The sequence below is a fragment of the Tyto alba genome, unplaced genomic scaffold (assembly GCF_018691265.1).
Source record: "Tyto alba isolate M040663 unplaced genomic scaffold, T.alba_DEE_v4.0 Super-Scaffold_8, whole genome shotgun sequence".
Lineage (NCBI taxonomy): Eukaryota > Metazoa > Chordata > Aves > Strigiformes > Tytonidae > Tyto > Tyto alba.
Window position 1 is genome coordinate 23,560,049 of NW_024881329.1, and position 259,109 is coordinate 23,819,157.

The 259,109-nt window shown below is 59.9% G+C and overlaps 21 protein-coding genes and 3 long non-coding RNA genes across 58 annotated transcripts; 9 read left to right on the forward strand and 15 right to left on the reverse strand.

Moving 5' to 3' along the window:
• The first annotated feature begins 22,824 nt into the window (after positions 1-22,824).
• HJV (hemojuvelin BMP co-receptor) lies at positions 22,825-26,059 on the forward strand. Its single transcript, XM_033004615.2, has 2 exons — positions 22,825-23,360; positions 23,879-26,059. The coding sequence occupies exons 1-2, from the start codon at positions 23,049-23,051 to the stop codon at positions 24,503-24,505; spliced, it is 939 nt and encodes a 312-aa protein (XP_032860506.2). The 5' UTR covers positions 22,825-23,048; the 3' UTR covers positions 24,506-26,059.
• A 3,642-nt stretch (positions 26,060-29,701) lies between these two features.
• On the reverse strand, positions 29,702-32,806 carry LOC116964366. Of its 2 annotated transcripts, XR_004408726.2 has the most exons (3): positions 31,064-32,806; positions 30,775-30,892; positions 29,702-30,074 (listed from the first exon to the last, which is right to left on the reverse strand). It is a non-coding gene; the product is annotated as an uncharacterized LOC116964366 (long non-coding RNA). The 2 variants fall into 2 exon arrangements; XR_006164609.1 differs by lacking the exon at positions 29,702-30,074 and having other exon boundaries at positions 30,497-30,892.
• A 932-nt stretch (positions 32,807-33,738) lies between these two features.
• On the forward strand, positions 33,739-37,339 carry LOC116964365 (thioredoxin interacting protein). Its single transcript, XM_033003856.2, has 8 exons — positions 33,739-34,198; positions 34,972-35,044; positions 35,142-35,289; positions 35,625-35,727; positions 35,841-36,097; positions 36,213-36,369; positions 36,470-36,618; positions 36,729-37,339. The coding sequence occupies exons 1-8, from the start codon at positions 33,949-33,951 to the stop codon at positions 36,762-36,764; spliced, it is 1,173 nt and encodes a 390-aa protein (XP_032859747.1). The 5' UTR covers positions 33,739-33,948; the 3' UTR covers positions 36,765-37,339.
• Positions 37,340-38,735: 1,396 nt separating this feature from the next.
• On the reverse strand, positions 38,736-41,278 carry POLR3GL (RNA polymerase III subunit GL). The gene is given in 8 exon segments (XM_042784684.1): positions 38,736-39,361; positions 39,448-39,561; positions 39,718-39,791; positions 39,913-39,969; positions 40,087-40,155; positions 40,909-41,038; positions 41,158-41,232; positions 41,234-41,278. Coding segments are annotated over 8 exon segments (651 nt in total). The 3' UTR covers positions 38,736-39,274.
• Positions 41,279-42,294: 1,016 nt separating this feature from the next.
• Positions 42,295-45,159, forward strand: ANKRD34A (ankyrin repeat domain 34A). 3 transcript variants are annotated; one of them, XM_042784670.1, is made up of 3 exons: positions 42,295-42,619; positions 42,902-42,939; positions 43,199-45,159. In XM_042784670.1, exon 3 carries the CDS (start codon positions 43,247-43,249, stop codon positions 44,552-44,554), a length of 1,308 nt encoding a protein of 435 aa, XP_042640604.1. In that variant the 5' UTR covers positions 42,295-42,619; positions 42,902-42,939; positions 43,199-43,246; the 3' UTR covers positions 44,555-45,159. The 3 variants fall into 3 exon arrangements, with proteins under 3 accessions (XP_042640604.1, XP_042640603.1, XP_042640605.1); XM_042784669.1 differs by lacking the exon at positions 42,902-42,939; XM_042784671.1 differs by lacking the exon at positions 42,902-42,939 and having other exon boundaries at positions 43,380-45,159.
• Positions 45,160-47,757: 2,598 nt separating this feature from the next.
• RBM8A (RNA binding motif protein 8A) lies at positions 47,758-50,595 on the reverse strand. Its single transcript, XM_042784685.1, has 6 exons — positions 50,502-50,595; positions 49,933-49,992; positions 49,668-49,745; positions 49,366-49,502; positions 48,680-48,816; positions 47,758-48,282 (listed from the first exon to the last, which is right to left on the reverse strand). Exons 1-6 carry the CDS (start codon positions 50,566-50,568, stop codon positions 48,237-48,239), a joined length of 525 nt encoding a protein of 174 aa, XP_042640619.1. The 5' UTR covers positions 50,569-50,595; the 3' UTR covers positions 47,758-48,236.
• A 417-nt stretch (positions 50,596-51,012) lies between these two features.
• On the reverse strand, positions 51,013-64,230 carry LIX1L (limb and CNS expressed 1 like). 2 transcript variants are annotated; one of them, XM_042784679.1, is made up of 6 exons: positions 63,873-64,230; positions 58,116-58,279; positions 56,915-57,055; positions 56,099-56,194; positions 54,249-54,326; positions 51,013-54,092 (listed from the first exon to the last, which is right to left on the reverse strand). In XM_042784679.1, the coding sequence occupies exons 1-6, from the start codon at positions 64,186-64,188 to the stop codon at positions 53,850-53,852; spliced, it is 1,038 nt and encodes a 345-aa protein (XP_042640613.1). In that variant the 5' UTR covers positions 64,189-64,230; the 3' UTR covers positions 51,013-53,849. The 2 variants fall into 2 exon arrangements, with proteins under 2 accessions (XP_042640613.1, XP_032852590.1); XM_032996699.2 differs by lacking the exon at positions 63,873-64,230 and adding an exon at positions 61,808-63,436.
• A 479-nt stretch (positions 64,231-64,709) lies between these two features.
• PEX11B (peroxisomal biogenesis factor 11 beta) lies at positions 64,710-66,925 on the forward strand. Its single transcript, XM_042784683.1, has 4 exons — positions 64,710-64,792; positions 64,894-65,009; positions 65,108-65,309; positions 66,386-66,925. The coding sequence occupies exons 1-4, from the start codon at positions 64,737-64,739 to the stop codon at positions 66,750-66,752; spliced, it is 741 nt and encodes a 246-aa protein (XP_042640617.1). The 5' UTR covers positions 64,710-64,736; the 3' UTR covers positions 66,753-66,925.
• A 3,651-nt stretch (positions 66,926-70,576) lies between these two features.
• LOC116958945 (toll-like receptor 2) lies at positions 70,577-75,367 on the forward strand. Of its 2 annotated transcripts, XM_042784657.1 has the most exons (3): positions 70,577-70,946; positions 72,373-74,297; positions 74,401-74,758. In XM_042784657.1, exons 2-3 carry the CDS (start codon positions 72,428-72,430, stop codon positions 74,664-74,666), a joined length of 2,136 nt encoding a protein of 711 aa, XP_042640591.1. In that variant the 5' UTR covers positions 70,577-70,946; positions 72,373-72,427; the 3' UTR covers positions 74,667-74,758. The 2 variants fall into 2 exon arrangements, with proteins under 2 accessions (XP_042640591.1, XP_042640590.1); XM_042784656.1 differs by having other exon boundaries at positions 72,373-75,367.
• A 228-nt stretch (positions 75,368-75,595) lies between these two features.
• Positions 75,596-92,856, forward strand: ITGA10 (integrin subunit alpha 10). 5 transcript variants are annotated; one of them, XR_006164601.1, is made up of 30 exons: positions 75,596-75,692; positions 77,339-77,450; positions 79,150-79,247; positions 79,368-79,444; positions 79,552-79,899; positions 81,368-81,516; positions 82,880-83,030; positions 83,146-83,311; positions 83,416-83,489; positions 83,794-83,938; positions 84,906-85,054; positions 85,170-85,313; positions 86,491-86,694; positions 86,822-86,952; positions 87,598-87,764; positions 88,206-88,348; positions 88,465-88,572; positions 88,655-88,740; positions 88,849-88,990; positions 89,351-89,443; positions 89,556-89,632; positions 89,750-89,833; positions 89,947-90,031; positions 90,147-90,260; positions 90,382-90,483; positions 90,611-90,724; positions 90,806-90,901; positions 91,028-91,141; positions 91,254-91,453; positions 92,103-92,856. XR_006164601.1 is itself a non-coding variant. In XM_042784627.1 (30 exons), exons 1-30 carry the CDS (start codon positions 75,644-75,646, stop codon positions 91,314-91,316), a joined length of 3,480 nt encoding a protein of 1,159 aa, XP_042640561.1. In that variant the 5' UTR covers positions 75,596-75,643; the 3' UTR covers positions 91,317-92,856. The 5 variants fall into 5 exon arrangements, 3 of the variants coding, with proteins under 3 accessions (XP_042640561.1, XP_042640559.1, XP_042640560.1); XR_006164602.1 differs by having other exon boundaries at positions 92,198-92,856; XM_042784627.1 differs by having other exon boundaries at positions 79,552-79,666; positions 79,772-79,899; positions 91,254-92,856.
• On the reverse strand, positions 92,267-111,993 carry RNF115 (ring finger protein 115). The gene is made up of 9 exons (XM_042784682.1): positions 111,800-111,993; positions 101,450-101,508; positions 100,291-100,342; positions 97,424-97,635; positions 96,818-96,889; positions 96,561-96,633; positions 95,323-95,416; positions 93,990-94,105; positions 92,267-93,877 (listed from the first exon to the last, which is right to left on the reverse strand). Exons 1-9 carry the CDS (start codon positions 111,884-111,886, stop codon positions 93,746-93,748), a joined length of 897 nt encoding a protein of 298 aa, XP_042640616.1. The 5' UTR covers positions 111,887-111,993; the 3' UTR covers positions 92,267-93,745.
• Positions 111,994-112,128: 135 nt separating this feature from the next.
• On the forward strand, positions 112,129-118,651 carry POLR3C (RNA polymerase III subunit C). The gene is made up of 15 exons (XM_032982155.2): positions 112,129-112,192; positions 112,899-113,075; positions 113,512-113,767; positions 114,099-114,284; positions 114,406-114,494; positions 115,193-115,297; positions 115,489-115,581; positions 115,753-115,833; positions 116,189-116,240; positions 116,318-116,378; positions 116,453-116,603; positions 116,705-116,806; positions 118,133-118,182; positions 118,305-118,454; positions 118,557-118,651. The coding sequence occupies exons 2-15, from the start codon at positions 112,929-112,931 to the stop codon at positions 118,636-118,638; spliced, it is 1,605 nt and encodes a 534-aa protein (XP_032838046.2). The 5' UTR covers positions 112,129-112,192; positions 112,899-112,928; the 3' UTR covers positions 118,639-118,651.
• A 349-nt stretch (positions 118,652-119,000) lies between these two features.
• On the forward strand, positions 119,001-121,566 carry NUDT17 (nudix hydrolase 17). 4 transcript variants are annotated; one of them, XM_042784667.1, is made up of 8 exons: positions 119,001-119,372; positions 120,141-120,263; positions 120,356-120,518; positions 120,598-120,653; positions 120,744-120,836; positions 120,964-121,062; positions 121,157-121,293; positions 121,393-121,566. In XM_042784667.1, the coding sequence occupies exons 1-8, from the start codon at positions 119,061-119,063 to the stop codon at positions 121,544-121,546; spliced, it is 1,137 nt and encodes a 378-aa protein (XP_042640601.1). In that variant the 5' UTR covers positions 119,001-119,060; the 3' UTR covers positions 121,547-121,566. The 4 variants fall into 4 exon arrangements, with proteins under 4 accessions (XP_042640601.1, XP_042640599.1, XP_042640600.1 ...); XM_042784668.1 differs by lacking the exon at positions 119,001-119,372 and adding an exon at positions 119,679-119,728 and having other exon boundaries at positions 119,764-120,263; XM_042784665.1 differs by lacking the exon at positions 119,001-119,372 and having other exon boundaries at positions 119,526-120,263.
• Positions 121,567-121,850: 284 nt separating this feature from the next.
• Positions 121,851-142,386, reverse strand: PIAS3 (protein inhibitor of activated STAT 3). 3 transcript variants are annotated; one of them, XM_042784660.1, is made up of 15 exons: positions 142,282-142,386; positions 140,993-141,050; positions 137,312-137,771; positions 133,345-133,429; positions 132,592-132,642; positions 130,229-130,319; positions 128,567-128,701; positions 128,298-128,403; positions 127,689-127,762; positions 127,048-127,208; positions 126,461-126,597; positions 125,845-126,016; positions 125,303-125,436; positions 124,250-124,287; positions 121,851-123,245 (listed from the first exon to the last, which is right to left on the reverse strand). In XM_042784660.1, the coding sequence occupies exons 2-15, from the start codon at positions 141,005-141,007 to the stop codon at positions 122,994-122,996; spliced, it is 1,911 nt and encodes a 636-aa protein (XP_042640594.1). In that variant the 5' UTR covers positions 141,008-141,050; positions 142,282-142,386; the 3' UTR covers positions 121,851-122,993. The 3 variants fall into 3 exon arrangements, with proteins under 3 accessions (XP_042640594.1, XP_042640595.1, XP_042640593.1); XM_042784661.1 differs by lacking the exon at positions 142,282-142,386 and adding an exon at positions 139,905-140,169; XM_042784659.1 differs by lacking the exon at positions 140,993-141,050 and having other exon boundaries at positions 142,282-142,381.
• A 1,770-nt stretch (positions 142,387-144,156) lies between these two features.
• On the reverse strand, positions 144,157-152,416 carry ANKRD35 (ankyrin repeat domain 35). The gene is made up of 12 exons (XM_042784688.1): positions 151,825-152,416; positions 150,466-150,596; positions 150,283-150,371; positions 149,924-149,988; positions 149,271-149,328; positions 149,083-149,153; positions 148,878-148,984; positions 147,880-148,001; positions 146,204-147,768; positions 144,614-144,703; positions 144,470-144,535; positions 144,157-144,281 (listed from the first exon to the last, which is right to left on the reverse strand). The coding sequence occupies exons 1-12, from the start codon at positions 151,861-151,863 to the stop codon at positions 144,222-144,224; spliced, it is 2,463 nt and encodes an 820-aa protein (XP_042640622.1). The 5' UTR covers positions 151,864-152,416; the 3' UTR covers positions 144,157-144,221.
• Positions 152,417-152,438: 22 nt separating this feature from the next.
• Positions 152,439-180,509, reverse strand: ARHGEF2 (Rho/Rac guanine nucleotide exchange factor 2). Of its 7 annotated transcripts, none has more exons than XM_042784629.1 (27): positions 180,401-180,509; positions 175,178-175,490; positions 174,725-174,899; positions 174,192-174,300; positions 173,875-173,914; positions 172,777-172,891; positions 162,944-163,100; positions 162,372-162,439; positions 162,131-162,194; positions 161,760-161,889; positions 161,562-161,671; positions 161,309-161,455; positions 160,099-160,349; positions 159,881-160,006; positions 159,464-159,581; positions 159,087-159,344; positions 157,548-157,624; positions 157,280-157,449; positions 157,066-157,133; positions 156,338-156,529; positions 156,136-156,231; positions 155,970-156,037; positions 155,820-155,861; positions 155,668-155,718; positions 154,383-154,757; positions 153,238-153,427; positions 152,439-153,143 (listed from the first exon to the last, which is right to left on the reverse strand). In XM_042784629.1, exons 2-27 carry the CDS (start codon positions 175,468-175,470, stop codon positions 153,058-153,060), a joined length of 3,576 nt encoding a protein of 1,191 aa, XP_042640563.1. In that variant the 5' UTR covers positions 175,471-175,490; positions 180,401-180,509; the 3' UTR covers positions 152,439-153,057. The 7 variants fall into 7 exon arrangements, with proteins under 7 accessions (XP_042640563.1, XP_042640564.1, XP_042640562.1 ...); XM_042784630.1 differs by lacking the exon at positions 180,401-180,509 and adding an exon at positions 179,306-179,396 and having other exon boundaries at positions 153,238-153,424; XM_042784628.1 differs by lacking the exon at positions 180,401-180,509 and adding an exon at positions 179,306-179,395.
• Positions 180,510-181,469: 960 nt separating this feature from the next.
• Positions 181,470-183,426, reverse strand: LOC116965439. Its single transcript, XR_004409353.2, has 3 exons — positions 183,316-183,426; positions 182,320-182,441; positions 181,470-181,770 (listed from the first exon to the last, which is right to left on the reverse strand). It is a non-coding gene; the product is annotated as an uncharacterized LOC116965439 (long non-coding RNA).
• A 2,406-nt stretch (positions 183,427-185,832) lies between these two features.
• On the reverse strand, positions 185,833-190,706 carry LOC122152486 (cathepsin S-like). Of its 3 annotated transcripts, none has more exons than XM_042784677.1 (8): positions 190,566-190,706; positions 189,712-189,920; positions 189,393-189,515; positions 188,689-188,838; positions 188,391-188,615; positions 187,120-187,285; positions 186,821-186,923; positions 185,833-186,353 (listed from the first exon to the last, which is right to left on the reverse strand). In XM_042784677.1, the coding sequence occupies exons 2-8, from the start codon at positions 189,835-189,837 to the stop codon at positions 186,254-186,256; spliced, it is 993 nt and encodes a 330-aa protein (XP_042640611.1). In that variant the 5' UTR covers positions 189,838-189,920; positions 190,566-190,706; the 3' UTR covers positions 185,833-186,253. The 3 variants fall into 3 exon arrangements, with proteins under 3 accessions (XP_042640611.1, XP_042640610.1, XP_042640609.1); XM_042784676.1 differs by lacking the exon at positions 190,566-190,706 and adding an exon at positions 190,134-190,327 and having other exon boundaries at positions 189,393-189,512; XM_042784675.1 differs by lacking the exon at positions 190,566-190,706 and adding an exon at positions 190,134-190,327.
• Positions 190,707-191,089: 383 nt separating this feature from the next.
• Positions 191,090-195,627, reverse strand: LOC122152489 (cathepsin S-like). The gene is made up of 7 exons (XM_042784689.1): positions 194,893-195,627; positions 194,574-194,696; positions 193,870-194,019; positions 193,573-193,796; positions 193,213-193,379; positions 192,891-192,993; positions 191,090-191,827 (listed from the first exon to the last, which is right to left on the reverse strand). Exons 1-7 carry the CDS (start codon positions 195,016-195,018, stop codon positions 191,728-191,730), a joined length of 993 nt encoding a protein of 330 aa, XP_042640623.1. The 5' UTR covers positions 195,019-195,627; the 3' UTR covers positions 191,090-191,727.
• Positions 195,628-196,185: 558 nt separating this feature from the next.
• Positions 196,186-199,012, reverse strand: LOC116959555 (cathepsin K). The gene is made up of 8 exons (XM_042784680.1): positions 198,985-199,012; positions 198,104-198,230; positions 197,843-197,965; positions 197,574-197,729; positions 197,283-197,501; positions 197,037-197,202; positions 196,828-196,933; positions 196,186-196,736 (listed from the first exon to the last, which is right to left on the reverse strand). The coding sequence occupies exons 1-8, from the start codon at positions 198,990-198,992 to the stop codon at positions 196,637-196,639; spliced, it is 1,005 nt and encodes a 334-aa protein (XP_042640614.1). The 5' UTR covers positions 198,993-199,012; the 3' UTR covers positions 196,186-196,636.
• A 3,956-nt stretch (positions 199,013-202,968) lies between these two features.
• On the reverse strand, positions 202,969-230,216 carry LOC122152392 (aryl hydrocarbon receptor nuclear translocator-like). 11 transcript variants are annotated; one of them, XM_042784648.1, is made up of 23 exons: positions 230,193-230,216; positions 220,658-220,769; positions 219,303-219,347; positions 218,061-218,105; positions 215,378-215,422; positions 212,719-212,932; positions 212,353-212,566; positions 212,204-212,269; positions 211,992-212,091; positions 211,505-211,570; positions 211,054-211,139; positions 210,547-210,623; positions 210,248-210,382; positions 209,709-209,783; positions 208,760-208,911; positions 206,923-207,033; positions 206,639-206,717; positions 206,121-206,244; positions 205,419-205,518; positions 204,597-204,747; positions 204,275-204,434; positions 203,635-203,786; positions 202,969-203,085 (listed from the first exon to the last, which is right to left on the reverse strand). In XM_042784648.1, exons 2-23 carry the CDS (start codon positions 220,765-220,767, stop codon positions 202,996-202,998), a joined length of 2,397 nt encoding a protein of 798 aa, XP_042640582.1. In that variant the 5' UTR covers positions 220,768-220,769; positions 230,193-230,216; the 3' UTR covers positions 202,969-202,995. The 11 variants fall into 11 exon arrangements, with proteins under 11 accessions (XP_042640582.1, XP_042640580.1, XP_042640584.1 ...); XM_042784646.1 differs by lacking the exon at positions 230,193-230,216 and adding an exon at positions 228,619-228,711; XM_042784650.1 differs by lacking the exon at positions 230,193-230,216 and adding an exon at positions 228,100-228,151 and having other exon boundaries at positions 203,627-203,786.
• Positions 230,217-230,233: 17 nt separating this feature from the next.
• LOC122152490 lies at positions 230,234-233,844 on the reverse strand. Its single transcript, XR_006164608.1, has 3 exons — positions 233,754-233,844; positions 230,659-230,822; positions 230,234-230,294 (listed from the first exon to the last, which is right to left on the reverse strand). It is a non-coding gene; the product is annotated as an uncharacterized LOC122152490 (long non-coding RNA).
• On the forward strand, positions 233,800-251,199 carry LOC104359169 (SET domain bifurcated histone lysine methyltransferase 1). Of its 2 annotated transcripts, XM_042784664.1 has the most exons (22): positions 233,800-234,046; positions 235,387-235,622; positions 235,974-236,146; positions 236,613-236,647; positions 236,807-236,906; positions 237,305-237,472; positions 237,763-237,964; positions 239,143-239,216; positions 239,600-239,790; positions 240,612-240,741; positions 241,121-241,259; positions 243,804-243,962; positions 244,644-245,246; positions 245,518-245,634; positions 245,912-246,081; positions 246,915-247,531; positions 248,084-248,112; positions 248,386-248,518; positions 249,158-249,323; positions 249,778-249,989; positions 250,377-250,465; positions 251,046-251,199. In XM_042784664.1, exons 1-22 carry the CDS (start codon positions 233,885-233,887, stop codon positions 251,161-251,163), a joined length of 4,023 nt encoding a protein of 1,340 aa, XP_042640598.1. In that variant the 5' UTR covers positions 233,800-233,884; the 3' UTR covers positions 251,164-251,199. The 2 variants fall into 2 exon arrangements, with proteins under 2 accessions (XP_042640598.1, XP_042640597.1); XM_042784663.1 differs by lacking the exons at positions 243,804-243,962; positions 244,644-245,246; positions 245,518-245,634; ... (6 more) ...; positions 250,377-250,465; positions 251,046-251,199 and adding an exon at positions 241,621-243,788.
• A 1,947-nt stretch (positions 251,200-253,146) lies between these two features.
• LOC116959551 (ceramide synthase 2) lies at positions 253,147-258,916 on the reverse strand. 2 transcript variants are annotated; one of them, XM_042785631.1, is made up of 11 exons: positions 258,883-258,916; positions 257,144-257,317; positions 256,439-256,556; positions 256,228-256,346; positions 256,008-256,065; positions 255,865-255,915; positions 255,494-255,586; positions 254,813-254,941; positions 254,621-254,727; positions 254,356-254,509; positions 253,147-254,071 (listed from the first exon to the last, which is right to left on the reverse strand). In XM_042785631.1, exons 2-11 carry the CDS (start codon positions 257,314-257,316, stop codon positions 253,943-253,945), a joined length of 1,131 nt encoding a protein of 376 aa, XP_042641565.1. In that variant the 5' UTR covers position 257,317; positions 258,883-258,916; the 3' UTR covers positions 253,147-253,942. The 2 variants fall into 2 exon arrangements, with proteins under 2 accessions (XP_042641565.1, XP_042641566.1); XM_042785632.1 differs by having other exon boundaries at positions 257,144-257,320; positions 258,883-258,898.
• Positions 258,917-259,109: the final 193 nt, after the last annotated feature.

Consider the following 259,109-nt stretch of genomic DNA (forward strand, 5'->3'; position numbering starts at 1 on the left):
GCCCATTAGAGAAAAGTCAGAAATGGCCTTTTCAAAGCAGCGGCCCCGCCCGGCTCCGTTTCACCCCCCCATAAATAACCTCGCCGGGAATATTTTAAATAAACACCGAGCAGGACACGGGGCTTTAATTCAAGACGGAGCTGGAAAAGGCCCAGGGAAAAGTTATTGTCATGGGGGGCAGTGCTGGGACCCCGCGGGGGGGTTTAACCCCGCCCCCCCCCCCCCCCGGCTGGATGCAGAATCTTTATCAAAAAAAAAAAAAAAAAAAAATCCCAATTCTGTCGCTAAAGCGAGCAGGAGCTGCAGCTCCAGAAGTGACGCCGTTGGAAGCGACGGGCAGAGCTGTCAGTCACAGTCAATCAGAGCCGGGGGAATTAAAAATAATAACCAAAAAAAAAAATTTAAGAAAAAAAAAAAAGATATTTCTAAACCTTCGAGCACTGCCGGCGCAGCATGGGGGGTTGGCACAGCCATCAAGCTGGAGCCTTTCTTTTTTATTTTATTTTGTTTTGTTTTGTTTTGTTTTGTTTGTTTGTTTTTGTTTTTTTGTCTTGATAGTGGAGAATATGCCCAGGGAAAATCTAAAATTGATGCCTTGTGTGGCCCCGGTTTAATTCCCTTTTTCCTGTCGAGTTGTAGCTAAAAGCAGCGAGTCTGACTCCTCCGTGTCAGCCCAGGGAAACTTTGGGTCCCTCCGGCACCAAACTGTCACCTCTGGGGTGACCCGGGGGATAAAATTAAAATATATCATTTGAAGCACTTAAAAGCTCCCTTTAATTTGATTTCAAGGGGCAAATAAATTAGGGGAAAAGCGGCATTAACACACACACACACCCCCAAGGGGTCCCAGGTTGTCCCTGCGGTGCCACCACCCTGGGCTGACTTGTCCCACACTGTCCCCAGGGCCGGTTGTGTCCTGCCGACCCTCAGCCCCACACGGGTGGGTTTTATCCTTCTTTTCGCCCCAGTTTGGGGTTTCCTGAGGGGGGGGGACGAGCAGTGGCCCTGCGCAGGTCTCCAGTGCCAGCCCTGGGGTCCCCAACCCCATCCCTGGTCCATCCAATCCCATCCCTGGGGTCCCTGTCCCCATCATGTCCCCAATTCAATCCCTGGCGTCCCCAACCCCATCCCTGATCCATCGAACCCCAACCCTGGGGTCCCTGTCCCATCCCGGGTGTCCCCAGCCCCATCCCTGGGGTCCCTGTCCCCATCCTGGGTGTCCCCAGCCCCATCCCTGGGGTCCCCAACCCTATCTCATGTCCCCAGCCCCACCCTTGGTGTCCCCATCCCCATCCCCGGTGTCCCCAACGCCATCCCTGGGGTCCCCAGCCCCATCCCATGTCCCCGACCCCATCCCTGACCAATCCAACCCACCCCCAGCATCCCCAACCCCATCCCCGGTGTCCCCAACCCCATCCCCGGTTGTCCCCAACATCAGTGGGGTCAGCGCCCGGCCCTTGGGCAAGCGATAGCCAAACGTCCCAGCCCTGGTAGCACGGGGTGGGGATCCCCCAGGGCATGGTGAGCCAAAAAGGGGATGGGGACAGGGAGGGGACCCCGCCACAGCCACCCCGCACCCTGCTCGCACGGGATTTCACTGCTGTGATTTTCACGTGAGGATGTTCGGGTTCAGGTGCCGTGACCCCTGCCAGCCCAGCAGCACCCCGCCTGGTGCCGGGGGGAAACCGAGGCACGGCTGGGGGACAGAGCACCCACACGTGTGTGTCTGTGTGTCCCCCCCCGCCCCAGCTCCATTCCCCCGGCACTAAACCCCGCGGCGACCCCGTCAAGGTCGCGCGGGGCTAATTTACAATCCTGACATTAAAGCACCAGACAAAATCCGGCAACCCGGCGCTGGGGGTGGCTTAGACACGGCGGGAGGATTTACGGGGTGGCAGCACCCGCCCGAGCACCCCCCCGGGCCGCCAGCACCCCTCGCCCGTGGCTCTGGCTCCAGCCCCGGGACCCCCGAGCGTGGGGAGGGTCCGTCCCCCCCTCAGCAGTGGCCCCGCGTGGCTCCGGTGCTGGCTCCCCGTGGCCGGTCCCACCAGCTGCTCCCAGCCCCAGCGCCAACGCTTCCCCAGTCCGATCCCCACCCTCACCCCCCTCCCAGCCACCTTCAGCCCTGCCCCTGCCCCACCTCCATCCTCGTCCCAATCCCAACCCTTCTTCCTTCCCCATCCTCATCCTCCTCCCCACCCTTAATCCTCATCTTTATCCTCAGCACCTCCCATTCCCATCTTCATCCCCAGCCCTTTTCCCATCCTCATCCCAAACCCATTCCCATCCCTTTTCCTGGCCCCTTCTCCATCCCCGCCCCTGCCCCTTTTCCTGTCCCCATCCCTGCGACGTGTCACCACTGTGTCCCCCCCAGGGTGCAAGGAGGGGGGACCCCGTCCTCACCTCACGGGTGAAGGTGGCCCTCCCACCACCACCTTCAGCCCTGCCCCTGTCCCCATCTCCATCCTCGTCCCAATCCCAACCCTTCTCCTTTCCCATCCTCATCCTCCCCACCCTTAATCCTCATCTTTATCCTCAGCACTTCCCCATTCCCATCTTCATCCCCAGCCCTTTTCCCATCCTCATCCCAAACCCATTCCCATCCCTTTTCCTGGCCCCTTCTCCATCCCCGCCCCTGCCCCTTTTCCTGTCCCCATCCTGCGACGTGTCACCACTGTGTCCCCCCCAGGGTGCAAGAGAGGGAGGACCCGTCCTCACCCCACGGGGGAAACTGAGGCACGCACCCCACCCAGCCCAGCAAATCCCCGGCAGCTCTGGCCCCGCTCCGGAGGGAAGGCGACGGCTTCAATTAACCACATGGGGTTTGGGCGCTGGGCTGCGGCGCCAGCGGAGGATCTGGGGTGTTCCCAGGAGGCAGGAGCCAGCCGGCCACAGAGTATGAAGATTTGGGGACAAAAAATAGTCAAATTGACAAGAGAATAATAAGAGTTTGATGCCAAGTGTGAGCAAGGGAGACGCAGATTTGGGGAAGTCTCTGGAGGGGGGAGATACCGGCACAGAGGGAACAATCCCTCGTCGGTGGCTGCGCTCAGGAGAGGGGACAGGGCTGGATTGGGACTCAACCCTGCTATTAGACACTAGAGAATCCCCTCGCAACCCAACCCCCCCCCCCCCTCCCGCTCCCACTCTGGGACGTCCCCGGCACCGGCGCGTCCCCGCAGATGCGCCGGAGGTAATCCATCTTCTGGAAAAGCGCAGCGCTAACTCCGGCAGCCGGCCCTTCCCGTAAGCGCTCGTAATTAACGCCAAATCGCCGCGCGATTACAGGACGGGGAAATCAACCCACTTCATTGTGCTGAAGGGTTTATTGCCGCCGGGGGAGCGACAGGACGAAGAATCATTTGCTGCTTCTTGGAAAGGGCCGTGGGGAGCGTTTGCCGGGGCCGTGGCGGAGGGACGGAGCCATCGGCACCGAGGGACCCGCCATAGCCCAGCCGGGGAGCGGGACGCTGGGGGACACTGGTGCCACCAGTGCGTGGTTGTGCTGGGAATGTCCCCCCCCGGGGGTACAGGTGGGGCTCAGGGGACGTGGGGACAGCGGGGAATCCTCGCCACGATGAAGCGCTGGGAGGTGGGGGGGGGGGGGAGGAACCTCAAGCACGTCCCCATCACCTCCGCGGCGTCGAGGACGGTGGTTTGGCGTTTGGTTGTTTTGTTTTGTTTGGGTTTTTTTTGTGTCAATCACCAAAAATGGCTCCTCAGGGGGGACGCGGTGGGGGGGGGGGTGGGGTTTGCCCTACAACACCCCCCCCCCGAGCCCCATCCCCTCTCATTAAACCTCTTTTCATCCCGCTTCGACATCCCACCCGCGCCCAGCCGTGGGCGACGGCGGTACCCAGGACCGGCACCAGTGGCGGGGACAGACCCTTCCCCAAAAACCAGTGGCTCCCCGCCCTCTCCCCTCAACGAATCCCCGCCTGAAAAACCCAGACCTGGTCAGGTTCGGGGAGGAAAAAGGATACTGGGCTTTCCAGTACGGCACACTATAGAGCCACTGTCGCGGCAGTGACCCCCCGGGTCAGAGGTGAAGGGTTTCCCAGGAGCGTCTTTGAAGAGAGCCATCCTTGATGAGAAAAGAGCCTCTATACAGATGTCTCATCATTACCATGAGAATGTGGAGCACATGGCGGCCGCAAAGGGAGCTTTAATGGAATGTCATTAAAACGCCCCGGTTCGGGGGGTTTCTCTTCCCCCCGCCCCCTCCGGCTTTGCCCCACTTTAACCTCTTTCAGGCTCAAATTCTGGCCCCCCCTTCCCCGACGTGCCTCGATGGCGGGCATCCCGCCACCGCCTCAGCCCGGTTGGGGTTTGAAGGCGCCAGTTTGGGTCCAAAGAGGTGAATTCCTCCAGCGCGGGAGAGGTTTCGGGCCGGGTGGGGAGGGATGTGCCCAGCGAGGGCACAACCAGCATCTCCATCCCCCGGCAGAACCCATCTGAGAGCCTCCTGACAGGGATTATTTTTTTATTTTTTTTTTTTTTTTTTTGGAATCAAATCTAACCCGGGGTGGGGCGGAGGGGCAGCCTGCCCGTGGCGAGGCCGAAGGCTTCCCTCTCCCTCGCCGCGGGCATCACCCCTCGGCCCCACAAATCTCACATTGCACCGGGGCCAGGCAGCAAACGCTGACCCCCCCAGCCTGGGTCCCATCCCTAAAATTTAATTCAAGCCTCTCCGGTGACGCCGCGGGCTCGCAGCGGGCAGCCGGGCTCGGCCGTCCACCCCCTCCCCGTGATAAACCACCGTTAATAAAACCGGTGGCGGGGTTAATATATCCGTGATCCGCCTTTGATACGCGGGGGGACCCGGTGTCGGGGGGCGGCGGCGGCCCCAGCGCAGCGCGCGAGGTTAATCTCCGTGAAATCGTCCCTCCAGCTCGGCTTTTATCCCCGCGCCCGCAGGGGTGGGGAGGCTGAACGGGGCTGGGGGCACGGCACGGCCGAGACATCCACACCCCCCCGGCCCCGACCCCAGCCTGGAGGATTTTATTCCCCTTTTACCCGTCTCTCTGGGCTGTGGCGAGCCCGCGACATCCTTCCTCGCCCGGGGAAAACCTCGGATGGCGACACCAACGCACGCGACTGAAATGAGATCCCAAAAGACAAATCTAAAGAGTTCTGGGAGGAAAATTCTGGGCTGAGAAGGGAAACGTCAGCCTGGAGGTGGTCAAGGGCTTCATTTCAGTGGTTGTGGGTTTTATTCAGGGCAAGCGGAGGAGGCAGAAAGTGTTTCAAGGCAGAATCCCCCATTTTTTATAATTATAAATACCAGATGGGGCTGAATGGTGAAAGAGATGGAGGAAAAGAGAGAAAGGTGGAGAGAGGGAGGGATGGACGGATCTGGGGAAGGAGGGATGGACAAACACCACGGCATCCCTGGAAAACCAGGCCAATTCAGGCTCGAGGGTGCCTGTGCAGCCCCGGGACCCCGTTCAGCGTGGCTACGGGCGAGATTTCCCACTGGAAACATATTTCAAGTTTTCCCCAGATAAAAACCATCAGACCCACTGGCTTTGGCCCTCCCAGTCCCAGCACCACGGGCTCAGGCACCGGGTCCCTCCGGGGCCGTGGTCCCCGCGCCGATGCAGCGTCCTGCGCCTTCTGTACGTGGGGCCGGCTGGGAAACCATTTCTGAAGGAAGGAAAAAAAAAAAAAAAAAAACAAAACAAAAAAAAAAAGAGAGCGATGTTAAAAAAAAAAAAAAAAGTGGTGTCTTGGCTGAAGAAACATCCCCATTAGACACCCCGCAGCAGCGTGGCTCCCGGCCCCCTTCCATTGTCAGAGAAAGGTCAGCCCCTGACTAGTTAGTTATCATTAGCTAAGGCCAATTTAATCACGGCGATTGTGTATAAATCACTGCGGACAGACAGGGCACTTTCCTCCCTCCCCGCCTCCCCGGCTCAAAGGTTGACAAATCTCCCGGCCGTCTCCCCCCGCCCCAGCTCCGGCGGCTGCCGGGGGCTTTCGGCCGCTTTGCCAAATATTAAAGGACGTCGTAAATCACCGGGGCGCTGCCCATCCATCAGCCTGTCAGCCTGAAGATCAGGGTCACGGGTACGAAAGATCAAGGGCCGAGCGGAACGGCAGCGGGGCAGGACGGGGCAGCGTCGGGGGGGGGGACACACACACGGACGTGGGGACGAGCCCGGGGGGCTGGAGCAGCCCAAAACCAGCCCCAGCCCAGCTCGTGGTGGATTTTCCCACCGGTGGCGGGTGGGGATCAAAACCAGGGTGAGAAATGGGGGAAAAAAAGAGCTTCTGCCCGTCCCGGGGCTGCCGGGACGGCAGCGGCAGGATGCTCGGGGTTCAAGGGTCGGCTTCCATCCCCGATCCACGCCCCTCGCCCTGATGCTGGGGGGGGGAGGTTGGGTTTTGGTAGCCCGCCCAGGCAGAGCCGAGGGAAACTGAGGCACGGAGCAAACCCCCCCCCAAACCCTGGCGGCAGCCACACAAAGCGGGACGGAGCCGGCATCCCCCAGCCACGGGGACCAGCACCCGGCCCAGAAGGACTTTTTCTCGCCTCCTTCCCTCCCCACCTTCCTTTTCTTCCCTTTTATTATTTCCCCCCCATCCTCTTTTCTTGCTGTTTTTTATTTCAATCTAATTGAAGGGGGGGGGGGGGGGGGAAGATAAGAGCTGCCAGGGCTAATTACACCTCATTATTCCAAAGGATCTCTCACGCCTCACTTCTCCTCAAACGCCGGCAAAAGCGAGGGGGAGGGGGACGGCTATTAAGGGAAAAACCTTGGTGGAAAACAAAGTTGGTTAATTCACACGGCGCGGCCCCGCGGCGGCTGCGTGGGGGCTCCCCTCCGCCTCCCGGGGGGCCGCGACCGGCTTGTCCCCACCGTGGGGCGAGTGGGGCTGGAGGGGGGGGGTTCTGGGGTGGATGGAGACCACCCCGGGGTGGTGGGGCTGGTTTGGGGTGCTCTGAAGGCATGCAGGCCATGACCTTGGGTGGCCCCACGTCCTTGGGTGTCCCCATTTCCTTGGGTGTCCCCACCCGGAGGTGGTCGGCTCTGGCCCAGGTGCTGAGGATGTCGCCTCCTCCGCTCCCTGCCTCAGTTTCCCCTGCTCCCAGGTACGGGCGAAATTCCCCGTAACCCACTCAAGATCCTGCAGAAAATCAGGCATGGCCGCAGGAGCCGGGATCCCAGTGGGGGCTGCAGCTCCCCCGTGATTTGGAGGAAGGGTTTCACCCCCCAAATTTTTGGGGGGACCTGTTAGAACAGGATGGATACATGGGCTGATTTTTTTTTTTTTTTGGTCAAGCATTCCCCTCTCCAGCCAGAAATTTCCCTGCCTGCTTTCCGGCTCTCAACTTGCTTCAACATTAGGGTGAAATCCCACCTGCACCAAGCCCCAGAACCCCCAAAAAAGAGAAGGGGAAGCTTCAACCCGGGCAGACAAGGGGATGGGAGCACCCCCCCCGCTGCAGACGGGATGGCGAGAGCGCGGCTGACGCCGACCTTTCCCGCCTGCGTCGTGAAAAGTTACGGCAGCGACTGTTTTCCAACCTCTCGGCCCTCCGGGGCGGTTACTTATTATATTAAAAAGGAGAGATTTGATCCTAATAAAGCAAGAAATGCCCGCTTCGCTTTGCCAGTGAAGGCTCCAGCCCCGCCTGCGTGATGCAAACCGTAAATCTCTCCACGAGGATGATGAAGGCCCTCAAAAGTTTTCAAACGCGGGATAATAAATAGCCGTAATTTCCGAAGGCGGAGGGTGGTTAGGCTCCATAGGGATGGGGAGAAATAGGGATTTTAAGAGGCATTTTGGGAACGCTGTCCCTCGGCAGCTCCGGATGCATCCCAAGCCCGGGCATTTCGGCAGGGAGGGGTCGAGCCCTTCCCCTGCCCAGCTGCACGGCCGGATCCAGGCGGCGGAGAAATAACCCCCATGGCCGGGTCCCGCAGCCCCGGAGCCATCGGTCACATCCCTGGTGCCCACCGCCGAATCCTTACCCCCTTCTCTCCCATCGGGGGGGGGTTTTCTCTCCCCTCCCGCGCTGTTTTGGTTGTCCCGGTTCAGCCTTTCCAGCGGGCATCGTGTCCTGTGGGAGACATGAAGGTAATTCAGGTAATTGCGATAATTGCCGCTGCAAGCCCATCTTCTGGTTTGCGCCCCAAAAAGTCCTGACGCCTTTTATTTAAATCCAGAAGGGCTAAATCCATTGCTTTCTTCTGTTTAAAAATCAAACAGTAACCTTTAGCAAAAGCCAGAGAAGTTGATTATAGGAAATCTATAAAATTTCTATAAAATAAGGACAGGAATACATCATTTCTTCGGGCTTGGAGGGACAGACTCTGCATTTACAAAGAGGAGCGGCGGCTTGGAGTGGGCTATTAGAGGATGCCACCAGCCTTAAGTCATAGCTCTTACCAGATATTTTGAGATAACAACAGATGAAAAAAAAAATATATAGATATTGATCTGGAGCTTGCACCTCACCCTGAATAGCCACCGAGCGGCAGGACTTCGCCCTTATTTTTCTAAGCGCAAAAGCAGGGAGAAGGGGAAAAAGAAATTAAACCCGATAATTGTCCCTGGTAATGGGAGTGAGTCCTTTTTTTTTTGACCTGGAAGAGCCCGAAATGTGCAGCTCCCTCCTCCGCTCCCCCGGGAGAGCCCGCCGATGCCGAGGAGTTTCCCCAGTGCAACACGTTGAGTTGGGAAGGAATTATTTCAACCCCACCTCGCTGGAGCGGAACCTCTCCCCGTTGAGGCAGCGCAGAGCGAGGAGCCCTTGTCAGCCCCAGCAAGCCCTGAGCAGGAAAACGAGCGAAGAAGTAAGCAAATTAAACCAAAAAAAAAGATTACCATCAACATCGCGTCAGGCTCAAGTTCATTAATTTGTGGTTTAAAAGGCTCAGAGGAGTGTTAAGCAAATCCCGTCTATGCCGCGCTGCCGACACCTTTGTGCCTCTAACACCGCGGCGGAGAGCTGCTTTTATCCCAAGGAATTTATTTTTCCTCCGTGTTGCTCCAGCACAAGGCAAAAGCAAATGTTGATTAAGCAAACGCAGGGATGCCTTTTGAAAAAAAAAAAAAAAAAAAAATTAAAAAATGAGAAAATAAAAAAATTAAATCATCCCTCATTGCTTTTAGCTTCCAAACTTATTTCTAAAAAAATCAACGGAGGGCTGGCTTGGACTTTTTCTTTAGTTTTTCCCCCAACCTGAGCGATGGGGGAGCACTAGGAAAGCTGGGGGTTAGGGTTTTATAGCTCGCCGTGCCTAGCAGCAGCCGGAGTTTCGCAGGCTGCGCGTTCCCCGCTCGCTCCCAGCTCCCTCCACCGCTCCCGGCCTTTAACTTTTCCCTTCGCAATCGTCAGCAGCATTTTCTGCAAATACTGAGGCAACTTTGCTTATTCCTTGAAGAAAAAAAAAAAAAAAAACAAAAAAAAACCAAACCCAAAACAGCGAGTTCTCCAGCCCGGCGTGCCTGCGCGGCTATCTGGGAAAAGAACAGAAAAGATACTTGCAGATTAATACTATTAAGTAGGATTTAAAAAAAAATAAAAGCAATTGAGGTTGGATAATGCCCCCATCACAAGGCAGCTCTATTCTGCAGCGCCTGGCAGGTCCTTGTGTGCCCAGGGGTGTTTAGCATCTCTTTAAGGCGGCTGAAAGCTTTGGATTGAAATGGCACTTGTGGACTCGGGGCGCTGTGTGCACTCATTGCCACCTGAGGAACAAGCAGCGGCGTGAAACCGGCCGCAATTGGCTTCGCGGGCGAGGCGGAGGGGCCACACAGGGCGTAAATCAGCGGCGCACCAGGGTGTAAACCCACCCCCCCCCCCCTTGATCGAGCGCACCCGGTACGGCCACCGAGCCCACGGCGGGGATTTCCCTCCCGGGAAAGCGCTCGCCCCGTTTTCAAGCATCTTGAAAAACGCCTCTACTTTCCCACCAGTAAAGAGCCGAGGCTCCTAGAATCTGTTAGAAAAGCTTTCAAAACTGTTGGGAAAGCTGAAGCTTTTCTAATGGCTCCTTAAACTTCCCCAGACCCTACACAGGCGATGGATCGGTAGCGCTGCAAAGAAATTTAGTTAAAAAAAAAAACAGAAGCCTTTCGGGTATAATCAGCGTAAAGGACATTTCAAGTCAGTATTTTTCGCGGCGGTAGCTCTGGAATAAGGATCGTCCGTGCCCACAGCGTTTGCATCGCCCTTACGAGTGATGCTGTGGCCACCAAACGGTCAATCCCACCGCCCTGTTTGCTGAACACGGGATTTAATCAGGTCCCGAGAAGGTGACACAAAAAGGGCTTTTTTTTGGGGGGGGGGGGAATTGAGGCTGAGGGAGGGGTTTTGTGGGGTGTAAAATAGCTCCTGGGAATGGCAAGGGAGGGGTGGTATGGGAGAGAAATTGTCCCCAGAGAGAGCAAGGACCTGCCGAGGGCGAGACAGAGGGAAGCGAGGGAACAGGATTCCCCGGGGAAGATGGGTCCTTTCCTTGGAAAAATTGCCAAAGACCAAAACCAGAGGAATTAAACCCACACGCAGCAGCGTCAGAGGACGCCAAAGGCATTTTGCAATACACTTGGGGGAGAATGAAGATATATTTATGTCCACCCCAAAAGAAAACCCCTTTGTGTCTCTTCACAGTGCTTTGGGACTCGAGTATTTGCTTCATTTTAGAAGACCTCCCAAATATTTCCAGTGCCAAAAGCTCCAGCCGCCAAAGTCAGCCTAAATCCAAACTTCTCAGGGCTTTGGGGAACCCTTCCTCTGCCCCCGAGCGTCATTAGCAGGACTCGCTTCCCTCGCGCTGCGAAAACAACGCCGGTTTGGATGCCGGCTCAATATCTCCTCCTGAAATCCCATTTTCAGGCCTTCATTCCATTTTCCTGACAGCATCTGTTTTGTGGTCATCAGACAATATATTTACCGCGCTTTCTTATCGTCCATTTTCTGGACGACCTGATTGCGTTAAAAATCTCTCGCAAAGACAAAACCAAGCAGATGATTAATTCAAACCCAACGCAACCTTTTTTTTTTGGGGGGGGGAGGGTGTTTTTTTTACGAGGTGCCTCGGCTCAGAGCGGCCGTCGCACGGCAGAGCTGGTTGAAATGCAGTCGGGAAGCCTTCAGCAGGGCTAAGGACACTGTATAGCTCTATAAAATTTAATTTATTTGATTCATTTATCCCCTCTCAGTGGAAAGGAAAAGCCAAGAGGGTCTAACCTCAAGGTTGACAATAGGGGGGAATGGAGAAATAAGCAACGGGAGGACGGTTCCCAGATCGGTTTCCCAGCCCGCCGCGGCGAACCGGGCGCTGACGGGCACAGGGCTGCCCCCCCCCTCTGCTTTGACACCCCGTTATTCTCCCTCGAAAAAGGCGAGAGGGCTGACCCCGGGCGAGACGCTTGGTGGGACCGTGTGAATCCGGGGTGGCTCCTGCGACGCCGGCGGGTTCGCCCCGGCTGAACCCCCCACACCCCCCACACACCCCCCCCCCCGGGGCTCGGAGGGTCCCGGGTCCCTGCGCGGCCGCAGAGTCGCCGCTGGGATTTGCCCGGGGTGTCTCGGAGCCGACCCACAAAGGATCCTCAAGCCAGCTCCTGGCCTCCCCCCACCCTAACGGCTCCGGCCACGCTTTTCTTTAATATTTTGAATTCCTCCCCCAGACTAGCAAAAAGGAAAAGGGGAAAAGCCGCGCGCGGCGCCAGGCACGGACGAGTTTTTCCAGGGCTGCCCCACTCCCCCCCAGCACCCCAGTCCCCCCCCCGGCTTTACACCCCCGGGAGCAGCGCAGCAGCGATGGGGGTGACCCGGGCTGCTGCCCCATCCCTGCCCGCACCCCGCCCCGGCCCAGCCCCCTTCCCCAGCCTCTTGCTTTGGCACCCACGGCTCTTTTTTTGGGGGGGGGAACCCTCTTTCCAAGGGCTCCCGTCGTTCCCACCCCAGCGCTCGCAGCCTCCTGGACCCATTTTAATTCCTTTCACAAAGAGCCACACGGCTTTTTTTTTTTTTTTTTTTTTTTTTTTTAATCTCTTTCACTTGTTTTCCTTTGTGGAGGGATCAACACAGCCTCCTCCAGCCTCTCAAGAGCTGACTTAAACATCCTTAAACCACTACGGTTTGGGTTTTTTTTCTCTGGTTAGGAAAAGCCACACAAAACACGAGGCATGGGAAAGACGACCAACAGATGCAAACCAAGGGGTTGTCGTGCTCTCCCCTACTCTTCCCTGCTTGCACTTTTCCCTGCCAGTGAACATATTATTATTATTTATCACTAATATTATTATTGTTATTATTATTGTTGTTATTGTTGTAATAATAATTGTAATAATAATAATAATAATAATAATAATAATAATAATAATAATAATAATAATAATAATAATGATGATGATGATGATGATGATGATGATGATGATGATGATGATGATGATGATGATTTCAGGGCCGAGGTGGATTTGTGCTGATTCTCCAGCCTCGGCCAAGGTGAGTCGCAGTGGGCTGGCAGGCCGGCGAGCGGGTATTGATTGACAACTCTATTAATTAAAAATAACCAACCAGCCCAAGGTCCGTCAGGGCGGATCCTGACCGATGGGCCACGTCAATTCCATTTTTTCCAGATTAGCCCCTCGCTGTCCCACCTTAGGGAAGTACAAAGGAAACACGTCCTCGTGTGGGGACACTGGAAAACCAGCAAGGGCGCTTTCAGCGAAACAAAAAATTGCCCGCGTTCCCCTCCTCTTGATTTCTTAAGGGAAAAATAAGTGACAGCAGGAAATCGCGGCTGAGGATTTCCACCAAAGGGACGGATTAAGAGTTTGCGAGGCGGCTGGGATGTCGTGGCGAGCACAAAGATGCTCCAGCCGCTTCCCGCGGCCGGCCGGGACGGAGATCTGGCCCCGGCACCGAATTTTGCTGCTGGAGGCGGGATAAATCCCGGGAGGATCCCGTCCGGATTTCTCTCGTGGAAGCAAAGCAGCCGTGAGCTGCTCGGGTCCGCCCGCCAGCAACAGCCTTTGAAGCGTTTCATTCCCACCACCGCGGCTGGACACACTCATTTCCCTCCCCGGGGCTAAAGATCAGCTGGAGATGAACGACTTTCTCGCTGGAAATATTCACAGGTAGAAAAAAAAAAAAAAAAAAAAAAATCATTTCCCCCCGCCCCCCCCCCAAACACAGTTTAAAAGTAAATAATTCCCGACTGTGAAAACTAAGGAGAGTAAAACCGAGACTACTGCACTGGCAAACTCTTAGTTAACCACAGAAATCAATTAACCACCTCTCCCTCGTTTTACCTCGTTTAAAATAGCCCCGCAAGCCCCCCCAGCGGTGCCTTACCCCCGGGGAGCTCCTGCTCAGCCGAGTCCTAACGCTGCCCGCAAAAGCACCGACCGATTTGCACAGCCGTGCTGGAGAGCTGGACTGGGTCGAGGGGACAGGGACAGCCTTTCCAGGCCCTGAGTGGCATTGTGGAAAAAAAACAACAAAAAAAAACCCCAACCTAAAACAAAAAAAAACCCACCACACCCTCTAATCCCCGGGGATTCACGTCTGTCGGTGCTACGGGCTGGATTTGCTGCCGGCGAGCTCCGATGCGGTGAAGGAAGGAACACCCTGCCTGATTTTAGGGCAAATTGCAAATAAATCCCTGCCAGGGTGAAGCAGGTTCAACCCTGAGAGGGATTTTCCCTTCAGAGGCGCTTGCAGGAGAGACGGGGGGGTTGATAAACCTCGAGGGCTCTGGTCCGGACAGGGCCCCCGCGGCCACACGCCCCGGAATCACCGACGCTTTCGTACAGATATTCCTGTGTAATATCCCTCACGCGGGCAGCAGGACGGCCGGGAAAGGTCACGCCACGGACCACACGCGCCGTACACGTGTGTGGGGCCGTGTTTCCCACCCCCCCCTCTGCGGGCTTGGCTCCCGTCCCCGCGTTACCTGGGAGGGGAGAGGAGGAGGCGAAGGGCTGTGGGAGCATCTCCGTGCCGGTGAGCCTGGCCGAGGGTTTCGGTCACCGGGGCAGGAACCTGGTTAGCAAAGCGAAGTTCAACAGGTCGGTGGGGGCACTGGGAACCCCCCGATTTCTTCCTCCCTTCCCAGCCAACCCCCCCCCCCACTCCTCCTCGGAGAGGAAGCCCCCTCGAATCCTGCGTCACAGCCACACAATGACCCCAAATTTGAAAAGTCTCTGGCTGATTTACTGCAGTTTCTGATGCCCCACATGTCGGGGGGGGGGGGGAATATTTCTCTGTTTCCCTTCCTAAACAAGCCCATAAATTGAAGATTGTTTTTTTTTTCCTCCCGTTTTGAACCCAACCATTTCCAGGTATTCTCAGGCTGAGCTTGCACCACTGGGACCTGGGCTGGGAGTTCATTTCCTCCTCCTGCTCAGGAGCAAGGAAAAACCATTCCCTGAAATTCCCCTGCTCCAGCCCATCTTCTCTTCTCCCCAGACCTCTGCTGAAGGCGACCAAAAAGGTCATTTAAAATCCTTCGCCAGAGCATTCCAGAGGCCTGGAGATGGGCAGGGGGGCTCCTGGAAAAGGGCGTTATTCCTGTTTATGGGAGCAAAGCCACCAAAGCGTTTCCCCAGCTCTTTGCTAATCCCCCCCGCGCCGAGCCCGAGCCTCTCCGTTCCACGGCCGTGGAAACGACACTTCCCAGGCTGAGGAAGCTCAAATTTGCCACCAGTTTGGAACTGGTGAGGGAGCTCTGGGGAGCCCAGGGGCAGCACGAGTGCCCTGGGGTTTGGGGACAATGGGACAGGCACCCAGGGTTGGCTTTTCCAAGCCCCTTGCTCTCGTTTTACCCATTTGTCGGGCCACGGCGTGATGGAGAGAGCTCGGCCTTGGGTGACGTGAAAGCAGGAGTGGGGAAACTGAGGCACGGAGTGGAAACCGAGGGTCCCTTGGTGGCCTTTTGGACATCAAACCCGCCGGTCCCCAGACCGCTGTGACCTCTCCCTCCTGCAAGCCCCGGGGTGTCTTTGCTCCCCCCTTTTCAGGCTGGTGGGCAGCGGAGCAGGCAGGGGAGGAGGTCGAGGCAGGCAGGGACAGATCCTGCCCGGGGGTCCCCACTGCCGGGCCTGGGCTGGCAGCCCGCCCCCCCCCCCCCCCCCCCCCCCCCCCCCCCAAAACCCCGCTGCCACTCGCAAAGTGCTGCTGCCACCTCGTGGTACTGTGTCCCCACGTCCCCAAAGTGTCGTCGTCCCACCACCACCCACCCCCCCCTCCAGGCAGCTCCACGGCTTCATCCTGCACCCGGCGGGGCTGGGGCTGGGGCTGGGCTCCCACGGGTGCCCGGAGGGTCCGTACGCACCCACCGACACCCCCCACGGAGCCCACACCTTCCACCGCGCTGCGTGGATGCTGCATTTTAACTGATGGGGAAACCGAGGCACGGCGAGGCTGCTTGTGCTTGGGGAAACTGAGGCACGGCGAGCTTGCTGGTGGTCCCCAGCATCCAGGGGCACTGCCACCGTCACGCAGGGGGTCGGCGGAGACCGAACAGGGCCGGAGACACCTCCCGGTCCCTCGGCAAAGCGGTGCCTGCGTCCGGCCCCATCTGCTCCCATCTTTTTTTAGCGTCGGTGCTGCAGCTGCCCCGGGCCCGGAGCAGGTGCTGGGGGCTGGTGATTTATCCCCACGTCAGCATCTCGGGAGCGTCCCCGAGCAGCGGGAGGGATGGTTTTCCCCCGGAGGTGGCCGAGGGATGCCGGCCCGGCTGGGGGGAGCCGCGGGGCTGGGCTGGCACCTTCAAGCAGGGTGGTCGAAGGGTGCAGCTCCCCAACCTTCTCAAGATCATCCCTCTCAATGTAGCACTGAAATTTTTGGTCCTCCCAGCCTCCATCCTTCTCCGGGACCTCCTGAGGGAAAGCTCTGGGCTGGAGGAACCTGGAGGAAGAGTTTAACTTGACTCTAGACTTGAATCTTCATCGTTTTTTCCCACCTCCCTCCTCGCAGAAGTGCAGTTGCAGAGGCCCTTCGCTCCCAGCCTGGCAGGGGAAGGTGCCCGGGCCGGGTGCTCCCGCTCTCGAGGCCGCGGGTGCTGCTGAGAGAGGGGCCTTGAATTTCCGACAGTGCTCTGCATCCCCAACCTGCTCCTTCAGCCCAGAGCCCGGAGAAACCCCCGAGATCAGCAGCTCGGAGCGGGACACCGCGTCCACCTCGCACACAGTTTGCTCTGCCCACAGATACGGAGCGCGCAGTCGGGCAGCCTTCGGCTCTCCCTCCTTTTTTCCTTCCCCTCCCCACTGGAATCCAGCTTTCGGGATCAAAAATACTACTGGCTATTTTTAAAGCGTCGACTTAGCCCCCTCTCCTCCAGCTTGCGGTGACGGATCGGGCTGTCGTAAAGTTCAGCTGTTTTCTGCTCCCTCCGCACCGAGCCCAAGGCGTTAACAGCCGTGATTCCCTCCTCGCTCCTGCCCGAAGCCAAACCCACGCCGGGTACCAGGACACGTCCAGAGGGGCCGGGGACATTTGGTGGCCCGTCCTGTGGCTGGTCGGAGTGGCATTTGCCGGGGTAAGTGGAGCAGCGGGACCCTCAGCAGAGGTTTGGGGAGGGAGGGATGGGGGCTTTACGCCGAGCACAGCGCGGAGAGGAGGGTGGATGCTTCGGGGTCGAGCAGGCGCTGGTGCAAACGGCCCGGCCGCTGCTGTGTCCGTACCTGGAGGGGAGCGGGAGCCTCTTCCAGCTCTCCAGCAGATCCTGCCTTCCCCAGGCCCCTCTTCCGACGCCGACCCCAATCCTGCGGCTCGGCTCGGCTCTCCCGGCAATGCTGGCTGCCCGTACCGTGGCCCCGGGGAGCGTGGGGGATGAGGGAGCCTGGCTCATCCCCCCCCGCCCCCCCCCCCCCCCCCGTCTCCAGCCTCAGGAGCCTGGCTGCTCCCGGCTGCTCCCGCTCGCCCAGGGATGCTCGGGAAAAGCTGGCGGGGCTCTCGTGAACGGTCCAGGAGCGGCGCGGACGTGCTGTGCAGGAGTGGTACGCGCTCACCACGCAGCGCTGGCGGGCGGCAGCAGGGTTTGCTCACATCCACAGCTCTGACGGAGGCTCCTCAGAGACCGGGCGCCTCTTTAGATAACGGCTTGCTGAGCTCCCCCGGCCACACGGGCCATTTTGGGTGCAAACCCACCCAGGGCTGGACCGGAGGCTCCTGGTAGTGGTGGGTTTGCAGACAGGGCTGATGCCAGCTCAGAACCAAGCTGGGGCTGGTCTCCCTCAGCAAATTCAATCTCCAAAACACTGGAGTTAAACCAAAACCCTCACCAAACCCATTGTGTTAATGATTGAGCTAGATGGGGGCTGGAGTCAAGCCCTGTCCCAACCTCTGGAGGGATGACATCGCTCCAGATGACAATCCAGGCGGGAGATGCTCACCCGCAAAGCTGCACGTTACCCAATTTGCCCCCAAAACCCTCTTCCCCCGCTCCCAGGGCTTTGCAGTGCTTGGGAAAGCCTCGTCTTTTGGGGCAGGAGGGGCTGGGGGAGGCCCAGCTGCTCTGCAGCCCCCTCGGTGGCAGGATTCGATGACCCGGCTGGCAGGACCCAGCGCTTTGCGCCTCCTAAACCTCCAACTGATTTTGCTGGTGGGAAGGGCAGGCGGGGGGGGGGGGGGGGGGTTAAGTTGGCTTTCGGAAGCAGTTTGATCACAGATGCTTTTGTCTTGGTACCATGACTCTCTGCCAGCTCAGGAGAAGTTCCCAGCCTCCTCGGCCTGACATATGCCAGCAGCCCCCAGCTCGGAGAGCTGCCGCGCGCCGGCGGCATTGCGGCAATCCATGGCTCCGTTTCACGGCACGGCCGGGATCCGGCACGTCGCCAGGGACGTGCGCCCATAACGCGGAGTCTCGGGGCTGCCAGGAGGGTCCCCACACCCCAGCCTTTGGGCTGCAGCAACCTGGATACCCCAGCTTGGGTCCTCTATTCCAATTTTCCCTTCCCCTGTCCAGAACGAAGCGGGTGGGTGGGATGCCGAGAGGCCTCCGCTCTCGCCGAGCCCAGATGGTACCGTCTGCTGCTCCAGAAAAATTCCCACCTGCCCGTCCCTGCTCCCGCCCCGCGTGTAACCGATTCCCTCGGTGGGTGCCTGTGCCTCCCCGCGCCGGGGGCTCGCTGCGGGGAAGCCTACGGCAGCAGATGGGGAGGATGCCAGGCACGGCCAGGGCGGACTTGGGGAGGCTACGCTAGGAGATGGGTCGTCTTTTTTTAAAACAAGATTTTTTCCACTGCCTGGTTATCCCTTGTTACCAGGTAACAGAGATCCAGTGCATAAATACAGGGCAGGGAAAAGAGCTGCAAAGCTTCCATGCACCCCGGGGGGGAGCAAAAGAAAAAAAAAAAAGCAAACCAACCTGGGCATCTAAAACCTTAAAACCTTCCCCTTCTGGCTGCTGATGTAAATCCCAGCTGGGACTTGAACCCAGGCTGCTATTTATTCTTTGTTTTCCTTTCTTCTATCCCTTGCCCTCAAGGACGATGCACCGTTACACTTAAAACAAAAGCCTGGCTGTGGCTTTAAGCTTGTTCTGCAATAAGCAGCCGCGATCCTTCTTGTTCTCCCCAGTTCCCTGGGTGAAGAGCAGTTCAGCAGCTGCCGTGACCCACCCTGGCGCTGGCTGCTCGGAGAGGCTCAGAGGGGGAAACCCTTTCCCCCCCCCCTCCCTAAACAACCCAAACTGGCCTGGAGGCGCGCTGCAGAAACCGGGAGCGATTACCCCGAGAGGGGCACGGTGGTACCTGGGGGGGGTTTGGCTCAGCCCTGCCGCCCTCCCGGGCTCAGCTTGGCACGAGGCTCCCGGTGCGAAGGCGTCGAGGACGCCGTGGCTCTGCGAGGGCTTCGCTCCCTGCCGTGAAGAGGGAGACCTGGAAAGCAGGAGGAATTGGGTTTAGGATTTCTGGGTGGGTTCCCAAAGGGGGTTCTGTGGGTGCTGGGAGCATGAGGGGTCTTGCTTGCAATCCTTGCCCTCCAGCCATCACTGCCAGGGATCCTAAATGGACAGGCCACCCCTGGCAAAGCCCGACCTGGACATTTCCCCCCCCCCCATTTCACCTCCCTGCAGGGACAGGGGTTGGTGCAGCCGCTCTCTGCACCCTTGTGCGTGGGCTTTCAGGAACCCAGCCGGCGTGGCCTGGCGTTCATCGACCCCTGGGGACATGGGCCACCTTTGGCCCGTGCCCTGTTTGCCTTCGGGACTCGGCTGTGCCCTAGGAGGGGAAGCAATGAGAGATACGGCTCAAAAAGTATTCCCAGTGCCCCACCGGGAAAAGCGCAGTGTGGGACTCACCCTACCAGGGTGCAGGCAGGGGGTTGCAGTATCACCCAAGGGAGAAAAAACAGCTAGCTCCAAGGAAGGCAGGTCCCACGGCCCGTGCTGCACCCCACGAGTGACATGACCCCACGCCACCAAGTAGCGTCACCCAGGCAGGGGGGTCTGGGGGCTCCCACCTCCTCCCCAGGCTCATCTGCTCCCCCCCCCCCCCCCCCCGCCCCGTCGCTGCACACCATCTCCCTCTGCCCCCTCCGCTTGTTGTTCTTGGCCGGGTTTTAGCCTGTCTAAATTTAGGCGGCTCTATTTCAACACCCATCCTCTGCCCTGCGGGGGGAAGAGGACGGAGCAAAGGTAGCCGGGGAGGAAGAGCCGGGACGGCGGTGCCCTGCGGTGGGGTCTGCCCCCCGCATCCCCCCGGCCGGGCTTTCTGCACCGGCACCCTGGATTTTATCCGGCTGCAGAGCCATGGAGGTGCCCAGGACTGAGGTTGGCATTTTCCCGGCTGTCGGTTCACGGATCTCTCTGGCTGTCACTCGGGGTAGAGCCGGGTGACAAGGACAAGCCAGCCCCTGTGCCCACCAGGGAAGGAGCTCCCTGCACTGGGAGCCGGCTCGTCTCCGGAGGAGGCTGATGCAGGTGAGTGGGGCCGCAGCAAAGCGAGGGCAGGGATGAGGGTCCGAGGAGCAGGACACGGGCCCGGGCACCCAGGGGTGCCCCAGGAGCTGGTCCCATGTGCGTGTGGCCCCAAACAAAGGGAGAAGTGGGGTGCCCAAGCACCCCTCAGTGCCCTGCCTGACACAGCCAGAAACCATCCCTCTCCCCTCACAAGTGGCATCACCTCAGGCTTGTGGAGCATCTCCAAGTGCTGGCGCTGCCTCTCTCCCAACACCAGGGGGGTCAGGACACCCCAAAGCCGTCAGGACCCATGGCAGGGCCTCTCCTTGCCCTGGAAAGAGCTGCCGGGCTCTGCCACACACTAACCAGCATCGTGCCAGGGAGAGGTCCCCTCCGTGTCACCACCTCCAAGGGGATTTTTGGGGGTAGTGCTGAGGGGTCACCCCGGGAGCCCCGAGAAAGATGCTCAGCCTGGTCCAACCGGGGCAAACCAGGTAGGGTGGGACATGACGGAGGCGTTGGAGGAGGATCAGAGCAGAGTCGGCCTGTACCTCGCTCACCAGTACGCACCAACCACCAGTCCCCAGCACTGGGTCTCACGTCCCCGCACCCCAGAGATGATTTTCCCCGCTGCTTCCAGCACGGTCGGCTCAGCTTGTCCTTGCTGCCAAGAGCAGCTGGCAGCCAGAGCATCGCCAGCAGGTTCGAAGCAGGTTTTTGCTCCGGACATCTGCCCCGTTACCCATTAATCCAGCTGGCAGAGGAAGGCGGGGGGGCCGCCAGCACTCGGCTACGTCACCGTGCCAGCCAGTACAACCAACCGCGGTTGTTTGACGGCTGCAGCCACAGCAAAGGGAGCTGAGAGGTGCTAGACAGAGCTGGTGGGGCTGTGATTTCTCCTTTTTTGAGAGCAAGATGAGAATTCAGCCTCTTCTCTGCCCTGCCCCCCCCCCCCCCCCCCCCCGGTTGCAGCTCACACTTACCGGCACTCGCGGCGTCGGTGGCATCGACTCCTTGGGCTGCCCAGGGTACCAGGCACGGACGCATCGCTGCGAGCCCCAGCCTCTGGCAGCTGGCACCTCACACAAGCTAAAAGGGAAGAGAAAGAAAAAAAAAAAAAAAACAAACTCACAATTTCACATAGAGCAGTTTCAAAAGGACCTTTGCAAAAGGCTATTTGACTAACAAGTGACTAATAGCCAGCTGGTAAAATGAGCCACCAAAGGACTCAAATCCCCAGCCCCAATGAAGCACAAGGGAAGTTCAAATTTTTCCGTCTGTGTGCATCTCCCTGCGCTCCCCCTCCAGCACCCCAGGGGAAAAGTGGCTTAGAACACATTTCCCAGCTTCAAGGGAACCTGGACACAGGTTTTCGGTGGAGCAGGAGGTGCTGGCTGCGGACATCGTGGCTGGTTTTTCAGCTCCTATCCCCTCGGATGCTTGTGCTCCAAACCCTCGTTTTGGTGGGGACAGCAGCAGGCCGAGCTGCACCCCGCAGTTTGGGTCCTCTCCGCACCCATGGGCCGCTCGCACCCCTGCCCTGGAGTCTCCCACCGATCCTCTCCAAGGGCGGCTGGAAAAGCTTGAGCTTTTTGCCACACTGAACTACGCCGCGCAGCTGCCTCGGGGTGGAAGAGAAGATCTGCTGTGGTGGAAGGCACTTAAAAAAAAAAAAAAAATCCCAAACCCCGCAGGATTTTGCTCAAAAGCTTGCCTCCCCCCGAGGGGCAGCGTTTGGCAGCTCGGTCCCTGCAGCGGCTCGTGTTGGCGGGTGCCCCTCAGATCCCACCTTTGCTTTGGTTCTAGGGGCCCTGCCGAATGAAGCCGAGAGCAGCCGGTGGGTGAGCAGCCCCCCCGGCTCTGCATGGATTGGAATGGGGAAACCCACCTGCAGTAAGAGCCCGGGGCAGCTGAAAAACCCTGGCTGCTTCCTCCTCCGAGCTCTCTTCCTCCTCCTCTTCTGCAGGCATGGTAAGGAAGCGCGCGGGCAGAGCCGCGTCCCCGGCAGGGACGCCCGTGGGAGCTGCAGGGAGGGTAAAACCACAGCGGAGCTGCCGTGACTGGGGCAGACAGACAACCCCCCACCACAGCCCCAAGGCCCGGGCGGTACCAGAGGGCACCAGCATCGCCCGCCCCTACCAGGGCATCCCCCTGCTCCAGCCCTCAAAAGCTCCGTTATCTCCCAAGAGGGGACAGGGACAGCAGGGCACAGCCACTGCCCAGGGGCTTCCCGCAAAAGGCAGCTCAGCCCCTCGCCCTCCCTCGTGCAGCTCAGGCACAACCAGGAGGGCTCAGACCCCTGCCCAACTCCTTTCCCAGCACCTTGCCCTGCCCAGTGACCTTGCAGCCAGCCCTTACAACCCCTCGGCTTAATGAGCTGAACGGTCCCTCCGGGGGCAGGTTCGTTAGCTCTCCCCGGGGCTGCGGCACGCGGCGCTGCCACGGCACGGAGAAATCACATCTGAGGGGCAGGACGCCCTTGGTGCAGTCAAGCTTCTTGCGAAAGAGCGACTGCACGGCCCAGCCAAGGCTGAAATGGGAAGAAGGGGTTTCCCAGTTCAGAAATTCCCGTTCGTCCCCTGGCAAGCCCTGGGGCGAAGAATCTCCGTCTGAGCCGTGTCCCAGGGCCGCGGTGGCAACTGCGGCTCTGGCGCTCGGCCGCGCGCGGGCCCCGGGTACGAGCTCACATCCCAGTTGCTTCGGGACACCCCTTCGGCCCCGAGGCTGCCCTCCGAGCCGGGCTCCAGCCTGTTTCGGCAGCGGGCAACCCTGGGTACATACTCCCCTCAGGCACGTAAGCAGCAGGTCACCTAAACCGGCGCCCGAGTTCGTTAGAACGGGGAGATAAGTGCTTGCAGAAAGCGTCTCCACCGCGAGATCGGGAGCAGGCCAGCCGGTGGGAGGAGGCGGGCGGTGGGAGGAGAGGGGGCTGCCCTTCCCCGCTCCTACAGCCCTACCGGGGTGCCCCGAGCTGTCCCGTCTCTCCCAGTTTCTTCCCAGTGCAAGATCCTGCGCTGCAACTCGGAGTACGTGGCTGCCACCCTCAACCTGCGCGGCTCCAGCAGGAACGCGGCGTACTGCACCGCCCTCCGCTCCTACTCCCACTGCACCCGCAAGACGGCTCGCACGTGCCGGGGCGACCTGGCCTACCACTCCGCCGTCCACGGCATCGAGGACCTCATGATCCAGAACAACTGCTCCAAGGAGGGTCCCACATCCCCACCCCGAGCCCGGCCCCCGGCCCCCAACCACCAGGGCTTCGAGTCTCTCGATATCTGCAACTACGAGAAGAGCTTTCTCTACAAGCACGGCCAGCCCCCCAGCTACCAGCACTGCGCGGCTTTCGGGGACCCCCATATCCGCACTTTCCACGATGACTTCCACACTTGCCGAGTGGAGGGCTCCTGGCCTCTCTTGGACAATGACTACTTGTTTGTGCAAGCAACCAGCTCTCCGGTGGCCAAGGGGTCCAACGCTACGGTCACCAGCAAGGTAACGCTCGCGCATAGGGGCCTGGCAGCAAATCGGCTCGCCTGCGGGCTGCGGCAACGGCTTCGGGTGCTCCCTACGCGCCCCAAAACGGCTGGGGAGGGCAGCAATAGCTTCAAGCTGAACCCAGGTGGGGTGAGGAATGGAGGTCTGCAGGAGCAAGCGGGATGAAGGTCCCTGAGGGGGACCAGAGAGGCCTGCAGACGCTCCCGTGGCTGCCTGGGGACGGTTACTGCGCTGCCCACCGTCACCCCCCGTGCAGTCTGTCCGGGCTTGGCGCCGTCTCAGTTTTCAGTGGCTTAAACGGTTTTAAAGAATGAAGGAAACGAAGGAAGGAAAGCAGGAAACCTTGCTGCTCTCCCCAGAGGTCCGCAGCAACGTGGGAGAGGTGGTTTGGGGCAGAGGGGGGTGCGTCGGTGCGGCGGACGTGTGCGATCTGCTTTGCTAGATAGCCGGTGCCTGGGGTGGGGCCGCGCCCAGCCGGTGAGACCAAACCCCCCCTTCCGATCCGCTCTCCGCAGCTCACCATCATCTTCAAGAACATGAAGGAATGCATCGACCAGAAGGTCTACCAGGCTGAGATAGACAACCTCCCGGCAGCCTTCGAGGACGGCTCGGTGAACGGGGGCGAGAGGCCCGGCGGGAGCAGCTTGGCCATCCGGGAGCTCAGCCCCGGGCGGCACGTGGAGATCCGCGCGGAATACATCGGCACCACCATCGCCGTGCGTCAGGCCGGCCGCCAGCTCTCCTTCTCCATCCGGGCAGCCGAGGAGGTGGCGGGGGCCTTCACGGAGGAGCAAGACCTGCAGCTCTGCGTGGGCGGCTGTCCCCGCAGCCAGCGCATCCCCCACGGCGAGTGCTGCCGCGGGCGCGAGGCGGCCGAGGCGGCTCGGGCGCTCTGCAAGGAGATGCTGCCCGTGGAGGACGTCTACTTCCAGTCGTGCGTCTTCGACGTGGCGACCTCGGGGGATGCCAACTTCACCATGGCGGCTCACGGGGCTTTGGAGGACGCCAGGGTCTTCCTTCCCAACGCCGAGAAACTGCACATCTTCCAGGCTGGGGCAGGCTGCCCGCGCGTCTCTTCTTCCCTCCTCCTCCTCCTCCTCCTCCTCACCTCTGGTCTTTGGGCTGTTTTGTTGCACTTTTAACTCCCGCTGGCACTGCATGGGATGCGTCCAGCCAGCCCAGGGGGGGTAACCTGAGAGCTGCTGACTCAAGACCCATGCCGTGCAGAGCAGGAGAGCTTGCCTTACCGAGGATCAAGTGTCTCTGCAGCGGTGAGGGATCAGAGGCCCAGACCTGTGGGGAAGGGAGCGCTGGAGAGGAGAGACCCTCAGACGCCGCTTTGCACCCGCAGTTCGCGCACGCACGGCACCGATCGGTTTCCTCTCCTGACGGCAGATCACAATTTTTTTCTGTTGGATTCTCATGCGTTTCTTTTTTTTTTTTTCTAAAGACAAGGACGTTGCAGCCGTATCAAAGAAAAAGAAACACGTGGGGGGGAGACACGTTTCAAAAAAAAAAACCCTTTGCCCCTCAAAGCCTTTCCATAAATTCCCTTTTTACCTTTCTTCCAGCGTTACTACAGCAGACTTTTACTCAGGAACCTAACAGCTTCAGAAATAACAAGCTCCAAGCCCAGATCCCAATTTTTAGCAGTCAAGAAATGTTGCTTGGTGGCTTTGGGGCCCCTTGACCCCCCAGCTGCTACCGAAGCCACGCGAGAGCGAAGCAAGGCTGTAAGTTGGTTATCAGAGTGTCGTGACCAAGGTCTGAGCTTTTTGAGCTAGAAATCAACCATTTCGCACTGCATTCTCCTCTCTCTGGGTTAGTAACGTGCTGATTTTCCAGCGTCGGGAGCTGCAGAGCATCAGCTCTCTGACATTTTCAGGCTACTGTTGTTATTTTATCTTGTTGACTTGGCACCTCTCTGGGACTCAGGATAGCCAGTTCTGGACTTTGGACCAGCGTTGAGTTTCAGTGAGGAAAAATACCCCTTGGTATTCCTCTCCCTCAGGCTCAACTTTCCCTGTGGCTGTCACAGTCCCGTTCAAATCCAACCCAGACTGCGGGTTTCACTGGCAAAAGAGAATTAATAATGAAGACGCGGAGCTGGCAAAAAGCCGTGGGACTGTATCGATGAGGAGGGGAACTATGAGCAGCTGTACATAAATACAGAGGTGATGCCAAATTAAACGTTTAATATATTTAAGAGGTTTTAAGTAAAGCAGCTAGAGTTCTATATGCTAAGAAATATTTTCCTTATGCAAAGAGTTTTGTTTTGTTCTTTTTAATAAAGAGGGCTCACATTAAAACTTTGTCGTTCCCGTCCCGTGGAGCTGTAGGAAAAGCCTTGCAAAGCCCTGTGGAGGCAGGGAATGAAGCTGGCAAGACACGGGGGGAAAGAGAAGAGCAGATCATCCGGGTACGGAGGATCTGTCGAGCTGTAAAGCGAGGTTTTACAGTTCACGTTTCAGTATTTCTGCAGTTTCTTTGGTCAGGTTTGGTTGTTTTTTTTTTTTTTCCTGCTGGTTCTTCTGCCGAGGGCACAAAGAGTAAATACAGAAGCATTTCTTAGATATCTCAGCACATTTCCTCCTCTGACATGCACTCAAAGCACACGGTGACTAGAGGGAGAGTTTCTCTGTTTCTTGCAGGGTGCTTTTGCTAATCCCTGGAGGTTTTGACATTAAAGGTGTCTATTTCTGAAGTCCTCATTTCCTGTCATCTGTCTCTTTATTCCTTTGGTCGGCAGCAGCAGGTGAAGATAATAATATCTCGCCTTCCACCCACTGCTCCTTTTACTCTGGAGCACTCTGTGGTCTATATATACACTCCCCGAACGAGGAGAGGAAGCCAGCCTGCCTCGCTGCCACGCTCCACCACTTTTGCAGGTCCCCGCGGTAGCAGCGTTCCCCCCCCGGGGCATTAAATCCTCGCAGGGATAAAACCCACGGAGGCCCTGAAGCGGCTGCAGGGTTGAGAGTGCTGGAGCTCCTCACGGAAAGAGGATTCCCTCGGGCCAGGGTGCGAGGCAGCAGCTCCTCACCAGCACGCAGCGGTGCTGCACGACTGCCAGAAACAGCGTCGCCGCCAGATTTTACGGCGCAGAATATAATCGCCCTTTAGATTTTAGCCAACGGAGCCAACCGACAAGAACGCGGCGGGGAAATGGGGGGGGGGGGGGGGGGGGTGTGCTTTCCTAACGGGGAGAGGAGGATCTTGCTGGCTGGCGACCCTTGCAGGGGAGCAGGGCCACAGTCCAACCCCCCCAGACCCCACCTCGTGGTACCTCCAGAGTCACCAAACGGCGACAGAATTGCCCCACCGAGGCGCGCGGCCAGTGCTGAGCCAGAGCTCCGCAGCGGGGCTGTTATTCGGGCTCACTCTTCCCAACCTGCTCACGAACGTCCCGCCCGGCAAGGAGGCAACGAACTGGGCTCCGAGGGCTTTGCTGCCATCGGAGAAGAGAAGCGGAGTTTCCCGGGTCTACCCGTGAAAGACCCCTCACACATCATCCACCCGACAAACCCCAAAGCCCAGGAGAATCACCAAAGTTGGAAGGGACCCCTAAGGACCATGGAGTCCAAGTCTCTGCTCCTCCCAGGACTACCTAAAACTAAACCATACGGCTACGAGCATCATCCAGACGCTCCTTGAGGAGAGGACTTTGGCCAGTGCTCTCTGGAAAAAGGTGGGTTAGACCATCCTGAGCAGCTCATGGAGGTCTGAAGCTCCGATTCTGGTTGGGGCAGGTACTGGGGAGTCCCAGCCGAGGCCACCACCTCCCTTGGATGGGCTGTAGATGCCGAAGCCTGAGCTGCAGCCTGGCTAGGGTCCAGCAAGGCGGAAGGAATGTGCACAGCGTCGAATGGGTTCGCGCCGCTTCTCAACATCGCTCTGTGCTCTGCATCCTCAACTTAACGACTGCAGAGGAAGCAAGACCTTCCGAAGACTTGCTGAAGTCTCAAAGTGGAAAAGAGACCTTTCCACCCCTGACAGATTGCAGTCTGAAATAAAGGAGTGGAACGTAGGCGTGGATCCAAGCCCCACTGATGTAACAAGAGTATTTCCATTGACGTCAGCAGACTTTGGATCGAGCCCTTACATTTCCTAGCGTATGTCACCTGCTAAAAAAGACAGTGGCAACACCAGCCAGCATTTCCAAAAACGAGCCCGTTTGGGGCCACTTCGCATCCAGATGCCCAACCCGGGAGGTTGGAGCAAGGGAATTCCCAGTCTGGATCAGACCTGAGCTTTGCTTGTCCTGGCAGACGGTTGTCAACAGCAGCCGGCCCCGGGGCTCGCAGGAAGGTGTGAGAAGTCTGGGACAATCTGCTCCTCTTACGCCCCATCTCACTCTGATTTTCAGTAGTTAGAGAACAGCCAAGTTCTCGTGGGCCACGAGGTGTAGTAGCCAAACCTGAATCTCCATTAGTAGCTGCTTCTACGTGCCATAAGCCAGCCTGGTCATCAGAGGTGGCCGGGTTCGCCGGCTCCCGGGGTGGCAGTGAGGGCACAGAGCCGTGTAAACCGGAGCTGCCCAAGCCTCTAAGCTGCAAACCAGAGCTCTCCAGAGCACGAGCAGGTCTTCAGAATGGCAGCGCTGGTTTAAAAGCCACCCGAACGTGCGGCTTTCCTCGGCGTTTTTCCTGCCAAACTCCCGCGTGTCTTGTAAGCGAGAGGCGAGAACTTCCTCCACGAGGTTCAGGGTTAGATTCAGCTTCCTCATGTTTGCAATGGCCAACGCCTTGAGCAGAGTCACCAGCAGGGAAAAGGAACGGGGACAACGGCTGAAACGGCCACATCTCGGTGTGGAACGCTTCCTCGTGTTCCTCCACAACTGGCATTAAAAAATAACCTCAAATCACAGAAAAAAAAAAATAAATAAGCTGCCAGCGGCGTCCAGGCAGGAGAGGCACGGAAGCCAGATCCCTGGAGGTCCAACCTCCCCTTGTCCTCATGAACCAGCAAATGCCACAGTTTTCAGCCTCTTACAGCCATTCCTCCTTCTTCTTGTAAATGCACGAAGGTTAACGCTCCACCTCACTTTTGACAAATACACAAGCAGCATGCTCAAACCACGAGGAACTGGCTTGTAGCAGCCAAATTTAAACGCAGTTTCACTTGCCTCCTTTTAAACTTTGTACCCGGGGCCGGGCAGGCCGCATACACACGTCATGATACGCCGGTATCATTAATCTGGCGTCAGTGTAATCCAAGCCACCGGCCCGCGTGGGTGGGTGGAAATCCCTCCCGTGCCATCCCCAGCAAGGCCTCTAGATGTCCACAGAGCCCAAAATATGGGAAGGATCTTGGAGGAGTCGGCAGCCCCAGGGGATGTCCATCCTCACCCCAAGCCCCGCAAAATGCTCCCAGAAAGGTTCCATCGTTTGGCCTTGCTGCCTGGGAGATCGGGGAGGGTGAAGAAGGTCTAGGAGGGGATTGTGTCGTCGTTCCCCCCCCCCCCTAGTTTTAGCCACCCGGTCTGGTTCTCTAAATTAGGGAGCTCGATGTTCGGGGTGAGCACCCCCGGTGAGGATCCCCTCGCTCCCAGGCGAACACACGCGCTGGCAGCCTCAGAGTAGTTTCGGCTGCTGAAAAGTAAGAAAACTGCCTTATTTTTTTGCTCTCTCCAGCATCTGCAGAACCTGCCGGGGCTTTTCAAGGGACAAATGGATGAAGAGGGGATGGAAGCTCAGGAAATCTTTTGCTGCTTTCTCCCTCCCTTCATAACAGCATATTTAAAACCCAGTGGACACCAAAGGCAAAGGGGACTGGTTCGGCAAAGAGATGAGCTGGAAGAAGCTCTTTTAGAAGAGGAAGGCTTGGCCAGGGAGCTGAGAGCAGTGGGTTCGGGCGGCCCTGCCGTGTGCTGGGACCTGGGGTCACGCTCACCCAGCCGGAGGAGAGAGCTGATGCAACTGAGCCGTCCTGCCCAGACCAGGAGAGAGACATGGGACGTCCCAAACTCTGAATTCAAACTCCTCCTTGTTTATGGATGACTGAGTTCAGTCTCTTGTCACAGGCTGGTGACACTTAGCTCCAGCTTTCCCCTTCCCCTGTTGCAAAAACACAAGCTGGCCCCCCCAAAAAAAAAAAAAAAAAAAAATCCCACCACGGCAAAGAACCATCTGTCAGGGAAGAGCTTTCGCATCGCACTCCTTGGCAGGAAGGAAACTTGGGGAAAAGTCCTCATGCCCGAGCCCTGAGAGGACCTCTCCCCATTCAGCAGGGATGGTGTAGCAGCTCGAATAACGAGCCAGAGAGTTCTTTTTCTTTATTTCTTTATGCAGGCAGACGCCCCTGGCCTTGCTATCCTTTCAGCTATTTTATGTGTTCTCTTATCATGCACGCGCCGGTTACAGCTCTTCTATTGGCTCTAGTGCCCTGTTCACGCGCCTAAGCTAATACACTGATTTGCTACTTTCTTTTGTCCACGCGCACCGATTGAGTCACTGACATCCTCTTTTCCTGCTTTCTTATTTTCCTTCTTTCAAGATAGTTCCTCTCAGCTGTTTACATTTTTTCTCTCAAGGCAGAGCTGCGCCTCGTCAAGGTCAAAGCCGCCCGCGGCCCAGCCAAGATCCGAGTCCCCAGGCTGGGGAAGGGGGACAGGGGATCCTGATCCGTGATACGGGTGCCACGAAGCATTTCAAAACAGTCCACAGCCCGCGCAGTGCTATGAAACACAGGCAGTGGGGACACAAGCCGTCGCTGTGAATGAAAGCAGCAAAAAAAGGCTGATTTTGGACACCCCAAACGGGGATTTGCCCTCGGAGCTTTCCTTTTCTGGTAGATCCCTGAAGAGCTGTCAGACCCCAGCCCGGTTCCCCTCTCTATTCCAGCAGCCCCCTGGTGCCGTGCGTCCCCCTCCTCCGCCTCAAGCCAGGCACCACAAACCTTAACATCCTCACCAAAACTGCTGCTTTTAGTTAGAAACTGAAACGGGGAGCGCTCCCCTTGCTTCGCTGCTTTCCAACCTCGAAATCTGAGGCGGCCCCTTTGCTGTTGAATCACTGCGGTGGCCACAGCCAACTGGGAGCAGCGAGAAGCCAAGTTTGGGACAAGCGGTGGCATTCCAGGAGCCACCCCGGTCCCACAGTCCCTTGTTTTCCAGCTGCAGCGACAGGCACTCGATGCAACCAGCGTGGGATTTATTTACTATGTTCCCTGTACATAAACAACCTCGCCAAAGGAAATGCCTTTTCCACCCTGGCTCCCGCTCTCGACCGCACACCAAGCACACTCTGTCCCTTTGCTCGGGCCGTTGTGAATCCCTTCACGTCCCTCTCTTCCCCCGCCTCCCCGCTTGGAATTTGCTGGAAGCAACCATATATGGTGAAAAAAAAAAAAAAAAATATGGAGAAAACAGCACGGAGAAGCTCCGGGGCTGCAGCCTCCAGCAGGCACCCACCGGCTCTCCCAGCAGTTTATGGGTGGCAGTCGGTTGTCTGGTCGAGGGGACAAAGGCCAGCCTGCCACGAGAGGAGGGTGGCTTCTCCAGGCAACGATGGGTAGTGCCTCCCGATAACCTAGACCAGGAAAAAAAAAAAAAAATAAAATGGCTTTTATCAGAGTCAGACTTTTATTACAAGCAGGTCTCAGACTGATGGTGGGAATAAGGGCAGTTTCCAGCAAGGCACGATGCGGCCGGCACGGAATGCGGCGCCGAAAGCTGATGTCCTGCCCGGTTTCTGCCTTACCCAGTTCCTTCTCCGTGACCCTGACCGCAGTCCTGGCTTTCAGTGAGTCACCTCAGGGCCTGGTTTCTCACTCAGCCCAACCCTGCTGCTTCTGAACCCGGTCATCCCCGGCGTGTAACGTTAGTCATGCAGCTCTCCTCGCTGTCCCTCGCCCCCGGCCGGGCACGCCGGGAGGGGACAAGGCTCTGGCTGCTCTCCCCATCCACCCTCGGCAGCAGCTTTGCTCCCAGTGAGGGGTGGGGGGGATCCTCCAACAAACCCCGTAGGAAATGAGCCCAAAGGGGGGTGAATGCCTTAAAATAAATCCTTAGTGGGAGCAAGGAAGCCCCCCAAGAGCTGGTCTCTGCCCAGAAATCCAAGTGGCCTCTCTTCTGATGCCCTTGTTTTGCGAAGGAGACGTGACGTTTTAAAGCTTTAGTTTTTATAAGCTAAAATTCCTCAGCATTTCCAAACCCCTTGCTTCGTGCAGGGTGCTGCCTGCGTGGGAAACCTTGTGAACCAAGTCAGCCCTGAGGAAATTACAGCTGCTCGTTCCGCTGCAGAAGGACCGGGGAGGCATTTCCAGTCGGATAGGGGTCAGGAGAGCAAAGGGCAAAAGCTGAGTGACAGATAAAGAAAAATGTGGAGAGGATCGGGGCTGTGGAACGTGCCTTGGACGGTGTCTTTGGCAAGCGCCGTGGTTTAGGACTCGATCGTCCTTTGACATTGCTGGAATGTGTTTTACTGTCCAAGAGCGAGCAGCCGTGGGCTGGATGCATCTTCCTTGGAAAGACGGGCACCGAAGGAAACCGGAGAGGGAGAGCGTAAACACGGCTCCTGAGGGAACGCCGGGCGCGGATCCAAGCCGGGGTCTTTGGGATCAAATACCCCATAGCTGGCAAGGCTGGGAAGAGACCGCGCCTCGTTTTGCCGAATTAGAACAAATCCACAATTCTTCCTTAATCCGGCACCTTTTTTCCTAGTGTGCAGCCAGAGACAATGGGGCGAGCTTGCCGGGACCAGAGGTGGCAGGAAAAAGGTGCAGTTCCTCCATTACGTACCTAATTGTGAAAAAATTCTCTCCCAGTAAGGAAATTTGTCCTGCAGCTTGGCAGGCGAACAGTTTATGCCCTACAGTTTATCTGGCTGGTTTATCGGTTTATGCTAACAGGTGTGAATTAACTCCAGGGAAAGGAGAGGATGGCAGAGAAAGAAAAGCACGGTGCGTGCCAGGAACACACGGACAAACAAGCTCCAAAGGACAACAGAGACAACTCCTAACAAAAACACATCCTCTTTCCTCATTCGGGGTGGGGAGGTCTTGGAAGGCCCTGTTTTCCATTTCTGCTTTGTTGGGTGGCTCCAAAAATATTGTTCTCCCGTTTCCTCCACTCCCAGTGTTTTCCTGAGCTGTAAAATCATTAAACAGCTTTTAAAACCAAGGGCAAAATAACCCCCGCCCGTCAGGGAGGAATGTCTGCTCAGCAAAAATGATCTAGGAATGAAAATTCGAGGGTTTCTCCGAGTCAAAAGTCTCCTACGAGGGACAACACAGCTGTCCCTGCTCTCCAAAACCTGGCTGGAAAACAGGGACGAGGGGCCTGCCCCAGGCACGGTTTGTAGGAAGGATGTGGTTGTTCGCCCTCTCATAGATCAAGGTAGATTTGTTGACGAGAAAAAAAAAAAAAAAAAAAAAAATCCCCCCGCTTTCTACAGCGAATGGCGAGAAACATCTAGACGTCGCAATCTTAAAAATAAACATTTGCCTCAGATTTTCTCACCGGCTACTTTCTGTGTCACCCGTCCCCCCCCACCCCCCCCCTCAAGACGCTGTCCCGAAGGATCCCGAAGCGGGGAGGGGGGGGGGGGAACACGATGTCATGCTTCCCTTTTAGCAGTGTGACTGCACGTTGAGGGGGGCTGTTGGTGGGAAGGGTCCCCAAAACACGGCCGGTGAGGAAGGGGTGCGCTCCCCCGTTGGGGCGTCATGGGGGGCTGTGGCAAGGGGCAGATGTGGGGGGAAAATACCCCCCCAGGACACCCCAAAAGGACGGGAGAGAGGCCCCTCGGGGTCAGGCTTCGATACCCCACCCCAAATCCATCCTTATTCACCTCAAATAAATTAGGGGGGGAAGCTGGGGTATAAAAGGGGGGGGGGCTGAGAAAACGCCTCAGGCGCCTGGTGAGGGGAGGCTGTGGAAATGTCCCCAGGCTGCCCTGGGCTGGAGGGGCTAAGGAAGAAAGCCCCCAGAGGGGCGAAGGGAGCAGCACAGACCCCGCCATCCCGCTCCCCGCCCAGCAGAGCCTAAACTAGGAGCGACCCCCGCCCGGGGGGCTCTCCCCTCCCCTCCCCTCCCGGCTGCGAGCATTACAGCCCGCTCCCCATTGGCCGCCGCCGCCGGCGGTCCTCGCTCGCCATTGGCCTGCCGCGCTGTCACTCCGCGCCCCCTTCTCCCTCCCCTCCCTCTCCCCGCCAAGCCGGCTCACCTCTCCTTCACACGCTGTCCACGCTCCGCTCCGGGCGCGCTGATTGGCCGGCGGGGCTGTAAACAAGGCGGCGGCGGCCAATGGGGGCGCTGATCACGCGAGCAGCACGACCGGCCACGCGCCCTCGGCGTGGAGCCGCTGGCATCAACAAGCGCGGGCGGGGGGAGGGCGGGGCGGCGGAGGCTATAAAAAGGGCCGCGGCCGGCGGGGGCCGTTCTCAAAGCGCTGAGGGCAGCGAGAGGCGCGGAGCGGGCGTGAGGGCAGCACCCCGGCTTATCCCTTCGGCTCTACCAAGCGAAGGGGCAGATTGCCTTTTTCTGACTAAAATCAGCCTGTCCCGAGTTGTTTTTTTTTTTTTTTTTCCCCCCGCTCTCTTCTCGCCCTCGCCGGTTCCTCGGGAGCGTTTCGCCACCTGCGCCATGGTGATGTTCAAGAAAGTGAAGACCTTCCTGCTGGCTTTCAGCGAGCCGGAGAAGGTTTATTGCAGCGGGGAGAAGGTGGCGGGGCACGTGTTGGTGGAGGTGGCCGAGGTCACTCGCGTCAGCGCCGTCAAGGTGCTGGCCTGCGGGGTGGCCAAAGTCAACTGGGCCAAGGGCCCGCAGCAGTGCAGGCAGGAGATGGAGTACCTGCGCTTCGAGGATGTCCTCACCCTGGAGGAGCAGCCCACTGGTGAGGACAGGGGCTGGGAGGAGGGAGCTACCGGGGGGAAAAGGTGGTGGGGAGGAAAAGGGGGTGCTGCCGAGCAGCAGGTTTTCCTGGGGTGCGTTGGGGAACGGGGCGAGATGGTTCTGTGTCGCGCCGGGGCTCAGCACCGAGACCAAAGCGGGGTCGGACGGTGCCCGAATCTTGGGGAGGAAAGGAGCGACTTCATCAAAACTTCGGAACAGGCAGAGGTTAACGGGGCTTGGTGGAGTCAAGCTCAGAAATGAGCGGAGGGAAGCTGTTGGGTGTCGGGGCCGGTGGCACAGGCAGCGAGTCCTGGGGGGGGGGGGGGGGCCGGGGAGCGACAAGTGGAGATCTCGCACGAAACGAGGAGGCTCTTTGCTCCCTCCAGCAGCCTCCTTGTTTGGCTGGATCCAGGGAAGGCGAGAGATAAGGGCTTGGCGCTGTCCCGGGAGATAACCGGGGTGACGTAAAGTCGGGGAGCTAGAGATAGCGCTGGGGGAAAGAAGGGGGTGCTCGCCACTCCCGCAAAGCGGCAGTGGGGTGTGGCGGGGCGAGGGGGACTGGAGCGCGCCAGGACGGGGTGTCCTGGCGTCGGATGGGGATGGCGAAAGGAGAAGTGAGATCAAACACGGCGCTTCCCTGCCTGGGGGACAGGCGGAGGCGGCTCTTGGCAAACACCTAACACAGCCGGAGCTCCCCCGGGGGAAGCAGAACGGAGGATAATGCTTGAGAACAAACCCATGGCTGACGTTTCCCTTCCTCTTTTCTCTTCCCAGATGGGGACGGCTCTGTAATCCTCAGACCCGGGAACAAGTACGAGTACAAATTCGGATTCGAGCTTCCCCAGGGGTGAGTATGAGACGAGCGCTGCCTTTGAAAATGGGGGATTGCTACAGGAAATCCTCCCGTCGCCTCGGCTGCGGCTAACGAGCGTCTCTCTCCCCAGGCCGCTGGGTACCACCTTCAAGGGAAAGTACGGCTGTGTGGATTACTGGGTGAAAGCCTTCCTGGAGCGCCCGTCCTTTCCCATTCAGGAGATAAAAAAGCGCTTCGAGGTGATGGATCCTGTGGACGTGAACACACCAGAACTGCTGGTAGGTACAGCTTTCCTGGGAGAGGTTTGGGTGTTGGTGGGCGTTACGAGGGAGAAAAGCCCTCGGGGAGGGTCAGTCCGACCTCTGCCACTAAGACTCCTCTAAGAGGCTTTATTGCTGAGCGTGGATTAAATACTTAGTCGCTAAGAAGTCCTAGTTACTCCTAGAAATCTACACCAAGGCAGATAAAGCGAGGCGCTTGTTCTGCTTTCGCTTGGCTGCCAGATGCTCGAAGCTGGCGGGGAACTTGAAGCTTTTCTTCCAAAATAAGAGGGAGGAAGGAGGAGTGGGATTGGGGGCCGGTTCACCCAGGTAACAACCTGCTTCCTCCGCAGTCCCCGGTTGCTGCCAAGAAGGAGAAGAAAGTGTCCTGCATGTTCATTCCCGACGGGCGCGTGTCGGTCAGCGCTCAGATCGACAGGAAGGGGTTTTGCGAAGGTGAGAGCCTGCCCTCCCTTTCTGGGGGGGGGGGGGGGGGGGGTGGGGTGTGTGATAAACCTGGCAAACCCCCCCGACCTCCCTAAATCCCGGCCGCTGTTCCCTCCCCGCAGGCGACGAGATCTGCATCAACGCCGACTTCGAGAACACGTGCTCCCGCATCGTGGTGCCCAAAGCCGCCATCGTGGCCAAGCACACCTACCTGGCCAACGGGCAGACCAAAGTCTTCACCCAAAAACTCTCCTGCGTCCGAGGCAACCACATCATCTCGGGCATGTCCGAGTCCTGGCGGGGCAAAACCATCCGCGTCAAGAAACTCAAACCCTCCATCCTGGGCTGCAACATCCTGCGCGTGGAGTATTTCCTGCAGGTGAGCGGCGCGGTTCGGCGTTAACCCGCCTCGCTTCGTTAGCGGGTGAACCCCCCTCCCCTCCGTGTCCCCCTCCCCGATACTCCCCCTCACGCCCCGCTCCTCGTCCCGGCAGATCTACGTCAGCGTCCCCGGCTCCAAGAAAATCATCTTGGAGCTGCCGCTGGTCATCGGCAGCCGCTCGGGCATCGGGAGCCGCAGCTCCAGCATGGCCAGTCAGACCAGTTCCGAGATGAGCTGGGTGGACTTGAACCTCCCGGATGCCCCTGAAGGTGAGTGGGGGGGGTGACAGCTAGACAAATTTGGGGGGAGACACGGACTGGGAGAGTTGGAAGCGGGGGTGAGCTGACGGGTGCTCCGTCCTTCCCGCAGCGCCCCCGTGTTACCTGGACATCGTCCCCGAGGACCATCGCCTGGAGAGCCCCACCACCCCGCTGCTGGACGAGGCCGACAGCTTCGACAGCCCCATCTTCATGTACGCCCCCGAGTTCAAGTTCATGCCCCCCCCCACCTACACAGAGGTGAGCGCTCGGGTTGGGAATTGGGGGGTGGGACACACGCCCCCCCCCCCCCCCCCAAGGGACCACGGGGTTTGGATTTGGGATTAAACCTCTGACCGTTCCCGCCTCAGGTGGATCCCTGCGTGGCGAACAACAACGTGCAGTGAGCGCTGAGGCCGGGGGCTGTGCTCCCCCTTTTTTTCCTGGACTTTGGAATTATCCCGCCTGCGGGATCCCGGCCGATCCGCTCGAGGAGGAGGAGGAGGAGGAGGAGGAAGGAGCCGAGAGGTTTTTTCTTTTTTCGGCGGGCGCCGGAGTGCGGAGGAGCCCCGCGGCGGTTTGGGGCTGCACCGGAGGAGCGACCCGAGGGCGTGGGGTGGGGGGGGGCTCTGAGCCCCCCGCGGTGTCACCCGCAGCGGAGGCGGGTTCCTGCCTCAAAACTGGCGGAAAAACCCCCCAAAAAGTTAAAAATCACCATCATGATGCCTTCCAAGCCACGGTGCCAAAGCCCTGGGCGAGGCCGGGGGGGGATCCTGGCTGTAAATCCCACCGACGCAAGGTCAAGGTCGTGAAGAACTTTTGTACTGTTTTGTATTGGGGTTTGGGGTTTTGTTTTGTTTTTTTTGGGGGGGGGGGGGGGGGGGAGAGAGGGAAAAAAAATTAAAAAAAAAATTATATTTTGTCCTGTTGGTGCTCTACATGCCCCTGGGGGGTGAAATTTTTAATAAAGATCTGAGCAAAATGGTGGTGAAGCCTCTTGGATTTGACCTTGGGGAGGGGGGTGCTCGCCCTTGTTAAGGAAGCAGCTGCTAATTGCAGCCCCCCCGCGGGGGGGGGGGGGGGGGCTGTTTTTCCCACGCTGCCCCAAAGCCGGGAAGGGGAAACTGAGGCCCCCCCCGCCCTTTTTTTGGGGGGGGGGGATGTGGGTGAAAGGTGATGGCAGAGGGAGAGGCCTGGGAGGAAAACAGCCTTGGCCTTGGCTCGGGGCCCCTCGCCTCTCCCTGACTTGGCACGGGGGGGGGCCCTGGGCTGCCCCCCAAGTGGGTGAAGGGTCAGCGCTGCTCCAGGCCAAGTATGGGCAGGAACAGCCAAAGGGGGGGGGGGGGGGGGGGGGGGGAATTCCCAAGGAGTTGGGGAAGAGGCTAAATTGGGCCAGAAAGAGGAATTCTGGAAAAAAAAAAAAAGGGGGGGGTGGGGGGGAGTGTGATGTGTCACACACACACACACACCCCCACACACACACCCAGGATGGGGGTCCCCAACACCAGCCCCCCCCCCATCACGGGTCATCCGTTGTCCCAGTGCAGCGAGCACAAGGGGAAACTGAGGCACAAATCAGACACACACCACCCCACCCCCCCCCCAAAATCCTGGTGCCCCAAATTCTCCCAGCCCAGAGGCTCCCCCCCGCCGGGGGGGACATCCATGAAGGGGGGGGGGGGGGTGTTGTCTTGCTGTTGCCTCCCCCCCTCCCCAAGTGGGGCAGGATTAGTTCTTTGCCTCACAGAAGCACCAAGGGCTGCAGGTGGGAAATCACCACCTCCTGGAGTCCCGTGATGGCTCAGCCGGCCTTGGGGACACCTGCGCTTGGGGATGGGGGGGGGGGGGGGGGGGGGGGGGGAAGGGGGGGACAGAAAGGGAACAAGTTTGGGGTTTGCTGAGCTGCTGCTTTTTTGTTGTGGTTTGTTTTTTTTTTTAAAAAAAAAAAAATCACCCAGAGACTGAAAAACAGCCAAAAACAGGAACTTGCTGGGGGGGAGGGGGGATGGAGGAAACAGGGGGTGCGGGGGGGTGCAACAGCACTTCCCCATCCCCTGGGGTGCACGGGGGTGGCCTCGCTTTGTCCTTTCCTTGTCCCCCCTCCAGCTGCACAAAACACCTTCAACCACCCCCCCCCCCCCCAAAAAAACACCTTTTCTCCCCAAAAACACCTTCCCCGGAATCCGAAGGGACAATGCGGGGACACGGTGCCGCCGCGTCCCCTGACTCCAGGAGCTGGGGATTTGCACCCCCTCACCACACAGCAACCCTACAATAACAAAGCAGCGGGGGGGGGGGGGCACTTGGGAACCCCATTATCCCCACCCCCCCAAAATCCCGGGAGGGGCTTGGGGCCATGGGACAAGCCAAACCGGAAATACCCAAATTAACTTTAATCCACCCAAAATTAAGTTTTAAAAAAATAATTAAAAATCTCAAATGTTAAAAAGCTGTTGCAAAAGGGGGGGGGGGGGTGTGTGTGTGTGAAGCTGGGGGGGAGGCAACGGGGGGGTTTGGGGGACTCCCCCCCCCCCAAAAACTGCCTCCAAAAGGGACAATCCCACCCCCCACTGGTTTGGGGACAAGAGTAGGGGGTCCCTCCCCCTCACCACCTTCCCCCAGTGGTTTGGGGATTCCCCCCCCCAGGCTGGGGGGCAGCGGGGTGTCCCCCCCCCTCCCCGGGGTGCCCCCATTTGGCGGGGGGGGGGGGGAGTGTGTGTGTGTGTCCCCCCCCAGCCCTCCATCCCTGGAACACAAGTGCCACCTGCAGGCTGGAGGGGGGGGGGACAAGGGACCCCGGGGGACACACCCACACCCAGGGACACGGGACCCCCCTGTGGCGGGGGGGGGGGGTCACAGGGGACCCTGGTGTGGCGGGGGGGGGTCACAGGGGCCCCCCCGTGTCGCGGGGGGGGGGTCAGTACACCGCCTCGTCCATGTTGTCGTCGCTGTCGGCGCCGAAATCCTCCCCGTTGTCGAAGTAGGACATGATGTAATCGGTCTCCTGGGGGGGGGGGGGGGACGGGGGGGTCAGGGGTCACCCCCCCATCACCCCGATTTTGGGGGTGCGGGGGGGTCCCCCCCTCTCACCTCCTCGTGCTCCTCCTCGTCATACTCCTCTTCCTCTTCTTCCTTCCCTTCTTCCTCCTCCTCCTTCTCCTCTTCCTCCTCCGATGTCACCTCCTCCTCCTTCTTCTCCAGGCTCTGGGGGGGGGTGGTGGTGGTGGTGGTGGTTCAGGGGAGCCCCCCCAGCGTTTAAAACCCGGGGTGGGGGGGACACCCCAAAATCCAGCCACGCCCCCCCCTCACCACCACCATGGGGGGGGGCAGGAAAAGTGGCTGAGCCTTCGGCCTCATTACCTCCAGCTTCTTAATGGTCTCCTCCTTGTCGAGCGTGACCCGCTGCTTGCACTTGGGGATGAGGATGGTGGTTCCTGGGGGGGGGGGGGGGGGGGGGTAAGGAGGGGGGGGCAAAGGGGAGTGTCACCCCCCCGGGGGTGGGGGCAGAGTCTGACCTCTGGGGGGGGACACAGAAGGGGGGACACACACACTCACTGTTTTTCCGCAGCCGCCGCACCCGGATCTTCAGCTCCCGCGGCAGCCGCCTCCAGTCTGGGGGGGGGGGTGGGTGTCAGAGGATCAGAACCCCCCCCACACACTGACCCCCCCCCCCATGTCCCCAATCCCCCCCCCCCCCCCCCGAGTCCCCTCTGTCCCCGCCCCCCCAACCTGGGTTCCAGTCGATGGCGCTGTCCACGGGGCTGGAGAGCTGGTACTTGTCAGAGTAACGCTCGATATCTGGGGGGGGGGGTCAGTTGGGGGGGGGGGACACACACACATCTGTGGAATCTGGGGGGGGGGCACCCAAGGAAACGGGTGTGATGGGGCCTGGTGAAATGGGGCTGGGAGGGCCACAGCAGTGGGGTTGGGGGGGGGTCACGGGTCAGTGGGGGGGTGTGTCACAGCAGTGGGGTTGGGGCCATGGGGGGGGGGGGTCACAGGAAGGGGGGGCTATGGGGGAGGTCACAGCAGTGGAGTTGGGGGGGGGTTGTCACAGGTCAGTGGTTTTGGGGGGGTCACAACAGTGGGGTTGGGGCCTTGGGGGGGTCACAGCAGTGAGGTGGGGGGCTATGGGGGGGGTCATAGCAGTGAGGTGGGGGGTTACGGGGGGGGGGGGTCACAGCAGGGGCGTTGGGGCCTTGGGGGGGGGGTCACAGCAGTGTGTGTGGGGGGGTGATGGGGCTGGGGGTATCACAGCACCAGGGTGGGGGGCTATGGGGGGGGTCACAGCAGTGTGTGGGGGGGTGATGGGGCTGGGGGGCTGACAGCGGGGGGGGGGTGGAGGGATGGGGGGGTGTCACAGCAATGAGGGGGGGTCAGCAATGGAGCGGGGGGCTATGGAGGGGTGGGGGGGGGGGGTCACACCAGGCCGGGCCCCACAGCACAGACCCCTCCTGCCACTCCCCGCTGGGAGGTGGGGGTGTGGAGGCGGAGGGCGGGGGGGGGGTGAGGGGGGGGGGGTGTCCCCGAGCCCCCCCCCCCCCCCGGTACCTCTGCGCGGCGCCCCGGGCCTGACGAAGTAGGGGAGCCCCTTCATGGCGCCCCGCAGCTCCTGCTTCAGCGCCAGCATGTACTCGCCCTCCTCCCCCCCCGGCAGCGGGGCCGCCCGGTGCTCCAGCGGCTGCGGGGGGGGGACACGCACACACACATGCACTGAGCGTGTCAGTGCTCAGCGCCCGCCCCCCCCCCCCCCCCCACCCGCCCCCCCCGCCCCCCCCCCCCTCCATTTCCAGGACTCACCGGGAAGAGCGGGGAGGGCTGGAGGGTCGGGGGGGGCAGCGCCTCCCCCTTCCCGATGCCCACCGCCTCCACGTTTGAAAGTCATCTGCCCGCGGCCCCGGCCCCGGCCCCGGCCCGCCATGGCTGGGGGGGGCCGCACGGAGCCGCCCCCCCCCCCCCCCCCCCCCCCCCCCCCAAAAAAAGAACCCGCGCTCCGCTGCCCCCCCTCCCCGCGCCGCTTCCCGTTCGCACACGGCGCATGCGCAGCCGCCCTCGCGTGTTTCCGGGAGGGGCGTGGCCTGCGGAGGGTGGGGGTGAATGGGGCGGGGGCGAGGGGGCGGGGCGAAGCGCGGGATGAATGAAGGCAGGAAGGAATGAATGGGGCGGGTGTGAATGGGGCGGGGGGTCGCTACCGGGGGGCGTGGGAATGAAGGGGAAGGGAAAAGGGGGTGCAGGGGTGCCCCGCCCCGCGGCCCCGGGGCTGTGGGACCCCTCCGACACCGCCCCACGGCCGCGACATCGCTCGGCGGGGACCCCCAGCCCGCCTGCCCCACAGCCCCCCCGATCTCCAGTGCCCCACACCCCCCAGCCCCAATACCCCGTGGCCCTCAGCCCCACTGTGCTGGGCCCCCCAGCCCCATCACCTCCTGGCCCCCCCAACCCACTGTGACCCCACAGCCCCATCACCCCATGGCCGCCCCGATCTCCAATGCCCCACAGCCCTCAGCCCCACTGTGCTGGGACCCCCCAGCCCATCACCCCCCAGTCCCGCTGCCCCACAGCCCCCAGCTCCCCAGCATTGTGACCCCCAAGCCCCATCACCCTATGGCCCCCCCAGTTTCCAATGGCCCCCCAGCCCCATCACCCCACGGCCCCCCCAGTCTCCGTCACCCCACAGCCCCCAGCCCCACTGTGCTGGGCCCCCACCCCCACTGCCCCACACCCCCCAGTTCCCCTGCGCCGTGACCCCCCCGCCCCACCACCCCGCAGCCCCCCCAAACCCCGATGGCTCACAGCCCTCAGCCCCACTGCCCTGTGACCCCCAGCCCCATCACCTCACACCCCCCCCCCAGCACCATAACCCTCCAGCCCCACCACCCCACATCCCCCCACCCAGCCCCATGGCCCCCCAGCCCAGCCCCTCTGTGACCCCCCCCCCAGCCCCACGGCAGCTCTCCCTCGCACCCCCGCGCAGGCAGCTCGCCGCAGCGGGTTCGTTGCCGGCTGCGCCGCCGCCGGGTGATTCATCCCCGCTCCAGCCCTCCCCGCGCCAGCGGCTGCCAAAAATAGCGACGCAACTGGGGGGGGGGGGGGAGGTGAAAAAAAAAAAAAAAACTCTAAATAACCTTCCCCTGCCTTCCCCCCCCCCACGCCGGCGGCCGGCTGCGATGGCGGCCACCGGCCGATGGCCCCGACACCTCCATCCTCGGGGCACCTGGGACCCGGACCCGTCGCTGGGGGATACCCCGCTCCGGTTACCATGGTAACAGAAGGGATGCAGGGATGGGGGGGAAAAGAGCTGCGGGGGGGTGGGGGGGGGATGGTGTCCCTTCTTTGGGTTGTCCCCCCCTTACCCAGGGGGGGGACGGGGCAGCCCTGAGTGCCGGGCCCAGGCTCGGTGGCAGCCGGTGCCTTGCTGGGGGGGGGGGCGGGGGGGGGAAGCCACCGGTTGTGCTGGTGAACTAGGGGGGGGCTGGTGGCTTTTTCCCTACACACACACACAGACACACACACCCCCCCCCCCCCCATTTTTTTGGCTGGTCAGAGCGCTGAGGAGCTGCGGTTACCATGGGAACGGCGCGGGTAGGGATGCAGGAGGGGGGGGGCAAGAAGGGAGGGGGGTTATGGGGGGGGGGGATATGGGGTGGGGGGGGACCGGCGGGTGGGTGAGGTGTACAAAGAGGGGGTGCAAGGGGGGATTTGGGGGAGTATGGGGGGGAGGATAGAGGCGGGGGGGGTGGAGGGGACAGGGTACAGGGGCCCCTCTGGGGAAACTGAGGCAAGGCGGGGTGGGGGGGGGGTGTTTTTTTCAACGTCCGCCGTGTCCCCCCCCCCGTTGCAGTGAGCCAGCGCCGTCCCCGGCCCGGCCGCCGTCGCCGTGAGCGCCGCGATGCCCAGCCCCGTCCGCCGCCCCCCCGGCACCCCCGGGCCGCCCGGTTTAACCATGTTACCGGCGGACGGGTCGGCGCTGCTGCGGGCCGTGGCGCAGGGCAAGTTTCGGCTGACGCGGCTCTTGTTGGAAGGGGGGGCCTACATCAACGAGGGCAACGCCGCCGGGCAAACGCCGTTGATGGCCGCGTGCCGGGCCGGCTACGCCGACCCGCCGGAGCAGCCCCGGATGGTGCGATACCTCCTGGAAAACGGCGCCGACCCCAACATCCCCGATAAAACGGGCAAGACGGCGTTGATGCACGCCTGCGCCGAACGCGCCGGCCCGGCGGTGGCCGCCGTTTTGTTGGCCCACGGCGCCGACCCCAGCGCCCGCGATTACGCCGGGGCCTCCGCTCTGGTTTACGCCATTAACCGGGGCGACCGGGAGACGCTGCAGGTGCTGCTGGATGCCTGCAAGGCCCGGGGGAAGGAGGTGATCATCATCACCACCGACACCTCGCCTTCCGGCACCAAAACCACCCGGCAATACCTCAACTCGCCCCCTTCGCCCGGGCTGGAGGGAAAACGCTCGCCGGCGCTTTGCATGTCGCCCTCCGACATCGAGGTGCGGACGGCGGCTTCACCGGCCGGCAGCGAGAAAGAAGAGGAGAGGGATGTTTTCTGCTTCCCCCCGCCGCCACCGGCACCGGTCACGGCCGTAGCGGAGCCCCCCCGCGCCCGGGGCCGCCCCCTGAAACGCCTCAATTCGGAGCCCTGGGGGTTGGTGGCCCCGGGGCCGGAGGGGCCGCGGGGTCCCCCCGAGCGTTTGGTGACGGGGCTGGAGGGGCTGAGCCTGGGCGGGCGCCCGCGGCGGCACAGCGTGGAGGGCCGGGAGGCAGCGGGGCTACCGGGGGCCGCCTGGGCCGAACGGGTGCCCCCCGCTTGCCCGCTGGCCCGCCGCAACACGGCCCCCGAAGCGGCGCGGGGCAAACCGCCTCGCTGGGAACCCCCCGAAATGGAGGGGGGTCCCTGGGCCGGATCGCCGCTGCCGGCCGCCGAGTCGCCCCCGGGAAGTCGCCGGCGCCCGCCCGGTTTGCTGGAGCGTCGCGGTTCCGGCACGCTCTTGCTCGAGCCCTTGGCCCCGGGGAGGGCCGGCTTCTTGCCCCCCCTGCACCCCGGCCCGCACCCCCCCGGCCCCCGCGGCCCCCCGGCCCCCGGCTCGCCCAAGGGACGCCGCAAGCTGCTGCGCCGGCACTCGATGCAGACGGAGGAGATGCGGCAGTTGGCCAACTTCCAGAGCAGCGTGGCCCCGGAGCCGGGCAGTTAGGGACCCCCCCCCCCCCCGCCGCGTCCCACCGTCACCCTCTGGGACCCCCCCGCCCCCCCCCCCGTGAAGGGAACACCCCGGGCGGCCGCTCTGACCCCGCCCGGCTGCTCTCATGCCAGCGCGGGGCCTCGTCGCGCAGGCGGGTGGCGATGTTCACTCTGAACCCTACTGAGGACTGCAGGCACGGGGCAGTTCTTCCATTGCTGCCAGCGGCAGAAACTTTGCACGACCCCAAATTCCTTCAGGAGCTGCTGTGTCCAGGCTCCTCTGCATCTTCCTCCCGCTCCCTCCTCATCCTCCCAGCAGAGCTTTTCCCTGCGGACCTTGGCAGCAGCCACCGATTGCCCCACCTGCCCCCCACTTGGGGGTCCCCACATCCCCCCCCCCCCCCCCATGCCAGGCGCTGCTCGGGGCTGGGTGCTGTGAGCAGTAACAGCCACCGGACCCCCTGTGTCCCTGGACGGTCCCTCCCTGGGGGGGGGGGGGGGGGTGTTGTGTTCTCCCCCCGGTTTTGGGGTGCGGGGTCCCAGCGAGGGGGTGCCAGGGTGGGAGTGGGGGGGCACACACTGTCGGCATCCAGGTCAATAAAGCCCCAGCACAGCTCAGCCTGTCTCCGAGTGTCGGGTTGGGGGGTGTGTTGAGGGGGAGGGGGGGGGTGGGCAGCACATCTGGGTGCCCGCACATCTGGGCAAGGGGTCCCCGATGGGTTTGGCTGCAGGTGGGGGGGGAGCCCGGTCCCCACAGGGCCCCATCCTGCGTGTGTGTGTCCGTCCCCCCCCTCCCCACCATGGGGGCACAGCCTGGGGGGGGGGGTGTCCCAGCGGGTGGGCGCAGGCTCAGCTCCGGTGCAGGTTGGGGGGGGGCCATCCCTGGGGGAGGGGTGGGGGTGTTGGCAGGGCCCCCCATGGCGGGGTGGGGGGACATCCCCCCCACCCCCCCACCCCAGGCTGTGGCGACAACCAGCACGGACCCAGATCGCGGGTTTCAGCGGGGGGGGGGGGGGTTGTGCTGCTCATGCACCGTTGGAACGTTTCGGGGTTTTTCCGGCAGACGAACAGCCCTTAACGTGTTTCCTTCACGCCCTCGCAGGGAACATTCAGGCGCTGACCTTGTGGCCCTCGCCCCCTCCTCGCCCCCTCCTCGCCGGCCCTCGCGCCGATTTCTCGCCTCTTCCCTCCCCGGGGGCCCTCGCTCCCTCCTCATCCTCTTTATTTCTCCCCAAAATCGACTGGGCAGGAGCTTCTCGGCGCTTGTGTTCGGGCTGAGGCTCCTGCTCCAAGTCCTGGAATTCATTTCCACGTTACCTTCTCCCGACTGCAGCCCCGGGGCTGGGGGCGGGGTGTGGGGTGTGTGGGGAGCCCCTGGACACCCCCCCACCCCCACCCCCGGTGCTGCAGTGGGGGGGTTGGGGCTGGGCTGGGCGCTGGCAGCAAGGTGGGGGGGGGGGGGGACACGACACGACACAGGCTGTGGAGTGGTACCGCGCTGGAGGGGGGACGCTGTTGGGGGGCTCTGCTGGGGCTGGGGCCCCCTGGATCTCAACCAGATCTCCTGCACCCTGTTTGGGACCCCCGAAACCCAGCCTGACCCCCCTGCACCCCAGCCTGAGCCCCCTGCACCCCAACACAACCCCCTGCACCCTAACACACCCCCCTGCGCCCCAACACACCCCCCTGCACCCTGCCTGACCCTCGGAACCACAACCAGACCCCCTGCACACTCAGTAGACCCCCTGCCACCTTGCCTGCAAAACACGCACTCTGTCTGGGCCCCCTGCACCCCAACCAGACCCCCTGCACCCCAACTAGAACCCCCTGAACTGTGTCTGAAACCCCAGCACCCCAACCAGACCCCCTGCACCCCAACCAGACCCCCTGATCCCCAACCAGACCCCCTGCACCCCAACCAGACCCCCTGCATCCCAACCAGACCCCCTGATCCCCAACCAGACCCCCTGATCCCCAACCAGAACCCCCTGCACCCCAACTAGAACCCCCTGAACTGTGTCTGAACCCCCCAGCACCCCAACCAGACCCCCTGATCCCCAATCAGACCCCCCGCACCTTGTCTGGGCCACGGGGTGAGATGGGGCTGGGGGCACCAGTGGGGCTGGGGGAGACGGTGACTTGGGGTGGAGGACGCCGTCACGGCTGAGGACACGGGGGCAGCACCCATGGGACACCCTGACCCCCGCCCTGCACCCACCTCCCTCCCACCCCCCCCCCCAGAGCTCAGCCCAGCTAAAAACACCCTGGGGGGGGGCAGGGGGGAGAGTCAGGGGGTCCCAGGGGGGTCCCGGGGGCCCTATGGGGATGGGGAGCAGGGTCAGCCCCACACCCCCCCCGCTGTCCCCCACTCTGCGGCCTCAGGGACAAGACAGGGCGATGGCAGGGGACAGGGGTGAGCAGCCTCATCCTGCTGGGTGCTGAGGGCGAGCCGCACCCCTGGGTGCTCCCAGAGCCGGAGGTGGGGGGGGGAACACGAGCAGGGACCACACGCGCCTCAGCCTTCATCCCCATCATCATCACCTCAGACCGGCACGTCGCCATCGTCAACCCCGCGGCGGCCGGTGCTCAGCCGGCTGATCCGACATCATCATCATCATCATCACATCACCATCATCACCACCACCACCATCACATCACCACCATCATCATCATCATCACATCACCATCATCACCACCACCACCATCACATCACCACCATCATCATCATCATCACATCACCATCATCACCACCATCATCATCACCATCACATCACCACCATCATCATCACCATCACATCACCATCATCATCACCACCACCATCACATCACCACCATCATCACCACCACCACCATCACATCACCACCATCATCATCATCACCATCACCACCATCATCATCATCATCACCACCATCATCATCACCACCATCATCATCACCACCATCATCATCACCACCACCACCATCATCACCACCACCATCATCACCACCACCATCATCACCATCACCACCAAGCTACGCCGAAGGCCGGCTGATCCCACGGGGAGCAGCGCACGGCTAAACAAACCTGGCACTTCCAAACATTGAAAATTAAGGAGAAACGGCTTTTTCAACTTAAAAGTTGTTCTGCTGCCGGCCCCGAGATTCAGGCAGCGACTCCGACTGGTTTTAGGCAAATCCAAAAATGAGCGAAGAGGCAGGAAAGGAACCGGCGCTCAGTTACAGCTTCACAGAATGTTTAATTAAGGACAAATAAGGAGAGGACAACTTTACACAAAATGAGTTATTTTAAAGGCTGAGTTCACTCGCAAACGTCTAAACAGACTAAAACCCCTCGGAGATTTACGGAACGTTTGCTTGGGGTATAGAAAACAACTTTTCTCCAAAAGAAGAGCGGCTAAAATGCCAGGTCACTCGCAGGCGTAACAAAATGTTTAAAAACGTTGTGTTTTGGGGCGTCACCGGGCTCATCCGCCACAACCACCAGTGAAAATCACCCCCGGAAACCTCAGGCCTTGCTTCTTCCGCTCGTGTTTTCCCGTCCGAAAACAATAAACTCTCGGAAGAACCAAACGTGCCGCTGAACTGTTTAACTCCTCCAGCCGTTCCCCGAACGCCCCGTCCCCCGCATACAAACCCCCCCCCGCCCCTTTCCCTCCCACCTCCCCCAGGTTGGACTCGGAACGCGCTCGGATCCATCACCGGCGTCTCCTGTCCGGACTCCTGCTCCGCCGGCGCCCGCCCCTGCAAGAGAGGGCAGAGCGTGGCGGGGGCCGTTATCGATAGTCCAACCCCCCTCCCCTCCCCGGTGACATCACTTGCTAATCCAGCTTCTACGCCGGAGTGACGTCATTAGCGGATACCTGACGTCATCCAGCTGGACTCTGGGAGGGCCCGTGTGCGATCCCACCCCCCCAAGAGGAACGGGCGCGACGCGCGGTGTCGCGGGGACAAGGAGTTAAAAGATTCAACGGCTCGACGTCCAAGCGGAAAGCCGTCCCGAGCGCTGGCCCCCCGCCCAGTGCCCACACCAGGACCGTAACGCCCTTCGTTTTGGGACGGGGGCGTTCAGCCACGCGGGCTGGTGGAAGGACCCCCCTCCCCGCCCCAAACCCTTCCGCGGCTGCCGGCGCCCTTTTACCTTCTCTTCCCTTTGGGGGGGCCTCTCACGAAGCACCAGTCCACGCTGATGGGCTGCCCCATCAGCTCCTGCCCGTTCAGCCCCTCCATGGCCGCCTGCGCCTCCTTATAGGTTTCGTACTCGACCAGAGTGTATCCCTGAGGGGCGGGAGGGAGCATGAGCCGCGGCGGATCCGGGAACCATCCCGCCCCGAGCCCGCTTGGACCCCGGCCGCGGCGGCAGAGCCGGGGAAGCACGAGCGCGCGTCGCATCCAGCCACACGTTAACATCCCTGTAAATATCCCCAGAGCGTCCCCGTCAATATTCTCGCAAATATCCCCGTGATGCCCCCACAAATATCCCCCTCATGTCCCCGTCAATATCCCCATCAGTATTCCCACAATGTCCTCATAAACATCGCCACAACATCCCTGTAAATACCCCCTTAAATAAACACCCCCATAAGATCCCTGTAAATATCCCCTTAAATAAACATCCCTGTAAATATCCCCTTAAATAAACATCCCCATAACGTCCCTGTAAATATCGCCTTCAACATCCCCTTCAACATCCCCGTAATCTCCTGATTAATATCCCCCCAAGTATCCCTGTAATACCCCCCCAAATATCCCCGCAGGGTAAAACGGAGGCGGCTCAGCAGCCGCGAGGCTCGGGGGGCAAGCGCAGCCCCCCCCCCCCCCTCCCACCTTCAGGTAGCCCGTCCGCCTGTCGAGATTGAGGTGGATGTTTTTGATCTCGCCGTACTCAGCGAATTTGTCATGGATGTCTTCTTCGGTCGCCTCCTCGTGAACCCCCGTGACGAAGAGAATCCAGCCCTCCACCGCTGCGGCGTGAGAGGGCTGAGAGTCACCGGAGGCTCAGCCCCGGGATTAAATCCCGCAAGGGCTCCGTCCCGGCGAGCCCTGAACGGCGGCACGGAACCCCGCGGTTCCCCCGCCGTCTCCCCTCGCCCCGGTGAGGCCGGGAAGGTGCCCCCGGTGATACTCACACCTCTGCGGGCCCGGCTCGTCCCCGTCCTGCTCCACGCTGTCGTAGTCCTCGCGCACGCGAGCCCGCGAGCCTTCCTCTGGGCACGGGGAAAGAGAAACGGGCGGCTGGTACTGGTACCGTCCCTCGGGAGGATGCCAAAGCCCAGACCGCCCCCCAAATAAATCCCTTTCAAGCACCCCAAAAGCACGGCGCCGGCGGGGTGCCCGAGTGACGCCGGGGGAAGCCCGGGGGGGACCCCGGCTCCCGGCCTGGGCGCTGCTCACCTGAGCCGAAGCCGCGGCCTTTCCGCTTCTTGGCTTTCTCCTTCAGCTTGTGGATGCTCTCTGCGGGGGGGAGAGGGGGGGAGCGCGTTGGAAGCGAGGAGGGGACCCCCGCCACGGCCCCGTCCGGCCCGGCGGGGCGGCGAGGGGCGCGGGACGGGGCCGGGAGCGGCGAGGGGAACGGGAGAGGCGCGGGGACAGGGCCGCGGGTGGGAGCCGGGCCCCGACCGGGGACAGGGCCGCGGGTGGGAGCTGGGCCCCGACCGGGGACAGGGCCGCGGGTGGGAGCTGGGCCCCGACCGGGGACAGGGCCGCGGGTGGGAGCTGGGCCCCGACCGGGGACAGGCCCGCGGGTGGGAGCTGGGCCCCGACCGGGGACAGGGCCGCGGGTGGGAGCTGGGCCCCGACCGGGGACAGGGCCGCGGGTGGGAGCTGGGCCCCGACCGGGGACAGGCCCGCGGGTGGGAGCTGGGCCCCGACCGGCGCAGCCTGTAGCGGGAGGAGGCGGGACGCCCCGGGCGGGCGCCGGGAGGGCTCTGGCCGTTCCGGGACGAGCCCCGCACCGCCCTCACCGTCGCCGTCCTCGTCCATGGCGAAATCTTCGCCTCCCGCCTCATGCAGATCCAGCACGTCCGCCATCTTGCCGCTCTCGCCGCCGCGGGGCACGGCGGGAAGCGCGCCGGAAGGGCGGCGCCGCCATCTTGGGGAAGGGGAGGGGCGCTCGGCGGCCGCCATCTTGGGGAAGGGGAGGGGCGCGCGGCGGCCGCCATCTTGGGGAGGGGAAGGCGCACGGGAGCCGCCATCTTGGGGAGGGGAAGGCGCACGGGAGCCGCCATCTTGGGGAGGTCACCGCGCCTCGTCCCGCCCGCACTGCCATGCAGGGAAGGGCGGGGGCGCCTCCCCTCGCAAAGTGGGGCCATACCGGAGACCACAATCAACCCCCCACGCACCCCCCAACCCCCCCTCCCGGGGGTGACACCAGTCTGGCTGCTCCCGGGGTGCGAGCCCCCCTGCACCGGGACTCTTCAAAAGAGAGGTGAGGGGCACAGCCCGCCCAATCAAGAAGAGAGAAGCCACCGCCACTACCCCAAAATCTATTTTATTGTATCAAATCATACATACAAACCGCAACGCTGTGCGGCGATTTATCCTTTCAGCTTTGCGTTTAACTATGTGGCCTGAACAAGGAGAACAACCCCCTTCCGGATGCTGAGAAAAACCTGGATTTGTTCATTTTATCACCTCCCAAGCGGAAGCGGAGACTCAAAACGGGTGCCTGTATTGCCAAAAACACACGTCACGGAATATCGGCTTTTCCTTTCCCAGGACGGATGGAAACACCATAACCCTCCCCGATTTGTTTTGCGAGCGGCTGGCGGTTTGTTGGCGAGCTCGTTGCGCGACCCGGCGCCGCAGGACAGAGTCACGGAGAGTTTGGCTAAAATCACTTAAAATCCCGAGGCGCAAAAAAATCGCGCGCGCCGCGAAGAGCAAAAGAACAGGGAGGGATTCTGCCAGCGGGCTGAGGGAGGTGCTGAGCGGGGGCTCCCGCGGTTCTGAGATCAGGCCGTCGGATAAATCACCGTTTCGCGCGACGCAACAACGCTACAGGCAGGTGGGGAAGTGCCGGGCTAGAGCACGTGATTAAATCCCAATGCAAGGTCTCGATATTGCCTGTAAAAAAAAAAAAAAAAAAAACAAAAACCCACCCCAAACCCCACACCGTTTACAATCGCATTTATAAACGCGTTAAACATTAATACTGTTGTGTAAAGAGGCTGCGTATAAAAAAATATATAAACACCCCCCCCCCCCCCCCCCAAATAGGCTTGTTAGGATGAGAATACAAAACTAGAATACCTACAGATAATGCAATTTTTTAAAATCTCCGTCTCAAAACAAAGACTATTGCTCAAATACCGCCTGCCTCTGCGGTCAAACACTGCGGGGGAGGCTGGTGCCGAGGAAGGGGAGGGCACGAGGGGCGGCCACCCGTGGAAATAGCAGAGTCCAGAAGGTTTTGTACCTCTGCCCCGGGGAAAAGAACCGGAGCAAGCTCAGCGCCACGCTGAAAAATAAATTTGTCCGCAATTTACATTCCCGCTGAGATGCTGCTGGCTCTTCCGGGCTACGTATTGGAAAAGTTGGGAGGGATACAGGAATTACCTACAGCAAGCTGCTGTTTTGTTGACTGAACTTGAGCTGTAGGAACACTTTAGTGTCAAAAAGGGCATTTTTTTAACTCTACACATCATATAGGTTTAGTACTGACAGGTATATAAAGAATAGGGAACTATTAATTAAAAAAAAAAAAAAAAGTGCATAACGACGTTTTTTGTTTCAGCACTGTTTTTCCTCGAGGAACGGCAAGCTCTGCGCGAGAAGGGCTGCTCAGCCCTCTGCTCTACCAGAAATCCTACGAATTGTCCCCAATACCTGTTTCCTGGCGGGGGGGGGACAGCTGCGGAGGGAGCCGGGCGCAGCGAGGGCTCAGAGCCCTTTATCTGTCGGGCAAAAGCCAAGTTGAGTTGAGGCCAAACCCTAGTCTGGGCTTTCGCTGCGCGGGGCTGGATCTGTGCTCTGGTTCAAAGGATTAAACACGGCTCTGGTTAACGAAGCCTTAAACACGGCTCTGGTTAACGAAGCCTTAAACACGGGCCTGGTTAACGAAGCCTTAAACACGGGCCTGGGTAACACCGACTTGTGTTCGCAAGGGAGAAGCTGAGCAGTTTCCCCTCTTACTGCTAGCGTGTTCTGAAACTCTGGCAAGGCTTTTTAAACCTCCCTTGGAAAGGCCAAGTCTGACATTTGGTTTGGAAGCTGCTCCGGAGAGAACAGCATGTCCATCTCTCATTTCGTGCAAGGTTTTCAAAAACTCACATCTCCCCAGCTCAGCTGAGGAAGCCAAAGAAACTCCCAACGCTCCATTTCCAGCGAAATGAACTGGCCCGCTTCATCCCCCTGCACCGACCGGTGGTGCCTGGGACAGGACTCCAGCATCTCCACCCTGCCAGGCTGGGCTAAACGCCCTAAAAACCCAAAGAGGACTGAAAAGGAGCGGAGCAGGAGGCTCTGTCTGCTGCAGACTAATTAAACTGCCAAGTCCAATCCCTGAAGTACTGCAGGGCCTTGGAGTTCGTTATTATTTCTCTTATTATAATGTGCATTATTTAGAGAACGAGGTATGTCCTACCCCACGAGTGGAAAGCCAGAGCAGGAACAGACAACAGCCACCCGACAGTTGTAGGGGGAACTGCGAATCCTGCCCGAGCTTGGGACTGACCTCGAGACTTAAGTCTGGACAAAACAAAATCCTGGTTTTAAATCCCTTTTACATGCTTGGGAGTATCCCCCCACGCAGCCTGCACTGTAGTGTTAAAGAGAATGCGCTGTTTGTTTTGTTTTGGCTTTTTAATTGGTGTGTTTATCAAGGAGTTCTGATTGATCCCCCTCTCTACTATAGAAAAAGAACGGGGGAAAATTTAAAAAAAAAAAAAAAAGCAGCAGGTGTCTGCATGGCATGCATCAGCTCTGAGGAACAGAAGCTTCCTGGAAGAAGGGCTACATTTCATTTCACGGAATACTGCTGACTATATAGTACCAACGTGGAGCGGAGCTCTTCAGCGTTAATACCGAAAAGCTGCGTTTTTAATGCTGTCTTTAAAAAAAACAGTGACAGAAGGAAATCTCTAGCAGACAGGAGGCCGAGGAGTAGGTCTAGAAGCAAGTATTAAAAGGTTTAAAAATCTGTACAGGAGCTTTTTCTTAAAAAAAAAAAAAAAAAAAAAAAATTTCTTTAAAATGTGCAAATGGGCCACAATTCTGGAAGAGGCATTACATGCTTTACGTGAGACGGGACGGCTCCCGTCGGTGTGGAGGTGTTAGTGGGCCTGGGGGAGCGGAACGACTCGCACGCCAGTCTAGCAGTTGGAGGAGTGCATGCTCCCCAGCTGGCCCGCCGCCAGCATCAGGATGTCTTTCTTCTCCTTGTGGAAACGCAGCTCCTTCCCAGCCAGGCGGGCTTCGTCCAGCTCTCTCTCCGTCGAAGCCAGCTCTCTGGAAAGGGCCCCGGGGCTGTTCTGCTCCCTGTTCACCCAGTCCATGGCCATCTGGTTCCTTATGTCGTCGTCCAGAGCGCGGTGGGAGTAGTGAGCCAGGACCTCCTGGTGGTAACGGAGATATGCAGGGCGGCTTAGGAAAAGACAAGTCGCTACACGGGGCGCACGTCGCTCCGTCGCATCTGGCTTCCTCGCCAGGGTGGGGAGCTTGGGGAGCGGGTTGGTGCGACCCCCACACGCCCCGAGGAGGCCCGGACTCACCTGCCGCGAGCACTGCCTCTCCCGCATGGCTTTGAGGCTGCCGTTCCAATGCAGCAGCTGGAAGACGGTCATCAGCTCCTGCAACGGCAAGAGGAGGTCAGGGCTGCGAGCCAACGCGGGGACCGGGACGCGGCCTGACGAGGAGTCAAGCCGGTTTCTCGCTACGGGAGCCAGAAGCCGGGGAGGACTTTGCAACGTCACCCCCGGTCCTTTGCAATCACAAGGCTCGCAGGGTACGGCTGCAGCCCCAGAGTCCATAAACAAAAGGTTTCCAGCATTCACGAGTTCGGATTTATCGAAAAGAGGAGAAAACCGCAGCAGCGGGGGAGGCCGGAGGCACCACCACCATCCTCGGAGCCAGGGTGCAAGGGCAGAGCCCGGCTCACCCCACCGGACAAACGTCCCCCGGCCAGGCGCGTGGATTTACAGAGGAGACAGAGACGCTGGTGCTTCCCCTCTGCCCCAGGGATCTGGGGATTCTGCAAGCAAGACCCTGTCATCTCGCAACCTCCAAGCCAAACCACCACCCGGAGAGGGTGACAACCCAATGTTTTCCAAGCAAACATTTCTCTCTCAAGGCCACACAGATTCTTCTCCATGAACTTGCAGCGACTAGTTAGGCTTCCCAAACACAAACCCAGCCTAAGGAATATACATAACAGAGTCACCCTGTGTAAACAGGCCCATTAATATAAACACTTCTGTCTTCCTCCTGCAGAGTATTTCCATTCAAGGGAAACGAGCCAGGCAAGAAGGCAGCTTTGGGAAAAGGTTGCCTACAGCAAAGAACCCCAAATACAGCCACGCTACAGACTCAAGGCACCTGCTTTGAGAGGCATCCAAACCCTGCCCCGCTGTCTGGAGCAGAGTGATGGTCTGGCTTCTCCTCTTCTAAAAACCCAGTTCCAGCTGGTGCACTTAGAGTCAACCTGTCTGCACAAGAACCATCTCGAGTTCCTTTTGAAGCCCAAGTTTCAATGAAAAGGACTCACGAATCTCAAAGCACCGTCTTAACGCCGTCTCCGTATGTGCAGGGACAGGCATCCAGCCTGGCAAGGAGGAGCGTGCTCAGAGGCTATCAAGTCACATGCAGAATTCAGCGTTTTCCCCCAGCAGTCTGTACTTTTTGGTACTGTGCAGGTAAAGAAGACTGCTCTGCTCGTAGGAGCGGTTTCCTCCGAGAGGCTGGAATAAAGCCCAGCTCGGTTCTCAGTCATCTGTTCTGCACGGACTCCTTCTGCTCCATTAACCAGAACTGATAAGTGTTATAGCAGTTTCCCTCAGCAGTTTGTGCTTCTCATTTCACAGATGTTTTGTCATAACGAGAGACAGACTGAGCATATTTCAGTAGGATAGGAAGACTGCTCAGATAACACTGTGGTTTGAGGGCATGTAACGACAGTAATCAAGGCTCCTAATTCCACAACCAAAATGTCTTTGGATGAAAGATCTTCACCAGCTTTCCTAAGGGAAGCGAGGCCTCTCCCGCTGTACAGGGAGAGGATAAAAAACACAAAGGAAACAGCTCACTTAATGCCCTGAATTCAGGTACCTGGAGGCAGCGCTTGGACCTCCGGCGCCAGTTATCTAAACGCTACGTCACTGCCAACACGCAATCAGAAGAATGCAGAGTCCTTTCACTGAGGCATGCAGCTATCAGAGAGCGTTTACAGAGACAAGCCCAATTCCAAGAATTTTGCTGCTATACCATCACCTGCAAGTGCCATCAATCCCAAACTGTGTTGTAAGAGGAACGCCCCACTTTTATTTTGAATATAAAGCACCACAGATGTAGCGGAAAGATCAAACCAACCACCCCTCGAGCCGTGTCATTAAATTATGAACAATACCTGGAACTCCAGCATTGATTTTCCCTTGTTGGATTCCAGCATGAAGCGAAAAGCCCCGATCCCGGTGTTGGGATTATCAGCTTCCTCTCGATTGCCCTGCAAGAGACATTTCAGACAAGAGCTGTGATCCCCAACCAAGCGTGGCTCACCTGGAACCTGCCACTTGTGCTACGTCACCTCCACTTCAGTAATTCCAGGTCAGGTTAAGGAGGACAGCCTGACACTGGCAGACGCACTAAACTGTCTAATTCAGCCTCAAATATCTGCATCGTTCACTACAGCTCTCCCGGAGTAACAAAGCCCGCTCTGCTTTTGACAGTGCCACGGGATTTTTTTCTGCAGCCCATGATGGCAATTTTTCTTACAATACTCTGGGTACCATCAAGCACCATGTGACTACACAGCAAGAACTCCCTCCAGGATAAGGTATAATTAGAGCAGTAAAAGAAGAATGCACAGCTCCTGCTGCTAGAAATAAAGTTTCTGGAAAACATTTGGTTTAAAGAAAGCTAGCCAATGTGACGGTCTGGCCACAGAAGGGCCATGTGAATCAACAGCTCCGTCTTACTATCCCACCCTGCCTGAGCCGAGGGCAGCACGATCAAACTCAAGAAGTGTGAGACTGTGTGGGAGGGGAAGCAAGAGAACAAGAATTAAGAGCTACAGATCAAGTTTTAATGCTCAGAAGTCACTGAAAAAACCCTGCCATAAAGAGTTCCAGATGTAAAAGAAAACTTCTCTTCCCACGATTTGAGTTTTTTCCCCAGTCAGTCCGTCCCCATCGACTGCAGCCGTCTGGGCACTGACAAGCCTTACGTTGAAAGATGCCAGGGCTTCCGAAACACTCTTCTCAATGAACTCGTCCGTGATCCTCCGGGAGGGATGCTCATTAAAGACCGAGTTCATTAGCGCAATCTTCGCAGCACTCCTGCGGGCTTCAGCCTTGGTTGGACAGAACTGAGGAGAGACAAACACCGTCAGGACAGAAAGACAGCGAGATGGCCCAGATCCCTTCGGCCCCGACACACGAAATGGGAATTAGGTGGCAGTGTTGTGTAGTTTTGGAAAGTCGTGCTCTCAGACATCCTGAAATCATTAGGAGCTGGTTTCAAACCACAGCTATCCCAACCACGCTAAACACAAAAATTAGGCAGGCAGCTGAACTCAGCACATAGTATCTGCATCAGGAAACGCCACCGATCAGCTCGTCAACAAAATTAATTAGCTTAAAACCAAAACGTAACCAAATTACTCGTAAGCACAAGGACTGCTCTTCAGGATGGGCAGAGCGTGGAGCTGCTAGAACTGTTTCTTTTGGATACGTTCTTCAAACCAAGACTAGAGAGTAACTGCCTAAAGCCACTACAGCAAAGGAATCCAAGATGCAGTCAGGACCCGTTGTGATTTTTGGACCTTAATCTTTCGGGTGAGGTATTTGGGTTGGACATTTGCCTTTTAAACAGAAAGAGAGTAGAAACTATTGATCCAATGTTATGATTTGATTTCTAAAGTCTTTTGGCACCTTGAGAAGAGGCTCTGGGTCAAATCCGGAGCCCTTGCAGGGAAATATTCCTCTATCAGTGCGTCCGAGCTGCATCCTGTCAACACGTCCCACTGCTTAATCCTGGGAAGGAGGACCAAATTTCGAAACCAGCCAACCTACCAGTTTTTTTCTGAGAGCACATATCTGGCCTCAGCTCTGCTAAGGTCCAAGTCAGTCGCGTGTAGGGAATACAGTACATACAGCAGAGTAAAATGTACAGCCCGACCTTCCTGGATTGAAGTTGTGTGGGGTTTTATAGGTAATTAGGAAGACTTACTAGCCAGCCCAAAATTAAGGAGGGTTACAGTCAGACCCATGTCGCTCTCATGCTTCAAATCAGCAGGAAAATGTGCCCAGTGCAGAGGGGTATCTGAGCACTAATGCTGGGGGGGAAGGATTCTCAGGGCACCCAAGTTAGACTGCTCTGGAGAGGGAGCTACACCGCAGGGCCGGCTTCCAACCCGGCAATCGTACCTGGAAACTGCCAAAGCAGCTCCCTCCCGGCAAGGTGACGTAGCAGACGTACGGGGGACTGTTGGAAGGGACCATCTCGTACACCACGAGGGCTCCGTTTTTCAGGTCGGCTCCGCGCGACTGCTTCATCTGCCAGAACTCCTGCAGGGCCTCCACGACGTTCACTGAGGAAACAGAAATAAAACCGAGTTCAGACACACAAAACGAGAGCCTGGGAAGCTGCTTTCCTCAGGCATCAGCCGCCAGGAGTGGCCGCATCCCGAAACGGGACGGCATAAACGTCAGTGTGTTCCCACCTACACAAGCAGGGCCCTGCTCAGGGAGCCCAGTTACGTCTCTTATTAAAAACCACCTGCCTCAAGGGAAGCTGTAGGTGCACGATGTCAACACGAGCACGCCTCTCCCAGCAAGGGGGATGGAAGGAGCACCGCCGAGTTATAAAAGAAAGCTTCCTACAGAAAAGCTCTTCCCGTCCCGACAAACTTAGGGAAAAGCTTCCAGAAGAGGACTTGGAAAAGGCTGCAAGGGCAGCGAGGCATTCTTCCTTCGTAAGAGGGCTGCCAACAGGCTCGGCAGGTTTGCTCGCCTGCCTCAGCTGATCCTCAATATTGACATTCTTATGTTTAAGGTAAAAATAAAGCAGCTGACCTGCGCGTGCACCGTCAGGCCTGCAGAAACCACCTGCCTTTATGCTGAACATCACGTACCTAGCTCCAGGCAACCCGATGGGAGGCACAAGAAGCGACCTGAGGTGTAAAGCTGCCTCCTGGCAGAACTCCCTGTAATTTGCGTGGGCGTATTTAACCGTCACGCAGAGCGTGTGCAACTGCATGGAGGAGAATGGAAACATCTGATCGGAGAACCTCGTTTGTACCATTCGGCCGGGGAGGACATATAACCAAACAGTGAATCACAGGATAAAGCCAGGATTAGCTTTGTTACAGTAAGGGGGTTTTCCATCCCAGTTAGGAAACCAGAGCCTAAAACGTTAACCCTTGTTGATTCTGGTAATTACAGTCTTTTCAGGAGAAGTTGGTTTTAAGCGGGCACCTCTTCTGGAGCACCAAATTTGCTACATGGGGTTTGGGCACTTGCCCAGCTTTAACAACCGGGCAGCTAGTCCACACCATGCACAGGCAACCAACGCACACAGCCCTCGCGGCGACCGGCTTGTAGCCCAAGCCTGTGAGATTAAATTCTTCTTATTTTAATATGCATGCAAGAACTAGGGGTGTCTGCTGTAACAAAGAGCCAGCTGTCCTGTCGCTCTCTTAATTTGTGAATCCCCAGCACCGTGAGAACTTCCTCCGAGCTGTTCTAAGTTTACCCACCTTTTATTTCGTCAAGGTTTGGGCAAGAAAAACAAAACTCACAGCATCTAACACTCTAATTTGCTCCAAGCTTCTTTCTGTGCTGTAGAGTTTGACAGGTAGCTGTAGGAAAAGCCTGCCCTCAGCTCTTCCTCAGCACTCTAAATCTTTCTAATCTCAGCAACTGCTTTGAAGCAAGGCAATCTGCAAAACAGATTACAGCAACTCCTCACTAACGCCAAGCTGTTAAAAGGACACTACCGCAGAGCTCGCTTGCTCATTAAAATGAGAAAATAACCCCCAAATCCCCTCCCAGATTCTCCTGTGAGGAGCTGCACACAACGCAGAAAGCAGGGAGGCAGAGCACCTTTGCTGTTCTCAAAGGCTCCCAGGGTAAAACAGAAAAGGGGGATTAATTTGAGGCCACGAGTGACCGTGCGATGCCAAGCCCACAAGTCATCCTGGTTTAGCTTTTCAGTGCCCACCCAGCGCTGTAACTTTTTCAGCTTTCAGGAAGACGGCGAGCTTGAGCCTTTTGCTTTGTTTTATTGCTTTCTGTAAGATGAAGCCAGGCAAGGAGTCACTACCACAGTAGTTCCTCACTAAGCATTTCCCTTCTCTTTCAACCACAGGCTTTTCAGGGCATTTGTTCATAAAGCAGTCGCTTTGGATTATTTTCAAGTTTAATTTGGTTGAGTTTGGGTTTCTTTTTTTTGATGAAACATGCAAGACAGGGGCAATTTTCCACTGAAGACTTAACAAAAAGCCATACAAACAATACAGAGTTCCCTGCCAGTTCATCAGTGCACCAATACCCAGCCAGACTTCCCCTCCATCCAGGCAGATTCCCTTCCCAGGGACAGCATCAGTCATGCACATAATCCCCCAGGGATTTGGGGAGACAATGCCCGATTCACTAACGGCTTCAGGGACCGTTTGGCACGAGGCAACTGAGACTTCGCAGCAGCGACCACACAAGAAACTGCAGAGAAAAGCTGAGCTACATCAGGCAACGCAAATTCTCATGACACATGGAATTGCTCTGAAAATTCAGAGAAATTATTATAGCTTGCTTTAATTTAGTGAAGTCTGAGAAGCTGGCATTAAGAGCAGGTTAATGAGGAAACACCATGCGACACATGCACGGGCAGAGTTGTGTTTTCAGTCCAAGACAAGGGTTCCTCTGTGCCAGACACTGGCCGGGTACTTCGTTAGTGACTGGAGCAATAGGTCAGACAGCTGAGATGCATCCAAAAGAGGTTTTTTCCCCCCAGACTGGATTCAACCCTTCCAGCTGCCACAGGCAGGGTGGTTTTAGGAGACGAGAGAGTAAAATACTTAATTGAAACTCTGCAAATACTTCAGAACAATCTGCTTTTATAGGGCTGGAGAGCAAACCGCGTTGCTCCGAACGGAGATCTGCCCGTCTGCCCCCTCCTTCCCAGCACAGCTCCGGCTACAATGCTGTGCCTGCCGTATGTAGCAGACAAACACTGGCTGACTGTTGCAGCGTGCTGAATCCAAAGCGAAATTTTAGCCTCAATTAGTCCTGGATCGATGATTTTCAGCCTTGCTCCCTCACCCCCCTCTTCCTATTAAATCACAAATTAGCGACGTGAGGGAAAGAAGCAGGAGACAGAAAGTTTGCTTTCATTTACAGAAAGCATCCTAAATCCTGTTACGTCTCACGTTTGCAAGAGGATAGTCCTCAAATGCGGGGACGCCTTCTGCACCCTGAAGGATTTTAATCCCGTACGGAACACAAAAGACAACGCTCAGTCTGGGGAGGGGGCAGAGAGAAAAACGACCGGATGGTTTGAATGCAGGTAAAGCTGCTGAAGAAATAACGTTATCTTTGCACCTTGCACGAGGTCGTGTTTAAAGGGAAACCCGACGTGTAAAGAAAGGTATTTTAAATGCCTGCAATTAGAACCAGCTCAAAACATTGGAACTCTTCCTGTCAGCATCAGCCGATACCATTTGAGCTGCTTGTGTGCATTTCTGAGGGCAGGAACTGGAAATGCCGTTCCCCTAGAGAAACTCTGCCACCCATCTGCGTGGGGGAGCCCTGCAAATTTACAGAGCACAGCTTAACCCACACGGGGCGGCTCCTGTCAGAGTCTCACCCTTTAGACTTGCCACTCCAAGCAAAGATGAAGAGAAGCTGGGAGACACGAAGCAGAGCCTGCTCTGACCATCAGTCATATCTGTTTATTGCTTTGGAGCATAACCCCGGATCCCGGCGTCGTGTATACGATAGCACATCTGACTTGCATATTAAATACAGAAGAGTAAGTGATTCCACATGGCGCTGAGCTGCTCCGGAGCCAGGCGAGCAGCAGTTCCCCTGCACGCCGGTGGTGCCGGCTGCCAAGGACTCACCATTTGGAAGCCTCCGACCGCCTCTGTTGGACCTGCTGCCGTAGCCGGAAGAAGCTGGGAACTCAAAATAGTTGCAAAGTGTCTCCTTTTGGGTGGGGTGGAAGATTCTTTCCATCATGGGGCCAGTCAAATATGTGCTTTAACCTTTTTTCTTGCTTCTGTACTTTTTGGGTTTTTTTCTTTTTTAAATAAGGAGGAGTGTACAAGAAACACAGATCTGAGACTCCTCCGGGGGCTCTCGCACGACCGGGTGCCTCTGATGCAATACTTGGAGCCCCGCGGTGCCGGAGCGTGGTGGAGTACTTAACACCCCCGCACCGGCCTCCTCCAGCACCAGCAGATTCCAAAGTTGATTTTTCCTCAGTTTTTCATCAACAAGGTGCAGCCGTGCGGAGCACAGAACTGAGGGGGGGTCCCAGGAAAACTGCAGCTACTGGGAATGGGCAAGGATTGCCCAAGTGGAGCCCTCTTCGTTGCTGCCCTCGTTGAAAGAAATGAGCTTTTTTTTTTTTTGGTCCTGACATCAAGTTGAAGTAAAGGAATTATATATAGAGGGACTAAATTGCTACTGCACAAGAACAATCCTCCTTCTTAAAAATATCTAGAAAACTTTTTTTGAAAAATAATCATCCTCCACCTTCTCTAACTTTGTCACACGTTTATGTGTTACAGCTACAGCACAAGTAGAAAACTTCCTCAGCTTTAAACCACTTGTCTGCCCAGCTCAAGTTCCTTCATGGTCACCTATATACTTGCCTACTCCTACTTTGTCTTCTCTCTCTAATTTACAAAAGCAAAAAAACACGTCAAATTAGGTATCTGAAAACAGTTGATACCATCAAAACAAAAGTCTGCATTTAAGAGGCCACACAGCTTTCTAAGAAAATGAAGATCTGTGAGTGTTTCTCAAGCTTGACCCCTGAAACCATGAGACTCCTTAGGGAAAAGGCAGACCCAGAGAAACCACAGACTCTGCGGTTTTATTTTACTCACTTTTAGTTTATGTACTTTCCCATTTTTGGCGCGAGCAGTCCCAGACAGATTGGGCCAGAACGGGGATTCTCCTTCCCTCCCCACGCTCACCTTTAACATCGCCCAAACCATACAAGCTCCTTCTGCACAGCCAGGGGATCCCAAGCACCAGGGCTGAGACAGCAGCAGATGCTGGCAGACTCTCCACAAAGGGCACAAAACGCTTATTACTCATATCTAACCTATCAACAACATCAAGGAAGCCTCCTTGGGCACCCTTACAGCCCATCATACAGGCAAACCACCAGCTGAAAGCCACAAGGACAGGGAATATACGGCCATGGGAGAGGTTCTCGATTCCCGTCTTTTCTCTAAGTCATAGAGCTGCAGGGAAAAAGGTGCTCGAAGCTCGGTGGTGGGAAGCCAAGGGAAGCAGAGCCCTCACCCCATAAGGCTTCCAGGCGAATTCCAGGGAAGGAAGAAAGTCTTGGAAAAGTTCACACCTTAAAGCTTATGCTGGAGAAGATACAGAAGAGGGAAGGGTAGCGCAGACCAAAGAAAATGAGTTGTAACAGGGATCCCAGATGAGGGAGAATTAATGGGGAAGGAGGGCTGCGACAGGAGAGTTTCAGACACAAGGCTGGAAGGAAAAGAGGGAGCTGACAGGGAAACACCCCGAGAAGATCCCAGACCTTACATCGATGGGATGGGAGACAGGGCACTGTGGCTCCAGCACCGAGGGGGGGAGGAAAAGGGGCAAAGACGAACCCCAGCCCTGGGGATAGGGACTGCGCAGGAGGAGGGAGATGCTGCTCCCATCCCTGGGGAGACGCTGCTCCCATCCCTGGGGAGACGCTGCTCCCATCCCTGGGGAGGAAGGGGCGATGGGGAATAAGATGGAGGGAGAAAGCAGCTCAAGCCGCAGAGGAGCCAGCCCCGAGCGAGAGCATCGGGAGGGCAGCCCCGGGGCAGGGGCTGACACAGGGGAAACGGGGAGAGAAGGGGCGATGCACAAGCAAAAGGTCTCCCTCCGGATCCCTCACCCTCAGCCCCCCCCGGCCCGCCCCGCCGCTGCCCGCCCCCCCCAGCTCACCGCGGCCGTAGCCCTGCGTGTGCTTGGCGAAGCTCCTCACCACCGCCTCCACCGCCTCCCGCAACACGGCGGGCGGCCCGGCCCCGGGCGGCGGCGGCGGCGCGGCCGGTCCCTGCAGCCCCAGGGGGGGCGGCGGCGGCGGCAGCCCCAGCCCCAGCCCCAGCCCGGTCGGGGGCGGAGCGGCGGGCAGCGGCGCCGCCACGGCGGCGGGCGGAGGGGCGGGAGGCGGCGCTGAAGCGGCCCCGGTGACGCCGGGCCGGAGGGAGCGGAGCGTCCCCACCCCGGGCTGCAGCCGCTGCGCCCGCACCGACTCCATCACCGCCGCCGAGCCCCGCTCCGAGGGAGAGCGCCGCGGCGGGGGCGCTGTCACTCACCGCCCGAGGGGCCAATGGGCGTGGAGATCACCTCAGGGAGGGGGCGGGACGGCAGTGGGGGCCGACCAATGGCGGCGCGGAGGGGGAGGGCGGTGGCGGGGAGGCGGTGACAGCGGGCAGAAAGCCAATCGCAGGGCAGAACTTCGGGGGGGGGTGGGCGGGCCGAGGGAAGGAGTGACCAATCAGAACTCGGGGACGGGGAGGGCCGCGCTCTCCTTGCTTACCCCAATCACACGCGGGGGGGGGGGGGGGTGCGGACTGGAGGGACAGCCGCCCAATCGTGCTGCAGGGGTGATTATAATGGCAGAGGAAAGAACCAATCAAAATGCAAAGCAGCACGGCTGGGGGGCGGGAAATGGCAAAACCAAAGGCGCGGGCCGTCTGTCCTCCCGCCGGCCGCCAGGCGGCGCTGGCCCCGCTGCCGCTTCCGGAAGCGGCTCCGCGCCACCCTCCTCCGCTTCCGGTCGCCGGCCCGCAGCGGGGAGCGGCCATGGAGGGCTGGGTGCGCTTCAGCGCCCAGAGCCAGGCCAAGGAGCGGCTCTTCAGGTGTGGGGCGTGGGGCAGGCTGCGGCGTGGGGCTGCTGGGGCTCCCCTCGCCGGGGCAGGGCGCCTCACGGAGGCTCCTCACGCCGCGGTGTCTCTTGCAGGGCCGCGCAGTACGCCTGTGCCTTGGCGGGGGACGCGCTGCGGAGGAACGGGGCGAGCGCCGGCGTCCTGGCCAGCCTTCAGCAGCTGGAAGCTCACCTCAGCCTGGGCCGCAAGCGTGAGTGGGGCCGGTGGGGAAAACAGCGCCCCCCCCCCCCCCCCCCCCCCCTTTCTGTGTGCGTTTGGTGACCGTCTGTCTGTCCGTCTGTCCTGCAGTGCTACGCCTGGGTAGCTCGGCCGAGGCGTTGGAGGCGGCGAAACGGGCCATCCACCTGTCGGACATGGTGCTGCGGTTCTGTGTCACCCTCAGCCACCTCAACAGGGCCATGTACTTCGCCTGTGACAACGTCCTCTGGGCAGGGAAGACGGGGCTGGTGCCCAGCGTGGAGCAGGAGAAGTGGAGCCAGCGGTCCTTCAGGTGAGGGGCTCGGGCAGCTTCCCGGGTACCCTTAGAACCACACAGTTATAGAATCACGGATTGGTTTGGGTTGGGAGGGACCTTAAAGTCCCCCCAAGTGCCACCCCTTGCCCCGGGCAGGGCCCCCTTCCCCCGGCCCAGGGGGCTCCCAGCCCCGTCCAACCTGGCCTTGAACCCTTCCAGGGAGGGGGCAGCCACAGCTGCTCTGGGCACCCGGGGCCAGCACCTCACCCCCCGCACAGGGAACAGTTTCTTCCTAATATCTAATCTAAAGTTTCCCTATTTCAGTGTAAAACCATCACCCCTCATCCTACCCCCACCCCCTGATCCAGAGTCCCTCCCCACCTCTCCTGCCCCCACTTTAAGCCCTGGGAGGCCGCTCGAAGGTCCCCCCGGAGCCTTCTCTTCTCCAGGCTGAACCCCCCAACTCTCTCAGCCTGGCCCCCCAGGGGAGCTGCTCCAGCCCCCCCAGCATCTTCGTGGCCTCCTCTGGCCCCGCTCGAGCAGCTCTGTGTCCTTCTGCTGTTGGGGGCCCCCGAGCTGGCCCCAGCACTGCAGGGGGGTCTCCCCAGAGCGGAGCAGAGGGGGAGAATCCCCTCCCTGGCCCTGCTGCCCCCCCTGCTCTGGCTGCAGCCCAGGGCACGGGTGGGTTCTGGGCTGCCAGCGCACGGTGCTGGCTCACAGGGGCAGTTTTCCTCCCACCAACCCCCCCAGTCCCTCTCCTTGGGGCTGCTCTCCAGCTGCTCCTGGCCCAGCCTGGGTTTGTGACCCACCCTGGGGCGAGCAGGTTTCTCGCGTCTCTTTTGCTGCCCCACGGCGTGGGAGTGGAAAATGGGGTCCAAGCTGCCCCCCAAGCACTGCATGCAGGGGCTTCTCCCTTCCTTGCACCGTACTGACAGCAGGGGTGGGCACCTTCGGCAGAATGTGGGCTCTTTCTGCACAAGACGGGGGTTTTAGGACATTTTATTTTTGTGGCCAATACGGAAACAGCTTCAGGCTCCCGGTATCGCAGCCCGCGGTCCCCAGCACTGTTTGCCCGCTCTCCCCTTGCCCCATTCCTCTCCCTTCTTTGTCAGGTATTACCTCTTTGCCCTCGTTGTGAACCTGAGCCGGGATGCCTACGAGATCCGGATCCTGATGGAGCGCGAGGCGGGCGGGAAGCGAGCGAAAGGCGCCGGGAACGGCTGCCAGCTCCGGGCTGACACCGGGCTCCAGCAGCTGGGGCTGAGGCTGCAGATCCAGCTCCAACTTCTGATCCACGTCCTCCGGAACAACCCTCCTCTGCTGCTGGACGTGGTGAAAAACGCCTGTGACCTTTTTATCCCTCTGGACAAGCTGGGGCTGTACAAAACCAACCCGGGCTTTGTGGGGCTGTGCGGCCTGACCTCCTCCATCCTCTCCATCCTCACCATCCTTCATCCCTGGCTCAAACTGAAGCCTTAGTCATCCTCAGAGCCTGCCTCCGGGCTCCAAGCCGGCGCAGGCAGATATTTGGGGACCCTGGGGGGTTACTCCTGGGGCTGGGACATGACTAAAGCTGACTGGCTCGGTCCTGTCGTGTGCAGCTGCGCGTTCCCGTCACGCCTGGCTGCCGTAATAAAAACGGGAGGAAGGTGGAGGGAGTTTGCGGCGTCGGAGCCCGCAGGGACCTGCCCCGGCTCCCTGTGGCGCCAGCGAGGAGGGGGATACTCAACGGACCTAAATTTGTTCCTTTTCCCCATTGACTGTAGGGCCTCGCCGGCCGTTTTAGGGCTTTGTTTCCCCTCCCTCTTTAGGGGGGGTCTCTTAACACAGAGCCAGCCAAGAGGGAAATACTTGGGGCCGGAGAAGGGGGCCTGGGTCTCCGGGTGCTTCTCCCAGGCTGAGGAGGGGTTAAGCCACAAGGTGAGGGTGAGTGTAGCGCTGGCCAGGTGCATCCGACGCCTGTTTTGACGCTTTATCTTCCCTTTTAAGAAATCTAAGAGCAGACAGAGGGTGAATTGAAAGGACTTTGGCCGCGGCTGCGCCGTGCCCGGCTGGGTGTTCGGAATTGAACTTGGGGTAAGTCCGTGGGGTCTCGGCCGGGCCCGCCCTGCCGCCCGCTCGTGGGGTTGGGCTGAGATCGGGGCACATTTCCCCGTAGGAGAATATTCTCTTGCCTGCCCCTTCCCCACGCACCCGCTGGGGAAGCAGCGCTGCCACCTCGCTAAATTTGCCCGTTTCCCCTTGGTTTCTGCGATGCCAGCGGACACCGCGGGTTTGGCCCCGATCTAAAAAGGGTTTGACTTAAGGATGCGCTTGGGGCGGGTGAGATAATTTATACCCAGAGGTGTGTTGGGTTTGTGTGTCCAGCCCCGGCTCCAGGACCCTCTGGGTGTTTTCCGTTCGGCTTTCGGTGGGCTCTGGGGTGATACGGGGAGGGGAACAGCCGGCTGGCTGGGAAATGGTGAGTGCGTGTGCGTGTCCCCCCCCCCCAAACTGAGCCCAACCCGAAGCTTTAGCAAAAGGGAGTTTAATTCCGCCGGCTAATGAAGGAGGTGGCTGGGAGAACGCGGGGCCTCTGCCTGGCTCAGGACGAGCCACAGGGACCCCAGCATTTGGAGGGCGAAAGCTGCACCCCCAGTTCCCCCTCGGCTGGCAGCCAAGGGCTCAAGCGAAGCCTCAGCTCGGGCCTCGGAGACTTTGAGCCCTCGGCGGGGAAGGTAAATCCCTTCCGCGAGTGGAAAGCGGCCTCCGCGGTTTTCATGCAGCGGAGCAGGATTCTAACGGCTCCGGGTTGCTGCGCCGGGTCGCGGCATTAGGTGTTAAATCCCGGTTGCTGAGACGTCGCCGTTTTCCTCCATCTCTGTGATCTAAGAATGCGTGGTTGCTCGGTGTGGTGACTTCCCAACACCCCCCCACCCCCCCCCCATTTATTTGGGGTCCTTGTGGTGGGCTGCACCGACACCCCTTTCCCACCCCCCTCACCCTCCCGCCGCGGTGGTAACGAGCCGAGGGCTCGTTAGGGCTGCGCCGGCCTCCTGCCCCAGCCCTTTTCGGAGCAGATGGGGGGCATTTGGGACCCTGGGGGCTCGCTCTGCAGCAAACCCCCCCCACCGTGCTTTTGAGCTCAGTTCATCTTTTCCTTGTATTTTTTTCTCCCCCCTCTCTGGGAATTTTATTATTTTTTTTTATTTTTCTCAGCCGCTCTGGGTCTGGCCTCCCCTTTTATTACTGTGGCTGGAGGGGGGCTCAGTGCCCCCCCCCCCCCCTCCCCTCGCCAGCCCCAGCTTCACCTGCTTTTGACGAACCATCAGTTCCCTTAGAAAAGGGAAAATCAGCCCTAATTGGGCAAGGGGCTTCGTTAGCCAGAACCTGGGGCTGAGGGGTGGGCTTGGCAGCCTGGGGGGTCCTCACAGTTCTGCCCCACGCCAGGACGTGGAGGTCTGGGGCTCAGGGGGTTTATTATAAATTACTATGAAATTGCTATTAATGAAAACATATATATAGAGAGAGAGTGAGAGAGAGAGAGATAATGTATGTTATATCTGGGTTTATATATAGAAGTATGTCACAATTAGTTTATTTAATTTTCCTAGTTTATTTATTTTTAAAATTTTAATTTTAAATTTTAATTTTAAAATTATAATTTAATTTGCCATTTAAATTTCAATTTAATTTTCCATTTCCATTTCAATTTCAATTTAATTTTAGAATTTCAATTTAATTTTAAAATTTAATCATCATCCCTAATTTTCATCCTTAATTTAAATCTTAGCCTCAATAGCAGAGTGAAGGGGTTTAGGATTTTTTTTTTCGCAGAAGTGGGAACCCACCATCAGCTCCCCCCAGAATCCTCAGAGCTGTTTTTTCTGTGCTGCCCTGGGTTAGGTAACACCCATCCCTGGATATTCCCCTCAATCCAGGGGGGGATGGGACGGGACCCCCCCCCTCTATTTCCACGCGTTTCCCCACCCTGTGCGCAGGGGGCAGCCGCTCCCCAGCCTTCAGAAGTTGGTTTTGCTGGAGCTCAGAGCTCTCCCCCTCTCCCTGATGGTCCCACAACCAGCAGAGCTTTTTAATTTTTTTTTTTTTTTTTTCTATCCCAGTACAACCATTTTCCAGCCGGCCCCTGCGTCCACTTTTCCTTCGGGAGCATCGTCGTGGCGATTAGAGGATGGGGAGGGGGGGCCCCAACGCTTCTCTTAAATGGACAATTTTGTACCAAAATATCCCCGTTGCTCAGCAGGATCAGCTTTAATAATAATAAAAAAATCCATTTATCCAAGTATTCGTTGGGCTGTGGATTATAAAGAGACTACGGCTCACACCTTGGGGGGGCAGAGACTGGGTTTGAGCTGCTAATTCCAACTAATTAGCATTATTACTCAACTAATTACAACTCATTCAGATTTATTTCCAGAGCCGGTTGCCAGACACCCTCCTGCGGCAGTGATGGGACTTTCCCAAAGTCTGAAACTGAAACCAGACCTGGCAACAGTCATCAAAGTTTAATTACCGTTAATTAGCCGGGCCTGGTCCCACGGTGGGCTTGGTGGGGCCCCGGACTGTCAGGGCACAGCTGAAAAACGCCAGGTTTTAGTGTTTTCTACATGATTTTGTGCATATTTTTCACTTGTGCTTCTACAAACCCTCAGGGCCTTTAGATAAGGGAGAACTCGCTGCTAATTGGACAAGGGTCTTCGTTAGTCGGTAATTAAGGAGAGGGTTCAGGGTTGGTCTTCTGGAGGTGTCACGGGGGGGCAGGGGGGGCTGTACTGGGCTGCTGCTGGGGGGGGGGATGGAGGCCCCCCAGGAGGGGGGGATTGGGGATGCTGGGCTAAACTGGGGGGGGGTCTGTGCTGGCCTGGGAGTGTGGCTCTGGGGTCGCTGGGCTGAAGTGGTACTGAGCCAAAGTGGGGGTGCTGGGCTGGGGTCGCTGGGCTGAAGTGGTCCTGAGCCAAAGTGGGGGTGCTGGGCTGGGGTCACTGGGCTGAAGTGGTACTGAGCCAAAGTGGGGGTGCTGGGCTGGGGTCGCTGGGCTGAAGTGGTACTGAGCCAAAGTGGGGGTGCTGGGCTGGGGTCACTGGGTTAAGCTGGGGTCACTGGGCTAGACTGGGGGTGCTGGGCTGATCTGGGGGCACTGGGCTAAGCTGGTGGGTGCTGGGCTGGGCTGGGGGTGCTGGGCTGGACTGGGGGTGCTGGGCTGGGGTCACTGGGCTAAGCTGGGGTCACTGAGCTGGGCAGGACTGGGGGTCTTGGGCTAAACTGGGGGTGCTGGGCTGGGGTCTGTGGGCCGAGCTGGGGGGCTGCTGGGCTGTACTGGGAGCACTGGGCTGGGAGTGCCAGACCCTGGCAGGTGAGTTCACCTCCTTTTGGGGCGCGGGGGGCCTTTGGGGACCTGACACCAACTCCCCACCACCACCACCACCCCCTCCCGCAGTGGGAGCCAGGCCCTGGGCACAGCCTGGCTGCCGCAGCCCCTGCGCGGGGGCAAAGTGCGGCTTGGGGGGGGGGGAACGGGGGGGGGGGGGGGGCCGGGGCCACCCCAGCCTGGCCAGGGAGGAAAAACCGTCCTCGTCCCCTCCCGCTGCTCCGACGGCTCCCGGACGCGGCCGCTGCCCGATCCCGCCCCGGCTGAGCCCGGCGAAACTCGCTGCATCCCAGGCGCCACGTGGGGTGAGCAGGGTCCGGCCGGAGGGGGGAAACGGGGGGGGGGGGGGGGGGGGCGTGGGGTGTGTCTGTGGGGTGCATGTGTGGAATTTGGGGTGACGGGTTGCGTCTGGGCTGGGCCGGCGACGGGAATGAGGAAGAGTTTGGTGCTGGGAGGGTGTTGGCGGGGGTGGCCCTGTCCCGTGCCTCAGTTTCCCCAGGCGGGCGCAGGCCCGTCCTGCAGGGACGGGCTCACGGGGGACAGTGAGGGGGGTGGGTGTGTGTCCCCCTCACGCAACCGCCACCGTTTTGGGCCGTTTCCAGGGGTTTTTCTTCCTTTCCATGCGAGGAGCCGGGGGATGTTTTTAGGGTGAAGCCAGGTGGCACCCCTGAGCCCCCCCCCCCACCCCGGGGAGTGGGGGCCACGCGGTGACCCCGGGGGGGCCCTACCTGCTCTGGCTTTGCCGCGTTTGCTGCCGGCGTCGGGCCAGGACAGACGCTGTCTGTTTTTCTCCTCCAGTTTCCTGTTGGTTTTTCCCCCCCCCCCGCCTCCAATAAAAATACCAAAACTCTCGGCCACAACCGCCCCGTGGCCAAGAAGCACAAGTTTCCCTCTGTGCAAAAAAGCTCATTTTTTTTGCATAATTTTTTTTTTTTTCAATTTTTTTCTTTTTTTTGTTTTGTTTTTGGAGGAGAGGGAGATTGGAAAATTAAACCCACCCGAAAAATCAGCAGAAAAGCAAACGCGGGGGCTCTCCCGGGGGGGGGGGAGCCCCCCCCGCCAGCCCCTCTCCAGGCAGCCGGGGCTCCGGGGAGGAAGAGGAGGAGGAGGGGTTGGGTGGCGTGTTGCTGCTGGGTTGGGCCCCTCAGCCGGCGGGATCTGGTGTCCCAAATCCCACGGGATCTGGTCGCTGAGCTCCGCCCTGGGATCGGGTCTGCGATTCCCCGGGGATTTGATCCCTGAGCCTACACCACCTCCCCCCCCCCCCCACCAGTGCCTGTTGGAGACCCCGGGGATTTGGTCCTGGGATCCCTTTGGGATCTGATCCCCTCAGGATACAGTTCCTGATTCCCTGGGGATCCAGTCCCCAATACCCCACGGATCCATTTCCTGATCCCCAGGGGTCTCATCCCCCCGGGATCCAGTCCACCCCAGATCCAGTCTCCTTTCCCCCCTGGGATCCCCCCCATCTCCTCGTCCCCGATCCCCCTGGGATCCACTCTCCTACCCCCACCCCCTCAATCCTGCCCCCGATCCCGCTTCGATCCAGTCCCCGAGCCCCCAAGGGAGAATTAACCCATCCCCATCCCGCCAAAACCAGGGGCTTCCCCCCCCCCCCCCCCCAATTCCCCGGGGGTTGATCCCGGTGCTTCCCAGGGAGGGGTTGGGGTCCCCCCCTAACCCCCCCCCCCCCCCCCCCCCCCCCCCCCCCCCCCATTTCTCCTGCCGCAGGACGGCTCCGCGGGGACACCCGGATGCCCCTTCCAGCCCCGTCACCCCCGCGGCCATGCGGCCCCCCCTGCCCGCCGGTGCCCGGGGGGTTTGGTGCCTGGTGCTGGTGGCGGGGGCCGCGGCGTGGCCCCGGTGCCGCCTCGACGCCGACAACCGGACGGGGCTGTGCAAGGGGCAGGACCTGGTGCGGGTGCCCCGCGGCCTCCCCGCCGGCCTCCACGGCCTCGACCTCTCCTACAACAAGCTGCGGGAGATCGCGGCGGGCGACTTCGCCGGCATGACCCAGCTCCGGCGCTTGGATTTGGGCTACAACAACATCTCCCGCATCGCGCCGGACGCCTTCGTCTCCAACCTCCTCCTGGAGCAGCTCCGGCTCTTCAACAACTCCCTCAGCTGCATCCCGGCGCCGGCGTTGCGGCCGTTGGCCAACCTCCGTTGGCTGGACATGTCCAACAACCTCTACCGCAGCGCGGCGTTGGACGGCGTCTTCGGCGGGCTGCGGCGGCTGCGGGAGCTGTCGCTGGGGGGGCCGCTGCTGCAGGACATCTCCCGGGGGGACTTCGCCGTCTTGAAGGACACGGCGCTGCAGAAGTTCGCCATCAAGTCGGGCTCCAGCCTGCGGCGGTACGAAGCCGGGGCTTTCTCGTGGCTCAACACCACGGAGCTGTGGTGCGACATGGCCCTGGACGAGAGCGCGGCGGTCCTGCCGGAGATGCTGCGGGACCTGCGGGGCAAACCCCTCGAGTACCTGCGTTTCCGTAACCTCTTCGAGTTCACCTACTACACCGGCGCCGCCGATCCCTTCGCCGGCTTGGCTGAGTTGCAGGTCACCAAGTTGGTCTTCTACCGGGGCAAGTTCAACGAGAACCTCCTCCGCTTGGCCTTGCTCAACGTCCAACGCTCCCGCGTCCGCGACTTGGAGCTGGTGGCCATCGACTTCGCCCGCTCGCCGCGGCAGAACAGCTCCGGCCTGGGGGCGGCCGCCCCGCGGCTCGACCGCCTCTTGCTGCAGGACATCAGCAACCCCGACGTCCTGCGATTCGACTGGACCTTCACCTGGTTGAGCGGCGTGGCCGCCCTCTCCATCATCAACGTCAACTTCAACTACGTCCCCTGCGACGCTTGGGGCGAGCTGCGGAACGTGGAGGCCTTGGACATCTCCAGCAACCGCCTGGAAGACGGTTATATCTACAACCAGCGTTGCCACTACCAGGGCGTCATGCCCAAGCTGGAGAGCTTCGTCTTGGCCACCAACCAGCTCCTGAGCCTGGCCGTGGTGGCCGCCTTGACGCGGACCTGGCCCCGGCTCGCCCGCCTTGATGCCAGCCACAACGGCCTGGGCGGCCTGCAGGAGACGTGCCGATGGAGTCCCACCTTGCGCTGGCTGGCGCTCCACCACAACCGGGTGACGGCGGGCACCTTCGGGTGCCTGCCCACCACCCTCGAGTACCTGGACCTCTCCTACTCATCGCTTGACCGCTTGGACATGGACTACTTCACCCGAAGCCCCCGGCTGCGGGAGCTGCGGTTGAGCGGCAACAAGATCAAGTTCATCCCCTCCGAGTGGAGATGCCCCCGTTTGGAGGTGCTGGCCATCGACGGCAACTCCTTCGGCGTCATCAACCGCGGCTCCTTCGTCAACATGCCGCGGCTCGTTAGCCTGACGGCCGGCAACAACCCCTACCACTGCACCTGTGACCTCCACCTCTTCTTGGAGGAGACGCGGCAACGGGGACGACCCAGCTTGGCCGACTGGCCCCACAACTGGACCTGCTACCACCCCGAGCCGCTGCTGGACACGGCCGTGGCCGCTTACGCCCCGCGTCCCTTGGAATGCGACGTGCCGGCGCTGGTGGCCGTGGCGGTGGCCAGCACGGCGGTGGCGGTGGCGGCGTGCGCCGTGCTCTGCTGGAAGCTGGACGCCGGTTGGTACCTCCGAGCCACGTACCGGTTGGTGAGGGCCAAGTACGGCGGGCGGCGGCCGGGCGCGGCGCGGCGGTGCTCCTACCACGCCTTCATCTCCTACAGCTGCGCCGACGCCGATTGGGTCCGCCGGGAGCTCCTCCACCGGCTGGAGAGCGCCACGCCGCCTTACCGGCTCTGCATCCACGAGCGGGACTTCACGCCGGGCCGCTGGATCATCGAGAACATCGTGGAGAACATCGAGAGGAGCGCCAAGGTCATCTTCGTCCTCTCCCGCAGCTTCGTGGACAGCGAGTGGTGCAACTACGAGCTCTACTTCGCCCACCAGCGCGCCGTGGGGCTGGGCACCGAGGACGTCATCTTGGTGGTGAAGGAACCCATCGACGCCCGGGGTTTGCCCCGGCGTTTCGCCCGGCTCCGGAAGATGTTGGGCACCAAAACCTACCTGGAGTGGCCCCACGAGCCCGGGAGACGATCCTTCTTCTGGCTTCAGCTTCGTAGCCTCTTGGGTAACCCCGAGGGGCTCGGCGTGGCCACCGGCGAGGAGGAGACGGCCGTGGATGCCACCACGTAGCAGTGGCCCGTTGCCGCGTGCCCTTTGGTAGCCGGAAGGTGGTTTTGGGGTGCTGGGCGTCCCGCCTGCCTCAGTTTCCCCTGCCAGAGGCGGCTCCAGGAGCAGCCGTTGAGGTGGGATGGGGGGGGGGGTGGGGGGGGTGGTTCCTCGCCGAGGTCACCCCGTCTTCTCCTCGACCTCCTCCCAGGGCCGGGAGTTGGGGACGGTGTCCAGGAGGTGGCAGTGTCACCCGGAGGACGTGGCCACCCTAAACCCGCCAGCGGGGACGAGCGGTGACCCCCAAACCCCCGTGTGTCCCCCCCCCGCTGCACCCCCGGCCTCCAGCCGCGGTCGCCGAGAAGAGCCGCGTGTCCCACCCCGATCCTTCCCGTGGGGTGGGGGGGGACACCAGGGGACACCCCCCGCCCTCATTCAGGGACCACTTTGCCAGGACAAGGGGAAAAAATCCTCTTTAGCAGCACCCCAGTGCCCCCCCCCAGATCCTGCATCCCCCTCCTCCTTCCCTTCCCTTTTTTGCCGTGTTTTTCTCCACTTGGCCTTTTTTTTCCAAACTCTGTCCCCCGTCGTCCAGTCCGTCCCCCCCCCAAAAAAAAAAAAAAAAAAACAAAACCAAACCACTCAAGCTGTTTATTTTTAGCAGCCAATTGAAGATGAAGGAGGAGGAAAAAAAAATATTAAAAAAAAAAAAAAAAGGGAAAAAAAAAAAAAAAAAAAGATATCCCGTCCGGAGACAGAGTAACCTTTGAGCTGCTCCCGGCCGGTGCCGGAGGGGCGATGGAGGGGGGGGGACGGTGGCTTCTCCAGGCGCTGCTCCTGCTTCCAGGTAAAGTCACCCCAAAATTCAAAATTCAGCCGGATTTGGGACAAAAAAAAAAGAGGGTGGGGGCTTTTTTTTGGGACGGGGGGGGTGGGTGAAGCAGAGGTGTTACGGGGTGCCGTGGGGCAGAGGGGGGCGGGTGCCCAGCTGGGTGCCCATTAACCCAGAGCGCAGCGAGGGGTGGGTGCCCCCCGCTGAGCCTGGCCGGGGAGGGGGGGTTTGGGGGGGAAAAATGCCTTGTTTTGGTCCTTATCCCCCCCCCCCCGCCCTCTCCCCAATATATTTTTGGCTTTTTGGGGGTGGAAGAGGGACCCCAAAACTTCCCCTGGGTTTGGGGCTGGGGCCGGCGTGGAAGGAAACCAAATCCTGCTTAGAGGAGCTAAAAGACTTTAATGGAAAATCTCTATGTTTTGGGGGGGGGGGGGGGGGGGAAAGACAAAAAAGGGGATTTTTTTTTTTTTTTTTCCCCCCTCAAGGGGGAGGTTGGTGGCTGGGTCCTTGGCCCGTCTCCGACACGTCCACGCTCCCTCGCCGCGCCCTGACGGAGGGAAACTGAGGCACGTGGCCAGTGGCCCTTGGCCACCCCTTGCCTCAGTTTCCCCACCCGGAGCCGGGCATGAGGGGATGGGATGGGGGGGGGGGGGGGGTGTCAGCACTTTGTGGGTCTTTTGGAGGTTGGTGGTAAAACACACACTCCCCCCCCCGCCCCCCTCAGCTCCCCCAAAATGGAGCCCCCTGAGTTGTCCTGTCCACCACGGAGCCTCCTGGGGTGCTGGGTCCCATATGTGGGGTGCTGGGTGCTGCATTTGGGGTGCTGGGTGCTGTATGTGGGGTGCTGGGTGCCACCCGGCGGGTGCTGGGTGCTGTATGTGGGGTGCTGGGTCCCATATGTGGGGTGCTGGGTGCTGCCCGAGGGGTGCTGGGTGCTGTATGTGGGGTGCTGGGTGCTGCATTAGGGGTGCTGGGTGCTGCCCGAGGGGTGCTGGGTGCTGTTTGTGGGGTGCTGGGTGCTGCATTTGGGGTGCTGGGTGCTGTATGTGGGGTGCTGGGTGCTGCCCGAGGGGTGCTGGGTGCTGTTTGTGGGGTGCTGGGTGCTGCATTTGGGGTGCTGGGTGCTGTTTGTGGGGTGCTGGGTGCCACCCGGCAGGTGCTGGGTGCTGTATGTGGGGTGCTGGGTGCTGTATGTGGGGTGCTCAGCACCCAGTACTCAGCACCTCTCCCCCCCACAACCCCCAGGACAGGGGCCACCGCCAGAGCTCCCCCCCCCCCCAATCCCCCCCAGTTTCCCCCCCAGCACCCAGGGGTGCCAGGACTCCCCAGCCCCACCCCAAACCCGCCGGGGGGGGGGGGGGGCGGGGGGGCATCGCCCTCCTTAATTACGGGGTTGCACCCACAAACGAGGCGGCTGCGGGGTGGCCCTCGTGGGTCGCACCCACCCATGTCCTTCCCCCCCCTCAATTTAATTCCCACCCTAAATTTAACACACCCCCCCCCGATTTAATCCCCCCCCCCCCAATTTAATTCCCCCCAGCAGCACCCAAAAAATCAGGTTGTGGGGGTTTTTGCGTGTCCCCCCAAAAGCGTCCCCGTCCCTAGAGATGGGGGGGGGGGGCCTCTGGGTGCCCCCCCAGCGCTCGCCACCCCCCCCCCAGGGCTCTGCGGGGGGTTCAATATCGACGTGAGGCGCCCGCGGCTCTTCCAGGGGCCGGCCCAGGCCCAGTTTGGCTACAAAGTGCTGCAGTGGGCAAGTGACGGGGAGAAGTGGTGAGTGGTGGCACCCACGGGGGGGGGGGGACGCGGGCACCCGTGGGGATTGCACACACACACACACACACACACACACACACACACACACACACACACACACGGGTGGAAATGGGGGGCAGGGTGAAGGGATGTGGGGGGCAGGGTTTGGGATGTGCTGGGGAGGGGAAACTGAGGCGGGAGAGGGGAAACTGAGGTGGGAAATGGGAAACTGAGGTGGGAAAAGGGGAAACTGAGGTGGGAAAAGGGGAAACTGGGGTGGGAAATGGGAAACTGAGGCGGGAAAGGGGGAAACTGAGGTGGGAAATGGGAAACTGAGGCGGGAGAGGGGAAACTGAGGTGGGAGAGGGGAAACTGAGGTGGGAAATGGGGAAACTGAGGTGGGAAAAGGGGAAACTGAGGTGGGAAAAGGGGAAACTGAGGTGGGAAATGGGAAACTGAGGTGGGAGAGGGGAAGCAGGTGGGAGAGGGGAAACTGAGGTGGGAAAGGGGAAACTGAGGTGGGAAATGGGAAACTGAGGCGGGAAAGGGGAAACTGAGGTGGGAAATGGGAAACTGAGGTGGGAGAGGGGAAGCAGGTGGGAGAGGGGAAACTGAGGCAGGAGAGGGGAAACTGAGGTGGGAAAAGGGGAAACAGGCGGGAAAAGGGGAAACTGAGGTGGGAAAGGGGAAACTGAGGTGGGAAAGGGGAAACTGAGGTGGGAAATGGGAAACTGAGGCGGGAAATGGGAAACTGAGGTGGGAAATGGGAAACTGAGGTGGGAGAGGGGAAACTGAGGCAGGAGAGGGGAAACTGAGGTGGGAAAAGGGGAAACTGAGGTGGGAAAAGGGGAAACTGAGGCGGGAAATGGGAAACTGAGGCGGGAAATGGGAAACTGAGGTGGGAAAAGGGGAAACTGAGGTGGGAGAGGGGGAAACTGAGGTGGGAGAGGGGAAACTGAGGCGGGAGAGGGGAAACTGAGGTGGGGAAAGGGGAAACTGAGGTGGGAAAGGGGAAACTGAGGCGGGAAAGGGGAAACTGAGGTGGGGAAAGGGGAAACTGAGGCGGGAAATGGGAAGCTGAGGTGGGAGAGGGGAAACTGAGGTGGGGAAAGGGGAAACTGAGGCGGGAGAGGGGAAACTGAGGTGGGAGAGGGGAAACTGAGGTGGGAGAGGGGAAACAGGCGGGAAAGGGGAAACTGAGGCGGGAAATGGGAAACTGGGGCGGGAAAGGGGAAACTGAGGCAGGCACCCGGACAGCAAAGCCCCCTCAGTGTTTTCTGGGGTCAGAAAAGGGGTTTTAAGTCTCATTGTGGATTTGTGCTTTGCCCTGGCACGGCTTTGGGAGGGGGGCACGGGAAACTGGGGGTCCCGTGGGTAAAAGCAGGGGCCGGGGGTGCCTGCGCCGGCGGTCGGGCTGCCAATCAAAGGGGGGACAGTCAGACAGACAGACAGACAGACAGACAGACAGACAGGCAGGCAGGCAGGCGGACGGAAACCGCCGGCAGCCGGGCGGCGGAAGCGCCGTGGCGCGATGCCGGCGGCGGGGGCGGCCGGGGTTTGGCCTCGCGCCCCGAAATGCCACAGCCGAGGGTGGGGGAGCGGGGTGATGCCGGGGGACACACACACACACACACACTGGGGACCCTGGGGGGGGGGGGGGGGGGGATGTGGGTGTCCCCTCACGCCGCCGTGTCGTGTGTGTGTCCCCCCACCCCAGGCTGCTGGTGGGGGCCCCGTGGGCCGGCGACGGCCGAGGCGACGTCTACAAATGCCGCGTGGGACCCCCCAACGCCACGTGCGCCCAAGCCAACCTCGGTACGGCCATGGCCCGTGCCCAGGGGGGGTGCTGGGGAGGGGGGGGGGGATGTGCTGACACCCCACCCCCCCCCCCCAAACCTCGGCCTCTCTTTTTTTTTTTTTTTCCCCACCACCGAGGAGCCGCAGCCCCGGGGCCAGCCCGCAGCGTCCACTTCGGGATGACCCTCCTGGACACCAAGGACGGCGGCTTCGTGGTGAGAGGGGCCTCCCGCCGAGGGAAACTGAGGCACGGCCGGGCGCCAGCCCACGCGCTGTGTCCCCATGTCTGTCTGTGTGTGTGTGTCCCCCCCTCCCCGGCCAGGCTTGCGCCCCGCTTTGGTCCCAGGAGTGTGGCACCTCCGTCTTCAGCACCGGCATCTGCTCCCGGCTGGATGGTGACCTCCGGCCGGTGGGGACCATCGCGCCCACGGCACAGCGTGAGTGGGGCTGCCCGTGGGGACGGGACGGGATATGGGGGGGGGGGACACACACACGTGTGCCGGGACGTGCCGGTGCCACCTGGGTTCCCCCCCCCTTGGCAGGCTGCTCCACCTACATGGACATTGTCATTGTCCTCGACGGCTCCAACAGCATCTACCCCTGGTACGAGGTGCAGAACTTCCTCAGCAACGTCCTCAGCAAGTTCTTCATCGGGCCCGGACAGATCCAGGTGAGGTGGTGGCCCCAAGGCCGGTGGCCCCAGGGTCATGCCAGTTGTCCCCAGAGCCATGCTGGTGTCCCCAAAGCTGTGCCACTTGTCCCCAGGGTCATGCCAGTTGTCCCCAGGGTCATGCCAGTTGTCCCCAGAGCCATGCCAGTGTCCCCAGGGTCATGCCGGTGTCCCCAAAGCTGTACCACTTGTCCCCCGGGTCATGCCAGTTGTCCCCAGAGCCATGCCAGTGTCCCCAGGGTCGTGCTAGTTGTCCCCAAAGCTGTACCACTTGTCCCCCGGGTCATGCCAGTTGTCCCCAGAGCCATGTTGGTGTCTCCAAGGCCATGCTGGTATCCCCAGGGTCGTGCCAGTTGTCCCCAGAGCTGTGCCACTTGTCCCCAGAGCCATGCCACTTGTCCCCAGGGTCATGCCAGTTGTCCCCAGAGCCATGCCAGTTGTCCCCAGGGTCATGCCGGTGTCCCCAAAGCTGTGCCACTTGTCCCCAGAGCCATGCCACTTGTCCCCAGGGTCATGCCAGTTGTCCCCAGAGCCATGCCAGTGTCCCCAGAGCCATGCTGGTGTCTCCAAGGCCATGCTGGTATCCCCAGGGTCGTGCCAGTTGTCCCCAGAGCTGTGCCAGTTGTCCCCAGGGCCCTGTTGGTGTCCCCAAGGCCATGCCAGTGTCCCCACAGCCGTTCCTGTTGTCCTCAGAGCCATGCTGGTGTCCCCACAGCCATGCCAGTGCCCCCAGAGCTGTGCTGGTGTCCCCGGGGAAATGTCATGCCCGGGGCAATGTCATTGTCCCCAGGGTGATGCCATCCCTGGCTACTGCCATCACACAGAGGGCAATGCTGTCACCCCGGGGCGATGCCATTGTCCTTTGGGGTGATGCCACCCTTGGGGCGATGCCATTGTCCCCTGGGCGATGCCATTGTCCTCAGGACAATGCCATTGTCCCCTAAGTGACACCAGTGTCCCCGGGGTGATCCCATTGTCCCCGGGGTGATGCCATTGTCCCCTGGGTGATGCCAGTGTCCTCGGGGTGATCCCATTGTCCCCGGGGTGATGCCATTGTCCCCTGGGTGATGCCAGTGTCCTCAGGGTGATCCCATTGTCTCCGGGGTGATGCCATTGTCCCCTGGGTGATGCCAGTGTCCTTGGGGTGATGCCATTGTCCCCGGGGTGATGCCATTGTCCCCTAAGTGACACCAGTGTCCCCTGGGTGATGCCATTGTCCCCTGGGTGATCCCATTGTCCCCGGGGTGATGCCGTTGTCCCCTGGGTGATGCCATCCCGGGGTGATGCTGGCTGGGGGATGTTTTGGGGGGGCCAGGGGTGCACTCTGCCAGCTGGGGCTGCGTTGCGGGGCGCCGGGGCCACCCCCCCACACCCCCCCACACCCCCACCCCCACGCCCCCCTGCGCATCGGGGCGGGGGGACGCCCACGTCTTGGGGCGCGGGGCTGAGCACCCCGTCTCGGCGGCAGGTGGGGGTGCTGCAGTACGGGGAGCGGGCGGTGCAGGAGTGGGAGCTGGGGCGGTACCGGACGGCCGAGGAGGTGGCGGAGGCGGCCAAGAACATCAGTCGGCAGGAGGGGAGGGAGACGCGCACGGCCCTCGCCATCCGGCAGGCGTGGTGGGAACCGCGGCGGGAGCGGGAGCGGGAGCGGGACTGGGGTTGGGTCAGGGGCGGGTTGGGATTGGGATCCGGGTTTTGATTGGGATCAAGAACAGGGTCAGGGTTGGAACTGGGATTGGGTCAGGGTCGGGGTTGGGATTGGGATTTGGGGTTGGGATTGGGATTGGTGTTGGGTTTGGGCTCGGGGTTGGAACTGGGATCAGGATCGGAACTGGGGTTGGGTCAGGGGCGGGTTGGGATTGGGATTTGGGGTTGGGATTGGGCTCAGGGTTGGAACTGGGATCAGGATCAGAACTGGGATTGGGTCAGGGTCGGGTTGGGATTGGGATCAGGGTTTTAATTGGGATCGAGAACGGGATCAGGGTTGGAACTGGGATTGGGTCAGGGTCGGGTTGGGATTGGGATTGGTGTTGGGTTTGGGCTAGGGGTTGGAACTGGGATCAGGATCAGAACTGGGATTGGGTCAGGGTCAGGGTTGGGATTGGGATCAGGGTTTTAATTGGGATCGAGAATGGGATCAGGGTTGGAACTGGGATTGGGTCAGGGTTGGGGTTGGGATTGGGATTTGGGGTTGGGATTGGGATTGGTGTTGGGATTGGGCTCGGGTTTGGAACTGGGATCAGGATCGGAACTGGGGTTGGATTCAGGGTTGGGGTTGGGTTTGGGATCAGGGTTTTAATTGGGATCGAGAACGGGGTCAGGGTTGGAACTGGGATTGGGTCAGGGTCAGGTTGGGATTGGGATTTGGGGTTGGGATTGGTGTTGGGATTGGGCTCAGGGTTGGAACTCTGATCAGGATCAGAACTGGGATTGGATCCAGGGCTGGGTTTGGGATTTAGGGTTGGGCTCAGGGTTGGAATTGGGATCAAGATCGCGGTCAAGATTGGAACAGGGATTGGGTTCAGGGTTGGGATCAGGACTGGTGTTGGGATCAGGAGTGGGCTCGGGGTCGAGATCAGGCTCGGGGTTGGAACTGGGATCAAGATTGGGGTCAGGATCAGAACTGGGATTGGGTTCAGAGTTGGAATTGGGATCAGGATTGGGGTTGTAATTGGGATTTGGGGTCGGGATCAGGAGAAGGAGCAGGATCAAGACTGGGGTCTGGGCAGGGATCAGGATTTGGATCAGGGTTGGGATCGGGGTCAGAATTGGGATTGGGATTTGGATTGGGGTCAGGGTGAGGATCGGGATCAGGGTCAGAACTGAGATTGGGATTTGGGTCGGGGTCAGGATTGGGATCAAGATTTGGATTGGGGTTGGAGTCAGGATCAGGATCGAGACTGGGGTTGGGGTCGGGGTCGGGAGTGGGATGGGGGGTCAGGACGGGGCTCGGCCTCACGCCACCCACCCTTCCCGGCAGCACCGAAGCCTTCAGCCCCGAGCGGGGCGGGCGGGCGGGTGCCACCCGGCTGATGATCGTGGTGACGGACGGGGAGTCCCACGACGGCGAGGAGCTGCCCGCGGCGCTGGCGGAGTGCGACCGGCGCAACGTCACCCGCTACGCCATCGCGGTGAGCGCCGCCGCGCCGCCCTGCCTCAGTTTCCCCACTCCCCATCCCCGCTGCCTCGGGGGCAGGAGGCGGCCCCCGGCCGACGCTGGGCCCCCCCCCCCCCCCCCTCCCCTAGGTTTTGGGGCACTACCTCCGCCGGCAGCAGGACCCCGAGGATTTCATCCGTGAGATCAAGTACATTGCCAGCGACCCCGACGAGAAATATTTCTTCAACGTCACCGACGAGGCCGCCCTCAACGACATCGTGGACGCTTTGGGCGATCGCATCTTCAGCCTGGAAGGTGACGTGGGGCCCGATGAGGTTGGGGGGGGGGGGGGGGGCCGCTGCAGAACAAAACAGCTGGAACCACATCTGGAATGATACCCTGTCCTCCCACCTCCCCAGGCACCCACGGCTACAACGAGAGCTCCTTCGAGCTGGAGATGTCCCAGATCGGCTTCTCCATCCACCTCCTGGAGGTGCGGCCGGCAGGACGGGCAGGATCAGGCCCCGGGAAGGGCTGGGGGGGGGGGGTGGGGAGCAGAGGGGAAGCTTTGCAGAAGTGGAAAATAATCCTCAGCCCATCCCGGGGTTGTGCGGCCCCGTCACCCCGGGCGCTGAGGGACATTTCTGGGCGGGGGATTTGGGGACAGTGAGACATCACCGTGCATGTGATGTCCTTGAGGTGTGTGACACGTGTGTGTGTGTGTGTGTGTGTGTCCCCAAAATCCCGTCCCGCCGCAGCAGCGTGTCACCCCCCTCCCCTTGTCCTTTGCTCCCCAGGACGGGATCCTCTTCGGCACGGTGGGAGCCTACGACTGGGACGGGGCCGTGCTGGAGGAGAGCCGGCGCGGCCGCGTCGTCCCACCCCGGAAAGCCTTCGAGAAGGAATTCCCGCTCGAGCTGAAGAAGCACGCGGCTTATCTGGGTACGGCGGGGTGTCCCGAGGGGTGCGGGGTGTCCTGAGGGGTGTGGGGTGTCCCGAGGGCTGTGGGGTGACCCGAGGGGTGTGGGGTGTCCCAAGGGGTGAAGGGTGACCCGAGGGGTGAGGGGTGACCGGAGGGGTGAGGGGTGACCCGAGGGGTGTGGGGTGTCCCAAGGGGTGAAGGGTGACCCGAGGGGTGAGGGGTGACCCGAGGGGTGAAGGGTGACCCGAGGGTTGCGGGGTGTCCCGAGGGGTGCAGGGTGTCCCGAGGGGTGCGGGGTGACCCGAGGGGTGAGGGGTGACCCAAGGGGTGCAGGGTGACCCAGGGCTGCTCCGTCTCCTGGAGATACAGGGTGAACAGGGGATTCTTCCTGTCCTGGAGATTTGGGGTGACCCAGGGATGCTCCGTGTCCTAGAGATTTGGGGTGACCCAGGGATGCTCCGTGTCCTAGAGATTTGGGGTGACCCGGGGATGCTCCCTGTCCTGGAGATTTGGGGTGACCCAGGGATGTTCCCTGTCCTGGATATTTGGGATGACCCGGGGATGCTCCCTGTCCTAGAGATTTGGGGTGACCCGGGGATGTTCCCTGTCCTGGAGATTTGGGGTGACCCGGGGATGCTCCCTGTCCTAGAGATTTGGGGTGACCCAGGGATGCTCCGTGTCATAGAGATTTGGGGTGACCCAGGGATGCTCCGTGTCCTGGAGATTCGGGGTCAACTGGGGGAGTTCCTTGTCCCAGGGGAATGGGGCAAATGGGGGATCACTGGCAACTGTGGGATACTCAGTACCCCAGGAATGCTCAGTGCCCCGGGGATCCTCTGTGCCCTGGGGATCCAGGGGGGACCGAGGGTGAGCACCCCAGGGCTGTGGAGCAGATGGGGCGCTCGGTGTCCTGGGCATGGGGGGGAAACCGGGGGGTGCTGGGTGCCCTGGGGACACGGGGTGACCGAGGGACTGGGGACACCCCAGGCTACGCCGTCTCCTCGCTGCGGCTGCCCGGCGGGCAGCGCCTGTTCGTGGCTGGAGCCCCTCGCTTCCAGCACAAGGGCAAGGTCATCCTCTTCGAGATGGATGCCGCGGGGACCGTGACGGTGGCCCAGGCGCTGACGGGGGAGCAGGTAGGGACTGCTGGCGGGGGTGGGGGGGGGAAAGGGCAGGCAGCCACAGGAAGGGGGTCCCCACAGCCCCCCCCCCCCCCTCCCAAGACTCACACGGCCCCGCTGTGACCCACAGATCGGCTCCTACTTCGGCAGCGAGGTGTGTGCCCTGGACGTGGACGGTGACGGGGTGACCGACGTGCTGCTGGTGGCAGCTCCCATGTACCTGGGTGCCCAGAACAGGGAGACGGGGCGCGTGTACCTCTACAGAGTGGGGCAGGTGAGGGGTTTGGGGGTGCCGGGGGGGAGGGGAGGGGCGCAGGGGGATCGGGAGGCACAGTGGGGCTGGGGTGGGATGCAGCAGAGCAGGGGATGCAGCAGGGTGTGTGGGGGGACGCAGCAGGGTCGGGGGGGTGCAGTGGGATTGGGGGGATGCAGCGGGGTTGGGGGGGTGCAGTGGGATTGGGGGGACGCAGAGGGGTCGGGGGAGGATGCAGTGGGATTGGGGGGATGCAGTGGGGTTGGGGGGTGCAGTGGGATTGGGGGGATGCAGCGGGGTTGGGGGGTGCAGTGGGATTGGGGGGATGCAGCGGGGTTGGGGGGGTGCAGTGGGATTGGGGGGATGCAGCGGGGTTGGGGGGTGCAGTGGGATTGGGGGGATGCAGTGGGGTCTGGGGGGTGCAGTGGGATTGGGGGGACGCAGCAGGGTCGGGGGGGTGCAGTGGGATTGGGGGGATGCAGCGGGGTTGGGGGGGTGCAGTGGGATTGGGGGGATGCAGTGGGGTCGGGGGGGTGCAGTGGGACTGGGGGAACACAGCAGGGTCGGGGGGGGTGCAGTGGGTTTGGGAGGACACAGTGGGGTCGGGGGGGATGCAGTGGGATTGTGGGGATGCAGCAGGGTCGGGGGGGTGCAGTGGGATTGGGGGGATGCAGTGGGATTGGGGGGATGCAGCAGGGTTGGGGGGGATGCAGTGGGATTGTGGGGATGCAGCAGGGTTGGGGGGATGCAGTGGGTTTGGGAGGACACAGCGGGGTCGGGGGGGTGCAGTGGGATTGGGGGGATGCAGCAGGGTCGGGGGGGTGCAGTGGGACTGGGGGAGCACAGCAGGGTTGGGGGGATGCAGTGGGTTTGGGGGAATGCAGCGGGGTCAGGGGGGTGCAGTGGGATTGGGGGGACACAGCAGGGTTGGGGGGTGCAGTGGGATTGGGGGGATGCAGCAGGGTCGGGGGGGATGCAGTGGGATTGGGGGGATGCAGCAGGGTCGGGGGGGTGCAGTGGGACTGGGGGGACGCAGCAGGACTGGGGGGACACGGCAGGGTTTGGAGGGGGGCTCACAGCAGGGTTAGGGGGGGACACACAGCCCAGGGGATCCCCCAGCACTGGGCTCCAGGGGCTCACGTACGGAGCACCCGAGGCCGGACCCGGGACCGAGGGCCGCCCTGTGCCCCCCCCGCAGCGGCTCCTGGCCCCCGCCGGCACCCTGCACGCCGACAAGAAGCCGCAGGACTCCCGGTTTGGCTACGCCCTGGCCGCCGTGCCCGATCTCAACCACGACGGCTTCAACGACGCGGTGGTGGGGGCTCCGCTGGAGGACGGGCACCGCGGGGCCGTCTATGTCTACCACGGGGCGCCGGGCACCCTCCTGCCCCATTACAAACAGGTGAGATGGGGCTGGGGAGGGGGGGTGGGGGGTGTCTTGCTGCCAGCTGGGGGGAGGCCCCCATTGAGCACAACCTTCTACAAGCCAGCAGCGAAGCCACTGCTGGCCCTGCTCTCGCCTCCCCCAGCGCATCGAGGCGGCGGCGCTGGGACCCACCCTCAGCTATTTCGGGCGCAGCGTGGATGGGCAGCTGGACCTGGATGGGGACGGACTGGTGGACCTGGCTGTGGGGGCCCAGGGGGCGGCCGTGCTGCTGCGGTGAGGCCTGGGGACAGGGACACATGGAGGGGACGGGGACACGTGGAGGGGACGGGGACACGTGGAGGGGATGGGGACACGTGGAGGGGATGGGGACACGTGGAAGGGACGGGGACATGTGGAGGGGATGGGGACACGTGGAGGGGATGGGGACACGTGGAGGGGACAGGGGCACATGGAGGGGATGGGGACACGTGCAGGGGATGGGGACATGTGGAGGGGACAGGGACACATGGAGGGGACGGGGACATGTGGAGGGGATGGGGACACATGGAGGGGACAGGGACACATGGAGGGGATGGGGACACGTGGAAGGGACGGGGGCACATGGAGGGGATGGGGACATGTGGAGGGGACGGGGACGTGGAGGGGATGGGGACACACAGAGGGGATGGGGACATGAGGAGGGGACAAGGACATGTGGAGGGGACGGGGACACGCGGAGGGAACAGCTCGGGGGACACCACGCTCCGCAGGGCCACCCGGCGCAGCCCTGCCAGGCGTGCTGCTCTCCGGGGTTCTCCTGCACCCCCCCCGTGCCTCAGTTTCCCTTGGCTCTAAGAGGAGACGAGCCTGGGGACGGTGCAGGGAGGGATGTCCCCGTCCCCGGGAGCGTCCTGGTGACACCGTCCCCTCGCCGCCCAGCTCCCGCCAGATCATCCAGGTCAACACGTCGCTGACGGTGGAGCCCCCGGCCATCAACGTCATCCAGAAGAACTGCCGGCGCGGCGGCACCGGCGCCGTCTGCCTCCGGGCCAGGGTCTGCTTCCGCGCGGGGACCCGAGCCCGGGGCCGGCGGGACAGGGAGGTCGGTGAGTGCTGGGGACCCGGGGGAGGGGGACGGGGGGGGACACACCCACAGGATGGGCGCCGCGCCTCGGAGCACCCCGGAGCGAGTATCGCTGGAGCATCCCTGGAGTATCATCACTGGAGCATCCCTGGGCTGAGCCTGGAGCATCCCAGGGTGGCCCTGGAGCATCCCCGGGGTGTCCCCTGAATGTCACCAGAGCATCCCTCTGCCATCCCTGGAGCATCCCCGGGGTGTTCCTGGAGTATCCCAGGAGCATCCCTGTGGTATCCCCAGAGTATCACCAGCGCATCCATCCCTGGAGCAGCCCTAATCCATCCCCAGACCTTCTCCAGAGCATCCCTGGGGTGTCCCCAGAGCACCTCCGGGGTGTCCCCAGCCCCGTGGATGTCCCCAAGCACTGACACCCCACCCCACCCCCCCCCGATTTCCTCCCCCCCCCCAGAGCTCCGGTACAACGTGTCCCTGGAGGAGAGGACAGCGGGTGCCCGCGCTGCCTTCGACGCCGGCGCCCGGCGGCTGCTGCACCGGCGCCTCGAGCTCTCGCTGGGGAGGCAGAGCTGCCTCCGCTTCCCCTTCCACGTCCTGGTGAGCCACCCAGGACCCCTCCGCCCCTCGGGACACGGGTGGCTTTTTCCACAGCCCCCCCCGCCCCCCCCAGCAGTACTGGGGGGGGCTAATGGGGACCCCTCCACCCTCGCCAGGACACCACGGATTATCTGCGACCCCTCAGCTTCACGGTGAGGTTGGCCATGGCCGAATCCACCGGGCCGGTGCTGGATGAGTCGTCCCCCACCACCATCCGGAAACTGGTGGGTGCTGGGGGGGGGCGGGGGGGGGGGGACTGGATCCAGGATCATCCCCGGCACCGGGATCACACCGGGCTCCTCCCAGATCCCCTTCTTCAAGGACTGCGGGGAGGACAACGAGTGCGTCACGGACCTGGTGCTCGGGGCCACCATGGACATCGTGGGCTCCAGGTACGGGGTGTCCCCAGGGCTGAGCCACCTCCATCCCGGTGGCCCCCCCGTCCCCACTCCCCCCCCCCCCCCCCCCCCCCGGGGCCGTAACCGCCCTGGTCGCTGCAGGCAGAGCCCCCACGTCCTGCGCAAGGGCAGGAGGAAGGTGATGGTGGACGCGGTCCTGGAGAACAAGGAGGAGAACGCCTACAACGCCAGCCTGCTCCTCCGCTTCTCCAGCAACCTCCACTTCTCCAGCCTCACGCTCCAGGTACGGGGCCACGGAGGCCGGGGGGGGGGCGGGTCCCCCACTCCTCTAGGGCCCCCCCCAGCCCCTCCAAGACACTGTAATCCTTCCTGTCCAGACCCTCCGCCCCATCCCAGGACAAAGTTTGGGGTCTCTCCGGTCTTATAAGAGACCCTCCAGCCCATCCTCATCCCCAACCCATCCCAGGGGGGAGGCGGGGGTCCATTGGGCCCCATTTATGTCCCCCCCAACCCATCCCATGTGCCCCCACAGGGCCCCTCACCCCTGTGGTCGTCCCAAGCCCCCTCAGCTCCATACCCCAGCGTCCCCGGCCCCATCCAGCCGCAGGTGACGTGTGTGGTGTGTGTGTTCCCCCCCCCCCAGGACACCAGCCCGGTGAAGCTGGAGTGCACAGCCCTGCCCGGGCACCGCCGGCTCTGCAGCGTTGGCTACCCCGTCTTCCGTTCACTGGCCAAGGTAGGGGACCAGGGCTACCCACCCCCCCACCATGGGACCCCCCCGGGGCCCTGTGCACCCATCCCACCCTGCTGCCAGCCCCACTCACCCCCCACATCCCCCCCCCCCCCAGGTCTCCTTCACCCTGGAGCTGGAGTTCAGCTGCTCCGTCCTCCTCGACCGAGCTGAGGTCGCCCTCGAGGCCAGCAGGTAGAAGCTGGGGGGGGGGGGGGGGGGCTGCACCCCAAAGGGTGGCCCAGGTGGTGGTGGTGGTGGGGTCTCGGGGTCCCCCCAAACTCCCCATGGCCTCGTCCCCCCCCCTTCCAGTGACAGCACGGAGGCGACGCCGGAGGACAACGCCGTCCGGCTTTCCACCCCCATCCGCTACGAGCCTGAGCTCTTCCTCACCAGGTATTGCTGGGGGGGGGGGGGTGGGGCAATTCGGGGGGGGGGGCTGGAGGAGGGGGGGTCACAGTGCTGGGGACAAAGGGGCAGGATCCAACCCTGTTCTTGCTCCCCCGCAGCGACTCCAACCTGCACCGCTACGAGGTTCACCCCCTCGGCACCTTCCCCCACGGCCCCGGCCCCGAATTCAAGACCACGGTGAAGGTGAGGAGCTTTGGGGGTGCAGTGGGGGGGGGGGGACGACGACGGGGGGAGCATTGCTGGGGTGGGGGGGGGTGGCGTTTCCTGGCTCACCCTGCTCTCCCCTCACCCCACCCAGGTGCAGAATTTTGGGTGCTACCCTGTCCGAAACCTCACCCTCCGCATGGCCCTGCCAGCCCTGGGCTACCGCCGGGCCACCTTCCTCTCCGTCACACGCGTCCTGGCCGATAACGTGAGTCCCTCACCCAAACTGGGGGTCCTGGGGGTTTGGGCGGGTGGGGTGGTGTTTCCTGCACCCCCCCCACACCTTGGTGCTGAGCCCAGATCCTTCCCCCCCCCCCCACCCCCCCAAGGCGACCTGCGTGCTGCAGCCCCCGGCCGAGGAGCCGCAGCAGCGGGGCACGGCCACGGTGGTCCCTGTGCACCCCGAAGACCTCCTGCGCGTGGACAGGCTGGTGAGCAGCACCCTGAGGGTCCCCGAGCTGGGGTTTGGGGGGAGTGGGAGGGGGTTTGGGGGTGCTTCCTCCCCTCCCCGACTCTGTCACACTCCACACCCCCCCCCCCCCATTTTTGTCCCCGTAGGATTGCGGCAACGCCTGGTGCCAGGAGCTGAGCTGCCGGCTGGGGCGGCTGGACCGCGGCGGGGAGGTCTCCATCCACGTCCTCCGCACCATCCACAACGACTTCTTCCGTGGGGTGAGGAGGGGAGGGGGGCGATGGGGAAGGGGGAACCCCCCCCTCCTTTGCTACCCTCCCCCCCGCTTTCCCCTTCCCCAGGCTAAATTCAGGAGCGTGAAAGTCGTCAGCACGGTCTGGCTGGGGGTGCCGGGGAGCAGCGTGCTGGTGCTGGAGGAGGGGGCACAGCGGAGGGAGGTAGGAGCCCCCCCAGCCCCCCAAACCCGGGGAGCGGGCCCGTGGGGACACCCCGCTTCCCCTTTGCTCCCCGGGGACCCTTTTTGTTTTGTTTTTTGTTTGTTTGTTTGTTTGTTTTTTTCCCAGACGGTGCTTGAAATCATCCAGGGGAAGCGGGTGCCCATCTCCCTCTGGATCCTGGTGGGCAGCATCCTGGGGGGGCTGCTCCTCCTGGCGCTCATCATCTTCTGCCTGTGGAAGGTGAGAGCGGGGCCGGGCTCGGCTTTTGGGGGGACACACACACACAGAACGGGGACAGGGGGCTCTGCCCACCACCCCCACGCTCCCCTCCATCCTCTCCCTCTCGCCCCAGCTGGGCTTCTTCACCCGCAAGAAGCTCCCGGAGGAGGAGGAGGAGGAGGAGAAGGAGCAGTGAAGGCAGGCGGTGGCCCCTCGAGCCCGGCGGGAGGGGACACGTCCCTTCCTCAGCTTTGGGGACAACCCGGGGCTCGGGCCTCTGCCACCCCCCCCGGCCGCGGGGGCTGGATTGTGCTGGCGCCCGGAGGCAGCCAGGTGAGGTGGGGGGGGTCCAGCAGCGGGGCGGAGGAGCCCCCCCCCCCCCCCCCCAGATTTGACCTGAAGGACTTGAGGGGGGTGTGTGTGTAGGGGGGTGGGGGGGTTGTGGAGGTGGGGAAAGGGGAAAAAAAATCACCCCCGGGGCTGAAACACGCAGCTCCCCCAATAAAGCTCAGCCCCGCCGCAATGCTCGAGCGTGTGGTACCCGCCGCCCCGCCCGGGCTTGGGGATGCTCCAGCAGCATCACCCCCCACCCCAAACCCCCCCCCCCCCCCCCCCCCGAGCCCCTCAGCCAGGGAACACAAAGGGATTGGGGATAAGGGGAACCCCCAACCCCCCCTTCCATGGCCCCTTTAGCCCCACGGCCCTCCCTGCCTGGAGGGGTCCGGATTAAATTCTGCCCCACAGGGAAGAAATTCCCAACTTCGGGAAGTGCAGGTGAAAGGGAAGAACCTGGCAGGACCCCAAATACTCCCCAGCGCCCCCAAACCTCACCCTCCACCTGTGGGGGGGGGGGGAGCCTGAAACGCTGGGTGACAGGGACAAGCAATGAGAAAACCCCAGCGAAGAAAACCCTTTTCGGGCGCCCTTAAAGCATTTTCCTCTTTGTCATCACCACCCCCCGCGCCCGGCTCGCGCTCCCCAGGCCCCGGGCTGGCAGGTCCAAGGGGAACGCGTCTACACGCACCAAAGCGACGCCAGAAAAGCCCTTTCCAGCCCCCCCCCGGGGTTTTTTTCCAGCCCTTTGAGTCCCCCAGGAGCTCCTCAGCCGCCTCTTCCAGCCCCAACGATCTTTCTCCGCGTTTCATCTTCTTTATAAAGGCCTTTATTTGACTTAATAGCAAACAAAACCACTAGTTTAAATCGAGTGTACGTAGTACACTGCTTACAGCAATGAAGCGACACGTTTAGACGCGACCCACCTCTCCCACGCGGCCGCTGCCGGGGTCTGACATTGCCACGGGGGGGGGGTGGAGTGGGTGCCCCAAGTACAGACGTTACGCGGACGGTAAAAAAAAAAAAAAAAAAAAAAACAAACAAACCCAAGGAGTTAAACATGGATGAAATGTTACAGAAGTGAAGGGGGGGGAACCAAACCCAAACCCAAACCAACAAAACAAAACCCAAACAACGACAAAAAGAAATAATCCGCAAAAATAAAGCGACTCTCTTAAAGTTATCGGACTACGGGAGAATGAAGATTTTTGTGTTAAACACCGCGGAATCGGCTGTTAATGTGCAGAGTTTGGTGCTTTCCTGGAGGATGCCCTTCGTGTGGTCCCCAGGGAAGAAGCCAGCTAAGGATCCTAAACGACTCTGGGGGGGGGGGACACGGGTTGGGACAGACCTGGGGACACAGGCCCGTGGAGAAGGGCTGGAAACACCACCCCCCCCCCCCCCCCAAAACAACAACAACAACAACAACAACAAAAGTCCACGACAAGACAGAAAATCCTGCTCGGTGCCTCCCTGCCCCCAGAGTCGGGGGCTCCCGCGCGTCCCGAGCCCGGCGCGCTCTGCCAGCACGCCTGGGGAAGAGCTCCAGAAACCCCCCCACGCCTCCATCCTCACCTCTGCCTCGCCCTCCAGGGAGACCTGGAACACTGTTTTATAGGAACCGTCACTTGAATTCAAGAGGGAGCGGGGAAAAAATAAAAATTAAAAAAAAAAGATGAAAAAAAAAAAAAAAAAAAAGAAGCCCCCCAAAAAAACCTCCTGGATTGGATTCCACCCACCCGGTTCGAGGGGCAGAGAAAGGGGTCAGAGGAGAGAAGTCAAAAATCTTCTCCTTTCCCTCTCCTCTTTTTCTACGCGGAGCAGAGCAGGGGGGATGCTCCCCCCCCCCCCGATTCGCCCCCTCTTTGCCGGGGGGCCCGGGGAGCGGAGGCGGCCGCACTCGGGCTCTGGGCGGGGTGTCCCCAAACCTCCCTGCGCCGCCTCGCCCCCCCCCTCCCCCCCCACCCCCCTTGCTGGGCCCCGTTTGAAGTCTCAAGGTTTCACAAGTACAAAAATCAAGTCAAATCACTCAAAAGACTCTGGATTTAGGACTAAAGAGGCGATTCCAATGGAGACGCGACTCGCTCGGAGATGCTAGTTTAAAGTTTCGGGAAAACGACAGCACTCAGCGCAGCAACACCGCGGGGTGGGTCCCCTCCCCTGCCCTATATTTCCTGCTACTCTTTTTTTTTTTTTTTTTTTTTTTTTTTCCCTCTCTCCTCCTTTTTGTTGGTTGAATTATAATACAATGTACATCTGTAGTAACCATACTGTGCCCAGAGCCCTCGAGCGTCAGAAAGTCCATCGATCGTGTAGCTGGCTTTCAGTGCTAAAGCTGTTACTCGCCGAGGCCTCGGGGTTCTGTGTTTGCCGAGTCGAATCTTCCCCTTTTAAGCTCTTCCGGCACACGGGGCACGTGTCGTGCTGCAAGAGGAAAGGCGGGAGCTTCAGGGAGAGGCCTCGTCCCGCCGAGCCGCGCGCGGCGCCGAGGGGGGGGGGTGTTTCTCTCGGAGCCCCCCCAGCCCCACGCTCTTACCAGCTCTAACCACGGCACGATGCAGTTGCTGTGGAAGAAGTGATTGCACGGTAACTGCCGCACTTGCTCCGCTACGGTGTAGTCCTCCTTGCACACGGGACACTCCAAACCCGTATCTGTGAAGGGAAGCGCGGGCGGCTTTAGCCGGCCGGGGGCGCAGGCTCCGGGTTTTACGAGTCCGTTCGCGCACAACCCGCTGGGGAGGGCAGCGTTTGCAGCCAGGCAGCCAAGAAACCCCTTACGTTCTCCGCATATTAAAAAAAAAAAAAAAAAAAAAAAAAAATCAATCAAACTAAGGGCATATTAGATAAATCCTGCCAGAGCTTCCTCGCCCGGGTGGAGGGCGGTTTCGCACGGCTGGCGGGGGAGGTTTCCATCGTGCAGCCTCCTCCGCAGGAGCCCGGCCATGAGAGATGGCAAAAAAAAAATAAATAAAAAAAAATTAAAATCTGCTCCTGCTCCCTTCGTAGCGAGGCCGGAGCGCGGGCGCAGGCCGGGGACAGCGAGCTCCGGCAGCTCGAACGGGCGAGACCGAGCATGACAACATGGAAATTCTTGGCTTCCCAGACAAGGAGAGGAGACGTGGGTATATAAAAAGCAGCAGACAAAAATATCTGTTGTGGAAACGGCTTTTCTAATCAACAGTTTGTCTTAATGGAGCATTTTAGCTTCCAGTAATAGAGCGGCTTGGAGGGGAAGGGATCCTTTGAGCAGCCTTCTGCAAACAGGGGGAGAAAAATCCCTGGGACGAGCTAATTGCAAAACCATAAACGTTATGAGAAACCCACAGGCCTTCGCTGCCAGCTGCACTGCAAGAACCTGCGAGTTTTACATGACATTTCCAGAGAAGTTCAGCACGGATACGTTCCGAGCCTCATCTACCCGCCCTGCCGTGAGCCAGTTTGGAAGGGAAGAAAGCAAGCCCAGCTCTAAGGAGACCATAAACAATGGCACAAAGAGGAGATTTTTGAGGAAGGTAAAGCCACAGGGCCAAAAAGGCAGGCGCTTCGGGACGGCGCAGAACGAGGAAGGTCTTTGCCCGTGGCCTGAATCGGCGCAGATCCGAGCGCCCCGGGAGAACCCAACACCAGCTGAGAGCGGGAGCAGAGCTCAGCGATCTCCCGAGCTGGAAGACGCGAGTGTTTCCAGCCCGAGTCCGGGCTGTAATTCAGAAGGACGGAGCCCTCCGCCCTCCCGCAGCAGCCAGGGAAGAGCAGGGAGGCTGATCCCCAGCAGAGAGACGGGGGGGGGGGTGGGGGGAGAGCCCGGGAAGGGGGTGACAAAGCGTCAGGAGCCGCGTGACGCCGGGCACAGGCACCGACTTCACACCTACCGACTTGTTCCTGAGTTACTGTCACCGTCGGGAGAGAGGAGATCTTCTCTTTGTCGGCCGGAGGCGGTCCCGTGTTTTCCAACTGCCCCAAGAGCTGCGGAGGAGAAAGCGTTCGCCCGCCGGTGCACGGCTCACGGAGCCCAAACCCACCAGCAGCTTGGGCGCAAGGTCGGGGTTGGGGGGGGGGGGGGAGAGCCCTGGCCTGGCAAACCCCCCCCAGTGCCAGACCTCAGCTCCCAGTCCCTCGCCGGGAAGGTCCCAGTGGCCCAAGCCCAGGCCGCTTCGCTTCGACGCCGAGCGCCCCGGTGACCGTTCCCTCCCCCTGCGGCAACACTTTGCCCGCCGAAACCTTCCTTCGCGCCTCCCCCCCCCCGGCAATCCCACCGCCAACAGCGTCGCCCTCCGGGCGTTTTCTCTTGCACCGAGACTGGGGGGCCTGGGTGGGAAGGGAGGCTTTGCCCCGGCCGTGGGAGCAGGGGGGCTAAGCTACCCCTGGAGGATTTTACTCCGGGGTAAAATACTCGCTGGCTCCGAGCGGCCGCGAGCGCTGCAGGCTCATTTTGGGGGAGCCGTGGGCCGGGCGGGCGACGCAGCCTGGGAAGCCGGGGGCTAGTTATGAATGGGAGCAGATGGCTCCGCCGGGAGCTTTCGGGAGGTGTCAGCACGCCAGCAGCAGCCAAATTAGCTCTCGGCAAAGAATCCGTCTGCTCTCCCCGTCCCAGGGATGCCGACACCCTGGAAGAGGCTGTCTGGGGATGGAGGCTGGACACCCCCGATCCTCAAAGGAGCCAGACAGCGCTTCCAGGGAACGGGAGTGGACTCGGCTCATCCCTCCCCAAACCACAGGGGGAAATGGCTCACGGCTGGAAATGGCCCAGTTTTGGTGAGAGATCCGGGGCTGACGCTGGAGATTTTCGTCTCCAGCCCCTGCTGAGCCTGCTGCAAGGCACCCGCAAGCCCCGCAGCCCAGGCGAGCTGACCCAGAGCTGAACTGAGACCCTGTATGTCCACAGGAATAAGGGCTGGCCCTACCCCAGGCCCCCTGAGGAGGGAGGGCACAGGCAGCCACCGCGCCAGAGCCCGACGGGCTGTTCCCAGGCCTCACCCGAAACCCAGGGCTCGCCTCCAGCAGCGGGACTGGCCAGATCGGAGCACAGAGATTTACAGGGGCAGATGAAAGCCCAGGCCAGCCAGTTTGGTTTTTTTTTCCTCCACCTGGGCACACAGGAGGGACTTACCTGGGTGACAATAGCATCGAGGCCGCTCTGTCCCCACGCGTAGTCCCCAGGATTTGAGTGCAGCATCCCACTCCTGCGGACGGGAGCGGAGAGTCACGGAAGCTGTTTCACCCACCCCAAACCAGCCCTGAGGTTTGCACAATCCTCCCAGAGGAGCCACACTGGGGAGATGGGGCTCCCGGGCACCAGACCACAGCTCTTTACTGGTGTGGGCAGCCGTGATCAAAGCCATGGTCTAAACCATGCTCGCTACTCACCAGGAAAAAGGGTGTTGTGAGCCAGGAATCGCTGAGTTTGCAAAAAACCCTGCAAAGATCTGCTGTATTATTCTAAAGGGGGAGGAATTGGAAGAGAGGGGGGGGGGGGAAAAAAAAAAAAAAAGAAAAAAAAAAGAACAAGTTGAGCAAACAAATAAATGGCAGCAGTTTAGCAAGAATGGGCAGCAAAACACGAAATACCGCTCCGACCGATCGCAGCCCTGCTGTTGCAAGACTCGGGCCCAGGTAAAACCGGGCAGGGTGAGCCCTGAGACTGGGGCACAGCACGAGGGATGCTAACTCATCAGAGTGTGGGAGGGCTGGGAGAGGAAATGACTGAGTTTCCCAAGCACTGACTCGCTTTCCTGCGGTGAGGGTTGGCACCGTTACAGGCAAAACCCACCTTTCCCACCACGCAGCTTCGGTTCGTGCCGAGGGGGGACAAGGGGTAGAGCATCCGATGCGAAAACCTGCGGCTCCCAGGTCTGAGGGTGACCCACCATAAACGCCAGGATCCCATTTCTCCCCGAGATCCCACTTTTTTTTTTTTTTTTTTTCCACTGAGGGGAGAGGGAGGCGCTTGCAGGGGGTAACTCAGGCACTCACCCCTCGATAGCAGGAGATCTGTCGGGGCGCGAGCTGCCCCGGGATCTGTACCTCCGCGTCATGGGCAATCGCGGGGGCCGGCTCGGTCCCCAGAGGTCGGCGTGGGCTTGGTGGCCCCTCTCGTTGTCCCTGCTGTCTTGATCCAGTGAGCTGCTACTCAGAAAGGGTCTGAAGTCGGGAAAGAACATTGTGTGGTCCAAATGGTCCCAAAGCTGGCGGGGGGGGGGAAGAAAAAAGGGGAGACACAAACCACGCACAGCTCCGTCACTAATCCCGGTGACTCCACTGCCAGCGCGGAGGCAGGGAAGTCCACCTCGACAGAAGCAACTGAGCGAATTCATAGGGTTACCATGGCTCCCAGAAAAAAAAAGCCTGGCAAAACCCGCTTAATTATAGCCCAAACTAATCAGATGTACCACCCCCGGGAAGACCAACGCGTCAGAACCTACAGATCCCAACAACACATGTTGTGTTAAGTCACTCCAGGGTGCTGCGAGGGTTGGTCTCTCTCTGCCCGGGCTGGGGTTTGAGGGGAGGTAGTGCTGGACCCCCAGGCCCCCCCATGCCCACGGGCTCACCCAGTGCTCCGGGTCCTCACAGCCACAAACGGAGGTGGCCAAAAGATCCGAAGCACGGCCCCGAGGGGGAGGAGGGTTTGAGTCTCTGTCTGCGCCCTCCGGCTCGGCCACCGCGACACGGCGTGAAATGGCCGACAAGGAAACGTGTCACGCTGTTTTGGGGGGGGCTGTCCACCCCGGGGAAAGCCGCCTCCGGGCCCTGCAGCAGACCTACCTGCTGCTGGTGCTGCAAAATACCCACCCGGCTCCTTGGCCGAGTCAAATCACCAGCCCTGAGCCTCCCCCGGGGGAGCAGGGATGTAAATCAAGAGCTCCCGGCTACAGTCGCCGCTGCAGGCTGCCAGCCTGTGGAGAAAGCCGGGGGGGGGGGGGGGGGGGGGGTGCCCCAAAACACCCAGGACCCCCCAAGCAAAGGATCCCCATCCCCAGCCAAGAGCCGCCCGCAGCGACCTGGAATAAAACCCATTTGGTTTTATCCCTCCCGCGATTCAGATCGCCCACGGGTCGCAGTAACAGCTGAGGAGGGTACTGAGGACTTCTGATTAAAAAAAAAAATAAATAAAAAATAAATTTCACAGAGGACACCAAAACAAGGAGCATCAGAGGAGAAGCCCTCCGTGTGCCGTGTGGGAGCAAGCCGCTGCTCACGCTCGGTGCGCCCGGGCCGGGCTCTGCGCTGCGACAGCGATACTCGGAGGAGCGGAGCCCTCGGATTTACTGCGGGAATTAAATGCTGCAGAGCGTTAACACGAGGGCGGTTCCTTCCTTATTTCTATCAGACCCTCATCGTGTGTTATGACATGATCAGAGCGGCTTAATTTCCATTTCACACCGAATTAGCTCACTTGAAAAGTCTCTTGCATTGCCTGGTTCAATTTGGTATTGGAGGAAAGGGAGAAGTCAACTTTATGACCTGTTCTCTGAATTAATACCCCGCAGACAAGAGCTCTGCTTGTTCTCCTGCTGGTTATGATCAAGATAGTGCTCTGCCTGCCTGCAGCCACCCTGCTGAGAGAAGACTTTCATTTATTATTAATCCTAAAAGGCATTTAAATTTACATAGCGCCTTTCATGCAGAGGCATCCCAAAGCTCTTTGTAAACCGACACATGGGCTCTAAGACGAGACCGCTTTATCTCGCTGAAGCACGGGCATTTCTGGGGCGCAGGGCTGGGGAGGAGCGATACAAAGGCACGTTTTGTTCAGGAGACAAACGAAGAGGAGGGGAGGAGGGGCAAACCAGCCGCACGTGGGGAGCGGGGAAGCAAAGAGGAGGGCTCCGGATCCGAAACACAAAGCTGTAGGGGAATTTCAGTTATTCGGTGACCTTGTTTCTGGCAGCACCCGAAGGAGCTCAGCCACAACACAGACCCCCAAATCTACCCCGGGATAACCCTGGCCGACCAGCTGCGACTCCCTGACATCGGGGAGCTCTGCTGGCAGGACCCAGCAACAGCGAAAACTCCGCAATAACCCAGCAAGGAAATAACCTGATCTCTGAGCAGGGCCTGCTGGCAGAGGACACGCATAGAGATTTTATTTCCATCTGGTTTGCACAGCTCGGCTGAACTCCTGAAGGGAAGCAGAGCCCGGAGATCAGAGCCCAGGGCCACCCCCCCCCGGCCTTCCCCGGGCACCGGACGAGGAGCTGCCGCCGCAGCCACGAGCCCGGGGCGACTCAGGCGAGGCCACGGCACGAGCTCAGGGTGCGCGTTCCCGGAGCTCGACTCGGGCACGTGCCCGGCTGTCTGAGACTTTAGGTAACGGGGTAAGTTAAAAAAAAACACACTTCCAGCCCTCGCTGCCCAACAGCCCCTGCTCTGAGGTCCACGCAGCTGAATTACGAGACACGGACTCTACTACGAGTTTGGACTTTTTCGACAGTAGCATTTCTGGTAAAACCAGGAGCAGCGATGAGCAGGGAGGAAAGGGGAGTCAGGCAACACCCTCCCTGCCTGGCTGAGCGTCACCGACCCACAGCCCAGCATCTGCCAGCACCAGGGGCCAGCGTGTCTTTCTAGCATCCTTCTTTTCCTGCCCTGCCCAGTGAGCAAACTTCTGGCAGGTCTCAGTCCTGGCAGTGTCATCAGTCTCCTCAAAATTCGCCAAGTTCCTGAAAACTCTTAGGGAGATCAGCTCTCCTTTTTGCAAGGCGGTAAGTGAAGATGCTTTGACCTACTGCAGCTGGAGCCGAGACTGAAAACCTCTTTATGGCTACACTTTTTTTTTAAAAACAAAAAAAAAAAAAAAGCAAACCAAAAAAAACCCAAAGCAAGACAGCAAAACTCACCTCTGCAAACTGTGTGGACGGGCTGTCGTCTATGCCGCTGCCATCTAGAAAACTGGAGAAAAACAGGTGAGTGAGAGCAGGTCACCCCTCCAAAAAATCAGCTCCTCTTCCAGGGTTAAATACAGATGGGAGCTCATGGGAGCAAGACAGTCCCCGTGTGGTCTGAGAGGGAAAAGGATGAGCAGACACCCTGCCCAATAATTCCTTGGGACAGAAAAGGACTGTTAAAATGGAGAGGTTGGTTTGTGTGCCAGCACACTGTGCACAACCGGGCTGTGGAAGAAACCTGGCTTCTCTGGAAGATCCTCCCAGGAGGAGGCACCGGAGATGGAGCATCCTCATTCTGCAAACGGGATTGTGTGCTAAGTGCCCCAGAGGACACCTCCAGTCCGGCCTTGGGCAACGGGTATACACTTATATTTACAAAGAGGACGTAGTGTGACATTAAGTCATCTCCCCGGTGACACCCAGCCCCAGACTCCTGCTGTGGCAAGTCTCAGATAGCAAAGGTTCACGTAATCACCCCTGCCCTTCCATCTCGCCTACTCCCACCCCAAATAAAGCAGTTTTCTCAGCAATTACTCATGACTGAATAGAGTAAGCGCTGAACAGGCATCACTTTGGATCCCTAATTTGCCAGCACCATGTTCTGCTGGGTGACCGGTGACCAAAATCGGTGCGCCCAGAGAGAAAAGGTATTTCTTTCTCTCTTGGCCTGCACTGTGAGACTGGAGAGGCAGGCAGGAGGCTGAGCTGGGGCCAATGGAGATAAAAAGAGAGGTACAGTGAGGCACTAAGATTCAAGCTTGATACCTAAAAAAAAAAAACAAAAAACAAAACCCACCAAACTCAAAGCTTTTTGCTCCAATAGATCAAAAGAAAACAGGCGTCAAAAACCTGCAAGTGCTTTTGTTCACGGGACCTTGTACAGCCTTAACTCACAACTCCCATCTTCTTGGAAATCTTCCCCAAACCCACGTGGCTCTAGCGTGAGACCGACGGCCACTTGTATTTTCAGTCTCATCTGGTATTAAGTCCAAATTCACACTAATATATAAGCTTTCGTTTTGCATTCCTTATTTTTTTACACTTAGGCCTCTTAGAAACCCAAGAAAGGTTAAACGTGGTAAAACAAACGGTGCGTCGATGCGTACGTTACCTGGAATCATCTGTGACTTCTTCGATAAAGCCAGATTCACATCTCGGGCAAGTGTACTCCTGCAGAGACAGGGGAAGCTGGTTTTAGCCACCAAGCACTTTCACTTGCGATTTCAGGGAAAAACAGAGCTCAGAAACTGCCACGCCAGGAGCCCAGCGTGGATTGCTGGTCCCCACCTCCCTGCAAAGGCACTCTGGAGGACCGGAGTTTCGGTTTCATCAAGAGGATTTCAAAGCCCGGTGGTTACTGCAGGTATTTTTAACCTCCACTGACAACCGTGGAACAGAAAAACACCCGTATCAAGATCACACAAGGTTAGTGGCGGACTGAAGAAAAAGAAATTAAAAAAAAAAAAAATAAAAAAAAAATCCCCACACCTCCAGCGTCAAGCCTGTCCGGGTAATGACGTTTTAAGAAAAGAGCCATTCGCAAGCCTGCTGCAAAGCACCAGGCCAAGGCCAGTTCCCAGCCCCAGCGATGGAAAAGCAAGTCGCTCCAATTAAACTGGTGTCAGAAAGCCAACGAGCTGCTGCGAAGGCCGGGAGCTGGCTTTGCTGCCGCTCGCACCGCGGGGAAGGCGGCTCTCGCAGGGAACTTAAGAGATGCTCTGCAATTATCGGTTCGAAAATAAATATTTGCTGTTACTTCTTTCCGCCAAGCCGTTTTCATAAAGGGAGATCCCATCCACAGGCTGCTCTGCCCTCCCTCCAAGCATGCCATTCCTTTACCAAGTGAAGGATTTGTGCTGCAGGCGAAGGGAACGCGCAGCCCCAGGGCTGCCTTCCCTGGCACATCACCTGGGGAAAAGCAGCTCAAGGCCACAAAATCCCAATCCAAAAGGCTCAAACTTGCACCTTGCCCGCCGCTGGCTCCCTGCGAGCCTGCCCTGCCAGCCCAGGGGCTGCTGCACCACTAGCAAGGTGCTGGTCACCAGAAAAGCAGGATGGAGGTGGATGGGTTTGCTCTGAGGCCCCAAAACTTTTGAGGATGGGAGAAGGAACTGGCTAATCCGGAGGCCTCCCTGCTCTGGAACATGCTGCTAGGGCCAACAAAGCAGGATCTGGTGCAGGGCAAGGTAACAAGAAGCCAGGCTGGGCAGACAGACAGGCACAGCCAGAGCACAGGGCACGGAGAAGAGGCACCTCTGGGTCCACCTTGCAGCAGTTCCTCGAACTCGGGGTCCTCTGGGTCGTCCCCCCCCTCCACCTCCCTGTTCATAAGGAGGGGGGAAAACCTCCCGTGGCTCCTCAGCCCACGCTCAGCTGGTGTGACAGAGATTCAAGTTCTGTGTCTGAGGTGGGGAAAAGCCATTATCCAGCCTCCCCACCTCCAGCCCTCCTCAAAACCAGGCAAAGGAGAAAAATTCCCATTTCTCCTGCAGTTTTTCACCACCACACCCCCCCCCCCCGCCAGCGTTACCAAGCAGGGACACCCCTGCCCAGGGGCAACCACGGGCACAGGAACGTCAGCCAGGGTTTGCACAGGCAGGGCAAGGGAAGGGCTCTGTCACACCGACAGCAACGCTTGCTTGCCAGCTATTTATCCACCAAGAGGAACAAAAGGACTGCGCCCCAAAAGGGGAGCATCCTCGGCAGCCTTGACCCCGGAGAAGGGCACAGCCAGCCGCACGACCCCGCAGCGATCCCGGCTTGGGGAGCGGAAAAGCTGCTCGCAGGGAGCCACGGAGGCAGCCGGAGCTTTCAGGAGCCGCAGGGGAGATTTCTTTAGAGGAGAAGAGTTTTCTGTTTTCATGGCGAGAGCCCTCGTTTTGTCCCCAGGCTGTGGATTGGCTTCAATTTAGGGCAAAACGTTGCCAAAAAAAAAAAAAAAAAAAAAAAAAAAAAAAAGCACCCTCAGATCCTCCCTCCCCAGCCCGGCCCGCTGCAGGAGACGGGGCGCTCCCCAAACCCATGCTTCGGGCAGTGATTTTCCAACCTGTGATTTGCGGGGTCTCTATCCAAAAATAAAGCCTCCTGATAAGCGCCTTGCTTTCCTTACTCGCGCTCGCCCAGACCACAGACAAAAACCCTGGCAGCGCCCTGTGAGCCGCAGCCTCGAGCCCTCAGTGTCCAATCCTGCTGCCCAGACTTAGAGCCTGGCAAGGAAGAGGAAAGCTAAGACACCGAAGACAGCGGCACACCAGTCGCTCCAGCTCCTTCCTTTGAACTCCCAGCACGGTGCCGAGCTCCAGGACCGATCGAATTCCCGGCGCAGCGTTACCAGAGCTGGGGCGCAGGTGAGACACCTCCCAGCCCTGTAACACAACACCTGCATGAAGGCAGCTCCAAATTCACCCCACGGCTTTTTTTTTTTTTTCTTCTTCTTCTTCTGCTTTCGTGAAACGCAAGCTTCAGCTTCCCGCCCCCTGCCACCGTACAGCTCCGTATCTTTTTCCCACTGAATCTGTCTTTCCCTGGGAACGGCACAAAAGCCCTCTAGACACCTCATTTTGCTTTCCCCCCTGAAGCAAAGCACTAGCTGGCAATATTTCCCAGGTGCTGTGCTGACGCACGGGCACCACTTGCCGGCTTGAGCAGCTTCAGAGGTGGAGGAGCGTGTGGCGGGGGGCTGCCCGCGGCAGCTTCGCTCCCAAAAACACGCGCGAGACCCCAGCCGGCGACGGGAGAGGTCGAGCCCAGGTTTTCACAAGAGGCCCATTTAGGCAGCCGAACACGTGGGGTATTTTCAAAAGAGCTCCAGCCTTGAGTATAATGGGAACTGATGGGCGATGAGCTCTTGGAAAGAATAAAAAAAAAATTAGGAAAAAAAAAAAAAAAAAAAAGTGTCTGTCTAGGGCTTTCGGCTTTGCACCCGCAAATTGCAAGGCTAACGAGAAGAGATGAGCGTGTTTGAAAGAGGAATGAGCGTCGCTCGGTTCTGCGTAGGAGCAAATTGTGGGGCTGAACGCCCCCACGGAGAGCAGCGGCTGGGACGGCGCGGGGCGACAGCGCGGACCCATCTCCGAACCAAAATTATAACACAGGGGTAAAAAAAGACACCAGCTTGTTCTTGGGGAGGGGGGGGAAAGGCCCTGCGAAATGCGGAGCACTCTCCGGTGTCTCTCCTCAGAGATGCGAGGTCTGAGCTGCAAATTGGAAGCGAGGAGCAGTGGATGCCTGGCATTTCTTAAAAGTAATGAATACATACCGAATCGAAAGCCGGGTACTAAAATACTGGGGTCAAAAAGCTCATTTCATACTATTCCACGAGGATTCAGAGCAATACCAAACCAGGAGGTCACTCTGTGATGCTTAAAAATCCTTCACATAATGGATTTCCAGCATTTTCCCTGTCAAAATGACCACATTAAAAAAAATATATATTTTTTTTCTTAAACTTAGCAGGAGGCCATGCCATCAGGGACACTGCAGGTCTAATGCATTTCTGGAAGCCTTTGAATGTCTCTTTTTATGTTATAATCCGTATGGAAATTACCAGCATCTTGCCCAGAAGCTCAAATGTATAGTCAGAGCATGAAGAGAGATAAAAATGGCATTTGGGATAAATAGCAACAGGGGGGAGGGAGAAGGGAAACCAGAACAGACGCCGGGAGGTGGGTGGGTCGCTGCGGAGCCATCGGATGCGTGGAGCGGCACGAGCCCTGCGTCTTACCTCCCCGCTTTTCTGCAAAAGGTTTAGGGATGCATCGGTCAGCCCCGGTCTCTGCCTGCAGAGAAGGAGGTTGAGGGGTGCCCCGCGGCCCCCAAAACTGCCACCACCACCGTTCCGGTGAGCACGGGGACCTCGCTCCTCAGGCAGGATCCAGCCACAGCGCAAAGAAAAAAGGGACTTTCCAGGGAGGAATGACAACTTCCTACCGCTCCGAGTCCCCTCCAGCTTGGTGGGCTGTGTTTCCCAGAAGGAAAAGAAATCCAAACCCAGGAGGAGCCCGCGCTGCCCGCGGCTCTGCCCTGCTCACGGGAGACGGTCGCTAGAGGAAAGCAGCCAGATGATTTCCAGGACTGGGTGGCACACACACATCTAGCCCTAAGCGCGTCTGTCAGGAGCAGCGTTGCTAGACTTGATCCTACAGCGGGGCAGAAAGGATGGGCTAGAAGGTTTTTCAGCCCCTGGTTTATGGGTCTGTACACCCAGGCGGTCCCCAAGCCCCGCTTCCCCCCCCCCAAAACAGAGGGAAAGATGCAAACGCGATTCGCAAAGGCGTGTGGCAGCAAACCTGTCTAAGGTTTGAGGCCCCTGCTGAAAATTGAGTTTAAAGACTGCAAAGCACCGGGAAAAGCCACGTGCAGGATGCTTTGACCCATCCACGGTGCCCTGTGGGTTCCTGGGCTGCGCAGGCACGTGGCCAGGCTCGGGCAGACCGTTCCTGCCTTTGTCCTGTTCATCGTCGCACCCGGACGCACAGGAAACCAGGAACCCCCAACTCCCCCCCCCCGCCCCGGGGACCCTACTGCACCCAAACACAGCCCCCCCGCAGCGCCTTCACCCCCGGCAGCGTCTCTCCGACCGAGGCACCAAACCCAAGCTGCTCCCAGCCACTGGTCACGGTGGTAGTTTGTCACCCTCACCCGCACGGTTGGACTCCAAAAGTCCCCTCGCGCTCTCCTGGCTATGCCGGGCACCGGCAGCTTGGAGAGGAGACATTAGAGCAAGCTCCCTGATCAGCAACAGACTCCAACAAAGCCGAGGGAATAAGGCAAGAGGAGAAGTTTTCCCCGGCTCTCGCTCCATCGCTTCGACGTTGTCGCTTGTCCCCTCCTCGACAGCCCCGAGCCCGTCCCACAGCTCCAACCCCAGATGTGATTTAATTACTCCCCCCCCGCTCCCTCACCAAGCAGCTACGGGCAGGATAACTCAGCTCCACCACCCCGGGTTTAGGTTGAGTCATTTGTCTTTGCCAAATGAAATAACCCTCCTGTAATCCCCACAGCTGCAGTGATATTTACTCCTCAAGTACTGCGCAACGTCGCTCTGCACTGTCCAGACTGGCTTCACCCAAGGGGCAGCCGCTCCCTGCATTAAATAAGCCATACGGTCTATGTTTGACACGGGTAAAAAGAGAGAGACCCAGAGAACTGACCCTAATTCAACACTTTAAAGCCACACGATCAAGCTGCAGCTCACAGAAAGGCCGAACCTCACACACCTCAACCCTCGGTCAGGAGAAGACGGCTCTTGCATTCTCACGTGGGGAAGGAGCAGCAAAAATAACCTCCACGGCACCTCTTCCCCCGACGGGATGCTGGAGCACAGGAGCTCCCCAGATCTGCTCCTGACCCAGGGCCGCGTCTCTCACCACTGAAGTTCAAGAGCTTCTCAATAATAAATTCCTCGAGGCAGCTCATCACCTCCACACGTGTTTTTACCACCCAAGGATTTTCCTCATGCTACCCACCGGCCGTGGAGGCTGCAGCCGGAGGGTGTCAGGAAGCCAGAAGCATGAAAGTGTCCTTAAAAAGTCATTAGATGAATTCTCGGAGGATTGTGATTCTTAAACCCAACAGCACAGGTACAGTCTCCAGCCCAGGAGATGCTTCAGCACAGGGAGGTCTTGAAGAAAAGCTGCTTGGTAACCCCTCGTTTTCCACTACCTTGTCCCTAATCCCTTCCCTAGTCCCTCTCAGAAAGGGGATCCAGAGCTCAAGTGTCCCAAGACAGTGAATTTTATGCAAAATATGCGTCTGGTTTTTGTTTTGTTTTCTCTTTTACTTAAAACCATTTTGCCAGGAGAAGACAAAGCAGTTGTCACACCAGACAGCAGGTGACATCAAACGCTCTGGGACGAGACCTCCCTTACCTGCTCACTCCCGTACGAAGCCACGCGCCACCTCCTCTGCCCCCAGACCCGACCCCAGAACTTGCTGCTGCTTCTTCCCCCCACCCCGAGCAAGGACAGGGCCCTCGGCAAGACGCAGACGTGCCCTTCGCTATAAACATTAATCCTCCTGTGACCGGTGTTACAGACGGGGACTATCGTATCGTACCCTTGACTCCATGTCAGCGTCGCCACGCGGCTCCTCAGCCCGTTCAAGCGTCTCTGAGCGCGAGGGAGCCTCCGTCGCCCAAACGCTGGGCAGCAGCTTTTAACCGTGCGTGGCACCGGGCGGACGGTCTGTCATCCCCGGCGTCCACCCTGAGCTCCTCAAGGGTAGGGAGATGTGAAATGAGAACAGCTCCTCTCCTGGCTCGCTCCCAGCTGAGACCGCCTGGCTTCACACCGACAAAGGGAGACGCGGGGTCAGGAGCCCAGCACGATGAAACCAGCCGGCCACGGCAGGGCCGAGCAGGGGGAATCGCTCCAGGCTCTGCGGAGGGGAGCACGGGGCCGGAACAAGCCCGCACAGCAGCAGTGGGCACCGCTGGAGCTGTGTCACCAGGAGAGCTGGAATCCCCGCTCGGCTTTGCCTCTCACCGAGCCACACGTTCCATCACCCTCTCTTGGGTTTGTCCTCCCCGCTTTAAAAAAATCAAAACAGACCCGCAGGGCTGCAGCCCCGTCAGGACGAGCGTCTGCTGCGCGCAGCAAACTGAAACAGCCGGCAGGAGACGGCGTTAAACGTCAGCCGGCTTCTCAGCACCCCACCAGGGCACAACCACCCCTCAAGTCCCGACCTCCCACCGACACTACAGGCTCCTGCCGACACGGAAGCAGCCCCCGACGTGACCTCTCGAGGGGCTGCCCCTGCTCGGGGCACCCGGGTGTGAGCAGGCAGGGAGCGAAGTCCACGCCACCTCTGCCCGCTGTCGGGGAGGTGCCAGCTTACTGCCGAAGTGAGAAGATGCAGCAGCTCCGCCGAGGACGACTGCTGCATCTCAAACCGACGTGCTGGGAGCCCTCGCCGGGTCCCAGCAATGGCAGGAGACGCCGCAGCGGCGGCGTGCTCACTTTGGGAGGAGGCGGCAGCCCCGCGCCTCTAAAGCTTTCCTGAGAAGCAGCAGATCCTCTTGCTCAGAGAGGGTCGGTACACAGAAAAACCCTCCTGGACAGACAAACGATCTGCAGGAGGGGTTTTAGTTTAGGTTGCCATTATCCTGGTGAGAGCAGTTTGAAAAAAAAAAAAAAAACTGAAAAAAAAAAAAAAAAAAACACAACAAACCGTGCACTCAGCATTTGTTTTGTTTTTACGAAGACAGGGAGAGAAATTACCTGTCTGGGGTGAGAGGAAAAAAAAAAACAACAAAAAAATAACCAAAACGCAGAGGTGCAGAACCATGTGCTGGTCCTGGAAAATGGGTCCAGCTTCCCCCAGTTTCTCACTTTCAGTTTTGCAGATCCTCCCCCCATGGAGACAGGAGTTGCTCTGCTGATGGGAAACTGAGGCACCGAGAGAGATTTCCTGGCCCACAGGAAACCAGCGGTGGGTGAGATTGGGGTGCAGCCAGCCAGCGTTCCTCCCGCGAGGGACACGGGGACCCTCCAAGGACAGAGCCGAGGGAAGCAGCGAGAGCAGCCCCGCGGCCACGTCCTCCCCACAGCCGGGGGTTCAGGTGACACCCCCTACCCGAACTGTCCCCAAGCCACAGGGACAGCACCGACCCAAGGTGGTGGCTGGTCAGGCCACGCTCCTCAAAGCGCATGTCGGTGCCGAGTAAAGATTGCAAAAGCCTCTCCCAGGCGAGCCGACCGGCTGGGGAAGGGCGTAAGAAGTTCTGGCTACGCTTTCCTTCAAAGGGATGATGTGAAGGAACAGGTTTGGGGACAACTGACGGTCCCCAGCAGGTCACAGGGAACCTGCCTGTCCTCATCCCCACCCCAGGGCCAGGACAGAAGACCGGAGATCTCAAAAGAGCAAAAATATTCATTACCGCAGCAGGCACAAACTCCAAAGAAATGTTTTTATGGAGCCAGGACTGTAACAACCTGCATTTCTAGACGCACCAAAAGCGCGGTGACGCTGGTCCCTACCGAAACCCAGCCGTCTCCGGAGGGGAACGAGAGCAGACCCCAGTGGGAAAGGGAAAACAGCCTCCACCGAGGCCTCAACCCCGAGCTGGGTTTCTGGGTGCTCTTGAAATAGAAACTGGAGCAAGACACGCCGGGAGAGCTGGGCAAGCCATCCTCCAGGCAGAGGATTCGGCGACCTCTTTAATGCCCACGCAAAGCAGAAGGGACTTCGGTCCGCCCGGGCTCCCGATTTAGAAGCGAAGGAAACCGTTTGTGGCACGCCGGGTCCAAGGAAACAAAAAACCAGCGGAGGTTTGATGTAAAGGTGTTCGGTGGAGCAGGCCTGGGGTTTTGCGCCCAGGACCATCGAGATTATCAAGGCACCAGGAAAGCCCAAGTCTCATGGATGGACAGGGTTTGAGCAGGTTTTGGACAGTAATTCTTTTAACAAAGTGGATTTTGAACCACTGGAAGGTAAAGTGCTGAAGTCAGCAACGGATGGAAGTGGTATAAAAAGAGAGTTAAGCAAAATTTGGGAGATGGGAAGAGAAGAAAAGCGCCTCAGAGCAAAGCTATTGGCTCCAGAGAAGAGGAGTTGGGATGGATTTGGGTGCAGATATCCGACTTCCACCCCGTCAGACGAGGATAAGCCTCGGGGGGCTGCTCGTGCCTGCAGAGCCCTCACTGGAGGCCATGTGGGACCCCCTGCCCGGGCTGGGTGCGAGCACTCGCCCCTCTTGCCGCCGAGGGACCACGTCGCTCCATTTGCCTGGATTTGACAGAAATCAGGGAAGGGGTCTCGGCGCCCGAGGGGGTCTGCGCGTGGCATCACTCCTGTCCTGCCGACGGAGAAGGGCAGGGTGGGCTCCAACACCCTCGGACAGTAAAGGAGCAGAGAAAACCCATAACTCACAGCTCAGAAATTAATTTTTTGGGGGGGGGTTAACGAAGCCGATAACTCAGATCCCAGGGGGCCTGCAGGTGACAGGAGATACGGTCCCCCACCACGGCAGAGCGAGGGCAGCTCGCGAATCAGACTCGGATGTAGAGGCTGCCCGTGGATAACGGCGGGTGAGACGTCTCCCTCCGTCCCACACCGCTCGGCCGGATGAAGGTGGCCGCCCAGTTCACCTCCTCCTGCTGCTGCCCCACACGCCAGCCCTGTCTGCATCCCCCCAGTCCCCCCCCCTAACCCCTCCCAAGCTGGGCACTGGGATTACACCCACCGCCATAGGGGAACAGGAGCATCCACCCAGTCCTGCCCCCTCTCCCCGAATGTCCCCCAGTCTCAGCAATCACAGGCCAAACCTTCCATCCTCAACACCCCAAAAACGGAGCGTGGAGGGGGGGCTGGATATCGAGGTCGCGCCAGCCCAGACCCAGTTCCAGCTGCCTTGTGGAGGGGCCACAGGGATTTGTCCCCTCCCTGCTCACCCCTTTGGGGTTGGGGGTGGTGGGCTCTCCAGAAACGGGGGACTCAAGCTCCCTTCTCCCCCTCACCCAGAGCGACAGCAGCGAGAAAAAGCCCTCAGGGGCTCGGGTAGGGGGGTGAAATCTGGGGGTCACCAGTGTGAGGGGGCCATATACAGCCCCCCCCAGCTGCTTTCTGCAGTCTTCTGCAGGGACATCAGCGCTTCCCAAAAGGATGAGAGAGCTCATCCTCTCCTACAGCCTTACAGGGTGGGGGTCAACCTGTCCTCAACAGTTTTTTTTGAGGGGGGGGTTGTCACTGCACTCAGCAGGGTTGGGGGGGCACCTTACCCCCAGAAGGTTCACCAGGATCTGAGAGCTCACCCCTTTTCTACAGGGTTTGGGGTGCGTGGGAGGGTCACCCCTAAATGCTGGGCTTCTGGAGAACCACCCCTTCTTCCCCATGGGATTTTGGGGGTCACCCCTTCCCTGTAGGACTCGGGAAAGTTTGGGGGTATCACAGCAGCTTCTAAGGCTTTGCAGGGCAGTCCTGGTTCAGGGGACACCCCTTCCCCATAGGATGGGGGGGCAGCCCTTCTCTGCAGAGGTCAGTGATTTTGGAAAGGGGAGGGGGTGGGTCACCTCTGTCTGTAGGGTGTCAAGGGAGCACCCCTTCCCCCAAAGGTCAGGAAAGGGATGGGGAGGGAGGGGAAGGGGGTCACCCCTGTCTGCAGGGTTTGGGGGGGCTGCCCTTCCTCACAAAGGTAAGGGAGGGGATTGGGGGGGGGGGGGGGGGCCGTGCCGCTACCCCTCCTCATAGGGGTGAGGGAGAGGATGGGGTGGGGGTCACCCCTGCCTGCACGGCTTGGAGGGGGGGGGGATAACCTTCCCCTCCAGGCTGAACCCCGGGCAGGGGTTCCCACCCCAAGGGGAGATTTTCTGGAGGCAAAACAGGGACGAGCTCCTCACCCCCGCGCCCGGGGGGATGGGGGGGGGGGGGGACGGGGACGGGGAACGGACACAGCGGCGCTGAGAGGCCTCGGCCTCCCCCCCACACACCCCCCCCCTCTACAGCCCCGACCCCCGGCGCTTACCGGCAGCTTGGGGCTGACCTCTCCCTTGCAGCTGTGGCAGAAGAAGCGATGCTGGGACACGGCGGCCGCCGCCGAGGCCTCCGCCATCTTCTCTCCCCGCCTCCGCCGGCTCCCTGCCGTCAGTCCTCCGCCGCAGCAGAGAGACGGCGGTCCGCCGGATAGAGCGTCGCCGGAACAACCCGCTAACCACGAGCTTCCGGTCCGCCGCTCGTCTGCTCCGGACCGAGCAGAGATGGAGAGCGGGTAGAGCGTCACCTCGGCCCGACGAGATGGAGCGGACAGAGCGTCTCCCGGCCCGGTCCTCCGGGAGGTGCGGAGGCGCCCGGAAGTGGCGGGCGGAGAACCGGAAGTACCGGTTGCCATGGCGGCCGCATGGGCCTAGGCCGGGCCTGGGTGAGTGTAGAGCTCGGCGGGTCCCCGCGGCCGGGTTGGTGCCCCCCGGGAGGGGACACAGTGACCCCGACCCCTCTGACAGCACCCCAACTCTCGGGGAGGGGTCCCACGTGGGAGGGGGACACAAGGGACCCAGCAGCCTCTGCACCCTGATGGGGGGGGTGGGAGCTGCGGATCCAGGGTCCCTCTGACAGGGCTGCCACCCCCCCCCGGAAGGGGACAGGGACCCCCGTGACGGGACTGCCACCCCCGAGAGGGGACAGGGACCCCTGTGACATGGCTGCCATACCCTGGGAGGGGACAGGGACCCCCGTGACGGAGCTGCCACCCCCGAGAGGGGACACAGGGATCCCTGTGACATGGCTGCCACCCCCGGGAGGGGACAGGGACCCCTGTGACAGAGCTGCCATACCCTGAGAGGGATGGAGCTGCCACCCCCGAGACGGGACACAGGGACCCCTATGACATGGCTGCCACCCCCGGGAGGGGACAGGGACCCCTGTGACCGGGTTGCTATCCCCTGGGAGGGGATATAGGGACCAGCCATGTGCCAAAGTCCTGTCCCCTCTGTGTCCCACCCCTGCGCCAGGGGCTGTTTCCCCTCCAGACTCAATTTCCCCCACTGCACCCATTCTGGCGGGGAGCACAGCCCCCCCCTGCCCCGTCCCCCCATAACAGCCCCGATAACGCCGGTGCCCTTCCCCAGCACCGCCGGGTGTTTTAACCCACCGTCGAGATGACTCAGGCAGAGATAAAGCTCTGCTCCCTCCTGCTGCGAGAACATTTTGGGGAGATTGTGGAGAAGATAGGCACTTACCTTATCAGGACGGGCACCCAGCCGCTGCGGATGATTGTCAATGACACGGGGCTGTTGCTGGATCAGGTACGGCCCAAATTCGCCCGTGGTGGCGTTCAGTAACGATGGACAGCCCGTGCTGTCTGTCCCCACTGCTGCTCCTGAGGGAGAAACTGGTGGGGAAAACCTTGAGAAGGACAAATGAGCGCTTTGCTGCTTGCAAAATAATCAGGTGGGTTTTCTTAAGCGGGAGAGGTGGTTCGTTATCTCACTTAAAAAAAATAATCTGGGAAGGAGGGGAGTAACTCTGACTTCTTGGTGGGGAGCAAAGGCAGGGAAGAGAGTCCAGAGCGATGGGGATGGTGTGCAGGGACAAAGTGGTGACACAAACGCCGAGCGGGTCCCAACGGGGGGGAAATGGTGGCTGGGCAGGGAGGAAATGCTCTGCGACCGCCACAAAGTGGGGGTGAGCACGGCAAGGGCTTCTCTGCCACGTAACCGAGCCCCGCTCTGCCCCGGGCAGGTTAAAAAAGCCCTTTGTGTCCTCATCCAACACAACCTGGTGACGTACCAGCTGCAGAAGCGAGGTTTCGTGGAGTACGAGGCCCAGTGCAAGCGGGTCCTGAGGATCCTGCGCTACCCGCGTTACATCTACACCGCCAAGACCCTCTACAACGACACGGGCGAGCTCATTGTGGAGGAGCTGCTCCTCAACGGCAAAATGACGATGAGTGTGGTGGTGAGGAAGGTGGCGGACAGGCTGACCGAAACGATGGAAGGTGGGAAGCTCCTCTCCTTCAAAAAAAGGGATCTGGGAGCGGGAGGAGGTGCAGCGGCTGCCGGAGGCCGGTTTTGCTCAGTGAATCTGGTACCAGAGGCTCCTGGGGCTGTGTTGCGGCGGAAAGCTGGTGGTGAACTTGGAGAAGAAGCCACCCAAAGTGACCCAGCTGCCTGAGGGGGTTATAAATGGTGACCACTGCCCCAACGCAGCCCCTGAGCAGCCCGTTCATGGTGGTTTTTTGAGGACTGCAGGGTCACATTGTCCTTGAGCTGCAGGACCAACATGGGGCTGGCAGAGCTTGACGTCGCCGTCTCTCTCCTCTGCCCTAGACGGGAAAACCATGGATTACGCTGATGTCTCCAACACGTTTGTGCGCCTGGCAGACACTCACTTCGTGCAGAGGTGCCCGCAGGTCCCCGAAACCCCCGAGACCCCCAGCACGCTGCCTCCCCCTGCGCCCACGTTGGTGATCAACGAGAAGGACATGTACGTCGTGCCCAGGCTGAACCTCGTAGGTGAGGAGCCCATCGGGGTAACCCCAGATGGTCAGGGGGGTGCCTGGGGAGCGCTCGGCCACACGCTGTGCGCCTGGGACCGGGGTTTTTAAAAGCAAACGGCGTCTTCTTGGTTTGGCAGGGAAAGGGAAACGGAGACGCTCGTGTGACGAGGAAGAGGACAGCGAACGCAAGGCGAAAAAGCAGAAGCAGGATGGAGAAAGCTCAGAGGTACTGGGGAGGCTGCAGCCAAGGCAGTAAATTGGAGCTGGGCCTGCAGCACGGGGAGGCAGCTGCCTCTTGGGCAGGACGATGCCTGTGTCCTACGTGGAGCCTTGCTGGGGACGCGCCTCTGTCCCCGTCCTGCCAAGGGCTGAGCTCTTCCTCCTCCTCTGAGCTTATGGGCTCGAGGCATCCAACCTCTTCCCAAACACATTCTCCTGGAGAGACCAAACGAGCAGTTTTGTGGTTCCTCTCCCGTTGTTTTTGTGGTTCCTCTCCCTCAGTTTTGTGGCTCTTTCCCCTCAGTTTTTGTGGCTCTTTCCCCTCAGTTTTTGTGGGTCCTCTCCCTCAGTTTTTGAGGGTCCTCTCCCTTGATTTTTGAGGATACTCTCCCTCACTTTGTGGCTCTTTCCCCTCACTTTTTGTGGCTCTTTCCCCTCACTTTTTGTGGGTCCTCTCTCCCACTTTTTGTGGCTCTTTCCCCTCAGTTTTTGTGGGTCCTCTCCCTCAGTTTTTGTGGGTCCTCTCCCTCAGTTTTTGTGGGTCCTCTCCCTCAGTTTTTGTGGCTCTTTCCCCTCACTTTTTGTGGCTTTTCCCCCTCACTTTTTGTGGCTCTTTCCCCTCACTTTTTGTGGCTCTTTCCCCTCACTTTTTGTGGCTCTTTGCCCTCACTTTTGTGGCTTCTTTCTCTCACTGTTCCCCCACAGCCTCCACCCGATGACGGCATTTACTGGCAAGTCAACATCGACCGGTTCCACCAGCATTTTCGAGACCAGGGGATCGTCAGTGCCGTGGCCAACCGCATGGATCAGGTTGGTGGAAGTGCTCAGAAACCCCCTGCAGTCGCTCTCCATGTCACAGGGGGGATCTTGATGGTCGTGGTCAAGGTGGGGAGGTTTTAAACCCAGCTCTGGAGCCATCAGGGGTGGCCCCGCTGCTGCGGGAAGAGCTCAGGACAGAGGGTCTCCCCCACTAAAAGCTGTTTCTTTCCCCCCAAAACCAGACCAGCAGCGAAATAGTGCGGACGATGCTGCGGATGAGCGAAGTCACCACAACCTCCAGCGCACCGTACACCCAGCCGCTCTCTTCCAACGAGGTTGGGTCCTGCCCCTGAGAAGTCGGGGCGTAGCCGAGGCCCTTGTCCCCTTGCACAGCCCCAGCACCGCGCTTGGATCGGGCAGGAAAAGTCTGTAAAGCACCTGCAGATTTAGAAAAGCTGATTATTCCATTTTACCCCTTTATATTCTGTCTGGTTTCCCTCCTGTAGATATTCAGATCTCTTCCAGCTGGATACAACATCGTGAAGCAAGTTTTGGACCAGTATCTCACCCTGTTAGCAGACGACCCGGTAAGAAACACCTGATTATCTTTACTGCCCGAATGTGGGAACTTGGTTTTGTGAAGAAGCTCCGTGTCGAGCTCCTGGCACCTCAAGTCTGCACCACGTGCTGCCTCCCCTTTAGCCACGTGCTGGGGAGATCTCAGACCGAGGGAGAAGCAGTTTTCTACTGATATTTAAAAGATGCTGAAAGTGTTAAGAAAATATGGCCGATGTTCTTAGGTTGTTAAGATCAGAGATTTTTTTTTTTTCTTTTTTTTTTCATAAAATCTACATAGTACTTTTTATGATCAAGATTTTAAGAAAATCGGGATTTTTATTACTTTGGGATGTACTGAACTTTTTGTTTTTTCTTCTCTCACAGCTCGAGTTTGTGGGTAAATCTGGCGACAGCGGCGGGGGCATGTACACCGTCAGTATCCTTTGTGGGTGAAGTCCCTGACCCAGCGATTCCCGAGTGCCGGTGTTATCCCTTGACCTTGATCTCATCCAGATCTCCACAAGGCCCTGGCGTCCCTGGCGACGGCAACCCTGGAGTCCATCGTGGAGGAGAGGTGAAGCAGCAATTTGGAGCCTTCTTTACCCTTTCTCGCTTCCGTCCGCTGATTTATTTTCCTCTGCCACTCAGGTTTGGTTCCCGCTGCGCCAGGATATTCCGCCTGCTCCTGCGAAAGAAGCATTTGGAGCAGAAGCAAGTGGAGGATTTTGCCATGATCCCAGCCAAGGAAGCCAAGGACATGCTCTACAAAATGCTGTCGGAGAACTTCGTGTCCCTGCAGGTGAGGTGGCCAGCGGGAAGGTGACGCAAGGACCTCGTGTCACCCGAGAGAAGGTGTGGGCAGGGAATGAACGTCCTTCCCCTCCTCTCGCCCACCGGCAGGAGATTCCCAAGACTCCGGACCACGCGCCGTCCCGCACCTTCTACCTCTACACCGTGAACGTCCTCTCCTCCGCGCGGATGCTGCTGCACAGGTGCTACAAGGTGCGTCCCGGCCGCCGCCGGGGACAGTCCCGCAGACCCGCCAGTGGCTCCGCTCGCTCTGCCTGTCCCCGGAGGCCACCGGCGCTGCCTGGACCCCAGTCGGGTCCCTGCGTGGCCTCCGTCCACACCACCATCCCCAAGCGGGGCGGGAGGTCCAGGCCCCCAGGCACGCTGCTGCTCTGGGAGATGGAGCCCAGCAGCTTGCTGCCACCACCACGCATGGTTCTCCTCCTCCTCCTCCTCCTCCACCACCACACCTGGTTCTCCTCCTCCTCCTCCACCACCACGTGTGGTTCTCCTCCTCCTCTTCCTCCACCACCACTCATGGTTCTCCTCCTCCTCTTCCTCCACCACCACTCATGGTTCTCCTCCTCCTCTTCCTCCACCACCACTCATGGTTCTCCTCCTCCTCCTCCTCCTCCTCCTCCTCCACCACCACGCGTGGTTCTCCTCCTCCTCCTCCACCACCATGTGTGGTTCTCCCCCTCCTCTTCCTCCACCACCACGCATGGTTCTCCCCCTCTTCCTCCACCACCACGCATGGTTCTCCTCCTCCTCCTCCTCTTCCTCCACCACCACGCATGGTTCTCCCACTCCTCCTCTTCCTCCACCACCACGTGTGGTTCTCCCCCTCCTCTTCCTCCACCACCACGCATGGTTCTCCCCCTCTTCCTCCACCACCACGCATGGTTCTCCTCCTCCTCCACCACCACATGTGGTTCTCCTCCTCCTCTTCCTCCACCACTACACGTGGTTCTCCCCCTCCTCTTCCTCCACCACCATGCATGGTTCTCCTCCTCCTCTTCCTCCCCACCACGTGTGGTTCTCCCCCTCCTCCTCCTCCACCACCACTCATGGTTCTCCTTCTCCTGCTCCTCCACCACCACGAATGGTTCTCTTCCTCATCCTCCTCCTCCATCACCATGCATGGTTCTCCTCCTCCACCACCACATGTGGTTCTCCTCCTCCTCTTCCTCCGCCACCACACATGGTTCTCCTCCTCTTCCTCCTCCTCTTCCTCCACCACCACACATGGTTCTCCTCCTCTTCCTCCTCCTCTTCCTCCACCACCACACATGGTTCTCCTCCTCCTCCTCCATCCATGGTTCTCCTCCACCACCTCCCACAAGTGGGGGCGGCTCTTGGGCCACCCCCACGCGTCCCCTCGCAGCCCCCAACCCCCGGAGCGACGCTCCTGGGTGTACCAGCCACCCCCCTCCACCCTGGGGACTCCCGGGGGTGGGTGCCGGGGGGGGGGGGGGGGGGCAGCAGCACCCCCATTTCACCCCCGCCTCGGGTCTCACCCTGCCCCGCTTCCCTTCCCAGAGCGTGGCCAACCTGATGGAGCGGCGTCAGTACGAGACCAAGGAGAACAAGTGAGCGCCGGGGCTCGGGTGTCGGGAAGACGGGGTGGTGGATTGGGGGGGCAGGTGGGGGGGGCTGAAGCCATTTTCGTGCCCGGCCCCCCCCCCCACCCCCCCCCCGCTCTGCCCCGCAGGAGGCTGCTGGAGAAGTCGCAGCGGGTGGAAGCCATCCTGGCCTCCATGCAGGCCACCGGCGCCGAGGAGGCGCAGCTGCAGGAGATCGAGGAGATGATCACGGCCCCCGAGCGCCAGCAGCTGGAGACCCTCAAACGCAACGTCAACAAGTGAGCGCTGCCAAGGGGGGGGGGGGGGGGGGGCACGGGGGGGGGTTTGGGGACCCCACCATCGCCCTGCCCTTCCCACCCCCCCACCCTGCGTCCCCCCAGGATCGACGCCAGCGAGAACCAGGTGGACGAGACCATCTTTGTGCTGGAGTCCTTCATCGAGAGCAGCGTGAAGAAGCCCTGAGGGGGGGGGGGGGCGTGGGTGGCGTGGGGGGGGGGGCGTGGGGGGGGGGGGGCGTGGGGGGGTCACGCGCCCACCCGCCGTGGCTGCTGGGGACAATAAAGCAGAAGCCAGCACTGGTGGCTGTGAGGGGCAGCGGCGTCCCCCGTGCCTGGGGGGGGGGGGAGTTTTTGGGGGGGTTTAATGGCTGAGTTGGGGGACACCATCGTGTGTGTGTGTGTGTGTGTGTGTGTGTGTGTCCATGTGTCTGTGGGTCCCGTGTCCGTGTGACCCGTGTGTGTGTGTGTGTCCGTGTGTGTCTCTGTGTGTCCCCGTGTCTATGTGTCTGTGTCCACATGCGTGTGTCCATGTGTCCGCATGTGTGTCCATGTGTCTCCATGTATCTGTGTCCGCGTGTCTGGGTCTCTGTGTCCACTTGACCCATCATGTCTGTGTGTTTGTGTCTGTGTGTCCGTGTGTGGGTCTCGTGTGTCCACGTGTCCCGTGTCTGTGTGTCCATGTCTGCGTGTCCGTGTGTCTGTGTCCATGTCCGCGTGTGTCCGTGTGTCCGTGTCTGTCTGTCCGTGTGCCCCGCCGCCGGCAGGGGGCGCACTCGCCGCCTCACCCCGCCCTGTGGAGGCCACGCCTCCGGGCTAGGCCACGCCCCCTCGGCCCTTGCAGCGCCCATGGCGGGGCCGGGGCGCGTGTTGGTGCACGTGCGGCGGGGCGGGGCTGAGCGGCCGGCGCAGTTCGGGCAGGTACCGGGGGGAGAGGGCGGTGTGCAAAGGGGGGGCGGGGCGTGTGCAAAGGGGGGGGCGGGGGCGTGTGCAAAGGGGGGGGGGGGGCGTGTGCAAGGCGGGGGGGGGGGAAGAAGGGAGAGTGAGCGAGGGGCGGGCACGGGGGGGCGCGTTTGCGCATGCGCAAGGCGGAAAGGGTTTGGGGGGTGTGGCCATCGTGGTGCCATGGCGGTGGCCAACGCGGTGGCCATCAAGGAGCCAGGGCGGTGGCCATCGCGGTGCCACGGCAGCATCCAGCACGATGGCCAGCACAGTGCCAGGGCGGTGGCCACGGTGGTGGCAATGCTGTGGCAGTGGCCAGCACGGTGGCCACTGCAGTGGCCATCAAGGAGTCAGGGCGGTGGCCATGGTGGTGGCCATCAAGGAGCCAGGGTGGTGGCCATCGCGGTGCCGTGGCAGCGGCCAGCACGATGGCCAGCACAGTGCCAGGGCGGTGGCCACGGTGGTGGCAATGCTGTGGCAGTGGCCAGCACGGTGGCCAACGCGGTGGCCATCAAGGAGCCAGGGCGGTGGCCATGGTGGTGGCCATCAAGGAGCCAGGGTGGTGGCCATCGCGGTGCCGCAGCAGCATCCAGCACGATGGCCAGCACAGTGCCAGGGCGGTGGCCATGGTGGTGGCAATGCTGTGGCCAGCACGGTGGCCATCAAGGAGCCAGGGCGGTGGCCATCGCGGTGCCGTGGTGGTGGCCACGTCGTCGTGGTCCTGTGTGTGTGTGTCCCCCCCCCCAGAGCGTCACCGGCACCTTCTGCCCGCCGCACGCGGACGCGGCCCTGGTGAGCTGCGGTTTGCACCGCGGCCGCTTCCTCCTCTCGGACACGACCTTCCCCGGCTCCACCACCGCCCTCCTCAAGGTGGGGGGGGTGTGGGGAGGGGGGGGGGGTCAGCGGTGCCCCCCCCCACCCCCAAATGTCCCCGTGTCCCCTCACGGCCCCGCTCCCCACAGAGACCCCCCTTCTGCCCCGCCAAGCGCCTGCCGCCGCTCCTCCCCGCCGCGCCGGGGGTGGCCGCGGGGGTGGCCGTGCTGCTGCAGGCCAGCACCGGCCGCATCCTGCTCACCCGCCGCGCCGGCGCCCTCAGCACCTTCCCCGGCGTCTGGGTGCCGCCCGGTGAGTTTTGGGGGGGGGGGGATACGGGGTGCTGAGTCCTTCAGGGTGCCCCCCGCAACCCGCTCATCCCTCCTCGCAGGTGGGCACGTGGAGCCGGATGAAGAGGTGAGGGGACAACATGGTGACAGCGCCTGGGTGAGTTTGGGGGGGGGGGGGGGGCCAGAGCACTGTGACCCCCCCCTACACCCCCCCCCCCCCCCCCCCAAACTGTCTCCTTGGCTGTAGCTGCTGGCCGGGGGGCTGCGGGAGCTGGCGGAGGAGACGGGGCTGCGCCTGGCAGCGGGGACCTTCTCCTGGAGGACGCTCGGCCTCTGGGAGGTAACACCCCGCTGCGGGGGGGGGGGGGGCTCAGCACCGCGCCGGCCCCCCCAGGGAGCTGAGCACCCTTGGGTGGTGGTGGTGGGAAGGGGGGGGTGTGTCACCTCACATCTGGACGTCCCCGCAGTCCATCTACCCCCCCCGGCTGAGCCAGGGGCTGCCGCGCCGCCACCACATCGTCACCTACCTGCTGCTGCGCTCCGCCGAGTGCCACCGGCGGCTGGAGGTGAGCGAGGGGCTGGGGACGCGGGGGCTGGGGGGGGGGGGGACACCCACACACACCCCCACCCCCCCCAACTGAGCGCTGCCTCGGGGCGCAGGCCGGGATGAGCCCCAGCGCCGGCGAGGTGAGCGCCTACGCCTGGCTGGAGCCCCCGGTCCTGGAGGCCATCGCAGCCACCGAGGAGGGAGCCGAGAGGTCGGGCGCCGTCCCCGAGGCGCTGCCGGACGCCGTGGGGTGAGGAGGCCTCGGGGCCAGGAGCGGGTGGCAGGAATGGGGTGCAGAGCCCTGAGCCCCCCCCCCCCAAAGTCCCTCATCGCCTTTCCCCCTCCTCAGCATCACGGAGCTGAGCGGCGGCACCACCCGCGTCCCCACCGGCACCTTCCTGAGCGCGGCCGGAGGCGGCCAACGCGTCAGCACCGGCACCAAGTTCGCCCTCGGGCGCTGGCTGGAGGCGCGGGGGGGAGCCCGGTCCTACACCCCAGAATAAAAACTACTGCCCGTGGGGAAGCGGTTTGTGGTTATAAAAGGGGGGGGGGGGGGGGGTGTTGACCCCTGGCAGGCCCTGGAGCCGGGCAGGGGGGAGAGCAAAGCAGAGGGAGGGGACGCGGTGCCGCCTCGCCCACATCCCCCCCCCCCGCGCCGGATTTTGGGAATCCACAAGCTCAGAAACCCCAAAAAGCCCTTTGGGGGGGGGTTGCGGGAGGAGCCGGGGCCGGGTCCCAGCGGCCTCTTGCCCCCCCAAATCCTGTTTGTCACCCCGGAACCCCAGGGGTTTGGCTCCCCACCCGTCCTCGGGATTGAACAGCTTTATTGCATTGAAATATTCACCGCGGTTACGATACAAGAACTAGAAAAATCATCCAAGCAGAATACTGTGCGCTGCTCCCCTCATCCCAATTTTCGATTTCAGTGAAGGAGCAGTTAAAAACAAAAACAAAACAAACAAAAAAGGTGCTAAAAAATAATAAATTGCTACACGTGATTCCCTCTGGGCGCTCCAGAGCCGCAGGGCGCAGGGGCCCGGCGCTGCGGGAGGGAGGAGGCGAGTGTGGCAGCAGGGAGCCGGGCTGGAGCCTCCCAGAGCCGCAGCTACGGCCCTGGAGGGGTTCCCAGCTGAAATACACAGTTAAATACATAAATAATTTGTGCAACGGGCAAGGCGTCGTCCCCGGAAACAACGCAACCTTCATTGAGTCCTGGCGTGGATAAACAAGGGGGAGTCTTTGGAGTTTTCTATGTACAAAAGCTGCAACTGAAAATATAGATCATCTATTTGTTCTCTGTACAGGTCTGCGCTGGAAATATTTAAAAGGAGGGAAACAAATCTACATATTTAAAAAAAAAAAAAAAAAAAAAGACAAAAAAGACCAAAACATCGTAATTACAACTGAGCCAGCGCTGTCGCTAGAGGGACAGGCAGGAGGCACCGGCACGGGCGGCCCCGCTCGCGGCTGCTCTTCCCCCCGCTGCCACCTCCCCTAAAAAATGAGGCAGAATTTCCGGGGGGGGGGGGGTCGGGGCACCCCCAGCCTCGCCTGTGGGGCTGCACGTGGGGTCTGGGGCGGGGTGGGGGGGAAGCCCGGGCCCCTCCGCCCCTGGGAAGCGGGCGCTGCCCCCGCCGCAGGCCCAACCACCCTCCTCCTCCTCAGCCCTTCGCCGGCTGAATCCTCCGTCACGCAACTGGTTGTAAAACCAGTTGAAAAGCGGGAGGTTTGGTTAAATCCCACCCACCCCCCCCCGCCCCAGCGCGCTGCGCCGGGGCCGTGGGACGGATCCTTCCCAAGCGCGGCGGGGAGACGGCGTCACACCCCCCCCCCCCCCCCCCCCCAGGAGAGAGGCAGCCCAGTGCCCCCGCCAAGGGAAGCCAACCCCTAAGGCAGCTCCTGGGGACCCCCCCGCGCCCCCCAACCCCGGCACTGGGGTGGGGTGGGGGCTCAGTCCAGGGAGATGATGTCCGGCCGGCAGCCCGGCAGCGCCGCCCCGCCGGCGGCCGTCCCGCCGTGGCCCTCGCGCAGCCCCGCGGGGGAGACGATGCTGCTGATGCGGCCGCTGGCGCTGGGCGAGCCTGCCAGCACCGGGGCCAGGGGGGTCACGTTCAGGAAGTGGCCGGAGGCGCCTCTGTACTGGAAGAAATGGCCGAGCGCGTCCTGCTCGTCCAGGGAGGTGATGACGGAGGGGCTGTAGTGCTGCCGAGCGAAGGAAAAGCCCCCGTCAGCGCACGGTAGCCCCCCCCCACCCAGGCAGCCCTTGGAGGGAGGGGGGGGGGGGGGGTCGCTTTTCCAAACTAACCGAGTATTTCTAAGAACACGGCGCCCCCCCCGATAAAAACCTTTCGCCGAGCTCACCCGCCGCGGTAGCACCCGGGGCAGTAAACGCGCGGCAACGGGCTTTTGCTTTTCCCACTGGAACCGCTCCTGACCGACACGCAGCTGCCTTCGACAGGGCAAGGGCCGCTCGCCTTCGTTGCAAAAACCACCCGAACAAATCCCACGGCCGTTTGGCCTCCCCCTCGGCGATCCATCGCGCCGGCAGCAGCCAAGGCCGAGGGGAACGTGAGTGAAAACCGCCGCGGGGTTGGGATTCCCCCCCCCCCCCCCCCCCCGGGGTCAACGTCCCGGTTAACCAAGCCTGGCCCTGACCGCGCAGCCCGGGGCTCCGGGGGGCCCTGAGGGCCGGGACGTGGAGCCCAGCACGGAGGAAGATGATGGAGCCCTCAGCAAACCCCCAGAAAAGCCGCATCCGCACGGGTCTGCGCCTCCCCCCCCCCCCCAACCTGGATGGGACAAAGCGCCTGTCGCCAAAGCCCCCAGCTCTCCGCCAGCTGCGCGGCTTCAGCCTCAGAAAAGCAAAATATTTCCAGCCGGGAGCCCTCAGCCACTCCGGGATCTGCCTCGGGCAGGCAGACGCGAGGAAGGGGGGTGCTGTGAGAGCAGAGGTGCTGGGCAGGAGCGGAGCGTCGCCCGGCGGCGTGAGGCGATGCCCGCGGACCCGCAAAGCGGGCGTCCCCCCAGCGCCAGCCCGCAACGGCCCCCGCCGAGGGAGAGGACGGAGGGGGGAGGAAGGTTGGCTGAGCGAAGGGGGATGGGGTTTGCCAGCCTGCAGATCTGGCAAGGAGAAGAATGAAAATGAAACAGAAAAAAAAAAAAAAAAAAAACAAAACAAACAAAAAAAACCCAAACCCCAAACTTACCTGATTTTCACTTTGAAGGAAGGAAAACAAATCCAGACCTAGAGAAATAAAAAGGGGAAAAAATAAATCTCTTGGTGGTAAATCAACTTCTCGGCGGGAAGGGGGGGCCAAACCGCGCTGAGGCAGGGCCAGAAGCAGGCGGGTTCCGACTGCCGCCAAGCGCCAGGTACCGCGGTACCGCCAGCCCTGCGACCCAGCCGCCGGGGGCCCGGCCCCCGAGCCCAAAACCCCACAAAGCTCAGCAAACCACGAAGGGGGCCGGCTCGGCGACCCCACGGCGCTTCCAGGCTCTGCCCCCCAGGGACTCCGGCCCGGAGGGAGCCCGTGGGCGCCAGGCGGGCACCAGGGACGCCCCGGCTGCGTGTGCAGCACGGAGCGAGCGCTGTCGGGCCTCTGCCCCTGCCTGGCAGGGGGACTCAAGGCCCTCGCCTCATCTCTGCTCCTCCCTGTCCGTAAAACCAGGCTCTTAAGGCAAGCGAGGCGTAACTAACCCCAGAAAAGCAGGAGGGGAGCTCCCCCAGAGTTCCGGGGAACGGCGTGTCTCCTCCCTCCAGGCAGGAAGGGCGAGTTTGAGCTGGGACACCCAACCCATCCACCGCACCCCCGGCCAGCCAGGAATAAGCAGCCCACGAAAAGAAGTCACAGCCTCATTTCTTGGTGGCCCTGGGGCGCACCGACGAGCCAAAACCCGCGTCGTTCCGACCCGCGAGCTGGATCCAACCACCACATTTCAGGTTTTTCTCTCAGCCAAGATCTGGCCTGCAGGCCCCTAGGGGAATCTCTCTGGAGTCGTGCCCCAGGAGGGAGGGGCTCTCGTTTCCTCCTTCCCTCCTCTGTGCCGGGCCAGCCACTCAAAAACATTCGCTCCCATCTGCAGCGGCTGCCAGGCCGAGAGGAAAAAAAAAAAAAAATACGTGTGTGAGTGTCCCAAAGGGCTCCAGAGGCCACTGGAAGGGGCAGCCGGGGCACCGGCTGCTACAGCCAGCTGCTTGAGCCTGGTGAAGCGGTGCAACTGCGCGATTCGGCAGACTGCTGCCGGGTCCTTGCCGTTACCTTGAAGCTCTGAGGGCACCTGGTAGGGCGGATGGTAGTCGGGGATGGGGAGGTTGGAGAGATAGTCGCTGCCAAGAGCTGCCATGGGAGGGCTCCGGAGCACGGAAGACGGCTGGTGCTCGATACTTAATACCCTGAAACAGAACACAGACCCGATGATGATGATGATGAACCTTCACCAGAGCAGAACGGCCCAGCTGCGGGCAAAACCCCTGAGGGCAACATTCCTCCAAATGGCTGAGGGCAACATTCCTGCTGAGGGCAACGTTCCTCCGGTGGCTCAGCATCCAGCTAAACCCCTGGGGCTACCCCACCTGCAGGCAAAACAACACACACCCACACACACCCCCCCAGGCTCCTCCCCGGTCCCCTGGTGTGGCACCTCACCCTGGCAGCCAGTGCAGCCTCGGATCTGGTTACTGCAACAGCACCAGCCTTCAGGCAAGGAAGCGAGCGGGGAGCAGGAACGGGAAACAAGCCAAAGCCCAGAAAAAGGGGGGGGGGGGGGGTGAAAGGGGTGTCGGGTTCGGGCGCTGCCTTACCCCTTGGGCCCGGCCGCTGTCGGAAGAGCCACGCTGGAGACGGGGCACTGCTTCTTGGCAGGCGGCTCCTCCTCATCCGACGAGCTGTCCAGAGTGAGATCAATAACCTCCACTTTTTTTTTGCCCTCCGCAGAGTTCTTGCCCTCGGAGCTCACGGTGTAAAGGGAGCTGGCTGCAGAGGGAAACCAGCCGTCAGCGTCGGCTGCCGAAAGGGGGACGGGCAGGACGCCGCCGCCTCGACAGACTCGGGGCTCCCGAGCGGCTCCGCAGGGAATCCGACACCCCGACCCGGAGCAGGAGCCCCACGCCAGCGGGGCAGCTCTCCGCAGCCCACCGGGAATTCATGCTGCAGTTTCACCGGGAACCTGCAGGTTTTTCTTGCTTTTTCTAGCACTTGCTCCGCAGTGGCGTGCTAAGTGCCTGTGTTGTGCTCCTGGTATTTCAGCGTGATCCCAAATACCAGCTCCCAGGCGGGATGTGAAACGCCCCGAATGTTGCTTCGGAAATGTTAAAAAAAAAAAAATAAAAAATCTTACGTGAACTTTGCTTTGACAATTAAAAAAAAAAAAACAAAAAACAAAAAAAACCCAAGAATTGGTGACCAAAGCTCCCATACCCTCGATCCCGGTGAACGCGGACGTCTGGCACACCTCCTGGTTCTCCTTCTTCGGCTTCATGGGGCACCAGGAGCCGTCCTCCATGAACTGTATCTCATCACAGTCCGTGCAGGAGTTCAGGATTTCCATGAACAACCTGCCGGGGGAGAGCACAAGCTGGGGGAGAGCAAACGCCGCAAGGGCTCGCGCCGCAATCCAGACCCCCGGATGACGGCAATGACACGGGGCCGGCGGCGCCGAGGAGATGGGTTCAAGGGGTACAGAGAATTACTGCACTAACATCTGTGCCAGTATCACCCGCCGGTTCAGGTTTACGTTCAAGGGACACAGGAGGGCTCTGTTCAAACCCTGGTAAGCAGGTTCCCTCGTTACTGCGGAGGCTGCCAGCAGGCGAGCCAAGATTTTGACAAAGGCGTCTTGTTCTCCGGGAGAAATCTCTCCAGATCGGCACCAAAGCAGTTGAGGGAATCAGATTCCCAATGATTTGAGGCTGTAACTTGTCTATATACGCCAGCATTAGAGGATAAGCCCTAAAAGAACAACATTATCCCGGGCAAAGGCTGTGTAAGCAGCCTGCTCGGCTCACCCGTCGATGATCAGGTTGTCGTAGGGGGCTTTCTTATCGCACACAGGACACGTCCACGTGGGCTTCTTCTCGTTCATTTGGAGATAGAGCGCTGCGTCGAAGCACTGGAGGTGGGTGCACGTGATGGCTCGGCAGGGCACAATCAGCCTCATCTTACCCAGCTGGGGGGGGGGGGGCAAGAAAGTGGCAGTGAAGTCAGTTTTGTACAGACGGAGCAAAGCCAGAGGTGGCAGCAGCCCCTGCTTATTCCCTCCCCCCGCCTGCCCAGCGCTCCGGCCCGTTAAACTAACTGTCAGTGAGGAATGCCCAGGTGAGAGCAACGCAGCTTTCCCGGGGGTATTTTTGCCTTTTAGTTCTGTTTTCAAGCGCGCTTCCACCCCGAGCGCCCACCGGCAGCAAAGGTGAGGGACAAGGATCGGGTGAACGGCAGGCGGTTTTGGGCTGGGCAGTTTAGGTTAAGGATCTCGGCCACCGGGTTTCAGGCGGGCAAGACAGCGGGGTCCTGCTCTCTGTTCAGGGACCAAAGCTGCCCCCGGCGCGCAGGCGGGGCCGCGGCGGGCCCAGCTCTCGCGGCGCGGCCGCGCGGTGAAGGGGGCAGCGGCCCGGCGGGGAAAAACAAACAGAAACGGGGAAAAACCTACCGGGCACATCAGGGAAACCCGTAAGCTCGTCGTAGCTATCTCGCTGTCGGGATCAGCTGTTAGTTTTTCTTTGACTGGAAGAAGAGGAGGGGAAAAAAATAGGTCTCCTGTCAACGTCCTCCTTCTTTTACACGCACAGATGGGTACAGACGTGACTTATGATTCGCACCACGGCACTTAACTGTCCAAATTACGGGCAGGTAACGCTTACGGCGGCAAACATTATTGCCACCAACAGCTCCAGCAAGCCTCCTTGGCTAGACGGTGCGTGCAGCACGAAGACACGGCCCCCACCTTGAAGGTTTTGGAGCCTGCCTCTAAAACAACCGCACGGGGCACCGTGTGGTGGGAGGGAGGGAGGGTGGGCTCAGTGCAGGCGGCAGCGGCCCCGCGCCCGGCCCAGACGGTTGGCGAGCGCCACGGGGGAGGTGGCAGCGACCCGGGCAGCGGGTCCAGTGGCAGCACCAAAAAAAAAAAAAACCCAACCTGTCACCTTCCCGAGCCCGACCCTGCCGTGGGGCCGGCGGAGGGGCGCGCGCGGAGCTTTTGGCCCGCCGGGGGCCCGGCTCCAGCACCCCTACACCCTCCCCCCCCCCCCGGGGAACTTACTCAGGGCCCGCGAGTGGTCGGGATTTCGGATGCCCTTGGCCCTCAGCTTCTGCAGCAGCGTCACCGACGTCAGCTGCTTCACCAGGTACACCGACAGGGAGTAGTTCTGCCGAAGAGAAGGGGACGCTGCTCGGACCTAGAAAATCCCGCCCGAGCGGGGATTCCCCCCCCCTGCCCCCCCCCGGGTCCGTGCCACTGCAAACACGTCCCCGGCGCTGCCAGGAGCCGGCAGGGAGGGAAGCGGGGGGGGGGGGTTTCGCCGCGCTCACCCTGCCGAACTCCGAGGACCAGTTCACGACGATCGTGTTGGGGACGGTCGCCGACAGTCGCGCCAAGGGGGTGATGTTGACGGGGCGGCTGGGTCGTTTCGGCTCGGCGCCGTTTTTCGTGGGCGGGAGGTAACCCTGCAGGGAACGGAGGGTGGCGTGGCACAAACCGGGTCCCCTCCGAGGCGCGGGGCCACGCGCGGGGCCCCACAGAGCCAGCTGCCCCGTGGCACGCCGCGCCCCACCGTGTGGGAACTCCTCTGCAAATCTCAAAGCTGTGCGTCATTATCATCCCTCAACGTCAAGAAGTTAAGAAAGGCTCCCCCCCAGTACCCCCGCGCTGGACCCCCCCTCGTAAGCTGGACCTCCCCACACCCACAGGACCCTCCGGCCAGGCCGAGTCGTGCACAAATGGCACTGAAATAAAACCCGGATCCTCCGGGTAGGATCAGTGAGGCTGGGAAGCTAAAAAAAAAAAAAAAAAAGAAAATAAAATATCACATCCCGTGACAAATCTCACGTTGATCTCATTTTTGCTTCATTACATCCACGTTCCAACTCGATCAGAAACCCATCCCATTATTCAGCCCAAGAGTGCCTTTTCTGTAAGTCAGAGATTTACATCACCCTTCTTTCATCGCCCGCAGTTAGAGCGGGCAGCTTGAGACTGATTCAGCAGCCACCCACCACAGCTTAAGCAGAAGTGAAACCGAGAAAGAAAAAAAAAAAAAAAAAAAAAAAAAAAAAAAAAGCCTTCCTGTCGAGCTGCTGTGCTTCTCAGCTGCAGCTGACTCATCCAAACGAACGCAAGAAACCTCATCTGGGAGCAGAAGCTGGGGGGGACCCTTTAGCCATCTTGCACCCCTTCCCCCTTCCCGTCCCACGAGGCCAGAAACAACTTCTATTTTTATTTTTTTTAAGCAAGTTACTTATTGTCTCAGCCCAAACCAGGCAGAGTATCTGAGGCCAAAAATGCAAATCTCTAAAACTATGACGGGAGAGGCTCCAGCAGAGCCTTAGAGGCTGCTCTGCAGGTCTGATGGCAAAAAGCACCAGCTCCGGTGGAGCGGAGCCAGCGCGGGACACGGGCAGGGGACTGGCCTGACACTGCCAAACCCCTGACACCCCTCCCAGGCGTGACACTGAATCGTGCCCCTTCCTGGGCTGTGAACTGGGGCGAGCACTGTTTGTTACTATATTTTTTTTTTTCCCCACATTACCCAGCACAAAGGACCCCCAGCCTTGGCTGGAGCATCCAGGTCTATCCTGTAATGCAATAAACTAAAGGCAGTGCCATTATTCCACTAACCTCAGATTTTACTCTGCGTTGTTATTACCAAGTTTCTTCTCAAAAAAAACAAGAGGGAATCTGCTGGTTAGAGGGGGGGGGGAAAAAAAAAAAAAAAAAAAAGGAAAAAAATCAGCCCCAAAGTTTGCATATTCTTCTACTTAAAGACCACACTCCTTGAATCAAAGAGCAGCTTTCATCACCAATCCACAGCCCTGTAACTTGAAATCAGTTGTGCACTCTAACCACACCATTTCTTCAAGTCAGTCTTTAATCTCCGGAAAAAGACATTCCCACTGCACTCCCTGGGAGCTGCAGTTGTGTAAAAGGGCAGATTTTAGTCTACAACGTGTTAAGAGAAAATAAGGTTTACTCACAGGCAGGGGACAGAGTTTTCCATTGACCTTGACAAATAAATTAGGAGGGAAGTAATCTTCTTGGGGACAGCTGGTTTCACACAAGCAAAACCTAAGCAGCAGGAGGGAGAAACTGGCAAGTGAGTGGCGACACTCGCAAAAAAAAACAGCAGCCAAACTTCCCTTTAAAAAGGGAAAAACATTTTTTCCAAGCAGGACAGACCAATGGCCGGAAAACACCTAAGCAGATGAAGAGCCCCTGCACGCGTTTCAACCCCGGCGCGCGGCAAAAGCGACACGAGGAGCGAGCCAAGCGCCAGCGAGATAAAGCAGCCGCGGACGCGCGCGGGGCCAGGGCTGCTTTTATTCAGCCCAGACGGCAGCCCAGGCTCTCCCGAACCCCCCGCTTCCAAGGCCAAGTGTATTCCTCCGGCCCGACAGCATCCTCGGGAGGGCAGAAACCCAGCTCGGGGCCGGGGCGGTACGGACAGCTAGCCTCTGGGACGGGGGAGCACCGCCACCCCCCCCGGCCGCCCCGACAGAACCCCCACGCTGGCAGCCTCGGATCGGAGGGTTTAAGGCAGGTGTGGGGGCACCCCCCCCCCGGGGCAGCTTCACCCACAGCCGCTGCAGCGCTTCGGGATGCAGGGAGCTGCATCTGTTACCCAGCACAAGCACCTGAGGGACCAGAAACCAAAGCTCACCCGCTGCCAGGCGCTCCCCTGCCGCCGCCTCCCTCATAGCCCAGAATCATTTGGGTTGGAAAAGGCCTCGAAGATCACCGAGTCCAACCGTCAGCACCAGCAACCCCCCCCGACAGGCGCCGGGTTCAAACGCTAACCCCAGCGAACTGTTTTCTCTCCAAGGAGAAAAAGGAGGGTGCTGTGCCAGAGGCAGCTCCCCACGCCGAAACCCCAGTCCTGCCCCGTAGCCGTGAGTCAGAGCGACCTTTCTGAGCTGTGAGACCAAGCCCCGGCACGCCACGCCGATGCGACGCCACACCACCGCCGCTCTCGAAAGATAAATCTCCTCTTACTATTTTTCAACCTCTCTCTGCTGGCCAAACAAAAACGAAGAATAAAATTGGGAGTCAACCCTTCTCTCGCTCGGGAGCACGAGAACGCAGCATATGCTGAGGCACGTCAGCAGGAGAGAAGAAATGGCGCCACCATCGTTTTTAACTCCTGCACTAGAGTTTGCTGAATAAGGGTTTGGCTTCTTCGGGCGAAGGGGTGCGCTCCGGACACCCCGGGAGACTCCTGAAAGCTTCCTGGTGGGTTGCTGGGTAAACTCTGTTTCGTCCCCAACAGCCAAAACACCAGACGAGGCGCATGCGCCCAGACCGGTCCTTTCAAAAACACACAGGGTGCTGTTTGGTGCTACAGGAGCAACATTTCCTCCCGCTGCCTGTCAGGGAACAGGACGCCCGTCTGCCTGCGCACAGAGCTGGTGGGGGGGAGAGTGGAACAGATGGACACAGCGGGAAAACCGCGGCGGCACGGATCAGAGAGACGCTGCCACAGCACCGTAATTAATGTAACAACGTGCTGCCTTTTGAACTGCAGTCCAAGTCTTCCGTTTCAAGCTTCCAGGTATCGCAGCAAAAGCCCTGAACTCGCTTCTTGTCCGAGATTACAGCTGTGACCCTCCGTTTCTTTCCGCCGGGTTCAAACCCCCCAAAAATAAAACGTTAACATTGTGTAACCCTGCCAGGGGTTGAGTGGTGGGCAAGCGCCTGCTCGGTCCCTGTTCAGTGCGGCCGGTCAGTGTGGGCAGGCACTGAGGCAGCCACCCCGGCACCGACTGCAAGAATCGGGGGATCATCCCTGAAGCATTTTCAAGTATTTCTCTACTCACGCTCTCCAACACGTCTTGCATTTTCATGAGTAGCAACTAGGTGGATATCAAAAAAGGTTTGAATTTTAAGGTCATGTAGTTTTTGCCTCTTCCTCCGCCTTTTGCAGTGAGTCTGCAAAAAGGTCAGTAATTAAAATGGAGAAGAGAAAGAAGCGAGTTCTATGTGAGTGTGCAAACACTGAAAAAGATTCAGTTTCGCTACATTTAAAACTGAAAAAACTTGTGTGCAAGGCCACATCACCTGGGCCAGCAGCGTCACCCAGAGAGAGCTCTCTCAGCGTCGCCGAGTTCAGAAAGAGCCTCGTGGTCCGGTGCCCCACGACACGGTGTGCCAGAGGCTCGCTCCCACGCAGGAACCCGTGCTCAGAACCAAACATTTCAAATCCCCCCCTGAGCAACCCGACACACAATCGCAAGCCAAAGCAAGTGCCAGAAGCATGATTCACCCAAATCAAGGACAAATTAGTACCGACGCGCTAGCCGAGGGAGCAAGACTTAATGCGTTCATCAAAAAGACAGCGCCTTACCTTAATTGCACCTGTATAGTGTAATCACATTTGGCACCTGGTAGGATATCTCTGCAACAGAAAAGAAGGTCTTAAGACTGTCAGCAGCGCCTAATGGGGGAATTACAACTCCAACAGCAGAACATTTCATTAAGTTATATTGATACCGGTACACGTTAGTTGTGTTACGAATAAAACCAGCGCAGCTGAACTGTAAAAACAGGTCATGCCTGCCCGAACGGGCGGGCAACATTCCCAACCAAGGGCGTAAAGCAAAAGCTCCCCGAACAGAAGAGAGAGTTGGGGGGGGGGGGAAAGGAGAAAGTCAACCTCCGAGATTCTCGCTACTGCAGAATTTTCAGAGTAGAATGGCCATGACAAAGTCGTCGGCGCAAACCACCGACGGTGTGCGCGGGCACGGGCGGAGGCCAGGCCTACGCCTGGGGATGAACTACCACGTCTTCACCCCGACCGCCACGTTTCCTTCCTTCCATCCAAGAGCTGCACCCCGCAGGCTTTGAGGCGAGCCCTCGGGGGCGCAGCGCAGCTCCGCCGACAGCCAGGAGCTCCCCTCTTTACCCCCCCGCGCTGCAATGCAGGGGCGAAGCAGGAAGCGTTGGGAGGGTCAGCTCTTCCCCCGACCCTGCTCTGACCGCCTCATCCTCCGGGCTCGCTCAGCCAAACTCTGCCCGTTTTTCCCCTCCTGGCTCCGGGGAAGAACACGCAGCAGGGAGGCCGCGCGCCCGCCCGCGGAGCGCCCAGCGCGACGCTTACCGGGAGGTGAGGATCTGTTGAACTTGCTGGGGGGTCAGAGCAAAGGTGAAGTGAGCTTCTTCAAACCGCTGACTGTTCGTCGAGGCTGAAGGGGAGAATTTCAGACAAACGAAACCGTTATTCAGTCAGCCGTCTACCTGCAGGCGCCAAGGCTTGTAAGGAACAGAGGACAGGAACCCCTAAAGGCAGAAGGCAACCCGTCCTTGAATCAACTGCAGATCCATCCGGGGAAGTCCTTGACCACGTAACCATGGGTCGAGCTAGCCGTAAATAAAGTGATGGAAACTGAACAAGAAAAAAACTAAGGCCTGGAAGGTCAAGGTGCCTTGCCCAGATCAGAAAGGGGAGGAAAGAGGGGAAACCCTCCCGCTCACTCTCGTGGGTCCGCAACAGCCTCCCGAGTCCCCGAAGAGCGCGCGGCGCTTCCCGGGGAGCCGCAGCCAGGTTGGGCAGCGTGAGATCAAGCCGGGGGGGGAGCTAAGGGGGTGCCGGGGGTCACCCACCGCCCTGGCAGTGAGACCAGCCACTGCGGTTATGGAGCACGTGCAGGTGCCAAACACCGACCGGGCTTTGCCGTTTTCACCCTGGGCACGTGGCCGGAGTCCCAGCGGTTCGGAGGAAAGCGGCCGGGCCCGTGACTGAAAATATAAACACACGTGGAGAAACCCACGTAACGGGAGAAGCAAGAATTTCACAGGAGGGTCAGCGACAAGCACGGTGAAAACGTTTGGTGCAAGGTACATATAAAAAGAAATCAGGATTTCCCCCTCTCTTACCCCGGCCTTAACCAAGTCACTACTTCTTCCGCACTCGAGCTCTTCCCTCGGTACAACTGGCGGGCGTCTGCCTGCCTCACAACTGTTTTATTAATATTTGCAGGGTGTTGGCATCCTAGGATGAGGACCACTGACGTTGTAAGCCAGTGTGATTCGCAAAGAGCCGATTCGGCCTCTTCTGGGCTCGTTTTTCCACCCGTGAGGAGAGGTCCTGAGCAACAGCAGCCCCCCGGGCGCTCTCCGGGACGGGAGAAAACGCAGCCGAGGCTGTCGGCGCAGCAGCACGTGTTAGCCTAAATCTCACGTTTTGATCCCTGATTTATTGCAAGGAGTTCGGTAGCACTTGTCACGAGCTGGTTGTAGCGTCACCGTCCGAGGCGACCCCAGACCCACGGAGAAGGTTAGCTCTGTCCTCGGGGGGGGGCCACCCTCACGCCGGCCTCCCCAAAACCCACAGTCAAGCACAGATTCCTCCGTGGGGCGAGGGGTTTTTCCTTCCCCAGCCTCCTGCAGCTGAGGAATGCCAGGAATGCAAGGCCCGGAGTTTCCTGGCAGATGATCTGCCAGATCTTCCCCGGAACCAGGAGCGACGGCAGGACTGGAGAAATTCAGAGGAATTTTGACCACCTTGGGACTTTGTGTCCTTTCTCAGTGACAAAAATCAGATCCTGAATTCTGCTCCAAAACCAGCCGGGGTAAAGCCGCTCAGTATTTGCAGCTTTCTCCATTCTCTGCTGCCCCCGATTATAACCGATACCCGACCTCCACCTAATAAGCAATTCATAACCAGTGTTACTGCTCTGTTGGCAGCCTTCGTCCACCCCACGGAGGAACACCGGCATCTCCAAAATTCACAGAAACACAGCCAGGGGTTTGCTGCGGGATGGGGAGCGGGAAAGACAAAGCCTGGATCTTCCTCACTTGCAGCAGAGCGCAGACGGGCCAGGGGGCTTTATCAGTGACCCCCGTCTTCGCCCATCACCACCCTGTCTTCACTATTTCTTCCCATGTCTTCCTGATATCTGGCATTTCTCTGACACCACAACCTTTGTATCTGGATACTTGTAACAAATATCCCCGAGTAACTAAAAGAAAAGAACGGGAAGAAGACGTTTTACACAGCAAAGACACAAACCACCAGGAGCCAAAAATAAAAGTCGATGATCCCCTAGGGATTACATAAAAACCCTTTCAAGTTTAAGCACAAACACATAAGTAAGGGAGTTTCATCAGGAGAGAGAAAAAATAATAAAAAAAAAAGAAAAAAAATCATTTCTTTTGCAAGGCGAGTATCCCATTTCAGGGAAGAGGCTTAACCACAGGTTGTCTGAGAGACTGAACAAAGCCAAACCTAAGAAAAGGCAATTTTTAGCAAAACAGTAACAAAACCAAACCCCCCCTAAAAATGCATGGGTTTTGGTTGGAGTTGGGACACACTGATCCTCACTTTAGCAAACATTACTATGTTTATATGTAAGAAAACCAACCCTGAATCCAAGCAAAAAAAAAAAAACAAAAACATTTAAAAGGCATGAGATGGGTGGATCTGGTCTGAAGAGGCCAGAAGAGCTCAAGCTAAAGTAAAAATACAACTTACAATTTATTCTAAGAACCAGAATAAAGCCTCCATAAACCAGAGTGAAACCTTCTTCATGGGCCCAAATGATCCCAAGCAAAGCCTGCAGCAGCGCTTCCAAAACCACCCGCGATTCCCGGGCTAACTCTGCACTGTATGTCTCCCCACCACCATTTGAAAGATAACGAGAACCACAACTTTTCTGTAATTAAGCAAAAAACAGCATTTTCTTTTTCCTGTTTTACAAATGGGGGGTGCATCAGAGCACTCGGCCTCCGTATCACATCGAAAAACAAGTGGCTTTGCCCTTTTGCTCCGTTTCTGCTCTTATTTAAGATCCCTGTTTGCTTCCTGCCCGACACCAAGTTTGCTCGCCGCCACAGAACCAGCCTCTTCCCGTATCTGCAACAAGCTGGATCGCCGCGCATGAAACAATTCATTGATTTTGTAAATTGGAAGGTTTTAGGACTACATTTTTGTTAATGATTAGGGCAGAATTAGGACTCAAAGGCAGCAGAGGATTTTTAAGAAGCTGTTTTGCTGGAAGTTATAGTATCGATTGTTTGCAAAAATAACAAACCACTTTTCCTAATTAACTCTCTTGGCATTAGCTAATTTGTTCGGCAAGGGAGCCTGTGCCAGCTGAACCAGGTTTCCATTCTCTCGGGATTAGGAACCAAAAGCCGACGTACCACAGACCAGAGAAAGCTTCACAATTCAGAACGCAAAGAAAACCCCGGCTCCATCAGGTAAAAGGAGGAAATAATCCCACACCTATACACATTTACAAAATACGCACTGAGCAGAAAAGGCGTCAGCTGGGAGAGAAACAGCCTTTTTCATGCAAAAAGATTTGGACCATGACTGCCAAGCAACCAAAAGCTGCTGTTTCTGGCAGCCCATACGAACTGGAGTTGGGAGTTACCGGTCCAAACGATGTGCGGGATGGAGCAGCTCCGCTGTGAGGCCGGGCTGAGAGCTGGGGTGCTTGGGGAAGGCTGAGAGCTGGGGTGCTTGGGGAAGGCTGAGAGCTGGGGTGCTTGGGGAAGGCTGAGAGCTGGGGTGCTTGGGGAAGGCTGAGAGCTGGGGTGCTTGGGAAGAGACGGCTCCGGGGAGACCTCCGGCTCCGGGGAGACCTCCGAGCGGCCTCCCAGTAACTTAAAAGGTGGGGACAGACGTTTCAGTAGGGCCCGCAGCGACAGGACGAGGGGCAACGATTTTAAACCCAAAGAGGGGAGATCTAGATTAGATAAAAGGGAGAAATCCTTCCCTGTGCGGGGGGGTAGGCGCTGGCCCGGGGTGCCCGGAGCAGCTGTGGCTGCCCCCTCCCTGGAAGGGTTCAAGGCCAGGTTGGACGGGGCTGGGAGCCCCCTGGGCTGGGGGAAGGGGGCCCTGCCCGGGGCAGGGGGGTGCACTGGGGGGGCTTTGAGGTCCCTCCCAGCCCAAAGCATCCCACAAGTCTCCAAACCCCCGCTTTCATCTGGATACCACCCCTCTGAACCCAGCCGGCAGGCTCGCCCTGCGGAAGGGCCCCCAGCTCACCCCCCCCCCCCCCCCCCAGCCCGAGCCAACCACAGGCGCCTCCCGAAGAGGCGCGAGGCGTTTCGGCGCGTACCTAACGTGGTGGGTTTTATCAGCTCATCGTACACGTCGTAGAAGGGCAGCCTCTTCATCTTGACGTCCGGGTGGACGGGGTGGACGGGGGGCGAGAGGTGCTGGACGTCCGACTCGTGCTTGGGGCCCAGCACGGGCACCGGCGGCAGCAGAGCCCCCGGCGCGGCGGCGGAGCCGTGGTCGTAGGGCAGGTGACACACCGTGCCCTGCGGCAGCGCGGCGGCCGGGGGCAGCTGCCCTGCCTGGATGTGGAGCATCGACAAGTCCGAAGGGGTCAAGATCTTCCTGGGGAACCTCCGCCGGTACAGCTCTTTGATTTTCATCTGGACGGCCGGGCTGCAGCCAGATTTCAGCAGCTGCAACGCCTTCGTGAGAAGTTCGTGTTTCCTTCCACTTTTGTTCCTTCCAGCAAAGCCCAAGAGAACTTGTAATTCTGATACCCTAAAGCTCATAACCATATGCTGCAAGAAAATAAAACAGCCACCATTACAAGTGCTGTGTGAGCAGACGCGATCCAAAAACAAGCCACGGGCTCACTAGGGAAGATGGTGGAGGCCTTAAAAGAGACACTGTCAAGTTTGAAGTTCCCCTTGTCATCAGTAACCCCGCAGTAGCAGAACTGTAAATATTTAGATTTGGTTTTAAATGCTTTGCTTGGATCTGGAAACGCAAAAAGGTCACATTCGCTTCCCCACTCGAGGAGCGTCTGAGCAGTTTCCGAGACCCAAACAGTTGTCAAACCGCCTTCCCTTCAAACAAACGACGGCAATTTCTCGTAGGGTCAACCTTGCATTTAAACTAAGGCTTTTGTAACTCTCTGGGTTTAAAGCTCTCCCTTTAAATCTCCTTCAGGCTGGCTTAGAAAGGCCGAGCCCCAGCGTGACCGCAGAGGTTTTCAGCCACTGCTTTTATTCTTTTATTTCAAATATATACTTTGGAAATGCCGGGTTTGGGCCCGATGTTTCTCTAAGGAGACTCAGACAGCAAATCTGAAAACAGCTGCGGGTCATTAATGAGAAAGGCTGCAATTAAGGAAAAAGATGCACCAGGCACCACCTCTAAGCTGGCATCATTTATCCACCTGCCTCTCCGAAGGAGTCTCTCCAGCAGCAACCTGCTCACTCTCACCACACGACCAACAAGCCTGACAGGGTTAAGTTGAAAGGCGCCCAGAAAGGAGAAAATACAGAATTATTCCCATTTCACAGGGGGAAAAATCAAAAGGGTCCCAGAGACCTCTCCGCAGCCACACCAGGCAAGTTAGGAGCAGACCTGGAAACGGCTCAATCTCACGAGTCGTTCACAAAACCATCCTCCTCCCCGGCTCGTGCTACGGAAGCACACGTATCCTTACGTGCACATCTACGTATGTGTACATATTACAGCACAATCTTTTCTTTCATGCAGGTAAAAAAGGGTTAAAGCTGGGACCAGTCAACTCCCACCACCCTGCATCTAGAAAGACTTTTCCCTTTAGGCCCCCAAAGTGCAACCAATTCAACAGCAGAACTGTTCTCAAATTAGTTACGACTTTGTGGGGTTTAAATCCATGGGTTTGGGGCTTCACCTCACTGCAGCAAAGCACTGGAGGGTTGGGGGGGGGGGAGGCTGGCTTCTGCAAGTACAGAAGTGCCAAAAGACTGCGAGCCATTTGATAAAGGAAATGCAGAAGAAAGGCTGAAGCCTCGTCAGTTTAGAAAGAGGCGTATTTTGCACTTGGACTGAGTCTCAAACCCAGCAGAGCTAATTTTCCTTCAAGAAGAGCTGATGGGAACATCCCAACTTTGCATCTCACAGACCAAGTTTTCTAGAGTCACTTAAATACCAAATTAAGAAGCACAGCTCCGTGATCTTCAAGTCCAGCTTATGAGAGAGTTAATTGATTTTGGACTGTGTGCCAAGAGGATTTAAGGCAGCTTAATTCGCTGTATTAGGATCGTGTTGCCCGCACACCAAACACACAGCATCTCAGGACAACGTGACAGATGTTCCACTTCCCAGTGGGACAGAAAAAAAAAAAAGGGCTGTATTTGGTAAAGCTATCAAAGCCAGCTCTGTCGTTACACACAGTGCCATGTGGTCCCTGATGTGTAACAGACACAGCGTCAGATCAAGGTTCCGTGGAGGAAAAAAAAACCTGTAGGTCACGTGGGATTTGCCCGTTACCTTTGCTGGGTGACACGTTCAAGAGAACAATGATTAACTTTTTTTTTTTTTTTTTCCCCCCCCCCCCTTTTTTGGAGTGAGGAGTATTTATTAGAAGCAGGAAACCTGTGTTGTTTTAAGAGGAAAAAGCTCAACTCGGGGTCTCTCAGCTTTGACAGCGCCTGTTTTAAACACCTCCCGGAAAAGATACATTCGGGACGCGCATTTCTCCACTACCCTCCTTACCAAGACCCTCCCCTTCCGCGAGAATCCTTGTAAAGGAACCGACCTCCTCCCACATCCACTCCTCCTACAAACCCTCCGGACAGAGGCCTTCGACAGGCAGGAGATTAGTGTAGCATGGCTCACCAGCACAAGATTCACGTTTATCGTTACAAAAAAAAAAAAAAAAAAAAAAAAAAAAACACCCAAAAAAAAAAACCACTTGCATTCGTGACATAGGATGGCTGTGTCACCACCGCTGCAGCAGCTGTGGACTCTCATCTACCCCCCGAAGCCTCTGCGGTTACTGCTCGGAGTATCGGAGCAGCGGAAAAAAACTCTTTTATTGCCGTACGAGACGGCAGCCGGGAGCTCTCGGCGGGCACCTGAGGCTTGGGTAGCTGGATCTGCAGCAGACTCGAGTCCGGTCGTGCCGCTGTTGAACGAGGCACCTCCACAAACCTCTTCGTTCCAGGGGAGTCACCGCTCGGTCTTTTAAATAAAGGAAAGTGTCTTAAGCCAACTACGGGCTTTATAAGGAGAAATCCTTTTGTTTTCAACTGGCTCGTCTTGCTTTTACAATGAGACACAGATGGTAAAAAGCTTAAACAAGCTCCTGGCGAGGAAACCAGAAAGGGGGTTAGGGGAGACGGAGGAGGAAAGGGAGCAGGGATTCAAAAAGAAACTGAAGAAGCCTCAAATCACGCCGAGCTCCACCGAAAGGGCTGGCGCCCCGGGGGGGGCCCGGAGCCGTAAACCTGCGCGCTAAGCTGCACCTAGTGTTAACCCACAGCTCCTCTGCAGGGAGCTAATCCGCAGAGGGAGCGGAGCGCGAGACGTCGCAGCTGCTTCGGCCCGGGTCTCGCTCGGCTTTACCGTTTGCTAAACTATGGCAGGATTATGGACGCGGCTGCCGGGGCTCGAGTTCCCAGTCCCCTAATCACAATCATCGGATCCAATTTCTCCGCTAACATCGTTAACGTTTTGCCACTGGATAGGGCTCCCGTTGCAGGCAGGCTTAAGTTTTAGGGGAGGAAGAAAGAGCACGCCATAAAGCTGTATCAAAATTTGGACAGGGCACTGCTGGAAAGATTACAGACAAATCTTACTCTGGAGAATTGTGCTTTTGCTGGGGCTGGCTGCCAAAAAGGTGCCAGTTCCCCAACGTCTCACTGTTCCCAGCACAGGGAAGGGGGCAGGAACTCCTAAGACCTATATTCCAGCCTGTGGGGGGGAAAAAAAATATTAAACCGCCAACAAGGAGAGAGAGAAAAAAAAAAAAAAAAAAAAAAAAATCAGCTTTGGAATTAGTTACCAGGGGCAATTTCATATTCCACAGTCTGGTGGGCAAAGGTGGTGACACACTCTGACTCCTACAAAAACGAGAAAAAGAGAGTGGAGGGCGATGAAACCCCATCCAGCTGTGAGCACTGGTGCAGCACTACCATGTTACACGCTCTCTGCTCCCTCCGCCCCCCACCTGCCTCCGCATCGTCCCCTCTCCTGCCCACCCCCCCCGGCATCCTTCGAGGCTTCGAACCACTCCGGCTCTCCCTGCCTTCGGGTTTCTACCTCTCTTCTCCACCGTTCTGCGCCTCCGAAGCCCCCCCCCCACCCCCCCCCCCCCCCCCAGGGTCTTTCAGCCCCCTCCTCTCGGGGCCAAGCCCCCCCGGGCTCGCTGCCGTAGCCCCCAGCCTCACCCGCCGCTCAGCGGGCACAGGTCCAGACCCCAGCCCCTGCGTCCCCGGGGGGGGGGTCCCTTGTGCTTCCCCCGCCACGGCTCTGCCCCCCCCCCCCCCCCCCCGAGCCGGGACCCCACGGCTCACCTCAGCCCCCCCCGTGCACCCCGACCCCGGCATCCCCATCCCTCCCCGCGCTGCCTCCCAGCCCCCTTCACCCCCCGCTGCCCCACACCCCACTACAGCCCTAACCCCTGGCTCTGCCACCCCACTGCCACCCCCCCCTCTGGCTCCCAAACATCCCCAGCCCCACACACCTCCTCGGGCCCACTGCAGAGTCCCCCGGCCCTACGCATCCCCCTGGCACCCTGAGGCCCCCTCAGCCCCACACTGCCTGATCCCCAGCCCCACACTATCACATCCAGCCCCAAACTGCCTGATCCCCAGCCCCACAGAACCTCTCAGCCCCACAGTATCACATCCAGCCCTACAGAGACCCTTGGCCCTACACTGCCTGATCCCCATCCCTACAGAGGCCCTCAGCCCCACATTATCACACCCAGCCCCACACTGCCTGGCCCCAGCCTCACAGACTCCCTCAGCCCCACACTATCACACCCAACCCCACAGACCCCCTCAGCCCCACACTATCACACCCAGCCCCACAGACCCCCTCAGCCCCACACTGCCTGGCCTCATTCCCACAGAGCCCCTCAGCCCCACACTATCACACCCAGCCCCACAGACCCCCTCAGCCCCACACTGCCTGGCCTCATTCCCACAGAGCCCCTCAGCCCCACACTATCACACCCAGCCCCACAGGCCCCCCTCAGCCCCACAGGCCCCTCCAGCCCCACACTGCCCGCCCCCACCCCCGCTCCGCTCCCGCCCGCCCCGCCACCACCACCCCCCCCTCCCGCCGCACCTTCAGCTCCGCCGCCTCCGCCATCTTGGGACATGGCAGCCGCCGCGCAGGGACCGAGGCAAAACTCCGCGCCCCGCCGCGGCCGCACGGCGCAGGGGCCGGGCAGCGGCAATGGGGCGGGCCGGGGCGTGCGCAGGGACCGTCGCGCAACTCCGCGCTCGCCGCGCAGCCGCAACGCCACGCCCACTCGCTGCTGGCCACGCCCATGCCGTCTGGCCACGCCCCCCCGGGACGGGATGGGCGGGGGCTGCGCCGAGGGGCAACGGGTCCGGTATGGGGCTGGTCCTGTATGGGGCTGGTCCTGTATGGGACTGGTCCGGTATGGGGCTGGTCCGGTACGGGGCTGGTCCGGTATGGGGCTGGTCCGGTATGGGGCTGGTCCTGTATGGGACTGGTCCGGTATGGGGCTGGTCCGGTATGGGGACTGGTCCTGTATGGGGCTGGTCCGGTACGGGGCTGGTCCGGTACGGGACTGGTCCGGTATGGGGCTGGTCCTGTATGGGACTGGTCCGGTATGGGGCTGGTCCTGTATGGGGACTGGTCCTGTATGGGGCTGGTCCGGTATGGGGCTGGTCCGGTATGGGGCTGGTCCTGTATGGGGCTGGTCCGGTATGGGGCTGGTCCGGTATGGGGCTGGTCCTGTATGGGACTGGTCCGGTATGGGGCTGGTCCGGTATGGGGACTGGTCCTGTGTGGGGCTGGTCCTGTGTGGGGCTGGTCCTGTGTGGGGCTGGTCCGGTATGGGGCTGGTCCGGTATGGGGACTGGTCCTGTATGGGGCTGGTCCTGTGTGGGGCTGGTCCGGTATGGGGCTGGTCCGGTATGGGGCTGGTCCGGTATGGGGACTGGTCCTGTATGGGGCTGGTCCTGTGTGGGGCTGGTCCTGTGTGGGGCTGGTCCGGTATGGGACTGGTCCGGTATGGGGCTGGTCCTGTGTGGGGCTGGTCCGGTATGGGGCTGGTCCGGTATGGGGCTGGTCCGGTATGGGACTGGTCCGGTATGGGGACTGGTCCTGTATGGGGCTGGTCCGGTATGGGGCTGGTCCTGTATGGGGCTGGTCCAGTATGGGGCTGGTCCTGTATGGGGCTGGTCCTGTATGGGACTGGTCCAGTATGGGGCTGGTCCAGTATGGGGCTGGTCCTGTATGGGGCTGGTCCGGTATGGGGCTGGTCCGGTATGGGGCTGGTCCTGTATGGGACTGGTCCGGTATGGGGCTGGTCCTGTGTGGGGCTGGTCCGGTGTGGGGCTGGTCCGGTGTGGGGCTGGTCCGGTATGGGGCTGGTCCTGTATGGGGCTGGTCCGGTATGGGGCTGGTCCTGTATGGGGCTGGTCCGGTATGGGGCTGGTCCTGTATGGGGCTGGTCCGGTGTGGGGCTGGTCCTGTGTGGGGCTGGTCCTGTGTGGGGCTGGTCCGGTATGGGGCTGGTCCGGTATGGGGCTGGACTTATACGGGGCTGGTCCTGTATGTGTACTCATACTGTAGGGGGCTGGTCCTGCATGGGGGCTGGTCCTGTATGGGGGCTGATCCTGTGTGGGACTGGTCCTGTGAGGGTACTGGTGCTATATGGGGATTGGTCCTGTATGGTGTTGGTCCTGTGTGGGTCTGGTGCTGTATGGGGACTGGTGCTATGTGGATTTAGTCCTGTATGGGACTGGTCCTGTGTGGGGGCTGGGGCCGTACGGAGCTGGTGCTCTATGGGGCTGGTCCAGTATGGGGCTGGTGCCGTACAGGGACCCGTCCTGACCCGCCGTCTGCGCAGGCCCCAGCGCCCCCCAACCCCCCCCAGCCCTCCCGTACCCCGCTGGGGCAGGACCCCCCGCCGGCCCCCCCCCACCCCTCCCAGCACAAACCCAGCTGGGCTGGGGGACACACACGCAGCATTTCCAGTTTAATGGCTTTTTGGGGGGGGGGGGGAACGGGACCGGCACCAATCCTGCCCCTCACTCCTCCGTCCGCAGGATCCGCAGCAGCATGGCGTGCACCCCCTCGTCCATGAACCCCTGCGGGGAGGAGAGCTTTGCGGTGGGGTCGCACCCAGCCCCCCCACACCCCCCCTAAGGGGGACACGAAGCCGGTGCCAGGCTCCAAATTTATATTTTCCAGCGCTGAAGCCAAAATTGTGTGTGTGTGAGTGTGTCCCCCCCCCACCTCCAGGTCACCCCGCAGCGAGGGGGACGCGGGGTCCCACCTGGGCAGCGTTGAGCAGGTGGGTCCTGTAGACGGCTACGACGTCCCGGTGGTTTTTCTGCTGGACCTGGGGGGGGGGGGGGGAGAGAAGGAGGTGGGACGGGTGACGGGGCGACGGCGGGTGACGCCGGGTGCTGGCACCCACCTCGAGCTGGAGCTGGAGCCGGGCGCTCTGGCTGCGCAGCCCCAGCACCTCCGCCGACAGCTTCTCCGTCTCCGCCAGCAGCTTCTTCATCTGGGGAGGGGGGACCGGGGGAGAAGGGGGGGGGGGACACAAACTCGGGGTGCTGGTGGGGACCGGACGGTCCCTGTCGCACCCCGGGGGGGTTTGTCCCGTTGGTTCCCATCTTTGTCCCCTGTCCCACCCCCCCCAGCCTCCCGGATTCGGCTGGGAGGTGGACTCGGGTGGGGGGGAAGCTCCCAGAGGTCCTGGGCAGCCCCCCAGCCCCCCAAACCCGGCTCCCCTGGGGGTGTCGGGGTGGTGAAACGCTGGGGCAGGGGCGAGGGGTGATGGGGGGAGCGGTGGGAGGGGGCCGGTGATGGGGACAGATATGGGAGGGGGCCGGCGATGGGGAGAGGGTGGCAGTGGGGACAGCAGTGGGACAGGGACGGTGATGGGGCCAGTGGTGGGGACGGTGAGGGAAAGGGGATGGCGATGGGGACAGTGATGGGGACAATGATGGGAAGGGGATGGCAATGGGACGGGGACAGCGATGGGGACAGTGATGGGAAGGGGATGGCAATGGGAGGGGGACAGTGATGGGGACAGTGATGGGAGGGCAACAGCAATGGGGACATCAGTGGGAAGAGTGATGGGAAGGGGACAATGATGGGAAGGGGATGGTGATGGGAGGGGGACAGTGATGGGGACAGTGATGGGAAGGGGACAGTGATGGGGGCAGTGATGGGGACAATGATGGGAAGGGGATGGCGATGGGAAGGGGACAGTGATGGGGACAGATATGGGAGGAGGACAGCGATGGGGACAGTGACAGGAAGAGGATAGCGATGGGAAGGCAACAGTGATGGGGACAGTGATGGGAGGGGAACAGCAATGGGGACATCAGTGGGAAGAGTGATGGGAAGGGGACAATGATGGGAAGGGGATGGTGATGGGAGGGGGACAGTGATGGGGACAGATATGGGAGGAGGACAGCAATGGGGACAGCAGTGGGAAGGAGGTGGCGATGGGAACAGGAATGGGAAGGGGACAGTGATGGGGACAGCGATGGGAAGGGGACAGTGATAGGGACAGTGATGGGAAGGGGACAGTGATGGGGACAGTGATGGGGACAATGGTGGGAAGGGGATGGCAATGGGACGGGGACAGTGATGGGGACAGATATGGGAGGAGGACAGATATGGGGACAGCAGTGGGAAGGAGGTGGCGATGGGAACAGGAATGGGAAGGGGACAGTGATGGGGACAGTGATGGGAAGGGGACAGTGATGGGGACAGTGATGGGGACAATGATGGGAAAGGGACAATGATGGGGACAATGATGGGGACAGTGATGGGGACAGTGATGGGAAGGGGACAGTGATGGGGACAGTGATGGGAAGGGGGTGGCGATGGGGACAGCGATGGGAAGGGGACAGTGATGGGGGCAGTGATGGGGACAATGATGGGAAGGGGACAGTGATGGGGACAGTGATGGGAAGGGGACAGTGACAGCGATGGGAAGGGGACCGTGTCCGGTGCTGGCAAGGGGCCGGTGCCCCCGGCCAGCGCTCACCTTCCCCTCCTTGTCCCGGCAGGCCCTGGCCAGCTCGCCCGCCCGGGCCCGCAGGTCGCCCACGCTCTGCTCCAGCCCGGCCGCCTTCTCCCGCAGCTCCCACGCCTCCCGCTCCCGCTCGGCCGCCCGGGCCACCGCCGCCTCCTTCTCCCGCTTCTCCTCGGCCGCCGCCGCCCGCCAGCGCCCGGCCTCGGCCCCCGGCCGCTCCCCGGGCAGCTCCCGGCCGCGCAGCTCCGCGGCGACGCCGGCGACCCGCTCCAGCGCCCGCCCCACGCCGGGACCCGGCCCCGGCCCCAGCTCCTCCGCCAGTTCGCCCAGCGCATCCTCCAGCTCGCCCGCCAGCCCAGCCCCGGCGTCCCGGCGGGTACCGTCGCCCTCCATCTCCGCAACGAGCTGCAAGGCCTCGTGCTGGGACCTCACCAGCCCGTCCAGCTTGCGCTGCAGCTCCCGCAGGACGTCGGCGCCGGCGTCGCCAGCCGCCTCCCGCGCCCGCTCGCCCACCCCGTCCCGCAGCGCCGCCAGCTCCCGCCGCTGCCCCGCCAGCCTCCGCCGCAGCCTCGCCGCCTCCTCCCGCTCGGCCGCCAGCGCCTGGGCCAGGGCGGCCGTTCCGGAACTTTCCGTCACCGGTTCGGCGCCGGGCTCCCGTTCCCGCAGCGCCCGCAGCTCCTCCTGCAGCCGCTCCCGCTCGCGCCCCAGCCGGGCCAGCTCCCCCAGGAGCGACCCGTTGTTCTCCTTCAGCTCCAGCACCTCCCTCTCCAAACTCCCACCCTCCTTCGGCGGCTCCTCTCGGCTTTTCCCACCCTGAGCCGGCTCCGTGCCGTTCACCGAGCACCGGCAAGGTGCCGCCCCGGCGAGCGGCCGCCCCGGCGCCCGCCGGAGTTTCGCCAAGAGGGCACGGGATCCTCCGAGCATCTTGGCGTGGGTCTCGTCGGCGCGGCTCAGCGTCTGCTCCAGCCCCACCGCCAGCTTCTCCCAGGCGGCCAAGCTCCTCCGGACGGCGTCGGCCGACACCACCTCGTAGTGCAGTTTGCTCCGCAGAGCTTCCTCCACCTCCCTCCGCAGCCCCTTGCTGCGGGTGAAGGCGCTCGCCTTCGCCGCCCGCATTTTGGCACACTCGTCCCCCAGCCAGGCCAGGAACGGGGCCAGCTCCGGTGCCGCGGCATCGCCGTTGAGCTGGTCTCCTCTGTCCTCTTCCTCGGCCATCATCCTCTTCCTCAGCTCCCCCACGTGCTGGGCCAGGAGGGCCAGGCAGGCGCCGTCCTCATCCTCCGTCCCGTCCCCGGCTCCGCGCGCGGGCAGGAGCCGCGCCAGCTCCCGCACCCGCTGCCGGATGCCGGCGGCGGCGGCCGCCAGCCGCTCGCATTCCTGCGTCTTCCTCGCCAGCCGCTCCTGCAGCCGCCGCACCCGCCGGGCATCGCCCCCGGCCTGCTGCTCTCCATCCCCCTCCTCCTCCTCCTCCTCCTCCTCCTCCTCCTCCTCCTCCTCCTCGCTGTCGCTGCCCGGGGTCCCCTCTCCCTGGCTTCCCACCTGCGGCTCAGGGTCCCCGGCACAGCCGGTGCCGTTCTCTGCCAGGAGGAAAAGAAGCAATCCCCTTTTTCCCTTTTTTCCCCTAAACCAAGCAGCCGGGCGAGGCCGGCCGGGCGGTGGAGGGTGGCGGGTGGCGGGTGGGGACTCACCTCCCCCCCCGCCGCGGGTGCCGCGGTGCCAGGGGTCCTCGTCCCCCACGGCTGCCCCGTGGCGCAGCAGCAGCTCGGCCGACTCCAGGCTGCCGTGCTCGCAGGCCAGCGTCAGGGCGGTCCTGCGGGAGCGGTGGCACGGCGGCGCAATGATCGAGTGGCACGGTGACATGATGGCGTGGTGGCACAGTGCCAGAATGGCGCGATGGCCCGGTGACACAACGGCCCGGTGGCACAATGGCACGGTGACATGGTGGCACAGTGACTTGATGGCATTGTGGCACAGTGGCAGAATGACACGATGGCACGGTGACACAATGGCACGGTGACATGGTGGCACAGTGGCATGGTGGCACAGGGACATGATGGCAGTGTGGCACGGTGACACAATGGCCCGGTGGCACAATGGCACAGTGACATGGTGGCACAATGGCACAGTGGCATGGTGGCACAATGGCACAGTGGCATGGTGGCACAGTGACTTGATGGCATTGTGGCACAGTGGCAGAATGGCATGATGGCACGGTGACACAATGGCACGGTGACACAATGGCACGGTGGCACAGTGGCATAGCAGCACAATGGCACAGTGATACGGTGGCCCAGTGGCACAATGGCTCGGTGACATGCTGTCACGCTGGCACAGTGGCACAGTGACATGGTGGCACAGTGACGTGATGGCATTGTGGCACAGTGGCAGAATGACGCGATGGCATGGTGGCACGGTGACATGGTGGCACGATGGCCCAGGTCCCTCCCCGCTCCCCGGGGACCGCTCTCGGCAGCGGTGACTTTCCACGGACCCGGGGGGGCCCTTGGGGACAGGGGACACTGCCACAGCTGCCCTTGCACGGGGCCCCTCCGGCGTCCCCACGGAGCAGAGCCACGGCGCCATCTCCCCGGGCATGGGGGGGGCAGAGCAGAGACACACCTCCCCCCCCCCCCCCGTCACCCCCAAATTGCCCCACAAGCGTCCCCCTGTCCCCACGGCCACTCACCTCTTGTCCTTGTCAGCCAGGTTGGGGGTGGCCCCTCGCTGCAGGAGCTGGGCACAGACGGCAGCGTGGTTCCCCCGCGCCGCCAGCATCAGGGGGGTCTGCCCGTGCTGGGGGGGGAGGGGGGGACACGAGGCACCCGTCAGCCTCTCCCCCCACCCTCCGTGTCCCCCCCCTGTTGTCCCGTCCCCCCCCCATCCCCACTCACCACATCGGTGACATCCAGGAGGGCCTCGTGGTCGCAGAGCAGCAGCACGCTGGAGGCACAGCCCGAGGAGGCTGGGGGGGGGGCTGTGTCAGCAGGGGGGGCGATCCAGCTCGGGGGGGTCACACCCACACCCCACCCCACCACCCCCCCCCCCAAATCCCAGCCCAGTTTGGGCCCCCAGCTCTCACCAGCCCAGTGCAGGGGGGTTCGGTTCTGCCCGTCCACGTGGTTCTCGTTGGCACCGTGCTGGGGGGGCGGGGGGGGGGGACACACAGCGGGCAGGGACCCTCCCCGAGACCGGGCGTCCCGCCCTGCCCCCCCCCCAGCCCTCTGCCCATCCTCATCCTCACCCCTGTCCCCATCCTTATCCCTATCTTCATCCCTACCCCCACCCCCAGCTCCATCCTCCTCCTCTTCTGCATCCTCGTCCCCACCCTCACCCCACCCTTGTCCCCATCTTTGTCCCCGTCCTTGTCCCCGGCCCTGTCCTCATCCCCATCCTTATCTTCACCCCTACCCCCACCCCCAGCTCCATCCTCCTCTTCCTCTGCATCCTCGTCCCACCCTCAACCCCACCTTTGTCTCTACCCTTGTCCCCGTCTTTGTCCTCGTCCTTGTCCCCATCCCCATCCTCATCCCCACCCTCGTCCCCATCCCTGTCCCCATCCTTATCCCTATCTTCAACCCTACCCCCACCCCCCGCTCCATCCTCCTCCTCTTCTGCACCCTCATCCCCACCCTCACCCCCACCCTCATCCCCACCCTCACCCCCACCCTCATCCCCACCCTCGTCCCCACCCTCGTCCCCACCCTCGTCCCCACCCTTGTCCCCACCCCGTACCTGCAGCAGGACCTTGACGCACTGGGGCTGGCAGGAGATGGTGGCCAGATGCAGAGCGGTGCTGCCTGCAAGAGACCAGCGGGCTGGGGACACTGGGGGGACCCCCCCCCCGCCCCAGGGGACATCTCACCTTGGGGACATCCCCCCTGCCATGTCAGGACAGGGTGCCACCCCGGGGCTCGGTGCCTTGGGGTGCAGGTTTGGGGTACAGGTTTGGGGTGCAGGTTTGGGGTACACTCAGCCCTTCGCCACCACCCAGAAGGGACACGGGGACAGGACCCTGTCCCAGCTCAGCCCTGTCCCTGTCCGTCCCCCCCCCCCCTTCCCCGGGGGGGTCCCCACGGGGGTCCCCAATTTACCGTCATCGTTCTTCTCATTAATGGGGGCCCCGTGGGCCAGCAGCAGCCTCAGGCACTCGGTGAGACCCTTGGACGCAGCCAGGTGGAAGCTGGGGGAGCGCGAGAGGTGGCTGTGACCCATGTCCCCATCCCCTCGGGGACCCCCCCCGGGTGTGTGTGTGTCCCCCCCCCGGGCTGACGTACGCGGACTGCCCCACGGCGTTGAGCTTGGCGGGCCGGGCGGTTTTGCGGGAGGCGAGGGCGGCCACCCTGCCCACGTCACCCTTCTCCACCGCTTCCAAAAGCTTCTGGTCCTGCTTGTTCCAGCTCTCGACCTGGGGGGGGGTGTGGGGCAGCTCTGGGGGGGCTGCAGGGATGGGCACCCCCCCCCGCCTCCCTGCCCCGCGGGCAGCCAGGGGAAACTGAGGCACAAACTCCCCAGGTAGAAGGCCCACGGCGGAGGCGGCGGTTTGGGGCTGACCTTTCTGTTGAGACGTGCCCCACTCCCCCCCCAGCGCCTCCCCCCGCGGTGGCGCGGAGCCCCCCCCCCCCCCGGCCTCAGTTTCCCCATTGCCAGGGTGCTCCGGCAGGGACGGGGCGCTGGGGACCCCGAGCCCCCGCGCAGCCCGGCCCTGGGTGCTGTTGGCCGGGGAGGCTGAGGCGAGGCCGGAGCGTGTCCCTGCCTGCGCCCGCCCGGCGGGTTCGGCGGGATCCCACGGGGCGGGACTGGGGCTGGGACTGGGATTGAGGCCGGCGCTGGGATCGGGATCGGGATCGGGATCGCAGCTGGTGTCGGGAACGGGACTGGTATCGGGACTGGGACTGGGATCGCAGCTGGGATTGGGATCGGGATCGCAGCTGGTGTCGGGAACGGGACTGGGATCGGGATTGCAGCTGGGATCGGGTCTGGGACTGGTATCGGGACTGGGATCGGGATCGGGATCGCAGCTGGTGTCGGGACTGGGATCGGGATCGGGACTGGGATCGGGATCGGGACTGGGATCGCAGCTGGTGTCAGGACTGGGATCGGGACTGGGATCGGGATCGCAGCTGGTATCGGGAATGGGACTGGGATCGGGATCGGGACTGGGACTGGGATTGCAACCGGTATTGGATTGGGACCAGGATTCGTAGCTGGTATCGGGAATGGGACTGGGATTGGGACTGGGACTGCAGCCAGCATCGGGACTGGGATTGGGACCAGGATCGCAGCTGGTATCGGGACTGGGACTGGGATCGGGACTGGGACTGGGATCGCAGCTGGTATCGGGACTGGGATCGCAGCCGGCACTGGAGCCAGGATCGGGGCCAGGGCGGCAGCGGGGCAGGACCGGCGCTGAGCACCGGGGCTGGATGGGGCCGGCTGGCAGCGGGGAGGGGGGGGACACACACAGCACCCCCCGGGCAGCGCGGCAGCACCCATGGGTGCTCGCAGGGCTCCGAGGCTGGGTGCTCCCCCCACCCACGGGGGCGGGGGGGGGAATCCCGCACCCCGGGCCAGGCTGGGGGTGTCCCCCCCCCGGGGTGTGTGTGTGTGGGGGGGGGGGGGGGGCCGGGACTCACCGCCACCTGCGAGCTGGAGCAGGAGAACATCCGCTTCATGGTGGCCGGGGGGGGGTCCCCAGGCCCCCTACCCCCCGCCGGGTGGGTGCGGGTGTGGGTGCCACGAGCGTCAGAGGCGTGTGGGTGCGGGCGCCTTGGGTGCGCGTCCTCCGCCCCGTCACCTCCCCACGCCCGGGGGGGGGAGCAGGGGGGGTGGCTTGTCCCGTCACCTCCCCGGGGACCTCCCGCTCGTGAGAGTGTGTGTGGAGGGGGGGGGGGGTGAGGGTGGAAGGAAACACCCCCCCCCACTTTGGGTGCCCATCACCCTGGCCTCGGGCAGCCTGCTGAGAACGGACACGCTCAGCTCACCCCTGAGGGGACAACACGCGGAGAGGCTGGGGACGTGGGACAGACTGGGGGGGGGGGGGCGGGGACGGACAGACAGACAGACACTGCTGTCCCCCCCGGGGGGGTGCAGACAGCGACGGACGCAGGTGTGGGGCTGAGACCCGGCGCGCTCGTCGCACTGCTGAGACCCCATGTACTCAGTGCATGACATAGCCCCTGCCCGCAGCCCTCCCTCTCCCCCCCAGCCCCCCCCCCGCAGTTTGGGTCCAAACTGGTCTTTTAAATTATTTTTCAATTTTTTTGTTGTTGTTTTTCTTCTTTTCCTTCTTTTTTTTTTTTTTTTTTTTTTACAGTTAAACCGAAGGGAACCAACCAACCGATTAAAACCACCTGCCGTGGGCCCCCCCCCCCCCGCGCCCAGGACAGCCCCCCAAAACCAAGGCGGCGGGGGGGGGGCACACACGAGCTTTGGTAGAGACAGGCTCACCCCCACTGGGGATGTCACTGCTGCCCTGGGGGGAGACAAAAAAGGGGGGGGGGGGCACATCCTGCCCAGTGCTGGGACAGACCAGGACCGCCCCCCCTCGCCCTCCCCCTCCCAGCCGCCTCCTCCCACCCCAAGACAACAAAATAAATAAATAAATGAGAGCGGAGACGGGAGGGGGGGACACACACACACGGGTCCCAAACCACTGCTCAACCCCCCCCCCACCCCCCCCCGCCACCACCCGGGGGGGGGGCACAGGACCCCCCCCAGCCCCATAAAGGTCCCAGGGGAATAGCAGCTCCCCCAAAACCTCCCCCTCCCCCCACTGCTGGATCCTGCCCCCCGCATCATTGTGCAGGGTGGGGGGGGGGTGGTTTGGGGGTGCTGGGGGGGCCACGGGGGGGGGCTGGAGCCGGTCCCTAACTGTCCGAGGAGCCCCCGTCACCCTCCTTCAGCTCCTGGCTGCTCTCCACCTCCTCGGGGATATCCTGCATCCTCAGGAAATCTATGGGAAAACACAGGGTTAATCCACACCCCCTCCATGAGAAAAGGGGGTCCCCCTGCCCGCCCCCCCCCACCCCGAAACCCTGGGGCCCCACCTCGGGGGCTGGCGGGGGGGGAGTGGTGGCTCCCCAAAGCCTCGTCCTCCAGGAGCGCGTCCAGGGGGTCGTCGCCCTCCCGCAGCCGGTCGGGATCGGCCCCCCGGTAATCCAGCTGGTCGCGGGGGCAGGGGGCGAAGGCGGGGTGGTGGTAGGAGAGGCTGGCGGGGTGGGGGCCGTGGCTCAGCTGCTGAGAGGGGGGCGAGAGGGGGGGGGGGGGGGGGAGGTCAGGCCTGAGCCCCTGTGCCCCCCCCCCCCACCCCCCCGCCAAGAGGTGGGGGCTGAGGCCAGACACACTCATGTCATGGATGAGCACGCCCTTCCCTCCGCCCTCCAACCTCCCCACAGCCCAAACCTGGCCCGGCTGAGGCCGGGTGCACTCGTGTCATGCACAAGGGTATCTTCCTTTAAACCCGGGCGGGCTGAGGCCGGATGCATTTGTGTCACGCATGAATGCATCTTCCCCCCGCCCCTAGCCCCCCCTTCCCCTAAACCTGGGTGGGCTGAGGCCGGATACATTCATGTCATGCATGAGCACATCTTCCCCCCCCCCCAGTCCCCACCCTGGGGCAGGCTGAGGCTGGAGACACTCACGTCATGCATGAACCCCCTTTCCTCTAAAACCTGGGCAGGCTGAGGCTGGACATACTCATGCCATGCATGAGCCCCTCTTCCCCCCCCAAGCCCCTACTCGGGGCGGGCTGAGGCCGGACACACTCATGCCATGCATGAGCACATCTTTCCCCCGCCAGGTCCCCACCCCGGGGCAGGCTGAGGCTGGACACACTCATGTCATGAGTGAGCCACCTTCCCTCTGTAGTGGGCTGAGGCCAGAACACACTCATGCCATGCATGAGCCCACCTTTCCCCTCACCCCAGTGGGCTGAGGCTGGACACACTCATGTCATGAATGAGCCCATCTTCCCCCCCCCTCCGGGCTGAGGCCAGACACACTCATGCCATGAATGAGCCCATGTTCCCAGCACCACCCCCCGGCAGGCTGAGGCCTGACACACACTCATGCCATGAATGAGCCCATGTTCCCAGCACCACCCCCGGCAGGCTGAGGCCTGACACACACTCATGCCATGAGTGAGCCCATGTTCCCCGCCGCGGGCACACCCCTCCGTGTCCCCCCCCGCTACCTGCGGCGGGGTGAAGCTGAGGTAAAGCGCGTCCCCGGCCGGCAGGCTCCTCCGCCGCGGGTCCCCGCCGCGCCGCCCGCGGGCCCCCCCGTCCTGCCGCCGCGCCTCGCGCAGCTCCCGCTCCAGCCGCGCGCGCTGCTGCTCGCTGTCGCGCAGCCGCGCCTCCAGCGCCGCCGCCTCCTGCGCGCGCTCCTGGCAGAGCTGCCGGCACCGGCCCAGCTCCTCCTGCACCAGCGCGTGCTGCCGCTGCAGCAGCGCCAGCTCCGAGGCCGCCTCGCTCGGGGGGGGCCCGGCCGAGCCGCCCCGCGCCGGCGGCTGCTCCGGCCCCTCCTGCCGCTGCAGCTCCAGCAGCGTGTCCCGCTGACTCAGCGCCGCCTGGGGGGGGGGGTCCAGTTAGGGGGGGAGGCAGGGGGGGGTCCAGTTAGGGGGGGTGGATGGGGGTTCGGGGATGGACATAGTATGGGGGGTGGAGGTGGGCAGGGGGGTGCAAGCGGGGGGGGTATCCAGTTAGGGGGGTGCGGGCGGGGGGGGATCCAGTTAGGGGGGGAGGCAGGGGGGGGTCCAGTTAGGGGGGTGCGGGCGGGGGGGGTATCCAGTTAGGGGGGGAGGCAGAGGGGGGTATACAGCTAGGGGGGGAGGCAGGGGGGGGGTATCCAGTTAGGGGGGGAGGCAGGGGGGTGGATGGGGGTTCGGGGATGGACATAGTATGGGGGGTGGATGTGGGCAGGGGGGTGCAGGCGGGGGGGGGTATCCAGTTAGGGGGGTGCGGGCGGGGGGGGGTCCAGTTAGGGGGGTGCAGGCGGGGGGGGTATCCAGCTAGGGGGGTGCAGGCAGGGGGGGGGGTCCAGTTAGGGGGGTGCGGGCGGGGGGGTGGATGGGGGTTCGGGGATGGACATAGTATGGGGGGTGGAGGTGGGCAGGGGGGTGCTGGCAAGGGGGTGTACCCAGTTAGGGGGGTGGGCAGGGGGATGGATGTTCTATGGCATGGGGGTCGTAGGTGGGTGGGGGGTGGATGTGGGCAGGGGGTGCAGGCAGGGGGGTGGATCTAGTTAGGGGGGTGGGCAGGGGGTGGAGGTGGGTGTGGGGTTTGTAGGTAGGGGGGTGTAGGCAGGCAGGTGTATGTGGTGTGGGTGGGGGTGTATGGGGGGGGCAGGCAGGGCGTGCGGGCAGAGAGATGGATGTAGGTGGGGGGAGTAGGCAGGGGGGGTGTATGTGGGCAGGGGGTGCAGGTGGGGGGGGGGGGGCCATCTTGTGCCCCCCCCCTCTCCCCGCAGCTGGTCCCAACCTGGAGCCCGTGCAGGAGGCTGTAGAGGTTCACCAGCCGCTGGTTGATCTCCTGGGGAGCAGAGGACGGGCCGGTGAACCCCTGGGGAAACTGAGGCACGCTGGCGCAGCGGGGAGGGGGCCGGCTCCACCCCCCCTGCCCCCCCCCCTTACCTCCTGGGGTACCCGCTGCAGGAGCTGGTTACCGTTCCCATCCTACCAAGAGAGACCAGTGACACCACGGTGGCCCCGGCCCGGGATGAGGGTGTCCCCTCGCCCCCCCCACACCCCCGGCAGTGTGTGTCCCCCCCCCGCCGCGCTCACCCGCTGCCCGGCATCCGAATCGGCCCTGCAAAACTCCAGGGAACCGTTGAAGCTGCCGGCATCACCGTCTGCAGGGAGAGGTGGGGGGGAGGGTGTGGTGTGTGAGCCCCACTGCAGTTCTGGGGGACCCCCCGGCCAGGCGCAGCCCCTGGCCCCCCCCCCTTACTGCTGGTGCTGGGGCTGGGGCAGCTCTCGGCCTCGGCGAGGTTATTCTGGTCCCGGTCGCGTCCGGCGCCTGTGAATATCTCCTTCAGGCACTCCACTGCGGGGAAAACGCGGGGTGAGCCCCACGCCGTGGCAGGGACCCCAGCCCAGCCCCGTGCCTCAGTTTCCCCATCCAGAGCATCGGCATCCCGGAGCGGCCGTACCTTCCCGGATGGCGTCGTGCATCAGTTTTTCCCCTCGGGCTCCCTCCGCCGAGTCAGAGTGGAAGAGGGAGCGGGGGGCCAGGGTGGGCGAGGTCTCCTCGCAGCCGCTGGCCAGGGCCAGCATGTCGGCGAAGAGCCCCACCTTCTCCTCCAGCAGCGCCGTGATCTTCCGATCGTGTTGCAGGATACGGTCTGCGGGACGGGGAGGATGAGGAGGGACGGGGGGGATGAGGAGGGACGGGGAGGATGAGGAGGGATGGGGGGGATGAGGAGGGACGGGGGGGATGAGGAGGGACGGGGGGATGAGGAGGGACGGGGGGGATGAGGGGGATGAGGAGGGATGGGGAGGGATGGGGAGGATGAGGGGGATGAGGAGGGATGGGGAGGGACGGGGGGGGATGAGGAGGGACGGGGGGGATGAGGAGGGACGGGGGGGATGAGGAGGGATGGGGAGGATGAGGAGGGACGGGGGGAGATGAGGAGGGACGGGGGAGATGAGGGATGGGGGGGATGAGGAGGGACGGGGGAGATGAGGGGGATGAGGAGGATGAGGAGGGACGGGGGGGATGAGGAGGGATGGGGAGGATGAGGGGGATGAGGAGGGATGGGGAGGATGAGGAGGGATGGGGAGGATGAGGGGGATGAGGAGGGATGGGGAGGATGAGGAGGGATGGGGGGGATGAGGAGGGATGGGGGGGGGTGGGGACCCCCGAGGCAGCAGCACCCACCTTTCAGCTTGCGCAAGGACGCTTCGATCTCCGTCTCGATCAGGGGAAAGTCCTGGCGGCTGGGGCAGCTGGAAAGGGGTGGGGGGGCTCAGAGCTGCGACCCCCCCCAACCCCATCGCACCGCATCCGCCCCTTCCCACCACCCGCATCCATCCCGCCGAGGCTCGGGGGATCCCTCCCCCCCCCCCCCCCCCCAAAAAAAAATCACACTCACAGGCTGACCGTCTGCTGGATGACCTTCATCCAGTTGTTGCGGTCGTCGCGGGAGGCGGCGTGGACCTCGTACATCTCCGGCGGCGCAGCGCTGATCAGGAACATCCCCTTCTCCTGGTTGGCGATGTCCCGCACGATGAGGTTTTGCAGGGAGATGACGGCCGGCTTGTCCTGCAGGACCGGGGAAGGGGGGGACACGGCGTTGGAAGCCGGTGCTGGCCCAGCCGGGTGGGGGGGGCCGGGATGCTGGGGGGCAGGCGGCGGCTCACCAGCATGGGGAAGGTGTATTTCTGGTCCTTCTCTTGCAGGAAGATGAGGACGTCCGTCATCAGCAGCACCAGGACATCTGGGAGGGTGCGCAGGGACGGTGAGGTGCTGGAGGGGGGGGGGGGGGCGAAGCGGCGGCGTGGCCCACCCCACAGAGCCCCAGGGTGGCCCCCAAATTCGTCCGTGGAGGGTGAGAGCCGCCTGGCACCCCTGCACCTGGCACCCTGCCCCACAGGCATCCCCATGTCCCAGTACACCCATCCTATAGCACCCTGGTCTCCCATGCCCCGGCACCCCCATCCCACAGCACCCTGATCCCCCAGTATCCCCATGCCTGGGTATCCCCACCCCCTAATGCCCCAATGCCCCAGTATCCCCCCATCTCCCAGTACCCTGGTCCCCCAGTATCCCCATGCCTGGGTATCCCCTTCCCCTAACACCCTGGTCCCCCAGTATCCATCCCTACACCCTGGTCCCCCATCCCCCAGTACCCTGGTCCCCCAGTATCCCCATTCCCCGGTTCCCCCCATCCCCCAGCACCCCAGTCCCCCTGTATCCCCATTCCCCGGTTCCCCCCATCCCCCAGCACCCCGGTCCCCCAGTATCCCCATGCCTGGATATCCCCTTCCCCTAATACAGTGATCACCCAGTATCCCTACATCCTGGTCCCCCAGTATCCCCGTGCCCTGGCACCCCCATCCCACAGCACCCTGATCCCCCAGTTTCCCCATGCCTGGGTATCCCCTTCCCCTAACACCCTGGTCCCCCAGTATCCATCCCTACACCCTGGTCCCCCTGTATCCCCATTCCCCGGTTCCCCCCATCCCCCAGCACCCCGGTCCCCCAGTATCCCCATGCCTGGATATCCCCTTCCCCTAATACAGTGATCACCCAGTATCCCTACATCCTGGTCCCCCAGTATCCCCATGCCCCGGCACCCCCATCCCACAGCACCCTGGTCCCCCAGTATACCCATTCCCCGGTTCCCCCCATCCCCCTGCACCCCGGTCCCCCAATATACCCATTCCCCGAGTCTCCCCATCCCACAGCACCCCAGTCCCCCTGTATCCCCATTCCCCGGGTCTCCCCATCCCCCTGCACCCCGGTCCCCCAGTATCCCCATGCCTGGGTATCCCCTTCCCCTAACACCCTGGTCCCCCATCCCCCAGCACCCTGGTCCCCCAGTATCCCCATTCCCCAGGTCCCCCCATCCCCCAGCACCCCGGTCCCCCAATATCCCCATTCCCTGAGTCTCCCCATCCCACAGCACCCCAGTCCCCCTGTATCCCCATTCCCCGGGTCTCCCCATCCCCCTGCACCCCAGTCCCCCAGTATCCCCATGCCTGGGTATCCCCTTCCCCTAATACCATGATCACCCAGTATCCCTACATCCTGGTCCCCCGGTATCCCCATTCTCTGGGTCCCCCCGTTCCCCAGCACCCCGGTCCCCCAGTATCCCCACGCCCTGCCACCCCTGTCCCACAGCACCCTGGGCATCCCCATCCCCTGCTCCCCCCATTCCTCGGCGCCCCGCTCCCCACCTTTGAAGCGCCCGGCCGCCGTCTTCCACAGCATGCAGCCGCTGTGCACCAGCTTGCGCCGCAGCAGCTCGTCCTTGCCGAAAACGCCGGCGCGGCTCTCCCACGGCAGCTGCACCTTGGCGCGGCCGTCCACGCGCCGGTAGACGTCCCAGAGCCGCGCGTTCATCTCGCACGTGTGCACCTCCTCGTTGATGGCCGAGATCAGCTCCTTCACCAGCTTCAGCGCCCGCGACAGGTCCGCGGAGTCGCCCTCGTTGTCTGGGGTGAAGGGGTTGGGGTGGCGGGGAGAGGGGGGGACACGCATGTGGTGAGGGCTGGGAAGTGCCCTCCCCCCCCCCCCCCCCTCCAAAACGGGGGCCGCGGCGCCCGCCCGTCACCTTTGGAGTTCTTCAGGATGCGCTCGATGAGCACTGGGTACTTGGTGATCCTCTGCGTCACCAGCAAGATGCACTCAGGCACCCCGTGACGTCGGAGCAGCGGGGACCGCGTCATCCTCTGGCCGGGCGCAGGGAGGGGAGGAAGCACAGGGCACCCCGTTAGCAGCGGCTGGGGTGTGTGTGTGTGTGTGTGTGTCCCAGCCCCCCCGGGGGGGCTCACAACCACGTTAAGAGGCGTTAGGGAGAGACACGCAGTTGGGGAAACTGAGGCACGGGGTTGGCAGAGGGTCTTCCAGCAGGGCGCAAAGCCCAGAGCCTGCAGGGAGACCCCGACACCCATCGCAGGGGGGGGGTGGGGGGGGGTGGGGGTAGGGGGGGGATCCCCCCCGGCGCCGTGCAGGGACGGCGGGCGCTCACCCGGATGAACTGCTGGAAGCGCTTGTCGCGGGCAAGCAGGTCCTTGTACTCCTTGACGGCTTTGGTGTGCTTGCTGCAGAACTCGGAGTAGGCTTTCTTCAGCTGCTCCGCGCTGGCACCCGAAAACTTGCCCGGGGGGGTGACAAGGGGATGTCAGCCAGCCCATATCCCCCCCCCCCAGCATCAGCACCCACGGGCTCTGGTGGGCCCGTCCCCACCTGGTTGACGAGGATGTCCCCAAGGCGGTTGATGACGAAGTTCTTGTTGCTGTCGTGGGCCAGGGACTCCCTGCGGCGCTCCAGGAGCTGCGCCAGGAACCGCTCGTGGATCTGGCTCAGCTCGTCCACGCAGGGGAAGATCTTCTGCACCGTGCCGGGGTCCACCTGCAGCTCCTCCAGCATGGCCTTGCGGAACATGGTGGCCATGATCTTCAGCGTGCGGACGTGGTGGATCTCCGTCTGGATCAGCTCTGTGGCGGGGGGGGGGGGGGGTCAGGGGACAGCCACCCCCACCCCACCCCACCCGGGTCCCAGCCTGCTCTGTGCCGTGGGGACAGCCCCTCGCCCTGTCCCTACCGCCCCCGGCTGTTCCCCATCTCCACCCCCATGTCCCCACGTTCCCCATCTCTGCGTCCCCATTCCCATGTCTCTGACCCATCTCTGTGTCCCCCAGCCTGTCCCTGTGTCCCCATCTCTGCCCTGTCCCTGTGTCCCCCGTCCCTGTGTCCCCATCTCTGACCTATCCCTGTGTCCCCTGTCCCTGTGTACCCATCTCTGACCTATCCCTGTGTCCCCCGTCCCTGTGTCCCCATCTCTGCCCTGTCCCTGTGTCCCCTGTCCCTGTGTCCCCATCTCTGCCCTGTCCCTGTGTCCCCCGTCCCTGTGTCCCCATCTCTGACCTATCCCTGTGTCCCCTGTCCCTGTGTACCCATCTCTGCATTCCCATCTCTGCCCTGTCCCCGTGTCCCCATTTCTGCACCTCTGATCTGTCCCTGTGTCCCCTATCCCTGTGTCCCCATTTCTGCCCTGTCCCTATGTCCCCTATCCCTGTGCCCCATTTCTACATTCCCATCTCTGCCCTGTCCCTGTGTCCCCTTCCCTGTGACCTCTCCATCCCAGTGTCCCCTGCCCTGTCCCTGTGTTCCCATCTCTGCACCTCTGATCTGTCCCTGTGTCCCCATCTCTGCATTCCCATCTTCCCTGTCCCTGCGTCCCCTACCTTGTCCCTTTGTCCCCATTCCTCCATCTCTGCCCTGTCCCTGCGTCCCCTTCCCTGTGACCTCTCCATCCCGGTGTCCCCTGCCCCGTCCCTGCGTCCCCATCTCTCCCTACCCACGCCTGCAGCTCTGACCCATCCCCGTGGCCCCCAGCCTGTCTCTCCAGCCCCAACTCACCCCGGCACGCCGTGTCCCCCCCCCCGGCCACCCACCGTAGATGACGTCCTGGCGCTTCATGACGTCCATCTTGTGCTGCTGCAGGTAGCTGTTGTCCACGGCCAAGCTCCAGGAATCCGCCTCAAAGTCCTTCCCGTCCGTCTCGAAGTCGCTCATCAGCTGGTTGAGGATGACGTCGGGGCCTGCGCGGGAGGGCGGTGGGAGGGGGGGGGGCCTGGCCCCGCACCCCGTGTGTCCCCCCTACACCCCGTGTGTGTGTGTGTCCCCCCCCCCACGGCGGGTCCCCACCTTCGTCGATGAGCGACTCCACGGAGAGCGTGCGGTTGCGCATGTTGAGGGAATCTGTGGACTGGGACAGGATCCGCCGTATCCCCAGGGGAGACTCGTCGTTGAACGTCCTGGGTGGGGAGGGCGGGACGTGATGGAGACACTGGGGACACCCCCGGACCCCCCATTTCCACACACCACCCCCCCCCCCCAGCTTACCCCGCGATGTTGGTGGTGGAGACGCTCTTGGAGAGGGAGAGGGAGGGTCGGCCGCGGCGGGGACCCAGCAGCGTCTGGCGGAAGCTCTCCGAGGGGTAAATGGCCGAGTTGGGGCGCTCCCGAATGGCAGCTGGGGGGGGGGGACACACACAGCGGGGGGTCAGCACCATGACCACCCCCCCCCTCCGCCACCCCCCGGGAGGCACCTCAAATCCGCATCCCCCCAGCAGAGGCTTGTCCCTCAGCCCTCCCCAAGGGTGTCCCCAAAGCCGGGGGGTTGAGGGGGGGTGTCCCCGCACAGCGTTGACACCTCGGCGATAGGCAACGTGGGGGGGGAAGGGCCGTCCTCCCCCACCCAGCACCCCACTCACTTTTATTGCGCAGCGAGACCGACTGCAGCGCCGAGCTGTTCTTCAGCAGCGCGGCTTTCTGTTGCTGGGGGAGGGAGCGGAGGCGTCATGGCGGGTGTCACCGTGTCCGTGTGTCTGTGTCCCCCCGTCCCCCCCATTCCCCCCCAACAAAAAAAAAACAAAAAACCCAACAAAACAACAACCCTGGAGTGGCTGAGACCGGCCAGCTCGTGTCACTTGTTGCAGCCGGGCGGGCACTCACCTTCTGCTTCACCTTGGTGCAGTTGGGCAGCGTGTCCTTGCAGCGGTTGTGGATGGTGACGTTGCAGGCTGGGGGGGACACACACACACAGGGAGAGGTGACGGCACCCCCCGGTGACACTGGGCGGGGGGGGGACGACCCTCCCGCCACCCCTTAATCCCGGGGGAGCCGCCCGCACCGGAGCGACAGGAGCAGATGCCGGGGGGGAATCCGGGCGGATGCGGATTTACAGCGGAGCCGCAGCTGCCGGCGAGCAGCTGAGCTGCCGCGGTGCCACCACCAACCCCCCCCCCCCCCGCACCCCCCAAAACCCGGGGGGACACGGCACCCCGTGCCAGCCCGGGGACATGGCACCGCGCCGGGGAGGAGGGGGGAGCTGGCAGGAGCCAGCGGTGCCAGCTGCCTCGCCGGGGACGTGCCGGCGTTGATCCAGGGCGCCTCGGAGAAACCGGCCCCGGCAGCGCGTCCGCTCGCCCATTCCGCGGCGCCAAACTGGGACCGACGGGCCTCTTGAAACGGGGGGAGCGCCGTGCCCAGCCGGCAACGCCGCCGCGGCCCGTTTGGCTACTCACTGGGGCAGATAAGAGCCTCCTTGGCCGTGATGCTCTTGTTGCAGGCGAAGCACATGGTCATGCCGGAGACGGTGATGGTGGTGAAGAGGTGGCCGTTGGTGTAACGGGCGTCCTTGTCCTTGCCCTCCTTCATCTTCTCCTTCTCCTTCTCCTTGCTCTGCCCGGAGAGATGCGACGGGCGCCTGACGGGGCTGCGGCACGGCGGGCGCCCGGCGGCACCACCCGCCGCGGCCCCCGCTTGCTTGGGGACGCGGCTCATGGTCGCGGGGGGCTGGGGGGGACGTGGGACCCCCCGATCCCCCGCGACGCTCGGGGGGTCCTGCCGCCCCGGGGAGGGGAGGACGGGGAGCCGAGCGGCTGGGGAGAAGCCACCCCGATCGCTCCGCTCGCCCGTGCTTCCCATCATCCCATAACCATGACAACCGGGTGGCTGCGGGAGAAATCCCCCCCCCCCCCCCCCCAGCACCGCAGCCGCCAGCCCCAATGGGGACGAGATGCGGGGGCCGCAGCGGGGGGGAGGTGACGATGCTCCCCGGCGCCCACGGGGGCTGGGGGCATCACCGGAGCATCGCAGCCGGCAGCCCTGCGCCTTCCCGCCTCCTTTTTTTACCCAAAGTGGATATTTTCACTCTTTTTCCCCCCCCCCCCCGAACGGGTGTTCGAAGCCAGGGATGGTTTGGGGGTCCGCTTTGGGGACCCCGGTGCTGCCGGTGACTCGCCATGGTTTTCCCCTCCCGGGAAAAGGGAGCGAGCCGGCGTTATCCCGAGCATCTCAAGGGAGGCTGCTTTTGCCTCAGACCCCCCCCCCCCCCCCAACCGGCACAGAGCTGCCTTTGTGTGTGTGTCCCCCCGTCCCCCCCCACGGTACCCGGCTGTGCCTGGCACCGGGGCACCCGCCAAACAGCCCCACTCTGCGCCAGCCCCCCCAAAACGACGGCGCTTTGGGTCCCCGATCCCCCGTCCCGTGGCTCAGCGATGCCAAAGGGGGTCCCGGTTTCCCTCCCCGCTCCCAACCCCCCCCAGGAGGGTGGGTGAGAGAGGCCGAGGGCCCCCCCCCGGGAGGAGCCAGGCAAGTGGGGAGGAAGGTGAGGAAGCCCACGGGACAGGAGTGGGGCTCCCCACACCCCGTGGTCCCCAGGGAGAGGAGACACCGGGGTGGGGGGGGGCCGCAGCCACGGGCCCCACTCTGTGCCTGGTGGGGGGGGGGGCACACGCACACACCCCAGGGTTGACGGGGAGCCGGGGGGGGATCGGGCGCTCACCCGCTCTCCGCAGAGGGGTCTCTCCACCTCCCCGTCCGCCGGGAACGGGGCGCAGGAGCAGCAGCACATCCCGGCCCCCCCGGCCCCCCACCCGCCTGGGAGGGAGCAGCGCCGCGCCGGCCGAGCCTCCGGCCACAACATCTGCCCCGCTCTGTGCCGCGATTGTTCCCGGCCCTTTTTTTTTTTTTTTTTTGCTTTGCTTTTTTCTTTGCTTTGCCTTTTTTTGCTGCTTTCTGCTTTTTTGTTTTTTTTTTTAATGTTATGTTGGGTTTTTTTTTACTTTTTTTGCTTTCCTTTTTTCCCTTTTCCCTCTCCTTTTTTCCCTTTTTGCTTTCCTTTTTTCTTTTTGCTTTCCTTTTTCCCTTTCCTTTTTTTTTTGCTTTCTTTTTCCTTTTCTTTCCTTTTTTTTTTTTTCATTTTCTTTCCATTTTTTCAGCCTTTTTTTTTAATACTTTCCCCCCTTTTTTTTATTTTGCCTTTTCTCCTCTTTCCTTTCTTTTTCTCTGCTTTCCTTTCCTCCACTTTCCTTTTTTTTTTTTTTCCCTTTTCTTTCCTTTTTCTAATTTTCCTTCTTTTTTCCTCCTCTTGTTTTATTTTTGCTCCCCCCTCTCCCCGGAGGGACCCCGCGGTTCCTCCAGCCCCGGCCCCGGCCGCAGGAAACCAAACCGCCGCCAGACAAAGGCGGGAGGCGATTCCTCTTCCTGCACCCGCGGCCCCCCCCGCCACCAGCGCCCCTGGATCTGCTCCCCGACACCGGCTCCCACCCGCCCCGGACCCCCTCCCTGCCTGGGTCGTTCCCCCCCCCAGACATCCCCCCCCCCCCGCAGCACACCTGGGTGACCCCCACCCAGCCCCCCTCCCTGCCTGGGTCCCCCCTACCCGGAGCCCGCCGCCCCACAGAACGCCTGGGTCTCCCACCCAGCCCCCCCACCTTGCCTATGTCCCCCCCACCTGGACCCCCACCCTGCAGCATTTCTGGGTACCCCCCACCCCACAAAGGCCACGCTGCGGGGGGCGGGGGGTGGAAATCGGGCGCAACCGGTGCCAAAAAACCCCACGAGGCTTCAGCATCACCCCCAGATGCCCTGGAAGTATTTTGGGGTGGGGGGTGGGGGGTGTCACCATCAGCCCCTTGGAGAGCACATGGGTGGGAAGAGGGGGTTAGGGGGGGATTTGGGGCCCCTGAGGGGTTCTGGCTGCCCACCGGGGTGTGGGGGGGGAGCATTTCAGACCCCCACCCACCCAGCCCAGACGCCTGGGTCCAACCACGGGTTTGGGGGTGTCAGGGTGCACCCCACGACCGGCACAGGGGGACGACAGAGGTGGCAGGACACGAGCTACCGCGTGGCTGTAAATACCCTGGGGGGGGGGGTGTGGGCGTGGAGAACCGGTGGCCACCACCTCCATCCCCGTGCCCCCCCCCCCCCCCCCCCCAAAAAAACCCCAGCGGCGGATACCCCAGTGCATCACCCCCAACCCCGCCGGCACAAAAACGGGGCTTGAGCCAAATCCCCGGCATGGGCACCGCGGCCTCTCCGGGCCGGGGGGTTTCGGAGGGTCCCCCCGCATCTGATCTCTGCGGCGCTGCCGGGAAGCAGAAAGTTTCTCCACTTTAAATAGAAATTGGGGGTTTTTTTGGGTGGTAATTTTTTTTTTTTTTTTTTTTTTTTTTCCGGCGCCGCGGTGCGACGCCTACGGCGGGTGTATTTCTGTTGGCACCGACACGACTTCGCCCAAGATAGCCGATTTCTTTTCCTGCGTGAGAACACACCCGCGCCAACCTCCGGAGCTGAAAAACTCCAGCCAGACCCGGGGAGGGGGGGGGGGGGGCAGAGATTTTGGGGCGATGACAACCCCAGCTGCAACCGCCCTATGGTGTCCGTCGTCGTCCCCCCCCCCCCCCAAAAAAGCCACCTGCGCGTCACCACCTCCGTGCCGGGTGTGAAGAGCTGGGGTCGGAGGGGGGGGGCAGCCCCCCAAAAAAGCAAAAGGTCTGACCTGGGTGATGGATCTGACCCCCCAACACGAAGCTGTGTCGGTCCCTTCCTTGCTGGGAACAGTGTGTCCCCCCCCCTTGTTGGGGACGGTCCCCCCCCCTCCGCGTGCCACCCTGGCGTTGAACAAAGCCAGCACCGTCCTCACCGGCGTGGCAACAAAAGATGCCGCCGCGCCGGGGCCGAAACCGCGCAGAGATGCCCGGCAGCTCCTTCCCCCCCCCAAAAAAAGAGGGGGTGCCCCCCCCTCCAATGCATAAAAGCCCTGGTTTGACCCCAAATTTGTCCCCTCCGCTGTTTAAAGCTGCTGGAGGAGCGATGCTCTGGAGCTGGGGGGGTTCAGCTAGAGGGGCGCGGTGTGGGAGCAGCAGGGACCCCCTCTCTGCTGTTTTGGGGGGGGCTCCAGGGAAGGCAGGGGGGAGGGAATCCGAGTCCCCCTAAAAGCAGGTCCCACCCCGGGAGACGGGTACCCCACGGTTGTAAAGCCGCGGTGGGATTGGGGGGGGTGGGGTGTCCCCCCACACCCCATCTGCCCCCAGCACATCCCAGTTGGAGGGGGGGGGTGTCCCACGACTGTGTCGTGTGTCCCCCCCGCTGCCTTTGATGGGGGGGGGGGCCCCTATTTCTAAAGCGGTGACAGCTGGGAGTGCTTGGGAGCCGTCCCCTCCCCGGGGGGGACACACACACACCCCGACAGGCCCCCCCCCCGGCCAGGGCACAGCCCTGGGTGGGGCAAAACAGCCTTTGATGAAACTTTCTTTAAACAAAAACCGCCATTTCCCCCCCCTTCTCCCGGGCCGGCACAGGAACCAACAACCACTTCCCCCCCCTCCCCGCTACCATCACCACCTCTGCCCCCACCCCCCCGAAGAAAAAAACAACCCAGAGCTCAGGGCCAAACACTCCCAAACCTCCGGCCGCTCCCCACCCGGCTCAGACCCGCCAAACTCGGTGCATGCAAGGCCGGTCCACGCCGCTTCAGCCAGGGCAGTGCCGGCATTGGGGTTCCCCCCCCCCCCCCAAAAAAAAAATCTCCCATTTGGGGTAAACTGAGGCAGGGAGGGGGAGCGGAGCTTTGCACACCCGCCTTGCACACCCACCTGCCTCGCACGCCCGCAGCAGCCGGCAGCAGCAGCACAAAGCCCTGGCCAAGCGCAGGCAGCGCCAGGCGCCAGCTGGGCCCCCCCCCCCCCCCCTTAACCACCCCCCCACCCCCCCCCCTTCGCCCATCATTTCGCCACGGCAGCGATTGCCACACGCTCCGGGGGCAGCACGACGGCGCCCGGGCTCGCACCCTCGCCAAGTCACGGGCGACGGGGAAACGAGCGCGCCCCGCTTTCTCCGTGCCTCAGTTTCCCCGTCGCCCGGAGAACGGCGGGGCTTTGTCTCTACCTGGCTGCGGGCAACAAAAGCGGGGCGCGGGGGGGGGGGGGGGTCCGGCCTCGCTCGCACCCCCCTCGGCAGGAGGAGGAGGAGGAGGAGGAGGAGGAGGAGGAGGCGACTTCCTCACCCGCCGTGCCAGAGCTGGAGGGTTTCCACGCCACCAAAAGGCCTCCGGCTCCGGCGGCCGGGAGCGAGGGGGGGGGGGAAGTTCGGCCGGGGGCTTCGCCGAAGTTCGCCGGCGGGACGGCGGGGCGGGGGTGTCAGGGCGGGGGTGTCGGGGCGCAGGCAGGAGGGTTATTGTCTTCCCGGGAGAGACCCCGCTGCACAATGGGGAGCGGCTGCGCCCAGGCTTGCGGAGGGTCCTCGCCCGCCCCCCCCTGCCCCTTCCCTTTGCTGGGGACCCCCCCGAAGTGCATAAACGCGCCTCCCCCCCCCTCTTATAAGCGCCGTTCAGCATCATCACCCCATCCCCGCAACCCCCTTCCCCCTGGCAGGACACCCCAAAACTGCAGCTAGGTGGGGAACTAAGGGCAGAGCCCCCCCAAACTGGGCGGGGGGGGGGGTGGGGGAAGCGATCCCGGGGGTGAACGATGAACCCCCCTCTGCTAGATGGGGATGACACCCCCCCCCTCTCCCCCCGCCTCCAAGAGGATTTGGGGGGGGGGGGGGGAATGCGCGCCTTCCAAATGAGGGGGGCTGAGGGTGGGGACACCCCGCTTTTGGGGTGGGGGGGTGGGGTCCGCACCGCCCGCCGGGACCCACCTTGGCACGCTCGCTGCTCGCCCGGGCCAGCGACTCGATGCGGGACATAATCCGCTCCGCTCCTGCCCGCTCCTGCCCGCCCCCTGCTCCGCCCCCCTCCCCCGACCCCCCCCCGGGGGCGGGTCGCGCGGCCGGCCCCGGCCTCGTGCTGCCCGCGGGCCCTTTGTTCCAGCCGGGGCCCGGCAACGCGCCGGATCGGGCCCCGGGGCGTCGGGACCGGCCGCACCGGAGTCACTCCGGAGCGCGGGCGTGGCTGGGAGGGGAACGAGGAGCTCAGCGTCGCTCCGGAGCGGTGCCCCGGCCTCTCAACTCCTGCCTCAGTTTCCCCACCCCGCGGTTTTGGGGACCGCCACCCGTCCACCGCCCGCAGCCTCCCTGGGCGCCACCACCCCAAAAAGAAGGAGAAAATCCCACGGGATTTCAATCCCCCCCCCCTCGCCCAGCTGCTGCGGGACTCCCCAAAACTCCACCCCCCCCCGAGCCCCAAATACCCCCAAAGCGCAGTTTTGGGGTGATGCACAAAGCCCATCCCCGCGTCGTGGGCCCAGCGCGACCTTTTTCCTCCATTTTGGGGCTTTTCTCTCCCAAACGGAGCAAACCGGCACCAGCCCTGGTGAGCTGCTCTGGGGGGGCTGACGCTTCCCCCCAGCTTTTGGGAGTGGGGGACAGAAAAAGACGCTTTCCCACCCAGGTCCCCAACAACGGAAAGTTGGGCCTAAGGCCATATTTCAGGAAAAAATTGATTTTTTTTTTCCCCCTTAAAACGCTGGCTTCTGAGAGGACCCCAGCACCAGGAGCTGAGCTAACCTCAACCTGGTTGAACATTAACTCGCCAGCTGGGAGAAGCCGGGATTTATCGGATTTATCCTGCTCTCTTCCTGAGATAACGCCCCTGAAGTTGCCCGGAGAAGCGGGGGAACCGGGACGGCTCCAAGACCTGGCAGACCCTGGGGGCTGCGGCCGAGGGGAGGCTTTTTGGGGACCCCGTCCCCCCAAGTGTCACCCAGCGAGCCACCCACCCCGCTGTGGGGTCGCGGGGGTGCAAATGGCTCCTTAGGCAAATAAATGACCCTTTTCCCCCCCCCCCCCGCGTTTCCGAGCCCGGTGGCACTCGAGTCTCACCAAGGTGACGGGGATGAAACTGTGTGGGCACAGGAGAGACGCGGGCGGCTCTCGGCTTAATGAGTAACTGGGAAAAGCCACCGACGCTGCCTCGGTTTCCCCGCAGAAATCATTGCCAGTGGCCAAGGAAACACCCCAATCCAGCCCTGCAAAACCCCACGGGAACGGGGAGGGGGGCTGCCCCCACGCACTCAGCTCCCAGGGAAGAGGAAAAGTCAGGAGCCGGAGCAGAACCGTCGGGAAAACACATCCAACGACCCCAAAAGCAGGCGGGAGCTCCGGCCGGCCGGTTTATCGGGGGCAGCCGCCGCCGTTAACCCAGCGCGGGCTGGTTCCCGGGCGCGGGCCCCACGGCCAAGGCCGGGTTTTCATTAAATCACCGTCCCAAAAGCAGAAGCAAACCCTCGCGAGGCCACCCCAAGCGTTGGGGGGGGGACGACGACGACGACGACGACGACGTGGTCATGCTCCTCCTTTCACCCAGGGCCTAATTTCTAATTTTTCATTTCCTCCCCGGGTGCAAACCCCTCCTGCCGGTGTTTGCTTCTGCTTCCCCCTCCCCAGCCATAACCCTAAAACAGCCCCAAAACCGATGGAAGGAAACCCCAAAGAGGCACCCGGCCACCCCAGGGCAGGATGCGGCCAGTGAGGGGGCTCCGGTGGTACCTGGGGGGGGGTCCGGTGCCTCCCCCCGCGTGGCAGGGCTGGGGCACTGGAAAGCCCCGCGGAGCCCTGAGCATCACGTGGGGGAAGAGGGCGAAGGGGGAAGCGACGGCGGCTCAGCCATAAAAAGTCAGGAAGGGAAGAGCTGGGGGGGGGTGCTCGAGTGGCAGAGGGGACCCCCACAGCCCCGTTGGGGGTAACCGTGGGGTCCCCCCCGCCACGAGACCGGACTCTCGCCCCAGCACCCGCCCTTCGCCCGAACCGCCGCCAGGCATCGCCGCGGGGATGCAGCCACCCCACGGCACGTGGGGCCCTGCTCCTGGGGTCCCGTCCAGGCCCCCCCCCCCCCGCAGCCCCCCACCATCACACGGGCTGTCCCCCCATCAAGGGCGGGAGTCGCCCCAGCCCCGTCGGGTGCTCGGGTGAGACCCTCGGGGGGTGGCACCCCGGGACCCCCGCGGGACCCCCGCCTCGGAGCCGTTCCCGTGACTCACCCTGGGCGCAGGCTGGCTGTACATGGCGGGGGGACCCCGGGGATGGGGGGGGGGGGCCGCGCTGAGGCCCCCGGGGAGCGGCGGCGAGCTCGGCCTCTGCGGCTGGGATTATTATTTCTTCCTGAAATAGCACAGTCCCTCCCCTCCGCCACCCCCCCCCCCGCTCCCCACAGCCGCTGCCTGGCCAGCACCCCCCGCTCCAAACCCCCCCCCCGGCTGCTCCAGTTTGTCCCCCCCAAAACCAGCACTGGGTGCTCTCTGCTGCCTGCAGACCTCTGGGGGTCCCCTCTCTTGGGGTCCCTGCTATTGGGGTCCCCCCCATCGAGCCCCAGTGCCCCAGGCCCCCGGGGACCCCATCCCTGCCGCAGCTTCTGCTTGAGACCCCCCCAAGCTACGAGCACCCCCATGACCCAGGATCTGTGTGTCCCCCCCCGGGGACGGTGCCATCCCTGTGCCACCAGCACCGCAGCGACCATGGCGGATGGGGGGGGGGGGTGTCTGCCATGCACCCCCCCTGCAGCGATGCTGGGGTGGGCACCCCACTCTTCCCACACCCCAATCCCCCCCCCCCCGCCTGATGCAATCACCACGTGCCCGGCTCAGCGTCCCTCTGCCTTGGCCAGGATCGACCCCCCTTTCCCCATCCATCTGCCCGCGGCGGGGCCGGATCCTGACGCCCCCACCGGCACCCCCAGCCTTCGAGGGCCCCTCTCCCTCCCTTGAGAATTTCTAGGACAAACTTTGCTAAGCCGAAGCTTGGCGAGAGCCCGGCCTGAGCAGCCCTTTCCTCCTGCTAAATAATAAAAATAATAATAATAAATCCTGGGTTTAAAACAATTTGCAGCCCCGGTTCAGCGCTCAGCGGGGTGGGACGAGGATGGAGCCATCCTGACCGCGGGGTCTGGGCCCCGCTGCCTCGCCGGGGGGGGGCGGATTTTGGCCCATTTGCTGCAGTGCTGGGGGGGGGAATATGGCCCCCCTGATGATGTTAACAGCTGGCCGTTAATCCGGCCGGCCGCTGCCCGGCAGGGAGGAGCAGGATGAGATCAGGGATCGGGGCGGGGGGGCAGGGAAGGGGGGATTAATGGCTTCCCATGGCGGCAAATTGCAAACCCGGGGGGGCCGCCTGGGAGGGGGCGAGGTGGGCTTCCCCCCCTCCCAGAAGTGGGTGGCAGGGGAGGGACGGCAACGCCCCGGGGACATAAAGCCATCGGCGGCCCCACGATGGCGTGTGCATTGCTGTGCCTCAGTTTCCCCCCTAAACTCCTGGCGCTGTGGGAGGGGGGCAGCGGGAGGACACCCCCCTCCCTCCCCGCCTCGCACCCCCTCACTGCCCCACGGTCAACCGAATCATCCCGGCACCCTACGAGCAGGTATCGCCTCCCAACGAGAAATGGGGAAACTGAGGCACGGGGTGGGGCGCGGGGGGGGGTGGGTCTCAGCAGGGTCCTGCCGCCCTTCCAGCTGGGAAGGAGCGGGAGGAAAATATCCCAAATGAAGGAATGGCTCCAGGAAACCGCCGGGATGGAGCGGAGGGGCCCGGGGGAGGGTGCGCGGGCGGTGAGCTCAGCGCACAAACAAGCGCGCCCGCCGCCAGGAAAAGCCTCATTTCCTCGGCCGCGGCGGGGGCCGAGCCCGGCGAGACCCGGGGGGGGGGCGAACCGTGTGTCGCCCCCAACCCAGCCCGCGGCGGGCAGGGGGTCTCCCCGTAGGGCCCCCCGCCCCGCTGCCGGCGGAGAACGGCTTTGGCACCGGTGCCCCCCCCCCCCCCCGCCAGCCCGGGCACGCCGAGATGCTCCGGGTGCGCCGTGACCACCTCGACATGGGGACGGGGACAGGGGGGCGACGGCGGCGACACCGAAACCGCATCGCTGGGGCCTGGGGGGGACAAGGTACCCACTCCTCCCCCGAGCACAGTCAGGGGTTTCCCCCCCCCTCTCCCCGCCGCCTCTAAACCCCACAATATGAAAACCGGCGATGGACGGTGACAGGGGAAACTGAGGCACGGCTTCCCCACAGGGCAGAGAATCAACCGAACGCCCCCAAGCCCCTCATCCCAAGCGCATCGTCGCGTTTCAGGGAGGGAATCACCCCCCCCCCCCCCACCACCACCACCACCACCCCCCCCGCCCCGCTCTGCTCCCCCTCCTTACCTTCGTCTTCCCCGTCATCCTCTTGATGAAGCTGAGGGTCCGGCCCAGGGGGGTCTCCTCCCAGCTCTGGCTCCCCGCCTCTCCCGCCAGCTGCCCGCAGCTCCCGGCGCCGAAGCTGCAGGAGACGGAGGATCCAGCCTGGACAATCCCGCTCTGTCCCCGGGGCCGGGAGAAATAGGGAGGAGCGAGCCCGGTCGCCCCGGCTTCTCCGGGGTGGCTGCTCCGCTCCCAGCTGGGACCAGCACAGAGCCCCTTCTGTTCGCCCCGAGCCCCGCAGGGTGTGGAGATGCCCCCCCCTGCCCCCCAAGGCGGGTGGCTACGGCCCCTCCTCAGCGACCCCCCCCCCACTGTGTCACCTCCCCCGTAATTTGGGGAGCGGGGCCGTGGTCCCGGGCTGGATGGGTGCCATTGCAAGGTTTGTGGGGTGCTAAGGGCACAGACACATCCCCCCTGCTTCTCTCCTGGGGGGGTTTCCACTTATGACTGGCCCTGGGTCCGTGGGGACACCCTCGGTGGGGACAAGCCCCGCTCCCTGGGGACACGGGGGGGGGGGGGGGGGATGGTTTCAGGGCGCACGGGCCACACAGCACCATCCTTTTTGGCGGGGTGGTTCAGGGTCAGCTTGTCCCTGTCCCTGTCCTCGCTTGTCCCCCGCGGGGCTCGCCGCCAGCCCCGGGCGCCACAATTCCCGGGAACGGCCGCCCTAATGAAGACGGGAATGGGCTGTGACAGGCGCCGGGGACGGCACGGAGCCCTGCCAGGAGCGAGGCCTGGCCCCCCGGGGACAGGGGGGGACACTCCATCCCCCCCCCCTCCAGCCTGCTGGTCCTGGGGGTTTTGCTCCTGCTGACCCTGACGCCGCGAGTGAGTGAAGTGTGTCAGGTCTCAGCCTGACCCCGTCGCACGCAGCCATCCCGTTCCTCCTCTGCAGCCACAAGCAAAAAATATCTCTATTTGGGCCAATATTTTAATCTCTAAATCTCCCCTCAGGGCTCGCTGGTCCCTGAGTTGCCTCATTCACACCCTGGCACAGGGGTACATCGTGGTCCCCCAGCCCCGTGGCTGTGTCCCCGTCCCCCCCACCCCACCCCAACTCACCCATTGACCAGGCTCTGCTGGGAGGTGAAGGGGGAAATTTCTGCAACGGCAAAAGAAAGATGAATTTAAAAAAGGGGCCGAAGCGCGGCGAGAGAACCCGGCTCTTTTGGCTAGTGAAACATCTGCTGTAGTCCAAGGTTGTTGCGGAGGCGGGGATGAGAAATAATTAACTTTGGCAGCACTGCCATCGATTTTGGGTCATTATTAGGGAGGTTTGAGCAGGGATAGGGAGGCAGCGCCGGGAGGTGCGATGTCGGGGCCGTCGCCCCGGTCCTGCCCGGGGTGTGGGGGGGGGACACGTGGGTGCTGCGACTCACCGTCCGCGTCGGGGAAGCTGTCGATGATGCTGAGCGACGCCGATTTGGAGAGGGCGCAGCCGCCGGCGCTCTGCCTGGCCCGGTACGCCGGCAGCCTCCGCGCATCCTCCTGCCAGGGGCGATGGTGTTGGCACCCGGGGCCACCGGCTCCTGGCCCTGCCACCCTCTGGTGTCACCTCTGGGTGACACAGGGCAGCTGCTGGTGCCCAGGATGGTGCACCCGGGCTTGGGTTGGTACCGGGTGGTCCTCAGGTTCATGGGCCATTTATTTTCCCCTCCCCACCGCCGACCCCCAAAACGAAGCTGCTCCCAACCTGAGCAGGAGTGTCCTGGGGTGACGGTAAAGCCACCCAGGACGGGGTTTTTCTGGGGACCCATCGTGATCCCACCCCCTGGGGTCCCCTGCCCTCACCCAAGCTCAGCCCCTGAATCCATCCCCTGGCTGCGAGTGGGTGCTGGGTGACAGGACACCCTGGGGGGGGGGGGGGAAGGCAGGAAGAGGAGGAGGAGGAAGAGGAAGAGGAGGCTCCTACCTGCGCCCGCTGCACATCGGCCTCATCCTCCTCGTCCTGGGAGAGGAGGGACTCCAGGTCGTCGTTGCTGTGGACGAGGGGGGCTCGCCGGGGGTCCCGCCGGTGCTGCCCCAGCCCGTCCAGCTGCTCCGTGCTGGAGTCGATGTCGTCGGGGCTCAGCCCTTTGAGGCTCACGCTGCGGCGGGGAGAGGGGGACACTAAACTGGGGAGGGGACACACACCCCCCCCCCCCCTCACACACACCCACCCCCCAAACCGTCACCCCCATCCCCGCGGGGTGAGCCTTGCTCTAGCACCCGGCTTTTGGGGTGTCCCCACTGGGTCAGGGCAAGGGATGCTTGTCCTCAGGGTGCAGCCGGGGATGCTGCACGGAGGACCCCGACTCCTGGATTGGGGGGGTGTGTGGGGGGGGCTGCAGGGCCAGGATGGGGACGCGGGGCAGGTCACCGCTACCTGAGCTGGTCGTAGCCGGGGACCCCCTGCAGCTCCTTGCCTGGCTCCCAGCTGTGCCGGCGGAAGGGGTCCCGGGAGCGGATGGAGGTCCGGAGGGCGCAGGATCGCCGCATCGGCACCCCCCGAAAGCGGCCTTCGTCCTCATCTTCCTCCCCCTCCTCCTCCCAGCCAGCCTCGGGGCTGGGGCTGGGCGCGGTGACGGGTTCCAGGGCCGACATGCAGCGGCGTTTCTGAGCCGGGACCCCGCAGAGGGCACCTTCGCAGGGACCCAGGAAGATGTCGGGACCATCCATGCCGCGCTCAGGGCCGGACGCTGCGGGAGGAAGGAGCGGAGGCGTTGGGGGGGTGGTTGGCCCAGCCTTGGCACAGGGCATGAAACGAGTTGGGGGGGGTCTCAGCTGAGCTCTGCAGACACCCCCCCCCCCTTCCCTTCCCCAGCTCCCCCAGATGTTTTTTACGGCCGCTCTCGGAGCTCTAAACAGCCTGTAAAGCTTATGATGGCCATAAAGACCCCCCGTCCCCGGCGCTGCCCTTGCCGAGCCCCACACACTGCGCGGGGCCCCCCGACCCTGCAGCGCCGGCGCCGCGATGAAGAGGGTTCCCGGCCCCCCTGGCCCCCAGCCCTGCACAAACACGGCGGGGGGGGGGGGGGGGGTGGCGGCTGGCAGGAACACACAGAAACACCCACTCGAGGCCGAGCACGGCCCCGCACCTCGCTGCCGGTTACTCATTAAGCGCCCAGGAATTTGGCTGGGACGCGAGCGGCTCCTCGCTAGCTTGGCCGGGGGCTGGGGGGAGGCTGAGCGGTGATGGGGTCCCACCTCCCCAGGGTGACCCCCTCCATGGGTGCAGCCCGCCCACCCAGACACAAAACCCCCAAATTTCCACCTTGCCGGGGTGATACATCCCCTCCGGAGCGGCCGTCCCTGGGGAGAGGATGCTCAGGTGGCTTTGCAGTCGTTTGGGGACCTGGATTTAGTCTGGTGGCGTCTGCCCCCCCCCCTTGTGCTGGTCCCAGCACGGCAGCAGGATGGGAACTGGGGCAATTTTAGCCTGGCCATACCCCCCCTGCCAGGAAAGGCCACACCAGGCTGGGGAAGCTGCCGAGAGCCTCGACACACCCTGAACACCCTGACACGCCTTGGGCTGCCCACGCCGAGCAGCCACAAAAGCCCTTAGAGGCCAGCCACTGCGGGGTGCAGCTTTTAGCCCCCCTCAACCCGGCTCCCCATCATCCCCAGTCCCTCCACCTTGCCGCAGCAGCAGTGCAGCATTACCCCCCCCGCCCCCCCTCAAACAAAAACCCCCCTCTCCCGCTGCCGTTAGCGGGATGGAGCCAGGGCTGCAAACCCCACCGGAGCACCCCGCTCCCTGCGACCCAGCCCATTGCTCCAGCCCACGCTGCCCACCACCCCTAAAACACCAGTGGTCCCGCCAGTGCCCGAGGCTGGCACATCCTCCCCTGGCACTGCCCAGCTCCGACTCACCCTGCTGCGCCCGAGCCCCGTGGGCAGCTCTGGGCCCCCCCCCGCCCCGGCCAGCCCCGCCTGGGACAGGGAGGGAAATGGGATGAGCTCTGTCATTTTCCTGTTTTCACATTCCCAGCCCAGTCAGCTGATAAAAAACCCCACTTTCCTTCAGGTCTGCCCATCATCGGCCCAGGACCGGAGCAGAGCGAGTGAGCGGCTTTGCCATAAATACAGAAGAATATATAAACAGCAAAGATAGCGTCCATCGCTCGGTGGCACTTCCGCCACCGATAAGCACGGCTCTCCCCAAAAGCACACAAGGCGACCTGGTGATTTATGGGCTTGTACAGGTATTGGTGGCCAGAAAAACAACCCGGATGCCCAGGAGCTTCCTGGTTTAGTGCCAGAAAACACCTGGGAATCTCGGGGTGTAAACCCAACCTCCGGAGCAGGGAGCTGGCAGCACAAGGGACGGAATCTTGGAGCAGCATCCCCCAAATCAAATCCCGACCCTGCGGGCAACCCTCCAGCCTCAGCAGCCCCTGCTATGGTTTGGCCCCCCCGCCTCCAGTCCACCCCAGTGCCCCGGGGTTCACCCCTCCACCCCAAGAAATCAAACCAACCCCATTTATCACCAGTCAGCACTGGGACACCGGCAGCAGCTTCCCCCCGGCACGGCTCCCCCGGGGCAGCGTTACCCCGCTCGGTGCCCGGCTGCATCGGCGAGAGGTGGGCTCCTCCGGCCGGGAGCCACGAACTTCCCCGCAGCACCAAAAGCCCGGCCCCGAGCCGGCCCCGAGGCCCGTGGTTGTATTTCAACCCCTCCAAAATGTCGGTGAGCACCAGCTGGAGAGCAGCGAGGCGGCTGGGGATCGCGTTACCCGGCGGCTGGGCTCGCCGACGGCCTTCGGCTCCCGGCTGGGATGCGGGGACGGTGGCACGACGGCACAGCCCAGCCAGGGGATGGGGGCTTTGGGGAGATGCCCCCACCCTGTCCCTCTGCTCTGCGCTGAGAACGGCCAACGCTCATCACTGGAGTGCATGAATAGGGTCCCCTCACCGCCTGCTCCAGGCCAGCGTGAGTGCTGGGGACGAGAGATGTCCCCAGAGGCCCCGGGTGCCGGGGACAAGAGATGTCCCCAGAGGCCCCGGGTGCCAGGCAGGCTGGCGGGCCATGGGTGTCTGGGTGCTCTCGGGCAGCTCCGCCAGCACTTTGGACCCAGCCAGAGCAGCGAGCACCAGGTCGGAATCACGGCCCCAAGGGGAAGAAGCAAGAAGCAAGGTCTTCCTCCTAAAAATTACTCCGACCCAATGCCAGGGAGGGCTCCGTCCTCTGCAGAGGGGTGAACCCACCCCTGCTCTGGGCAGGACACGGGTGTCAGCTTGTCGTCCCCAATTCCTGCCCGGGCAGAGCCGGATTCCCCCGGGGAGGATTCACCGCTGGCCACCGGCTTTCTCGGCGGCTGGAGGATGCTCGTGCCGGCCACCCCTGCGAGACGGGGAAACTGAGGACAGGAGGGACGAGCGACCGGCTCGGGGGTCACGGCAGCGACTTTTGGGTCAAACCCCGTCAGCACCAGGGAGGGACCCAGGTGTCCTGTCCCCGCGGTCCCAGGGGTGCAGCCACAGCACAGGGAAGGTGCCGGCGAGTGGGTCGGGAGGGGGACAAAGCAGTGGCAGCGGGTGAGGTGGGTGCTGCAGCACCCATAAGGGGGGGGACGGGGGCTCCTGGGTGGCTCAGGTCACCCCCCAGTCACCCGGGATGTACCTGTTGGGGATCCTGTCGGTGATGCGGTGGGTGGGCCCCATGGGACCCCGCTCCTGGCAGCGATGCCGGGTGGGTACCAGTCCTGCACCCAACTCCCCAGGTGCTCCCCTCCTCCTCCCCCCTCTGTCCTTGCCTCTTTCACACACAAAATAAACCAGGAACCACCTGGCAAATCAGATCCTTTTCCCTGTTAACCCTTTGTCCTGCGTCAACGCAGATCCTCCGCGCCGCCCTCGCCAGCGGACAGACACCCCCATTGCCATCGGGCACCCCACATTCAGCCTTGCTCCCCACTTCTCTCCTCCCTTACCCACCCACCGCAGCTCCGTGCTGGGCCGCAGGTGCCCTCAGCACAGAACAATGCTCTTTATTCCCCAGCCCGTCCCGTTTTTGGGGTCCAAGAACAGCCTTACGGTCCCCCTCAGGGTCTGAACTGCCCCTTCCTGCCCCCCGGGAGTCCTTCCCGTGGGAGTTACGGATGATCCACCACAGGTTGGAGCAACAAGCAGGAGCTGAACAAGCCCAAAGAGCTGTAGGGCAAGGAGCGTTACTCCGTGCCTCAGTTTCCCCGTCTCCCACAGGTGGGGATTTCCTTCCCCCTGGGGAGCTTTGGCGCAGCACAGTCACACTTTTCCGACCCGACACAACTCGCTGCCGGCTCGGAGCTGGGGTTTAAGCAGCCGATATGGGTGCAGGGAGCTGGTCGGGGTGGGGAGCAGGGCACCCACAAACTGTGATAAGGGACAGGGCAGGTGGAGGTGACTCAGGCTCGCAGCAGCCTCACGGGGCCCACGCTGCACCGTCTGCCGTGGGGCTGAGCCCCGTCCGCACCAGCCCCACGTTAACCCCGTCGCACGGGACCCCCGGGGCGGTGCCGGAAGGATTACGCACCTCGGACAAACCCAGCACGTCCGGATCCAGGAGGGGTTTCATTTCCTGGGAAAAGCCACCATGAAACGAAGCAGCCGCAGACGGAGCAAACCGATCCCGCACGGGAGTCACCTGCGAGCGATAAACCCCCCGGCGCGTTTAATCCCCATCTGCCAGAAGTGACCTGAAGGTTTCGAAAAGCCTTTGAGGTGTCCCAGCACCGCTGTCACACCAAGCACCCGTTCAGCAGAAAATAAAGGACAAATAAAGAAATGCCCTCTCGCCACACGCGTGTCCCCGGTCGCCCAGCCCAGAGCCAGCCTGCTCCTTGGCACCGGCTCTCTGCTCAGTATTCCTCAGGCTAATTATTTTGCCTGCGAGGAACGTGTTTGTTTTAAATAAACAGGTGGCACCGGGGACCTTTGCGCAGCTTTCGGGAGAGCGGTGCCAGGAGGTGACGCCTTCCCCAGAGCGCCCCGGGTCCGGAGCTGGCACAGCTCGGTCCTGCCCTGCCCCGCGGGGAGAGAAACCGCAGCCGCCGGGGCAGAACAAGCTCCCAAGTTTGTTTGTTTGTTTGTTTTGTTTTTCTGAAACCATCGGGATTTTAGTCGGACTGCTGCCCCGGTCTCGGGAGCGGGGAACAAGCCCCTCTCCCAGCTCACGCACGGGTTGCGGGGCTGCGTGGGAGCCCAGCGGCCATTTCGGCTCCTGGTTTTCAAGGCGAGGACCCGAGACACCAAAACTCTCTAAATATTTCCAAGGGTTTTCCGGAACTGGCCTCCCTTCACCAGGGTGCAGGAGGACGGGGGCGGGGAAGGGTGTCCTCAGGGCTCTCCTCCTGGCGCACGCGAGCTCACAGCTCCGGCTCCGAAGCTCTGCCACCCCGCACCAGCACCAGCCGCGTCCCACCACCGGCTCAAGGCTCAAAGAGCAGCGCTACCGCTAGAGATACGACACAGACAACCCTTTACATCAGCCTCCTGTCCAAACACCCCCAGCCTGCCCTCGGAAAGCCAACCCCGAGCGCTGCTGGCAGCCGGCATCGGCTCCCTTCACCCTTTTCCGCCTGCGGACCCCGAGGGTGCAGCCCCCGTTTTGCAGCCGGAGCCGCCTTACCTCAGCCCGGCGAGGAGATCTCCGCTGCCGGGCACATCTGCACCAGTCAGCCCAGTTAGCACAAAACCCCCCCCCGCACCCTCCGGAGGGTTTTTTTGAGCATCAAACAGCAACCCGTCTCCCCGGCCGTGACGCTCGCCGGGCGAAACAAAGGGTGCAACCGGTGGCAGCGAAGGTTGGGGCGAGGGGGTGAGGAATCCCGGCTTGGAAACATTGTTCTGGTAACAAAGGCACAGTGTTTGCTCCGGCACGGGCTGGGATTTCAATCCACCAACACGAAATTCTCGGCTGCCACCACCGTGCCACCAACGGCCGGCCCCGCCACGGAGCCCCTGCTCAAACCTCGGGGGCAAAAAAAAAAAAATCAAAAAATCAACCACCTCTCACCACGTGTGGGTCCCCTGAGCCAAGTCATCGCTGTGCCACTGCCTCCTCCAGAGGAGGGGGGGAAAAAAAAAAAAAAAAAAAAAGCACAAATCCATGCCCAACAGGCAGCCATGCTATGATTTATTTACGGCGGTGAAAAGAAACCTTATACTAGTGCTCGGGGCTGTCAGAAAAGCTGGTGTGAGGTACCAGCCCTTTGGAAAACAGAAGAATGAACCCAGTAAAGCGATTTCTGCTCCCCACATGCTCCCTCTGCTCTCATTCTTGCATTTATTTTACTGATGGAGTAATATATGGATTTATTTCCCTGGCTGTATGGCCTTTAGCTGCTTCTGGAGGCAGCCAGGTGCCTCCAGGACCTCCTGGTAAAAGAAAAGCAGGCTTCTTTGGTGGTGGTTGTTTTATTACAGAGCCTTCAGTCCCTCAAAAGAGCAATCGGGGAGAAAAAAAAAAAAAAAAAAAAAAAAAAAAAGCAAAAAAAAACCAAACCCAAACCCAACCAACCAGACACACAGCAATTAACTGCTCACTGAAATACAGCGGGGCTTCCCAGGGAGCCGCTCTCAAAGGGAGGTCTGGTATCGGCAGCTCCTTCCCGCAGGACTTTCGGCAAAGGCAGCACCTGGAATTTATCTGCAACCGAGCGAGGGGACTCTGCTCTGAATGTACAGACGACAGGGTTTGGCTGGCAGCTTTTTGGTGGCTTTTCTTCCTCTTTTTTTTTTTTTACCAGGGAGGAAGCAACACAGCACTGCCATCGACGTGACGGGGCCGAAGCGTAGCCCCGGCAGCGCTTTTGCAGGCTGTTGCTGATCCAAACACCCCTGCAGCTCTGCGGGGGTCGATGTCGGCTCGCTCCCCGGGCTGGCACTGGGCTTTGCTCCCTTCTTCTTGGCCTTGGGGGTGCCATGCTTTCTCCTGCTCTACCGCAGCAGCAGCGGGATCCCGATGGAGGGCAGGGTCGTCAGGCCAACCCAGCCCAGCTGGAAGGAGAAGTTGTTAGAAAGAATTCAAAACAAATCAGGCGCAGCTGAGTTACAGCCGTCAGATCTTCCACCTGCAAAGCGTCTGGCCCAAATCCCACAGAGGTGGCTGGGATGGCAGCTGCTATTTCTGGGATATTGTCTTCCGGACGACAGACATGAGTTAACTACGATCCACCCTGGAGCTTTTCAGGCGACAGTAGTGCAAACCCAACACACTGTGCTGCAGTGTAACTGTAATTACTGCAGTGTAATTTCAATTATGAATTGAAAGGCACTTGCAAAGCGAGGTGAGCACCTCCTGTCAAACTCGCAATGAGCTGGGACTCCTCCCTGCCCAGGAGCACTCATGGGACCAACCCAAAAAAGAGAAAGAGGAGGAGGAGGAGGAGGAGAGTATTGCCACCTTCCCTCCTTGCAACAGAGCACGTGCAGTGTAAGAGTGCAGGGACACGCACCATCCCCTAATAGGCTCAAAGAGCACATTCAGGTGTATCTGTTGTCCAAGGTGGGCTACAATTGCATAAAAAGTCAGATGAAATCACTCACCATTGCCTGTCTGCCCTCCTGTGCCGGGTACGTGGCGGTGGCAGAGGTGAAGTTGAAGTAAGCAGCTTCGAGAGGCCGCAGAACCACAGCGTGGGACCTTTCGCTCGCTCTCAGGTCTGAAACTTAAGGAAAACAATTGCATTTCATCAAAGGAAAGCGAGGAGATGGGTAAAGAGGAGAATTGAACCAGGAGGCGAAGTGAGTCCTGCCGACAGAGCCGAGTCCCCTGCAGTTACGGATGCTCAGCCCCATCCGAGGCGGGTCCAGCGGCTCCTCTGATGCTGGAACCTCGGCGGCAGAGCTGCAGGACACCCGGGGAGAAATTTCAAAATATGAGAGCGTGCCGAGGGATCTGGAGCCACTTGATGCTGAACATCACAGAGAGGACACCAAAATCCTCCGGTGGGGAAAGAGTCACCCGACAGCTCCGTGCCGAACGCAGCGCTAAGCACGACAAAGAAAGGGGTAGGAGGAAAGGCTCAGATTTGGTGTTTTATTCACCGGGGGACTGTGTCACAGTGGGATGGCAGCTCCATACCGACCATTAACAGATGGAGGAACTGACTTTTGAAAGGTAAAAAGGCACCGAGGTGGGGAGGAGAGCCAGGGTGCATTACAAGGAGACTGCAGGAAGAGGAAGGCAAAGCCGAGAGAAGCTGCCAAAAAAAGACGGGAAACTGGATGTCAGAAAAGCTCAGAAAGCTAAGAAAGAGCGTCTGTGTGCCCGGGGAGGGGAACATCACAAGATGAACCACGAGGAACTGCGCTGTGCTGGACAGACAGCTTCCATCAGGCGAAAGCGGGAAGCAGCGAAAGCAGGGACAATGAAACGGGAGGGAAAAGGCAAATCGCGGGGTCGGACCTTCGGGCGGGGGGGGGGGGGTAAAGCTCAGCCGTAGCAGGAGCAGGGAACAGCACACCATGGAGCCCAGGGGCACTGCAGAGGCACCTGCACCCGGGGAGGTTTGCTCCTGGGGAGTATGGGACGAGGCTCACCCGGAGCCGGCGGTGTAGACGCTGCGCTGCAGGGGCCAGTTCTCCACAGCTCAGCCGTTTAACAACGATTTGGAGGCCAGGAGCCCGGCCCCTTCCCCACAGCGGGCCGTGCAGAACAGGGCGCACGCGGCGAGACTCGGGAGCCTCATCTAGATGCAAAAAGAAAGCGGAGTGTTTTATTGCAAAGGGGACGGTGCAGACGGGACAACTAAATGAGATGATTTACTACCAACTCCCGCCGGCGGCCCTTCTGTCCCCAGCAGACGTCCCTTCAGGCCACGTGTCCCCATTTCACAGCATCCCGGGATGAGGAGACCCCCCCCCCCGCTGTCGTTCTATACGTTATCTATATACAGTGAGGCACCAGAGCCCCCACTCTCTAGGCGGGGGGACCCTTCCTTCCCCCCAGCGTTCCCACCCCAGGCTGCTCCCACGCAGCCTCGAGGGCTCCTGCAAACCACAGACCCCCCAGCTCTCCACCTCCACAGACCTTCCAGCCCTTCGGTTTTAGAGCGAAGACTTGCAGAAGTGTCTGCAAAGGCCACTTTTATTTAAAAAATACAGTACTTCGTCATGGCCTGCGAGGGGCTCTGCTGCCCTCCAGAGAGCCCTGGGACCTTTGTTGGGCTTTGCAAAGGGTTGGGGTCAGGTTTGGGGTGAGGGCGGGGGTTTTTGAGTGAGAAAGTGAAGAGCCCCAATGTTTAGGGGCTGGCAAGGAAAGGTGGCTGCTGCAAAAAGCTTTCAATCCTGGCCATGTTTGTGTGGGAGCCAGAGCTGGGGGTCCGTGTTGGTCCTGCCTCTGTTTTGGACTTGAGTTAAAAGTTCTAGAGGAGCTCAAAGACCAAATGAAGGGTCCCAGACAGAATAAAAGGCCCACAGAGTCCTCTGGGGCACAAGGAAAGCCAGAGGGTAATTTGTGAGGGAACTTAAAGGGTCTTAAGGCCCTTACAGAGACAAAAGAAAGCTTGGGGAGGAAATGAGGAAGGTGAGATGGGATCCTGAGCAGAAAACGTCAAGTTCTCATAGGTTGAGGGACCGAACAGAGGCATCCTAATTAGCACAGAGGACAAAAAGAGTGCTCTGGGATGCAAAGAAAGCCTGAGGAGGGAGGTGCCCAGCACCATCCAGTACCAACCCAACCCCCCCAGGACCCTTCTAGTGCCCCCAGGACATTCCCAGATCCCCGCAACCCTCCCAGAGTCCCTAATATATCACAAAGCCACGCAGGACTCTCCAACGTTCTCCAGCACCCTCATCAGAGCCCCCAACCCCTCCCAGAGCCCCTCACTATCCTCCAAGACCTCCCAGAGCCTCCCAGTGCACATCAGAGCCCCCTCTAAATATCCCCAATACGCTTCCAGATGCCCCCCCAGCGACCCACAACCCCCCAAGCCTCCAGAACACCCCAGAGCTCCCAAGGTCGTCCCAGCACCTCCCAGTAACCCCGCTGAGCACCCAAGTACACCCTAAAGCTCTTCAGGACCCCCAAGAGCCACTCAAGCCCCTCCCAGTGCCACCTGTACACCCCCAGTACCAGTGAGAACCCTTCCCACACCCCCAATACCCACCCAGAGCCCCCCAGTTTGTACGTTTGTGTTAAGTCAAAATATGTTTTTTTTTTTTTTTTTTACATCGTTGCATGAGGGTCTTGGCCCACCAGCTGGTTGATGTTTTTGCTGAGCTGGAGCTGGAGGTGCTCACTGGCCTACGGAGATCCCCTTGCTTGGAAAGGTGTTTTCCGTTGATAGGGTTTGAAGAGCGAGCAACGCTTTGGCAAAAGGGTTAAAAAAACCAAACAACCAAACAACAACAAAAAAAAAACAAAACAAAAAACAAACCAAAAAAACCCAAACCAACAATAACCGATTTGGTTAGCTGCAAAGGCCAAAAATATGTGATAATTGTGATGGGTGATGTGAGCATTCTCAAATGTCACCCGGCTGCTGGAGGCTCGTTCAATTCCCCCGGCTCCCCCGAGGTGGCAGTGGCACCCCAGGCCAGCGCAGCACCCAGCTGCATCTAAAAGTGGTTCTCAGCAGAAGTTTTGCCACTGAAACCACCCGTTTTGTTCAAAGCCTGCAGCAAATACATACGTTTAAAGAAAAGGGGTTGATGGATTCGAGGTCTCGCCCGGAGGGTTTGACAGGAAAACCTGTTTTCTTCAGGGCTGGTTTTGCCGTCCCTGCTGGGAAGGAGCGCGGTGCCCGTGCTGCCGGGCTGCGGTGGCAGCTGGAGCGCCCGTGGCAGCAGCTACCTCTCGGTGTCGTCATCATCATCATGAGGATTTTACATCAGCATGAAGCCAAGGCTACCAGCAGCCTCCCCTCCCCACCCTCTCGGCAGCGGTGCAACCGTCCGTATCCTCCATCCCCGACTCCTAAACGCCGTTTTGGAGGAAAACACCAATTGCGGCGAGGTTGCGTGGAAGGGCCGTAGGTGGTGAGCAGTGCCAGGTGGGGAAGTACCAGCCGGAATTCCCTCTGCCACCCGCTCCTGCCTCCGGAGACCAAAGATGGATTTTTGGACAGCGAAACTGATCGTTTATTTTTTTCAAAGAATACCTCCAATTTCATCAACGTTGCACAGAGATAAAATCATACCCGTGTCATCGCAGGAGCGGTTAACGTTAAACTGGAAAGAGGAAAACACGATCTCTGTTATAACTGTAGGCGATCTCCGTTATAGCTGCAGGTACTGCAATTTTACTCTGAAAAAACCCAAATTTTCCCTCCAACAGAAGTCACTAGGTGCCTCTAAATCACACTCCAAAATCCTCCCACACAAGGGACTCCCTCCCAGCCTGCAGCACAGGTGGATCTAACAGAAGGACGTTGCCCATAGAGCCAGAAAAGGATTCTTGAAGTCAGTCGGTGCGTGCGAGCGTAGCGCCAGTGGTTGCCTGAAGCCTCGGGGCTCCTCTCTCAAGCGCAGGGTCCGTCTATATTAGCGGGTAAGAGGCGTAACTGGCGATCCCACAGTGGTTTGCGTTGTTTCTCGACATGAGGATATAGCCCTTGTCACCAAAACTCACGCCCCAGCTTTTGGGACGGGGAACAAACAAACAGAGAAGAGAGAAAATAAATTCCTTTTTTCCGTAAGGGAAGCGGCGGCTTTATCAACATCGCAGCATTGATGTGTTTTCGTTGACTGCTTCATGGGATTTCTAATCCCCTATTAAGTTATGACAACACTCTTGAACATAAAGGGAACTCAAGGTTAAATCTTAAATGCATTTCAAATTCCTTCGCGCTGCAAGGATGACATAAAGGTGCTTTGTCGTGGCCAAGCATGAATCCTTAGGGAATCGTTTAAGGACCAACACCGACCTCCAACTCTAGAACAACCCCCGCTGCACAAGCACCCAGCAGACCTCCCTCTCATCTGTACAATGCCGGGGCGTTATAAAATTGTGAGGATGCCGGTTTGAGAGCAGGAGGGCTCCTAGGAGAAGCCTGTCCCCATCAAGAGTGAGCATGAGCTCGGTGGCACGCGGCTGGGCCTTTACCTGTTTTTCACGAGCCAATAATCCTTATCATTTAGGGTGCCATAGCCGACCACGAGCACTGCGTGATTCACCTCCTGGGTGCACCGGGGGTCATCGTACACACCTGGAAAAAAAGGAGTTTGGAAGCATGTCATCAGCCCACACGACCTCGTCATCTTCGAGTCAAAGTCAACCTCCAGCATAGTCACTTCCTCCAGGAATTAAGCCCCAACTTGACCAGTTCCGACAAATTTCAGAAGCTTTACATGCAGAAAGACACAGAAGACTGTGAAGAAGATCTCCGGGGTAAAAGGACATACCTGACCTGTACAAGAAGAAGGTGGGCTGGGTGGCATCAATGGCAACAGAGACCGGTCCGATGTTGGCTACAGCATCTTTCATGGCTTCTTCGTTGGCATACGGGAGCTCAACGTACTTGGAGCAAGTGGCGGCTCGCGTGGAAGCGTTGTACTGACACGTCCCATTCTGGTAGGAACAAGGGGGAGTCGAGGAGAGGAGCGTGAGGAACCCACCGGGAACATCTCCAGACTCTCAGGTGGGGGTTTGCTATCAGCCCTTTTTTACCCTGCGCTACCCCATTCTTCACTTTTCTTTGAGCACCGTTTCTCTGTACCAGCTTACAGATAAGATGGCTGGGAGGACCCGAGGAGACCATCTTGTCCATCTCACTTCCCCACAAGAAGAGCAGCCAAACCACCGCAACAGAATTCTCTGCCTTTTTTCTAGAAACCTCTGACGACAATACTTCTACCACTTCCCTAAAGAAACTGTCCTTGCTTCCTCATCCTTCCCATCAGGAGGCTCCTCCTCATGTTTGGCATAAAATTTTTCTATTGTAAATTAAGCCCATGGCTTCTCGGTCTCCCTTCGGACACAGAGAGCAGCCTGTTTGGTCTCTGTAGCTGCCTTACACACGTTTGAAGACTTGTATTCCACTTTTCTTTCTTGGACTGAGCTGCTGTTACTTTGACCTGTTTCCATGGGCCATGTTTTCAGGGCACCAGGTCATTTCAGGGCATCTCTTCTCTCTGGCCACCGAGACTGCCAGCACTGGGATCTTTATTTTCTTATGGCTTTTTCCTTATGACCTTGCAGCAGTCATCCAGCGTTTGTTAGAGGCAACCTTTAAAAAAACAATTGTATGAACCTTGTTCACCAGAAACCTCTGCCCACTGGAATGGTAGAAATACCAATATTCCATTTTTCAACTACATTGGATGGGATAATACAGAGAGCTGAGAACAGGACCCAGGACTCCTGTCCCATTTTTCCCTTCCGTGTAGTACATTGCCTCATAATTTATGTAGGACAGAAAGAAACATGTAGAAATTCTGGCTCCCAGTCCAGTCATTCACCTAAGAGAAAAAAACAAAAGTCTAAAGGTCCCTTTCCCTGGGTTTGACTGCAAAGGCTGAGGAGATGACAGGAGGCTGGTAGAAAACGAGACAGAGAGAAATGAGCGGGCAGGGAGGAGAAAGGCGTCTGCGCAGGAGAGCAGGAGGAACGGCCGTGCTGCCTCCGCGCTCGTGTTTTTCTGCAGCTGCACGTGCTGCCCGGCTCTGCTGCCTACCTGAGCCGTGTAGGGGTAGGAATCATCCGAGTCGATCCCTTCGTTGTCGATGATGTACTGGAAAGCACTGGTCATGAACCCTCCACTGCAGCCTTTGTTCCCGTACATCATGGAGCAGTCGACGAGGTTCTGGGTGCTCAGGGACACCAACTTCCCCGTCTTCAGCTTCACCTGGGCCTCGAGGGCTCCCACGGCGCTGAACGCCCAGCACGACCCACAAGCACCCTGCAAAAGCCCCGGAGCTGCTCAGACCCAGCGCGGGACCGAGGCACGGAGAGGCCCAGGGAGAGCTCCAAACCTGGTTCTTCACGTCGGTGACGCAGCCCCTCTCCCTCCAGTCCATCGTGTCCGGGACGTCGCTGCCAGGCGGCGGTCGGGACGCGGAGCTCCGCTTTGGCCGAGGGACAACGTTCAGCCCAGTCAGCAAAGCCACCACTTCTTCGCTGCTCTGGTGGGAAAAGCAAAGCCCTGCTCGGGGTGGCCCGGTCTCTGGTGAGTCCGACACCGGGTGTACTGGAAGTGGAAGGGGATTTCCCTGGGACAGCAGGAGGAAGGCCTGTGGAGTCCTCGGCTTTTTAATTGTCACGGTCACTTTCCAGCCGTTCATCGGGAAGGGCGAGGAAAAGAAAACACAAAGCAGAACTCCAGCCCCCCCAGATCCCTAGAAGCTGACACAGCTGATCGAGCGACTCTGCAACCTTGGGGCCCGGGAGAGGGAGGGTTTGCAGATCTGTATAATGCCCGGGACCAGCTCTGCGCACCCCAAAGGCCGCGCTAAGGAGTTATTTCCTCGCGCCAGATTGCCTCACGCCAGCGGGTTGAGCACAGGAGCGTCTGAGCGCTTCGTCCCCGGCTGCTGGAGTCCGGCAGGAGAGGACGGGCTGAGAAGGGCGGTTGGGAGCTTTCCCAGCCCTGACCCACTCCCTGTGCCTCGGCACGTTAACCTGGCAGGGAATTAGCGATGAAGGGACCCCCCTGCTCGGCGGCGTGGCCGGCACCCACCATGTCTCCCAGGTGGTTCATGCCCAGCTCGTAGGAGTGCAGCCCCAGCGAGTGCTCCAGGTTGTGCAGCGTCACCAGTCGCAGGTTCCTCTCCCACGTCGCGCGCCGGGCCCCTTCCTCCTGCTGAAATCGAACGCGGGCTCGTGGGGCGGAACAGCAGCCCCCGCGGGCGTCCCACCCCCCTCTGCCCCCGCAAAGCTTGCGGGGAGCCCCCCGACAACCCCTCCCTGGGGACCAGCAGCGCTCCGGGGCGCTGCCGGACCTTCTCCCCCGAGCAGCACCCACCACCTCCCGCCGCCCCCCCCCGGGACCCCCCCACCTCGTGGCGGTACTCCTTGCCGTAGGTTTTCTTCCAGAGCTGCCAGTGCCAGTCCAGCGCGGGGTCGGGGGGTCCCAGGGCCCCCGCCAGCGTGGCCAGCAAGGCGATGGAAGCCAGCAGCTTCATCCCGCTCAGCTGGGGCCGGCGAGTCGGAGCGACGCGGCGCGCGCTGGGAGCAGAGGGCTCAGAGCCGGAGCCGTGCTTGACCCCTTAGTGACAAATCCGGTTTGGTAAGGGAGGCACAACGGTGATGACATCCCTGACCTGGACTCCCTGGCATGCCCTCCGCTGGGTTTCTACACCGGGTGATGCCAACAGCTCCTGTCCTGCCCGCCCAGACGAGCACCCCGCAAAGCGGCACGGCCTCGCCCGCTGCGCACCCCCGACCCCCGACGCGAAATCCCACCCGGGGACTCAGAGACCTGCCCTCGGCGGGGGGAAGTCTGCTGGCGCCCACCCGCCGGCCGTGCGGACACCGACGCGCAGGGACACATCCAGACAGGCGCCGCGTCTCAGCTCCACCCTGCCCGAGAAACCCTCCCCGAAGGAGGTTTCACACATCGCCCGGTCAAGCGGCTGTTTTGAAAAACCTGTGTTTCCCAGCACCTTAAAAAACAAAAACAAAACCAAACCAAACACCCCCTCCGCCCCAAAATCCCATTTTTATCCAACCAATGTCCACCAGTTCCTTAGGATGGGCTGCTACGTGCAATTCAACTACCCAGAGAGGGCTTGGAGGAGATTAGAGATAAGATGGAGTCAGAGTCTGCATAAAAGTATTGTTCCTTCAGTTTTACTTCCTCAAAGCCCAGTCCTCGCAGAGGCGTGTTAAAACACCCAAGTACCCAACGTACCTGAAAAGGCCCCTTCGGGTGGTGGGTACCGGCGGGGGGGGGCGGTGCTGGGGACAAATCCAGCGCGTCCCCGGCGTCGGGACACCCAGGACCCCTGGCACACGGCAGCTGCAGCTCGACCGACTAATCACGAGTCAGGAAATGAGGAAATACTCTGATTTCATTTTCACTTATCTGGGAACTGGGCTTGCCGTGCTGGTCACGGGGTTATTGGAAGCAGGACCCTCAATAACCTCAGAATATGATTGCAGGTGAGAAAACGCCCTTTTTCTAGCAGCCCAATAAATTAATGGCAAGGCTCTCACGGTGGTTTTATGGGGGTTACGGGCCCAGCGGGCGCGAGCAGGGGTCACGCTCCTCTGACAGGGTTCTTGCATTGTTGTGACTTGGTGCTGAGCTGAGACAGGAGGAGGTCAAGCACAGAGCCTTGCTACTGGTTTGAACTGGGTATACCTGAGCTCCCATCCCACCACTACAGCGCCAACCAGACCAAACCCAGCTCTTAGAAAGAAAGGAAAAAAAAAAAAAAAAAATCACATTTATTCCCTTTTTGGTGGGGAGGCACAGATCGGAAGACGAGGTTTAAATATGGGCATGGGGTGGAGCTGAGCTGGCCAAGCACGGACAGCAGGAGGCATGTGGAGCACCCAGCCCATTGCCGACAGCCAAGCCTCCAGCTGCCTGGAAATCACCCGCCAGCCTCTTCTCGGGGCATCCTCTGGGTCCCCACGAAGGACAGCCAGGCAGGAGGGTGCGTTTCTCGCCCCGGCAAAGCCCCGCGGGACAGAAAATGGCTGCAAGAAACCGTCTGCTGAGAGAAGAGGAGGAAGCAAAGCGGCGTCCCAAGAGCTTTGAAAACGCGGCTGAGTCATTTTCTAAAAAGCTGCCGGAGATTGCAAGAGTCAGCAATGACAACAGAGCGCCTTCCACCTAAATAACTGAAATAATTCCCAACAGATGATCCCTTATTAGTGGAGAAGTGCCGGGGGGAGGGTGAACGAGATGGTCACACTGGATGAGACGCTCCTCATTTCTGCTGCTTCCCTCTCAAACTGCAAACGGGCTGCTCGAGGAGGGGAGGTCGGAGCCGAGCCAGGCACGCTGGGGATCAGCAGGGTGCGCGGTGGCATCTCCAGAGCCTGTCCCAAAGCAGGGAACCCCTCTAGATCCGGGGGGAGGCTCCGTGGCTGGCAATCCCGCAGCGGTTTCCACGGTTCCTCGCCATCCGGATGTAGCCCCGGTCACCAAAATGCACACCCCAGCTTTTGGAAGGAGAAAGAAGCAAAAATTAGACAACAGGGGGTAGCTGCCTCCTTCTGCACCACCCCTCACTCCCGCTTGTTGCTCTCCCCACCCCTTTTTATTTTTTTTTTTTTTTTTCCAACGCATGCTTCCTCCGCAGCAGCCGCAGGAATAGTCAAATGTGCATCTTCTGGCCAAAAAGGCTGAGCCTCCTGACTGCTTCCCTGCCAGATTTTGCGGCCACTAACTCCGGGGGGCAGAGGAAAATCGCTTATTTTCTGTGTGCTGGAGTGAGTCAGAACCACCAGGGAAACAGCAGATAAAGGTGAACGAATCGGTTTTGAATATTAAAAATACTTTTTTTTCTTTTTTTAAGATCCTACCAAGGCCAGAGATGAGAGACAGAGGAGGAAACCGGCGGGTTTTAGCCCAGCTCTGATCTCTGATACGAGGATAAAGGAGCTTTGTTGACAGAACTGCCCACAGTTGAGTTTTTTTTGTTGTTGTTTTTAAAAAAGATAATGGTTCTCAGTTGCTGAACGCAGCTTCGCTGACACTGCAGGGATTTTTTTCCAGAGCCGTGTCTGAGCACGACCGTTCCGTTTCAACACCACGTTTCTTCTTGTTCTGCGTCTGAGGCAGTGAAAAGCATGTTCACAAATGCGTTTCAGTGCAAGGGGAAGCCCGGCTGCAAGGACCCTTGAGGCTGTGCCTCCAAACTGGCCGAAGGAGGGGGCTCGCCAGCGCGTCCCCAGGTCAAACCAGCTCGGTTTCTCTCTCCAAGAAGCACCAGCCCTTTGCGCTGACTCAGCACCCAGGAAGGCTGGAAACCTCGGAGTTTCCCGCGGAGCAGAAATCCCGTGTTCTGAGCCAGCACCGAGGAGCCAGGCAGGAGCGTTTCGGGTGACGTACGGCGGTTGGGGTTTGCAGGGCTTAGTCGAGGGCCCGTTGCACCACGGCTGCGGTGGAGCCGGGCCAAGAACGTAACTCCAGAAAGCTGACGGGCTCTGCAAAAGCGCATCGCTGGCGTCTCTTTGTGCCCCTCGGAAAGGGAAAGCTGCTCAGCCTCTGGGTTTGCTGTACCTGTTTTTCACGAGCCAGAAGTCCTGCCCGTCGGAAGAGCCGTAGCCGATGACGAGCACGGCGTGATTCGCCACCTGAGAGCAGCTCGGGTCATAGGAGATACCTGGAAGGCATTTGGAAAGAGCCTTTGGACAACCCGCCCTAAGCCACCGCCCAAACGGGAACTAAATTCGCTCTTTGGGAGGTGTCACCGGCGCCCGCTGCCGGGAATAAGGGCAGCACAAGCCAAATACGAGTCAAAGCCGAAACAATTCCTGTTTAAGGAAGCCGGGTGGCGGGAAGGCAAGCACGGGCCTCTCTCGTGACCCCCTGGAAGCCCCACCGGCTTTGTACAAGAAGGAGGTGGGCTGGCGGGCGTCGACGCTGGCAGAGACGGGCCCCACGTCGGCGCCGGCGCCCTGCAGCGCGGCCTCATCGCCGTGCGGCAGCTCAACGCAGCCGGAACACGTGGCCGCCCGCGCCGCCGGGCTGCAGCGGCACGAGCCATCCCGGCCAGCGAGGGGAAGGGGGGGGAAGGAAACCTGTCAGGGCGCCCTGCTCGGCGCAGAACTGACGCTCGCGGCGCCGAAGACGGGCAACCGCGTGGCTTGCCAAAGCGGATTTCCTCCGGGAGCGACAGGACGATTAACGCCGCCGATTTGAGCGGAGCCAGCCTAAGCACTGCCCGGCTCTGCTGCCTACCTGAGCCGTGTAGGGGTAGGAATCATCCGAGTCGATCCCTTCGTTGTCGATGATGTACTGGAAAGCACTGGTCATGAACCCTCCACTGCAGCCTTTGTTCCCGTACATCATGGAGCAGTCGACGAGGTTCTGGGTGCTCAGGGACACCAACTTCCCCGTCTTCAGCTTCACCTGGGCCTCGAGGGCTCCCACGGCGCTGAACGCCCAGCACGACCCACAAGCACCCTGCAAAAGCCCCGGAGCTGCTCAGACCCAGCGCGGGACCGAGGCACGGAGAGGCCCAGGGAGAGCTCCAAACCTGGTTCTTCACGTCGGTGACGCAGCCCCTCTCCCTCCAGTCCATCGTGTCCGGGACGTCGCTGCCAGGCGGCGGTCGGGACGCGGAGCTCCGCTTTGGCCGAGGGACAACGTTCAGCCCAGTCAGCAAAGCCGCCACTTCTTCGCTGCTCTGGTGGGAAAAGCAAAGCCCTGCTCGGGGTGGCCCGGTCTCTGGTGAGTCCGACACCGGGTGTACTGGAAGTGGAAGGGGATTTCCCTGGGACAGCAGGAGGAAGGCCTGTGGAGGTCTCGGCTTCTTAATTGTCACGGTCACTCTCCAGCCGTTCATCGGGAAGGGCGAGGAAAAGAAAACACAAAGCAGAACTCCAGCCCCCCCAAATCCCTAGAAGCTGACACAGCTGATCGAGCGACTCTGCAACCTTGGGGCCCGGGAGAGGGAGGGTTTGCAAATCTGTATAATGCCCGGGACCAGCTCTGCGCACCCCAAAGGCCGCGCTAAGGAGTTATTTCCTCGCGCCAGATTGCCTCACGCCAGCGGGTTGAGCACAGGAGCGTCTGAGCGCTTCGTCCCCGGCTGCTGGAGTCCGGCAGGAGAGGACGGGCTGAGAAGGGCGGTTGGGAGCTTTCCCAGCCCTGACCCACTCCCTGTGCCTCGGCACGTTAACCTGGCAGGGAATTAGCGACGAAGGGACCCCCCTGCTCGGCGGCGTGGCCGGCACCCACCATGTCTCCCAGGTGGTTCATGCCCAGCTCGTAGGAGTGCAGCCCCAGCGAGTGCTCCAGGTTGTGCAGCGTCACCAGTCGCAGGTTCCTCTCCCACGTCGCGCGCCGGGCCCCTTCCTCCTGCTGAAATCGAACGCGGGCTCGTGGGGCGGAACAGCAGCCCCCGCGGCCGTCCCACCCCCCTCTGCCCCCGCAAAGCTTGCGGGGAGCCCCCCGACAACCCCTCCCTGGGGACCAGCAGCGCTCCGGGGCGCTGTCGGACCTTCTCCCCCGAGCAGCACCCACCACCTCCCGCCGCCCCCCCCCGGGACCCCCCCACCTCGTGGCGGTACTCCTTGCCGTAGGTTTTCTTCCAGAGCTGCCAGTGCCAGTCCAGCGCGGGGTCGGGGGGTCCCAGGGCCCCCGCCAGCGTGGCCAGCAAGGCGATGGAAGCCAGCAGCTTCATCCCGCTCAGCTGGGGCTGGGGAGGCAGTGCCGGACCCCAACCTGGGCGTTTTGCTTCCCCACCATTCCCAAACCCCCCCCCCCCAATCCCCTTTGAGCCTTTTTCCTTGGCCGGGAGCTCTCTCTGGCCGCACAACGATGCTCCACGGCCCCAGCGCAACCTTCACACGGGGCCGGACCCTTCCCACACACACACACCTGCAGTGCCACCCCCCCCCAAAAAAAAAACCCTCTTTGACGGAAACTTCACCCATCTCCACGTATTTCCTCCCAACTTTCCGTCTCCATCGCTGCGGCTGCTCTTGAGGAAAAGCAGCAGTCGAGGGGGACACACCGAGGGGGACACAGCAAGGGGGCAGAGATGGACTCTGTCCCCAAAGCGAGCGCAAAGGGACCGTTTCTCCACGTTCTCCAGCCAAAACTCACCCCAGGGAGATGTCTCACCTGCCCGCCCGGCCACGGTGCAGCTTCCCACGGAGGCCCGGGACGGCGCGGGGGCGCGAGGAGTTCCCTCCGCTCGCCGCAGCCGGGAGCCGGCGAATGAGGAAATTCTCCGATTTCACTTTCTTTTCACCGCGTTGTTTTTGAACAACCCCAGTGGTGCATCCTGGCAGGCCCTGATGAATTATCCAGCGGCCCTCATCCCCTCCCTCGCCCCCCAGGCCGTTTGCCACCCACGTCTCAGTGCGTGGGTGTGAGTGGGAAAAAGAAACTTCTTTTTAAGCATCTAAACTTTTCTCGCATTAATTTTTAAAGCAGATATCACCTTCCCTTCCTGTTAGTGCTCGCCCTGAGCTTTGCTGCAGTTAGTTTTCAATTTGTTTCATTAAAAGGGACACTTGGATTGGGGGTTTTGGGGAGACACGGGGTTTTGGCTGCAAAACACCCCCAACCCCAGCACCACCCTTCGCCCCAGAGCTGTAGCAGCCCGCACCAGCTGCTCATTTGTTGCTCCGCTTTCTTCCTCTTTAAACCCCCCGTATTTCTTCAGCCTGTTTCAGGGGTCCTGCAAAACCAGCTGGGATTTTGCAAAAAGACCCCAGCAGCATCTTTCCTCCCCGCTTCGCTCCAGCATCGCCTGTTTTGCCGTTGGCTCCTGCCCCCTCGGCAAAGGGAAGGACTTTCCCCCCGCGGGGCCAGCGCAGCACAGAGCGAACCAGCCCGAGCGTTTATTCCCAACGGGGTTTATTTTAAAAATGAAGTCGTATCATCCTCTGCAGCCCCCACTGGGACGCAGGGTGGGGGGAGACAGACCCGCGCTCCCCATGGGGACGTTCCACCTGTGCGGGATGTCCCGGTGCATCCGCGCTCCCGGGGGCAGAGGCTGGTGTGGGACTGGTTTGCACAAGCAACTCCGGACAGAACAGACCCCGCGGAGCCGCGGGAGGGCAGAACCCGGCACACGCGGTGCCGGCACGGCAAAGGAATCCCGGGAAAACGGTTGGGGGGGAGCTCATCGCTCATCGCACCGTTCATCTGCAGCCGGAGGGTCTCTCTCCCCGCCTCCCGGGGGAGATTTCTCACGGGCAACGTCAGCTTCGGAGATTGGGAGCGGAAAGCTTGAAGGGAGGGAAGCAGGGAGAGCGGCCGGGCGCGGCGCGGGAGCGTGCCAGGAGCGCTCACATCTTGGGGAAGCTGGCGAGGTTGGCGATGCCGCAGGCGTTGTTCATGTTGCGCGCCAGGAGGACGTAGCCCTTGTTGCCCCACTCCTCGCCCCAGCTGCGGGGGAGAAAAGGCCAAGCCTGAGCCACCGGCAGAGCCGCCGGCGAACGCCGACCTGGCGGAGAGCGGCCGCGCCGGCCCGCCGTACCTGTTCTTGATGATCCAGTGCTTGGTGCCCTTCTGCGTGCCGTAGCCCACCGCCAGCACCGCGTGGTTGATGTTTTCGGCGTTGCAGCTCTCGTCGTAGTACACGCCTGGGGGACGGGACGGAGGGTTACGCCTTGGATAAACCACCCGGCCGTGCCTCAGTTTCCCCGAGCTGCCCCGGGGCCAGCGGGGGTTCCCCCAGCCCCTCACCCCGGCTGTAGAACTGGAAGGAGGGCAGGCTGGCGTCAATGCCCACGGAGACGGGGCCGATCCTGGCCACGGCCCTCTTCAAAGCCTTCTCGTTCCCTTCGGGGATTTCCCGGTAGCCGCGGCACTTGGCCGCCTTCCCGGTGGGGCTGTACATGCAGCTCTCATCCTGCGCGGGACCGGCAAGGTCAAGGTGAGACGGGGACGGGAGAGCAAACGGAGGCCTCACCCCCCTGCCCAGCCCCGGACCTGGCCGATGTAGGGGTAGGCATCCTCGGAGTCGATGCCGCGGTTCTGCCGGACGTACTCGAAGGCGTTGGTCATGTAGCCGCCGCCGCAGCCGTCGTTGTTGGCCACGCAATCCACCAGGTTTTGGGGGCTGAGGGCGAGCAGCTTCCCCGTCTTCCGCTTCAGCTGCCCCTCCAGCGCGCCCACCGAGCTGAAAGCCCAGCATGAGCCACACTGGCCCTGTGGGGACAAGGAGGGGTGACGGCGGGGTGCCAGCCCGCGCCGGGCACCCCCCGGGAGCACCCCGCTTACCTGGTTCTTGACGGGGGTCACGTAGCCTTTCCTCCTCCAGTCCACGGCAGCCGGGGCTCGCTCAGACCAGTCGGGGACGTAGAGCGTCTCGTTGCGACGCGGGCGGCCACGGGGCACCTTCAAGCCCGTCATCATCCTCACCACCTCCTCGCTGGTCTGGGGAAGGAGCGCGGGGTGGACGGGTGCAGCCCTGGGGCTGCTGGGCAGAGCACCCAAGGGTGCTGAGTCTCTCTGGCACCCCGCTCGTGTCCCTCCCCGGTGACACTCACCATGTCACCCAGGTGGTTCATGGCCAGCTCGAAGGTGTGGACGCCCAGCGCGTGCTCCAGGTTGTGGGTGTTGATGTACTTGAGGTTCTTCTCCCAAATCACCCTCCGCGCCACCTCGTCCGCCTGCACCACGGGGCGAGACGGTGCTGGGTGAAGGGGTCCTGCGTCCCGTCCCCACCCCCCCTTGCCCTGGGGACACCACCGGGCTGGTCCCCAGCTCCCCCCCAGGGGCCGGTCCCCTCCCGGGGGGCTCTGCCGTACCTCCCCGTTGTACTGCTTGCGATGGGTTTTCTTCCACAGCTCCCACTGGGCGTCCAGCTCCCGCTCGGGGCGCAACTGGGCCACCACCGCGGGGACCAGCAGGGCCAGCACCGTGGGCCACCACATCCTGGGGACCCGGGACAGGGACTGAGCCTGGGAGGGCTGGAGGGGGGCAGGACCCTGTGCCCACGACCGCCTCCAGCTATAGGGGCCAGGACCCCCCGTCCATCCCGTTCCCAGACCCCACGCACCCCGTTATTGAGCCACGAGGGGCTGGGGGAGACCGGAACCCCATACCCACCCCATTTCCAGGCCACGGCAACCAGCAGCCCCTGCCCACCCCGGTTTCAGGCCAGGACCCCCCCCCCGTTCGCCCCATTTCGGGGCCGGGACCCCCCCGCCCGCAGCGCTGGCCGGGCGCAGGCATCACATGAGCTGGGACAGCTGGTTCCCATCACGGCCCCACCGGCGCCTTCCGGCAGCCTCCGGCCAGGGGGGAAACTGAGTTTTGGGGGCGCACAGAGCAAGGGGTGCAGGTGGGGGGGGGGAGCACCCACGCATCCTGCCCCCTCCCTCGCTTTACCCCTCGCCCCCAGCATCCGCTTCCTCACCAGACCCCTGGGGCAGAGCAGGAATGGGGCCGCCAGCCCCAGCCTGCAGCCCACAGCCCCGCTCGATGCTCCGTGCCTCAGTTTCCCCCTTCGCACCTCTAACACCAAGCTGACGCGCAGGGCCCTAGTTCCCCACCACCCCCACCCCCCTGCACACACATTCCCACTGGGGTCTATTTCCCCAGGGCTAAAAAACCACTCGACCGCCCCGTCCGCGACACCTCACCGGGTGCCCCGTCCCCCCGCGGGACCCCCCCCCGCCCCGCTTACCCCAGCATCGTGCTGTCGGCAGGAGGATGGGGCGGCCTGGGGGTGCGGAGGCCGCGGCCGCGGCTCTTTTATAGCGCTGGATTGAGGAAGTCGAGAGGCGGCTGGAAAATGTTGGCGGGCGCCCGGGTCTGCGGGGGGTTCGTAGGGGAGGGAAGGAGGCGGCGGGGAGGGGGGGGACGGGACACAGCAGCAGCCCCCCCCCCCGCCTTCACGTGGTGCTGGGGGGCAGAGCTGAGTCAGCCCTGGCCCAGGGGCTCTGGGTGCTGCCCTGGGGACCCCCCTCCTGTCCCCGGGGACACCCTGGGGACCTCGTCCTGCCCCTGAGGACGCCCTTCCACCCCCCCGCTCCACCCTGGGGAACCCCCTCCTGCCCCCGCACCCCACACTGGGGACATCCCCCTACCCCAGGGACCCCCTCCTGCCCCCCACTCTGGGGCCACCTCCCTTGTCCCAGAGCCACCCTCCCACCCTACGGCAAAGGGGCTGTTTGTGTCCCAGGAGACACCCCCCACCCCAGCCCTCCCGGCAAGGGCTGAGCACCCCCTTCCCTCGGGAGAGGCACGACCTGGCAGGATTAGACCCTCCCCAGCAACTCAGGGTCGTGGTGTGACAGCTGGAGCTGAGGACAGGACCACCCCAGTGTCCCCAACCCCAGCCTGCTGTGCAGTGCAGGATTCGGCCACCCCCCGTGCCCAGTTTTGGGGGGCAGAGGTAGAGGTTGGGGGCCCCCCGGCCCGTCCCTGACCCCAGGCAGCAGCACCGCGGGGCAGCGGGGCCAGACGGTGCTTTCTGTGGTGACTGGCACCTCGTCACGAGTCAGAAAACCTTGTTCACTGCCCGGGAAGGTCCCAGGGGCATTAGTCCCCTGTCCCAAGCGCTGGGGACATCATCATCATCATCATCATCCAGCCGTGGGTAAGAGGACGGAGCGTCCCAGGGAGCAAGGGGCAGAGTTAAGGGGACAGCAGCAGCACCGAGGCACGGATCCAGGCTGGAGCCACCTCCAAAATAAGCCCACGTCACCCCACCCCGGTGGGGTCCCTGGGGTGAGGGACCTGCACCCCTGGGGCGAGCTCCCCCCCCCCCCCCAGGAAAGGGGGTGGCTGAGTCAGGCCGGGGCTCCGCCGCGGACTCATCGCCCACGGGGCCCTGACTCGGCCGCGCGTGACCCAGGGGCGAGGCCACCGGCCCGGGGCCCCGCTCCTTGGCTGGGGGGGGTCTGGAGGAGAGGCTGAACTGGGAGCGCTGGGCTGCTCCCCCTCGCCAAGTGCAGGGCTGGGTGAGAGCGTGAGGGAGGGGTAACGCACTCCAGCCCCCACGTGCAACTAATGAAGAGGGGGGAAGGAGGGAGGGTTCAGCCCCAGCATCGCTGCGAGGCCACGGCCGAGGATTCAGGGCCCCGGTGGTGTGAGCACAGCCGGGGTAGAGGGGAGGCAGAAACGAGACAGAGCTTTGAAAAAGGGAAAATAGCTTGTTGTAAAATCTCTGCTACATATAATCATCTGTGATTCCTGCAACAAGAGGGAGCCCTGGGCCCGAAACAAGCCCGGAGGAGGAGGTTTGGCTCCTGCCCGCCCCAGGCGACTGTACGATAAAATAACCGCCCCCCCAGACAGTGAAAAATAACACAATTACCAGAAGGGGCTCTGGCCCACGTCCCGCTCCGCAAGGGCACCGCGCGCCAGCCTGGGGGGGTGGCAGATGCCTCACCAGTCCCCGTGCCAAAGCCCGGCCAACCCTGCCCCCGCGGCTCAGCTCCAGCTGGCTCTTCCTCCCCCCCCCAGCTTCAACTGCCCACGGCGGGACCCAAAATTTGGGGGGGGTGGTGGTACAGGAGTGTCACCCCCAAGGTGACAGGGAGGGGGGACACACAGACCTGGACGTCGTCGCTTTTTGTCCATGCGGCCCCAGGTCCTGGCGCGTTCCCCAGGGACTTGGATCGCGGCAGAAATGGGGATCTGTCTCCTCCTCCTCCTCCTCGGGCAGCCGAGCGCGGTGCTGGTCCTTCCCCGCGCCCGAGGAGGGACCCCGGGGACGGCGGCCACCGCGCTGCTTTACACAATCCACCTCCTCGAAGCCGGAGAAAGTTCCAGAGCGCGGCAGCGGGGGCTGCTGCGGAGGAAGAGGGGCCCGGCCTGGTCATTGCTGGTAGCACTTTCCCCGGGTGGGACGGGGGTGGATCACAGGACGTTTCCAGACTCCCTAACCGGGAGGTTCCCACCTTTCCATAGATAAATTTGGAAGTGGCGTTCAAAGTGAGAAAAACAAAACCAGCTTCAAATCTTAACTTTCCAACAAAAGCAGGAGAGGAAAAAATAAAAATAAAAATAAAAATAAAATGAAAGCTTTCTGCTCCGCTACCAAGAGGAACCGCGCGGGATCTCGGCGAGCGCTGAAAGCGGACAGCGGCACACCCGCCTGCGGGGTCACCCCCCAGGGACGGGATCTGCCCCGTGCAGCTCCAAAACCTCCCGAGGGTCTCCCCCCCCCCCCCCCCCGCAGCACCCAGACCCCCGGCCCTGCCCCGCGGCAGCTGCTCGCGGCCAGCCCCGCCAAGGCGCAGCGCGGCGGGCAGGAGAAACACCCGGATTTCATCGGGAAGAAAAGCAGGCTGCCAGGAGAGCTTCGCGTTCCTCCCCCGCCGCAGTCGGGCCAAGTTTCCTCCCAAGTAAACCCAGCGAGGAGCGAGTGTTCCTGTCGAAACCGAAGCACGGCTTGCCGCCACGGGGGGAATCAAACTGCTCTTCCAGTCCCTACACACCCTGAGGAGAGCAAGATTCACCGCAAGTTTTTTTCCACTGAAGAAGCCAGAAGATTCAGTCAAGGTTTAAAAAAAAGAAGAAATTATATATATATAGATAGATAGATAGATATAAAAAAAATTAATTCTGTTCCCTATCTTCCTCTGCTCTCCTCCATTTTGTGATTTGGCAACAGGGTCATCATATGGCATGAATTTTTCTTTAAGGAGACGGTGAGTGTCAAAGCAACTACTGCCATTCCGAGCAGGTGGTGGAGCCGCAGCTCACAGCCCCTGCCCACAGCCAGGGCCCGTGCGGGGCCCCCGCGCGAAGGCGAGGAGCTCGATCCAGGTGTGGCACCAACACACGGGCAGCACAGCGCGGATTTTTTGGTTTCCCCCCCCCCCATCATAAGCTGACAAAAAGCCTGTTGAAGCACTGGTTCATGGCAGCACAGAAACCATCAGCCACAAAGCTGATGCCTCGAACAAAGCTACGTAGATAATATTGTTACGGCTCGTAATTATCCCGCCGCTCGGACGGCTGACTGGGCCCCGAGGCGGTTCCTCGGTCTCAGCGGCCAGAGGCCCGTGTTCACGGCACAGTTCACAGAAGAGATCGGCCTCCAAACACACGCCGGCGTGGGAACCTCTAAACAAAGCACCTCGGGCCAGGGACACGAACACAACCCTCCAGAGGCAGCCAGGCTCCCGCCACCGAGAAAGCCGCCTTACGACAAGGATTCTTACACGAGCGCCCTCCAGACCCGCCTCACACCGGGGGGGGGGGGAACGCTGGGAAGAGTTCCTTCCGATATTTGAAAAGTTACAATACTTTGTGTTTTATAGAAAAAGAGTCACGGTATAGAAGGCTGAAATACAAACGAGTCAAAGCCACCTTACGAGTTCGGAGGGGCCGTCTGCAACCCAGACGGGAATCCCTCCAAGCGACCCAGCGTGCTGGGCGAGAACCGCCGGCGAGCGGCTCCGGGAACACGGGGCCTCCGGTCGGTGAGCGCGGCTGCTGGCGCAGCACTCCAGTCCTGAAGCCTCCGGGCGAGGAGCCCCCCACCGAGGAGGTGCCCAAACCCACGACATCCTCCTGCCGGGCCACCGTCCCTCCTCCGGGCCGTCGGGCAGAGCTTCGCCTCCGGAAGGCGGGAAGGGTCCAGAAAGTTCAGCAGTCTTTGAAAAAAAAGACTTAGGTGTTTTCCTTTACACGTGGATATTATATAGAGCTATAATTTGCTTCCCCCCCCTTAGGGCTTATTTTATTCTGAAAAAGAAGGGAATATATTCAACTCTGGGAACTCTTCATTGTTGTAGTTGGGTCCTTGGTCTCCCAGCATTGTCAGCATGTCCTGCGAGGATACAAGGAGAGAGTTATTATCAGGACTAACACCTCACCCTGGTGATTTAGTCACGGAGGAGCTTGCCTGAGTGGGTACTGCACACCAAGACGGTCCCTCCCCTCCCAAGGGTTTGTTTCCGAGGCTGCAGGACAGCAGCAAATTTAAGCCATAAGCAGCAACTGCACCGATTCCTTAGAAAGCAGGGGGCAGCAAGTCGCAAGAAGAACGTGAAGTCTCGGGAGTTACCTTCACTTTGTGGGACTGGGCGAGGTGTTTGGCTTTTTTGTTACGGTTTTTAATTGGAGCTAGAAGGGTTAACCCAATGGTAGTTTTACAGACCAAGACACAAAGCCAGCCCAGCTGAGGCCCTGCTGCCCTGCCCTCTTCCAGTTGCAGTTCCATCAGGTTACTCACGAGGTGGAGACCTCGCCAGATATTATAACCTAGAGGGACGAGCTCTCGGCGCCTGCCGCCCACGCTCAGCAAGCAAAGCCCATCCCTTCCCACACGCTTGGCCCACCAGCCCTCGCTCGGGAGGTTGAAAAAGCACCGTCTTACTGAGAAGACCTCAGGCTGGCTTGGCTGCGGCTGCTGCACGTGTTGCTCCCCGGACGCCGGGCCGTGGTGCTGTCCTTGCCACTGTGGCCACATCCCCACGCCTTCGGTCGCCCGCGTCTGGAACGGGGCCGGGGTCTGCGCTGCCTCCGCGGCTGTTTAACAGAGAACAGGTCAGCAGAGGGCTCCTGCTGCGGGGCTCTGGTTTCTGGGGTGCTTGAACGGGACTGGAAGTGCCCAGCCCCCTGGGAGGTGCCTGGTCCTTAACGGGGCAGGATCGCCCCTCCAGGAAAAGCCACTGAACCCTCACGTGCGTTAAGGCATTTGTCAGTACCCAGCTATGGGGGTGGAACAAACGCCGGGGAGTCCCAGAGGGGTTTGCTTCCTCCCAGTCAGCCTTAAAATGGTTCAAAATCCATCTGCTCTGGAGCCTCGTGCTGGGACGGTGGTTAAGGGTGATCTAGGCGGCGTTAGCCACAGCAGGGATTTAGCTGCGCTCTCCCCATCTGAGCGCTCCCAACACACACACAAAAGTGACAGAGATGGTATCACACCACGGCTGTACCTGCCCGAGGCTCCCAGCTTTCCTCCGAGGGGAGTTTTGCTGCCACCCAACCTCACCAGCACCCCAAGCCATACTCACTGAAGCCCGTGCCACGGCTGGCGAGGTTTGGGTAAGCAGCCCCCGTAGGAGAAGCCGTAGAGCCAGGTGCTGTCATGGGGCTGAAGGAGGACGGGGTGCCTTGGAAAGTCCCCATGCTGAAGGAAGAGGGCCGAGTCTTCACCGTCTGGGATGCCACTTGCTGCAAGAGAGTGAGAAACAGGAGAGGAAGAGGAGGTATTTATTCTGAACCTCTTCTCAGCTAGGGCGAGAGGCTGCTGCGCAGCCCCCAAAGGGGAAAGTGCAGGGCACCCAGCACTGCTCCAGCACTCGGGGCCTGCACCGAGGCCTCGGGCTTTGCTACCTGGGGTGTGAACGCCGGCCGTGTCCCTGCAGCCCAGCTGGTTCCGCTGACCTGAGCTGGGTTGGAGTGGCGTGAAATCTGTGCCAAGATCCGGCCCGCTGATGAGGGCTGCTGCTGAATAATGTTCACAGGAGGCACCATGCTGCTGCTCCTGAGGGACGGGAGGGGCACTCTGAGGACACCAGGTATCACATACAGGACGAGGAGGCGCAAATACCACCCGTGCAAGTCACCGGTGGGGGGAAATGAGCCCAGAAACGTGGGGTAACTTTGCTCGCGTGCCAGCGCCCGCCACGCTGCTCCGCTGTGGACCCAACTGGCAGGGGCTGCTGGGTTTGTGGACAAGGCTATCCCCGCCCAGCTCAGTCCCCGGGGTCCCGCCTAAGCCAAGGGGTACAGCGACCCCGCGGACAAGCTTCGGCAAGCGACAGAACAGAGGGCTAGTGGGGAATCGAGGCAGGAGCTGGGGAGGTAAAGATGAGGGGGAGGACTGGCACAGCAGAGGAGCGGCCGTGCTGACTCTGTGCTCAACCCCAAAGCTCCTGCACCGCTCAGCAGGAGCGAAGCGGCAGCAGGCAGGAGAGCGGGGGCGCAGGAGCCCTCCTCCTGCCCACCCCTCAAGGAAACCAGCACTTGGATGGGCTCCCCCTGTATTTTCTGGGGGCACTATATAGGAAGGCAATCATGGGCAATCACTGCTGTGCAGAGAGAGGCTGGGAAGGCCCAGCTGTTGCAGGAGGACACACAAACAGGACAGGAACAACCGCAGGGCAAGATAAAATGAACACGAGGCCGTTCAAAGCACAGCGCAGGAAGCCTCACCTGAAGTTCTCGGCAGGTCGTGCTGGGGTGAAAGTGTTTCCCTGCGTAAAGAGGGGCTGGTTGGCAGGCACTGTGCTGGCGGGGATGGCTTTGTTCTGGTCTGCAGAGAGAGGCTGATTCACTTCAGGGCTCAGAAAGTCTCAGCAGCAGGAACAGGGACAGAGAACCAGTTGCAAGAGACATGCCCGTGTGAAGGAAGGCTGTTTTGAGCCAAAGCAAACACAACTCTTCCTTATCCAGGCACGGACTCCAGATGGTTTTGTAAAAGCCTATTTAATTTGATTTCCTCTCCATTTTCTAATAAACTTGCATTAAGGTCCTCTGGGGTTAGACCATCCACTAGGCTCAGTGCTCAGACTGGGAACACAGGGAACTGCTCTCTAGGGACAAGCAGGAAGGATCAGACTAAGGCAGGCAGTGAGGCCAGAGCAAGAGACACCTCGGCACCCACTCCCTCCCCACGGCTCTCCGGCAAAACGGGGGCTGCAGGACAATTCACCGCCACAACAGCGCTTCAGCAGAGGCAGGAATTATCCACCCAACGTCAAAATGAGCACTATTCTGCAAGGCCTGGGCTGCCACACCACAGTCACGCCGAGCCTCTGCACCCAGAGCTGCTCTGAGCGACGCGGGGAAGAGCAAAGAGCACGCGGATGGAAGCTGCGATCGGGTAACGGGGCGACACGGCCCAGCACTCCCTACCTGTGCTGATACTGCTGTAGATTTCGCTGAACCTGGGGTCCCGCTCCTGATTAAAAAGGCTCTCTGCCTTCTCCAAGGGCTTGCTGTGCTCTGGGCCGGCAGCAGTCACAGGCTGAACGGGAACCTGGGGCAGGCGTAAGCGGGAGCTGTTAGTACCTCGAGCGCTAAGGAAGTCAGCGGCCTCACAGCCAGCACGGAGAGCAGCCGAGGCCTTTGCAGGCAAAGAGCTGGCACGCGGGAGTCCGGGCTCCTCTCTGGGCTCACGGGGATTTTATGGGGACAGCGGGGCTGTTCGGGGCTGGCGGCATCGACACGGGCATAGTGGGGAGGGCGCCCCAGGGGCGGCTCAGAATCAAGCAAGCAGATCCAGCAGAACCCCAGGCAGAACACCTTCCTCTCCCAGTTCTCAGCAGCCTCAAGTCGATCCTGCGTGGCCACCCTCCAAGTCCCAGCAAAACGTAATCTAAATAATGCGGGACGACGAATGCAAGGAGTGAGCAAAACCTCTGCTGACTTACCTGTGAGTGGTCGTAACCAGACAGGCTCTCTCTTCCTGGGACCACTTCCAGCTCTGTCTGTTGTGGAGGCTGCTGCTGCCTAAAATAGAAAGTCTCTGTAACAGGAGAACACTGGCTGCTAAAAACGATTGCCAAGGGAACAGATACTCTGTGGTTACACCAATGGTTCATTAGCCCAGAGGAGTTCATGGCTGCAGAGAGGAAAGTTTGGGTAGGAAGGCTATTTGACAGGAGGGCAGAACCAGCAAGAGAGGCATGGTAAAAGGAGCTGAGCACCTCCTGACCTTGAGGGCAGCTGTGCCGTGCCCATCTCCAGGGGAAGGCTGACACTCTGCCCCAGCTGGGGCCTCTGCATTGAGTTTGACAGGGCAGGCCGAGACTCCTGGTTCGAGTTCCTTTAAAGCAAAGAAAGAAAGAAAGAAAGAAAAAAAAAAATATTTAAAAAGTACCAAATGAAAAGCAAACAGTTGGCTACTGCGTGTAGGAGCGCGCGCCTGTCTCGGACAAGACTGGAAGCTTTGCTTTTGCAAAACCTGTTTGAGTGAAGGATCCTTCCACTCAGCTTCCATGGCCTCTGCGAGGGGGGGGTGTCATGTAATACAATGCGAATGGCGGTGAGCCAAAGGGCTCTGCCCCCTCCCACTCAGTCACTGAGCGGGGGAGCAATTCTAACCTCCCCCAGGAGCACGGCCAGATCTGCATCGTCCTTAAAGCACAAGCAAAGGTTGTAGGAACCTGGGAACCGCCAAGGATTCAGCCCTATGTCAGACACTCCAGAGCTGAAGCATGCAGAGACCACCAGCATTTAGGTTTTAAGCCCAAGACGTTGGTGGAGATCTCTGTGCCCTTCTGTTAACTGTCAGAAGTCACTTAACGTCTAACTCCCACAAAAAAAGGAATAAAAATCCAGCGTTTTCTCGACAGTTCTTTCGCAAGCTGCTGCTTCAGTAGTACCTGATCGCAAAGATGAAACAATACAGATAACCTAGCAAAGATGCACATCGATAAAACGCACCTCAACCACCATCACATGCAGATGGCTGCTTATCTGGTCTGAATTTATGCAGTGCTTTAGAAGGCGTAGCATGGATGTGAGAATGGATGCGTGTGGAATGAATGAGTTCAAAGAGATCTCTCTAACACCAGGACAGGAATTAAGGCCTGTATCAGATCTGCATCAGGTTCAGCCCTGCACTCAGACCACAGCTCTTTAAAGCCAGAAGGATTTGTCACTGCTCAGCCCTGAATACTTTCTCATCAGAAAGCACCAGCTTGCCAGCTGCGGGAAGGGAAGAACTGTTACCTGCACTCTAGGACTCTGCCTCTTTGCAAAAAAACTCCTGGCTTTTCACTTGCCCACAAGCAATCTAGCCTTCCGTTTGCCTGGCTGGAGAGACTCCGTTTGCTGCACCCACCAAGCCTGCAGTTACGAATCACATGCAGGCACTTTTTTTTTTTTTTTTTTTTTCTTTATTTCAGTTGCTGCTCTTCTGTAAGGGGACTGGAGCTCACTCATGGGAGGAGAGAGCAGCTCTGATCACTCCCAACCCACTGGAATAGTCAAGAGGGGTAAAAGAAGAGAGCAGCAATGAAAGCAGCCTCCCCACAGGAGCTTGTTTCCGAGTCCAAGGACAAACTACAGCAGTGAAGAAAAATAAGTGTTTGCTTCCTACCATCAGCTGCAGACAGTGCTGCTCACGTGAAAAGCCACGGGCTGGACCAGCTGCCCCCCTGGACTGTCACAGGAGTCCAAGAGCTACATTCAAAGGCAGACTTCGCTAATATTAGCTCCGAATGCAAACACACAGCCAGGAGACTTGCTCCAATAACCAGAGTTAAAAAAGGCCCTGCTGGAGCCCAGCTTTGGCAGCTTGCTAAGCCATACAACCGAGACAGCCAAAGGAATTAAATTGCTTGCACTTTATAGTCCTCTAGTGCCTGCCACAGCCCAGGAAAAGAACGCTCACGGGACTTAGCAATTTCTCCAGGGCCTGTGCAAAGCTTGGTGAGGGGGAGAGGCCAAAGCTCCCGCAGTTCTGTGCTGCTGCTTATTCTGGGACAAGGTCCCAGCAGGTTCGTGTGCTATCACTGGTGGTTGGCAAGTCATTTCCATGTACATACTTGACGTTGGTGTTGGTACAGATGATGTACTCAATTTCATCCGAGTAGGGGTTCTGGAAGGTAAAGGAGCTGGTTCTCATCCAGAGCCATTCCCGGTTTTTGGATCGGAATCGGAACATGACTGACAGAACCTGGCCTTTTAACTTCACCACCTAAAAAAACGTAATGCCATCAGTAGTACCTGATAAAAGAAGGCGTTGAAGAGCAACTTGCTTCTGAGCACAAGCCACCCCCCACTAAAACCCTGTGATGGCCCTTTGCCTCGAAGCCTACGAGACCATATCTTGGTCTTCCCCAACTAAATGGTACTGTTGCTACTCCCTTGCACCATCTTGATTCCTGAATGATATGGGAGGGGAATCTATCATCCCCTTTTTGGCTTCCACTTTTCCTATCTCTTTGCACTGGTGAGATGTATGAAAAAGCCTCCGGTAAATGAAGCACATGCTGTTGCTTCCGATTCCAACTATTTGCACAAATGGATATGAGCAGCTACTTTTTGGAGTCATGAAAGCACAGGGGCAGTCTTACCTGCCCTGCCACAAGTCCAACGCCCTCAGAAATAAGAGTAACGACAACAGGGCAAGCAAACCACATCCATTTCGAGTTCTGCAGCACTGGGCTGGGCCCTAGAGATGAACCAGTGTTTCAGCCACAGAAGCATGGCATTCAGGTAGGCACTTTGTAGCCACGTCTCTGGCCCTAAAAGCAGACTGGACTAGCAGCCAGAGGATGAATTCAAGAGTTAGACATCAGATGCTTCTGTTTTGTTTTGCACGTTTACAGTTATGTGACTATATCTGTAACTGTTTGCCATTGGGCAAAGGAGAAACATCTAAGGTTTATTTTCCTCTTGGTTTTCCAATTAGTTTCATTGCTTTGCAAGAACCAAGACAGATTCCAATCTGAACACCACGCTGCATGCAAAGTGGTAGCTAAAGTGTTTTACCTGCTGAAAGCTGTCCCGCAAAAGCTGTTGGTCTTCCGGGTGGCAGAAATCCACAATGTCCTTCCCCAGAAGTTCCTGATTTTAAAGGAATTGGGAGAGAGATCAAGTTAGTTCATCTGGCAGGCAGACTCCCTCTTTCAGGTCTGCCCCATTAATTCCACTTTGGACAGGTAGTTACTGCTCCCCCCCCCCCCCCAATCACTGTTACACAAACCAAGTACAGGAACCAGCGTGCTGTGTTTTAAAAGAGAAGCACACCAGCCGTTGGCTAACGTTTGATCTCTGACTCAAATGGAGGCAAAAATGATCTTAATTGACATTCGACATAATCCAGAGCCGCCCACCCTTCAAATGATCAAAGTACTGAGAAAAGCACATGAAAAAGCAACAGGCAGAGAAGAAACACGTCTGGTTTAGGCCCTGGGCATCGTTTTATCAGATCTGTTAGACAAGCAGAGCCATGATGTCCAAGACAGGGAGGAGGGAAAAGCAAGTCCGCACAGCAGCTTTTTCTTAGAAAGCTCCTACCATTTGCTCACCTGTGGCTGGTAGCCAACCGTAGCCACACATCGGTGATCTATGAAGGTAAAAATGCCTTCGGTGTTGTGTCGGGAGATGAACTCTGTTGGCTGACAAACATTGTTCATGTCTGTGCAGTTGGGTGAGCTGGTGACCTGCGAGGCAAGACGGGCACAGCGTTACCGCATCCTGCGAGAGCTGCTTCCTGCTGCCCAGCCAGCCCTGCAGTCGGGCTTGTGGCAATCAGGGAGATGGAACAGTTTAACTCTGGGGACTTTTAGGACAAGGCAACGTTGAACCATCGACAGATGCTACCCACCTGGAGCCTGCCAATAGCCACGAGGCAAAACTTGCTGCCCTGGCCAGCGTCCGGGTCATCATCAGGCAGTGAAACACCTGAGAGGAGTGCCAAAAAATTCCAGCAAGATTAATACAGGAAAAACGGCGAATTTCAGAGGAAAAAAAGACATGCAGTTCTGATTTCAATATGTCTTTCCACCCTGTTTTGTAATTCAGTATCTTTTTTCATGAAGGAATTTGGTAAATTAAGTTGCTTCCCCCTGCCTTTTTTCACCAGAAAAGTTAAAGATCTCTAACTTTCAGCACCATATCAGACAGCGTAATATCAGCTGCATCCTCTACAGTATCTCTACTGCCCAGAGACACAGATCCAGCATCAGCAAAAATCAGTTCAATCTTAAAATAAGAACAAGTGATAGATACATTTGCAAAGCATTTGCCGGCACATTCGGGTCACAGGAAGGACAACTTTAGACCATATGCTCTTAAAACAAGCCACAACCGAACACTTCAGCGAAGTCATTACCTGCGGGGGGCCAGGCTTTTATGTAACCCGTGCAGTGCACCACAACGTAGTGAGGTTCGCCATCTTTTGCAGCACCTAAGCCATTCCTTGGGAGAGAGAAACAGTCTGATTCTTCTATATATTAAACTGGGGTGAGGGTGAGGCAAAGTTTCTACCTGTGTTTTAAAAAAAAGCTTCCACAGAACGTCTTTAGGGTAAAGAACAAATAAAGACTTAACATAAATCAAATCCAATATTGGAATAAAGAAAGATTCATCTTCCCCAGGATTATCTCCCTCAACACAGGGGTACTTTGATTCCTCTACCAGCAGAGGTATCTAAACCCCTCTGTGAGCTGTACTAGCCTACTCTACACACACTCACCACAGCGTGTCCTCACCACTGACAGAGCTGCAGCTCCTTCTGATCCTAGCAACGCAGCGTGCTTGCCCATAACTCTTGTATTGCTTACCTGCAGCGATTCCTCATAAAGCTGAGACGGTTTACAGAGACCGGATCCACCGAGCTGTTGCCACACCTGTACCAAAATCAGAAACACGACGAGAAAGGCTTCTGTCTTTCTTGGTCAACAGCAAAACAACCTGACAGTCTTTAATAAGAGGAGGCACTCTACAAATGGCGATGAAGCTTTGAATCTCCATCACATGAGCCAAAAGCCCTCGCTCTACAGACTTCAAGGGAGGTGACACACGGGGTCAAACCCAGCGTTACTTGAAACTGGATCTTCTACAACAGTCCGGAGAGCTATCTTAGCATAGGGCAAAGAAAATTCTCAAGAACTTGACTGTTGGTACAGCGTGGAAAGCTCAGCCATGTTGTATCATGTCTACCTCAGAACGAGCAAAAAAAAAAAAAACTGAAATAAAACCATGAAGGGGCCAGGGGGCAAGTTTGGCTTCAGGCTCAAATGAGATTTCCCCAAGGAATCTCTTCATTACCTCATTCGGCAGATGAAAGATCTCCGTGAGCCCATACACATCCTCATGGACTGCTGGCCTTCCTTCTTGACAGTGCCCGTCTTCAAATCTAGGATGCGACCTAGAGAAAGAAGCAAAACCAAGATGCTTGCTGCGATGTGAGTCCTTCCACCAACACAGGCACCAGGTAACATATTAGGAAACTAGCAGGACACAAGTGTCACCAATGGTACCTTTAGATGCATTCTCAGGGGGGGCTGCAGGATCCTTGTTAGAAAGGCACCAGGGTTTGGTTCCTTCTACAAAGGGAAGGTTTTAATCCAAGTCCTCTGCAGGCTTTCACACTGCCCGCCCCCGCCAGTCCCTCCCCAGGCTGCTTTACCTGTCAGTGCATTCTCTGATGTGGAGAGCTGCTCCCTCAGCTTGCCCACGTCATCTGGGTGCACCTGGTCATAGAGGGTGCTGCCAAACCACTCGGACTGGGGCTGGTTCAGGACAGGAGTCACCGAATCGGAGACATAGACCACCCTCCCGGTCTCACAGGACACGATGAACAGAAAGCCGTCGGCTGCCTCTAGGATCAGGTGTTTGAGTTCCTGCATTCCGACAGACACACACACACTCTTAACTCCGGAGCCAAGCAGGCGACACCCTCTAAACCCACCCTGGGCGCCCATCTCCCTCCGCCCACAACTCCATTCCCCTCTCTGATTGCAGTATTTCCCACAAAGCAGCATCAAGCCAAGACCTGGTCGGTGAGAAAGGAGGGTTTGTAGGTGCCGTCAGTGGAGGTATTGCCTGTGCCACGCAGGGACTTCATGTGAGAGACAGCCATGCGCAAGATGGTGAGCTTGTCCGGTTTGCGGGCCAGGGCACTGCAGGTGGGCACCATGTCGGACAGCTCCGTGATGTAGGCAGTCATCTTGTTCCTTCGCCTACGTTCAATCTCGCTGTGATTTTCCCTGCAAAAGGCCAGGCAGGAGAGGAGGAAGACGAAGTCACCAACGGGCCGGAAGCCTCAGCCAGTTCCCCATGTCAACACTTCCACAAGGCCAGAGTGCAAAACACAGAGATGCATCGGGGTCGTTAGAAGGACTACAAGCGCCTCACATGCTGGGCGTGCACAAAGGAACACAGGAACAAGTGCAAGGAGGAGAGTCTACAGCTGGACCTCTGCTGCGGACAAGTGCCTCGCTTCCCCGGTCCCTGGCGAAGGCAATGAGCTGGGCTGGGCTATTTTAGCAGAGAAAGAAGCTTCCCCATCAATTCCACAACACTGCAGCAAGCCAGAGGATTTCTTCCTTTACCATGGCCTCTGCTCTCAAAGTGGGGTTCACCTCGCTTTACTGAGGAAATTTGCTTTTTAACAGCACTGGTGCAGACAGGCTAGGACGACTCATCCCACCCACTGCTTGTCTGAGGATGACTCAAATCCCCTCTGCCATCACCCTTCAGACACCCACCCGTCTCCCACATCCGTACAAGGAGGCCAGGGCTGCAGCTACAACATGGGCACCTACGTTACAACAGATGAGCCTCACGCTGCAGTGCCTTTGTGAAGATACTTCTCAGTCACACTGAGAGCCTTTTGCAATATCATGGCAGGAGGGAGAGCTTTAGAGGAGATATACAAGGCCCAGGCAGACGGACCATCTACCGGGCACGCACCCGGGTGGCGCGACGGACCTGTAAAGGGGCACCACGACGAATGCTGCCCACTTACAGTCCTTAAAGAGGTTCTTCACGTGCCTTTTGAAAGCCTGTTCACAGGGCACAGTCCCCACCAACCCCCCCAGAGTTCAGAACATAATTTGTTTAGACTTGGTTCTTTTTATCCAGCGTATGTAGTCTAACTAGGTCACTAAGGTGGGTTTTTCAAAACAGAACTTAAAAGCCAGGTTTCCTATACAGAAAGATGGATCAGATGCAAGGAAGCACATGGTGGGAAATGAAATGAGATGAAAGTGTTGGAAGGTGCACAGACAGGCAAGTGAATTAAAGAGGATAAATACAAGAATGGGGCATTTATCACTACCAGGTGTATGCAATCATTCAACGACCTTGCTCCTTGCTGCAAGAAACTGATCTTCAGAAAAAGAAGTGCTCCAATTATCACACTCACCTGCAATTCAGTTTCTCCAAACTCACATGCTCAAGTGTGAAAGTGAAGCTACCTTCACTACAAAGGCTACTGGGAAGCCACCAGACATTTTACTTGCCCCGCTGCCAAATATTCTTCACTACTGGCTCTCGCATGACAGCAAGGACTGACTACTGGGGACAGAGGAAAGGGCCACTACTTCACTGGAAGAGAAATCCCTGAAAAGCACTGCTCTTTGCTGTATTCACAGACCCTACCTCTAGGGCTTCCTTATCGCCTCAAATATTTAAGCTATGCAATACTGCAGTTAGGAAAGGCTGTGTTTGGGGCTTATTTTCTGTTTTAAAACCAGCCAGCAGGCAATAAACTGACCAGAACCGTGGCATTCTCAGCACCCAAGACAGTCTTTTTTAGTCCTGTGCATTGTTTGAGAGCAAGTCCAAAGAAGTTACAGGGTACATTTGCAAGATGGCAAGCCACAAAACAAGCCGTTCCTCATGAATTACCAACCCTCAGCTCTGCAGCAGTAACGAGCTGTGGGTGACAGCAGAAACCTTGATGATGATTTAAACAGTTTTTATTTTGCAGCTGAAAATAGGGACAGGTACATTCAGAGTTGGTGTTTTTCCGCTGCAGAAATGCAGTCCTGACAGCGCAGCATCTCAACCAGCTGCAGCTGTGCACACACACACACTCTCGGGGTACATGTCTGGATTAATGGTACAGCATTCAAGAGGACTGCTTCGGTCATTTTAGCCCCAGCCTGTCATTAATTACAAACAGGAACTTAGGGAAAAAAAAAAAAAATCTTGTTTTCAGCAAGCTTAAATCACTGTAATGGATAGGACTCCACATTTCCTGGAAGGTTTTATGGGGTAGAAAAAAACTGAACTAGTACAGTTTTTAATTTCTGGCTTGATAGTACAACAGCATTTCTGTGACAAAACCTTTCCAAGGTGAGAACAGGCCATTTGGCACCTTGATCCAGCACAAGAGAAACTGTATTTAGCACAGGTTACCAAAGCTACAGTACTCGGTGAAAGCAACGGCCCAACCACACTCTGCCCTGCAGCCTTTGGCAAATAAATCCTTTTGTGTATTCCCCAAAGATGTTCCTGCAAGGGGACTAAATGCCTTTTCCCTCCTAATTCCAATTGCACAGCGATTTCTAGAAGTCTGTTCACTTTCAAGTCCTCTACTGCAGCAGATGAGGGAAGGAGGGGGAAAAAAGAGAAGTGATGCCTAGAGAAACATTAAGGAAAGGAAATACTCTGCTTGTCCATGCTTGAAATCTCCATTCTCCTACCTGGCAAGTCTCTCCTTATCCGCTGAACTCTGTTCATCATCAGACCTAAAAATAAAATCAGCGATCTAAGCTAAAATGGAAAAAGTTTAAAGAAATGAAAAATGGGAAGATGTACTAGGAAACCCAGCCTACAGACACGTCTGTTTTGCAGAGAAGCAATTCCACAAAACAAAGCAGTCGTTAGTTTGCAACATTACACATTAAACGGGTGCCTCTGCCTACATTGTTTTGAATTTTTCAGACGCTTATCAAGAGTGTAAAATAGGCAAGGGGTAGCTCTGTTTTACATATAATCGAGGTGCAGATTATTCTGCACAAGATTAGAAGGTTAATGGCAGAACTGGGAATTAGGGTCCCAGTCACATCAAACTACTCTTTCTTTAAAGAAAAAAAAATAGCCTCTTCGAAAGTATTAACAAACCAGAAAAGCAGATTAAAAACCCCAAATCCACAAACAGTGTAAGATTCACAGCTAACAACACATACTTTTGTAATGCTGCTACATAAACACCATTCAGGACAACACAGTCGAGATGGCTACAGGACAAAGAGCACACAGAGGTGTTATGCGTGTGATCTACAAAAAGGCACACAGACATCCCCACCAACCTGCAGGAACACTCAGTTTCCAGAGAAGAGGAATCTGCAAACCTTGTTTTACAGAGGCTGAATAAATCTTCCTCCTTGAGGTTTGGCTGCCTTGGGAAACAAATAATCCCCCAAAGCTACCACCAGGAAAGGAGAAGGTACCACATGGGCCCATGTAAGCCCTCAAAGGCTGAGCATCTAAAACATACACGGTGGGTTTATGGAGTACAGGAGTTGTTTTTAGCATTAGCCAGCTGTGGTACCCTTCTACTTCAAAGAGGTTTTAGTACAGTGCTTCAAAAACCCCAGTAGTCATGCTCACTTCCATGCTCTGTTTTGCCTCTCATCATCTGAGGGAAGACTGCACTGGAAAACGAGGGCTGCCGGAGCCGCGAGGGGCGTGATCTGAGCAGTCCTGGGCAACAGATGCGAGAGCTACGGGCAGGCCACGGGGCACAGACACAGAGGGGAGCTGTGCCACGCGGCTCTTACAGCCACTTTTCGGGGTGACTTTGTCACTGCTCTTCACCTCCTGCCACTGTACTTGCAGCCTGAGCCAGCAGTGGCAAGCGATAATCTCTGCATTAAAGCGCAGCGGTACTGCCAGTGCCCCACCAGAGATGGAGGCTCCGGCCTTCGCAACTCGGAAGAGACATTCGGCGGTTTTGTTTCTCTGTCCGTGCCCTCCTCACCTACCACGTGTTATCAGCCAGCGTGATCAAAGGCCACACCACAGCAGGGTCACAGGGAGCCAAGACCCTGCTCCAGCTATGGCACTGCACAGTAGGGGAAAAGAATTTTTAACTTCTAAGGGCCACAAACCTGGTCAGCACTGCAGTGCTTCCCTACAGCATGTGCTTTTCTGGTATTTTGCATCAGCTTAGCACCCAAATCTACTATTAGGGTCTGCTACACCTTAAGTTCCCAGAGCTCATGACTTGCCCTAGGGAGTTACTCCACGTGGGCAAATTTCTAATTTGCTTGACTTCAGAACAAGTCAAACCACTTAAAAAGCTGGAGAACCTCAGCTTCAAAGTCTCTGCTAGCCCTTCGGCAGATAACAGTGTGACGGTGACCCAAAATTTTGGCTTTGCAATTTTTTTTGCCTCTCTGCATTGAGACTCTGACACAGGTCTAAAGCTCTGGTGGAAACATTACAGAATGGACATTTTGCAAAGCGTTTCCAGACCGCTCGTTTCAGCGCGTGACCTCAGTGAAAGCACAGGGAAAGGGCCCTGCACCCAGCATTGTCCCTGGCTCAGTCTGCAACACGATCTGCCCTGCTGACCCTCGGGCTCCTTGACACAACATGCCAGGCTGTCCTTTCCCCAATGTCCTCAATCACTTGAATTTTTACTCCAATTTCAGGAATTTCTGAAGTCAGGCCCCTCCTTAAGACAAGCCTCTAAGCATAGTGTCTTGGCCATTATTCTGTATTTGCTTATTTTATCTCTTAGCAAGTCAGGGCAGGATGTGCCTTTGCACTGAGGGGACACCCTAGAACCTACAGCACTCAGAATATACGCAGAAGAACCTCAAAAAACATTTTTGAGGCAATGTTTGGCAAAAACGTTTCACATTGACACAAAATAAAACCATGAGCTGTAAAAATACCATGAGGTCAGTCCCAGTACTAGATGGTACAGAGCTACTTTCAGACACCAACAAGTAAAGTATTTCCTATAATGTTACTGTACACTCTGTTCTCTAGGAAATCCCCCGTTTATCAAGAAAGCTTCTGCCTAACTCCCTCACAAAACACACAAACCACGACACTTGCCAGGAAACCCTGTTCAAGTAAAACTTGAACTCAACATGAAACTTGTATCTCTGCAAGTTTCTTGTGCAGGAGAAAAGAATGAGAGCCCAAGGCAACAGCTGAAAGAAATGTTGAAAGAGAGGAACATAATTTCATCACATTCATAACAAACTGGTCCATGAAACATCAAGGAAAATGTCTGGATCCTTTGGTGCACCTTCCTTCAAAGAGAGAAAATCTAACCGCTAGTTAGAAGGGTGCTGCTGCAGGATCTCTCTTCCACTACGGTGGTTTGGCATTAAAAGCTTCAAAAACTGCATCACAGCAGATTCTTACCTGGCAAATCTCTCTTTATCATTTGGCATTGGATCATCATCGCATCTAGGAGAAGGGGGAGAAGATGAAGAGTTCTTAAAGCATTTATACTTATTTCTTTCCCAAAGACACCGAGAGAAGAACTAGGTTTAGTAAATCATGCAAAAAAGGTCTGGTGTTAAAAAGGTAAACTCTGCTGTGTGCAGGTAATCCAGAGCCATACTCTTCATTTGTCTGGTTAAAAGAGTGCAGTTTAATGATATTTACCACCTTGGAGACATTTTCCACATCACATTCATATCAAGGACAGTGGTACCACACTCAGTAATTTAAGCACAATCACACACAAAGGAATAGGTTAAATTACACTGTGAAGATACAATGAGCCCAAATCAAGACCCTCATCCAAAGGATCTCAGTAGGCAAATCAGGCTCATTATCATCTCGCAGCCATTCCAGAGTCATCTTTAAAAGACTGTAACGTATGGACTTCCAGTATCATTAGATTTGAACAGTCCTAAACCATGGAGCAAGACTACAAATAAGTGACATGAACTCTTCCAACTCTTCTGCGTTCCATATGGATCACGAGAGGAGATACTTGCAGCCTTGCCAACTCCTTGGGAGTAAGGATGTCTCTGTAATTGAAGCATCCTTACAACAGATGAGAATTAAGGAACACGTGTCTGAGGCACTAACAAAAGCTCAGCATCTCACTGCTGTGTCGATAAGCTATTTGGCAGAAGATTTTTCTCTACAATCAGCAGAGGCTTGGCCAGCAGCAGTGCTCCCGTAATGCTGCGCTGGAACAACCGACGGACTGATGGAAGCATTCATGGAAACTATTTAATCTTTTGAGATGCTGGTATCGAACACAGTGACATCATCACGGAGTTCTGCAACACCGCCCCAACCCAGGGCTGGCGAGGCTCACTTCAGCTGACCTCGCCTCGCTACGGGGCCTACCAGGGAGGCTCCAGATGGAGATGGCATCCAAAGGAGTAACGGGATCCCCTCCCAGCCACAGTCCCTTCTCCAGACTCACAGACCCCATGTGCGCAGCAGCTTTGCTTTGGCATCAGCTGCAAAGATGGAGGAATACTGCTGACAGGAGAAAAGGGGGAGTGTGAGGAAGTGGGGCACCACCTCCTTCAGACCCCGCTTCCCTCTGCACTGTCACAGAGGAAAAGCCACAAGAGGGGGAACGCAGAGACACACCTAGACCACACAACAGAAACTTGTGGGCGCAATGTTCTCCCTCACCTGAGGAATTTACTGTTCCCTTCTCCATCATCATCAAAATCAAGCCTGAAAAACAGAAGCAAGAAGATAATTATTAACCAAGTGGTTTCTCCTTTACAGGTTGCTTCTCCACCTGTGCCTACAGGGAGGCAGATGATTCCTGAAAGCAAAATTTCAAGTAAGCCGAGGGGCTGATGTGAAACAACTTACAAAGTTTACAAGGAGGTTTCCTTTACACGTCTATCAGAAACAGGACAAGGAATCAGTTCAAAAGACAGAAAGCCCACTTGGAACACCCACTGCACCGCAACCTCCTGCGCCAAAAGCTCTGGATCTCGCAGCAGCAATCTGGAGCCCAGCAGGCTGCCATAACTGCTCCTCACTGCTCAAGGGACTGATCATCAGTCTAAAAACAGAGCACTCCCAACTCAAAAGCTTGGATTGGTTGCATTTAAAAAAGAAAAAAGAGGGCAAAATACTTCAAGAGTTAAAGTTCAGTCTGGTGACCTGTGTGGTTAAGTGTCCTTGGTTCAACAGCAGACAGCATCACTGTGTTTGCTGTAACAGGGTCAAAAAAACACTTCTAACAAGTGTATGTGGGAGGACAGAGGAAAGGCTTTTCACTGCATTTCCTTTCAGGATGGAAAACTGGCGTGTAGATGCAGCACAGCAGCGTGCGTGTTTGTAAATGAAGTGTGAGGAACAAGTAGCAGACAGCGTGGGAGGAGTTGCAGGGGAGTGGGAGCATCAGCAAATGGAAGTGAAGGAAAGTTTGAGTGACTAGGGGGTGGGGGACAGGGAGAGATTTTAATTACCTTGAAAATTAAGAGGAAATTTCTTGTGCCAGGAATTTAAGAGCAGCCACTCAATATCCTTTTAATTTGCAAAGGCATTCTTAGCAAACAAAAAGCCTACCACAAGCACAGTGTGGCTTCCCCCCCACCCTCTCCCAGAGAGGGCAGAGTTGCAAAGGTTCCAGTCAGGCCCCAACATTCACATTCTCTGTCCCTCTGTCTCTCTCACAGCAACTGTCTTGTCTTGCTGCTTCAGTGGCCCGGGTTTCACTCTCGATCCTTGGTGAGCAACCCTGTCCTGTGAGGTGCAGCTTAACTTTCCAATCCCCTCTTTCTATATGGATCACAGAACCTGGCTTTAATGGGTATAATTGGCATAAAGCATACCACTGCAAAGTAAAGGGACCGGATACCACACACCTGAGGGAACCAGGGAACTTCTTTGCTTAGAAGTAGACAAGTTTCCTCATCACAAGGCTGACCGCTCTTTCAAGAGAACCATGCTTCCTCAAAAACACACTTCACACACACACACCTTCCCCAAAAACGTAAAAACCGCAGGCACACAGAGCACCCACTCACCCAGGACGCCTCTTGCTGGGTCTCTGAACAATGGCTCCTCCAGCTTGTGCACCCGGTCCAGGGTTCCCAGAGCCGACGGCTGCACCCAGCGAGGAAACATCTGATGCCATTTCTAAACAAGACAGTAGAAGAAACCAGTATTACGTTAAATTTCCCTCTATTTCAGAGGGTGGAGTATTCTCCACATATAGCTCCCATTAAAAGCAACTGCATTTCAGCATCTGTGGAAAGATTTTGTGCAATGTGTGCTTCTAGTCCTTTCATCTACCGCCTCTCCAGAGCCTGCACTAAGGGCTCATTTCAAGCTTTGAGCACATGCTGTTTTCATAAGCTCAAAAGCTTAGATCACTAAACTAAAAGATGTGGTCTCCTTTTTAGACAGAGGAGGAGCCTGATGTGATCGTGGGTAGGGGCTGAACCCATTCTCATATGCTAGCTGCAGGAATACGCAGAAAGGGAGGAGAAGAGTTGCAAGTTTGCCTAACAGTGTTAATGCTGCCTCTTGGAAAGGGCTGATTTCCTGATCTAAGAGACAAAGAATTAACCAAGACACTTGTAAGGCACCTTGCAAACCATGATCTTTCAGACAGTCATTTTGATTCCTCGGTGGTATCAACCTGTGAGCACCACACGCATGATTACCAATCTCTGCCTACGCTCTCCTGCAACTGGCCACACACCCCGAGCAGAAAAATGTCATTTTGGGGAAGAACTGATACTACCTCCGTTAGGCACGATGGCAGGCTTGCTTAGAGAAAAAGGCCTTGTGTTTTACATGTAAAAAAACTTGCATAAGCAGTAGGAAACCTTATCAATGCTTTCTAAGCAATGAAACAGGCAGGTAATGCCCTCAAGAAGTGTGGAACTGGTAAGCCTTCAGAGACCGGGCCACACAATATTGCAGTACTGCTTCCACCAGAGGTTCCACGTAGATACAACATTTGGGAAAATAAAAAGTCTACTTCGAAATGTGAAAAATAAGCCCTTTACGATGTACGGGAAAGAAAGAAACATCTAATTGGAGAACTTGAGTGCGCTGCCCACAAGTTGGATGGCAGGCCCAAGCCTGTTACACATTACGGGTTTTTTCCACAATGAAAGCGAAGGGCCTCAGCTCCCCCCGCTGCCACGCACACACGGAACCACTTCCCCGGCTGGGTGGGCTGGCTGAGCTCCCAACCCCTGACCCCTCCAGGCACTGCAAATGCCCCCTTCTCCCCCCCAAACACTCCACCAGCAGCTCCCAGCTCCTACCAACACGCCCTGGGATTTCTCGTTCCCTGCAAACCAAGAGACTATGTGTGCAAGCAGCGTTTGACAGCAGACACTGAGCCTCACTTCGATCCTCAAGCAGGGCTTTCGCCTAATCCCGGTTGTTCAGGAGCACACAGGACAGGCTCTGTCGGCGTTCAAAGCTTGTTCAGCACGGCTTAAACTGAAGCCATGTCATAACACCGCCACGAGAGCTGCGTTCAACCTTCTCCTACATTAGCACAGTCTGATCTGCACCAGAACCAGAGCTTTTAAACAAGTTATAGAGCATTTTTTCATGCTTCTGAAATAAGTCAGCTCTGTACTCGTTTTAATGGTTGTGGGTTTTTAAGTTTTCTGCTAACCAACTGCTAGACTGCAACCAAAACAGTCGCTCCAATCAGAGAATTTCCACCCACAGCCTTTGCAAACTGAGCCGCACGGAGCGCCTCAAAGACAGACAAACCACTTCTGTGTTATCAAAGTGGAGGGGACCAAAAACCCGACACACAAAAAAAAAAAATGTTGCTGGTGTTCCCAGACACACAGGGCTGCTTATGCATGAAATGCTGCCGGAGCTGGTGGGACAAAGAAAAGAACTGAAGTCAGGTTTAACAAATATGGCAACAAATCGGGGCTTAAACTGCGAGGCTGTCAAGTCTCAGCTTAGCCAAACCCACGGGGATATCGCTCGACAAGGAAAGGAGAGCTATGCCATAGCAGGCTTCTGTGCAACAGTGCCCGTTGTTGCTTCTCACCTCATCAAACACAAAACACAGCCTTTTGTATTCCCTGCATCAGGAAAGGAAAAAAAAAAAAAACCAAACAAAAAACAAACTATTTTCAACATCATAGATGTATATCTGGGTTTAGCAGGTATTTTTACAGTTCCTGAAGTCAGATTTCAGTCCAAGAGCAGTTTAATCTAAGCAGAGTCAGACAGGGGCTCGCCTGCAGCTAAAAGCGGAGCAGCGCGACAGCCCAAGCACCTCTGCGGTGTGGCTGGACCGCAGCAGCTGGCTCGCAGTAACAGCTCCGGCTCTCAGAAAAACATGTTCCAAAACTTCTGGTATTTCTTAAAAAAAAAAAAAAAAAAAAAGTCTTTTACCGCAGTAATATTGCTAGCTTATATTACTGCTTGACTTGTTTTCCTCCAAGCAGCTGGCATTGCTGAAGAAGCCCTTGCCAGTCCATGGTAGTTCCCAAGGGTAACTAAAATATGGAATAAGCATCCAGCTCAATGCTTGGCAGCTGAAGGGGCCAACAGTCAGTCCCAAACAACAGCATAGGCGAGCACACCCAATTTCAACACTTACTACAGCAACAAAACACGAGCACTTCTCTGAAGTTTCAAGAAAAAAAAAAAGAGAACAAAGAATCAGGTATGAAAATAAAGATTTTTAAAAGACAGATGATTACTTGAGGTTAGTGGTTTTCTATATGTGAATACATATGGTCTCTGCTGGGAAATCAGTCACTACATGATAAAGTCAAGTCAGCTGATGTGATGTACTTAAAATAAATGGAGGTTGGCCTTCCTCATACTCCATCCTCCACACTGGAGCCACAGACCTTCCCCATCTCCTCTCCTCTTGATTTCGGATCACTCTGACACCTCTGTGCCCCTTCCCTTATTTCTAGGTGAAGTCCCAAGGCACACCAAGGGCTGATATCAAAGGTCTTTGTTTGGCGGAACATGGCCCCGAGTGCAAGTAAACCAGGTCAGAAGGTTTATTCCTTTTCCCAAGGAGCCTCTGGCTTTTCAACATATGTATTTAAACACCATGGTGTGAACAGACATAAAGTTTCTGGAGCACAGCAGATAATCATTTTATTAAGGAGAGAGGAATTTCCGCTTTCGGGCAGGGGAAGGAAGTGACACTGTGCTGTTCCTCTGCAAATCAACTTTTAAATAGGGTTGAGGGGGAGGGAGGGCTTCTTTGTTTGTTTTTAAAGGCCTCATCTGAGCCTTTGCTCTTTCCAAGGAGCCTACTGCAGGGACTAGCATCTCCCAGCAGCACCACATGGTGAAACAACTTTACCTCGTGCTTCAGCTTCCTACTCAGAAACATTTCCATCTCGTGGTACAACATGCCCTTTCACAAGCGGAAGAAAACAAGTATCTTGAGAGTTGGTAAGGTAAACTGGTGATATTTTGTTCCGCGGGCTGAAGGAGAGCATTTAAATTGTTACAGTACTGTTTCACATGACCCACTGGCCTCTTTACCACATCCTCACCCCCAAAATAGGGAGAACATGAGGGAGGCGCGTGGGGTGGGAAGAGGTCTAGCTTTTTCACCCGTCAGAATTTCTAGCACACTCACACAAACACAAAACGTCCTTTCAAAACCCCCATTTTCCCCCCAATCCAAACGTGGGCCATATAGCAATATCACACCGAGGTCATTGTGGAACTGATGGAACCCAACCTATCAATGCAAGCTCCAAAGGCTTCGTACACGACAGCCTGGGGGTGGCGAGGGCATCTCAAGCGCACACGTGCTCGGTAAATCCCCTGGCCCAGATGCCCATTGGGAGAAAAGTGCTCACTTCCCAGCAATCCCACCACAGCTGCACTTGAAAGCCATCGGCTCCAAGTGCAAAAGGCAAGATAGGAGTAGCCAGAGGCAACCTGAGCCAAAGACCCAGCTCATGGAGTCAAACAATTCTCAGAAAGCCTGGTACCTGATAATCTATGAAACACCGGTTTCACAACTTAAAACTACGGTCACTGGAAAAGCTGCTGATCAGCTGCTCAAAGCAGTGACTAGCAGTTCCCAGGTATCAGGATGCTTAGCTCTGACTCAACATATTGATACCCAAAAGTGGAGAGAACAACATGCTACTCCACAATAACAAGAGGCAATGAATACACTCCTTTGAAACAATCAGTGCCGAGAGCAACAGGACAAATGTTCATTTTCATTCTGAAAGTGGTTTCTTCAAAAATCAGATGTACCACCAACAGTCCCAGTCAATCTTCCTCAGAGGGCAGGGTGGGTTTTGTAGAGTCACTGCTACAACAGGCAGTATCTGTGTCAGGTCTCTGTCCCAGCCCTGCCCAGAATCAATCCCTGCTTACCTTTAACATGTGTTGAATCTAAGTAAGGCCAGAAGAGAAAAGCAGAGGCAGTGCAGAGAAATTACAGATCCTCATTTGTAACTGAATGTAAATCTGCAAGCACAACCACAATTCAGCCAACAGCTCGACCCAGAATAGAATAGGCTGGAAGATTGCTAAGGGATTGTCAACTCGAGAGCCAGGCTTCCAGCCCAGCTCTCCTGGGAAGGGCTCTGTTGCAAGTACTGGCATCTCAACAGTGAAAAAGCTTCAGAAATAAAGTCACCGAAAATATTCAAAACAGTGATTTATGAGATGGGCCTGCCATAGCTCTTAAACGTATTTTTATTGTACCACAATCTGCTACAGCCAGGCACTACAGAAAGCACAGCAAAAATGGTGGTTCCTGTTGCAGAGCGTTTTAGCACATGGTTGTTCACCAGGCTCAGTATCAGCCCGCACATTTTAGCGCAGCAAGATTCAGTTTAAACTTAACCATTATGAGCTCCTCAAAAAGCCAAGGAAGTTTAGAGCAGGTCTGTGAGCAGATAACAGCTGCCGAGATAAACCAGCGTCCTACCTTAACAAACACTTGCATTTCACTCCCAACTATAAGACTTCGGTCTGAATGGCTTTGTATTTACAAAGTGTCTCGATTACGCTAAAAAGAATTATTTTTTAAATAGGTGGGAATTTTTTTAGGTTGTCTGAACTTCCCATGCAACGCCAGCTCAGTGCTTTCATTCCCTTGGGAGCCTTCTCCAAGAAACGTTACAGAAATTAACTAAAAAAAAACATAGAAAAGAATGCATCTTCCATTCTCCAGTGTTTGAAATCACGCATTCATAAAAGTAAATGTTTGAAGGGAAGCTGATCAATCATATACTCACCCAGCCAGCAGTAAAAGTGTCCTAATAATCCAAGTTAATATTAAAACCTGTAAAGTAATAGAAGGCAAACCACTTCTCTTTTTTTAATCCCTTCTCATATTTCCTCCCAGTTAGTGGATGCTATTCACTTTTCACTCCTAACCAGGAGATTTTAACAAATAAAACTTGCTTAAATTGGCACAACTGAAAGCTTTCAATCTAGCATTCTTCCTAATTTAAGCCTTTTCACTTAAGTAATACCAGTGAACTGTGAGGTGGCTCACCTCACCCTCAGAAGGATGAGGGAACAGAACGATTTTGCAGGTTTATTTTTCAGTAAGTTTATATGAAAACAGAGAAGTGCTTTATCCACCTCTCACAGGTTTCTGAGGCGACCTGCTTTGCCTGTGTAACATTTTGGGGAAGGACAGGAGGGCACAACACTGAACACAAGCTGCAGTTTGAACACTTAAGAAGTTCCAACTTATTTTTCCAGTAAGTTTGAACATACATATAAATGCCAACTTATTTTTGTGGTCAGTTTTCCCATCTTCTGCCATGGCCTCCTGAAGCTGGGAGGACATTCAGTGTATCTGGGGGTATTATTCAGTATTCAATGGAGCCCTGCATTCTGTTTTGCAACATCAAGGAAAAAAGGACCCAGCTTCTAAAGAAGAATTTTCACAAGTAATGTATTAAACTAATAATCTCCACGCCTATAATGCTTATGTAGGCTGTATTTTGCCCCCTCTGTTTAAAAGGGCCGAGCTAATATCGGTCAGTCAGTCTGCCCGTAGTTAGAAATATCAAACACAGATGCTGAAAGTTCTTTCTCTTTTCCTTGAGAATTTGTTCAGAACTTTCCTATTATGCACAATATCATGCAACTCTGAAGACTACGCTTACATAAACACTCTGAAATACACTGACAATTTAAAGCCATGGATATCTTCCTTTCTCACTCACTGGATTCTTATAGAGCTGGCTCATAACATACATTTTCCATTCCCACCCCAAGCAACAGCATTTTTTTTTGCTTTACATTTAGCCACGCATTCTTTGTTCACCAAACTGCAAAACCTTGATGTAGCACTATGCTGGCAGGAGAAGTAGTGAACTTCCTGATCAAGCCCACAACACTACCAATACACATGACTAAGATTTTACTACTTGGAATAATCTCCCTGTTTCATGGGATAGTACTGTGAGCCAAAAGCCTGTTTTGCTACAGAACAAGATCACAACTTCGACAGTTTCCATTTTAGATACATTTTGGCTGAATCCAGAGTTTTTGGTTTCTCTAACACGCCATCTCTAACTTCTGATTGCTGAAGAATTTCAGATCATTATGCAAAACCACAACCACGTATTTCCAGACACCAGTTCTACACCCTCGCCTCAGAATCACCACAGACAAATAACCCAACATGTTTTCTCAATATTTAAAGCCACAAAAGCTTCCTATATCGTAAGAATGAAAAAAAAAAATCTTTTAGAAGTTACATTGAATAGTCCTTGATAAACCTGAACATGTCACATGACCCAAGACCTTGCCAGCCTCAAGCCACAAGCAAGAATAGTCAGAAACCACAAGCCAAAAAAAAAAAAAAAAAACCAACCCCAAAAAAACACATAAGCTCAATTTCTGATCTCAGTCACCATGTTTTAAATCCATTACAACTTCAGACATTGGATTATTCTAGATACATACTAATTTCAGAGTAATTTAGCCAGAAATCTGATTAAACCCAAAAGATTAGATTTTATTTGACAAGCATCAGCTATCACCAACTTCCAGCTTCCTCCAAAGAGAGAGTCACCCGTCGGTTATCGACCTGAGAGAGCAAAAGTTGAAAGAATATTTTGCTCTCAGCCGACAGGCACTCACACCCTTGGTTATACACCAGCTATTCAGCTCAGCAGTTTAAAAAGAGATGGAGGGGACGTTTGTAAAAATCCTTTTCGAAACAGTACAGTGTCTGTTGCTAATTAAGAAAACCTCAATGAAGCACACAGCAAAAAAAGGGTCTAAAACCAACATAAACAGTTAAGGACAATAAACGCAAGCGAGCCCCTCTAGTGCTTGCTTCCCTCCTGGGAGGCCGATGATGGAAACCAGACCTCAGCGCCAGGTACAAGCGCACAGGCATGTGCGGGGCCCACGCCAACCGTTGAATCTCAGGGAGCAGAGACGAGCACGAACGCCTTCCTCCCCTACACGGCAAGCTCGCACACCATTTCCTTCTCCACCTCCAGCTTACCTGCTTTCCAAGACAGCCTGCCACTCAATGAAGCGCCTCCTTTAAAAGTTTCTGCCATCTGACCACCACGCTGGTTCTGCAAACCCCCCCCAGGGCACCCCAAGCTGGCTCCCTCAGCACCCCTTTCCCCACACCGCCTCCCTCACTACCTCTCACGGGTGTCCCCCACCCACAGGCCCCTCCTGACCCAGCCCCAAACCCTCCAACCCCCAGATAACTCCCCCCGAAGCTCCTCCTCCGATCCAACCCCCTTAACCCAGCTCCTCGAAAGCCTCCGGCCCCGGCTGACACCCCCGACCCGCCTCAAAACTCCGACAGCTCACCCCGACCCTCCTCCGCGAGCCCTTCAGCCCCCCCCGGCCGGCCCTCCGACCCAGCCTCCCTCAGCAGCCCCCCCGCCCGGCCCGCCGCTCCCCTCAGGCCCGCGGGACACCGCGGCCCGCCCGCCAGCCCCGGTGTGTCCCCCCCGCACCCCCTCAGCTTCCCCACGCCTCCCGCGGACCGGGCGCCCCAGCTCACCCGGGTTGGCGGCGGTCGCTGCCATGGCCGGCGCGGGGACCCCAACCGCCGCCACCCCCCCCCCCGGCCTCCCTCCTCGCCGCCACTGCCAAGATGGCGGCACAGGAAAACCCTCTGCGCTACCGCGCAGCCTAACATGCCCGCCGAGAGGGGCGGGACGGGAAGGAAGCGCAGAGCTCCTATTGGTTCAGCCTGAGGGCGGCGGGGCGGGGCGAGCGCGCTCGGCGGTGCAGCCAGCAGGGTAGGGTGAGCGCGGCCATGCCCCGCCCCTACCACGGGAGGGGGGAGGGACTTTGGGAGGGGGCGTGGCCACTGCGGGGGTGTGTGGCGAGGGGCGCGCGCGTGGGGCGAGTTAAAGGTCGGGTTGGGTGACGTCACGTGTTGGTTTTTTGGGTTGTGGTTTGGTTTTTTTTTTTTTTTTGTCGGCTGGCAAGAATCCTGCTGGAACCGGGATTTGAACTGGGGTTAGGGCTGGGACTGGGATGGGGAGTGAGGGTTCAGACTGGGAATGGGGTTTGGGCTGGGACTGGGGGGGCACCAGTACAGTGTTAATTAGGGCTGATTGGGGGTCCCCCCCGGGCACCGCCAGGACCCCAAAACTCAGCTTTTGCCGAAAAATCACCAGAAAAACCACCCCGTGCCAGCTGGGGGGCACTCGCAGGGGTGGCAAAGCTTTGCCGTAAGATAATCCTCTTCCTCAGTGACCCTTTTTCCTCTTGGGGGTGAAAAAATAAAGAAACCCGACGGAGCAGGGGCATTTCTGTAGTGTTTAAACCATTTGTTGCGAGGCTGTTTCACAAGAGCCCAACGGGCGGCTCAGTTCAAAGCCCAGTGCGTCGCAGCTTCAAAGAGTTTTCCCCCGTTTCGTCCAAAATGAGCCAAGGACCAGCTCTAAATTATCTCGCAGGGCTGGGGAGGACCTTGCTCCTGCTGCATTTTGGAGATAAATCCTCCTCGCCACCCCTCAGTTCACCCCGTGTCCCCGCGAAGGGAGCCCAGAGCCCTCGCCCGCCGGGCGAAGGGGGTGCTGGAAATTGCGGGTGAGAATTTAATCCCCTGGATTGTTTCTCCCCATTACTGGGAGCGCCTGAAAGGCGACGCCGCCACATTCCTGCAGTATTCATGAAGCCCCAGTGACGGCGAAGGAACCGGGGACCAGCGGGGCAGGGAGAGGGGCACAGCGTCCGTCCGTCCGTCCGTCTGTCCGTCTGGCCACAGGGAGGTAAGGAGCTGCCCCAGTCAGCGCTCATGGGACAGGGCTGGGACCTGGGGGCTTCCCACAATCCCAGGACTCGGTCCTGGTGATTTATGTGCTGTCCTTGGCATAGTTAGGGCTGTGGTCATCTACTCCTGGAGTGTGTTAGTTTTACAAACACATTAAAAAAAAAAAAAAAATATATATATATAGGCATACGCCTATATACACACAGCTCGGTCCACGTGGCTCTGCTGGCGCCACTCAACAAGCCTCCACCTCTCCCCCAACCTTGTACAAATCTAATTATCTGTCCGCTGCCACAAATGTCTCTCTTCAGCAAAGAGAAAAAATTTATTTTCCACCCATGTTTGCTCACCGGTGGTTTTTCCTCCTGTCCTGCTTCCCATCCCAGCCAGTGTCTGTCTTGCCGGAGGTCAGCCAAGCTCGTTGCACCTAATGCAGCTGGGAGTGAGGGGTCCTGTGGGAAAAAAAAAAAACAAACAAACAAAACCAAACAATTTAATAGGGATATTTTAACCTGCTTTTTCCTGGGAAATGAGGGAAGGGCGGGGAAGGGAAGCTGGAAGGGGCGGCAGGGTGAGACGACAATGATCCCTGTGGTGAGGGCGCCTGGGAGAAGGATGGGAAGACACTGGGTGTCCCCCAAACCACAACCGGCAGCCGTGACGAGGAGCAGAGGGGGTCTCGAGGAAATTTTGGGCTGCCTTTGACACCCGTCCCGGGTACTTCCCCTGCACTGCGACCCGCTCGGCCCCCGTGAATCCCACCCGCCTCTGCCCCACAGGGATGCCGGCGGCAGGCGGGCACGTGGGGCCGCGCACCTGAGGGCCGCCCGCATGGAGAACGCCACGGCACCGCCGGCCGTCGACCTGGACAAGGGCTTTGCCGTGGCCTTCGTGGTCCTCATGTGCCTCTTCCTCCTGGCCATGATGGTGCGGTGCGCCAAGCTCATCGTGGATCCCTACAGCGCCGTCCCGACCTCCACCTGGGAAGAGGAGCAGATCAACTGAGCCGGGGCGAGCTGGCCCCCAGGAACCCCTGCACCCCCCTGGGACCACGGCCCCCCAGCACAGCCCCCTCAGCACTGGGTGCTCCAGGGCACCCCAGGGCCCTCCAGCACCGTGGAGGCCCCAGCACCCTCAGAGCCACCCACTGCCCCCCAGCACCCTTGGAGCCACCCATCATACCCCAGCACCCTTAGAGCTCCCCATCACCCTCCAGGGCCCCCCAAGACCCCTCAGAGCTCCCCATCACTCCCTCAAGGCCCTCATCACCCTCAGAGCCACCCATCACCCTCAGAGCTCCCCACTGCCCCCCAGCACCCTCAGAGCTCCCCACCGACCCCCAGCACCCTCAGAGCTCCCCACTGCCCCCCAGCACCCTCAGAGCTCCCCACTGACCCCCAGCACCCTCAGAGCTCCCCACCAACCCCCAGCACCCTCAGAGTTCCCCACCACCCCCCAGCACCCTCAGAGCTCCCCACTGACCCCCAGCACCCTCAGAGCTCCCCACTGCCCCCCAGCACTCCCAGGGCTCCCCAGCACCCTGCCCTCCCAGCACCCTCAGAGCCGCCCATCATACCCCAGCACCCTCAGAGCTCCCCCATCACCCTCCAGGGCCCCTTGAGACCCCTCAGACCTCCCCATCAGCTCCCCCCATTGACCCTCAGCACCCTCAGTGCTCCCCATCAGCTCCCCCCATTGACCCCCAGCACTCTCAGAGCTCCCCATCACTCCCCAGCACCCCTAGAGCTCCTTACCACCCCTCAGAATTTGTCATTGCCCCCCAGAGCTCTCCATCACCCCCCCCAGCACCCCTAGATCTCTCCCCATCATCCTCCAGGGCCCCCCAAATCCTCTCAGAGCTCCCTATCATATCCCACATTGACACCCAGCACCCTCAGAGTTCCCCACTGACCCCCAGCACCCTCAGAGTTCCCCACCGCCCCCCAGCACCCTCAGAGCTCCCCACTGCCCCCCAGCACCCTCAGAGCTCCTCACTGCCCCCCAGCACCCTCAGAGTTCCCCACCGCCCCCCAGCACCCTCAGAGCTCCCCACCGACCCCCAGCACCCTCAGAGCTCCCCACTGCCCCCCAGCACCCTCAGAGTTCCCCACCGACCCCCAGCACCCTCAGAGCTCCCCACTGCCCCCCAGCACTCCCAGGGCTCCCCAGCACCCTGCCCCCCCCAGCACCCTCAGAGCCGCCCATCATACCCCAGCACCCCTAGTGCTCCCCCATCACCCTCCAGGGCCCCTTGAGACCCCTCAGACCTCCCCATCAGCTCCCCCCATTGACCCCCAGCACTCTCAGAGCTCCCCATCACTCCCCAGCACCCCTAGATCTCTCCCCATCATCCTCCAGGGCCCCCCAGATCCTCTCAGAGCTCCCCATCAGATCCCACATCGACCCCCAGCACCCTCAGAGCTCCCCACTGACCCCCAGCACCCTCAGAGTTGCCCACCGACCCCCAGCACCCTCAGAGTTCCCCACCGCCCCCCAGCACCCTCAGAGCTCCCCACTGCCCCCCAGCACCCTCAGAGCTCCCAACTGCCCCCCAGCACCCTCAGAGTTCCCCACCGACCCCCAGCACCCTCAGAGCTCCCCACTGCCCCCCAGCACTCCCAGGGCTCCCCAGCACCCTGCCCCCCCCAGCACCCTCAGAGCCGCCCATCATACCCCAGCACCCTCAGTACTCCCCCATCACCCTCCAGTGCCCCTTGAGACCCCTCAGAGCTCCCCATCAGCTCCCCCCATTGACCCTCAGCACCCTCAGTGCTCCCCATTAGCTCCCCCCATTGACCCCCAGCACTCTCAGAGCTCCCCATCACTCCCCAGCACCCCTAGAGCTCCTTACCACCCCTCAGAATTTGCCATTGCCCCCCAGAGCTCTCCATCACCCCCCAGCACCCCTAGATCTCTCCCCATCATCCTCCAGGGCCCCCCAAATCCTCTCAGAGCTCCCCATCAGATCCCACATCGACCCCCAGCATCCTCAGAGCTCCCCACCGACCCCCAGCACCCTCAGAGCTCCCCACTGCCCCCCAGCACCCTCAGAGCTCCCCACTAACCCCCAGCACCCTCAGAGTTCTCCACCGCCCCCCAGCACCCTCAGAGCTCCTCACTGCCCCCCAGCACCCTCAGAGTTCCCCACCGCCCCCCAGCACCCTCAGAGTTCCCCACCGCCCCCCAGCACCCTCAGAGCTCCCCACCGACCCCCAGCACCCTGAGCTCCCCACCGACCCCCAGCACCCTCAGAGTTCCCCACCGCCCCCCAGCACCCTCAGAGCTCCCCACTGACCCCCAGCACCCTCAGAGCTCCCCACTGCCCCCCAGCACTCCCAGGGCTCCCCAGCACCCTGCCCCCCCCAGCACCCTCCAGTGCCCCTTGAGACCCCTCAGTGCTCCCCATCAGCTCCCCCCATTGACCCCCAGCACTCTCAGAGCTCCCCATCACTCCCCAGCACCCCTAGAGCTCCTTACCACCCCTCAGAATTTGCCATTGCCCCCCAGAGCTCTCCATCACCCCCCCCAGCACCCCTAGATCTCTCCCCATCATCCTCCAGGGCCCCCCAGATCCTCTCAGAGCTCCCCATCAGATCCCACATCGACCCCCAGCACCCTCAGAGTTCCCCACTGACCCCCAGCACCCTCAGAGCTCCCCACTGACCCCCAGCACCCTCAGAGTTCCCCACTGTCCCCCAGCGCCCCCAGAGCTCCCCAGCACCCCTCAGTGTCCTCCCCCTCGGCCCCTCAGAGCTCCCCCCTTTGCTCCCCCGGGGCCCACCCTGGCCCCATCACCTCAGAGCCACCAGTAACCCCAGTGCCCACCCACCCTCCCGGGGCATCCCAGCACCCTCCCCGGCCCCTCAGGGTTAACCCGGCCCCTCAGAGCCCCCCCCCGGCCCCCCAGCCACCTTCCTTTAGGTGGCAGCATCGAGCCTTTCCCAGGGCGCTGCCCCTTTAAGCGCCTCTGGCTCCGCCCCCCCCCGCGCAGGCGCCTTGGCCAGCCCCCCCCGCGGGCTGCCGGGAAGGGGCGCTCTCGCGCATGCGCAGTGCGGCAGGGGTGGGTCGGGCTCCTCGGGCTGCGGTTCTCGGAAGTGTCGTCGAGCGGCTTCCGGTTTGGAACGACACCCGCTTTCCCCCCCCCTTCCCCCTCTTTTTCTCCTTCTCCCCGACAGCCGGAATCGCGGCGACCCCCGGGGTTCCGGTGAGTGCGGCTGGCCCGGCCCGGGGCGGGCTGGGGGGCGGCTGTGGGGCAGGGGGGTTCGGGAGGGGGCTTATGGGGTCAGGGGGGTCGGAGTTGGGGAGGGGGTGCGGGGGGCCTGTGGGGTGCAGGGTGATTGGGGAGGGGGTGTGTGTGGGGGCTATGGGGCACAGGGGAATTGAGGGGGGTGTCTGGGGGGCAGGGGGGTTGGGGAGGGGGGTGTGGGATTGTGGGGTGGGAGGTGTTGGGGGACTTTGTGGCAGCGCCGGGGTCAGATGGGCGTGTGGGGCAGGGGGAGGCGGGCGGGGGGGTGTGGGGAGGGACTGAGGGCGAGGAGGGGGCTGTGGGGCGGGGGGGAGGTGGGGTGAGGACTTGGGGGGGGGCGCTTGGGCTGAGAAGAGAGCATGAGGAGCTCCCCGGGTGTGAGGCGTGGGGTGGCCTTTGGGGCAGGGACTGCTACGGGCCAAGGGGTTGATGGCAACGTGCAAATATAAGGAAATTATACGTTTCTATATGTAATTAGATATAAACTGCGGGGCGTAAGAGGGAGCGTAAGGGCGCTAGGCATGGGGGGAGCGGAGGGTGGGGGGTTGATGGGCGCTGCAGCGGGGGCTGTGGTGGCACTGGGGGGGGTGCTGACAGGGCTGTTTGGGTGATAGGGTGCGTTTGGGGGGGGGTGCAGGTGCGGTTGGGGGGGGCCGTGGGCTCCCTTTGCATCTGTAGGGCTGGGGGAGGGTGGGGGGGTTGTGGCGGGGGGGGGGGGGGGCGAGGGGCTGCTCACGCACAGGCAGGGTGAGGTGAGAGGTGAGGAACCCCGCGGGAAGGTGCTGTCGAGCGCCGCGGGCTCGGAGATGGTGGAGGCTGCTTGGAATTTTCACCAGGCCCGGCTCGAGCGGAGCCGCCGGGGCCGTGGAGCCGGGCAGAGGAAACTGCTGGGGCCGTCCTTGGGGCTGGGCGGTGTAAAATGGTCCGTGATCCCCGCGGGCAGGGACAGACAGGAGCTCCCCTGGGCCACTGGTGGGTTGGGTCGGGAGAGGCGTCTGCCTGGTGCTGCTCCCAGGACAGGCAGCAGGTTGGGGACCGTTGGAGAGGAGAGGGTGCTGAGGGGGCGAGGCGTGAGGCTCCGGCATTTGGAGGGTCTGTGGAGGGATCGGAGGAGACGGCAGCAATCCCTGGTCGTCCTCTGGCTCCGCAGTGTGCTTGCACCTTGCTTGTTTTGGGCTCCTTGTGATCTTATCTTAACCACATATAGAGCATTTTGTTCCTGACTAGCTTTCAAAAAACGGAGCTTACGCTCTTGTGAGCGCCATGTCTCAGAGGTTTCACCGGCCTTTTCTACCCAGTTTGTGGTGTCAGGTGCAGCAGAAATGGATTCCCAGGAGATCAAAGAGCTGCAGCAAGAAGTGATGGAGGAGCTGGGAATCTCCATGGAGGAGCTCCAGGATATCATCGACAAAGAGCTGGAGAAGTTTGAGTGTGTGAAGCAGAGGAAGCAGCAGCTGGAGGAGCTGGAGAAGTGCGTGAAGCAGAAGGAAGAAGAGGTGGCTCGCGTTGACCGGCTCTTTGACGACGCTTCAAGGTGGGCACGCTCGGAATCGCAGCCGCGTGTCAGAGTTGGGGCTGAGAGCAGAGGAGGGCGAGATGGGCTGGCAGGGTCCCATGTCCTGAGTCCTGCCCCTTTCCCTTCAGGGTAGACTGACCCTGTGACTCTGCATCAGTTCGTTTGCGTGTGGTTATTGAGGGATAATTAAAATTATTTCTCTGTGGTGTTAAGTCCTTCATGTGAATACTCTTCCCTCGCCTCATCATGGTTGTATTTAATTAGCAGCTCCCCAGCGGTCGGTTTCTCTTTATTTCTGCAGTATTGTGGGATGCACAGCTGGGCTCACCTTGTCTTCTCCCATCTCTGCCCTTCTGTTTTTTTCCCCAGAGCCATTGATAAATGCGAGATACTGGTGAAGGACCTGTACTCCAAGCTGGGCCTGCAGTACCGGGAGAGCAGCTCCGAGGACGAGGACTTGGCTGCCAAGCCCATGGAAGTGATTGAGATCCCGGATGAGGACGACGATGATGTCATGAGTATCGGTTCAGGCTGGAGGCACAGTTCAGTATCTCGCTGTGCTGCATGGTACCGAGGGGAGGGTCGGGGATCTGAGTGTGTCCTGAAGCGTGGGAGTAGGAGGGATTGGAATAAGGATATCGTGAAGTTGGCTGTAAGCCGGGCCGGGCTGTAAGCAGGAGAAAATGCCGTTAGCTCATGAAGAACATCACCGCTCGCGTGGTCTGCAAGGCCCCTCACTGTTCCATGCTTCCTGGAGTCCCAAACTGGGACTTCTCCCTTTTCCCACCTGCCTTGTCGTCCCCATGGAATGCTGTCCCTGTGGGGCAGCTGCCTGTGCAGCACGTCCTGTGTGTGGAAACGGTGGCTTAGTAGAAGCCTTGCTTGAGTGGATTTCTTGACAGGGACAGAGAAGGCTTTCTCTGTTCCCTCTTCGTTTGGTAACTTAACTAGGATGGATTTTTTTATTCCCCAAAATGTATTAAACCACTTTTTCCTCTTTAAACACAGGCAATAGTCCCAGAATCGTAAAGGATCAGACTCTGGTGAGTTGGAAAAGACCTGACTGTAGTGTATTTCTGAAGGGGGGGTTGCTGGAATGCTTAGAACAGCATTTCTTGTATTTGTGTAATTTGGTGCATTTGTGTATTTGTTGCAAAAAAGGAAAGGTTCTTCATATTTTCTTTCTCTTTCCTTCCCTTCAGCTGCGGGAAGCCATGGCTGCAATGAGAAGATCTGCCCAGGATGTTCAGAAATTTATGGATGCTGTGAATAAGAAAACAAATGCCCAGGATAGTCTAAAAGGTCAGTGTGCGAGAGCTTCCTGGTGCTGACAGATGTGTGCTGGCACCCGTGTGCGCCCCTACCCTGCTCCCTTCTGCCTCTTACTCCTGATGGTTTTCTCTCTGAAAAAGAAAAGAACTATTCAGTGTCCTTGCTGGAGAGACTCAGTAAGATATGTTGATTCCAAATTCCTGTTTTTCCTTAAGCCCCTTTCGAAAGCAAATACAAGTGCTGCAGTTTCCATAATGTGAAAGCTTTTTAATGATGTTTAAAAGCTTACTTGCTGCTTATTCCATCCAGTGAAAGCGAGACTCTTAGGCTGACTGAGGTGAGGGAAAGCAGGGACGCTTCCTGTCTCCGGTCCGACAGACGTCTTTGGGCAATTTCTAACTTACCTCCTGTTGTTGTTCCTTGGGTAGATGCACAAACCCCTCAGGAAACTCCTGGTGCTGTCCAGCCCGCTGGCCCTGCAGCGGCTGGGAGTGATCTCAGCAATGATGGTGATCTGAACGTTGGCATGAGGATCCTGGGCAAGAAGAGAACCAAAACGTGGCACAAAGGAACTCTGATTGCAATCCAGACGGTCGGTACGTCCGTGCTCGGTGCGGTGACACGGGGCGTGTGGCTGTCACTAGGCTTCGGGTGGGTGAGCTCAGTCAGGCTCGGAGCAGGTCCCCTCCCATGTCGGAGCACCTAGTGCCTCCTGGAATGAGTGGGAGAGCAGCACATCTCCGCTATAATATTTTACCTTCTAAATCAATTTCTGAAAGGCTTTCAAATGAGTTCTGAACGTGAATCAGAACGGGATAGGGTGCTGGACTTCTTGTGTGAAATCACTTGGGTTTTATTTACCTTGCCGCGTTGAAATGTCTTTCAGGTGCTGCAAAGAAGTACAAAGTGAAATTTGATAATAAAGGGAAGAGTTTGCTTTCTGGCAATCACATCGCTTACGACTATCACCCCTCGCCTGAGAAACACTACGTTGGCAGCAGGGTCGTGGCAAAGTACAAAGATGGGAATCAGGTTTGGCTGTATGCTGGCATTGTGGCTGAAACCCCAAACGTAAAGAATAAAGACAGGTATTAATTCTCCTCCGCAGTCGTGTAACCTGCTCTCTCTTTTTAGGAAAAAAAGAAAATAGAAAATTTGGATGTTTGCTGTTGTGGGAGCTAAACTCTTTTCTGCCCTTTCTGGGGACGTAGTTCTGAATGTTGTTTCTTCAGTCTGTCTTATCTCTGAAAGTTCTGAGTGGAGCTTCCATTCTATTACTCACGTCCCTGAGTCAGAAATTATATCTGGTAATTCATTCAAATTATCACACAAATGGAAGTCTGCACTGCTCAAGGCATAAAACACAGCGTTAGGAAAGATGAGCCCTAGAAGTGTTTAGTGCCAGCAGCGTTGCCAAAGCACTTAAGGAGAAGCAGCAGCAGGTCTCAAGCAGCCTTTTCAGTCGTGTATAAATAAGGGGCAGGGCTGCTTTGCTGCTGCGGTTTAGGCTTGTGGTCTTTCTGTGAAGATTCATAAAGGATAGAATCACCCTCTTTGTTTCAAATGGGGATCTGCCGTAAATGCCTAATCGTGTCAAGTTCTATCTGAGACGCGTTTAATAACTGAAAATGGACTGCATTTATTACTCCTGTTGCAAATTTACTCCTCCTGGCTAGGCTGGCTTGTAACGCTGAGCTCTCCTAATGCAGCCTCCCTATCCTGAAGTTACTATTCAGAGGCGCTCGCGCTAAGCGGGTGCCGTATCCAGCCTTGTGGGTATCCCCCTCCCAGCTCCCCGTCCCCCACAGGCACTGGGGACTCTCATGCTCGTCTCCTGTCTGCAGGTGGAGCTCCAAAGACATCTTTTCTTGCAGAGAGTAGGAGCGATTACACTGTCTTTTCCTTCACCTCCTGCGGCGGAGGCACGGAGGGAACCTGGAGCCGCGGGCAGGGGGGCTGGCTGCGCTGTGCTGCGCTGCTGGGAGCCCTTTGGGCAGCCCCTCTCCCGCCTTTGGGAGCACAGGGCTTGCTCGGGGCTGGGGGAGAGCTGTTCGGGGAACCGAGGGAGGTGGTGGTACTGCAAAGCTCAGGATCTCCTGGCAGAAGTGATCACGTCCTTCTGTCCTCACCCACCGTGTCTGATTTGAGGGCCTTTAGGATGGGCAGGAGGAGCAGGAGGGGGGGCTTCACTTCCATCATGTGATGTGAGGCTGCATTTTATTCAGCTGCATTTCTAATTCCCACCTCCAATGCTGCTGTTCTCCAGGTTCCTGATCTTCTTTGATGATGGCTATGCTTCATACGTCAAGGAGTGGGAGCTGTACCCGATCTGCAGGCCACGTGAGTGATCTCTGCCCCTCCTGCGTCCTAACGCTGCGGTAGTGTGGAGAGCCTTTGGGTATGTGAAAGAGCCTGGCTGAAAAGACGGGGGCCAGATGGCACGTTCCCTCCAGCACTGTGCCTGCAGACGTTTGCTTTGCAGGTGAACCTGGAGGAAATGCCAGTTTATTACTGGCAGTGTGTGTGTGCTGTGACTCCTTGCACTCTGGGTCCGTTAATACGGCTGGATGCCCTTCCACCAAAAATCCAGCCACTCGGGATTGCTGCTTCATTGTTCTTACGTAAAAATCCATCTGGGATCTCTTTAAAAAAAGAATTCAAGATTCTCTTTGTAAAAGTCTGTCCTCCTCTTCCCTTTCTCCCATCCATCCCTTTCTGAACAGTGCAAAAGACCTGGGAAGACATAGAGGATGTTTCCTGTCGCGATTTCATTGAGGAGTACATCACGGCCTACCCCAACCGTCCCATGGTGCTGCTGAAGAATGGCCAACTGATCAAAACGGAGTGGGAAGGGACCTGGTGGAAATCCAGAGTGGAAGAAGTGGATGGCAGTCTGGTCAAAATCCTTTTCCTGGTAGGGCAATTTCCCTCCTCCCGTTGGAGGGTGAAGGTGGGCTTAAATGTGAGTCTGGGGGCTGTTGGGCCGATCAAGGCCTTGCTGATGTCAGAGAAGGTCCTGGAGCAAGCAGGTATTTTGCTTAGTAGGTAGACCACCGATTTCTACGGTGCATTGATGGGAAGGTGAGACTTTCTTTTGCATGACAAAAGCTGCAAAAGCCTTCTAAAGCCTTTTGCATGTGAAACTTCAAAGTGGTAGATAAGACACAAAATTCGCCACCTGCAGGTATTCTGTCCTGGTCCCTTTCCTGATAGAAACACCTAGCGATGTCTTCTGTCCAAATACAAGTGCTGGTTTGAGAAGCTGAGCAGTATTCTGCTTGCTCGAATTCTACAAACTGCAGAAAGGGAGCAGGCATGCTCTCTGTCTAGACCACTGCAGAGCCACCGGGGCTGGGGAGGACGTTGTACACGTGCAAATTCAACCTCCCTGTCCTAGAGCAGATTCGGTTTGCGCTGAGGCGTTGTCTCCCAGGGGAGTCTGGTTTCTCCAGCAGCGCCTCGTTAGCCAGTCATCGGCCCGAGAGCAGAACTGCATTTGTGGGTTGGGGTCTTGGCATTGGTTTGGTTTGTACTCGGTGTCCCCCAGATCCGAGGAATTACTGCCCCTGTCCTCTCTTGGCTGCACGGTCTTTCAAGAGCCTTCAGCTCAATGCTTTGCCTCCTTTCCATTCGATTCTGCTCCCCGTAAAAGCGTGCTGCTGTCTCCCTGGCCTGTTCTGTACCTCTGAAGCTCTCGCTGTAGGTGCTGTGAGTGTTGCCTTCTCCTTGCTGCAGGATGACAAACGCTGTGAGTGGATTTACCGGGGTTCCACACGCCTCGAGCCCATGTTCAGCATGAAAACTTCCACAGCCTCCACCCAAGAAAAGAAGCAAAGTGGACAAGCAAGGACGCGTCCCAATGTTGGTATGTGGCATCTTTTTCTTTGATTTGTATCCTGGAATTTGAATGAGCGCATTGTGAGTTGGCGGGGGCGGGTGGGTTGTTTTGGTTTTTGTTTGGTTTTGGTGGGGTTTTTTTGGCAGAACTCCTGGCGATTTAAGATTTACAGTGGGCTTTTCCTCCTGGCACAAAAGATGCCGCAAAGCCAGACTGCAGTTGTGTAACGTGGCCAGGGTCTCTTTGGGGTGAGAGGCTGTGACTCGGGAGCTCAGCCAGTGACCTGGTGCCTCTGTTTTGGTTGCCTCTGGGGACTGAAGCAATATTTTGTGGCTAGCGCCCCAGACTTTGGTTGACAGTAGAGACTTTCCCCGTTGATACTCTGCTTTTTCCGCTTCCCCACTAGGTGCTGTCAGGAGCAAAGGGCCTGTAGTACAATATACCCAAGATTTAACGGGAGCTGGTACCCAGTACAAACCTTTAGAGCAAATGCAGGCAGCCTCGCTGGCCGCACGGTCCGTTTCTCCGCAGCCTGCTGAGATGGAGTAAGTACCTGAGTGGGGTCTCTGCTTCCACCACTCCGTCCTTTGCGTTTGGTCTCCAGTGCCCAGCTCTTTCAGGCACCACCCTTTCTGTGTAGAGGGATCCTCAGGTGCAGGTTTCCTCCCTGACGAGGCTTGTTTCCTGGTTACACAAGTCACTCGTAGTCATGCTTCTGGGGGAGAGTGTAGATAAAGGCTCCTGGATGAGTAATTGGGGGTGGGGGAGCTGACAGCCCAGCACCCCCTGAGCCAAATGCCACGTTCTTACTCAGGGCTGAAGCTTCACGCTTGCTGTGTTTCCAAGTTAGAACATTTGCTCCTTCTCTTCTGAAAATCTGAATTGCTCCCTCGTGTCATGATCCAGGCGCTGGCCCCCGGCTGCCTTGTATCCCTCCACTTGGACTGACCTGCTCGCAGACCTCAATGACTTACGAGGCACTGAGAACTCGGGATCAGTGGTCGGTCTCGGTGGGCACGGACCAAACCTGACAAAGCTAAGCCACGGCCAAGTCGCCCACGGTCCTCCTGCTGCCAGGGGCCCAAGCGGGACGTTCTCGGAGGTGCAGGCTAGTGCCGAAGGAGGCCTGGACGAAGGAGCAGCTCGGCCTTGTGATGAAGGCAGCGTGTTGTAGAGCACCAGGGCACCTGAGCATGAGCTCTGGGACTTTAATAACGTTCTAGGGGAGAGAGGTGCTGTCCCCGTTCATTTTTGCCACCGCTGTGGATTTCCCGTCCGAATTTACGGACTCCTGGCCCCCTGCCAGCATGTCCTCCGCTGTGACTGCGCCTTGCTGCATGGGCAAAAGGGAGAAGGGGGATGTCCCAGCTGTAAGGGACCTGTGTAGCAAGTCAAGCTTTATTCGCCAGATGCTCTCTGGGTGTAGCAGCACCTAAGAAACCCCGCCTGCCCCCAGCCTCCGGTCTCAGGAGGGGTTCCTTTCCAAGTACCAGTGCAGTATGAGCCCTTCTGCCCCTGGATGTGAGGGGTAACTTGGAAACGCTCCTCCTATGCCACTCTCACCAAGACTTGAGAGTCGAAGCCGTAATAGCCTTGTTCCTCATCTCTTGCATAACTGAGAGGAGAGGCCGATGCCGAAGGAGAGCTGCTCCAGCGTGAGCAGTGCAGCGTGGGCTCCTCTGCTGCCAGCCCAGGGCCCCGCCGGTGGAGAGAGGAAGAGCTGGGCTGCTGCCCTAACACCGGGGCACCCTCAGCTCCCGGGGTGTAGGAAGGCTGTGCAGTGAAGATGATGAAGCTGGACTGCAGCAGTCAGCCAGCCTGCAGTCCCGCTGGCTGCTGAATCTCCCCTTTTCCATTGAATAGTCCTTGCAGTGGTTACAAGAAACACATTCATTTTTTTTTTTTTTTTCTCTCTCCTCACAGAGGCTTTGACTTTAGGATCTTGTTTCAGACCTAGTACAAGCAGACACTGCAGGCCTTTCCCTGCCCTGGCGTTCAGTAGTGAACTGCTTAAAGACAACTGGTTTTCAACACGGACTGAAGGCAGCGTGCTGTACCCATGGCCCTGCTGTCCCGAGGGGATGCTGTTGGGTTAAAAACACACTGGGTTTAGATTATTAGCACTGGGAGAACGGTTTCTTGGCTCTGAGGAAGCCCTGGTTCTCTTCCCTCCCCAGTCTCGCTTTCCAGTTTTTCTGCAGTGCCGGGGAGCTGCTGCCAGCCATTTCTGACTGTTTAAAGCCCGTTGATGGAAGCTTTTTTTTTTTCTCTTGCTCCTGAATTTTTAAATGTATGTTAATACCTTGCTGTTAAGGCAGATGTTTGCAGAAGCAGTCGCCCCCTCCTGTTCTCACTGTCTCCTCCCTTTCTGCCCTGATAACGTAACTATGTTCTGCCACTTGTGGGAAAACCAGTGGCTGGTTTGGGGTGTTTTTCTGTTTAATCCATATAAATGGATTGGAAACCTCCGCTGTTGTTTTCCCAGGGTGTGAGGGCCACTGTCTTCCAGGTGCCTCCCGCCTTCCCGATGTTGTTCATCGGGCTGCAGGGGTGTTTGGGAGCCCCTCGCACCCCTTTCGTCAGCGATATTATTACATTCCTGTGCACGCTCTTATCTTGTTCCTCGGTGCAGACAAAAGAGCCCTCTGTATTTCTTGTTCCTCCCACTGCTCAGTACTGTTGCGCTGACTGAGCCTCTGTCAGCTCCTGTTTCTGCTATTGCAGGGCTTTCTTCATGTACTGGTTTGTCCGGCTTCCTGAAACCAAGGCCTTGGACATCCTCGTTACGCTCCCTCTCACCCTCGTGCCTCACTTCCAAATACATAGCACCATGTCAGGAGTTACTTTTAAACCTCGCTGCGTTCTGGCGTTTGGTCGGGGTTGCTGCGGCATCGCCGTAGCACAAGTAGTCAGGGACGGGCTGGTTTTCACACTGGTTAGGAAAAACCTGCTCGGTTTTGCTTGGATTCAGCACTGTTACTGACTCCCGTGCGGGGAGAGTTCCTCTGACTGCCCCTGTCTGATCTAAATCCGGGCGGTTGTGCGAGCGTGTGCATCTTGCAGATCGCCTCCCTTCTTCCCTCGTGCAGGTGCTTCGACAGCCAGCTGGCCCAGTCGAGAAAGCAGGTGGCCAAGAAAAGCACTTCCTTCCGTCCTGGCTCCGTGGGCTCTGGGCAGTCGTCGCCGCCTTCTCCTGTCCTGAGCGATACACCTCCGGCGGGAAGGACCGGCGCGGCCCAGCAGCATCGGTGAGCAAAGCTTCCTTGCCCTTGTTACAGCTCCCCGCGTCCCTGGGAGGGTTTGGGATGCCGGTGTGGGTTTGTTTGGTTCAGCACAGGTTTATTTGGTGGGCCGACACCTTTATCTTCCACCTTGTCTGGTCCTGAGCATTTGTCTTCCTCTTACCTCGTTCTCCCTCCCGGACAACTGTTGTTGTTGGCTTGAGCCTGGAGCGTCTCTTATCAGCTCCGACCAGCACTTACCTCAGTGGGCCCTGGCCAAAGCCCGCTTATTTTTAGAGGACTCCCGTTTCTATGAGCTTTCTAGGGTCGGGGGGAAGCCGCTCTTCCTATAAATCCGCAGGTGGCTTTTCGGCAGCGGTGGCTTTGCGGCAGCCGATCCACAGCACAGAAGCCGTTGATCCACGTGTTCGGAGACCACAACCAGCTCGTGCTTGTTTTTTGCTTCCCTAGCTCCGATTTGGGGTGGTTCTTGGTGTCCTCTGCTGCGGGTGACGCTCCCTTTGGGGCCCACCCAGCCTTGCTCCTGGGGGACGCCGAGCTTTGCGTCTCCCTGGACTAAGCAGCCGAGCCAGCGGCGGGCCCCGGTGTGTAACTAACTAGCAGCTGCCTCGGCAGGAATCCGGTGCCCGAAATCGGGGAGCGCCCCGCTCCTTCCCTTAGCCGAGTGTGTCCCTTTCGCTGCGGCAGGCTCCCCGGTGGCCAGGCGGGCAGCGGCCCGGCCCACGCCTTCCACGGCATGATGGACCGCGTGCCCAACGAGCCCTCGTACCGAGCCCCGCTGGAGAAGCTCTTCTACCTGCCGCACGTCTGCAGCTACACCTGCCTGTCCCGCGTCCGCCCCATCCGCAACGACCACTACCGCAGCAAGAACCCCCTGCTCATCCCGCTGCTCTACGACTTCCGACGGATGACGGCCCGCCGGCGGGTCAACCGCAAGATGGGCTTCCACGTCCTCTACAAGACGCCGTGCGGGCTGTGCCTGCGAGCCATGCCGGAGATCGAGCGCTACCTTTTCGAGACGGACTGCGACTTCCTCTTCCTGGAGATGTTCTGCCTGGACCCGTACGTGCTGGTGGATCGCAAGTTCCAGCCCTACAAACCCTACTACTACATCACGGACATTACCAAGGGCAGGGAGGACGTGCCGCTGTCCTGCGTCAACGAGATCGACAACACCCCGCCGCCGCAGGTGGCCTACAGCAAAGAGCGCATCCCCGGCAAGGGGGTTTACATCAACACCAGCTGGGAGTTCCTCGTGGGCTGCGACTGCAAAGACGGCTGCAGGGACAAGTAGGTGACTCCTCGTGTGTCGTGGGGCCTGGGGGGGGGGGGGGGGGCAGCACCCGGGCTGTGCTCCCTGCCCTGGTGCCCTCCCCAGCCGGGCCTGCTCTGGCCTTTAAGCCCACGCAGCTCTGGTCGGCTGCAGGCTGGCCCCCCCAGGTCAAGCCCCCTGTGCCCGTCTCCGCGTACGCGCGGGCGGGAAGACCGTGATTTCTTTGCCTGTCTGTAAAACCGACCAACCTCCGGGCCACGGGGTGGCTTTTTCTGTGTGTCTCTCTAGATCGAAATGTGCTTGTCACCAGCTGACAGTCCAAGCGACGGGCTGCACCCCGGGCGGGCAGATCAACCCCAACTCAGGATACCAGCACAAAAGGCTGGAAGAATGCCTCCCGACAGGGTGAGCAGAGCTGCCTCTTCTCCTTCCCCCCCCCCCCCCCCCCGAATAGCAGCCCAGAGGCAATACTGCCCGCAGCTGAGTGCAGCTACTGAGGACCTGCCTCCGTTCTTGATTTGAGTGCGGACGTGTGGCCCGGTCCCGCTCTGCAGCTCCGCTCTCCCACGTCTGCTGAGCTTCAGCTCGCTGCTGCGAGTCCCTTTGCACCAACACTGGTACGCCAGCACGCCGTGGGAGACGGCTTTGTCGAGGGAGGTGTCACTCTTCTCCTTTCTTCCAGAGTTTACGAGTGTAACAAGAGGTGCAAGTGCAACGTCAACATGTGCACCAATCGCTTGGTCCAACACGGGCTCCAAGTCCGCCTGCAGTTATTCAAGACGCAGAACAAAGGCTGGGGCATTCGCTGCCTCGATGATATTGCTAAAGGCTCTTTTGTCTGCATCTATGCAGGTAGGATCCCACCCCCCTGAGCCAGCAGGTAGAATCCTCTCAGCTCTGAAATAGGTGCTTGGAATGAAAAGCCTCTGTTGAGCCAGCGCTCTTCCCAGCGGTCACGTGTATTCAGACGTGAATCTGCTTTGTTTTGGTTAAGGAGGGGAGGGAGAAGGATTTGGAAAGAGCTGGTTGTGTCAAGCTTGTGTCAGGCCTGAGATCTCGGTTTTGTTTATCGCAAAACCCAGCAGAGAGGGGGTGAAGCTCTTCCTGCGCTTATCGGGGGGACGGGAAAGGGAAAACCCTCCCGTGCCCAGCTCTGAGGCGAGGTGCTGCAGGAGCCAGCCCGTGGGGCCGCGGCGTCGAGCGAAGCGCTCGCACCCCCAGAGCCGTCGCTGCGGGTGAATCGACACCTCCCAGCTTCCTGTTGACGTCGGGCCGGCCGCGGGGACATCGGCACAAGCCAGTGAAATGCAGAAGTTGCGCAGGATGGTTGCGTTAGCGCCGAAACGAAACTAACCACAGGCCTGGCCTGCCTTCTGGCGCTCTGGTTTCTTGCCCTTGGTGTTGCCTCTGCGCCGCGCCCTCGCCTCCAGCCCTTCAGAGGGAAAGCAGTCGCCCTGTTGGAGTTCCCTGCTGGGAGCCCGGACGTTAGCGAGGGCCCGCTTTAGATCGGCCGCGTGCTTCAGATTCTCGTTACCTCGAGTTGTCCTTTCCTGGCCCGGCTTTAGAATAAGGTGGTGTCAGGCCTGTTTGCTCCTCGGTGAGCCTCTGGGGAGGGTAAAACCCATGGGGTAGGAATGTCATCCCTGGAAAACTCACTACTTCGTTTTTCTACTCCCCACCCGCAGGGAAAATCCTCACGGATGACTTTGCCGACAAAGAGGGGCTAGAGATGGGCGACGAATATTTTGCAAACCTGGATCACATCGAGAGCGTGGAGAACTTCAAGGAGGGCTACGAGAGCGACGCAAAATGCTCTTCCGACAGCAGCGGGGTGGACATGAAGGATGAAGAGGAGGAGAACACAGGCACTGAGGAGCAGGAGGAGTCCAACGAGGACAGCTCCGACGACAACTTCTGCAAGGACGAGGACTTCAGCACCAGCTCGGTGTGGCGCAGCTATGCCACGCGACGGCAGACCCGGGGCCAGAAGGAGAACGGGCTCTCGGAGACGGCCTCCAAGGACTCGGGGCTCACCCGGCAAATCAGCCACGAGGAGACGGCGGCGGGCGCCCCCTGTAAGCTGCCGGTGTCGGAGGAGACCTCCAAGAACAAAGTGGCCTCGTGGCTGAGCTCCAACAGCATGTCCGACGGCTTCCAGGACAATGACAGCGCCTCCTCCTTCAAGATGAGCGAAGGCAGCGAAGCCAAGGCCGGCAAAGGGGAGCTCCCTGGGGAGAGAGAGAAAGCCTGTGCCTCTGCCCCGGGCGACCTGGACGGAGAGCCAAAGGCATCGAAGAAAGATGTAAGGGGGGGGGGCAGGGGGGGGGCTGTGGGGGCGGGAGATGAGTATTGCCCCCCACCTTGGGGCACGGGCGAGGAGACGGAGCCCCAGAGCTGCACCTCAGCTGCGCTCTTGCTCCAGAGGCTTCTCTACTCATCCAACACGACTGGGGGTGCTGGGGTGCTGCTCGGCGTCCCCTCGGCCTTTTCCTGCTGGGGGGGGGGGGCCGGGAGGGGTCTGTCCCCATCCTGGGGGAAGCTTTGGCCCGAGAGGCTACAAAGAAGTCGCCCAGCCAGCGCCTGCCTGGGTACCCGGGCTGCTGGGGAGGGTGTTCAGCCGGGGCTGGGGACACCGGGGGGGGTGGAGGTGGGCTCTGTCCACCCACCCAGGAGACCCACTGGGTGGGCTGCGGAGCCCGGGGAGACCCCTGGTCATAACTTGGACCTTGTGGAGCACCCCGGGACTGGGCGTCAGGCTGAGCGGTGGGGCGGGCCGGGCAGCGTGCCCGCAGAGGGGCTGAAGGGTCCTCCAGAAGGGAGAGAGTTTAATCTTCTGTACTTGTCCCCTCTGCAGGAAACTGAAGATGTAACCAAAATTCCTGGGTAAGGTTCCTCCAGTTGTATTTCCCTGCCTTTTTTTTTTTATTTCCGAATACCGCCCTGAGCGAACTGCTGCAGCTCCAGGGCTGCCCCTTAACTCTTAAGGACGTCGCTGCCGGAGCAAACGGCGAGGTCGGGAGGGTTTGGGCCGCGCCCCAGCGTGCGCTGGCGATTTGTGGGCTTGGAGGGGGCAGGCTCGCCCCGCTGGCAGCTCCCCTGGCCCCGGCCGCTCTCCCGGCGCCTGCCAGCCTGACCCGCTCTTGTCCTCGCCCCCAGGCTCAGCGACTTGGGGCGGATGTACGGCTACAACCCCAGCCCTCCCAAGCTGGAGGGGATCCGCAGGCCCACGAGCAAGACCGCCCTGCTGCAGAGCCGACGGCATTCCCTGGCCCTGCAGCCCCCCACGGACGTAAGCGGTGACCCCCGGGCTGGGAGGGGGGGGCCGGGCTCTGCCTCGGCTCCACGCCGGTTTGCTGAAGACCTTGACCCTGACTTTGGGTTGTGCCGCTTTCGGTCCCCCCTTGAGCACCAGCGCAGGGCTGGTGGTTCGTAGTTGTGATTTCCTGGGGGAGGCAGTTGGTTTCCTTCAGACTTGGGGGGGGTCTTTCATGGTTCTGAAAGCCCCAAAAAAGGACGGATGGGCCGCGTGTCCCAGCGGGTCACAAACCCAGCACACCAGCGACCCGTCGCTCGGCACAGCCGGCTCTCAGAAGCCATCCCGGGGGACGGTCTTTGTTTTTTGGGGTCTCCTCCCCGCCTTGCAAAACCCGGAGCACCTGATGGTGCAGGCTCGGGAGTCTCTGGCAGTCTGGGTGCTGCAGGAGTAACCACCCCCCCACCACCCCCCCCAAAACCCCACTGGCCTGCGAGCTGGGGCCTGTGTCCCCCTTCCAGCTCTGACCGCGGCAGCGTCCCGCTTCCGAAGGGTTTCCTAAAGCGCGGAGAGCCTCTGCCAAAAGGGCAAAATACTGCTGGGGGGGAAAGGGCGAGCGGTGGAGCGATGCTGGGCCCCGGGCCGCGCTCAGCAGCCGGTGCTGCCTCTCCGCAGGACGTGCTGACGCTGTCAAGCAGCACGGACAGCGAGGGGGAGACCGGGCAGGCGGCGGCGGGGCAGGCCCAGGGCACCACCAACGACAGCGACGACATCCAGACCATTTCCTCGGGCTCCGAGGAGGAGGAAGGGGACGACAAGAAAAACCCCTCGTCTGGGTCAGGTGAGGACGGCTGCTGGGGGAGGAACAGGGGCCGTGAGCGGAAGGTCCAGGTGAGAAACTCTGGCCAGAAACCACCAGGAAGGGCTCCTGAGGACGGAGCAGCTGTGAGCAGGGTGGATCCTGCTCCAGGCGCTGCTGAGCGGGGCCTGAAGCCTCCCCAGGCGCTGTCTGAGAAACCCCGGCCCTCAAGTATTGAGTATTTGTGGATGGCTCCTAAAAAAAAAAGGGCAAAACAGCTGTGGGGCTTACGGTGGTGGGTCTCCAGGCTCCGCTGGGTGGTGGGGATTCCCAGGAGCCATCCCAGGGTGGCATTTTGGATCTGAGCTGCATCTCTAAGGGATTTATCACCCCTGTGGGAAGAGGAGAGGGTCTCGGGGCGGCAGCGCTGCTGTGGGGCTCCTCTTGGGGAAGGTGGAGAGAGACCAGGGCGGTGTTGGCTCCTCTCTTGGGGCAGGTCCTGTGAAGAGGCAGGTGGCGGTGAAATCCACCCGCGGCTTCGCCCTGAAATCCACTCACGGGATCGCCATCAAATCCACCAACCTGGCCGCGGCCGACAAGGGCGAGAGCGCGCCCGTGCGCCGGACCACCCGCCAGTTCTACGACGGAGAGGAGTCCTGTTACATCATCGACGCCAAGCTGGAGGGGAACCTGGGCCGGTACCTCAACGTGAGTCACCGGGAAGGGACGGATTTGGGGTGACCTGTCCCACCAGTGGGCCCCGTCCTCCCCAGGGTGAGATAAATAACAGTAAAAAAGGGGGAAAAGAGCCAGGACTGGGAGGGTGAGCCGCCCCAGCCCGGTGAAACGGGGCAGCTGCTCCGGCCCCGTGACACGGGCTGAGCGGGACGGTGGCGTCAGCCCTTCCAGCGCCCGGTGCCTTTGCGAGCGCGGGGGTCCGGGCGCGTCCCCGGTGGGGCGGGCGGCGGGAGGGAGCGCGTCCTGTTGCGGCGGGAGCGCTGCCGCTGCACGAAGGCCGGTGCTTGCCGCCGGCTGGTTGGCATCCCTCGCCCCGCGGGAGCTCGCTCACTGCCTTGGTCTCCGCTCCCTTCACAGCACAGCTGCAGTCCCAACCTCTTCGTGCAGAACGTTTTTGTGGACACGCACGACCTCCGCTTCCCCTGGGTCGCCTTCTTCGCCAGCAAGTGAGTCGCGGGGCGCTCGGGGAAGGGCCGGGGCTGCGTGACCCGTGCGGGCTGGGTGCCTCCTCCTCCCCGTCGCCACCGTCCCCCGTTTCATGCCAGCCCGAGCGGGGAGAAGCCCGGAGCTGAGCTGGGCGAGGAGCTCTCTTCCAGGCTGGAGCTTCTGGTGCGATTCGCAGCAGCTTTAGACCTTCCCAAAAGGGATTTAAGCGCGGAGCGGGCGGCTGCCCAGCTCCTTCGAGCCCCGAACCCCCGGGCGGCGGTGAATCCCTGCCGCCTGCCTCTCGGGCACTGCCAGCGCGGCCGCTCCTCTGTGAAGCCCCACGGGAGTGATTCAGCGGGGAACTTTGTCCCTTTGCTCGCCGCGCAGCCCGGGGCAGCGCCGCTGGCTGCTTCACCCTTGCCCCGGGGGAAGCTGGACCGCGCCGCCCCGGCCAGCGAGGTCGGACGTCGGCGGCGCTCTCTGCTAGCGAGGGGTCCAGCTCATCCTCCTGCTGGGAATGGCCTTTTCTCCCAGCCCGTGCAGGTTTTTTATTCTTCTTTTTTTTTTTTTTTTTTTTAAAAAAAAACCAAAACTTCTCAGGAGGATACGAGCCGGCACAGAGCTGACGTGGGATTACAACTACGAAGTGGGCAGCGTGGAAGGCAAAGAGCTGCTGTGCTGCTGCGGGGCTGTCGAGTGCCGGGGGCGGCTGCTCTGAGCCCCTCACCCCCAGGCCCGCGGCCAACTCGCCCCTTGTGAGGGTGAAGGTTCTTCTCGAGAGGTGGTTGTTTAAGAGTGACCGTTACGAAGCCGAGGACGGAGGCTTCGAGTTCTCCTGTTCACTTGACAATTACAGCGGCAGACGGACGGGGAGCAGAACCGTGACCTGGACGGCTCGGGGGGGGGGGGGGGGGGGTGACCCCCAAACCTGGCGCTGAGCTTTGCTTCTACCCCATCCCCGGGGGGACGGTCCCTCCCCCGGTGCCGCGGGAAGGGCCGGTGGCCGAGGCCTCACCTGCCTGAGCTGGGGCCAAGCTGCAGTTCCTGCCCTGTGCCGGCTCGCCCGCCCTGACGGGTTTCCAGCAGAAAACGCTTCACCCAGGTTCCAGGGAACCGGGCGGGAGCGAGGGTGGAAATAAAGCTTGGTCCACTCTTAGAGCCACGATGGGAATTTAAGAGAAACAAAAGCAGTCTTCAACCGTGACATGTTGTAAAGAATCTTTTCATTGTTAAAAAGCAATAAAGTATGTTTTTCTATTTAAAAAAAAATTAAAAACTGCCCTGAACTTCAAATGCAGAAAAAAAAAAAAAAAAAAAAACAAAACAAACCTGAAAGAGCAGGATTTAACCACTTCCTTCATCCCTGTGTCCATGGGGCTCGCAGGAAAACTGCCCGAGGCAGCCGGGGCCAGCCAGGTTCATGGGCACAGGGAGGACAACACGCTCCCCCCAGGCTTTTTCACCTTTCCTCCCTTCTGGCAAAACAAATACTCATGAAATCCTCCACTTCTTCAAACCGAGGAGCAGCTGGTTGCACTTGCCTTGCTCGGGAGCAGGGTTGATGCCCTCGCCACCCCGAGGCTCAGGGGACAGAGTCTGGCCTAAGCTACTGCCCTCAATTTGCAGTTGAGGCAGCCTTGAACTTGACTCAGTTGCACCAAATTTGCTTCGGGCACCTGGGGCTGGGGGGGGGGGAAGGGCCGGGTGGGTGCAGGCAGCGGGGGGGGAGGAGGAGCAGCTGCCTGGCCTGGCAGCTCCACAAGGAAAACTCCTTTTTTTATTTTTTTTTTTTTTTTTTCTTTTTTCTCCCCTGGCAGCAATTCACAATTTCAAGTGTTGGGGTTTGGCTTTTCTCCGTTCTGGGCAGGGCTCGTACCTGCCCATCCGAAGGGTTCAGTCAACCTCTGTGAACACGGGCCTGGAGGCCGATTTTCACAAACTGGAACCCGATCTCGAAGCACAAAGCCCCGGGCGGGGCGGGGGGAGGAAGAGCCGCAGCAGCAAAAACCGGGTTCCAGCCGCCACCCCCAGCTCTCGGGCACCCGAACCACGAGCAGCCCCTGCGACTCTCACACAAGGGAGGCTTTTTTTTCCACGCTAAATCTTTTTTTTTTTTTTTTCTTCTTAAAAACCTTTCCAGGGCCTCCGCGAGCTCCAGTTCCATCCTTAGCGTCCACCTGAATAGCGGCTTTGTCATCCTGGTGGGGCGAGGAGGGCGGCTGAAGCCCACACTCCCGGCTGGTTGTGAAGACATGGGAGAGCTTTCGGGGGGGGGGGGGGGGGGGGGAGGAAAAAAAAAAAAAAAAAAAAAAAGTAAAAATATCCAAACACTCAAATCTGGCCACTTTTAGCAGTGCCTAAACGAAAGCTAAAGGGGGCTGTGCTGAGCTGACCACCCCCAGACCCCTGCAGGGGCCAGGGCCACTGTGCCAGCCACAGAAGATGCCCAAGCCCTTTATTTTTTTATACCGAAGTTTATTAGTTTTTAACTTTTAATATATTTAACCTTTTATTTTTTTTTTTTTTTTTTTAAAAAACAGAAACAACAGAACACATTTTGGTCTGACGTTGGTTAATGGTCCTTCTCCCCCCACCCCTCCGCACTGGGAGGTCTCGCTGCATCCTGGGTGGATGCGGGAGACAGAGCCAAGCCCGGCTCCTCCTGTCTTCCAAATAAATAGAAACAAAACAAAACAAAAAATCAGTTGCAAATTTGTCCTGTTACAGCTGGGGAAGGGACCAGGAGAGGCCACGGAGAGGGAGAGACTCGAAACTCATTTACAGAAAAGAAATGAGGGGATTAAACTCCTCCGTGAGACGCTGGTAGTGACTAAACCCCGCAGCTTCCTTCCCCGAGTGCTTCCGCAGTGTCGTCTCAGCGTTCAGCCACCACAACACCCCAACTTCACCCGCTCCCCCCTCCGAGCCCCCCGAGGGTGACGGAGCAGCGGCTGCGCCGGCGTTTCCACCGCTCCCCGGTGCCGGCAGCGACGCCGGGCCCGGGTCAGGGCTCTGCTTTTCCCCCAGTGTTGGAAGAGGCAGCAGCGGGACGCGCTCCCCTCCGGCAAGGGGACGGTCGGGAAAGGGGGAACAACGCGGGGCTGGAGCCCGGCGAGGGGCTGGAGCCCACCCGAGGGGGCTGCGGGAAGGGGAGGGGGAAGGAGCCCTCCTCCTCCTGCCTGTCCCGGGGCACCGCGGTGGATTAAGGCAGCGGGTGAAAGGCAGAAAGGGCACCAACGGTGAGCGTGAGGGGGAGGAACAGCGACCGGTGCCGCGGCCCCGCGCCGGGGGGAGGCGGCCGAGGGGGGCTGGGGGCTGAGAGGGGCTCTCCGGGGTCCCGGTTTGATCTGCTGGACCAGGGAGGGGGGAGGGTGACGAGGGGACGGGGACCTTGGCGCTACGGGAGGGTGGCAGCGGTGGGATTTGACATCTCACGGGTTTGGCCTCCGGCGGGGCCCCCGGCCGCCCCCGCCAGCGCAGAGCCGGGCCGAGGGCGCTCACTCGGTTTTACGGTGGTTGTTGTTGAGGACGGGGTGGCCGTTGGAGAGGGGCCCGTTCTTCGCCGCCTCCTCCTCCTCCTCCGAGTTGTCCGTCTCTTCACGGTCGCTCCTCTCGTCCTCCACCACCTGGGGAGGGGGGGGGCGGGGGGCAGAGAGAAAGGGAAAGGGGGGAGTTCAGTCAGCAGCGCCCTGTTGTCCTGCTGGCACCCAGCGTCCCCCACCCCAACCACCGCGGTGTCTCCTCACCAAGGGAGTCCGGGACTCGGGAAGCCGAGCGCAGTTCGGCTCCACGGGCTGGGGGTCTCCCCTCACACCCCACCCCCTCCATCCTTCCCGGGTCCGGATGGAGCCCCTTCCCCCCCCGCCCCACGGGGCTGGGACCCTCGAGCCCTCCCCAGGCCCCCTCTTGCCTTTCCAGTTATGAACTTCTGGGCCATGCGGATGATGAGGTAGGCCCAGAAGATGTGCAGCGACTGCAGCACCACCATCATGAAGTTGAAGAAGTAGTAGCCGAAGAACGCCGGGTAGAGATCCAGCGGATAAACCACCGTGCAGTGCATGATCCTGCCGGGAGAAAGAGCTCGGTTACGGGCAGGGAGCAGCGTCCCACCCCCAGTGGGTCTCCCTGCCCCGTGCCTCAGTTTCCCCACCCCGTCACCGGCCGCCAGCGCTCACCAAAAGGGCAGGATGACCAGGCGGGTGACGATGAAGACGGCGGCGAAGACGATGAAGATGTTGTTACAGGTGTTTCTCCAGCCGGCGTAGTTGAACATCTTGGCGGACTGTGGGGGCAGAGGGGGGGGGTGAAGTCGGGGAGGGGACACAGGGCGTGGCCGCGTGGAGGGGGCCGGGGGGGGACACACGCACCTCCAGCAGATAATCCGACGAGTCGTGCAGGGCCATGATGAGCGTCCCCGCACGGATGTAGTTGGCGAACCAGGAGAAGCTGATGAGGATGATGGTGGCGACGTGGTGGATGATTTGCTCTTTGAAGTCCTGTGCCCGGGGAAAGGGGCAGCCGGGGGGTTACAGCAGCCTGGCTCCAACCCCCAGCACCCCGCTGGCCCTCTCGCCTCCGAGATCCCCCCCATAGCCCCAAATCCTCCCCCGTGGCCCCAGATCCACCCTCGTGGCCCCAGATCCCCCCCCGTGGCCCCAGATCCCCCCCCGTGGCCCCAGATCCCCCCCCCGTGGTCCCAGATCCCCCCCCTGTGGTCCCAGATCCACCCCCGTGGCCCCAGATCCACCCTCCCGTGGCCCCAGATCCCCCCCCGTGGCCCCAGATCCCTCCCTGTGGCCCCAGATCCACCCCCCCGTGGCCCCAGATCCCCCCCCCGTGGCCCCAGATCCCTCCCTGTGGCCCCAGATCCACCCCCCCGTGGCCCCAGATCCCCCCCCCCGTGGCCCCAGATCCCCCCCCCGTGGCCCCAGATCCGCCCCCCGCCATGGCCCCAGATCCCCCCCAGCCCGCTGCCCACCACGAGGGCAGAGGAAACCCTGCCAAGACGTCCCTGCCTCTGCCACCCCCGTCCCACCGTCGCAGCCCACCTTGCGCTTGACGTCGGAGGCGATGCTGAAGAGCAGGGACCAGTAGAAGGAGAGCTCGATCATGTAGTACCAGTACTGGGAGGGCAGCATGCTCTGAAAGCCAACGGACAGGCTGGGGGGGATCCTCCATGCGCCCCAGGGGGAGGTTGATCCCTTTCCGCGGGCGCCAGCCGGACCCACGGGTGTCCCGGGGAGCCTTCTGCCCCCCACGGCACCCAAAGCCCCTCTCCGTGCGTCAGCTGAACCCACGCGGGTGCCAGAGACCCTCCCGCGCCCCCGGGGTCCCCGGTTCCCATCTCCCATCGCCCAGGCAGCTCCCGGGGGGCAGGAAGGGCCGTGGAACGGCGGCTGGGAGGGGGTCGGGCGCTCACCTGGATGGGGTATCCCTTCCACACCTCCCGGAGGTCGTAGAACCAGGGTTTCTGCGGGATGCGGGGAGGAGAGAGAGGCAGAGTGGTGTTAGAGGGGGCCGGGGGGGCCGGGTAGGCGCTGGGGGGGGACACGCAATACTTACATCCACTATGACAGCCATGCCAGCAATGAAAGCAATAAGGTAAAACGTGAATCGCCAACTGGAAAAAGGAAGCAGATGGTCCTCAGACGCGCACCGGGGCGAGGGAGGGAGAAGGACGGACCCGCCAGCCCCACGTTCCGCCCGCCCAGCGGGTGCCCCCGAGCCCCCCCACGACCGAGGGGAGGTGGCCCGCAGGGTGACGGTGACGCCGGGTTCTCACCTGGCCTCCCTGAACTTCTTGAGCAGGCTGGGCCGGTCTTGGTTGCGGCGGCGGCGAAACCAGCGCTCCACCTGCCGCACCGTGCAGCCGCTCTTCTTCGAGAGCATCTCCACGTCGGCCTGGGGGGACAGCGGGGACGTCACCGCCCGTCCCGCCCCCCCACACCCCAAGCCACGCCGAGCCCCTTTTGGGGACCCCCCCATCCCCTCACCTGCTTGGGGTGTTTGGTGGTGGCAGCGTAAAACTTCTCCAGCACGGCGTTGGGGGTGGCTTTTAACCTGATCTTCTCCTTGACATTCAGCAGCCCGGCCAGGGGGGTGGCCACGTACCTGGGGAAGGAGTCGGGGGGGGGGGGGGGATGGACGGACGGACGGACACGCACACATAAACCATCTCTATTTCTGTGTCACCCGGCTGATGTGGCACCCAGGGACCCACAGCCACCCCGTGCCTCAGTTTCCCCATCCCGCTGCTGCTTCTCCAAGGTGGGTTTGACCACAGGGGAATCCCCCCCGGGTCCCTCTGTCACGGCGGGGTTGGGGGGCCGCCCCCCTTCTCCCGCCATCCCAACAAAGCCCCGTCTGTTCCCGGCCTCGGCTCGCCATTGTTTGCCCAACAAATCGCTCCTTAACCGCCGGGGCCCGCGGCCGACCGCGCCGCGATAAGGGCGGCGGAGGATGCACAAAGCCGGGTTTGTGCGGGGGCAGATCCCCGACCCAAAATGTGGTCTGGGGGGGGGGGGACGGGACAGGGGCTGGACCCCCACCCCGGGGTGCCACGGCCACCCCCCGGCCAGGCCGAGGGCAGGGCGAGGCGTCCGAGGGTTTGTCCCCAGCCCCGGGTGTGGGGAGACCTGGATAGCTGGGGGGGGGGGGTGGGTGGGGGTGTGTCCCCCCACCCCAGGGAAGGGACTCACGTCTCAAAGAGGTGCCGGACGACGAGGAAGAGGAAGGCCAAGGGGAGGGTGATGTAGAGGTCGGAGGCTTTGGCGTAGACTCGCCCATCCCGGTCCTCCAGGTCGGCCCAGGTGAGGTTCGCCGGGAGCCAGAGCCGTTCCCACCAAAAATAGCTGTACAGGGTCTGAAACATGCTGGGGGGGGGGGGGGGGGGGGGGGGAAGGAAAAGAGCGAGGAGGTGAGGAAGGGGCCGCGGCCCGCCAGGAACTGGGGGTCCCCGCTCGCGTCTGCAACGCCCCAGCGAGCCCCCCCGGGGTGGCAAAATCCCCCCCCCCTCACGGGGCGGCCGGGCGCTCGGCTCCGGCACAGAGGGACTTTGCTCCCTGCAGCGGGGGAGGTCGGCGGGTGATGATTAACCGGGGCCGGCTCGCGCGTCCCACCGGCGGGACGGCACCCTGGCACCGGGCACCCGCTCCCCGGGACCCCCCCCCCACCCCACCCCGGGCACCAGCACAGCCCCGGGGTGACGAGGAGGGGGGAAGCCCCCCAACACGGGGTTTTTTCTGCCCAGCCGGGAGTCGATCCTGGGTGCGCAGCCCAAGGCTGAGGCGGGGGGGGGGGGAAACTGAGGCACGGAGCCCACCCCCGCCCCCGGGCCGGGCGGGCGGCCCCGCGGCGCAGGATTTAGGGATTTGCCGGCGGCACAATAACCCCCTTTGTGCCTTAAAAAGGCTCCCGGCGGGCGCGGGGAGGGGGGGGGGGGGGGGGAAGCCCAGCGCTGGCACCGGGCGTGGGGTCGGCGCATCCCGGCTCTTCCTCCCCCTCCTCACCGGCACTGGGCACAAACTGGTTTCTCCCCACTTTGGGGAGCTGGGCTGGGGGTCTTGGGGGGTCCCCGTCGTCCCCCCCACCCCACCCCCCCGGGAGGGAAATCCCCGGCGTGGAGGAACCAGCTTCGCTCCGGGAACTGGGGGGAGAGGAGTGGCCGGGGCTGGGTTCTCAAGGCGAGGGGGGAGCGTGGCCCAGTTCCCACTGGGACGGGATGAAACGGGACAGGACGGGCTGGAACGGGACAAAATGGGCCGGAATGGGAAGAAACGGGCCGGAACGGGCCGGACTGGGGTGGAACGGGCCGGACTGGGCCGGCGGTGCCGCGGGCAGGTAACGGGCAGGGCGGCAGCCGGGGCGTGGGAGGACTCGGGGTGAGGCCCCGGTCAGGGCCGGCGGCATCTCCCTCCCCCCGGGAAAAGGGGGCTCGGGGGGGGGGAGAGGAGCCAGGACCGGGGGGGGCGGGGAGGGGGGAGGGAAGGCACCGACAGCCGGGCTCCCCCCCCCCCCCCCCGAGGTGATTTTAGGAGCGATCCTGCGGGGAAGGGAGAAAACGCTGAAATTTTGTAGGTCACCGAGAAGAAAAAACCAGGAGCGGGAGCGTCGCTGGGCACCGGATGGCGGGCGGGCCCGGGGGGGCGGCGGGGGCGCGGTTGGGGGGTACCGGTCGCCCCGGGGGGGGGGGCCCGGACCCCGGGGCCTCGCTGCGGGCCGAGGGGGCACCGTCTCCGCCCGGGGCCGGCCCCGCCCGGCCGGGGGAACCGGGGGGGGGGGCCCCGGTGGGGCCTGGCGGGGGGGGGGCGGGGGGGCCGCCGGGCCTGGGCCCGCCGCAGCGGGGAGGCCCCGAGGCTTGAGGCGGGGGGGAGGGAGGGGAACGGGGAACCGGACACGGAACGGACACGACCCCCCCCTCCCCCCCCGCCCCACTCACGCGCCGCCGCCGCCCGGAGCCGCCGCCGCCGCCTCGCGCTGCCGCCGCCCCCCCCCCACCCCCCCCTCTCCGCGCGCGCGCCCCGCGCCAGGCAGCGGGCGGGAGTGACGTCACCGCCAACACCGAGGGCCCGGAGGGGAGCGGGGCGGGGCGGGGCGCCAGGCGTGAGCAATCCATCCCCGGGGCGGGGATCGGACGGACGGACGGACGGGTCTCGGGCGCCCGCC

Excerpts from the sequence above, each read along its gene's own strand:
- LOC116964365 (XM_033003856.2), top strand. The coding sequence starts at position 33,949 with ATGGTGATGTTCAAGAAAGTGAAGACCTTCCTGCTGGCTTTCAGCGAG. Across the intron at positions 34,199-34,971 it reads CCTGGAGGAGCAGCCCACTG|ATGGGGACGGCTCTGTAATC; the intron begins GTGAGGACAGGG and ends TTCTCTTCCCAG. Across the intron at positions 36,619-36,728 it reads CCCCCCCCACCTACACAGAG|GTGGATCCCTGCGTGGCGAA; the intron begins GTGAGCGCTCGG and ends TTCCCGCCTCAG.
- HJV (XM_033004615.2), top strand. The coding sequence starts at position 23,049 with ATGATCCAGAACAACTGCTCCAAGGAGGGTCCCACATCCCCACCCCGA. Across the intron at positions 23,361-23,878 it reads ACGCTACGGTCACCAGCAAG|CTCACCATCATCTTCAAGAA; the intron begins GTAACGCTCGCG and ends CGCTCTCCGCAG.
- LOC122152392 (XM_042784646.1), bottom strand. The coding sequence starts at position 228,643 with ATGGCAGCGACCGCCGCCAACCCGG. Across the intron at positions 220,770-228,618 it reads AGCGACCGCCGCCAACCCGG|AAATGGCATCAGATGTTTCC; the intron begins GTGAGCTGGGGC and ends TGTCTTGTTTAG. Across the intron at positions 206,718-206,922 it reads ACGGCACAGCTGCCCTCAAG|GCAGCAGCAGCCTCCACAAC; the intron begins GTCAGGAGGTGC and ends TTTCTATTTTAG.
- LOC122152486 (XM_042784675.1), bottom strand. The coding sequence starts at position 190,272 with ATGTGTGAAACCTCCTTCGGGGAGGGTTTCTCGGGCAGGGTGGAGCTG. Across the intron at positions 189,921-190,133 it reads CTTCCCCCCGCCGAGGGCAG|GGGTCAAGCACGGCTCCGGC; the intron begins GTCTCTGAGTCC and ends TTTGTCACTAAG. Across the intron at positions 189,516-189,711 it reads GCAAGGAGTACCGCCACGAG|CAGGAGGAAGGGGCCCGGCG; the intron begins GTGGGGGGGTCC and ends GTTCGATTTCAG.
- LOC104359169 (XM_042784664.1), top strand. The coding sequence starts at position 233,885 with ATGCGCAGTGCGGCAGGGGTGGGTCGGGCTCCTCGGGCTGCGGTTCTC. Across the intron at positions 236,907-237,304 it reads TGCCCAGGATAGTCTAAAAG|ATGCACAAACCCCTCAGGAA; the intron begins GTCAGTGTGCGA and ends TTCCTTGGGTAG. Across the intron at positions 246,082-246,914 it reads TTTTGTCTGCATCTATGCAG|GGAAAATCCTCACGGATGAC; the intron begins GTAGGATCCCAC and ends CCCCACCCGCAG.
- PEX11B (XM_042784683.1), top strand. The coding sequence starts at position 64,737 with ATGGAGGGCTGGGTGCGCTTCAGCGCCCAGAGCCAGGCCAAGGAGCGG. Across the intron at positions 64,793-64,893 it reads GCCAAGGAGCGGCTCTTCAG|GGCCGCGCAGTACGCCTGTG; the intron begins GTGTGGGGCGTG and ends TGTCTCTTGCAG. Across the intron at positions 65,010-65,107 it reads CCTCAGCCTGGGCCGCAAGC|TGCTACGCCTGGGTAGCTCG; the intron begins GTGAGTGGGGCC and ends TCTGTCCTGCAG.
- LOC116959551 (XM_042785631.1), bottom strand. The coding sequence starts at position 257,316 with ATGTTTCAGACCCTGTACAGCTATTTTTGGTGGGAACGGCTCTGGCTC. Across the intron at positions 256,347-256,438 it reads CCACCAAACACCCCAAGCAG|GCCGACGTGGAGATGCTCTC; the intron begins GTGAGGGGATGG and ends CTGTCCCCCCAG. Across the intron at positions 255,587-255,864 it reads GGAAGGGATACCCCATCCAG|AGCATGCTGCCCTCCCAGTA; the intron begins GTGAGCGCCCGA and ends GTTGGCTTTCAG.
- LOC116958945 (XM_042784656.1), top strand. The coding sequence starts at position 72,428 with ATGCGGCCCCCCCTGCCCGCCGGTGCCCGGGGGGTTTGGTGCCTGGTG.
- PIAS3 (XM_042784659.1), bottom strand. The coding sequence starts at position 142,305 with ATGGCGGAGGCGGCGGAGCTGAAG. Across the intron at positions 137,772-142,281 it reads CGGAGGCGGCGGAGCTGAAG|CATATGGTTATGAGCTTTAG; the intron begins GTGCGGCGGGAG and ends ATTTTCTTGCAG. Across the intron at positions 127,763-128,297 it reads CGACCACTCGCGGGCCCTGA|TCAAAGAAAAACTAACAGCT; the intron begins GTAAGTTCCCCG and ends CTCTTCTTCCAG.
- ANKRD35 (XM_042784688.1), bottom strand. The coding sequence starts at position 151,863 with ATGAAGCGGATGTTCTCCTGCTCCAGCTCGCAGGTGGCG. Across the intron at positions 149,989-150,282 it reads TAATGAGAAGAACGATGACG|GCAGCACCGCTCTGCATCTG; the intron begins GTAAATTGGGGA and ends GGTCTCTTGCAG. Across the intron at positions 148,985-149,082 it reads TCCTGGATGTCACCGATGTG|CACGGGCAGACCCCCCTGAT; the intron begins GTGAGTGGGGAT and ends CTCCCCCCCCAG.
- RNF115 (XM_042784682.1), bottom strand. The coding sequence starts at position 111,886 with ATGGCGGAGGCCTCGGCGGCGGCCGCCGTGTCCCAGCATCGCTTCTTC. Across the intron at positions 97,636-100,290 it reads CGTCCACACAGTTTGCAGAG|CTTTGGGACCATTTGGACCA; the intron begins GTGAGTTTTGCT and ends CCCCCCCGCCAG. Across the intron at positions 93,878-93,989 it reads TCGTGCCGTGGTTAGAGCTG|CACGACACGTGCCCCGTGTG; the intron begins GTAAGAGCGTGG and ends TTCCTCTTGCAG.
- LOC116959555 (XM_042784680.1), bottom strand. Across the intron at positions 197,730-197,842 it reads TGAACCACCTGGGTGACATG|ACCAGCGAGGAGGTGGTGAG; the intron begins GTGAGTGTCACC and ends CTCCTTCCCCAG. Across the intron at positions 196,737-196,827 it reads CACTGGATCATCAAGAACAG|CTGGGGCGAGGAGTGGGGCA; the intron begins GTACGGCGGGCC and ends TCTCCCCCGCAG.
- ANKRD34A (XM_042784670.1), top strand. The coding sequence starts at position 43,247 with ATGCCCAGCCCCGTCCGCCGCCCCCCCGGCACCCCCGGGCCGCCCGGT.
- POLR3C (XM_032982155.2), top strand. The coding sequence starts at position 112,929 with ATGACTCAGGCAGAGATAAAGCTCTGCTCCCTCCTGCTGCGAGAACAT. Across the intron at positions 115,834-116,188 it reads CCCTGTTAGCAGACGACCCG|CTCGAGTTTGTGGGTAAATC; the intron begins GTAAGAAACACC and ends CTTCTCTCACAG. Across the intron at positions 118,183-118,304 it reads TACGAGACCAAGGAGAACAA|GAGGCTGCTGGAGAAGTCGC; the intron begins GTGAGCGCCGGG and ends TCTGCCCCGCAG.
- ITGA10 (XM_042784625.1), top strand. The coding sequence starts at position 75,644 with ATGGAGGGGGGGGGACGGTGGCTTCTCCAGGCGCTGCTCCTGCTTCCA. Across the intron at positions 85,055-85,169 it reads AGGCGCTGACGGGGGAGCAG|ATCGGCTCCTACTTCGGCAG; the intron begins GTAGGGACTGCT and ends TGTGACCCACAG. Across the intron at positions 86,953-87,597 it reads GGGGCGGCCGTGCTGCTGCG|CTCCCGCCAGATCATCCAGG; the intron begins GTGAGGCCTGGG and ends CTCGCCGCCCAG.
- LOC122152489 (XM_042784689.1), bottom strand. The coding sequence starts at position 195,018 with ATGAAGCTGCTGGCTTCCATCGCCTTGCTGGCCACGCTGGCGGGGGCC. Across the intron at positions 194,020-194,573 it reads TGAACCACCTGGGAGACATG|AGCAGCGAAGAAGTGGCGGC; the intron begins GTGGGTGCCGGC and ends TTTTCCCACCAG. Across the intron at positions 193,380-193,572 it reads TCCTACCCCTACACGGCTCA|GGATGGCTCGTGCCGCTGCA; the intron begins GGTAGGCAGCAG and ends CCTCGCTGGCCG.
- NUDT17 (XM_042784665.1), top strand. The coding sequence starts at position 119,577 with ATGGCGGTGGCCAACGCGGTGGCCATCAAGGAGCCAGGGCGGTGGCCA. Across the intron at positions 120,654-120,743 it reads AACATGGTGACAGCGCCTGG|CTGCTGGCCGGGGGGCTGCG; the intron begins GTGAGTTTGGGG and ends CCTTGGCTGTAG. Across the intron at positions 121,063-121,156 it reads AGTGCCACCGGCGGCTGGAG|GCCGGGATGAGCCCCAGCGC; the intron begins GTGAGCGAGGGG and ends CTCGGGGCGCAG.
- ARHGEF2 (XM_042784629.1), bottom strand. The coding sequence starts at position 175,470 with ATGGATGGTCCCGACATCTTCCTGGGTCCCTGCGAAGGTGCCCTCTGC. Across the intron at positions 162,195-162,371 it reads GCACCAAGGTGAAGCAGAAG|CAACAGAAAGCCGCGCTGCT; the intron begins GTGAGTGCCCGC and ends TCCCTCCCCCAG. Across the intron at positions 157,450-157,547 it reads AATACACCTTCCCCATGCTG|GACAAGCCGGCCGTCATCTC; the intron begins GTGAGCCGCCGC and ends CCGGTCCTGCAG.
- LIX1L (XM_042784679.1), bottom strand. The coding sequence starts at position 64,188 with ATGGAGTCGGTGCGGGCGCAGCGGCTGCAGCCCGGGGTGGGGACGCTC. Across the intron at positions 54,327-56,098 it reads AATCAATGCTGGAGTTCCAG|GAGCTGATGACCGTCTTCCA; the intron begins GTATTGTTCATA and ends TTGCCGTTGCAG. Across the intron at positions 54,093-54,248 it reads AGAGGCAGTGCTCGCGGCAG|GAGGTCCTGGCTCACTACTC; the intron begins GTGAGTCCGGGC and ends CGTTACCACCAG.
- RBM8A (XM_042784685.1), bottom strand. The coding sequence starts at position 50,568 with ATGGCGGACGTGCTGGATCTGCATGAGGCGGGAGGCGAAGATTTCGCC. Across the intron at positions 49,993-50,501 it reads CATGGACGAGGACGGCGACG|AGAGCATCCACAAGCTGAAG; the intron begins GTGAGGGCGGTG and ends TCCCCCCCGCAG. Across the intron at positions 49,503-49,667 it reads CGAGCCGGGCCCGCAGAGGT|CGGTGGAGGGCTGGATTCTC; the intron begins GTGAGTATCACC and ends CTCACGCCGCAG.